At 44.2% G+C, this 288,358-nt stretch overlaps 7 protein-coding genes across 8 annotated transcripts in view; 4 read left to right on the forward strand and 3 right to left on the reverse strand.

The window, feature by feature from the left end:
• Positions 1-12,637: 12,637 nt before the first annotated feature.
• LOC311238704 (phospholipid scramblase 1-like) lies at positions 12,638-13,297 on the forward strand (the record flags this gene model as incomplete). Its single annotated transcript, XM_084326867.1, has 1 exon — positions 12,638-13,297. The coding sequence occupies one exon, from the start codon at positions 12,638-12,640 to the stop codon at positions 13,295-13,297; it is 660 nt and encodes a 219-aa protein (XP_084182993.1).
• Positions 13,298-82,941: 69,644 nt separating this feature from the next.
• Positions 82,942-178,165, forward strand: LOC311224442 (uncharacterized protein). Its single transcript, XM_084309431.1, has 23 exons — positions 82,942-83,006; positions 83,208-83,296; positions 84,097-84,304; positions 85,058-85,177; positions 97,633-97,721; positions 99,568-99,775; positions 101,732-101,851; positions 104,188-104,331; positions 104,789-104,953; positions 122,529-122,617; positions 139,057-139,213; positions 140,285-140,427; positions 152,021-152,215; positions 152,999-153,102; positions 158,168-158,205; positions 158,394-158,482; positions 169,994-170,201; positions 171,192-171,311; positions 172,038-172,089; positions 174,331-174,467; positions 176,185-176,273; positions 177,339-177,495; positions 177,824-178,165. Exons 1-23 carry the CDS (start codon positions 82,971-82,973, stop codon positions 177,968-177,970), a joined length of 2,904 nt encoding a protein of 967 aa, XP_084165557.1. The 5' UTR covers positions 82,942-82,970; the 3' UTR covers positions 177,971-178,165.
• A 3,139-nt stretch (positions 178,166-181,304) lies between these two features.
• Positions 181,305-182,000, forward strand: LOC311224449 (phospholipid scramblase 1-like; the record flags this gene model as incomplete). Its single annotated transcript, XM_084309444.1, has 1 exon — positions 181,305-182,000. The coding sequence occupies one exon, from the start codon at positions 181,305-181,307 to the stop codon at positions 181,998-182,000; it is 696 nt and encodes a 231-aa protein (XP_084165570.1).
• Positions 182,001-184,961: 2,961 nt separating this feature from the next.
• Positions 184,962-197,938, reverse strand: LOC311224457 (galectin-9-like). Its single transcript, XM_084309455.1, has 8 exons — positions 197,853-197,938; positions 197,556-197,644; positions 193,546-193,753; positions 192,051-192,170; positions 189,336-189,554; positions 188,188-188,276; positions 186,440-186,596; positions 184,962-185,502 (listed from the first exon to the last, which is right to left on the reverse strand). The coding sequence occupies exons 1-8, from the start codon at positions 197,886-197,888 to the stop codon at positions 185,356-185,358; spliced, it is 1,065 nt and encodes a 354-aa protein (XP_084165581.1). The 5' UTR covers positions 197,889-197,938; the 3' UTR covers positions 184,962-185,355.
• A 35,045-nt stretch (positions 197,939-232,983) lies between these two features.
• On the reverse strand, positions 232,984-233,661 carry LOC311233795 (phospholipid scramblase 1-like; the record flags this gene model as incomplete). Its single annotated transcript, XM_084320816.1, has 1 exon — positions 232,984-233,661. One exon carries the CDS (start codon positions 233,659-233,661, stop codon positions 232,984-232,986), a length of 678 nt encoding a protein of 225 aa, XP_084176942.1.
• Positions 233,662-240,289: 6,628 nt separating this feature from the next.
• Positions 240,290-256,323, reverse strand: LOC311233431 (phospholipid scramblase 1-like). Of its 2 annotated transcripts, XM_084320399.1 has the most exons (3): positions 250,053-250,096; positions 249,354-249,581; positions 240,290-243,351 (listed from the first exon to the last, which is right to left on the reverse strand). In XM_084320399.1, exon 3 carries the CDS (start codon positions 243,342-243,344, stop codon positions 242,499-242,501), a length of 846 nt encoding a protein of 281 aa, XP_084176525.1. In that variant the 5' UTR covers positions 243,345-243,351; positions 249,354-249,581; positions 250,053-250,096; the 3' UTR covers positions 240,290-242,498. The 2 variants fall into 2 exon arrangements, with proteins under 2 accessions (XP_084176525.1, XP_084176524.1); XM_084320398.1 differs by lacking the exons at positions 249,354-249,581; positions 250,053-250,096 and adding an exon at positions 256,157-256,323.
• Positions 256,324-274,902: 18,579 nt separating this feature from the next.
• Positions 274,903-288,358, forward strand: part of LOC311224464 (unconventional myosin-XVIIIa-like) — a 283,821-nt gene continuing 270,365 nt past the window's right edge. Inside the window, 2 exon segments of the mRNA XM_084309468.1 lie at positions 274,903-275,039; positions 277,357-278,520. Coding sequence (XP_084165594.1) covers positions 277,492-278,520 — 1,029 coding nt within the window. The 5' untranslated portion in view covers positions 274,903-275,039; positions 277,357-277,491.

Genomic DNA, 288,358 nt, shown 5'->3' on the forward strand with positions numbered 1-288,358 from the left:
AATGTTTGAAACATTTAAATATATTACAACTCTGTACATACATGTGATTAGCATTATACTCAGTAGAACAAATGAATATATCGTATACCCAACTTAATCACTATATTAATATTACTATTGCACTTTACTGTTACATTTGCACTGGGGTTGGATGCCACCCTTATTTTCATTGTAATGTACTTATGCTGTATGATGACAATACATTTCAATGTAATCTAATCTAACTACTATGACCTGAATGATGGTCCTAGAGGTCAGTGATTTGATGCTCTTTTGGTGTTTTGGCGATGGTGGCGTAAGAGAGTGCTGTCTTAACGTAAGAGAGTGCCGTCTTAACAGGTTGTGGGAAATCTCCTATATAGGCATTGGATTGGGTGGAGAGCTGCCCTCGTATGCCCTGTGTATGGGGACATGTCACCCATATAGAAACACACCTCTTCAATCAATAACTGAGATGCAAATAAATAACCTTCTTAATAAATATAATATTTATATTGTAGTGGGTTCTATAGAGACATAATTCCCCATGGTATTGTTTTGATGTGTTGATGGGGCACTGTCACTTTAAGGAGGTTGGTTTTGGGGTTGGGCTGAGAGGAGACACCCTGTGTGGGGTTTCATTGATAAATGTTTGATTACTACGAGCTGTCAGAAGCTAGCCCGGCATAGTTCTGACAGCTGTCACTTGTGCTACTGCGAAATAAATGACACACGGCTTTGTGTTGTCAACTGATATAAATTGTGCGTTTCTCTATTCCGACGATTTCTACAATATAATATATATATAAATAACTGTCTTTTACTAGTACCTTACTACTATGTACTATGTTACTATCCGTATACTACTACCTACCATGCTACCTACCATGCTAATATGTACTACATTCTGTTGTGGAAGGACAGCTCATTCACTGAGAGACTTACACTGCATCAGGGTAAGACATTTTAAGTCATTTAGTAATATCTTTAAACTGAGACTTGATTGCTGACTTGACCAGCTGACTTGATTAAGGGGCGTGTTTAAAGCGGCCATTTTGTTTCCTTAAGTGACCCATTAAAAGCTGCTTCCTGCTTAAAGACAGCACTTGTGTACTGAGTGTGATCTCAGAGCCCTGTCACTGCTTAAAAGCAGAACCTCAGCCTCTCCTGGAATCACTCTGTACTACATTCTGTTGTGGAAGGACAGCTCATTCACTGAGAGACTTACACTGCATCAGGGTAAGACATTTTAAGTCATTTAGTAATATCTTTAACTGAGACTTGATTGCTGACTTGACCAGCTGACTTGATTAAGGGGCGTGTTTAAAGCGGCCATTTTGTTTCCTTAAGTGACCCATTAAGGGCCAGGTGTTAGAAAGCACTAATTAGTGATAGGGATTTAAAGGCCTGCTGGCTTAGCGTCAGCGAAGCGTCGAGAAACGAAGAGGGACAAAGAGGAGTTTTCCTGGAGTTCTCTGCAGAGGGATCCAGGGATCCACCCAGTGCTAAGTACATCATAATCCTATCTTACACTCCACTCTGAAAAATCTCCCTTTCCCTCCCACTCTGCTATTTCTCTACTTCCTCCCTGCCACTCTTGACACCACAATGTGTCTCATATCCACAATCTGCTCCCCCAGAACAGACTCAACCCACCCACGGCAGTTTGCTAGCAACCCGGCTAATCTATCCTACCCTCCTACAGCCACTAATACACCTGTCACAGTACAGGGAGGCCTATGGAATTGTCAATCAGCAGTCAAGAAAGCTGACTTCATTACTGCCTACGCCCATAGTCAAAATCTGCAGCTCCTGGCTCTAACTGAGACCTGGATAACCCCCAATAACTCATCAACACCTGCAGCATTATCTACAAACTATAACTTCACTCACACACCTCGACCTTCCAGGCGGGGTGGAGGCACTGGCCTCATGACATCTCCTTCATGGACTACAAACGTAACACCCTCCCAGCACTGTCACTCTCCTCTTTTGAATATCATGCAGTATCTGTCTCTAATCCTTTCAATCTCACCATTGTTACACTCTACCGCCCTCCAGGTCCGCTCGATCACTTCACAGATGAGCTGGACATGCTTCTAAGCTCCTTACTGGAAGATGGTACCCCTCTCCTTCTATTGGGCGACTTCAACCTGCCTGACTCATCTCAGTCAGTCATAGTAGTCTCCCTCCTACAATCATTTGACCTGACTCCCACTGCCATGCCTCCCACCCACAAAGCAGGCAACTCCTTGGATCTCATATTTTCACGTAACTCCAGCATCATTAACACCACGGTAACTCCCCTACATGTATCTGACCATTCCTTCATATCCTTCTCACTAACTCTCATGCTTAACCGAAAGGTCTTCACCCCAACTCAAACCGTCTCACTCAGACGCAACCTGCCCTCCCTATCCCCCTCCACCCTCTCCTCTGACATACTATCCACTCTACCTTTGAGTGACACCTTCTCTGCTCTCTCCACAGAGATGGCAACCTCCACCCTCCTCTCAGCCCTTGCAACCTCCTTCGACAAGCTCTGTCCCCTCGTTGAGAAACCTGCCCGCCGTTCCCCACCCAGTCCATGGCTGACAGATCCAGTGAGAGAACAAAGACAGGTCCTGAGAGCAGCTGAAAGGAAGTATAGAAAGTCACGCCTCACTGCTGACATCGACACATATCACAACCTCTTGTTAACATTCTCCAAAACCATTACTAATGCCAAAGCTTCTTTCTTTCACCATAGGATCGAGGCCTCTGCCAAGAATCTTCGCAAACTGCATGCTACCATGTCCTCCTCCTCACTCCCCCCCCACCCCCCCCCTCCCTCATCTTTCTCTGCCGAAGACTTTGCGATCTTCTTTGAGGAAAAAGTGGAGAACATCCGCAGCTCCTTCTCCCAACCCCCACCCATTCCAAATGCTGAATCGAGAACCTCATCCTTCACTCTGTCATCTTTCTCTCCCATTACAGAAGCCGAGACCCTGACACTGGTAACGTCGAACCGTCCGACTACATGCCAGCTGGACCGGCTACCTTCCCCACTCCTCCAGTCCATAGCACCAGACATCCTCCCATTCCTAACTGCAACCATCAACTCCTCACTCAACTCGGGGGTGGTCCCCACCTCCCTAAAACAAGCCAGAGTCACGCCCCTCATAAAAAAACCATCCCTGAACCCTACCGTCATAGGCAACTACCGTCCTGTCTCTCTTCTCTCCTTCCTTTCTAAAACACTTGAACGTGCTGTATCCAACCAACTTACTGCTTATCTCTTACAGAATGACCTCCTAGACCCTAATCAGTCAGGCTTCAGGACTGGTCACTCCACAGAGACAGCCCTCATTGCGGTCACAGAGGCACTTCACTTAGCAAAAGCGAAAGGCCTCTCCTCTGTCCTGATTCTCCTAGATCTATCTGCAGCCTTCGACACAGTCAACCACCAGATCCTCCTCGCGGCCCTCGCAGGAATGGGAGTGGCTGGCTCTGCGCTGACATGGTTGTCATCATACCTCAATGACCGCTCCTACCAAGTGTCATGGAGAGGGACCCTGTCGGCCACCCGCCCCCTGCGGACGGGTGTCCCCCAGGGCTCGGTTTTAGGACCCCTTCTCTTCTCCCTCTACACTAAATCACTGGGTAACATTATCACGTCTCATGGCTTCTCCTACCACTGTTATGCCGATGATACTCAACTCTTCCTCTCCTTCCCTCCCTCAGATATCCACGTCTCTGAGCGGATCTCGGCCTGTCTGTCCGACATCTCCGCCTGGATGACGACCAACCACCTCAAACTGAACCTAAGCAAAACAGAATTGCTCCACCTGCCGGCCAAATCCTCCCCCCTGACCGACCTTTCCATCACAGTCGAGAATGCAGCTGTGACCGCGTCCCCGACCGCCAAGAACCTTGGTGTTGTCCTCGACGACCAGTTGAACTTCTCTGCTCACATCGCAGCGACAACCAGAACCTGCCGATTCCTCCTGAGCAACGTCAGAAGGATACGCCCCTTCCTGACAAAAGAAGCCACCCAACTCCTCGTCCAATCAACAGTCATCTCCCGCCTCGACTACTGCAACGCACTGCTCGCTGGCCTCCCGGCCACTGCCACTAAGCCTCTTCAACTCATTCAGAACGCAGCGGCCCGCCTGATCTCAAACCTACCGAAGTCGGCCCATGTCACCCCACTTCTTAGGGACCTGCACTGGCTCCCCATTGCTGCACGAATCCGCTTCAAGGCCCTTGACCTAGCATACCGTGCGGCAAAGGGAACTGCTCCCGCCTACCTCCGGTCAATGGTCTCTAACTACACACCCTCAAGACCCCTACGCTCTGCATCTTCTGGCCGCCTCAGACCTACTCCTATCCAAGCTCCGGGAGGGTCATCAAAGAGAAGTCGCCTATTCTCAGTCCTTGCCCCACAATGGTGGAATGAACTACCCACCCCAGTTAGGACAGCCGAAACACGTCCAATCTTTCGCCGTCGACTAAAGACTCACTTCTTCAACCATTATCTGAATAAAAAAAAAAAAAAAAAAAACTAACCATACTGTCATGCACTTGTCCTAATAAACTAACCTACACTGTAGCACTCAACACTTTGATGAACATTGTTACTCAGCTGATAGAGTTGTGCTCTTCCTGATGGCTTGTCGTACAGAACTTGTAAGTCGCTTTGGATAAAAGCGTCAGCTAAATGACTAAATGTAAATGTATTATACTATGCACTCAGGGTGTAACACTCAAGTTCAACACTATTTGACGAACAATGCCACTGACCATTTAGCTGCCAGAGATGCACATCTCCTGCTGACCAGAAAACCACACACTTTTCTGATAGTGGGGTGCAGGGACGTGCACAGGACTTTAGAAAGGCAGGTGCCCAAAAGGAGAAAAGGGCATCAATTATTAAATGCAATGCGAGCGCGCACAGCGCGCAAGCCCGATTTTTGGGAGTTAATACAAGTCTATGGTACATTCAGTTTCACCAATAGATGTCACCAAAACTACATAGTGTCCCTTTAATAACACAATATGCGCTCCAGACCAACAGCTGCGGGCGGCATGCCGAAATTAACACGCTGTGTTGAGAGAGCAAGAGAGAGAGCGAGAGAGAGAGAGAGAGAGAGAGAGAGCGAGAGAGAGAGAGAGAGAGAGAGAGAGAGAGAGAGAGAGAGAGAGAGAGAGAGAGAGAGAGAGAGAGAGAGAGAGGGGGGAGGGGGAGGGGGGGGAGAGAGAGAGAGAGAGAGAGAGAGAGAGAGAGAGAGAGAGAGAGAGAGAGAGAGAGAGAGAGAGAGAGAGAGAGAGAGAGAGAGAGAGTATGCTGCGTGATTTTCCTAGCACTAGCAGCAGACAGGGAGGGGCTGGGGAGGGGTGATCTGGCGACGTGTTTCACGAGAGCTGCGCATCTTGCAAGTGAGGCGGTGAGATGAGAATGTGATAAAGCATGAAGTAAAGAGATAATGCAATGCCACCGCCCACCGCGGTATGAATAATAAGAAATGTAGTATATGGGGGAAGTGCAGTGTTGCCACTTCTAGCCTGCCTGCCGCCTGATTGCATGAGAGAAAAGCATGGACAATCACAACTTCACAAGGCAATGCATGCCCGAAATATACAGTGCACTGCAAACCCGACATTTTATTTTGTTGGGAAAATACCTTACCTGATGAAGTGTACTCTTGCTTTGTTTTAGTTGAAATAGTAACTGTAAAAAAAGAGGTCTCGACTCGAGTGTGAGCTCAACAACAGCTGGATATCAATTTCGTGTTCAGTGCACTGCTGGCCCGGCGCGCGGTTTACATCATCTCATCATCACCCACCCACGTGCTATGCGTAAATAATAGGTCCTTCCAGGAGGAGGGGTGGCATTTCTCTCTCTTTCTTTACCTAATATTTAGATTCTATCGTGACATCTTTCATTTGGAAGGGCAGGGCAGTATATCTATATGTGCAACAGTAAAAAAAAAAATAAAATAAAAAGAGGGTGGCATAAAAAGGGCACTTTCTAATGAAAAATGAAAAAGGCAGGTGCCCGGGCACCCCTTCACCCCTATGTGTGCATGTGCCTGCTGTCCTGGGCCATAGGAGGAACATGTGTGAATTCATGATGAATTGAAAATGGGGGACCCTGATGTGGGTATGTGTGATTGTTGAACTTAGATTTTTTATATATTTGTATGTTGTATTGAGATGTATTGTTGTGCTTTAAGTGAACATATATGCCTTGAAGCATGATTGAGTAGATGGGTATGTGTGATTGGTGAACTTAGATATTTTATTATATAATGTTTTTAGGTGTTATTGAGGTGTGTTGTATTGTTTTATTGTATTGTATTAATTGTATTGTATTGATTTTATTGTATTGTATTGATTTGTGTGGACCCCAGTAATAGTAGCCTATGCCTGTGGCAATGGCTAATGGGGATCCGAATAAACTAAACTAAACTAAACAAGATGAAAGTATTTCTCTGGTCTGTATCCCCTTAACAATTGTGTGTATTGAGCCGTACTATATTGTACCCATTCTGTAATCTGTTAATAAACTTTTCAATCAAACTTTTCAATCAAAACAGCTGCCCAACTCCGCGCTCTGAGCGTTCTGATGCACACATCACAGCCCAGTTTACCCCACCTGGCTGTTGCGCCCTCTGTGTCACTGTCGCAACAACAATCGCTGCAGGAGCGATAAATAATAACACACATTACCTATTCCGAAGACGGTAAAACACAGAAGGTGGTCTTGCGTTCAGGAGTGGTGGAAATAAATTCCTTCATGACAACATGAATGTCCAGTGAGTCCAGAATATCCTGATGCATATGCTGCGCCTGCAGCAAGTCCAGGTTATTATTATTAAAGAAATCAGATGAGACATTTATTTTCTGAGACACAAGTAAACACACACTCCACTTCAGTCAGTCCTCCCTCTCTGCAATTCGTTCCCGCATACAACATCGCCGACAGATATATTCCTTTACTGCGAATTGTCCCAAAACAAAAACTATTCCAGGCCGCTATTTCTTTACCAACGGATTTCCAGTTCCAACTGGTTCATGCGTCGGCTACACGCTGCTTTAATAACACTGCATTATCGAGACAGCGCCCCTATGTATGACTTTGAGGATCTGGCAATGAATTCCAAGAGTAGGGTAAATCTGCAGTGCCGGCACTGTGTAGTAGCGAGTCACAGTGCTGGCCGCCAGGCCGCGCAGTTGCAGCGGTTTGGAAAACATGGGGGGGGACAAATACTGCATTCTGAAATCATGCGGGGGACATTTTCCGGGGACCCCCCCGCAAGTTACGCCCCTGTGCGCAGCGACCAGGAAGGGGATTGGGAATTGGCATAACGACTAACATTGGGATGGGAGAAAATCGGAGGAAAAAGGAGGGGGAAAAAGATCAATAAAAAAAAATAAAAAAAAGGAAGAGCCTAGTGACTATCACCCATGAGGATCTTCATACATTCACAGGTTACAATATTCATATTTTGACAACATTCCATGATGTTACCCGTTTACAAAGAAACATGTCATATTTCTAACCTTTTTTCAGTTAGCCAAGAACCATACCTTCGTTTCCATTTTTTTTTTTTACCTTTGACACTTGCATGTGAAATACGACCGTCCTAGAGTGATAGTATACTCATGCTTTGACTTGCGTGTAAACTCCAGTGAGATAACGAGTGAGTTGAGTCAGTTGCTGAGTCATCGTCCTGTGACTTCCCTGCCGCAAACTGCCACTTAACATTACTAGTGTAAACAGGAAGTGGTGTTTTGATTGATTGATTGATTGATTGAAAACTTTATTAACAGATTGCAGAATGGGTACAATACAGTACAGCTCAATACACACAATTGTTAAGGGGATGCAGACCAGAGAAAGACTTTTGTCTTGTTTACATCAGGGTCCCCCATTTTCAATTCATCATAATATATATGACATACACGACATACAGATAGACAGTACTGCTACATCTATACATTTATGACATACCAGATTTACAAATACAGTACTGTTTGTGTTACCACAAGAGTCTAAAAAAGAGAGTATATACATTTGACGTAGAAACGTTTTTTTTTTTTTTCAATTTTTTTATAATATTTTTCTTTTTTTTGCAGGCAAGGGGTGGTTTGGCAGATTTTTTTTTAATTTAATTAACCTGTACGTGCAATTTCCTGCAATATAGAGCCTTCAATCTTGACCAATAAAGCTGCTCTTTTCACTATAAAACTCAGTTAACCATAAAGTAGTTATGGTTAGATTTATATATTGGGGGGGGGATATATCATATTTTTCATATGATCAAAAAGTGGTGGAGCAAGAGCATACCTTTGCTCCCCCAAGTTCAATAGTGGGAGAGCAGAGATGCTCCGAATGCTCTTATGGCCAGGCGTCTATGATTCACTGATACAAAGTAAAATAGTGCAGTGCAATAAAATAGTTAGTAAAATAGAATAAAATAATGCAATAGTGCATTGCAATAAAATAGTTATCATCGTATTTTTTCGGGAGGCCGGTAAGGAGTGCATTACAGTAGTCGAGTTGGCTTGAGATAAAGGCATGGATCTGGTTTTCAGCGTCCTTTTGATTTATAAATGGCCGTACTTTAGCTATGTTTCTAAGGTGGAAGAATTAAGTTTTTGTCAACTTGTTGATTGTGATTTAAAGCTTAGGTCTGAGTCTACCATGACACCAAGACTTAACTCACTCAAATACAGTTAGCAGCTGGATAGACCACAGATGGAAATTAGCTTCTGCTAAATCTGGTGCAAACATATTTTCATGTAACAATGATGAATTGAAAAAAAAAAAAAAAAAAAAAAAAAAAAAAAATTTTTAAATAGATTCGGGGCTTTTCAGAAAACATTCGGGGCTTGAGCCCCAGTAGCCACCCCCTAGCTCCGCCCCTGGGTAGGTGGGGTGGGGGAAACTACAACTGTACAAGCAAAATTGTACATTGGAATATCGACAACCTTACTTGGTCCCAAGAAGAGGGTCTCGTGTATTATTGAGTTAGGACATTTACTGTACATTTACAGGGGCCAGTTTCGAATTGCAGTCTCCCGTAGGTGCTCTTTGAGATTGGTTTTGAAAGTGGGTAGTGATTCACATTCCTTTACAGCTTTGGGTAGGGCGTTCCACATTGATGTGGCATAATTGCGAAACGTGTTTAGTCCCTTGTTTGAGCCGAATCTGGGTTTAACATGATTTGTTGAGCTCCCTCTGGTGTTGTGGTCGTGGTATTCACTGACCTTTGGGAAGTATTTTGACATGTACATGGGTACCTTAGTCGTATAGTGTATCTTGTAGACCAGGCCCATTGCAAGTTGCTGTACTCTGTCGTCTACTCTATCCTAGGTAGTCAAAGTGGGCAGGGGTGAGGTGGGTTCTAGGAGTAAGGTCAAGTAGTAGTCTGACCAGTTTGTTTTGTGATGTCAAGTAACGGCTTGACAACCACCAGTGATTAGAAAGACAACGTTTCGGTCCTCAGACCTTTTTCCTGATGACGGTGTGCAGCATTTTTTCTTCTCTTTTAAATACATATTGAAATAATTTTTAGGACAGGAAATAGACACCAGCAATGTCTTGTGTAAAATATGACTTTGATGTATCATGCTGAAAAGGGAACTTGTGGCCCCAAGACCCCCCCCCCCCTCTCATACTCCGCTGGAAGAAGGTTACTGTAAAATGTCAAAAATAGTTATTATAGCAAACATAAACAGTACAACACACATTTAAGTCTCAATCTTCGATTATAGAGCAGCACCATCAGGCCTACATCTTATAGGACACATGGAGGAGTTGTTCTCAAGGATCCACGACTCAGCAAGGCGGTGAGAATAGTGGACAATACTGCCTTCAATAGTGGGAACTATTTCCCCACTTTTCCCCTAATGTGACTTATTTTAATTAAGAGCAGCAACAGTGCAATTTAGATTAGATTAGATTAGATAACACTAACATATTGTTTCTGGAGTCAAAGACATTGAAGTTAAATGATCTTGTGGAATTTAAAACGGCACAATTAATGTATAAAGCAAAAAGTCATGCACTTCCAAGAAACATTCAAGAATTGTTCTTTGATAGGGAGGGGGGTTATAATCTGAGGGGAGAACACAATTTAAAGGTGCTAAACGTACGCACTACCATGAGAAAACACTGCATCTCAATATGTGGAGTGAAACTGTGGAACAGTCTAAATGTGGTGCTAAAGCAATGTCCAAACATGAGACAATTCAAACTGATGTATAAGGAAATTATGTTAACAAGGTACAGGGATGAAGAAGGGACTTGATATTCACGGGTGTTTACATTTTTATTTTGTTTTCTATTTTATTTTATTTTATACATATATAGTTTTTGTTTTTTGTTTTGCATATATATATATATATATATATTTTTTTTTCTTCTTTTCTTTTCTTTTTTATGTTTAAAATAGTACACTCATTTGAGTAGTGGAAAAGGGGTAGGATTAAATAAGTGTATACTTCTTCCTACTCCTTTTCGAACATGCAGATTGAGTTGTTTTTCTTTTTTGTTATTGTTTGTTGTATTCATTGCATGTTCGAAATAAAGACTTCAAATCAAAAATCAAAATCAAATAATGTATTATCATTATGCAGCACATGTACAGTACAACAAAAATGTATTTGGCATCCAACCAGAGTGCAAATGTAATAGTACAATGTACAGGTGATTAAACTGGGTATAACATATACAAATTAATATACAATCTGCAGAATAGCAAATTATTGAAGAACGTACAGTAGATGGCACAGAAAAGGGATGATATGTGTTTTAAATAACAATAACAATAAAAACAACAACAACAACAACAATAATAACAATAAGGTACATACAGGTATGTCCCTGTGATACTGACCTGTGGTAAACAAATAATTTATAAATTCAGTTTATGAATAACAGGCTTTTTTGTCAACTAGGATGCTACACAAATCGCCACAAATCTAAACACACCGCCTACTGCAGGAAATCTCCTGATCTCAGCAATCAATCTGAATTCTCTGTAGTTTTACTGAAGTGTCAGCCTACTCTGTGTCAGAACCTTCCCCAGCAGCGGAACACTTGCTTCCTCTTTGAGTTGCATTTTACAACCAGACACCTTTTAACAATCCGGTAAGTGATTTAAAACTACATCATGTTTCATTTTAGGAAATACGCAGGACGTTTTCGAATAGATGATCAAATATCAGTTTGAAGTTCAGCCTAGTATGTGGTGCTCGAAGTGCCCAGCTCTACGACATAAGTCGTTCTCCGTTACTTGCCAACGTAACAGACAATATGAAGCTCATCACAGTACATGTTGTGTTCCTAGAGAATCCCCTTCACTGGTTCTATCCAAGGTGGGCTGCAAGAGGGGAAGAGCATTATGATTACTGGACGCGTAATCACTGGACTCCTGCTCCAGGCTCCAGACAGGTAACCAACATCATTTTAAAACATTAGGTTACTATGGTTCTGGACCACAACCTATGGTTGTTATAGTTTCATAGGGTTTGTCTTAATGGAGCTTATTACATTATCTCTGTGTAGGTCTCAGTATTTAGTAAACCTAAATACTAAAGGGTCTTGATATAGGATATAGCAAGCTAGCATAAGGACACATAGTATAACTGTAGATTGTATAGTATAGCATTGTATACAGTGTACATAAGACCCAGTGCCTCATCCGTAGCTAACTGTGTATTGCACTAACGCAGGACCTTAGCATGTCTTACCATGCTCTTGTAAACTTTATGTACATATACCTTTATTATTATTACTTGTATTATTACATTGTATTATTGCACATTGTATTATTGCACAAATCTCCTATTCTCATTCCTGTCTTACTACTTGTGTTGCACATCGCTGCGGGCATGACCCCCCGCATTTCACTGTATGCTTGTATGCCGTGACAAATAAAACTCTTGACTTGACTTGACTTGACTTGACTTGACTCATTAGCAGGTGCTGGTTGTCTGTGACAGACTCCTCCATAGTTTACGTATGTTTAATTTATAATTTACCATTGCATTTTTGTAATACATTTTTATTTTAAATGAAATTAATTAGAGAATGTATTATTTTGGGATACTGTGATTGTTGCTATAATATTGTACATTGTTGTTTTATCAGTTGGCAGTTACACTGGAGAATATACAGTAGTAAGGCCACTGATGACCAGCCAACTCACTGTTTGTTTTTGTTTATTCTTTCAGAATAAAACCTTTATTAAAATATATTCATCCTGAATCTGGTGTGATGCATGGGCGCAACATAAGCGTAGATGTGGGAGAGCCAATAGAGAGCAAAGCCCTAGGTTTTACATCCCGGTGACATCACATGTGCAATGCTTCCTTCTACTATTTCTACAAACTGTCCCTTTTGTGGTGCTGGAATTTGGAACAGCTTTGCTCAACATTATTTAGTGTAATTCCCTCACTGTATTGTGTTTGTTTGGTGATTTTTGGCAGAGGACACATGGCAGACTCAGTACAGATGGTTCCTGTAGCGGCCGTTGCCCCAGACTACATCCTATCTGGAGGACCACACCCTGCAGGCTTTGCTACCCTTCAGGCACCTATCATGATGCAAACAACCCCTGGAGCACCAGCTCCCCTAGGCTACACCCCCCCCCCCCAGGCTCCTGTGATGATGCCGGTCCTGGACAGGCCCCCAGGCTGCCCCCCGGGACTGGAGTACCTGACTCAGATCGACCAGCTCCTCGTGCATCAGAAAGTGAGCATGGTGGAGGTGTTCCTGCGAGTTGAGATGAGCAACGCCTACATAGTGAAGAACAGCGTCGGCCAACAGGTTTTCACTGCAGTGGAAGAGAACGACTTCTTCACCCTGCAGTTTTGTGGCCCCAATAGGCCCTTCACCATTCACATCCAGGACAACCTGGGGCAGGAGGTCTTGACCCTGATACGCCCCCTGAGTTGCTGGCTACAAGAGCTGGAGGTGCAGAACCCTCCTGGTAACCCCATAGGCTATGTGGTGCAGGACATGTACCCTTTCCTACCCAAATTCACAGTTCTGAACGAGATGAGGCAGCCCCAGCTTAAGGTCAAGGGGCCATCATTTTGTCACTGTAATTGCATGTCTGATGTCACGTTTGAGGTGATGTCTCTGGATGAGTCAGCTGTGGTGGGGCAGATCACAAAGCAGTGGGGTGGCTTCCTGCACGAAGGCTTCACCGACGCTGATAACTTTGGGGTCTCGTTCCCAATGGACCTGGATGTGAAGATGAAGGCTGTGATGCTGGGAGTCTGCTTCTTGATCGATTTCATGTTTTTTGAGACAAAAAAGTAAAAAGAAATATGTCCATATTTGGTCTGTTCCTGTGGGCCGGATATGATCTTCAAGATGCTGCCTCTGGATGATCAATCTTCAGAGGTCGGCCAGATTAATAAGCAGTGGGCTGGCTTCTCTCTGGAAGTTTGTACGGATACAGATAGCTTTGAGATTTTATTGCACTGCACTATTGCACTATTTTACTCTTTTATTACTCTCTATTTTAATATTGCCATAGAACTGTCAGACACCATTGAGTTGATTGAATATATTTCCTGCCGTGTGAACTTTGTAATAAAACTCAACATTTTAAGAGCGAAGTACTGTCCTGGGCTTTGTTATTAGTTATTGTACCTACAAAACAATAGAACTTTAAGTAGATGTACTTATTGCTGTTGTTCTGTAAAGTAATTCAGAACTGTTCTGTAAAGTAATTCAGAACTGTAATTGTTCTATAATGTACCTTAGCACAGGGGGAAAGGCGGAGTACAGTATGAGAAAGACCTATGGCTCTGACAGCATTAAAGATCTAAAATACTGCTGTACCCTTTTCTTATCAACCGTATTGTGTAAACATCTCAAATACTGGGTTGATATGTCTATTTTATGTGTATCTGCCAATTTCATGATTTTATATTTCAATTTTTTGTGTATCAGTGACAATAAAACCGTAAAAACAAAGAGGCCTACTAAGATGTTAGATCCTAATCTGAAAAACGATGTGATTTAATGTTCTATACCTTATCTTGACTTTGTATATTTGGCTGTTGTCTATTTTATGCTCATTCTATGTTTATTCTATGCCTAATTTTATGTCTGCACTTTATGCATTACTCATCCTCATTTTATGCCTACTGTATGTCTTTTTTACTGCTGTGAACATTTTAAAATCGAATCGAATCTACAGTACTACAGAATGTGACTGTGGGCTCCCTCTACCCAGTCAGTATCAGTACTACAGAATGTGACTGTGGGCTCCCTCTACCCAGTCAGTAGCAGTACTACAGAATGTGACTGTGGGCTCCCTCTACCCAGTCAGTAGCAGTACTACAGAATGTGACTGTGGGCTCCCTCTACCCAGTCAGTAGCAGTACTACAGGATGTGACTGTGGGCTCCCTCTACCCAGTCAGTAGCAGTACTACAGAATGTGACTGTGGGCTTCCTCTACCCAGTCAGTAGCAGTACTACAGAATGTGACTGTGGGCTCCCTCTACCCAGTCAGTAGCAGTACTACAGAATGTGACTGTGGGCTCCCTCTACCCAGTCAGTAGCAGTACTACAGAATGTGACTGTGGGCTTCCTCTATTTTGCTATCGGCATTTCTGATTATTGAATTGCAAACAGTAAGACCTATTGTCATACAGTTATAGAGTATGGCCTGTTGCATATTGTACCAGAGAAAGTTCATTCAAATATTTTGAAATGAAATGACCTAGCGTGAATTTTATTGTCGTCAAACATACACAAGCCTAATCAATTATTTAGATTTTATGCTGTAAAAATTATAAGTTAGAATGTCTATTTTTTTTTATTGGCTTTTTCTTTTTTATATAACATAAACTCAAACACCCATAGAACAATACTTACATGCAGAATAAACACAATGATGGGGGGAGGGGGGTACATAAATATAAAAAAAAGACACATTTACAAAAATAGGCAGTGGCTACAGACATCTGCAAACGCAAAACCTTAAACACAATTGATATCATCTGAAGTTATGCCAGGGAAGGTGGAGGGTCTCACTCTGATGTATTCCATGAATGGACTCCAAATTCATTCAAATGTATTATAGGAGTGTCGTATATTGTAATAGTCAATGGTAGTTATCTGTTACGTACGGGGTAAGTGACTTCCAAGTTGTCGAAGAAGAACGAGACAGAGATAGGTTTACTCTTCCAAAACAGGTGTACTGTTTATTACCAGGGATAAGAGTATATGCAATTACAGGGATAAAGACATTAGGTCTGTGCTTGTTCCATCTGTATTTTGTCCGTAGATTAGGTGAAGCTCTAGCAAATGACAAAGGATAGAGCAAACGTTAAATAGGCACATACTAAACATTCCACCCTGTCAATGAGTGACAGCAGTCTGACAACCAATGACAGCACCCAGGTGTGACAGACAATTAGTGATGACTGAAACCCCCTACCCCTCTGCCTACAACCCAGGATCCTCCGCACCATATAGACAGGCTGACCGTCAATAATGCGGGGCGGAGGAACCGCAGGGAGTGGCGGGGACAAGGGCGAAGAGAGGAATGGCTTCAACAGGGACACATGAAACGTCGGATGGACCCTCATAGAGGCCGGAAGGCGTAGCCTGTAAGCCATAGGATTCACCCGACGCACCACTTTAAAGGGACCTATAAAGCGAGGAGCCAGCCTCCTGGACTCCACCCGGAGAGGGAGATCGCGAGTGGAAAGCCAAACCCGCTGTCCCGGACGGAAAACCGGAGCCGGACGACGCTTGTGGTTAGCTTGCCGCTGAGCCTTAACCGAGGCCTTCTGCAGCGCCGTCCGCACTCTGTTCCACGTCCTGCGACAACGAGCCACATGTGCCTGGGCCGACGGCACCTCCACCTCCTGCTCCTGTTCGGGAAACAGAGGAGGTTGAAAACCATATTGACACTGAAAGGGAGACATACCAGTAGAGGAGGAGAGGAGGGTATTATGCGCATACTAAGCCCAGGCCAACCTCCTACTCCACGTCAACGGACACCCAGCAACGTAGCACCTCAGAAAGCCCTCCAGATCCTGGTTAACACGCTCCGTCTGCCCGTTTGTCTGCGGATGGAACCCAGACGACAGGCTGACGGAGGCGCCTAGACCGGCGGCGAACGCCTTCCAGAACCTGGAGGCGAACTGAGGACCCCGGTCAGACACAATATCCACTGGAAGCCCATGGACACGAAAGACGTGCTGCACCACTAGGTCAGCCGTCTCCCGAGCTGAGGGGAGCATGGGGAGGGGAATGAAGTGGGCCGCCTTGGAGAACCGGTCCACCACCACCAGGATGGCAGTGAACCCATCCGATAGGGGCAGGCCGGAAATAAAATCCAGGGATATGTGCGACCAGGGACGCTTGGGAATAGGAAGCGGTCGGAGGAGACCCGCCGGCGCACGGTGAGAGGTCTTACTGCGCACGCACACCGGACAGGCCGCCACAAAGGAGCGTGTATCCCCCCCCTCTGTCGGCCACCAAAACTGCCTACGGATAAACTCCAGGGTTCTGGTGGCCCCAGGGTGGCCGGTGAGAGAGGATGTATGTGCCCACTGCAGCAGGCGCGAGCGTGCCGCCTTGGGCACATACATCCGACCCGGAGGACCCCCACCGGGATCGGGCTCCCGTGCCTGAGCCGACCTCACCACCCTATCTATGCCCCATGACACGGGTGCCAAAATCAAGGCCTGTGGAATAATAGGGTGGGGCTTCTCCTCTCGACCCGGAAGATCAAACTGACGTGACAGGGCGTCAGGCTTGACGTTCTTGGAACCGGGTCGATAGGAGATGGAAAATCGAAATCGAGTGAAGAATAACGCCCACCTGGCCGCGTGAATATTAAAGGCAACCAACTTGTGTTCAGCCTTATGTTCAGCGTTTCTCTGATTGGCCACACGGCCACGTGACCGAGCTGCCGCGCGGCAGAGAGTTGCGCCGCCCGGGGCAGCGGCCGTCTTCCGTTGTAGAATTGTTTACATCAGGGTGAACGCTGTTGTATTCGCAAATATGAGAGCCAGCAATACGCAGCTCCAGTTAACCTAATTTATACCGTAATGAATCATTAAAAAAATATACCGTTAACTGGAATATGTTGTTTCTTTACACATATGTTGGGATTATGTAATTGGTTTGTCATGACAAAACAATAAAAATCGCTACTTTACATCAGGGTGAACGCTGTTACGCTGCCACCACCCACTTCAATGACAGAGCTCTCATATTTGCGAATGCATAAACTATATCTTAAATTATGGCTATATGTCTAATATGGCTGTCGCGAAGTCATTGATAAGCGACAGCCATATTAGACACATAGCCATAATTTAAGATATAGTTTATGTATTCGCAAAATATGAGAGCTCTGTCATTGAAAGGGCTTCTACAACGGAGCACGGCCGCTGCTGCTGGAGCTGGACCGAGTCAAGCCGGCGGCGGCGCAGGGAAGCCGGGGAGAAACCACCGCATCGCCCCGCTGGCGCTTCAGCAGCCTCCACTGATGTACAGTGACGAGTGAATCTGGTAGTTGGTTTATGATGTTAAAAACGCGAAATAACATATAACGTTACAGCGTACAGTTTCTAGTTAATCAGTCAGGCGTCACCCTCCACACTGATGTACAGTGACACCCAGAGTTTCTAGTTACAGTAGTGACGCGTGAATCGAGATAGTCCTAACAGTGTTTATTATTAAGAGTCAGATAGTCCTAACAGTGTTTATAGTCCTAACAGTGTTTATTAGTAAGAGTCAGATAGTCCTAACAGTGTTTATTATTAAGAGTCAGATAGTCCTAACAGTGTTTATTATTAAGAGTCCTAACAGTGTTTATTATTAATTAACGTCATAAACCAACTACCAGATTTATTTTGCACCAGGGAACTTGAAGGTTCCTGCCGCGCTCGCGGCAAAAGGGGGCGGGCTAGCGGCGTGGGGTCGTGGCCAATCAGAGAAAAGCTGAACACAAGTTGGTTGCCTTTAATATTCACGCCACCTGGCCTGGCGAGCGTTAAGGCGCTTAGCCCCTTGGATGTAAGCCAAGTTCTTATGGTCAGTCCAAACAATGAAAGGATGTGCCGCCCCCTCTAACCAATGTCTCCATTCCTCCAATGCCAATTTGATTGCCAACAACTCCCGATTACCCACGTCGTAGTTACGCTCGGCCGGAGACAGCCGGCGCGAAAAGAAGGCACAAGGATGCACCTTACCGTCCTTTAAACATCTCTGCGAGATTACCCCTCCCACCGCGGTGTCAGAGGCATCCACCTCCACAATGAACAGAGCCTCTGTGTCGTGACGGATCAGTACAGGGGCGGAGGTAAATCGACGTTTGAGGTCGCAGAAGGCCGACTCTGCCCTAGGCGACCATTCAAAGCCAGGGAGAGAGGACTTAGTGAGAGCTGTTAATGGATTGACTAAGACGCTAAAATTGTGAATAAAGCGCCTGTAAAAAGTTGCAAAGCCCAAAAACAGTCCTTGAGCGACGAAGGCCGTGGCCAATCCAAAACTGCACTCACCTTGGCTGGATCCATGCCAAGATCGCCCTTCATCAACACAAAGCCCAGGAAGGAAACGGTGTCAGTGTGAAACACACACTTCTCTGCCTTAACAAACAGTTGATGCTTAAGGAGACGTTGAAGCACCGCACGAACGTGCAGTTGGTGTTGCACCATATCGCGAGAAAAAATAAGGATGTCATCCAAATACACAAACACTGACACCCCAATTAGATCCCGCAGCACGTCGTTGACCAGGGCTTGTAAAACTGCCGGAGCATTAGCTAAACCAAAAGGCATGACTAAATACTCATAATGCCCATTAGGAGTATTAAATGCAGTTTTCCACTCGTCCCCTTCTCTAATCCTGACCAAGTTGTATGCATTACGTAAGTCATGTTTAGAAAAGACCTGTGCCCCCTGTAAGCACTCAAAGGCGGTGTCCATGAGTGGTAAAGGATAACGGTTCTTGATGGAAACGTCATTCAACCCCCTATAATCTATGCACGGCCGCTGATCACCATCTTTCTTAGCCACAAAAAAGAAGCCAGCGCCTGCAGGGGATGTGGACGGTCGGATATGCCCTGCGGACAGTTCCTCTCGAATGTAAGTGTTCATGGACACGAGAGAGAGAGAACATCCATCCCCGGGGTGGAGAAGCGCCGGGTAGAAGATCAATGGGGCAGTCGTAAGGCCTATAAGGCGGTAGTGCTTTAGCACGCGTTTTACTAAAAACGTCCGCCAGGTCACAATAGACCGCAGGAACACCTGCCAAATCGGGGTTAGGGGGTAATAAAGAATCTGCAACGTCCACAGTCAACCTGGAGAGAGACAAAAGAGGGGGGGGGGGGGGGATGAACTCACGCCAGCGTCAGCGCTGACGCCGCTTCCCATGGAGAGTTCACCCGTAGCCCAATTAATAAGAGGATTATGCATCACAAGCCAAGGGTGACCTAAAACAATGTCAGAATGGGGAGACATAACAACAAAAACATTAAAATATTCCCCATCGCTACCCGCCACCTGAACCCACAGTTTCCTGGTGCGCTGGGTAATAAGTCCACAGCCGAGCGGTCGGCCGTCTAGCGAACGGACAGGGATGGGCACCTCTAGTGTTTCCAAGGGAACCCCCATTCTAGAGCCACCCCCACATGAATCAAGTTGCCCGCAGCCCCCGAATCCACTAAAGCCTTGGCCGTTTTAGAAGAATCCCCCCACCCAAGAGTGACATCAAAAAAATGTGAGTTGTGAACGTCTATGACCGGAGAGACATGCCCACCTGCCAGCACCTTCCCCAGGCCTAGCGGGCTCCTCCGTTTCCCGAGCCACGACAGGCGGCGAAGCGATGCCCCGTGCGGCCACAACAAAAACAGCGCCTCTCGTTGACCCGCCTCTGCTTCTCCGCTTCAGAGAGATTCAGCGCTCCCAGCTGCATGGGCTCGTCATCGCCCCGGTGCTCTCTCATGGGCTGGTATGCTGGCCGTTCGACACTAGGAGAGGGGCGGAAGAGTACCTGTGACGAAGCCTCCCTCTCGCGCCCCCTCTCCCGGTGACGATTATCCAATCGAATAGCCATGTTGATCAGCAGATCCAGACGCTCGGGTAGCTCCCGTGTAGCCATCTCGTCCTGCATGCGAGTGGAGAGACCATGCAAAAAGTGGACACAGCAGGGAATCTCAGGCCAGTCCGCCTCTCGAGCCACAATGCGGAAATCAATGGCGTAGTCTGCTACGGCGCGAATGCCCTGCCGGCAGGACATAAGTCGACCGCCGGCCTCGTAAATAGAAATCACCCTGGAGGTATCAAATACACAACGTAACTCCAGGGTGAAGACCTCCACGTCGTGGCAGACCACAGACCCACTCTCCCACTCTGCTGTGGCCCAAGAGAGAGCACGACCTGTGAGGAGAGTTATAATGTACGCTACCCGAGCCACATCACTGGGGAAAGTACGCGGCTGCAATTGAAAAATGAGAGAGCACTGGGCGATGAACTCACGACAGCTGGTCGAAGCCCCTCCATAGCGATCCGGCGCCGGCAGGCGTGGCTCTCGGTACTCCTCCCGATCTACCGGATACCCCCGCTCGCCGTCCCCGCCGATCGATGACGCTCTGGCTGCTGATCTCGTCGTTGGTGTCGTCCCAGCGGCTGCAGAGCGGGCCTGGTTCACCGCCGCCAACGCTGTCTCCGCCGTCTCCTGAGAAGACAGGGAAACATCTCCCAGTCGACCCAGCTCGACACCGACTGCCATCTGCCGCTCCATCATGATCCTGAGCTGGTCCCGTAGGTTTACCATTTCGTCCCGTATCTCCTCGTTGGAAGTCATGATTGGCTAGAGCTTCTGTTACGAACGGGGTAAGTGACTTCCAAGTTGTCGAAGAAGAACGAGACAGAGATAGGTTTACTCTTTCAAAACAGGTGTACTGTTTATTAATACCAGGGATAAGAGTATATGCAATTACAGGGATAAAGACATTAGGTCTGTGCTGGTTTCATCTGTATCTTGTCCGTAGATTAGGTGAAGCTCTAGCAAATGACAAAGGATAGAGCAAACGTTAAATAGGCACATACTAAACATTCCACGCTGTCAATGAGTGACAGCAGTCTGACAACCAATGACAGCACCCAGGTGTGACAGACAATTAGTGATGACAGCAATCAGTGGTGACATACAAGGTGAACCCATAACAACAGGAAGTGACCCAGGTAGACAGTAGGATACTATCCTAAGGAGGATAGGCTCCCGAACGTTACAGTTATCTAAACAAAGTTTGCTGAAGAAGAGGAGAAGATAAAATGAGGTTCCCTCCAGCTCCACTAGCAAGGAGGGAAAATGAGTTGTAGTCCACCACAAAGGTTTGATTGTGTCCCATTGTTTTATTTGTCAGAGGCCCAGAGAGAGAGTTTGGTTCGACACAAGGGATTAATCATTTGACAAATATGGATACATGGTTTATGGTTCTCTGGCAGGGGTGCAGTGCTGGGCATACGCGGTCAAACGACGTTTGGCCTTCGTCACTGAGGCTGAAGTACGCGCAATCGCGCACGGATATGTACCCGCGTGTACGCGCAGTCGCGCACACAAAAATCTGCTGTTCCCATTCGTTGTAACTAAGTACCCGCCCGGCCGGCGGCCACCGTTTTACATAACAAAAAGCACAGGTAGACTAGGTGTCTCCAACCACGTCCGCGAGTACACGGTATAAACGGATCATTTTGACAACAACAATAGTATCATGTTCCTACCTGCAACGCAAGGATGCCACCGCCGCCCAAGAGAAGAAAGATGCAGCTTCAGCAGCTCGGCCTCGTACAAAGCAAACTCAGTTTCGCTTTACCTAGACCTCCTCCGACGCCGGCGCCTCCGACTTCACTGAGTCCAGCAGTCCTCTTGCCACTCCAGTACAACAAGGCAAGTAACCGCATTTAAAACAGCTTTTCTTTTTTTCTTTAATACAGGGCCTAATGTATTTGTCCAGATTGACTAATCTATAGGCTATTTGCCTGTTTGGTTATCTTGAAATAAATAATCGTGGCACTGGTTCATGAATCATGAGACATGACAAATGCGTGTTTTGTTTACAGAGTCAAGAAATAATCATGTTTTAATTCAATGTGATCACTGATTAATATTGTACTGACAAAATGCAGGTATATTCTTACAAAGAAATGTATTTGCCACGCAATCGCATTGGAAGAATAATAATACAATCATTCAGTAATGATTTGCCTTGCTATTGATTGACTGAAATGTATTAACAGATTGCAGAATGGGTACAACAATACAGTACAGCTCAATACACACAATTGTTAAGGGGATGCAGACCCCTTTCGTCTTGTTTACATCAGGGTCCCCCATTTTCAATTCATCATAACATATATGACATACACAACATACAGATAGACAGTACTGCTACATGATCTATACATTTATGACATACCAGATTTGCAAATACAGTACTGTTTGTGATACAAAAAGTGTCCAGAAAAAGAGTGTATATACATTTGACGTAGGTTTTGTGGAATAATATAATGCCCTCATGGCAAGGAATTAAAACCTTCCCGCTTTTCTCTGTGCCAGGTGAATGTTACGGAATGTTGTCAAATATTGAGATCATGGCTGAGTAAGAATAGCATTAATATATCTGATCTGTATTGAGAATCGTTACGGGGGAAACGCGTGTACCCCGGTCCTTATCAGGCGGTTCTGAGAGGATTTGCGGGGTTGTAGTGCTATTCCCGGATCGAGCTGGTGCCGACCAAAAGCTAAGGCACACCATAAGGTTGTTGGATTGCTAACCCTAGCCTAGCTGATGCAGGCTAAAATATAGGCAACAAGGCAAGAAACGTGGGCTTATTAGACGTGATATCCTTGGAAAACGCTACTCTGTTAAAAACGTTCTGTGATTCTTCTGCAAAGAGGCGGGAAGTAGGACCGAGAAGCTGATAGAATCATAATTAGATTTACCAGAGTAACGTTGCAATATTCATAGTTTCAACCTCAAACTAAGCCCACAACCTCTTCCATTCCTGAAAACGATGTATTCGGATTAGGTAAACCAATTGATCACTACAGATAGCGGGAAGCTGACTATGCGACGCCCCGGTAGTACGTGAATGTACATTAAACGGGACATTAGTCGCGGGTTGAAGGGGCCGTGAGTGTGATTAAACGGTATATTCAAATCTAATATAGCGCTGTTAAATTTCGAAGTTCAGGTTTGGTCGTTATGCGTTAATAACGGTGTATAGTGTATATCGAGGGTATAAAAGCCTTATCGCAGCATGGTGCTGGTCGATTAAATGAACAGCGATCCGATACAAGACCAGATATACACACGTTACCTTGTAAATATTATTGTTTGTTTGTCTGTTTACGTTTCGTTTGTATGTGCACAGTATGTCTGTTTGTTTACGTTTCACATGGAACCGCATATGATGCACAGGTGCGTTTATTCGGTTACAAAACGCTGGTTTAGGTGAATTCCAGGCTATTGAGAGCTCGCGGAAGAGTACTGCATGGATTGCAAAGCGTTATTTCCGAGGCGAATGGGAACGCGTGAACGTCGCTTGGAGCGATGACGTCATACAAATGTGCGCCATGAAGTTATGATTTTGATATGAAACTATCCATGGGCGAACGTAAAGTTTAATATGCCCGAGGCCGAGGGTATATGAAATCCATGTATAGTATATGTTTTATTTGTATGTGTAAATACGCGCTGCAAGGGGGTAAGATAATATGGTTATACAAATAACTGAACTGAACTGTGAGGATCCGACGTGAACACAACAGCTTTTCCGGTAAGTATGAAGTCCTAATGTAGATGCATGACATAACTATCTTCTCATTTGCAGTGAATTACAGCTATCCCATATCGCTTGAGTGATTGTTTTTCATTACTGTACACGTTATAAGTCACATAAAGCTAACCTCAATGCCTGTTTCAAATTTGTAATGTATCTGTGGGCGCGCAGGTAGGTTCGCTCCTCATAAATAGGTTTCTATATCTTAGAATGTGCACAAGGCTAGTGAGAAGGCAAACATGCTATGTTTATTCAACAAATCATTTCTATTTTAAAAACAGTATGTTTTAACTCCCACGTCTCTATTATTCTGATACGAGGTACCATAGAAAATCATGCATCATAACTGAACACATCACAATTTATGAGTAACACACTTACTCCCAGTACATGCGATTAGACCTTATAAGCTGTCTTAGAGGAGTGGGAAATTAACATGTTTTTTGTGTTTACAGGAGAGGCAGACTGATTTAACTCTAAATTGAATTACAGAGCAGTGTTTAAACACTCACTCGTATCACAAAAGACATACTACATTGAAACTCCAGTGATTTGCACATTAACACAGACAGGACACAGAACCATTGAAATACCTGCTGCAGTCATATAAATTGAGACCCCAAAATAATCTACATTTGAACACGAAAATCAGCTGAGGACGATGTGGAGCTGAAAAACAATGCAAATGCCTAGAGAGGACTCTGACCACACCTATAGGGACTCAACTTAGTATCTCCACTATACTTAGTATAGTAGGAAGTATCGCTTTAGATGCAGATTTTCTCTTTGTTACCACGAGACTCACCTGACAATGGATAACAACAGGGAACCACTTATTTAACATGAATCAGACACAGGTGATGAATTTGCAGTCATGAAAGGCTACCATATTTCCCATACTAACAGAATAACTAACCAGTTGTTTTCATCTCTCTCTTTTCAAGAAGGCACACAAATTAGAGATATGATGTCTGAATAACACCAAACAAAGTAGAAGTGCCTGAGATGAAAGATCAATGATGAAAACAATTTAACATACTATCCCCTCCTTCTATTCTCTGCTTAACCAAAAACTCCTTGCTATTTCAAGTACTTTCCATGACTGCAAATATCAAAACCACCAAATTGGAGCACAATTATCTAAATGTACAAGGTATTAGTGTTGTCAAAAATATCGAAGTATCGATACATATCGATACTGAATATTTAAAAAGGCTTCGATACTCATTTCCCGAAGTACCGATACTTTCTGCAGTATCGGTACCAGCTGGCGAGTGTTCTACCGCAAGTTGTTGACACGCTGTTCAGAGCGCTCAGCGTGGTTGCCCCCCCGGCTCCTCCGAGTCCAGCCCCCCCCCTCACAGAGTCACAGAGAGCCGTCTTCTTCAGTTAGTAAACAAACATTTTAGCTGAAGATGGTAAATGCAGAGCCTCCGCAACTTGTGCTTGTGGATAAAGAAAGCAGCAGAAGTGCTGTTTGGAGGTACTTCGGGTTTCAAGTAAACAACGAAGGACAAGCTACAAATGCCCCAATGCTATTTGCAAGCGGTGTTATAGCAGTGCCAGCGCCGATCTCCATAAAGAAATGAAAGAGGTTCGTGACAGCTGCTCTTTCAACGTCACTGTGACTGAAGCATTAAACCATTAACTCTAGTTTAATACATGATACGTTGTCTACTGATGGCGCATAATATCAACAGCTGCTTCGTTGTAACGTTACAGCTACCAGCTGAGCTAACGTTAGCTACTGCTAGCAGTTAGCCCCCTTAGCTTAGCTGGCCACCGTTATAAATACTGCATGGAAACGGAGTAACGTTAACGTGTAAACGTTATGTCGAGGTCATACAATACTACAGTCGACATAAGGTTAACGTTACCCCGTTTCCACCAAGTGTTTAAATAGCAGCAATCTTGTTGAAAATGTAACATTACTAAAATGCTCCGAGCATAGCCTCTCTCTCTCTCTCTCTCTCTCTCTGTCTCTCTCCATCTACCGCTACCTCTCTCTCTCTCGCTCTCTCTCTCTCTCTCTCTCTATCTACCGCTACCTCTCTCTCTCTCTCTCTCTATCTACCGATACCTCTCTCTCTCTCTCGCTTGCTCTCGTTATCTTTAAATAAAAACTGTTACTAACTGTTCAGTTTGTGAGGTACATGCAACACAGATTACAGTGTTTACATCTGTCTGCTTGAGAAAATACCATGTTCTGCATTTGCAATAAAAATGATTGAAGTGAGATGAACAGTTATTTTTAAATGTGTGATCTAAAGATAAACAAAGGGTTTTAAAAGTGTTATATTTATCTTCTCTTATAGTACCAGACTCGAAGCTGAGGAGAATCAACCAGCAACAAAAGCTAAATTTGTTAAAATATATATATATATATATATATATATATTTTTTTTTTTTTTTTTTTTTTTTGTATCGAAATGGTATCGAAGTATCGATACTTTTCAAGGTATCGTATCGAAGTCAAATTCCAGTATCGTGACAACACTACAAGGTATACACTTACATTGATCATTTAGCTGACACTTTTATCCAAAGCGACTTACAGGTTCTGTGCGACAGGTCACCAGAAAGGGCAACTCTATCAGCTGAGTAACAACGTCCATCAAAGTGTTGAGTGATACAGTGTAGGGTAGTTTATTAGGACAAGTGCATGACAGTAAGGTTAGTTAGGGTCAGTTGGAACATCAATATAATCATTTACACAATGATTATCAAAATGCACAAGTTGTATTATAGGATAATTGAATTAATGCTACTTAAGAGTAAATGAGAAAACAAATGATTGTTTTTCATGCAAAATTAACTGGCTGCCTAGATTTTTATGTGTTTTCCCCATGCTAATATGATGAGCCACACTGAGATGTGAAGAACGCCAGAGAAGTCATGGCGAGGTAAGTATCCTGAAGCACACCAACGTACGCGGCCTGAGGTAAGGTCAACTTCAATTTAACATCACAGACTATGAAGATAAAGAGCTATTTTGTCTGATTCAAGACATTTACAATTTTATTTAAAGCCTAATGCTGTAAGATCTAGTTAGATACAAGATCTGATAGATTGTAGTGAATGTGACCTTCTTGGCATAAGGACTCACTGCTAATGCAATTGGCTTGCATTTCCTATTTTCAATTAAGTGATTTTATTTACAATGAATTGAATTAACCCCAAAATGACTTTCCTCTTTAGCAGAAAGGCGTTGAATCATTTATGTGAGGAGTTTTCTAAGGCAATTTTATCATCCTCAGATCATATTGGTGAGAGGACACGACAAGTGAGAAGGTGTGACTCGTGATTGACCTGAACCACGAACGACATGCGGCCCATGGCAGACCAACCGAAGGGGAGCACAACCAGGGCGACGACACAATCTACCCAGCCCACACGACACAGACGTCCCCAAGGAAGTGGAGCAGAGGACCACAAAGGAGACTGACCAAGGAGACACTGACGAAGAGGAGATCAACCGTTGACGGCCTGAGAGAAGACACCTACGAGTTCAGAGTCATCACCATCAACGAGATTGAGCCTGTTGCGCCACCCCGGCACTGCAGACCACGGCAGACCAAACCCATCACCTACAGAAAGGAGATGGAGCCCATCCTACTGACTGGCCACTACACCGGCAAACCTTCGCCCTCCACCAAGTGCCCTGTGACCTTTGACGAGGCACACAAGAAGTGGATGGTGACCTCCTGTAGGCCCCCTCTGAATGATGGAGGAGTGAATGTTTCCGACTGCATCGTCAAGAAGAGAGACATCATCTGTCAGAGTCATGCCTTCACAAATTTTATTCTGTCAGAGTCATGCCTTCACAAATTTTATAATAACAATAAGGAATGATCACAGAGTCACATTGCAAATTATATTGTTAAACAGGGCAGAACCAGTTGGGTTGTTCCAAGACACCAAGTTTTGTTTTGACCATTGATAGTATGCACCACAGAACAATGCATAACGATTATCATAATCACCTTTTATATACATTTTTATACAAACCACTAGGTTAACGGTTTTTAAATGTTTTTATACATTAGCCACTAGGTTAATGCCTATTTGTAAATCCTATTCCTGATAATTATGCACACGATTTTGTGTTTTCACCCTGTGCACTCTGACCACACAGAGACAGTGTTCACATGTATTTAATTGGGTTATTACTATGTCTGTATGTACAACCATGATCTTAGCTCCCATAGATATTATCATGAAGACACATAGTTACCACTTAAATGTCTGAGTCACGACATGAGCGACTGGAGGTAAGCCAAGATAGGCACAACCAGAGCTTCTAATGATTATGTTAATTGTTGTTTGATATCAGAGTTGAGGACCAATCATTGATATAGGTATTTGAGATTATTAATAAAAGAAAGGGTGATATTCCCACATCCCACATCTCTGATATCAAAATAACAAAGACTTTAGTCCAGTCAATCATGTCATGAATCACGTATGTAAATATTTCTATTTTAAACTGTTATGCCAACCAACAGATCACATTGGCCAAAATTTTCATTTATTTTAATTGTTTCTATTTCATTCATTATCTGATAACCGATGGATTACATCGGTCCCATTCTTTTACCATATCTATTCACGTTTCAATATTTTACCTGTTCCAAATAATCCTGGTATAATATATATTAATCTCACCCACATTATGATGAGAAAAGTGAGTAACTGTGGAATAATATATTGATCCCCCAACTCTCATGTAAAGACATCCCCCAATACATTAATCTCACCCACATTATAATAGAGAAAAGTGAGTAACTGTGGAATAATATAATGCCCTCATGTAAAGACATTCCCCTCCCCTGTGTCCCCTTACCTGTGTGCCCCTCCCCCACCCAATTGACCTATCAAATGGGACCACATCCCCCCCCCCTTTTAACTATATAGGGCTCCTCCCGGCCACAATCGAGGTCTTTACCTGGGTCATTTCAGCTGATCACCTGGGGCGAGAGCCTCAGCCATTCTCTCTATGTACTATGTATATTTCTATCCGTTTGGTTAATAAACCTTTGTTATGAGACTTCCGGTTTGACCGCGGAAGAACATGTCTGCTTAACTCGCGAGCTCCCCGACAGCAAAATGATATAGCCCCGGAAAACATTTATTAACAGCACCAGGGTATATATTTAATAGGGATGAAAGAAGGGGCTATCACGAGACGTAGGGCGAACACGATTACTACTGAAAAGGACGACGGAATGGCAGAGAATGACGACGTAACGGGAGGAAAAGATGGCGACGATGACTGTGAACGAGAGGCCACGCTGTTGAACATATACAAGGAGCTCAAAGACTTCAGAAAAGACAATGAGCGTCAATTTCGGGAAATAAAGAATGATATGAACAGAATGAACGACAGGCTCGGTGAAACGGAGGGGAGAATCGGAGAAAATGAAAATGTGCTTGATGCGGCGACGGTTTTAATCAATAAACTGATACAGAGGCAGGCCGACATGGAGGCTAAACTGCTTGACCAAGAGGGCAGAATGAGGAGAGAGAACCTGCGGGTGTATGGTATCCCAGAGGAGAAAGAGGGAAAGGACATGCATGGATTTCTAGACGGCCTGTTTAAGGACGCACTCGGCCTGCCTCATGACATGGACCTTCGTATCGAACGAGCACACCGGGCATTGGCCCCAAGGCCTAACAACCCGCAGCTGAAGCCACGGTCAATCGTGGTTAAGTTTGGGAGTTACAAAATGAAGGAAGAGATAATACACCGAACGTGGCAGAAGAAAAACGTCTCATGTGACAACGAACGCTTCTATGTCGACCATGACTTCCCCACTGAAATACTGAAGAAGCGAGGAGAATATGCCGAGGCCAAGAGAATAATGAAGGAGAAGAATCTCAAGTTCCAGACACCGTATCCAGCGAAGATGAGGGTATTCTACGAGGATGGCACCCGCCTGTACCAGAGCACAGCGGAGGCGACGGCGGATATGGCAAAACGTGGATTCAAGATCACCGTGGTGAACCCGACTACCGACCCGGATCGAGAGGAGATACTGCGGCTGTCTACCTGGCAGACAGTGGGAAGAAAACGGGGACCGGGGGACGACATGCAGGCGACGGGGACTGAAGGCCCCGCACAGCAGGGCAATGGACATCACGGATACCGGGAGAAACTACAGGGATTCAGACGGGGACAGTCGGAGGCGGACAATTAAGATAAAGTTCATGAAGCGCATGGATACAGATAAGTCACAGGGGCATCGTCATAGAATAAATAACATCACAAAATGCCAATATGTATATGAAAGAAAAGACAAAAAAATAAATAAAAAATTATTAAAAAAAAGAAAAAAAAAATGTGAAATGAGAATAGAGGGCAATGAATAGGAGAGTATGCTAAAAATGTGGGAGGGGAAATATCCCGGATGGATAAAGAAAAAGTATAACGAAATGAACCACAGTCCATTATGGCTATGTCATAGAAGTTACAATGTACCAATATATATCTAAGAGGTATACAAATGTTAATTGTTGGAAGAGGGGGGAAAAAAACGTTACCGTTTTGACAAGTTCAGTTGAATTGATCGCACTGTATATAGATTACAGTGTGAGCCATACGTTACATCAGGGTATACAAAATAGTAGGGGCACAGTTCCTTGTGCCATATGCACTCCTCTGTTAGTCGAGGGGGACCAAGGTGCACGGGTGAGTATCGATCTCACCCTCGGTACAATTGTTCTATCTGGGGTCCTATCGAACGTAGCTTGGGTAAATGTGGGGGGGGGGAATGTATTTATGTTTTTATATGTTCTTTTTTATTTCATTGTGTACTATGCTATTGTATATATATCAAGTTTCAAGTTTCAAGTTTCTTTAATAGTTGTCATACAGAAGTACAGAATACTTTCATACAAAATGCTTCTTACTGTTACGCTCCAGAGACTGTGCTAGACAAGATAGTATCAAATAACATAGTATAGCATGTAATTTAGAAGAAGAAAATGAGGTCACAGTGTTCGGTATAGACATATGTACAATGTTCTGAGTTACCATATAATATACAATACTATGCAGTGTACTAATGTACAGTACTATATAGTGCAGAGCAGAAATGGGATGAGGTACAATTTAGGTACAATTTACAGTAAGGTGTACGAGTTGTAGTGCAATCCTTCATCAATAAATATAAAGTGTGGGCAGTGGGTGCTACAGTGTGTTTGTTTAAAGTGGGTGTGTGCTATAAAGTGTGTGGAGTGGGTGCTACAGTGTGTTTGTTTAAAGTGAGTGTGTGCGTGTGGATGTGTGTGCTATGTGCGTTTGGTGGTTGTTGTTGTGTAGTGTTCATTGTTCGTTTAGCAGCCTGATGGCCTGGGGATAGAAGCTTCTTCTGAGTCTTTCTGTGCTCGCCTTGAGACTCCGGTATCGCTTGCCTGACCGCAGCAGTTCAAAGAGGCAGTTGTTCGGTTGACTGGAGTCTTTAATGATTCTCTTAGCCTTGCCCTTGCAACGCTTGTTGTAAATGTTCTGGAGGGTGGGGAGCCCCCCTCCAATTGTGCGTTCGGCTGAACGTGTCACTCTTTGTAGTCTGCTTCGGTCTTGTGCAGTGCTATTCCCAAACCAGGAGGTGATGTTGCCGGTCAAGATGCTCTCTATTGTACATGAGTAGAAGTTCTTAAGGATCTTCTGACTGACTTGGAACTTCCTTAGGCGCCTGAGGAAGTAGAGGCGTTGTCGTGCCTTCTTCACAACCCTGTCAATGTGTGTGGTCCATGTCAAGTCCTCGGATATGTAGGCTCCGAGGTACTTAAAGCTGTTGACTCTCTCAACCGGTGCCCCGTCGATGCTGAGGGGGCTGTAGTCCTTGACCCCCGACCTCCTGAAGTCCATAATCATCTCCTTTGTTTTGCTGACGTTCAGGGAGAGGCTGTTTTCCTGGCACCATCCCGCCAGGACCTTGACCTCTTCCAGGTAGGCCCTCTCGTCGTTGGCAGAGATCAGGCCCACCACCACTGTGTCGTCAGCAAATTTGATGATTGTATTGCTACTCCGCTGAGCCACACAGTCGTGTGTGTACAGGGAGTAGAGGAGGGGACTCAGAACACAGCCCTGGGGGGCCCCTATGTTGAGGGTGATGGATGAGGAGGTGCAGTTGCCTGCTCTCACCACCTGGGGTCTGCCAGTCAGGAAGTCCAAGACCCACTGGCAGAGGTCATAGTTCAAGCCCAGGTCCCTGAGCTTGGCTATGAGTATGGAGGGGACTATGGTATTGAATGCCGAGCTGTAGTCGATGAATAGCATTCTCACATAGTTCCCCTGCCTCTTGTCCAGGTGTGATGCTGCTGTGTGCAGCACATGGGCTATGGCGTCCTCCGTGGACCTTCACAGTCTCAGGTTCTAGATATAGAAATGTGGGAGATTGCGCCCCAGACAGAGGTACTACGTCCTGGATTGCACAGGGGAGATACATTACGAGGAATATGGGGCTGATTAAAATAGTATCGTGGAATATAGACGGATGTCATCATCCCATTAAGAGAAAAAAGATACTGACGTTCTTGAAACAAAAAAAGACGGATATTGCACTAATTCAGGAATCGCACCTGGATGAGGAGGAGTCGGCCAAGCTTAAGAGGGATTGGGTGGGACAAGTATTCTATAGTACGTTCTCTTCTAGGAAGAGGGGGGTGGCAATATTGGTGAGAAAAAACATAGACGTAAAGGTGCACAATAGTTTCTCACATGATGAGGGAAGATGGGTTATACTGGATGCTGATTTAGAGGGACAGAGGACTACCTTAGCTAATATATATGCGCCCAACGGGTCGTCCTCAGACTTTTTCCATGAAGTATGTGAGGTGATCAGGAAAATAGGGAATAGCAACGTAATCATAGGGGGGGACTTCAACCTGGTTGGAAACACCTTAATGGACAAATCGTATCAACCCAGGACCGCTGACAATGCAGGGAGACTGGCGGTTGGTGTACTGATAGAGGAATTGGGTCTAGTGGATATTTGGAGGGTTATGAACCCACAGGAAAGAGAATACACGTTTTACTCTCACCCGCATTCCTCATACTCTAGAATAGATTATTTCCTGATCTCTAGCGCACTGGTAGAACAAGTAGCAGATACTGGGATAGGGAACATTGTAATATCTGACCATGCTCCGGTTGATTTAGTGATCACATCCATGGAGGAAGGACAACGATCTCGGAGATGGCGATTCAATAACCTGATGTTAAATGATGAAGGATCGTGTGCATACATTAGAACTATATTTAAGGAATTCTGGGAACTTAATGAAGGGTCAATAGATGATAGTGGCATAATGTGGGACACATGTAAAGCTTACATGAGAGGACGACTCATACAATACGGTGCAATACTAAAAAGGGCAGAGAAACAAAAAATGATAGCGTTAGATGAGGAAATTAAAATACTCTCGAAACAGCACAGTCAGAGACCAGACCCAGAAACGTGGAGAAACCTAAACAAATCCAAATACGAATTGAACAACATATATCAAAAGAAGGCTGAATATGCGTTATTTAGGACCAACCAAAGATATTATGAACAAGGGGAGAGAGCGGGTAAAATACTAGCGAATCGGGTTAAACAAATGCAAAATCAAAATATTATATCCTCAATTCGTAATAAAGATGACAAGATTATTACAGACAAAAAGGAAATTAATCATGTTTTCAGGTGCTTCTACCAGGATTTATATACCCCACAGAAGGCGGTGGATCAGGTAAAACTGGACGCGTTCTTCGACAAAATCAAATTACCGTCGTTATCGAAACAACAAGTAAAATCAATGGAGGGGGGGGGTCTCGATAGAGGAAATACACGCGGCAATCAACAGCCATAAATTGGGTAAAGCACCAGGAGACGACGGGTTTACTCCCGATTTCTACAAACAATTCAGTGATATAATCGCTCCGAGACTATTAAAAGTATATCAAGATTCATTGTTAAAAGGGGGATTGCCCACTAGCTTGAGATCGGCCACTATTACGTTACTACAGAAAAAGGGCAAAGACCCTCAATACTGTGGAAACTATAGGCCTATATCCCTGAGCAATTTGGAAGAAAAAGTATTGGCAAAGATACTTGCGAATAGAATAGAAGATGTACTACCAACTTTGGTGCATTCAGATCAAGTGGGCTTTGTGAAGGGGAGAAACTCAGCTGATAATATCCGCAGACACATAATGTGGAAGGTCAGGAACGATATAGAACCTACAGTGGCCTTCTCATTGGACGCCGAAAAGGCCTTTGATAAGGTGGAATTTGCATTCTTATTTCACACGCTAGAGCGCTTCGGACCATCGTTTACTGGGTGGGTAAAACTGTTATACACAAATCCGATGGCATCAGTATTGACCAACGGGATCGTATCCTCGCCCTTTAATCTAGGGCGGGGGACGAGGCAAGGTTTTCCGCTTTCTCCCCAAATGTTTGCGCTCTTCCTCGAACCACTTGCTATTGCACTAAGGACTAATCAAGACATCAAAGGGGTAATAGCGGGGCAGGTAGAACATAAATTATTTTTATATGCGGACGATATCTTATTGGTATCCAGCAATCCCCAAACAGCAGCTGGGGTCATTGGAACTATTATCGAGTCCTTCTCCGAAATATCTGGATACACAATCAACTGGAGCAAGTCAGAAGCAATGCCTCTCTCTAAATGTTGTCCCCCTGCTATCAGGAGGGGTTGGAAATACAGATGGATGCCGTCAGGGTTGATATACCTAGGAATAAAGCTGATCCCAGGTCTGAAAGAGTTAATGCAAGCCAATATTGCCCCTATAATCGAACACATTAGTGCTCTGACCCAGAATTGGGCCAAGATGAATATGTCCCTCCTGGGGAAGATAAACTTAGTAAAAATGATATTGGCTCCCAAATTAAATTATATCCTATATATGCTGCCGCTGACTCTCCCGACCCAGTTACTCAAACAGTATGACAAAGTCATTAATGTATATTTGTGGGGGGGCAAAAGGCCACTATTTGGTCGGGCCAAAATGTATGCAGCAAAGGAAAATGGCGGCTTATCCCTGCCTAAGCTAGACTGGTATCACTATGCGTTCTCGCTCTCCCAGCTCTCCAAATTGAATCACTCGACTGAGGAGGCACCTGCTTGGGTCAAGATAGAGGAGGAAATGGTGTATCCCTTGTCTCTGGAATCCTTTCTGACACAATCAGACAGACCTATACCTCTTAAGAACCCTCTAATGGCGTTTGCCAGGGAAACTTGGAATCAGTCGCACAGGCTGACTGGTGATAGCCCATATCTGACTACAAGAGCCTCTATATGGTATAATAAAAAACTAAAGATTGGTAAGAAATCAGTCATATGGGACGACTGGATTAAAAGGGGGATACATGTACTAGGTGATATAGCCGGGGAAGATAGGGTTTTACCTTTTGAGGATATTAAAGAGGATTTTGGTATAGATAATAAAAACGTCTATAAATTCCTACAGATTAGACATTGTATATCGTCATCAATGGGAGGGCCAAAGTGTGGCCCGATTACTGCAATTCAAGAAATATTTTATAAAGGATGGCGTAGGAAAGGCGGTGCGTCAAGATTCTATGATGTTATAAGAGAATACAATGCACCCAAGTTGGCGGGTCTGAGGCTGAGCTGGGAGAACGATGTACGTGAGGATATTACTGAGGAAATGTGGGAGAAGCTGATGTCCAAATGGGGTAAATTCTCTCGGGAGGCGCAATCACAACTTATTTTTTACAAAGTGTTGAACAGAAGCTATTGGACGCCTAGTAAACTGGCCAGACTGAAATTAAGGGACAGTGACATCTGCTGGAGATGTGAGAAGGAGACAGGCACTTTACTACACATGCTATACGAATGTGAGAAGGTCCGGAAAATGTGGGATCAAATTGTGATATTCCTAAGTAAGGTTCTGAATGTGAAGATAAATAACGCCCCAATGGCATGTGTTTTGGGTATAGTACTGAAAGGGATTAAACTGCCTAAATACCGGGGAATGTGGTATAGAATGGCCATGATATCAGGATGTAGAATTGCATTACGACATTGGAAATCACCTGTTGATATTACTTTTAAAGAATGGATGGAACTAATGTTCCGGACAGCATAATATGAAAGGGTGACATATAGAGTCGCAGGAAGAGAGGATATCTTCGCTGAGGTATGGGACAGTTTTCTACACCTGACTGAACGGTCTGGGGATGAATGATTAAGGTGGGGTTTCAGTATTATCAATGATGAAAGTGAAAAATGGGATCTGACCTGATGGTACCTATACTTTATATTGTATTATGTATGTATATGCATTAACGTATATGCATCTTGGTTATATATGCACATATAGTAATGTTTTTTTTTGTAAGTATTTTTTATGATTTCCAAGTCTGTTTTTGGTATGTCTGTATAAGTATTTTGTATGTTTTATATGTCTATACGAAAAAGAAAAAAGAAATCTTGGAATTTGCATATTATGCTGTTGAAATATATCTTTGAATATTTGTGAGATTTGTGCAAAAATATAAAAAAAATAAAATAAAGATAGAGTCCTTAAAAGTAGTGAGGGCCGGGGATCAATTTGTCCATAAAAACATTTCAAAACCCTTGAGTTGTGTTCTGGTCAAATTTGGCCAATTTACAACCTTCCTCTATCAAAAATATGGTTTCTTTCATCTGATTGCACACTCTCAGGGGCTCATACAGAACCAAGCATTTCACCGTAAAGTATATGTGTATTTTATTGTGATATTTAATAAACAAACTTGAAAACTTAAAAAAAAAAAAAAAAAAAACCTTTGTTATTAACTGAACCTCGGTTGACTGAGAACATTCTTCTTCAGGATATCCATGAATATCCCACAATTTGATACAAAAGTTTCATACGCTGGGAATGTGTTTTGATGTTCTCTGCACAGTAGAGAACTTGCTCTTAATATTCTGGTTAAATCTGCTGTAATGTATATGTTCTAATGTTATCTATTTTGTTGTATCAACAGGAGTCACAGGAGGACCATGAAACCATGCCCACCACTAGTAGAAAAAAGCACCACCATCCCTGAATGACACAAATAATGTAAGTGATTGATTGAAAAGTTTATTAACAGATTGCAGAATGGGTACAGTACAGCTAAATACATACAATTGTTAAGGGGATGCAGACCAGAGAAAGACTTTCGTCTTGTTTACATCAGGGTCCCCCATTTTCAATTCATCATAACATATATGACATATACGACATACAGATAGACAGTACTGCTACATCTATACATTTATGACATACCAGATTTGCAAATACAGTACTGTTTGTGATACAAAAAGTGTCCAGAAAAAGAGTGTATATACATTTGACGTAGAAACTGTACATTGGAGGAGGTTGAGTGGCAATATAGGCAACATCCTGCTACCTTTTTCAGCTTCTCTATTTCAAGGCAAAAACAAAATAAATATATGCAAAAAAAACAAAAAAACTGTGCATGCGCGCGCGCATCCGCGCGCGTGCATGGAGCGTTTGGCCTACTATCAATTTACCACTGCACCCCTGTTCTCTGGTCCATTGAAATGACCTCACAGACTAAAATACATTCAAAGAAGATCGTACTCACATTTGTCATCTGAAGAATGTGGTGGAGGAGGCGAAGAATCTCGTTCTTGCCTCCTGAATTACTGGCTGTTTGGCTATTTTATAACAAGCATGACCTCACTGGTTAGACTACTTTCAGCCAATGAGAGTATCCATCCAAAGATCACCTCGACCAATGATGTGGTCAAACAGAACATTGTCTCTCCTCCTTCAGATCTTGCTGGCCGGACCAAAAGGCTCCTATTTCCAAATATGGGAGTGTAGGGATCTTCACCTCAGGGGGTCTGCTGTAGCTGTGGTCTCTCCCCCCAAGGACGGTTCCACAGAGCCATTACATATGTAACATTTGACATAATAAACCATTTCTAGGGCGTATCTTTAGTGTAATGATCTATATATATCCAGAATTTCTATCAGCATGTGACCTGTCCCACCAGAGGCGAGAACATATTAGACCATGTATACTCGCAATTTAAGAATGGGTACAAGTCACAGGCTCTTAGTCCATTCGGTAAAAGCGATCACGTTGCAATTTTTCTTTTGCCTAAGTACAAACAGTGTCTCAAGCGAACGCCGGTGGTCTCGCGAGAGGTTAAACGTTGGACCGTGACGTCAGTAGAGTCACTCCAAGCAGTGCTGGGAAGCACAGAATGGAGTGTACTCCGTGATAACACGGCCAATATTAACGAATACACCGAAACGGTGATTGACTATGTCTGTACTCAGGTAGAAGTAATAATCCCCACCACCAAAATTAATATCTACCCAAACCAAAAGCCCTGGGTAGACAAATCCGTCCGTGAGGCTCTGAAAGTGCGCACATCAGCATACAACACCGGGCTGGTGACAGGCAACATGGAAGAACACAAGATGGCAAGATACAACGTCAGGAGAGCAGTAATAGAGGCAAAACGGCGTTACAGGGATAAAGTTGAACTTCAGTTTGAACAGGCTGACTCTAGAGGCATGTGGCAGGGCCTCAGAACAATGACAGACTACAAAGGAACCCCCCTCAAACTGAACAGTGACATCTCCTTAGCAAATGATCTCAACTCCTTCTATGCGAGGTTTGAGGCTGTGAATAACAACACCAGCCTACAAACCACGGCAATGGGGGGGGGGGGGTCTGCTGATGGAGACTCAGTGTTCAGGGTAACAGAGCATGAGGTGAGACGGATCTTTAAAAAAGTGGATATCAGGAAGGCAGCAGGACCGGACGGCATCCCCGGCCGCGTCCTAAAAGTCTGTGCCGACCAACTGGCCCCGGTATTCACTGACATCTTCAACCTGTCCTTGGAACAGGCCGTCATCCCCACCTGTCTGAAGAAGTCCACCATCATCCCTGTACCCAAAAAATCTACGCCCGCTTGCCTCAACGACTACCGCCCTGTAGCCCTCACCTCCATAGCCATGAAGTGCTTTGAGAAGCTAGTGAAGGGCTACATCTGTTCCTCCCTCCCCATCAACCTGGACCCTCTGCAATTTGCATATCGCCCCAACAGGTCCACGGAGGACGCCATAGCCCATGTGCTGCACACAGCAGCATCACATCTGGACAAGAGGAAGGGGAACTATGTGAGAATGCTGTTCATCGACTACAGCTCAGCATTCAATACCATAGTCCCCTCCAAACTCATAGCCAAGCTCAGGGACCTGGGCTTGAACTATGACCTGTGCCAGTGGGTCCTGGACTTCCTGACGGGCAGACCCCAGGTGGTAAGAGCCGGCAACTGCACCTCCTCATCCATCACGCTCAACATAGGGGCCCCCCAGGGCTGTGTTCTGAGCCCCCTCCTCTACTCCCTGTACACACATGACTGCGTAGCACAGCGGAACAACAACACCATCATCAAATTTGCTGATGACACAGTAGTGGTGGGCCTGATCTCTGCCAACGACGAAAGGGCCTACCTGGAAGAGGTAGAGAACCTGTCACAGTGGTGTCAGGAGAACTGCCTCTCCCTGAACGTCAGCAAAACAAAAGAGATGATTGTGGACTTCAGGAGGTCGGGGGTCAAGGACTACAGCCCCCTCAGCATCGACGGGGCACCAGTTGAGAGAGTGAACAGTTTCAAGTACCTCGGAGCCCACATATCCGAGGACTTGACATGGACCACACACATTGACAGTGTTGTGAAGAAGGCACGACAACGCCTCTACTTCCTCAGGCGCCTAAGGAAGTTCCAAGTCAGTCAGAAGATCCTTAGGAACTTCTACTCATGTACAATAGAGAGCATCCTGACCGGCAACATCACCTCCTGGTTTGGGAATAGCACTGCACAAGACCGTAGCAGACTACAAAGAGTGACACGTTCAGCCGAACGCACAATTAGAGGGGGGCTTCCCACCCTCCAGAACATTTACAACAAGCGGTGCAAGGGGAAGGCTAAGAGAATTATTAAGGACTCGAGCCACCCGAACAACTGCCTCTTTGAACTGCTGCCGTCAGGCAAGCGATACCGGAGTCTTATGGCGAGCACAGAAAGACTCAGAAGGAGCTTCTATCCCCAGGCCATCAGGCTGCTAAACGAACAATAATCGCTAAACGAACAATAATCACTATGCAACAACCATCAAATGCACACAGCACACACACCCACACGCACACACACACTCACTCAAACAAACAACACACTGCAGCACCCACTCTCCACACTTTAGATCACACAAACACACTTACACTTTATATTTATTGATAAAGGATTTGCACTACAACTCGTACACCTACTGTGAATTGTACCTAAACTGCACCTTGTCCATTTATGCCTTGCACTATATAGTATTGTATATTAGTACACTGCACAGTATTGTATATTGTATGGTAACTACGTCTACGAACATTGTACATATGTCTAAACTGAACACTGTGACCTCTTTTTTTTTCTTCTAATTTTTACTATGTTTTTATTTCATACTTATCTTGTCATGCACAGTCTCTGGAGCGCAACAGTAAGAAGCATTTTGTACAAAAGTATTCTGTACTTCTGTATGACAACTATTAAAGAAACTTGAACTTGAAACTTGAGTGTATTAATTAACTATAGTTCAATACTAAACATTCTATATGAGATAAAACGGTACCTGTATTAACAGACATTGGCGTTTTACTAATACTGCAAGTAAACTTACATTTGATATATAAACATTTAAAAGAGAAATAGAGAGTGCATGTTCTATTATCTTATAAACAGTTGAAATAATAATGACATTCAAATATACCTTTTTAACTTAATAAGTCACATTAATGTCCTGTCTGCCCTGGTATGGGTGTGACAAATAACGCGTTGACTCTTGATTCTGATTCTTGATTCTAATGATCTATATGTTTCTTGGTTTCTTTATATAGTTTTTAATCCAATCAAAGCCAATCCAATATTGTGTTTCATTCTAATCCAGTATAATATGATTAACGTTCTTTATTTATATGATTTCAGAGCAAGTCTGTGGTCTCTGCTCTCACCCCTGCCCACTTTGACAACCTAGGATGGCTTAGAGTAGACGACAGAGTACAGCAACTTTGGGCCTGGTCTACAAGATACACTACACGACCAAGGTACCCATGTACATGTCAAAATACTTCCCAAAGGTCAGTGAATACCATGATCACAACACCAGAGGGAGCTCCACAAATCATGTTAAACCCAGATTCGGCTCAAACAAGGGACTAAACACGTTTAGCAATTATGCCACATCAATGTGGAATGCCCTACCTAAAGCTGTAAAGGAATGTGAATCACTACCTACTTTCAAAACCACTCTCAAGGAACACCTACGGGAGACTGCAATTCGAAACTGGCCCCTGTAAATGTCCTAACCCAACCCCCTCCAATGTACAGTAATTTACCTAGTATGGTTTTGTCAATATTCCAATGTACAGTTTTGATTGTTTTTATAGTGTTTCCACCCCCCCCCAACCCCCTCCAATGTACAGTAAATTACCTAGTATGGTTGTCAATATTCCAATGTACAGTTTTGCTTGTACAGTTGTACAGTGTTTCCCCCCCCCAACCCCTCCTACCCAACCCACCCCACCCAACCTCCTCCAATGTACAGTTTTTACATCAAATGTATACTCCCTTTTCTGGACTCTTTTTGTATCACAAACAGTACTGTATTTGCATATCTGGTATGTCATAAATGTATAGATGTAGCAGTACTGTCTATCTGTATGTCATGTATGTCATATATGTCCTGATGAATTGAAAATGGGGGACCCTGATGTAAACAAGACGAAAGTCTTTCTCTGGTCTGCATCCCCTTAACAATTGTGTGTATTGAGCTGTACTGTATTGTACCCATTCTGCAATCTGTTAATAAAGTTTTCAATCAATCAATCAATCAATCAAGGTCAGGCCAGTTGTTTCCACTGTACTTGTCACACGGCCATGTGATTGTGATCTCCTATTGTCTGGCATTGATTCGAATGAACATCTCCTTTGTCTTTGCTATCCTGAATAACTGCCACACAGTCCTGAGGCATTCCTATGCTTGGCTGAAATTGCCCTCAGGAGCTAACATTCATGCATTCTGGTCAAACAAAGTTACAAATTACATAATTTTCAAGTACATTTTACCACAGGAGCCTCGAATTCTATCTTATTATTCTATCATCATTTGTTTGACTCATTCCCTTGTGTAGGCAAGAATCGATTGCTTACTCTTGTCTTTATTGTATTTATTTTTATAATTTATTTGGTAAATGGTGCATTTATATAGTAGCTTTTATCCAAAGCGCCTTACAATTTGTTCCTCACATTTTACGCATTCACTCACACATTCACACACAGACGGCGGAGGCGACCATGCAAGGTGCCAACCTGCTCATCAGGAGCAGTTAGGGGTTAAGTGTCTTGCTCAAGGACACGCTGCACGGGAGGACCGGGAATCGAACCGGGAACATCCGGATTACCAGATGACTGCTCTACCTCCCGAGTCCCCCCCCCCCCCCCCCCCCCCCCCATTATGTTCTTCTTCACCATTATACATTCTCTTCCAGGTATTGTCTCCCCCAGGGATAATAAAGCTTTCTTATCTGAAAGAGATTAGTGTTACATCTCCCAGTAGACTAAAATTAGGACCATGGGTACTTGGGAGGTAGAGGAGACAGGGACACCTTAACCCTCTAAACTTGAACTGTCAGTGAATAAGTTGTTTTTATATTGACTCTATATTCCATTATGATAAATAGAGTAGCACATTTAATAAGCTTGAGGAAAATAATGCCCCTAAAGGTTCCCCGAATGTGTTTGAAATGGAGATTACATGTATGAGTGTAAAAAGCTGGGAAGAAAAGAGGGTAAAATGAACAGCTACCATATGTGTGTTCAACTCCTAATAAGTTTCTGATTAAATGTCCTCATAAATACCTCAGAAATTACCCCCTCCCTCTCCCACAACACATACACACATACTGTACACAAACACGCATACACACTACTCACCCCTGGTGGTGATAGAGAGTGGAGAATATTATCCTAAAGTCTTGGGTCTCGGACCAGAATAACACTGATATCCCCCTTCTCACTTCTGACAATAATAGTGAGAAAAGATTTTGGGTTCAACTCGACTCTAACCGGGTTCACTGCTAGGCAGCATGGCTGGATGTAAAGAAGGAGACTACGGTACCCAAGCAGCCGACCAGCACAGTCACATTCTGTAGTACTACTACTGACTGGGTAGATTGAGCCCACAGTCACAGTCTGTAGTACTGCTACTGACTGGGTAGAGGGAGCCCACAGTCACAGTCTGTACTGCTACTGACTGGGTAGAGGAAGCCCACAGTCACATCCTGTAGTACTGCTACTGACTGGGTAGAGGAAGCCCACAGTCACATTCTGTAGTACTGCTACTGACTGGGTAGAGGGAGCCCACAGTCACATTCTGTAGTACTGCTATCGACTGGGTAGCAGACTGGGTTTTCTTAACTTATGAATGATGCAAATTCTGGGTTTGTCTCAAAAAACATGAAATCGATGAGGAAGCAGACTCCCAGCATCACAGTCTTCATCTTCACATCCAGGTCCATTGGGAACGAGATCCCAAAGTTATCAGCATCGGTGAAGCCTTCGTGCATGAAGCCACACCACTGCTTTGTGATCTGCCCCACCACAGCTGACTCATCCAGAGACTTCACCTCAAACGTGACATCAGACATGCAATTACAGTCACAAAATGGCCTCTTGACCTTAACTAATTCCGTGCCAATCACGATGATAGTCGGGTTAACTCGCCATCGCTTGCGTGCCAATCACGAGTATAGTCGGGTTTTAATCGTTATTTCTTTTATTAGCGATATCCATTCATTTTCATCCATCCAACCTGATGTTATCGTTGGGAATGGGTCTGAGCTCGCAAAAGGGCAAATACCGCAGCCTATCGTCTCCCGGATGGTATTGCACATCATTGGATTGGATTGTCTGGGGATGTGCATCAGAAAAAAAAATCCTGTCCAGGTTTCCCTTCTCGGGCAAGCAGTATCGTGTTACCACATTGACTGGGGAGGCTGGGAGCACCGTGGATGATGTGTTTTGGACTATAACGTTGGATCAATAAACGCGATCCATATTTGGAATGGCGATCAGGAATTGGATTAATCTTTTTGCAGAACATCTGATGTGAGGTAAGGACTCTATGTTACCAGTCTTGGGTTAATCAGATGTTCCTTTCACCGCCATCGGAGCGCGTGTGTGTGTGTGTGTGCGTGCCGTTGGCGCGGAGCAAGGCACGGATACGCGATTTTTCAGCCCGCTTCTCTAGCGTGCATAAGGACACATATACTATCGATAATCTAGCATTTATTTGAAAACGATTCATAAATCAGCCGAAAAATCTACTTTCTATTATCGCATATTTCTCTGGAATTACTAGAAATCTACAAAACTATACTCGTATTCAAAACGGTATAAAACGGAAAAAACAATCCGTTTCGTACATGTTGACTGCAAGCAAGTCATTGGGTCTCATTCTCCAACGGACTTAAGACAAAAAATTGCTCTTAGGGCCATTTAAGACATCTTAGATTTTGGGATTCCCCAACTGTGTTAAATATCTGTTTTATTCATTAATTATTCATTTGAAAGAATGCAGGTTATAGCTATATAAAATTACAAATGTCTGTCCCAATGGGATATATTGCATGTTGGCTATAACCTGCATTTTTTCAAATGTATAATTAATCAATAAAACAGATAGAGTAGCCTATTGGCACTGCCCCTTTAAGGCAGGCAGTCTAATTGCCATATAGGACTCAGCTGAGTTGATTGCAGCATGGGCAGCAGAGCAAGCAGCAGAGCATGGGGAGCAGAGCAAGAAACCAGAGTGGAGTGAGAACAAGCAAAGACAGAGACCAAGCTTGATGAAGAAAACAAAGAAAGCAACATAAATAAGTCAATTTGGAGGAATTACAAAATGGAGTTCTCAAGGATCCAGTGGCACAGGATATGGCCGATCAGAGGTTCCAAGACACCAGTGGAGAGAATTAAGGCACCAGTGAAACAGACGGATAAGTTATCACACAGTCCTTTTTCATTTCACTACTTCACTGAACTGTCACCTGTCTTCAAAACCCCAAATAACCCGGACTTGACCACGTTGCGTCTCCATTGTCCCTGTTCTCCCAGCTCCCTCCTACAACCCCCAAGCTCTCCTCAGCCACCACTTTCAGCCTACCCCAGCCTGCTACCCCCACACACACACTCACTGAGCACACCCAATCCCCAATCTGGACTGTTTATTTATTTATTACCCCTTTTCACTTGTATTCTATGTATCTGTTTTGCACTTGATTATTTTGAATACAGTATATTATTTCACTGAATACTGTTTGCCTGCATCTTATTTCAAACCTTATTACATGCTGTTTTTTGTAGTGGAGGTTACCTGGAGCTAGCCGGTAACGACAGTAAGCTTTAATTTTGCTTATTTAATTTATTGACCGGTTTTAGCCTGTCTGGCGCCCAATGCACCACTGTAACATTTACATTTTGATTATATTGGGCTGACCACCGCTACAAGGCATTGCTAGAAAATGTGCTTCTTTAGTTTATCGTCCTCTTCTACGTCAGATTATTCAGAGTCTAGTCCTGTGACATCTTGATTATTGTTCGGTGAGCTGGTCATCTGCCAAACTTTCAGCTGTTGCGTTAATGTGTGTATTACATTTGTGTATTGTGTATGGGGTTTTGCCTATTTAATTGCTTTGTTTTTCATGAAACTAGACAAACAATACAGTAACAGTAATAATCAATGATAAATCACAGGACAATGACAGAAATAATAATAACAATAATGACAGTCCAGTAATTAAATCAAAATGAATGTAGATTAAAAGGCATACAAATTATAAATACAATACATGTGCTCTTGCTCGCTCTTCCTCACTCTTTCCTTCCCCTTCCCTTCCCCCACCCCCCCCCCCCCTCAGGACCCCCACTTGGACTATACATCCACTATTTCATTGAACATCAGAAAATTACAAGTTTATATGCTACCCTGCAGCCATCTAATATTAATCACTTTTCAACGTTGAAAGTAAGTGCTGTATTTTATTTCACATCAAGCAAGATTCACTTTGTCACAAGTGCTTAAGTTATCACATCAAGCAAGATTCACTTTGTCACAAGTGCTTAAGTTATCACATCAAGCAAGATTAACTTTGTCACAAGTGCTTAAGTTATCACATCAAGCAAGATTCACTTTGTCACAAGTGCTTAAGTTATCACATCAAGCAAGATTCACTTTGTCACAAGTGCTTAAGTGCGCCTATCAGCTAGCTGACTGATGTAAATCTCATTACGCCCTCATGGTACGCGCGCATCAGGCAAAGGCCCTTAAAACAAGATTACAAACATCACAAAACGCACTGGTCAGACTACTACTTGACTGTAAAGGAATGTGAATCCCTACCCACATTCAGCACCGCTCTTAAAGAGCACAGGCGGGAGGCTGCAATTCCCCCACCACCTCCATATATCCATATATACATATATTCCAATATACATGTATATATTCCATGCCCGCCGTATGTATATTTCTCTCTCACCCACCCACCCCCTCCTAATGTATATACTCCGTCAGGATCTAGGGGTAACAGTACTGTATATTTGAATACCGTTTATGTCACACGCGTATAAGTACTAAATACGCATACGCCCCTATGCCGCAAATGTCGCGTATGTTGTGTATGTCATAAATGTCTATATGAATTGAAAATGGGGGACCCTGATGTAAACAAGACAAACGCCTTTCTCAGGTCTGCATCCCCTTAACAATTGTGTGTATTGAGCCGTACTGTATTGTACCCATTCTGCAATCTGTTAAATAAAGTTTTCATTCATTCATTCATTCATTCATTCCCTCGTTGCAAGGAAGGACTCTCATGCGATGGCGGATCACGTGGATCACTGCTATGCCAGGTACTTCATTTGGCGACTAGATTTCAGAAGGCTAATTGTAACCATATGTATATTTCTCTCCCACCCGCCCCACCCCCATCATGCGTATATATAATATACTTTGTCAGGATCTATGGGTAACTACTGTATATTTGCATATCGTATATGTCACAAATGTAACGGTACTAAATACGTGTATGTCATGTATGTCCCCATGCCATCAGCGTCATAAATGTCACTATGAATTGAAAATGGGGGGACCCTGATGTAAACAAGACAAAAGTCTTTCTCTGGTCTGCACGCCCTTAACAATTGTGTGTATTACGCCGTACTGTATTGTACCCATTCTGCAGATATTTGTGACAAATACAATTTACTATTATTTGGCCGGTAAAAATATACTTGGCCGGTGGATTTTTTTCATCTACCAGTGGGTGAAAAAGTAAAATGTTTGCGTTCATTTGGACTTTAGACGCCGTGGTGGGGTTTGTGACCACCCAGCGAGAGCACAAGAGACGAATATAGAGTACTACCCACAGTTAAAGGTAATCGCTGTCGTGGATTATGATCATTCCTAGTCGCAAATTACCAGTAGGCTAATTGCATCTCTCCTGTACGCAGGGTTGGCTGCCTGACAAGTTTCCACTTCATGTGTGCAAGTATGAAGGCGAGGTACGCCCATTAGGAGACCACACTGGTTTCGTTTCTACAGTACGCGCGGATGTCCGCACTGTGGAACAGGCCAACGAGTGGGTGGCATTGGTGAACGCGTCATCTGGGGTGACATGGCGAGTGGAGGTTACCCGACGCAGGGTCCTATTCCACGTAAGAATTGTGTTGTCAAAACGTCTTACTGTCATTTGTTACTACCATTTCTGTCTTTCACCCATACTGCTAGGCCATACACGCAGGCCATACTGCTAACCCATACTGCATTCAATCAAAATGTTGCAGAAACGTTACCGGTGCCAGCATAAGACGCGGAACGTGACATTTAAAAACACCGGCTGCCAAGCTACCATGGAAGTTAAAATGAAAAATAGAAGAAGCCTGTGAGTTTGAACTATACAATACTTATAATTCAATTATTTTTATGGACATAACAGTTGGGGCCTAGTTTTAAATTGTTAAGTTGATTTTGATTTGTTTCACAGGAGCAAAGACCCACATATCGCTCATTTCCCATTGGAAGTTCGCATTGTGAATAGGCACAATCACAATCTCAGATGCCATGCGCTATAGAGATGTTGGACAAAAGGCCATAGACGTGTTGACCGGGTTATTTGAGTTAGGCCACACACCACCTTCTGCTTTGTTTGTGCTAAAGCAGGATCTGGCAATTGAACACGGAGACAACTACGTCTATGCTGCAGCCAACAGAGAGATCTGCCCAGACCTGGCCTATGTGCAAAGGTAGACTACAGTCAGTCAGTTATAAACTACAGTACTGCCAAAATATTCATAACCGCGTAGATGTTCATTTAATTGGAATTTTATGCAGCTAAATTAGTGATCTTTGCCAGATTGTCCGGAGCGTTGACCAAGGACAAATTTGGCACCCAGCGTGGTGCAAGTATGTTGGAAGCCCTCGGGAATCAGGTGGACGCGTACAACGCCGCGTGCCAGGACAGCTGTGCTGTAATGGGAACCTCTTCTCGCGGGGGCCCATTAGTCGCAGTGGCCTCTCCCCTCATGAAGCGAGTGCACCACCAGGTATTTTGGCTATTTGGCTATTTGTATCTGTATACTGTGATTTTGTCATGGTGTTCCATTCAGTGGTGCTGAGGTGGCAACTAACTAAATCGCCTACCAGTTCGCCTACAGAGCCAACAGGTCCACGGAGGACGCCATCGCCACGACTCTCCACTCTACCCTGTCCCATCTGGAGAGAGCGGGGGGCTACGCACGGCTGCTCTTGCCCCCCCACGCACACACATTAACATTAACGATTATCTTTTACACCCCCCCTGTTTATATTAATGTTATTTATGCCCCACCCCTGTTTTTATATTTAATACTGTGTTTAGGACTTTTTTATTTTTTTACTAGCACCTAGGGTTGCATTTTAAATTTCGTTGTAACAACTGTAACAATGACAATAAAGATCTATTCTGCTCTATTCTATTCTAAACAACACACTAACTAACACTAACTATGCCTGCCTCTGTGTCCGTCTGTCTGTCCGTCTGTCCATCTGTGTTTGTCGGTGTGTCAGCTGAAGCACAGTGGCGAACTCTGCTTCATCGATTCATCCGGCAACATGGATAGGGAGAACATCCGAGTTTTTTTGTTGCTGACCCACAGCCCTGCCGGAGGTCTATCATTGGGGATCCTTTTCTGCCAGTCTGAGGATGAGGAGACTATTTTTGAAGGGCTACAGCTGCTGAAGAATTTGATTGGAGAGAGGGCCTTTGCTGGCAGGGGAGAAGCTGGGCCACAGGTCTTCATGACGGACGACTGCGCGGCAGAGAGGGGAGCTTTAGGGAGGGTATTCCCACAAGCCACTTGCCTCCTGTGCATTTTCCATGTGCTACAAGCAGTATGGCGATGGCTGTGGAGCAAGGAGAGTCTGGTGGAGTGCAGAGACAGGCCAACTCTGTTCACTCTGGTTAAAGGGATGCTCTACTCAAAGGAGACAGCACAGGTGGACAGGCTGTACTCTGCAGCGAGAGAGCACCCTGTTGCAGTCAGGTTAGTATCTATCTATTGCTCTAGTGCTTAGACATTCCCACAATCACATCCCACAATCACACAGCAGTCTTGCAAATTCGGTGCAAGAAAGTCAGGAGGCTTGCATTTGCATACTTCATGTGTCTACCTCTTCATGAGCCTGCTGTCATTACATCGATGTATGTGCATTTTCTGTGTTTGTTTCCTTATTTGATCAATTGCAGGTATGAAAAGTACCTGCGGTACATTGAGCGCCTGTACAGTCGCAGGGAGTGTTGGGCACTAAGCTACAGGGGCAGCCGCGGTCTCCTCACCCGGGGAAATGAAACCAACAATTACGCTGAAGCAGCGATGCGGGTTCTCAAAGATGGGATCCTCCAGAGGACGAAAGCCTTCAATCCAGGCCAACTGTTTGACCTCCTGACCAAACAGCTGGAGGTCTACTATGAGGCCCGCATTGTGGATGTTGCCCTCGGACGCTGGCGGACATATCAGAATAGGAGATTCCTTCCGCAGGTTACCGACATCACTGAATCTCAGATCCAGCAGGTACTATATCAAATGCATACTTTTAGAGATGACTGCAGTAACCAGTGCAGATTTAGCCATTGTGTAATGTCCCTTGTATGACGCATGATTTGTATAGCTTGAGGGCAACAGGTACGAGGTGAAGGGCTCGGTGACGGGGTCATACATCGTGGACGCGGAGATGGAGCTGTGCTCATGCCCGGCAGGACAAACTGGGGCGCCCTGTAAACATCTGGCAGCAGTGGCCAAGTTTTACCCTGTGGATATGTCCAACACTTTTCTCCCGACAACTCCGGAGATGAAGGTCGTACTGCTCAAATTAACATCAGCAGGAGGTAAAGCTAATACCTTTCTTTTCACAATAAACTAGGGATGCTCGATATTGGCTTTTTTACCGATACACCGATATTGTCAAACTCTTAATTTCCGATACCGATATCAACCGATACCACAACATTATGCATACTTTTGACAATAAATAAAATCAGAAATTGTTCTTACGCGCTTGCCTGGGTAAATAAAGGTTATAGAAATGTAAAAAAACCGATACCGATATTTTCCGATATCACATTTTAATGCCGATATCGGCCGATAATATCGGTAGGCCGATAATATCGGACATCCCTACAATAAACCATAATAGACCTTTCCTACACTGAACGCAATGCCGCGTATTCTTATATTCTGTATACTATAGCAACCGTCCCCTTGGGCTTCCTTCAACCCCTGAGACTTGCTCAGCCCCTGAGACTTGCTCAGCCCCTGAGACTTGCTCAGCCCCTGAGACTTGCTCAGCCCCTGAGACTTGCTCAGCCAGCATGCCAGTCATTCCAGGGTAAGTAATACCACCCTTGCAGCACGCACACACACACACACACACACACACACACACACACCATAAGATGTGAGATACTGTAGTTGTTGATATGCGCGTGTCTTTGTGTCAACAGACGCCACCCCTGGGCCAAGCGGTACGGCGACAGATCAAACAGACGCCACCCCTGGGCCAAGCGGTACGGCGACAGATCAAACAGACGCCACCCCTGGGCCAAGCGGTACGGCGACAGATCAAACAGACGCCACCCCTGGGCCAAGCGGTACGGCGACAGATCAAACAGACGCCACACCTGGGCCAAGCGGTACGGCGACAGCTCAAACAGACGCCACCCCTGGGCCAAGCGGTACGGCGACAGCTCAAACAGACGCCACCCCTGGGCCAAGCGGTACGGCGACAGATGAGCTGCAAGAAACCGGTCAGTTATGAACGCGTCTGTTTGTGTCACTTTCTCTCACACACGCCTACACACACACACACACACACACACACCATAAGATGTGAGATACTGTAGTTGTTGATATGCGCGTGTATTCCCTACTCCAGCCACAAGTGTTAAATAGGATATAATAATATGAAGGATGTACATCTTGAAGTTGTTCAAACCCTGTGACATTCAAAATAAACCTATTCCCTTCTTATTGTCACACATTCAGATGATGACGACTGTGATGTCGAGGAGTCGATGTCAGATATGCTGCGATGCAGTCGGGACCCCCTCTTCACTGCTGACTTCAAGGCCTGGGCAAAACAGTATCAGCTGCTAAAGAGAAACCCTTCCGCAATGTCGTCAGCCTTACGCACATTCGGCAAGTCCGGGAGCCTGTCGACGAGGGCTTTCACATTACGCCGGGCTGCGCGGCGGCAAGGCCCGATCATTGGCTGTCAGCCAACTGCAGTGGCGCGCAGGAAGTTGCCAGCTGGCTCAAGGAGACGCGTTCAAGCTGGGCGACCTGCAAAGCAACACAGCCTGAGCGCGTCGGTGGCTTTGAACACTAGTGGGGCAAAAAAACATTGAAGCTCATAGTGTAACGGTAAAAGTTTTTTTTTTTTTTTTCTTACCCTGAGAGTCCACATTACAGTTCTACGTTTGTTTTGATGTGAAAAGTGATGCTGCACTTAGCACTGACTGAGAAAGTACACATACAGTTCTACTTTTGTTTTGATGTGAAAATGATGCTGCACTTAGCACTGACTGCACTTAGCACTGACTGCACTTAGCACTGTCTGAGAAAGTACACATTACAGTTCTACGTTTGTTCTGATGTGAAAAGTGATGCTGCACTTAGCACTGACTGCACTTAGCACTGACTGAGAAAGTACACATTACAGTTCTACTTTATAAAATGCTAATTGTAAATATGTTTGTCAATGTTAATAATATGAGAAAGTCCACATTACAGTTCTACTTGATGCTGCATAAGGCGTCTGCACTTTTAATGTTGGACCAAAGCAGCGCATGTAATTAGAATACAGGCAAATAAAAGTCATTTAGTTTAAAGTACAATCTTGGCTGTCTTTTTCTCTCAACGCTTCAATGCGTAGATCTTGCTTTCACCAAAAAAAAAAAAAAATGATCTTGGGCTTAAAAAGGTTGGTGACCACTGCAGTAGAGGTACGCCTTACTCTAAATTGTACCTCATCCCATTTCTGCTTTGCACTATAGCGTATTGTATATTGTATGGTACAGTAACGTTCTCTGGAGCGCAACAGTAAGAAGCATTTGCACTGCAACGCATACACCTTACTGTAAATTGTACCTCATCCCATATCTGCTTTGCACTATAGCGTATTGTATATTGGTACATTGCATTGTATATTGTATGGTACAGTAACGGTCTCTGGAGCGCGCCAGCATTTGCTGCTGCATAAGGCGTCTGCACTTTTAGTGTTGGACCAAAGCAGCGCATGTAATTAGAATACAGGCAAATAAAAGTCATTTAGTTTAAAGTACAATCTTGGCTGTCTTTTTCTCTCAACGCTTCAATGCATAGATCTTGCCTTCACCAAAAAAAAAAAAGTGATCTTGGGCTTAAAAAGGTTGGTGACCACTGCAGTAGAGGTATGCCTTACTGTAAATTGTACCTCATCCCATTTCTGCTTTGCACTATAGCGTATTGTATATTGTATATTGTATGGTACAGTAACGGTCTCTGGAGCGCAACAGTAAGAAGCATTTGCACTGCAACGCATACACCTTACTGTAAATTGTACCTCATCCCATTTCTGCTTTGCACTATAGCGTATTGTATATTGGTACATTGCATTGTATATTGTATGGTACAGTAACGGTCTCTGGAGCGCGCCAGCATTTGCTGCTGCATAAGGCGTCTGCACTTTTAATGTTGGACCAAAGCAGCGCATGTAATTAGAATACAGGCAAATAAAAGTAATTTAGTTTAAAGTACAATCTTGGCTGTCTTTTTCTCTCAACGCTTCAATGCGTAGATCTTGCCTTCACCAAAAAAAAAATGATCTTGGGCTTAAAAAGGTTGGTGACCACTGCAGTAGAGGTACGCCTTACTGTAAATTGTACCTCATCCCATTTCTGCTTTGCACTATAGCGTATTGTATATTGTATGGTACAGTAACGGTCTCTGGAGCGCAACAGTAAGAAGCATTTGCACTGCAACGCATACACCTTACTGTAAATTGTACCTCATCCCATTTCTGCTTTGCACTTAGCGTATTGTATATTGGTACATTGCATTGTATATTGTATGGTACAGTAACGGTCTCTGGAGCGCGCCAGCATTTGCACTGCAACGCATACACCTTACTGTAAATTGTACCTCATCCCATTTCTGCTTTGCACTATAGCGTATTGTATATTGGTACATTGCATTGTATATTGTATGGTACAGTAACGGTCTCTGGAGCGCAACAGTAAGAAGCATTTGCACTGCAACGCATACACCTTACTGTAAATTGTACCTCATCCCATTTCTGCTTATTGTATGTGTAGCTGGTCTAACTCAGTTACTTCTATTCTGCATCGAACGCTGTACATATGTCTCTATACTATTTTATTTCATACAACAATGTATGCCTTTCTAATGTTAAATGATAAATGATTGCATGACTGCCGACTGCGGCGCAACGCTGTACATATGTCTCTATACTATTTTATTTCATATAACAATGTATGCCTTTCAAATGTTAAATGATAAATGATTGCATGACTGCCGACTGCGGCGCGATTATTATGACTGATGACTGCGATCGCGACGCTGTACATATGTCTCTATACTATTTTATTTCATACATCAATGTATGTCTTTCAAATGTTAAATGATAAATGATTGCATGACTGCCGACTGCGGCGCGATTATTATGACTGATGACTGCGATCGCGACGCTGTACATATGTCTCTATACTATTTTATTTCATACAACAATGTATGCCTTTCAAATGTTAAATAATAAATGATTGCATGACTGACTGCGGCGCGATTATTATGACTGACTGCGATCTGAAAGGCGCCGCGAACTCCTGCCTATGCTGCGAGCGGCGTTGAAGGCGGAAAGCGCCTGTGAACCACAGCAGCCTCGTTGCCGCGCTGCCGCGGGGCGTGGCCACGCGGGTCACGTGCCTGTCGGGGCCAATCAGGCCTACCCCGGAAGTAGGAACAGTTGCGGAACAGCTACAGGCTACCTGTACTGCCTTCTGTATTGTTGTTGAATGATGTTTCTCAGTTAGCAGCCTCTATACAGGTAAAGAGACTAATTTTGTCCGGTCTTACGGCTGCTAAAAAGCTGATAGCATCACGCTGGATTCAGCCGGATAAAATGTGCCGGAAGGTATGGGTTCTTAACTATCTCGATGTGATTTATCTAGAGATATCTACCGCACGAATTGTAGGTGTTAATGAAGCCAGCATAGCAACCTGGTTAGATGTGGTGGAGAGGATAAAGGATAGCATATGAATTTGTAATTCCTGGTGTTAAACGGAATAATGGATGGATTGTCCAAAAGGGGGTCCTGAGGGGGGGAAGAGCAAGCAAGAGCATATGTATTGTATTGTATTTATTATGTGTATATCTTTTAATCTACATTTATTTTTATTTAAGTACTGGACTGTCATTATTGTTATTATTATGTCGGTCATAGTCCTGTGATTTATTGTGGATTTCTACTGTTAATGTATTGTGTGTCTAGTTTTATGTTAAAAGGGAAAATAAAAAACATTTGTTCAAAAAAATAAAAAATTGTGTTTTGTTTTATTTTAATTTATATTTTTAGTTTGTATTGTATTTAGTACATTTGTATTGTATTTGTTTTGTCCAGGACCCCAGGAAGAATATAGGCTCTTTCATGTGTCTCTAATGGGGATCCTCTAATGGCGATTTTGGGAACCACAACTGTTGTTTTATTCTGCAACCCCTACACCTGGAATTGCGACAGTATGCTCATGTGATAATTCATAGTCTATGATATTGAAGAATAAGTATATAATATATCAAACCAAGTTTACCCCGGTCTCTAACCCCAGCTCCTAGCCACTGCACTAAAATTGAGGAACAACATATTTTGGTATAGTTCTACTCACTTTTATGTAATGCTACATTATGCTCTGATGAAACAAACGGTATGTTTAAAAAAAAGAACGCTACATTTCCATCGGGGCTCTGACTTTATGAGGCCATAAAATGTTTGCGTGAGCTCTTAAACCCAAATGAGGTTTTACCAGACCTCCTAGCAATAATATACGCTTCATTTTGGTGTAAGAGCTCACACGAACATAATAGCCTCATAACGTCAGAGCCCCATTCACTGTATATGGAGCAGCCCCAGATGAGCTTTAGGGGAGAGTGGTGTGTGTTCATACTGACTGTCCTGGGCCACAGGAGGAACATGTGTGAATTCATGATGAATTGAAAATGGGGGACCCTGATGTAAACAAGATGAAAGTCTTTCTCTGGTCTGCATCCCCTTAACAATTGTGTGTATTGAGCCGTTCACACTTGCATGTGAAATACGACCGTCCTAGAGTGATAGTATACTCATGCTTTGACGAGTGTAAACTCCAGTGAGATAACGAGTGAGTTGAGTCAGTTGCTGAGTCATCGTCCTGTGACTTCCCTGCCTCAAACTGCCACTTAACATTACTAGTGTAAACAGGAAGTGGTGTTTTGATTGATTGATTGAAAACGTTATTAACAGATTGCAGAATGGGTACAATACAGTACAGCTCAATACACACAATTGTTAAGGGGATGCAGACCAGAGAAAGACTTTTGTCTTGTTTACATCAGGGTCCCCCATTTTCAATTCATCATAACATATATGACATACACGACATACAGATAGACAGTACTGCTACATCTATACATTTATGACATACCAGATTTACAAATACAGTACTGTTTGTGATACCACAAGAGTCTAAAAAAGAGAGTATATACATTTGACGTAGAAACTGTACATTAGAGGAGGTTGGGTAGGTGGGGTGGGGGGGGGGGTGAACTGTACATTGGAGGTGGTTGGGTGGGGGGGGGGGGTTGGGTAGGCGGGGTGGGGTGGGGTGGGGTTGGGTAGGTGGGGTGGGGGAAACTGCAACTGTACAAGCAAAATTTTACATTGGAATATCGACAACACCTTACTTGGTCCCAAGAAGAGGGTCTCATTTATTATTGAGTTAGGACATTTACTGTACATTTACAGGCGCCAGTTTCGAATTGCAGTCTCCCGTAGGTGCTCTTTGAGAGTGGTTTTGAAAGTGGGTAGTGATTCACATTCCTTTACAGCTTTGGGTAGGGCGTTCCACATTGATGTGGCATAATTGCTAAACGTGTTTAGTCCCTTGTTTGAGCCGAATCTGGGTTTAACATGATTTGTTGAGCTCCCTCTGGTGTTGTGGTCGTGGTATTCACTGACCTTTGGGAAGTATTTTGACATGTACATGGGTACCTTAGTCGTATAGTGTATCTTGTAAACCAGGCCCATTGCAAGTTGCTGTACTCTATCGTCTATCTATCCTAGGTAGTCAAAGTGGGCAGGGGTGAGGTGGGTTCTAGGAGCAGTGGTGCAGTCGTGGTCACACCCGGTTACACGCCGTGTTACCAGATCACTGAGGCAGAAGTACGCGCGATCGCGCACGGATGTGTACTCGCGTGTACGCGCACACAAAAATGCGCTGTATCCATTCGTTGTGACTAAGTACCCGGCCACCGTTTTACATAACAAAAAGCGCAGGTAGACTAAGTGTCTGGGTGTTGGCTATCTGAATGCATCTCCCCCTTCATTCTGTGTGACACAGGCAGTGGAGGTGAATACTAATGTGGCTCGGAATTCGTGATGGGGGTCTACCTGCTTATGATATTGAATCAAGCGTCTGTGCTGCGCGCCAGCTTTCCACGCGCACATTCACACAAATAGAGAGCAAGAAGAGCTTGTATGATAGAAAGATTGCACTTGCGTATATGCGCTTGTGTGTGTGTGTGTGTGTGCGTGTGTGTGCGTGCGTGTGTGTGTGTATAAATCAGTTCTGTGCGCATGCACGTACCCGCGCGCGCACGGCGTGGCGTGTTACCAGTTCCCATATTACGACTGCACCACTGTCTAGGAGTAAGGTCAAGTAGTAGTCTGACCAGTTTGTTTTGTGATGTCAAGTAACGGCTTGACAACCACCAGTGATTAGAAAGACAACATTTGTGCTTGTGTGTAAGTCACGTAACCCTTTCACTGCTGAACTACCAAAACGGACCGTCGGTTGTGTGATAGTAAAGGGTTAACCTTCTGTCGTGTGGCAGTGAAAGGGTTAAAGTGCTTTTCTGTGTATTGTGGCAATTGTCACGTTTTAGACTCAAACATGAAAGTTGTAAAAGATACTTAAAGATATAAGAGATGAAACACTTTTGAAGGTATTTATTATAAAAAGTTTAACAAGCAATGTAATATAAAAGTGAATAAGCAAAGTATTTATACAAGGTGAATATAGCAAGGTACAATTTGAAATCTAGATTGTTACAACCGGCCGGTTGAGTATATTAAAGGAAATTATAAAAGTCAAGTCATTGTCTCAGTCCAGCATGTCTCCTCCGTTCCAGTCTGTGTCCAGTCCAAGTCAAAGCAGAAAAAGTCGAAGTGAAGTCAAGTGAAGTGAAGTGAAGTGAAGTCCCCCCTTGGCTCTGGGGGTGATCTTTATTAGCGATCCCATAGTTCAGTGTGTATGTGGTATCTCTCCTCAGTGCACATTTGTGTGTCTTGTGTATTGGGCAGCCTGTATGTCCGGCGTGCATGAGTGCATGTATCGCACGTTAACGTGTAAGTAGGTGCGTGTGTGGGTCTTAAGATAACGATCTGTGATTTAATGGAGACTGGTCTTCGTGACCACTGAATGACCCAGTCGTATTTCACCGGCTTGTGACATCCCGGTAATTTATGTGATCCGGCCTTATCTAATGCCGGTCAGTTGAGAGCAAGGGTGTGTGTGTGTGTGTGTGTGTTTGTGTGAGAGGAACGGTACCATGTACCAGGGGTCAGCCTGCAGGTCACTGATCTGTGAGTGGTCCTCTTGTCTGAGAGAGAGACGTAAAACCAGCTTTATATAGTGTAGTGATGGGAGAATGTCTCCGCTTATAAAATTACATGATACGTGTCATATTTCATCAGTCCCCCCTCTCCCTACCCACAGGTAGGGAGAAAATGAAATAGAAGGGGGACCTCAAGCAAAATTACCAACAAACAACCACATAATAAAAAATACACCCAACCGGCCGACCCACAAGAGTCAATAGAGAAATGGCACAATCATCAACCTCTCTACTGTTTTCATCAAACAGAGTCCTGCATGTGGCCAAAAAACCTCCCGAGACAAACGGCCCAGAATGTACGGCCAATAAAGAACACATGAATAATAACATGCTTAAATACCATGACATAACTGGAGGATAAAAGGCACACATCGTCCCACAGTCTCGCTATTATGGTAACGGCCCTTGGCGCAGCTCACAGCACATCCGACTCACTGTGAGTTTGTCAAACATAACATAACAGCGTACAATAACAGTGCACAATAAAACATAACAGTGCATAATAATAACACAACAGTGTATAACAAAACACAACAGAGTATAATAAAACATAATAGTGGATATCAAAACAGTGCATAATAAAACATAACAGTGTATAACAAAACATAACAGTGTATAACAAAACATAACAGTGTATTAACCCAAACCAGGGCGTAGGGCGCCAAAAGGCCCCCTAAAAAACAGAAAAATATAAAAGAAAAACGAAACTTCACCGCCGCCCGACGTCCGCGACGGATCACAGCCCTACATATCAGACTTGTACGCAACCTTGTGGAGTGTGACCACATACAATGGGGGGCCCAGAGGAGAGAGATGAATTGGTGCGGTATAGAGAGATGAGAGAGAGAGAGTAGAATAGGAGATAGAAAAGGCTAGAGGCCTATGACATGAGGCTCCTTCTCCGGCGTGTACGGGATGACCAACACTAATACATCAGACCTATACTTAACCTTGTTGGGCTTGCGGAGTGTGACACCTTGCTGGACTTGTGGAGTGTGACACCCTGCTGGACTTGTGGAGTGTGACACCCTGCTGGACTTGTGGAGTGTGACACCTTGCTGGACTTGTGGAGTGTGACCACATACATGTGGGGGCCCAGAGGAGAGAGAGAGAATTTGGTGCGGTCAAGAGAGGGACAGAGAGATGAGAGAGTAGGAGACAGAGTCCTATAATATGAGGCTTCTCCCCCCGGTGTCATCCGGTGAGGAGAGACCAGTCACAGCTTCCTCCCATATCTGGATATCACGACCTGGCAATACGTGGCATTGGACAGCTCCACTTCCTGCACAGTCACGGACAGCCCCACATCCTGCACAGTCAGTGGGGGATAAACGGGGGAGGAGGAGTAGAAGAGGGGAGGAGAGATAGCACCGCGGTGGGGACTGCCATGGCTCTTGGTAGAATACTGAGAGATGACTTTCTAGGAGGATACAGACGCCTGTCCAGGAGGATACAGAGAGATGTAGCAGCGGCACACGTCCCCTGTCAACCTCAGTGAGCGTCCATCCCAACGGCCGAGTCCTTGTCCTCGGTAAGTGCAGCAGCAACCACCCTTCAGGATGATAAGAGCACTATGGTCAGCGACACAAACATATCCGACAAAGACAGACCCGTATTCGCCCAAACCGCTCCATGGCTTCACAGCGGGGGGTCCTCTGTACCACTGCTCCGTGCCAGCCCATGACCCCAGGTCGCCAGGCCCAGCAGGACCTCGACCACAGAGCCGTCGGGGGATGTAACGTCACCACTTAGAGTCCCAATGTCACATACTCCACCTCCTCTCCTCCACGCTGTCAGTGTGGTCCAGCTGTCACCACAGTCACCATGGCCCGTCCCACCATGGCCCGTCCCACCATGGCCTGTCCCCCCTTGACTGAGGATATCCATGGCTGAGTATTGGGTCCGTGTGGGATCAAGTCCGCTGCCCGTCCCAGAGTCACAGAGAGAGAGAGAGAAGAATAGAACAGCGGCCCTCCCCGCCAACATTACCAATCAATCCAACACATTAAAACGACATCCAGACAGAGATTACAATAAAACGGCAAACTTAAAATGAACCAGACTCAAAACCCAAAAAGAGTAAAAAGAAAAAATACAAAATCCACACCCAAAAAATTAAAATAACGTAAAATAAGGACCAAATAGGGAGAGAGAGCGAAACGGTGTGTATCAGAGTCTGTGTGTTCATGTGCCAGTGTACGTGTGTGTATAGAGTGCGTGTGTGTGTGTGTGCCTGTGTTCGTATTAGGTCGTGTGTGCGTACAGACAACGTGTGTGTGCGTGTGTGTATGTATGTGTGTGTGTGTCGTGATCGTGGCGCCAGCGTAAGGGCGTGTGCTAGCGAGATTATCAGCGTGTGCGTCAGGGCTTGTAGATTGATTGATTGATCTATCCTGACACAAATCGTGGGACAAAAAAACATTTATAAAAGACAAGACAATAACAGCGTCCACAACGCTGGTCTAACCTATTGAGCATACAGTAGTCTACCGAGCATACAGTATTCCAATGAGTATATACATTCTAATGAGTATACAGTATTCTACCGAGTATATATATTCTAATGAGTATACAGTATTCTACTGAGTTATACAGCATTTTACAGACCAGGGGTATACACCAGCATGATTGATGGGTCACGGCCTCCCTAAAGGAGAGCAGGAAAAGGGGAGAAAAAGAAACACGCAACACCATCCAGTCTCCCACCATAATCATAGAAACATGCAGTAATCGAACCAAGCATACGCATCACACCCATACTCCAGGACACACATGTACCCCATGCACCCCCCAATAAACCATGACAAACAAAATTAGTTAATGTTTTAGTTGGAATCATAAACGCAGAACCATGCACCCACAGACAGACATGCACTTAGTATCGTATTTAGGCAAATACGAAATAGTGGCGGCTCCCTCCCTTTCTACCCTCAATCTCAGCCAAATCCAGTCTACACCCACTCCCTAAGAGAGAGGGAACACAAGATAGATTAACGGGGATTGAGGGGGGGAAACGAAATCACCCTTCCTTCTCCTGCCCTATTTCGCAACATTCCTTCTTTAAAGAAGGCTAGGTCACGGATTGATATTGACACAAATCTCTCCGCGCCCATTGACTGTAGCTGAGCTATAATGCCTGACCTAGACGTAAGGCCTATAGCCCCCAGTGGGGCCGTGGGGTGTACGGCCAACGGGTGCAGGCGTCGATTAGTCCCTTCGGCACTGCTACCAGGAGCCATCGGAACGCCCAGGGGAATCTCCATAGCCACTCTTAACTTCTCCCAGAAAACAGGAGCAGCTAGCTAAAATTGTCCCAGCTTCCTCTTCCCACCCGGGACAGCTGTGTCCTCTGTGCTGAGTTTGAGAAGGGAGAGAGAGAGGAAGAGAAAGAGAGAGAGAGAGAGAGAGAGAGAGAGAGAGAGAGAGAGAGAGAGAGAGAGAGAGAGAGAGGAGGGGGGGGGGGGGGGGGGTGAAACCAGGACTCTGCAAGTACCCACAGATTCATTTAAACTCGTGTAATCCGGCAGTTCAACAAGTCAAAAGTACTAATCTTCTTGGAGTGCAGCTGGATAGCACTCTGTCTTGATCTCAGCATATTAATTATATTGTTCTTTTAAATGGGAAGAGCAATCGGTATTTCCAGGAGACGTACTCATGTCAGATAGTGCAACGTTTAGTTACACGTCATCTTGACCATCGCTCTGCGATGTGGCACTGCCAGCGGTGACCTCTGTAAACTCCAGGTTGCCCCGAACTGGGCAGCACGGTTAGTACTGTACTACATGGGCTGCTGACCAAGGTCTAACGTGAGCCGCATGCATGCCCGCCGCGTGCCTCTCTTGGTCTAACGTTGAAGATAGATTGTCCTATAATACACTCATGCTGTCCAAGTTGGTCATGAGCAGTAAAAACTCCTGTAACCATACATAAACAGATAGTTATTTGTAATACTGTGCATGAGCAGTATACCAGAGCGCTCTAAGGATATATTTTACTTGTAGAGCATTTACTCCTTGGATTAACCTGCCACCAAACCTCAGCTGTATTTACAGCAGATCCAATTTAAAAATAATCCCTAATCGTTTATAATATGTATGGTTGTATAATGTATACAGGCCTAATATGTGTTTCTATTATCTCCTACGCTTTTTTTTTTTTAAGTTGTTTGTAACTCTGTTCTGTGGTTTTTAAAGATGCTATAAATATATCCAGTCCTATATTATGGAGATCAAAACCGCCTTTAGAAGACAGACCTGCCTTCAGCATCAGTGACAAATTAATTAATGAATAAGTAATACAGACAAGGATTAACTTCTTATTAGAATTATGCCTAATTATTCAAACGGTAAACACACACGCGCGCGCATATGACTATAGGACCTTCTACAGCTCTCCACAGTGACAGTAATCAGACGAGCTTCACATCTGTCAACAAAGAAACCATACTGCCGTAATTACTTCCGTCCTCAGAAGACTTATGACTAAAATATAACTTCCATCATATTTATCCTATACGGCAAACCCTCCCTGTCTTTCCACCTCACGAGGCATCATAAGGCAACAGTTTTATTTAGAATCCAGACATCCGACCGCATAGAGCCACTCAGAATACGTGCAAGTGGAACAAATATCAACACTCTTGAACCCCATACACGCATGCTGGCGTCCTGTCGTGATGTTGTGATTAAATCGTTTTATCAGTGAATCAAAGTTGCAAAGAAAATATATATACCGAGACACTTACGACCCACTAAAAACAAGTTCCACCAAAACAGCAACGTCCGCTGGATGTTGACTAACAACCATTCGATTTTACGAGTGTATATACACGTTGAGTTCCCATCACAGGGATAATAGCCAAATCTAAATTACAATTTTCGTCAAGAATAATAACACCTGTACTGTCCCCGTGGGGAATATGGGTTCATTGCGTTAGATGTACTTCCAACAATAAAACGCGCCAACCAATCAATGTGACCGCAGAGGCTATAGGCCTATATACTATGTCCATGATTATATTGACTAGATTGTCCATGATTTGGGAGCAATGCAAGGACGATATTCACTATGATTGTAAACATCCATACCAATCGCTCAGATATCCAGTCACGCCTTCTATCTACTTCTATCTAGACCCCGTCTCCTCACTCGGGTGACGACACAAAACAGATCTTATGGTTATGATGTAAAACGAATATTACAGGCGCTGGACATTTTTAAGTCCCTTATCAAATCGTATCGGTCTCCTGCGGGCTGCTTTATGGTTTCATTGAAAGTAAACAAAGAAAGGTTTACATTGTGTCTTTTTAGCAGAACCACACAAAGAACACAGGCCATACTGTTATTACAAAGCATACAAAATATGTGGGAGACCCTGATGGAAACAAGACAAACGCCTTTCACAGGTCTGCATCCCCCCAACAATTGTACGTATTGAGCCGTACCGTATTGTACCCCTTCTGTAATCTGTCAAATAAAGTTCCCATTCACTCATTCATTCACCTGTCCACTTTTGTTCCTCCGCCACCGTGCACGCACGTAATTTCATTCAACCCGATATCATCATCATGCAATATGCGTCTGGTACTGTCTCCAAAAAACAAAGAATTGCAATAATAATTACTGTTCCTGGTGGACCCCAGGAAGACTAATAAAATCAAATAATGGGTCAAATTACTAAAATTATGATTCATGGTCGCTCACTAATTCGCCGTTATATAGATAGCGAAACGCATGCTTTGTCCCGCATCGGAGCGTGGCGGCGCTGCAAGCACAAACCAAAACTTCACCTATTTATCAAATGAAAAAAAAAAAAAAAAACACAAAACACCTCTGGTCCTCTTAATTTATAATAATCGCAGCCGTTTATCCCAATCCCAGTAACATAACGTCCTACGATTAGTGCAGTGACCGCTTGTCAATGTCACACACCCCCCATCCTGACAACGCGCCCGGCGCATATCGTTCTTCCCCTGGCCGGGTAAGAAGACGAGGATGTCGGCTGAACCGAGCGCAAAAGAAAACAACGAATGAACAGCCCGCAGCGGCTCCCTGTTGCATGCCTGCCCTATACACCAATACGTGCGTCTCTCCATCAACGCAGTCCTGTGTGAACTATGTGCGTCTCCCGCAACGTTACGTACCGCAAGCGGCACTAACAGTCCCCGCGCCTCGGACCAAAGAAATAATAATAATAACAACAACAACTGGTTGATTATGACTAATTGAAAACGGGGGACCCTGATGCAAACAAGACGAAAGTCCTTCTCCCCCCTATGTATGTCACGCAGTCCGCACACCGTGCGTGTAACTATATATAAGCCCGGAATTAAAGCAATTTTCATGTCTTTGGTATATATTTTATTCCATGGAAGGTTACGTTTGTCAGAGCCAAACGAATGAACGATGAAAATTATATCTGTATCGTCCCACTAGGCATATCATACTCTATGGTCTTTGTGCTTTGCGTTTATCAATAATACGTTTATTCATGCATATGCAATACGTGAAAACCCTGATTTAGGACGCAGCGGATGGGAGCAGAAAACGCCCTCAGACACTCGCGGGTTTGCATTGAAAGCGAATAGCTGTAAATGCATAGTCCATATGTGCCTTTAAAGATTTCCAGTTCCAGTGTTCCATTGTCCATTTTGCATATACAACCCGCTATCATATATTCAATTAGAATGTCAGAATGTATCATAGAATGATGATCAGCGCGGCTGTACCCCGCAATACGGTCAACTCGTATTACAAAAATAAAGATTGCTGGTTCAACAGCATCTATAAGTGTGGTAATAACGCAGATATCGAGTGTATAATAGTCCTGTGAATATGCGCGTGGTGCACGCCTCTGTATCCAACCAAAATTATACTCCTATATAGCACAATACAATAATATAATACCCGCTCCTACAACTGCTCATATAGCATAACATAACAATATAATATAACATAACACCCGCCTATCGTTAATGAACTAGATACATCCATCTAATCGTCAATGCATAGTCTGAAACTGCAATGCGAAGAGGGTTCAATCGTTTCTGGTTCCACAGACCTGCTCCCTCGCGCGGCCGCTTCGAAGGTTCAAAAGTCCGCTGAACCAGTACCCCTCCTCGCAGAGCAGGACATGGCCCCCCTACCACCAGTACACTAATTTCAATATAATATACCATTCCCTACTACTCAACACTCAAAATTTAAGAAGCCTGTACAATACAATATTCAACATTAAAATACAGAAATGAAACATCGGTATAACATAAATCAAACGCTAACCACATTCATGGGTTCACCGTAGCTCATAACTTTTTCAATTGACTTAAGCTTATTTCGTGGCCAGGATTGCAGCTGGCTGACGCAATCAAGAGACTAAATCAGGACAAATTAAGGCTGATCAACCATTAACCGTAAACTGTTCGTAATTCCCACGCACTTCAGCCCTACACAATCCATTTTTATGGCCATTAAAACAACTCTGACTATAGGGCCTAAGTCCCTGCTATATCCGTCAGGCCTCCCCGAGGTCTTATCTTTAATAAATGGGTCACTTCTAACTTATGACACCACTTATTGCCTTATAGAGAAGGACTTTTCATTCAACAAACATCAAGCAGTGGGGGGAAAAAAAAGGACAGAATATAAAACACACTGCTTTTCATCGAGCACATCCACACACAATCAAACCCTTATTGCTCTAACTTGGCAATTTGAACAAGCTTATCTTGAAGACTTGGATTGCAGTCGACTGATGCAAATGAGACACTATCCCAGGACTAAGAAAAGGCCGATCGCTCCTTTAATCGTAATATGGGCGTAATTCTCCCGCATTTCAGACCTGCAATCCACTTTATGTCTATACTCAATAACTGATTACCCTTAACTTAAATAAATGGGTTGGTTCTAGCCTAGTGCAGAGAGAAAAAAAAAAAAAGAAAAAAAGAGAGTGGTGAGTAGGAAAAAATTAAATAAAAAAAAGTTCTAGTTATAAATTGCACCTTGCAAATATCCATTTCAACAACACAATTCAATGGGTTTTACTTTTATTTTTAGCCACCTATTTACAAGACAATAATTGAGAATGCATCCACTCATAACGGCTGTTTTAACTATGCAGATTTCGACTTTTGCGTAACAGGCTTATCTGCTTACCTTTGAAAGTGGATCCTCTGTCTGAGTGGATGTCTTCCAGTCAATATCGTCCGTAAATAGCTAGGTCGGTAAGTCTGATTGAATGCCCACCAGGAACGCCAAATTGTCACGTTTTAGACTCAAACATGAAAGTTGTAAAAGATACTTAAAGATATAAGAGATGAAACACTTTTGAAGGTATTTATTATAAAAAGTTTAACAAGCAATGTAATATAAAAGTGAATAAGCAAAGTATTTATACAAGGTGAATATAGCAAGGTACAATTTGAAATCTAGATTGTTACAACCGGCCGGTTGAGTATATTAAAGGAAATTATAAAAGTCAAGTCATTGTCTCAGTCCAGCATGTCTCCTCCGTTCCAGTCTGTGTCCAGTCCAAGTCAAAGCAGAAAAAGTCGAAGTGAAGTCAAGTGAAGTGAAGTGAAGTGAAGTCCCCCCTTGGCTCTGGGGGTGATCTTTATTAGCGATCCCATAGTTCAGTGTGTATGTGGTATCTCTCCTCAGTGCACATTTGTGTGTCTTGTGTATTGGGCAGCCTGTATGTCCGGCGTGCATGAGTGCATGTATCGCACGTTAACGTGTAAGTAGGTGCGTGTGTGGGTCTTAAGATAACGATCTGTGATTTAATGGAGACTGGTCTTCGTGACCACTGAATGACCCAGTCGTATTTCACCGGCTTGTGACATCCCGGTAATTTATGTGATCCGGCCTTATCTAATGCCGGTCAGTTGAGAGCAAGGGTGTGTGTGTGTGTGTGTGTGTTTGTGTGAGAGGAACGGTACCATGTACCAGGGGTCAGCCTGCAGGTCACTGATCTGTGAGTGGTCCTCTTGTCTGAGAGAGAGACGTAAAACCAGCTTTATATAGTGTAGTGATGGGAGAATGTCTCCGCTTATAAAATTACATGATACGTGTCATATTTCATCACAACCCCTGGGCTTGGTGGGGCTTGGTGATGAATGAATGAATGAATGAATGAATGAATGAATGAATGAATGAATGAAAGAAATGAAAACTTGATTGAAGGGCGTTATGTGCCATAAAAGTGAGGAAATATCAGGGGGAGAAGACAGAGCGGTAAGCTGTTGTGTCATGTATGCTGTATGATGACAGTGCAGCTACTGAACAAGCCGTAACTGACAACAGGGCCTTAACAGACATTTATGAATGGATTGAGTGCAACAAGTTGGTGTTAAATATTTCTAAGACAAAGGCCATTGTGCTTGGATCTAGACACATGTTGGGCATGTATCCTCAGTTAAAACTGTCAATTGGCACCACACAAATTGAACAAGTGAACACAATAAAACTTCTCAGAGTTACTATTGATAGCTCTTTATCTTGGTCTAACCATATAAATAATATTGTCATTAAAATGGGAAGAGGAATTTTTATGACTAGGAAATGTTCTGCTTTCATCACTCCCTCCATAATGAAATCAGTTATTCATTCTTTGGTTCTGTCTCACTTAGAATACTGCCCTGCTATCTGGTCCTCGGCTACACAATCTAATTTGAAAAAGTTGCGGGTTGCTCAGAATAAAGCGGCTCGTCTGGCACTAGGCTGTTCATACAGGACAAGTATTAGTTTTAGTTTAGTTTTATCTGGCATGGCTAATGGTTGAAAATAAATGATCGTGGAGTCTTCTAATGCTACTGCGGAACATTATCAGCACTGGTAAGCCATCTAGCTTGGTTCATCAGTTGAAAATTACTTCTGAACATGGTTAAAACACTAGAGGGGTCGCTTCTGGTAACATCAGAACAAAAACTAAATAACATTTTCTCAAACTCACTGGCATATATAGGTCAATAGTACTCTGGAATGCTCTGCCGAAAAACATCTTATCTACAATACATAACAAAATGACTTTCAAAAAATATATTATTTAAGAGATATCTTGCAAACTTGTCAAGTATGTATGTTATGAATTGAAAATGGGGGACCACAAGGTTCTGTTCTAGGACCATTGTTATTTACAATCTATATCAATAATTTAGGCAAAAATGTTCCAGATGCAAACTTTCATTTTTATGCTGACGACACTGTCATTTACTGTTGTGCTACTACTTTGACAAAAGCTCTGGAAAGTTTGCAAAATACTTTTAACGAAATAGAATCCCAACTTCAGCAACTAAAGCTTGTTTTAAATCCAGAAAAAACAAAAATGATGATTTTTACTGAATCCAAAACAAAAGTGCCTTGACTTGCCTCTATACACACATCGCAAGGCATTCCATTTCAGATTGTGTCGACTTTTAAATACCTTGGCTTTTTACTTGATGACAGCTTGTCTTTTAAACCACACGTTGAAAGCCTGGTTAAGAAACTAAAAGTGAGGTTGGGTTTCTTTTTCAGAAACAAATCATGCTTTTCTTTTAATGCAAAGAAGAAACTAGTTGCTGCCACTTTTTTACCAGGATTATGGTGATGTTTTATACATGAATGCCTGCTCCACCTCACTACACATGTTGGACACTGCTTACCATGGGGTATTAAGATGTATTACCGGATATAGATCACTTACCCATCATTGCACTCTGTATTGATTGATTGATTGAAAACTTTATTAACAGATTGCAGAATGGGTACAGTACAGTACAGCTCAATACATACAATTGTTAAGGGGATGCAGACCAGAGAAAGACTTTTGTCTTGTTTACATCAGGGTCCCCCATTTTCAATTCATCGTAACATATATGACATACATGACATACAGATAGACAGTACTGCTACATCTATACATTTATGACATACCAGATTTGCAAATACAGTACTGTTTGTGATACAAAAAGAGTCCAGAAAAAAGTATATACATTTGGCGTAGAAACTGTACATTGGATTGGGTAGGTGGGGGGGGGGTGGGGGGGACTGTACATTGGAGGTGGTTGGGTGGGTGGGGCGGGGGGTGGGTTGGGTAGGAGTGGGGGGGGGGGTTGGGTAGGAGGGGTGGGTGGGGGACACTGTACAACTATACAAACAAAACTGTACATTGGAATATTGACAAGACCATACTTGGTAATTTACTGTACATTGGAGGGGGTTGTGTTAGGACATTTACAGGGGCCAGTTTTGAATTGCAGTCTCCCGTAGGTGTTTTTTGAGAGGGTTTTTGAAAGTGGGTAGTGATTCACATTCCTTTACAGCTTTGGGTAGGGCGTTCCACATTGATGTGGCATAATTGCGAAACGTGTTTAGTCCCTTGTTTGAGCCAAATCTGGGTTTAACATGATTTGTGGAGCTCCCTCTGGTGTTGTGATCGTGGTATTCACTGACCTTTGGGAAGTATTTTGACATGTACATGGGTACCTTGGTCGTGTAGTGTATCTTGTAGACCAGGCCCATTGCAAGTTGCTGTAGTCTGTCGTCTACTCTAAGCCATCCTAGGTTGTCAAAGTGGGCAGGGGTGAGGTGGGTTCTAGGAGTAAGGTCAAGCAGTAGTCTGAACAGTTTGTTTTGAGATGTTTGTAATTTTGTTTTTAGCGCCTTTGAGGTGCTTTGGTACCATGAGGTGCAAGCATAGTCATAGTACCCTTGAATGAGTGCTCCTGCCAGAGTCTTCAGGGTATTCTTGTTTACCAGTGAGGAGATCCGGTACAAGAATCGAGTTTGTTGGTTGACTTTTTTTATTACATTGGATGCCATTTTGTCACAGGAAAGATTTGCCTCTAGGATGGAACCCAGGTAGGTAATATCTTCTTTCCTTGTGACAATATTGTCACCCACTGTAACTGAGAAGCCGTCGGTCTTGCTGAGTTTGTTATTTGAACCGAAGAGAATGGACTCTGTTTTGCCCATGTGTAATGATAGTTTGTTATCAGCGAGCCATATGCAGATTTTGCCTAGTTCTGAGCTGAGGGTTTTTTCAACCTGTAACTTGTTCTTGTCAGAGACCAGCAGGGCTGAGTCGTCCGCAAACAGGAACAAGTTGCAGTCACAAGCTGACGACATGTCATTTGCATAAATTAGGAACAGTAGCGGACCTAGTATGCTTCCTTGTGGAACACCACAGCTTACTGTGAGGGGGGGGGGGGATAGGGTACTGTTTACCTCCACCATCTGCTCTCTCCCCTCCAGGTAGGATTGCATCCAGCTCACTGATAGACTATCAAAACCAATTGCTTTTAGCTTGTCAATCAGAATGGTGTGATTGACAGTGTCGAAGGCCTTTTGTATGTCCAGCATGACCATGCCGCAGTATTTGCCCGCGTCCACCTCTTGTTTGATGTGGTCGTTTAAATAGAGAAGGCATGTGTCAGTGGAGTGGGATGTTCTGAAGCCAGATTGGAATTCGTAGATTAGATTTCTTTCCGCGAGGTATTTTTCGACCTGTTCGTATAAAAAAATTTCCATGACTTTCGAGATGGAGGTAAGGATAGAAACAGGGCGGTAGTTGCCTGGGTCTAATTTACTGCCTTTTTTGTGCAGAGGGGTCACTCTCACAATTTTGAAGTCCTTGGGGACGTGTCCCTGTTTTATGGAGAGGTTTATTATGTGTATGCTAAAGTTAACTGGCCGTCCTTGACTGCCCGTAGACTGCTTCATTGGTACACCTTCATTTATAAAGCAATTATTGGTCAGCTCCCTTTTCACCTCGGTTCATACCTCACCATCACATCAAACCCATTTTACAGCTTACGATCCCAGGACTATTTATATGCCTCAGTACCCAGGGAAAAGGGCCTTCGTGTTCTCTGCTCCCTCTGCCTGGAATGGACTTAAAAAAACTTTGAAACTGCAGGCCCTCACTACCATATCTGATTTTAAAATTCAAATTAAGGGCATTTTAAAGAATGGGATGGGAGAATGTCAATGCTTCACTGCATAATGTGGTGTTATATTTTATATTTTTAACTTGACCTTCTCTCCCCAGCAACCTCCTGCAAAGCCTCACCTTCCATCCGCTTTCTACCTTTTTAGTTTACCCTACCCTCCAATCTCCCCCAATCCCATTCAATCTTGTTTGCTGCAGCTCAAATGTATCCCCTTGCCCCACTTTGCCTTTTATGTCTATGTCTGTGTTTTGTGTATTTGTATGTTGTTTTGCTGCCATTTTGGCCAGGTCTTGCTCTAAAAAGAGATCTTTGATCTCAAGTGACTACCTGGTCAAATAAAGGTAAAATAAAAAAATGTAAAAATATATTTGACTGGAATGTTAGATTTGATTTTATAATGTGAATTTGTATATTTGTATTCATTTAAACAAATTGTGTTTTATGAATAAGGACTTACTTAACTCCTAGACGTTTGCACCTAATGGGGCTCAAACAAGACCCTCGATGCTCCTTATGTTTAAACGGTGATATGGGTACATTTATGCATATGTATTGGGAATGCCCTCCTGTTAAGATATTCTGGGAAGAAGTAACCACGCAATTATCAGAATTTTTATTTCTGACCATACCTGTACTGCCTTCTGTATTGTTGTTGAATGATGTTTCTCAGTTATATGCCGTATTTGCTATCGCGTTCCGCTCTGAGCCTTATGAGATATACTATCTCCTATGATACCTAATGTATCTCCCACGAACAAAAAATACATGCACCACACCTGTATGGGGCTCCGCCCCCATGGTGGCACCGCCCATATAGCAGTGACTCTGGTCACCACACATCCTTCCTCTATTTTCGTCCCAGCGTACTTGGATGCGTGCACCGTACGATAACTAGTAGGATGAAAAGATCAGAGTCATAATGTTGGAAGCTTACCGGAGGTTGCTGGCCCCTGGCATCTTCGACGCATGTTTTCGGCGACACGACGGGCCTGTGTTGATGTTCCTCGTTTGATGACAGCACATCGAGGTTCAGCTGTACAAGACTGGCTGTCGGGCCAGCTTGTACTCAGGTAGGCCCTGTGTCTTCAGGCATGGGTATTAGTGTTAGTAATGCTGGTTTGTTTTGTTAACACAACCATGTTGTGTGTTGGCGCCAGGGGCAGGATGGTTTGGTGAACGTTCTCTGCAGGGAACGGTTTCCAAGCTGTCTTGGGCGTGCTGCTAAAACATCTAATGCTATGCTACATGCTATCGCTAATGCCGCATGCTATTACTACTGCTAATTGCTATGCTGTTTTAATGTCTCCGCCGTGAGATGTTGTCACTCTCCCTCCTCTTGCCCGGTTCATCAATGAAGGTCAGTCGGTAGCTGTTGTGGGGTTTTTTGCTGAGTCTTATTTACCTTTTTCGGGTAAATGGGTTGACAACAGGGTAGGCCGTGGCTAGGTTGCCTAGCCAGGTATTTTACCTTGTGTTCCGGCGGGGTTTGTTGAACGGTGTTCCCATCTGGGTTGGCGTCGGGTAGTGGGGCTATGGGTCCAGCCGACATGGTAAACATGTTGCGTGTCTGTGCACAGGCAATTGTTGTCTTGGGTCCCACATCGCCTGGCGCTAGGCTGCAGTAGTATAAGGGCAGGGCCGCCTGGGAGAAATGTGAGGCCCTGTGCGTTTTTAGACGCGAGGCCCCCCACCTCCTGGGGCGGCCCTGTGTAGGGGGCTATTGTTTCGTTTTGTCACTCTGCTATGAGAAGGTCTGTCTTGCTACAGTTTTCTCTCTTCTCAACCATTCATACTGACGGTCAATCGGTATACTGGGGGAGTAGTGCGGGGGGGGGCTTTGTTTACCTTTTTTGGTAAATGGGCTAAACTAGGGCTGGTGTCCTGTTGTGAATTTTTTTAATGAAGGCGGGACTGGTCCGTCTCCCCTTAACTTTGTGTATATGGGTTTGCTCATTCTACAGTATTTTGTGGTTTAGCTCTTTTATTCATTTAACCTTTTCATGGTGCACACCACAGTGGAGGGTGCTGTTTGCAATCACCACTGTGGTTCCGTGTTAACATCAGTCCTTTGTTTTTGATATATTGAAACAATGCCCCGCCCGGCCGACACCATGGGTGGGTCGGCCTGGCGAGTGGCTGGTGGGCTGTTAAGGCTTGTACCGCCACGGTATGGAATTGGCAACGATTAGAACTGTGTTCGAATTGCTGTTTTTTTCTATTAGAAAAATGGTGTCTGGTGGAGGGGCCTTGAGGGCCAGCCGACGTCGACACATCGCGCGAGGTTGTTGACGTTATTAGCTTTGACCCAGCCGCAAGCTATAACCGCTCAGGGTTCCCCTCTCCGCAGGGGATTTTGGTCTTCTGCTGGAGCGCGGGCGGTATTGTCCTAGGCCCTACACCGCCTCACACCGCGCAGCCAGAAGAAGAGAGAGCACGGCCTCGTCAGCGGCGATGACGGGGCCCTCGACAGGCGGCCATGTTTTTCCCCCGCCAGAGGTATCCTGGGCGTCGATTCGACAGGTGTCCACAAGGCCGACAGCCTTGGCGGCCGAGGGATCGGCCATGTAGGATGGGTTCGGCTTGAACAAACAAGCCGTCACCGTCCTGCCGCGAGCAGCCCGCTCTCCGATCGCTCCCTTCCCCAACACCAGCGGAAGAAGTGGGCTCTGATTGTTTCCTTTGGCTGCGGGCCGCGTGCCTTCGTTGATGCGCGGGCGGCCCCCCTTTTCGCTTCTCATGGGGACAGGGGCTGACACCCAGTTTATGGCTGAGCCTGGGTCTGTCCGTGAGAATGTTGTGCTGTCAAGCGGCTCCCACACCTTGATCTGTGTTGGTTGAGCCTGGTGTTACGTCTGTCAACTTAAGTGTTGTCAGAAGGGGGGCTCGAAACCTTTTGAGGCACACAGTGCGGGCTTCCCCGGCCTCGCCTTCGCCAGGCCTGGTATCATGTTGGTGCCTCCCACTCCTGGAATATTGGCAAGTGGTCGCAGCTCACATGATTTGGGGTGGTAGTAATATCACTGCAGGGCTACGGTGTGTAGGAACCCATGGGGGCCTTACACCTTGCATGTCCGGCTGCAGAACAACTCCTTCAGCATGTTCTGGAGGGGTGTTCAGTGGGGGGGGCTTTTTTCATCGGAAGCCCCCCGTATCAGACCGGCCCTTTCTGTCGGGGTTCCCCCTTGGGTGCGATTGCCTCGTGGGTGGTGTCAGGGTCAGGTGTTCCGACACGGAACGCGCTCCTCGCACGGTTCCAGGTTTGGCTACGCACAGCGGGGGGACCGGGCCAACTATCTACGGTTCCTAGCGGACCTGCGCCACGTGACGGCGGGTGCGTTGGGAGTGTCGTCACATATGACTACGGCAGTATCATATGTCGAGGTGGATGGAGAGAACGCTGAGGCGGGGACTTGTGTTTACACAACCCCACCCGTTTTCAGGTTTGGTACAGACCCTATTGTCGGGGTCTCCAGCTGTGACAGCTCTGGTCAACGAGATCCAATCTCTGTGGACGAAGCAAGCCATCGTCGTGGCGTTCTCCTCCCGGTGTTCTCTGCCCGAGAAGTCGGGAGGGAGGGGTGTAAGACCCAGGCTGGACCTGTCCCATGGGAAGGTTCAGCATTTTTTGGATCGTCTCCTACCTGTTGAACACTGTCAGGTGGGGGTCTGGTTCTCCTCCATAGACCTGTAGGATGCGTGTGCGCATCCCCGATCTTCCATCCTAGGGCTTACCTACGCTTCCTTTGCAGGGTTAGCGTATGAGTACCAGAGGCTGCCGTTCGGTTTTCTCTGGCTCCCCGCATCTTCACCAAGTGCGTGGAGGCCGCACTGGGGCCTCTGCGTCGTCCGGGGTTACGGAGTGTTCTGCCCTGATGACGTTCTGGTCCTTCGCGGTCAAGGTGGATCGTCAGGTCTCGTACCAGGCAGGTCTCTACCAGCCTGGGGTTGCTGTAGACTGGATGTAGAGTATTCCTCTTCCCAGTCAACGGTTGGAGGGCTATGGGCATCCATCTCAGAGCGTGTTGTCAACACGCTCGGGAGGTTCCGTCTTAGGACGGTTACGGCACTGTCTCACGTCGCGTTTTCACCGACGCCTCCCTCGCTGGTGATGCGTCGGGCCAACGCAGTAGGGGGCAGCTGGCAAACCATGCTGCCCGGTCTGCGCTACGTTCAATGTGTTGGTGTTAAAAGCGGTCCTTCTGGTCCACAAATGGTGTTGATCAGGACGGACGATACGACGTCAGTGTCGTGTATCGACAGACAGGGAGGAGTACGCTCCCCCTGTCTGCACCAGGCGGCGGGCGGCTGGCTATGGGCGTCCTCCATCTGCGCGGCCTGAGGGCTCCCCACATCCCTGGCAGGGAGAATGTGGGTGCAGGTGTACTGTCGCGGGGCGGCCCTCATCCTGACGGGTGAGGATTGCGTCTGGACATGGCCAGGCAGGTCTGGGACCGATGCCGTGCCACCAGGGATTCTTCCCCATACATCTGTTAGGTCAGTTGTTGGGACGGGTACGTTGAGGGGCGCAGGTTCTTGATCCTGATGGTGTTACCATCTGGAATGCGCATGCTCCCTCCACTGTCGCGCTTACGCGGGCAGATGACGTATGTTCCAAGTGTGGTGTAAGGCGGGGGGCCGGGACTCAGTCTCCTGCCCCCTGGATGCTGTCCTTAGTTACCTCCAGTCTCTCCTTGATAGACTGTCGGCTTCGACGGTGAGGGTATATGCAGCAGCTATATCCTCCTATCATGAGGGGTTTGAGGGGATGTCTTGTTCAGCCACCCTCTTGTGAAGCGTTTCCTGCTTGGCGCTCCGCTTACGCGGCAGATGACGTATGTTCCAAGTGTGGTGTAAGGCGGGGGGCCGGGACTCAGTCTCCTGCCCCCTGGATGCTGTCCTTAGTTACCTCCAGTCTCTCCTTGATAGACTGTCGGCTTCGACGGTGAGGGTATATGCAGCAGCTATATCCTCCTATCATGAGGGGTTTGAGGGGATGTCTTGTTCAGCCACCCTCTTGTGAAGCGTTTCCTGCTTGGCGCTCGACGCGTTAAGCCGGTGCAACGCTCCTTGGCTCCGACTTGGGATCTTCAATTGGTCCTCGGTCGGTTGTCCTTGGCCCCGTTTGAGCCGCTCGAGCAGGCGCCGTTGGGACAGCTGTCCTTCAAGACCGCGTTCCTTCTGGCTGTCACTTCCGCTAAACGCGTAGGTGAGCTCTGTGCTCTCTCGGTACGTCCAGAGTGCCTGTCTTTTCGGACCGATTGCGGTGTCACTCTGCGACCTAATCCTGCTTTCGTGCCTAAGAATATCCGGAGTTCCTTCCGCTCCCGGGATATTGTGGTTCAGGCGTTTCGTCCTCCTCCTCACACTAGTGAGTTAGATGCGGGCCTTCACCTGTCATGTCCAGTCCGTGCTTGGGGATTTACCTCAGCCGTACTCAGGATTTCAGGGTTACCGACCAGCTTTTTGTCTGTTACGGTGGGGCTCGTGCTGGTAAGGCACTGTCGGAGCAGCGCCTGTCCCATTGGTTGTGCGAGGGTGTTACCCTCTGCTACACGTTGGCTGGGCAGGATCCCCCTGGGGGCGTCAGGGCGCACTCCACTCGTGGGGTGGCTGCCTCTGCCGCTCTCCTGGGTGGGGCCTCGGTGGAGGCCATCTGTGCTGCAGCTTCATGGTCCTCCCCGGGCTCCTTTGTAAGGTTTTTCCTCATGGACATGACCGGGGGTTCTGTCTCCCAGGCGGTTCTGGGGTCTGTGGCCTTTCCTGCTTCCCGTCCTTTGGTCGGGTAGCAGGAGTGTATGGGTATGGGCCACAGTGTGTTGAGTCACACGTGGTTCCGCCTGTACGGTGTGTTCAAGGGGTTCTAGTTTCCCTCTTGTTCGCATTTCAGGTGGAGTTGACTGCGCCTCCCCTTCGTTAGGGAGGATGGGGTGACAGGGCTCCCCGCACCCCTTGATGTGGGCTTACGGGTCCTCAGGGGGTACATTTGTCGGGCTTCGCGTCCGCTCTTCCCCATATCTCATAAGGCTCAGAGCGGAACGCGATAGCAAATACGGCATATAACGGTAGGTTATGTAGATAACCTAGTTATATTAGTATTGGCTGAGCGTTCCGCTCTGCGCGGCCCTGAGTTCCCTCTTGAGGAATCTTTTCCTGGGACGGGTTTTTTGGCGAGGAAGGATGTGTGGTGACCAGAGTCACTGCTATATGGGCGGTGCCACCATGGGGGCGGAGCCCCATACAGGTGTGGTGCATGTATTTTTTGTTCGTGGGAGATACATTAGGTATCATAGGAGATAGTATATCTCATAAGGCTCAGAGCGGAACGCTCAGCCAATACTAATATAACTAGGTTATCTACATAACCTACCGTTAGCAGCCTCTATACAGGTAAAGAGACTAATTTTGTCCGGTCTTACGACTGCTAAAAAGCTGATAGCATCACGCTGGATTCAGCCGGATAAAATGTGCCGGAAGGTATGGGTTCTTAACTATCTCGATGTGATTTATCTAGAGATATCTACCGCACGAATTGTAGGTGTTAATGAAGCCAGCATAGCAACCTGGTTAGATGTGGTGGAGAGGATAAAGGATAGCATATGAATTTGTAATTCCTGGTGTTAAACGGAATAATGGATGGATTGTCCAAAAGGGGGTCCTGAGGGGGGGGGGGAGAGCAAGCAAGAGCATATGTATTGTATTGTATTGTATTTATTATGTGTATATCTTTTAATCTACATTTATTTTGATTTAAGTACTGGACTGTCATTATTGTTATTATTATGTCGGTCATAGTCCTGTGATTTATTGTGGATTTCTACTGTTAATGTATTGTGTGTCTAGTTTTATGTTAAAAGGGAAAATAAAAAACATTTGTTAAAAAAAATTAAAATTTGTGTTTTGTTTTATTTTAATTTGTATTTTTAGTTTGTATTGTATTTAGTACATTTGTATTGTATTTGTTTTGTCCAGGACCCCAGGAAGAATATAGGCTCTTTCATGTGTCTCTAATGGGGATCCTCTAATGGTGATTTTGGGAACCACAACTGGACTGTCTGTTGTTTTATTCTGCAACCCCTACACCTGGAATTGCCACAGTATGCTCATGTGATAATTCATAGTCTATGACAGGGGTGGCCAACCAGTCAGAGACTACTGTAAGAGCCACAAAAATTACTGTGGTACCACAATGAGCCACACCATATATACCAGCGTTTCTCAACCTTTTTTTTCAGTCACGGCACCCTTCATGTGTTTATAGGTCTCACCCTCTGGCCTCTGAAGTTGCTAATGTCTTTTTTATTTGTGCCTCACAGGGTTAAAAGTACCCTGTGAGACCCACGGTTGCAAAATTACAAAATCACTTTTAGGGTTAGGGTTAGGGTTAGGGTTAGGGTTAGGGTTAGGAAAAAAAGAATGTTTATTTAAAAAAATTTAAGCACATGTATAGTCAATTGGTCCTGTTGTTCAGCCTCACAATGCTATTTGATAGTAAATGTGTTTATATGTCCCACCCTCTGGAGTTGCTAATGTCTTTTTAATTTGGGCCTCACAGGGTTAACCTCTTAAGCCCGAGATATACAGTAAAAGTGTATATTTTCAGCATTACGTTTGTTTACCAATTATTTTAACTGTTATTAGTGAAATATAAGATTATAGAAATCTCAGGGCATTGAGTCGGAAACCGGCGCATATTGACAGGAGGAAGTGGCACAGCCAAAAGTGAGTGTAGTCTTTTGAAGGAAGAGACTCAGGGCTTTTCGAATTTTGAAAAACTACCCTACCCAGCTGACACCAGCCCCTGTCAATCATTTGACTTCTGGATTCACTTTTTTATTTCTCTTATTGTTTGGGATTATCTCCCACAAACCTGAACGTTATTGCCATAAAACAGAACGCAGTTAGTTTCTTCTTTCTGTGAACGTCTTGCAAAAAACGGTGTTGCAATACGATGAAAAATGGTGGAGAAATTTACATTATAAAAAAGATGGCAGAATTGTACTGTATCTATAAAACCTTCTGTTTAATCATCTTCCCTTTATTCATTTGCTTAGATTTTTCAGGTCTGGTAAATTTTAGCATGGTGTTATTCACAGTCAAAGATAATTTATTTTTATTTTTATATAATTGATATTCTTTACTCAAGCCTAGTAACAGACACACTATTTCGGACACTGATCCATATGTCCCTAGAGTCAGATACCAAGAACATGCAAATGGACCATTTAAAAAAAAAAAATTAATGTTTATTCTACGTCCTTGTGGAATGAGTGACAAAAAATTTAAAATTAAATAAAAGCAAAAGAAAAAATTTAATAATTTTCTTTTTTTTTTATGGATGGTAGAGCCGCACATTGACGGGCAAAGAGCCACATGCGGCTCGCGAGCCGCGGGTTGGCCACCCCTGGTCTATGATATTGAAGAATAAGTATATAATATATCAAACCAAGTTTACCCCGGTCTCTAACCCCAGCTCCTAGCCACTGCACTAAAATTGAGGAACAACATATTTTGGTATAGTTCTACTCACTTTTATGTAATGCTACATTATGCTCTGATGAAACAAACAGTATGTTTAAAAAAAAGAACGCTACATTTCCATCAGGGCTCTGACTTTATGAGGCCATAAAATGTTTGCGTGAGCTCTTAAACCCAAATGAGGTTTTACCAGACCTCCTAGCAATAATATACGCTTCATTTTGGTGTAAGAGCTCACACGAACATAATAGCCTCATAACGTCAGAGCCCCATTCACTGTATATGGAGCAGCCCCAGATGAGCTTTAGGGGAGAGTGGTGTGTGTTCATACTGACTGTCCTGGGCCACAGGAGGAACATGTGTGAATTCATGATGAATTGAAAATGGGGGACCCTGATGTAAACAAGATGAAAGTCTTTCTCTGGTCTGCATCCCCTTAACAATTGTGTGTATTGAGCCGTACTGTATTGTACCCATTCTGTAATCTGTTAATACAATTTTCAATCAATCAATCAATGTGGATTCTTAAAATGAGTGGCATTCCCGTTTAAGTGAGTCTTCTAGGAAGAGCCTAGTGACTATCACCCATGAGGATCTTCATACATTCACAGGTTACAATATTCATATTTTGACAACTTTCCATGATGTTACCCCGTTTACAAAAAAACATGTCATATTTCTAACCTTTTTTCAGTTAGCCAAGAACCATACCTTCGTTTCCATTTTTTTTTTTTTACCTTTGACACTTGCATGTGAAATACGACCGTCCTAGAGTGATAGTATACTCAAATTACTCATGCTTTGACTTGCGTGTAAACTCCAGTAAGATAACGAGTGAGTTGAGTCAGTTGCTGAGTCATCGTCATGTGACTTCCCTGCCTCAAACTGCCACTTAACATTACTAGTGTAAACAGGAAGTGGTGTTTTGATTGATTGATTGATTGAAAACTTTATTAACAGATTGCAGAATGGGTACAATACAGTACAGCTCAATACACACAATTGTTAAGGGGATGCAGACCAGAGAAAGACTTTTGTCTTGTTTACATCAGGGTCCCCCATTTTCAACTCATCATAACATATATGACATACACGACATACAGATAGACAGTACTGCTACATCTATACATTTATGACATACCAGATTTACAAATACAGTACTGTTTGTGATACCACAAGAGTCTAAAAAAGAGAGTATATACATTTGACGTAGAAACTGTACATTGGAGGATTTGATTTGATTTTATTACGGATCCCCATTAGCTGGTGCCATGGCAACCAGCTAGTCTTCCTGGGGTCCACACAAAAAAACATACAAAAACAATTATTGCAAAACAGAATTATTAAAAGCCAGTACTCAACATACAATACACAATGAAACTAATAATTAAGATGGCTAAAATTACATGCAAGCAAAAAAACAAAACAAAACAAAATACAAAATACAGTGTTAAATACAATTTAAGATTGTTTTTAAAATTGAATATTTTTAAGAATTGCTTTTAGAATGCTCATGCATCATCATTCAGGAGGTTGGGTGGGGGGGGGTGAACTGTACATTGGAGGTGGTTGGGTGGGGGGGGGTTGGGTAGGCGGGGTGGGGTGGGGTTGGGTAGGTGGGGTGGGGGAAACTGCAACTGTACAAGCAAAATTGTACATTGGAATATCGACAAAACCTTACTTGGTCCCAAGAAGAGGGTCTCATTTATTATTGAGTTAGGACATTTACTGTACATTTACAGGCGCCAGTTTCGAATTGCAGTCTCTCGTAGGTAATCTTTGAGATGGTTTTGAAAGTGGGTAGTGATTCACATTCCTTTACAGCTTTGGGTAGGGCGTTCCACATTGATGTGGCATAATTGCTAAACGTGTTTAGTCCCTTGTTTGAGCCGAATCTGGGTTTAACATGATTTGTTGAGCTCCCTCTGGTGTTGTGGTCGTGGTATTCACTGACCTTTGGGAAGTATTTTGACATGTACATGGGTACCTTAGTCGTATAGTGTATCTTGTAGACCAGGCCCATTGCAAGTTGCTGTACTCTGTCGTCTATCTATCCTAGGTAGTCAAAGTGGGCAGGGGTGAGGTGGGTTCTAGGAGTAAGGTCAAGTAGTAGTCTGACCAGTTTGTTTTGTGATGTCAAGTAACGGCTTGACAACCACCAGTGATTAGAAAGACAACGTTTCGGTCCTCAGACCTTTTTCCTGATGAAGGTGTGCAGCATTTTCTCTTCTCTTTTAAATACATATTGAAATTATTTTTAGGACAGGAAATAGACACCAGCAATGTCTTGTGTAAAATATGACTTTGATGTATCATGCTGAAAAGGGAACTTGTGGCCCCAAGACCCCCCCCCTCTCATAGTCCGCTGGAAGAAGGTTACTGTAAAATGTCAAAAAATATTATTATAGCAAACGTAAACAGTACAACACACATTTAAGTCTCAATCTTCGATTATAGAGCAGCACCATCAGGCCTACATCTTATAGGACACATGGAGGAGTTGTTCTCAAGGATCCACGACTCAGCAAGGCGGTGAGAATAGTGGACAATACTGCCTTCAATAGTGGGAACTATTTCCCCACTTTTCCCCTAATGTGACTTATTTTAATTAAGAGCAGCAACAGTGCAATTTAGATTAGATTAGATTAGATTAGATAATGTATTATCATTATGCAGCACATGTACAGTACAACAAAAATGTATTTGGCATCCAACCAGAGTGCAAATGTAATAGTACAATGTACAGGTGATTAAACTGGGTATAACATATACAAATTAATATACAATCTGCAGAATAGCAAATTATTGAAGAACGTACAGTAGATGTCACAGAAAAGGGATGATATGTGTTTTAAATAACAATAACAATAAAAAAAAAAAAAAACACAACAACAACAACAACAACAACAACAACAACAACAACAACAACAACAACAACAACAACAACAACAATAATAACAATAAGGTACATACAGGTATGTCCCTGTGATACTGACCTGTGGTAACCAAATAATTTATAAATTCAGTTTATGAATAACAGGCTTTTTTGTCAACTAGGCTGCTACACAAATCGCCACAAATCTAAACACACCGCCTACTGCAGGAAATCTCCTGATCTCAGCAATCAATCTGAATTCTCTGTAGTTTTACTGAAGTGTCAGCCTACTTTGTGTCAGAACCTTCCCCAGCAGCGGAACACTTGCTTCCTCTTTGAGTTATGGCATTTTACAACCAGGCTCCTTTTAACAATCCGGTAAGTGATTTAAAACTACATCATGTTTCATTTTAGGAAATACGCAGGACGTTTTCAAATAGATGATCAAATCTCAGTTTGAAGTTCAGCCTAGTATGGTGCTCGAAGTGCCCAGCTCTACGACATGAGTCGCTCTCCTTTTATTTACTTGCCAACGTAACAGACAATATGAAGCTCATCACAGTACATGTTGTGTTCTAGAGAATCCCCTTCACTGGTTCTATCCAAGGTGGGCTGCAAGAGGGGAAGAGCATTATCATTACTGGACGCGTCTTACCCGGGGCAGACAGGTAACCAACTAACATCATTTTAAAACATTAGGTTACTATGGTTCTGGACCACAACCTATGGTTGTTATAGTTTCATAGGGTTTGTCTTAATGGAGCTTATTACATTATCTCTGTGTAGGTCTCTTAGGCTGAGCAATAGGCTTGGTAGGTGGTTTATAGTCCATGTAATTTGCATTTAAACATTTTCAAACCTTTATTTAAACCCAAAAGGCAACTCTATTTACAGTCACATAGAGTTTAGCAAAAAAATAATCACACAGAATATAAAATCATAACAATAAGACAAGTTAGGATAACAATCAATTAAAACGTGTACAACTTGATTGACAAAGGTTGGAGATCAAGGTTTTAAACTGCAACAGATTTGCAACAGACTGTTGGGAGTTAATTCCATGCTAGGGGGGCATCATAGCAAAATGCAGATTTACCCTGTTCTGAGCTAACTCTGGGGACCTTAAGGACCCGCCAGTCACTAGAACGGGTTCCATAGGTTCCAAAATTCCATTCCAATAATGATGTAGTTAGTATAAGGAGCCAGCTTACCAATAAGGGCCTTAAAAATGAACAAATACCAGTGTTTGTTGCGCCTCTCAATCAGTGAGGACCAGCCAACCTTCTCATAAAGGACACAGTGCTGAGTGTCGTATCTATCATTCATTAGTGATGAAATCAATATAACCCTTGAATAGCAGAGGTGGAATAGACCTACCACACTTTTTGATTAATAAAATCTGCAAGGCCCTGCCTGAAAAGCACTAACAGGAACCGTTACACTGCTGCTTCCCCTCCCTTCTCTCCAGGTTCCATGTCAATTTGCAGTGTGGCTCTCAACCCAATGCGGACATCGCCCTCCATTTCAACCCACGATATGACAGTCACCCTGCTTATGTGGTCACCAATTCCTTCCAGCAGTCAAGCTGGGGGACCGAGGAGAGAAAGCAGAACTTCACTATCACCGCTGGTTCTGGTTTCAATTTGACGATCATAGTTCAACGTGAATCCTACCAGGTTTGACTTGGCCAACAATAATAATAATAATAATAATAATAATAATAATAATAATAATAATAATAATAATAATAATAATAATAATAATAATAATAATAATAATAATAATAATAATAATGCATTTTATTTAAAGGCGCCTTTTAGAGCACCCATGGTGCTACTGAATCTACTGTACATGATACACAATCTACTGTACATGACACACAATCTACTGTACATGACACACAATCAGAGCCAGATACAAATGATCTGTCAAATACAAGGAATGTAGGCTACATGAATTAGTCTTGGTGACAACGGTGCAGAGACATTGAACACGTTTCACAGAATGACAGACACACTTGTTACAATCACAACAGGATAACTGACAGACAGTACAATACACAGAGACAGCATTATAGACAGTAGACACATCTACAATCACAACAGGATAACTGACAGACAGTACAATACACAGATACAGCATTATAGACACACATCTACAATCACAACAGGATAACTGACAGACAATACAATACACAGAGACAGCATTATAGACACACAACTATAATAAACAGGATAACTGACACACACAGCAGACTATGCATATCACTCATACATTTTGTTCCATTCATTCAACCTTCAACATTTGTTGTGTTAAATGACTTTGTTTGTTTATTTGTATTTTGTTGATTGTAAACTCTGGATACATTTTTTTATTTCTCCTCCCCACCTGATCCCAGACCAGCATGTTAAACATGTCTCTTTCCTCAGGTGAGCGTCAATGGGCGCTACTCCATGGAGTTCAGACATCGCATTCCGTTCAACATGGTGGACACCATCGCAGTGGCAGGGGATGTAGAGGTGTCTTCCATCTCCTTCCAGAATCCTGCGGTGAGGGTGCAGACAACCAACCTGGGCTGGTTATTAGAGCCCAACCGATTCATCCGGCTGATATTGGTCTATCAGAGACATATCGGTATCGGCTGATATGTTAGCCGATAGGCAGGGCCGCCTCAGGGGGTGTGCGAGCAGTGCGGTCGCACAGGGCCTCGCGGGAAGGGGGGCCTCGCAAAATAAAAAAATAAAAAAAATAAAAAAAAAGATTTTTTATTTATTATTTTTTTTATTTTTTATTTTTTTTATTTTTTTTATTTTTTTGCGAGGCCCCCCTTCCCGCGAGGCCCTTTTTCATCACATACCTAAAATCTAGTTTTGCTTATATGCTTATATATTTCACATTAGACATGTTTGTAGAATGTGTCTGACTTGTTCCTGGGTCTGCACCTGGGTCACTATTGGAGCTCTGGTGCTCTGCAGCAGACATACTATTGGTTTCAACGAAGGGAGTGGTTACTTACATCATGTGTAGTACGCCGCCGGAAACTTAAACGAAGAAGAAGAAGAAGAAGAGTCAGCTGCGTTTGACTATTTCGCGCGTGCAGCTTTTGACTATTATGCTTAGTTATGCCAGCCAAGGTCGGTCATTATCAGTCGGTCAGTCACCAAGGAACGTTGACGAAAGGCGGGACAAATGGCCGGAGCCTTGTCATGATGCAGTCGGGATATAGCCATGATGATGTCGGCTAGTAGCTAGCTTAGCTAAAGGCTATCTAGCGTTAGCTAACCTAGAGACATGCAGCCAAGATGAAGAGGATGGTCGTTTGGCAGATGAACTTCGTCAACTCCACGCGGTTGTCTCCATCCTCTTGGACGTTTGGTGAGTTTTTAACCTATTCTATTAACTCTATTCTATTCCCGCCGTGGACATCGCTCTCTCTCTCTCTCTCTCTCTCTCTCTGGAGCTAAACTGGCCGACTAGCTATTGTAGTACTACTAGTAGCTAACGGTGTGTGCCTGGTGTCAGCACCTGGCTGTATGTAGCCGCATAGCTTGCTTCTGCGTTAGCTAATGGTTAGCGATAGCCTGGTTGAGCTAACTGTTAGCCAGTTAGCTGTTTAGCTTCGACGTTAACTGCCGGCTGCGCTCGGCTGGGAACGTTCGTTTGATGCTATCAGTTAGCCTTGAGTTAGCTGTTAGCTTGTGCTACGACCATTGACATTAGCCGTGAGAATAGCAGGGGGTTCTGGCACTCTGACTACGACATCATCTTTGACAGAAGATGTAGTCGGGCCTGCACCATGACAAGGCTCTGGCCATAGCTTATTTGTCCCGACAGCGAGAGGCCTTTCGTCAACGTGGAGACCTGTGTTGCGGCCTTTCGCCCTGCGTTCCTTGGTGCAGGTAAGATTAATGAAAATGTCATGACATTACCCCACTCTTCCTTCCTTCCCCTCCCGAATGTTTTGTTAATAACGATGTTTTTTTCCAGGCAAAACATATGCTACTTCACAACATTTGGAGATACGACATGTGCTGTGTGTGAATGTCTTGGTCGTTTGTGTAGCTTGGGTAGCGTTGGGCCGTTGGCCAAAGCTGTGTGTGGCCTGGTGTCACAGTACCTGGCTAGCCTATTTAGCTGATGTCGGCCATTGGCTCCTTGCTGCTTTGGTTTCTCTGGTATAGACCCTCTTCTCTTTGGATTTAAGTGTTGATCTTTGTCCTTTTGGATCTCTCATACATGCTCTCTCTCTAACACACTGTGAGGTTCGCCTCTTCCCTGGACCTTTAATTCCTGTTCCCTGGACCTTTTATTCCCTGTCTCCTCACCTCACCAGCCCCCACCCTCGCGTTGTCATTGTTTATGTATTGCATTCCCTGCCTCGCTCCGTTCCTTTAAGGTACTGTGAGGATTCTGTGTTGATTGGTCCTTGCCGAACACACACTTCTAAGTCAAGTATCAATTACCATCTCGCACCTGATGTGTGTTCTAATTAGCGCCCCAGTGGGCTTTAAATACCTCGATCTCCCCCCCAGTCCTCGTCGGGTCGTTCTCTATCTGCAAGCTCCTACGGGAGATTCTCTATCTGCAAGCTCCTACGGGAGATTCTCTATCTGCAAGCTCCTACGGGAGATTCTCTATCTGCAAGCTCCTACGGGAGATTCTCTATCTGTATCTGTTTCTGTATTCTGTATGCTGGTTCATCTCCGGCGTGAGACGAGGTGCCAGCCTTCGCCACCTGTCGCTGTTTGCCTGGAGTGGGACACAGCCTGCGCTCTCTAATTCTCTACGGGAGGTATTCCAGTGTTCCACTCCAGACCCCGCACAGACGCGCTCCTACAGCAGACGCGCTCTACTCCAGACCCCGCGCAGACGCGCTCCTACAGCAGACGCGCTCCTACAGCAGACGCGCTCCACTCCAGACCCTGCGCAGACGCGCTCCTACAGCAGACGCGCTCCACTCCAGACCCCGCGCAGACGCGCTCCTACAGCAGACGCGCACCACTCCAGACTTCTAGCCGGCGCGCTACTACTCCAGACGCGCATCGCTCTCTAATTCTCTACGGGAGGATGCGTCTCTCCGAGCCGGCGCGCTACTACTCCAGACGCGCATCGCTCTCTAATCCTCTACGGGAGGATGCGTCTCTCCGAGCCGGCGCGCTCTCCGAGCCGGCGCGCTCTCTGAGCCGGCGCGCTCTTCAAGCCGACGCGCACCACTCCAGACTTCTAGCCGGCGCGCTACTACTCCAGACGCGCATCGCTCTCTTCTCTACGGGAGGATGCGTCTCTCCGAGCCGGCGCGCTCTTCAAGCCGATGCGCACCACTCCAGACTTCTAGCCGGCGCGCTACTACTCCAGACGCGCATCGCTCTCTAATTCTCTACGGGAGGATGCGTCTCTCCGAGCCGGCGCGCTCTCCGAACCGGCGCGTTCTCCAAGCCGACGCGCACCACTCCAGACTTCTAGCCGGCGCGCTACTACTCCAGACGCGCATCGCTCTCTAATTCTCTACGGGAGGATGCGTCTCTCCGAGCCAGCGCGCTCTCCGAACCGGCGCGTTCTCCAAGCCGACGCGCACCACTCCAGACTTCTAGCCGGCGCGCTACAACTCCGGACTTCTAGCCGGCGCGCTACTACTCCAGACGCGCATCGCTCTCTAATTCTCTACGGGAGGATGCGTCTCTCCGAGCCGGCGCGCTCTCCGAGCCGGCGCGCTCTTCAAGCCGACGCGCACCACTCCAGACTTCTAGCCGGCGCGCTACTACTCCAGACGCGCATCGCTCTCTAATTCTCTACGGGAGGATGCGTCTCTCCGAGCCGGCGCGCTCTCCGAGCCGGCGCGCTCTTCAAGCCGACGCGCTCCACTCCAGACGTCTAGCCTGCGCCCTCCTACTCCATCCCTGTAAGCAGCTCTGGCCCTCGCCCTGTCCAAGGCCTTTACCATGTTTTCTCTGTCCCTGTCTCCAGCCCGCCTCCCCGGGCCTCTGTCCCTGTTCCCTTCTCCAGTGCCCCTGTTCCTGCCCTGTCCTTTGCCCTGGCCCTGTCCTTTAGCCTTAGCCCCTTTGCCTGCTCGCCTCTTAAAGGCACAGTGCCAATTTTCCCTAATTCTTGTTTCCAGTATTTTGTGTTCTCCCTTAGCCTTCCCCTTAGCCTGCTCGCCACTTAAAGGCACATTGCCCTTTTTCCTTCTTCCAGTATTTTTGTGTTCTCCCTTAAAGGGACAGTGCCGTTTTTTGTTTGTATTCAATAAATGCCCTGTTCTTGGCTTACTCTCATACCTGTCTTGTGTTGTGCGATTGGGGTCGGTTACAAACCATAACAGTACGACCCGACCCAGTCGACGACCCCAGCCAGCACAGACAGTGTATGTTGAGTTTAGCCTTTGTTAGCTGCCCTGTTGGCTTCCCTGTTAGCTCCCCTGTTAGCCTGTTAGTCTCCCCTGTTAGCTCCCCTGTTAGCCTTTGTTAGCTCCCCTGTTAGCTTCCCTGTTAGTCTCCCCTGTTGGCTTCTTTGTTAGCTCCCCTGTTAGCTTCCCTGTTAGCTCCCCTGTTAGCCTGTTAGTCTCCCCTGTTAGCTCCCCTGTTAGCCTTTGTTAGTTCCCCTGTTGACTCCCCTGTTAGCTTCTCTGTTAGCCTCGTTAGCTCCCCTGCAGCTTGCCAGGCCTCTACTACCAGCTTGGCCCCAGTCTGCTAGCTTAGCCCCGGCTGCTAGCACAGCCTCTATGTTAATGCAGCCCTTGCAGCTAGCATAGGCCCTGTAGCTAGCCATGCCCAGGCAGCTAACCCGGTCCCTCTGCTTGGCCTCCACTTTTTGTGTAGTTTCCCCACTGCTAGGACTGCCCCTTCAGCTAGCAAGGTCAGTTTTCTCCCACTGCTAGGACTGCCCCTTCAGCTAGCAAGGTCAGTTTCCTCGCTGCTAGGACTGCCCTTTCAGCTAGCAAGGTCAGTTTTCCCCACTGCTAGGACTGCCCCTTCAGCTAGCAAGGTCAGTTTCCCCACTGCTAGGACTGCCCCTTCAGCTAGCAAGGTCAGTTTTCTCCCACTGCTAGGACTGCCCCTTCAGCTAGCAAGGTCAGTTTCCCCACTGCTAGGACTGCCCTTTCAGCTAGCAAGGTCAGTTTTCCCCACTGCTAGGACTGCCCCTTCAGCTAGCAAGGTCAGTTTTCCCCACTGCTAGGACTGCCCCTTCAGCTAGCAAGGTCAGTTTCCCCACTGCTAGGACTGCCCCTTCAGCTAGCAAGGTCAGTTTTCTCCCACTGCTAGGACTGCCCCTTCAGCTAGCAAGGTCAGTTTCCCCAATGCTAGGACTGCCCCTTCAGCTAGCAAGGTCAGTCTCCCCGCTGCTAGGACTGCCTCTTCAGCTAGCAAGGTCAGTTTCCCCACTGCTAGGACTGCCCCTTCAGCTAGCAAGGTCAGTTTTCCCCACTGCTAGGGCTGCCCCTTCAGCTAGCAAGGTCAGTTTCCCCACAGCTAGGACTGTCCTTCCAGCTAGCTTGTTCTCTCATGCTGGTCCAGCCCTGTCTGCTAGCCTAGCTCCGGCAGCTAGCGCAGCCTCTATGTTAATGTAGCAGTACAGCTAGCATAGGCCCTGTAGCTAGCAGTGCCCTGGCAGCTACCCTGTCCCTCTGCTAGCCCCACTTTTGGTGTAGCTTCCCCGCTAGCATGGCCCAATTTTTTGTTTATTGCCTTGTTTATGTCCCCTGCCCCTCTGTCTGTATTTTTGGGTCGCCCGGTGGCTCCCGTGGAGGGGGGGGTACTGTGAGGTTCGCCTCTTCCCTGGACCTTTAATTACTGTTCCCTGGACCTTTTATTCCCTGTCTCCTCACCTCACCAGCCCCCACCCTCGCGTTGTCGTTGTTTATGTATTGCATTCCCTGCCTCGCTCCGTTCCTTTAAGGTACTGTGAGGATTCTGTGTTGATTGGTCCTTGCCGAACACACACTTCTAAGTCAAGTATCAATTACCATCTCGCACCTGATGTGTGTTCTAATTAGCGCCCCAGTGGGCTTTAAATACCTCGATCTCCCCCCCAGTCCTCGTCGGGTCGTTCTCTATCTGCAAGCTCCTACGGGAGATTCTCTATCTGCAAGCTCCTACGGGAGATTCTCTATCTGCAAGCTCCTACGGGAGATTCTCTATCTGCAAGCTCCTACGGGAGATTCTCTATCTGTATCTGTTTCTGTATTCTGTATGCTGGTTCATCTCCGGCGTGAGACGAGGTGCCAGCCTTCGCCACCTGTCGCCGTTTGCCTGGAGTGGGACACAGCCTGCGCTCTCTAATTCTCTACGGGAGGTATTCCAGTGTTCCACTCCAGACCCCGCGCAGACGCGCTCCTACAGCAGACGCGCTCCACTCCAGACCCCGCGCAGACGCGCTCCTACAGCAGACGCGCTCCTACAGCAGACGCGCTCCACTCCAGACCCCGCGCAGACGCGTTCCTACAGCAGACGCGCTCCACTCCAGACCCCGCGCAGACGCGCTCCTACAGCAGACGCGCACCACTCCAGACTTCTAGCCGGCGCGCTACTACTCCAGACGCGCATCGCTCTCTAATTCTCTACGGGAGGATGCGTCTCTCCGAGCCGGCGCGCTACTACTCCAGACGCGCATCGCTCTCTAATCCTCTACGGGAGGATGCGTCTCTCCGAGCCGGCGCGCTCTCCGAGCCGGCGCGCTCTTCAAGCCGACGCGCACCACTCCAGACTTCTAGCCGGCGCGCTACTACTCCAGACGCGCATCGCTCTCTAATTCTCTACGGGAGGATGCGTCTCTCCGAGCCGGCGCGCTCTCCGAGCCGGCGCGCTCTCCGAGCCGGCGCGCTCTTCAAGCCGACGCGCACCACTCCAGACTTCTAGCCGGCGCGCTACTACTCCAGACGCGCATCGCTCTCTAATTCTCTACGGGAGGATGCGTCTCTCCGAGCCGGCGCGCTCTCCGAGCCGGCGCGCTCTTCAAGCCGACGCGCACCACTCCAGACTTCTAGCCGGCACGCTACTACTCCAGACGCGCATCGCTCTCTAATTCTCTACGGGAGGATGCGTCTCTCCAAGCCGGCGCGCTCTCCGAGCCGGCGCGCTCTCCGAGCCGGCGCGCTCTCCGAGCCGGCGCGCTCTTCAAGCCGACGCGCCCTACTCCCGACGTCTGGCCGGCGCGCAACTACTCCAGACGCGCATCGCTTCCTAATTCTCTACGGGAGGATGCGTCTCTCCGAGCCGGCGCGCTCTCCGAGCCGACGCGCTCCACTCCAGACGTCTAGCCTGCGCGCTCCTACTCCATCCCTGTAAGCAGCTCTGGCCCTCGCCCTGTCCAAGGCCTTAACCCTGTTTTCTCTGTCCCTGTCTCTAGCCCGCCTCCCCGGGCCTCTGTCCCTGTTCCCCTCTCCAGTGCCCCTGTTCCTGCCCTGTCCTTTGCCCTGGCCCTGTCCTTTAGCCTGCTCGCCTCTTAAAGGCACAGTGCCAATTTTCCCTAATTCTTGTTTCCAGTATTTTGTGTTCTCCCTTAGCCTTCCCCTTAGCCTGCTCGCCTCTTAAAGGCACAGTGCCAATTTTCCCTAATTCTTGTTTCCAGTATTTTGTGTTCTCCCTTAGCCTTCCCCTTAGCCTGCTCGCCTCTTAAAGGCACATTGCCCTTTTTCCTTGTTCCAGTATTTTTGTGTTCTCCCTTAAAGGGACAGTGCCGCTTTTTTGTTGTATTCAATAAATGCCCAGTTCTTGGCTTACTCTCATACCTGTCTTGTGTTGTGCGATTGGGGTTGGTTACAAACCATAACACACACACACACATGCTCTCTCTCTCTCTCTCTCTCATACATGCTCTCTCTCTAACACACATGCTCTCTCTCTCTCTCTCTCTCTTTCTAACACACACAGTCTGCCTATGGCGGCCTTTCTCGATAGCTAGGCTGTGCTCGCTGAGTCTGTACATAGTCAAGGATCTTCAGTCACAGTGCTCAGGTATTCTGCCACTGTGTACTCTCTGTTTAGGGCCAAATAGCATTTCAATTTCTTTCCAATGTGTCTCTCTCTCTCTCTCTCTCTCTTGGATTTAAGTGTTGATCTTTGTCCTTTTGGATCTCTCATACATGCTCTCTCTCTAACACACACACACATGACAAACACACATGTGCTCTCTCTCTCTCTCTCTCTCTCTTTCTAACACACACAGTCTGCCTATGGCGGCCTTTCTCGATGGCTAGGCTGTGCTCGCTGAGTCTGTACATAGTCAAGGATCTTCAGTCACAGTGCTCAGGTATTCTGCCACTGTGTACTCTCTGTTTAGGGCCAAATAGCATTTCAATTTCTTTCCAATGTGTCTCTCTCTCTCTCTCTCTCTCTCTCTGTACACTGTATATTGACTGTAGAACGGGAGCTCTCTCTCGCTCTCTCTTTTGCTATATGTTGACTGTATCATGCCCCGCCTCGGGCAGCGCTAGCATAGGCCCTGTAGCTAGCAGTGCCCTGGCAGCTACCCTGTCCCTCTGCTAGCCCCACTTTTGGTGTAGCTTCCCCGCTAGCATGGCCCAATTTTTTGTTTATTGCCTTGTTTATGTCCCCTGCCCCTCTGTCTGTATTTTTGGGTCGCCCGGTGGCTCCCGTGGAGGGGGGGGTACTGTGAGGTTCGCCTCTTCCCTGGACCTTTAATTCCTGTTCCCTGGACCTTTTATTCCCTGTCTCCTCACCTCACCAGCCCCCACCCTCGCGTTGTCGTTGTTTATGTATTGCATTCCCTGCCTCGCTCCGTTCCTTTAAGGTACTGTGAGGATTCTGTGTTGATTGGTCCTTGCCGAACACACACTTCTAAGTCAAGTATCAATTACCATCTCGCACCTGATGTGTGTTCTAATTAGCGCCCCAGTGGGCTTTAAATACCTCGATCTCCCCCCCAGTCCTCGTCGGGTCGTTCTCTATCTGCAAGCTCCTACGGGAGATTCTCTATCTGCAAGCTCCTACGGGAGATTCTCTATCTGCAAGCTCCTACGGGAGATTCTCTATCTGCAAGCTCCTACGGGAGATTCTCTATCTGTATCTGTTTCTGTATTCTGTATGCTGGTTCATCTCCGGCGTGAGACGAGGTGCCAGCCTTCGCCACCTGTCGCCGTTTGCCTGGAGTGGGACACAGCCTGCGCTCTCTAATTCTCTACGGGAGGTATTCCAGTGTTCCACTCCAGACCCCGCGCAGACGCGCTCCTACAGCAGACGCGCTCCACTCCAGACCCCGCGCAGACGCGCTCCTACAGCAGACGCGCTCCTACAGCAGACGCGCTCCACTCCAGACCCCGCGCAGACGCGTTCCTACAGCAGACGCGCTCCACTCCAGACCCCGCGCAGACGCGCTCCTACAGCAGACGCGCACCACTCCAGACTTCTAGCCGGCGCGCTACTACTCCAGACGCGCATCGCTCTCTAATTCTCTACGGGAGGATGCGTCTCTCCGAGCCGGCGCGCTACTACTCCAGACGCGCATCGCTCTCTAATCCTCTACGGGAGGATGCGTCTCTCCGAGCCGGCGCGCTCTCCGAGCCGGCGCGCTCTTCAAGCCGACGCGCACCACTCCAGACTTCTAGCCGGCGCGCTACTACTCCAGACGCGCATCGCTCTCTAATTCTCTACGGGAGGATGCGTCTCTCCGAGCCGGCGCGCTCTCCGAGCCGGCGCGCTCTTCAAGCCGACGCGCACCACTCCAGACTTCTAGCCGGCGCGCTACTACTCCAGACGCGCATCGCTCTCTAATTCTCTACGGGAGGATGCGTCTCTCCGAGCCGGCGCGCTCTCCGAGCCGGCGCGCTCTTCAAGCCGACGCGCACCACTCCAGACTTCTAGCCGGCGCGCTACTACTCCAGATGCGCATCGCTCTCTAATTCTCTACGGGAGGATGCGTCTCTCCAAGCCGGCGCGCTCTCCGAGCCGGCGCGCTCTTCAAGCCGACGCGCCCTACTCCCGACGTCTGGCCGGCGCGCAACTACTCCAGACGCGCATCGCTTCCTAATTCTCTACGGGAGGATGCGTCTCTCCGAGCCGGCGCGCTCTCCGAGCCGACGCGCTCCACTCCAGACGTCTAGCCTGCGCGCTCCTACTCCATCCCTGTAAGCAGCTCTGGCCCTCGCCCTGTCCAAGGCCTTAACCCTGTTTTCTCTGTCCCTGTCTCCAGCCCGCCTCCCCGGGCCTCTGTCCCTGTTCCCCTCTCCAGTGCCCCTGTTCCTGCCCTGTCCTTTGCCCTGGCCCTGTCCTTTAGCCTGCTCGCCTCTTAAAGGCACAGTGCCAATTTTCCCTAATTCTTGTTTCCAGTATTTTGTGTTCTCCCTTAGCCTTCCCCTTAGCCTGCTCGCCTCTTAAAGGCACAGTGCCAATTTTCCCTAATTCTTGTTTCCAGTATTTTGTGTTCTCCCTTAGCCTTCCCCTTAGCCTGCTCGCCTCTTAAAGGCACATTGCCCTTTTTCCTTGTTCCAGTATTTTTGTGTTCTCCCTTAAAGGGACAGTGCCGCTTTTTTGTTGTATTCAATAAATGCCCAGTTCTTGGCTTACTCTCATACCTGTCTTGTGTTGTGCGATTGGGGTCGGTTACAAACCATAACACACACACACACATGCTCTCTCTCTCTCTCTCTCTCATACATGCTCTCTCTCTAACACACATGCTCTCTCTCTCTCTCTCTCTTTCTAACACACACAGTCTGCCTATGGCGGCCTTTCTCGATGGCTAGGCTGTGCTCGCTGAGTCTGTACATAGTCAAGGATCTTCAGTCACAGTGCTCAGGTATTCTGCCACTGTGTACTCTCTGTTTAGGGCCAAATAGCATTTCAATTTCTTTCCAATGTGTCTCTCTCTCTCTCTCTCTCTCTCTTGGATTTAAGTGTTGATCTTTGTCCTTTTGGATCTCTCATACATGCTCTCTCTCTAACACACACACACATGACAAACACACATGTGCTCTCTCTCTCTCTCTCTCTCTTTCTAACACACACAGTCTGCCTATGGCGGCCTTTCTCGATGGCTAGGCTGTGCTCGCTGAGTCTGTACATAGTCAAGGATCTTCAGTCACAGTGCTCAGGTATTCTGCCACTGTGTACTCTCTGTTTAGGGCCAAATAGCATTTCAATTTCTTTCCAATGTGTCTCTCTCTCTCTCTCTCTCTCTCTGTACACTGTATATTGACTGTAGAACGGGAGCTCTCTCTCGCTCTCTCTTTTGCTATATGTTGACTGTATCATGCCCCGCCTCGGGCAGCGCTATTATTTAAGAATATGTTGACTGTATGAAAAAAAAAATATATATATATATAATTTTTTTATTTTTTATTTTTTTTTAAACCTTTTGGGGGGGGGGGGGGGGGGGGGGGCTCGCGTTAAATCTCGCACAGGGCCTCGCATTTCTCCCAGGCGGCCCTGCCGATAGGTACCGATATTAAGCAACGGAACAGACGAAAGTCACGGCATTTCGCGTTGCCGTTCGAATGCCACCTCACTTGACGAAATCCATGCCTCGGTTCGAGAGTTACATGACGATATGTCAGGCATGCAACTTTTTATGCGCAAGCGTCAGATTACCACCCTGGACTCCCGACGCTCTAGAACTGTCAATCATCCACGATTGCGAAAGTTATTGGTCAGGGTTGTAGCCAATGAGTGTAGCTTTCCAATGAGTGGTGCAAATAAGGGATCTAGGTGAAACGTGACGAGAAAAAACCAGAAGTGAAAAAGACTTCAGAATAAATTGGCGTGGATGAGGAAATGGAGAAATGTAGCCCCTTTCGGGACTGTGATGCACCGAGTGAATACACCGTCCCTTATACGACCATTGAAAAATCCTACAATTAAGTCTGTCTCGCTTTTCTCTATCAAAACGCTTGTCGTACAGGTGTTGCAAAGAAATGTCAAAGGTACTCACAGTTGCACGAGGGTTTCGGACAGACAAACGCTAGGGTTTGAAAGCTCGGCCTTGCTAATAAACATTTCGTATAAGTAACGGACGCATTCACTGTGTATCACAGTCACGAAAGGCAAGTCACTGTTTACATATAACTTAGTCATAATACTCAGTCACTGTTTACATATAGCTCAGTCATAATACTCAGTCACTGTTTAAATATAACTCAGTGATAGGCCTATATGTGATATGATAAAGTAGAGAATACGTGGTTTAAAGTTAGTCGAGGACATCAGACGTCTAGCTTGATAGAGTAGAGAATACGGGGTTTAAAGTTAGTAGATAGGACATCAGACGTTTAGCTTGATAGAGTAGAGAATACGTGGTTTAAATTTAGTAGAGAGTACATCATTATGGTATTTTTTTTATATACCTAGCTATTACCTAAATATAAATATAAATTCCTTATTAGTGAATATTAAGCTATTTAGAATAGAATATAGAACATGCACATTTTGTTCCAGCTCAAATATAATTCAGTTATCTTTTTCTTTTTTTTTTTTTTTTACAGGTAGCTGAGGGTGGAAGAATTGTGGGACTACATTTAAAAAAGAAAGAATAATGATAAAGAAAAATACTATATAAAGAATATCAGCCAATATATCAATATCAGATATAGTACAATATACCTGTTGTTTTGACTACTTCGGTTCTTGAAGTGGCATTTTTTAAATGAAGGCATATTAATCATTAATACAAATATATTAATGATTAATGATAATCTTTGCATTATGTTGCATCACCATTGTCAATGCCTGGAGCTCACACAACAGGGAATGGGTCTGTTGAAGTTGTTGATGCTGTTTGGGGGCCATTATGGGCCATGTAATACATTCATTCCAGCTATGCCTGGATACCCTTCACAACCAGGATATCCCGCTGCTGGGCCGGTGAGCCTACTGATAAAACTACAGCCATCTTTCGTCCCTTCCTTTGAGAAATCACAGATTAGACATGACCAGATTGGTAATAGTAGTAGTAGTAGTAGTAGTAGTAGTAGTAGTAGTAGTAGTAGTAGTAGTAGTACTTACTTGCCAACATAACAGACAATATGAAGCTCATCACAGTACATGTTGTGTTCTAGAGAATCCCCTTCACTGGTTCTATCCAAGGTGGGCTGCAAGAGGGGAAGAGCATTATCATTACTGGACGCGTCTTACCCGGGGCAGACAGGTAACCAACTAACATCATTTTAAAACATTATGTTACTATGGTTCTGGACCACAACCTATGGTTGTTATAGTTTCATAGGGTTTTTATTACAGTATCTCTGTGTAGGTCTCTTAGGCTGAGCAATAGGCTTGGTAGGTGGTTTATAGTCAAGTTCAAGTTTCAAGTTCAAGTTTCTTTAATAGTTGTCATACAGAAGTACAGAATACTTTCATACAAAATGCTTCTTACTGTTACGCTCCAGAGACTGTGCTAGACAAGATAGTATCAAATAACATAGTATAGCATGTAATTTAGAAGTAGAAAATGAGGTCACAGTGTTCAGTATAGACATATGTACAATGTTCGATGCAGAATAGACGTAACTGAGTTACCATATAATATACAATACTATGCAGTGTACTAATGTACAATACTATATAGTGCAAGCAGAAATGGGATGAGGTACAATTTAGGTACAATTTACAGTAAGGTGTACGAGTTGTAGTGCAATCCTTCATCAATAAATATAAAGTGTGGGGAGTGAGTGCTGCAGTGTGTTTGTTTAAAGTGAGTGTGTGCTATAAAGTGTGTGGAGTGGGTGCTACAGTGTGTTTGTTTAAAGTGAGTGTGTGCGTGTGGATGTGTGTGCTATGTGCGTTTGATGGTTGTTGTTGTGTAGTGTTCATTGTTCGTTTAGCAGCCTGATGGCCTGGGGATAGAAGCTTCTTCTGAGTCTTTCTGTGCTCGCCTTGAGACTCCGGTATCTCTTGCCTGACCGCAGAAGTTCAAAGAGGCAGTTGTTCGGGTGACTGGAGTCTTTAATGATTCTCTTAGCCTTGCCCCTGCACCGCTTGTTGTAAATGTTCTGGAGGGTGGGGAGCCCCCCTCCAATTGTGCGTTCGGCTGAACGTGTCACTCTTTGTAGTCTGCTTCGGTCTTGTGCAGTGCTATTCCCAAACCAGGAGGTGATGTTGCCAGTCAGGATGCTCTCTATTTTACATGAGTAGAAGTTCTTAAGGATCTTCTGACTGAGTCTTCTGAGTCCATGTAATTTGCATTTAAACATTTTCAAACCTTTATTTAAACCCAAAAGGCAACTCTATTTACAGTCACATAGAGTTTAGCAAAGAAAATAATCACACAGAATATAAAATCATAACAATAAGACAAGTTAGGATAACAATCAATTAAAACGTGTACAACTTGATTGACAAAGGTTGGAGATCAAGGTTTTAAACTGCAACAGATCTGCAACAGACTGTTGGGAGTTAATTCCATGCTAGGGGGGCATCATAGCAAAATGCAGATTTACCCTGTTCTGAGCTAACTCTGGGGACCTTAAGGACCCGCCAGTCACTAGAACGGGTTCCATAGGTTCCAAAATTCCATTCCAATAATGATGTAGTTAGTATAAGGAGCTAGCTTACCAATAAGGGCCTTAAAAATGAACAAATACCAGTGTTTGTTGCGCCTCTCAATCAATCAGTGAGGACCAGCCAACCTTCTTGTAACATATTAGGGTTCTTATGAGATCTATAAGAATACACCGGAGACAGATACGTGCTTATAGCTGGTTTAATGGGTCTAGACTGCACGTAATACAGGGCATGATAATAGTGGCCAGTAGATGGTGCTGACACTCTAGCTATAGGCTATATGTAATATCCAATACATTACACTTCTCATAAAGGACACAGTGCTGAGTGTCCTCCTATCTATCATTCATTAGTGATGAAATCAATATAACCCTTGAATAGCAGAGGTGGAATAGACCTACCACACTTTTTGATTAATAAAATCTGCAAGGCCCGCCTGAAAAGCACTAACAGGAACCGTTACACTGCTGCTTCCCCTCCCTTCTCTCCAGGTTCCATGTCAATTTGCAGTGTGGCTCTCAACCCAATGCGGACATCGCCCTCCATTTCAACCCACGATATGACAGTCACCCTGCTTATGTGGTCACCAATTCCTTCCAGCACTCAAGCTGGGGGACCGAGGAGAGAAAGCAGAACTTCCCTATCACCGCTGGTTCTGGTTTCAATCTGACGATCATAGTTCAACGTGAATCCTACCAGGTTTGACTTGGCCGACAATAATAATAATAATAATAATAATAATAATAATAATAATAATGCATTTTATTTAAAGGCGCCTTTTAGAGCACCCATGGTGCTACTGAATCTACTGTACATGATACACAATCTACTGTACATGACACACAATCTACTGTACATGACACACAATCAGAGCCAGATACAAATGATCTGTCAAATACAAGGAATGTAGGCTACATGAATTAGTCTTGGTGACAACGGTGCAGAGACATTGAACAAGTTTCACAGAATGACAGACACACTTGTTACAATTGTAGTATTTTCCTGAGCTTATTGTTCTGATATAAATCAGAACCTAATATCTAATCTGCTCCACGTTGTGTTTCCAACCTTTAAAGCCCTGGAAAGTACTTTAAACAAAGACTGGGAGGTCTTTGTTATGACGATCAGCGGTACAGCAGGAGAAAGGAGGAGGAGAAGATATATAACAGCAGCTGTTTAATCAACGTTAAGAGTGTATACAAATTACAATAAAGAACACTATAAAAGATTCAAGGTACCGGAGCAATATGCCGCTCGTCCTTCTAAGAAATCAGATTAAAGAATGATAGTTGATAAGTTGTTGATGATCTTTGTTGTCTGGCTGACAAACAAAGAGAAAAGTCTGTTCTCTCTCCACAAGTTCTTTGTCCGTTGATTCTCCTCTGCTTCCGCCGTCGTCCTCGCTGTGTGAAGAGATGGGTGTGGTTCCTCCGGTGGTTTGGTTTTCAGAGTGTTTTCTTCCTCGTCACCACACCCCAGCTATATCCAAAAACCTAGAGCCTCTGAATGACGTCACCAATAATGACATCATCAAAATCTTTTCCTCCAATCCCAGGCCTGCTAAGTTTGGATTTGAAATAGGGGGTTGTCCTTAATAGGTCAACCCCCCTCTACTTTGTTTAAGCCCAGAGAATAGTTTCACTGTATATTTAACATAATACTTTGGTTGGTGAACCCCAAGATATATATATATATTCGAATTGAGATTGATTACATAAACAGAGATATCATAATTGAACAGTTTATCTTGATGTTAAATGAGACTCATAAACATTGCATATTTCATATCATTCGACTCAGGATGGTTACCACAATATAAACAGGCCTATTTGTAGTTCATATCAAACTAATCTAAGTGTATTACTAGACATTTGAAAATGTACTTAGTGTTAAGCAAGGCAGGAGCAAGCCAGGTGGTCACATGTGTTTATTACTTATTACTTACTAGGAGACCAAATGGTGGTCACATGTGTTTAACTAAGGCTTATCTGAACTCCTTCCTGTCCCCCACCCTGACGAACCCAGGTGGCTCTTTTGTTCTAAAACCCCCGAAGGGCTTATTCAAACAGTTCTTTATCGTTTACAGCCGGCTGTTGAGTGGCCCGACACCCAACCTTTTGTGAGGGGTCTTGCGTTAGTAAATAACCCTATCTATTTTAGTGAGACAGGGCAAAAGGGCAGAGTAATTTAATCACCAGAAGAATGTATTTGGTTGACTGACTAGTGCAGCTGTTTTCTTAATCAACGCTTAATCTTATGACCTTTTCTATGGGACAATGAGGTTTAGGATCTATGTCTATTAAAAACTACTACACAATCACAACAGGATAACTGACAGACAGTACAATACACAGAGACAGCATTATAGACAGTAGACACATCTACAATCACAACAGGATAACTGACAGACAGTACAGTACACAGAGACAGCATTACAGACACACAACTATAATAAACAGGATAACTGACACACACAGCAGACTATGCATATCACTCATACATTTTGTTCCATTCATTCAACCTTCAACATTTGTTGTGTTAAATGACTTTGTTTGTTTATTTGTATTTTGTTGATTGTAAACTCTGGATACATTTTTTTATTTCTCCTCCCCACCTGATCCCAGACCAGCATGTTAAACATGTCTCTTTCCTCAGGTGAGCGTCAATGGGAGCTACTCCATGGAGTTCAGACATCGCATTCTGTTCAACATGGTGGACACCATCGCAGTGGCAGGGGATGTAGAGGTGTCTTCCATCTCCTTCCAGAATCCTGCGGTGAGGGTGCAGACAACCAACCTGGGCTGGTTATTAGAGCCCAACCGATTCATCCGGCTGATATTGGTCTATGAAGGGGCGGACCTAGCGAGATTCACCACTTTCTTTCTTTTTGTAAATTTTTTTTATGGCTTTTGCCTCTTCATAGTTCTCTAACGTTAGTCTTTCTTTCCTCAACGCAATGTTCTGACTGTGAACACCTAAAGCTGAGGCTTAGACCGACCGACCGTTTTAGATTTTTGGCTCATTTTCCCTTATGTTAGAATTTTTTTTATGTAAAAATAATGGTTGCAGATATAGAGGGGGGCGCCAAAACTGCACAGAAAAAAATGTTGGCGCCCCCCTCTGGGTGGCGCTCTAGGCGACCGACTATATCGCCTGTAGGAAGGTCCGCCTATCAGAGACATATCGGTATCGGCTGATATGTTAGCCGATAGGTACCGATATTAAGCAACGGAACAGACGAAAGTCACGGCATTTCGCGTTGCCGTTCGAATGCCACCTCACTTGACGAAATCCATGCCTCGGTTCGAGAGTTACATGACGATATGTCAGGCATGCAACTTTTTATGCGCGAGCGTCAGATTACCACCCTGGACTCCCGACGCTCTAGAACTGTCAATCATCCACCGATTGCGAAAGTTATTGGTCAGGGTTGTAGCCAATGAGTGTAGCTTTCCAATGAGTGGTGCAAATAAGGGATCTAGGTGAAACGTGACGAGCAAAAACCAGAAGTGAAAAAGACTTCAGAATAAATTGGCGTGGATGAGGAAATGGAGAAATGTAGCCCCTTTCGGGACTGTGATGCACCGAGTGAATACACCGTCCCTTATACGACGATTGAAAAATCCTGCAATTAAGTCTGTCTCGCTTTTCTCTATCAAAACGCTTGTCGTACAGGTGTTGCAAAGAAATGTCAAAGGTACTCACAGTTGCACGAGGGTTTCGGACAGACAAACGCTAGGGTTTGAAAGCTCGGCCTTGCTAATAAACATTTTAAATAATTTTTATAAACTGGTCAACACAGCTTTATTTCCGGCGATTCCGGTGATCACAGCGCAGGCGCATCAGGCACCCAAAGCCGGAAATTAAGCCGCTTTGAGCCATGTTGACCAGTTTATACAAATTATTTAAAATGTTTATTAGCAACGCTGAGCTTTCAAACCCTAGCGTTTGTCTGTCCGAAACCCTTGTGCAGCTGTGAGTACCTTTGACATTTATTTGCGACACCTGTACGACAAGCGTTTTGATAGAGAAAAGCGAGACAGACTTAATTGTAGGATTTTTCAATGGTCGTATAAGGGACGCATTCACTGTGTATCACAGTCCCGAAAGGCAAGTCACTGTTTACATATAACTTAGTCATAATACTCAGTCACTGTTTACATATAGCTCAGTCATAATACTCAGTCACTGTTTAAATATAACTCAGTGATAGGCCTATATGTGATATGATAAAGTAGAGAATACGTGGTTTAAAGTTAGTCGAGGACATCAGACGTCTAGCTTGATAGAGTAGAGAATACGGGGTTTAAAGTTAGTAGATAGGACATCAGACGTTTAGCTTGATAGAGTAGAGAATACGGGGTTTAAAGTTAGTAGATAGGACATCAGACGTTTAGCTTGATAGAGTAGAGAATACGTGGTTTAAATTTAGTAGAGAGTACATCATTATGGTCTTTTTTTTATATACCTAGCTATTACCTAAATATAAAGATAAATTCATTATTAGTGAATATTAAGCTATTTAGAATAGAATATAGAACATGCACGTTTTGTTCCAGCTCAAATATAATTCAGTTATCTTTCCCTTTTTTTTTTTTTTTACAGATAGCTGAGGGTAGAAGAATTGTGGGACTACATTTAAAAAACAAAAGAATAATGATAAAGAAAAATACTATATAAAGAATATCAGCCAATATATCGATATCGGATATAGTACAGTATACCTGTTGTTTTGACTACTTCGGTTCTTGAAGTGGCATTTTTTAAATGAAGGCATATTAATCATTAATACAAATATATTAATGATTAATGATAATCTTTGCATTATGTTGCATCACCATTGTCAATGCCTGGAGCTCACACAACAGGGAATGGGTCTGTTGAAGTTGTTGATGCTGTTTGGGGGCCATTATGGGCCATGTAGTATGTAGTTCCATAGTGTAAGTATTTTTAGGCATCTTAAACTTTCTTTTGGCAACATGATTGGGTTTCTTCATTGAGTGCTTATCCTTATCATTACGGCACATGTATCTTGTGTTTTATTATAAAGTAAGAGATATGTCGATTAAAAAGGAAACCAATGTAAAACACAAGTTGCTTCTCCTTTTCAGTTTCCTCCACAACCCTCGTATCCCACTCAACCCGGTTACGCACCACATCATACAAGTCAGCAGCAGCCAGGCTTCCTTTCCTTTCCTGGCTATCCAGCTATGCCTGGATACCCTTCACAACCAGGATATCCCGCTGCTGGGCCGGTGAGCCTACTGATAAAACTACAGCCATCTTTCGTCCCTTCCTTTGAGAAATCACAGATTAGACATGACCAGATTGGTAGTAGTAGTAGTAGTAGTAGTAGTAGTAGTAGTAGTAGTAGTAGTAGTAGTAGTAGTAGTAGTAGTAGTAGTGGTAGTGGTAGTAGTAATAGTAGTAGTAGAAGTAGTAGTAGTAGTAGTAATAGTAGCAGTGGTAGTAGTAATAGTAGTAGTAGAAGTAGTAGTAGTAGTAGTAGTAGTAGTAGTAGTAGTAGTAGTAGTAGTAGTAGTAGTATTTTTTAGGCATCTTAAACTTTCTTTTGGCAACATGATTGGGTTTCTTCATTGAGTGCTTATCCTCATCATTACGGCACATGCATCTTGTGTTTTATTATAAAGTTAGAGATATGTCGATTAAAAAGGAAACCAATGTAAAACACAAGTTGCTTCTCCTTTTCAGTTTCCTCCTTCAGTTTCCTATCCCGCTCAACCCGGTTACGCGCCACATCATACAAGTCAGCAGCAGCCAGCCTTCCCTTCCTTTCCTGGCTATCCAGCTATGCCTGTATACTATGCAGTGGCACCTACTGCACAACATGGGACCCCATCAGTGAGCAAAAAGCATGTATGGTGAAATCTTCATCCTTGATTAAGATTAACATTAGAATAACATAGACAATCCAGATTAATAGTATATGCATAATTGGTCAAAACAAACTCAATATTTGCAACTTCAAAGAAAGCTTGCTGCATTACCTACAGTACCTCACACACAGCAGTAGCAGCATGCAGGGTTACAGCTCAGACTGCATTAAGCCCTCTGGCATCTGAACATTCAAAAGGGGATGTGTCTAAAACTGAACACTTAAATGGATGGAATATTGTAGTGACGGGGCTGCTCAGAGTTGTGCCTCAAGTTCCCAGCATGCTTGGACTTTGTGCCTCAGTTAAACTAACTTACTCTAACCTAACCTAAAGGATATATTGGGGGGAAAATAGGAACAGTGCAGATCGAGAAATATCAAAATGTTAGCTAGATGGGCGGTCAGGTGGCGTAGCGGAGATTGCGTTCGTCACCAACACCGGAGACGCTGGATTCGCCTGTTCGAATCCAGCTCACAGCTCCGGCGTTGTCACCAGCTTGGCTGGCCGTTCACACTAATACAATTGGCTGCATTAGAGGGTGGGAAAGCTGGCGGGGTGGGTCCGGGTCGTTGTAAACAGCGACTCCTACAGTTCGGTCGGGACGCCTGCTCAGCGCGGATAGGATCTAAGGGGGGTAGTGTGATCCTTCCACACATTACACCCTCTCAGTGAGAGTCCGCGCTGCCAGGTGAAAAGAAGCGGTTGATTGGCTAGACGTGTGTCGGAGGAAGCACGTGATAGCCTCCACTCTCCCAGACCGACTGTGGGGGGTAAGTGCGCAGCGACCAGGAAGGGGATTGGGAATTGGCATAACGACTCACATTGGGATGGGAGAAAATCGGAGGAAAAAAGAGGGGGGAAAAGATCAATAATAAAAAAAAAATGGTTAGCTAGATATTAGCCCATCGGTTCCTTGCAAAAACTCAGAAAATATTTGCTAATATTTGCCATATAATGACTTTTGAATATAAGCAGGGTTTAACTATTTTGCAACACCCCTAGACTGTCTTCATCATGGCACCCACTTTGTGAAAGCCTGCCCTAGTAAGCTGCATCACATTTTATCCACTAACAGAGCAGTCATTAAAACACATTTTTCTTGCTATGTTTTCACCACTCAATACGGCACTTTAGCATGACGTCTTTCAACCGTGGGGGCACATGGTCAAGTTTAACCATTGGAAGGGCACCAATAGGGCACATCTTCTCATTTTCGCCACTCAAAAGGGCATTTTAGCGTGATGTTTTCAACTGTGGGGGCACACTCCATTCTGACTGACAAGCTAAAAGCAATTGGTTTTGATAGTCTATCAGTGAGCTGGATGCAATCCTACCTTGAGGGGAGGGAACAGATGGTGGAGGTAAACGGTACCCTATCCCCCCCCCTCACAGTGAGCTGTGGTGTTCCACAAGGAAGCATACTAGGACCGCTACTGTTCCTAATTTATGCAAATGACATGTCGTCAGCTTGTGACTGCAACTTGTTCCTGTTTGCGGACGACTCAGCCCTGCTGGTCTCTGACAAGAACAAGTTACAGGTTGAAAAAACCCTCAGCTCGGAACTAGGCAGAATCTGCATATGGCTCGCTGATAACAAACTATCATTACACATGGGCAAAACAGAGTCCATTCTCTTCGGTTCAAATAACAAACTCAGCAAGACCGACGGCTTCTCAGTTACAGTGGGTGACAATATTGTCACAAGGAAAGATGAAATTACCTACCTGGGTTCCATCCTAGAGGCTAATCTCTCCTGTGACAAAATGGCATCCAATGTAATAAAAAAAGTCAACCAACGAACTCGATTCTTGTACCGGATCTCCTCTCTGGTAAACAAGAACACCCTGAAGACTCTGGCAGGAGCACTCATTCAGGGGTACTACGACTATGCTTGCACCTCATGGTACCAAAGCACCTCAAAGGCGCTAAAAACAAAATTACAAACATCTCAAAACAAACTGGTCAGACTACTGCTTGACCTTACTCCTAGAACCCACCTCACCCCTGCCCACTTTGACAACCTAGGATGGCTTAGAGTAGACGACAGAGTACAACAACTTGCAATGGGCCTGGTCTACAAGATACACTACACGACCAAGGTACCCATGTACATGTCAAAATACTTCCCAAAGGTCAGTGAATACCACGATCACAACACCAGAGGGAGCTCCACAAATCATGTTAAACCCAGATTCGGCTCAAATAAGGGACTAAACACGTTTCGCAATTATGCCACATCAATGTGGAACGCCCTACCCAAAGCTGTAAAGGAATGTGGATCACTACTCACTTTCAAAACCTCTCTCAAGGGACACCTACGGGAGACTGCAATTCAACACTGGCCCCTGTAAATATCCTAACCCAACCCCCTCCAATGTACAGTCATTTACCTAGTATGGTTTTGTCAATAGTTCAATGTACAATTGTGTTTGTCTGTACAGTGTCTCCTCCCCCCCCCCCCCCTCAATGTACAGTGTTACTTGTTTATACAGTGTGCCCCCCGCCCCCCCCCCCCAACCACCTCCAATGTAAATTACCCAGTATGGTTGTCAATATCCCAATGTACCCAACCCCCCCCACCCAACCTCCTCCAATGTACAGTTTCTACGTCAAATGTATATACTCCCTTTTCTTGACTCCTTCTGTATCACAAACAGTACTGTATTTGCAAATCTGGTATGTCATAAATGTATAGATGTAGCAGTACTGACTATCTGTATGTCATGTATGTCATATATGTCTATATGAATTGAAAATGGGGGACCCTGATGGAAACAAGACAAACGTCTTTCTCAGGTCTGCATCCCCTTAACAATTGTATGTATTGAGCCGTACTGTATTGTACCCATTCTGCAATCTGTTAAATAAAGTTTTCATTCATTCATTCATTCATGGTCAAATTTAGACCATTGGAAGGGCACCAATACGCACGTCCTCTAGTTTTTTCCACTCAAAAGGGCACTTTAGGTTTAGCGCAATGTTTTCAACTGTGGGGGCACATGGTCAAATTTAGACCATTGGAGGGGCACCAATGGGCACATCCTCTAGTTTTTTCACTCAAAAGGGCACTTTTGTATGACATTATTTAACCGTGGGGCACATGGTCAAGTTTAGACCATTGGAAGAGCACCAATAGGGCACACCCTCTCATTTTTCGCCACTCAAAAGGGCACTTTAGCGCACGTTTTTCAACCATGGGGGCACAAGGGCGGGCCAGTGCCCTTCACAACCAGGATATCCCGCTGCTGGGCAAGTGAGCCTACTGATAAAACTACAGCCATCTTTCGTCCCTTCCTTTGAGAAATCACACATTAGACATGACCAAATTGGTAAGAGTAGTAGTAGTAGTAGTAGTAGTAGTAGTAGTAGTAGTAGTAGTAGTAGTAGTAGTAGTAGTAATAGTACCAGCAGTAGTGGTGGTGGTGGTGGTAGTAGTAGTACTAGTAGTAGTAGTAATACTAGTAGTAGTAGTAGTAGTAGTAGTCGTAGTGGGTCCTACTAATCACCCCAATATACCAGAAAATACCCCAAAATACCCCAAAATACCCTAAAATACCCCAAAGTATACCCCAAAGTACCAGAAAATACCAGAAAATACCCCAAAATACCCTAAAATACCCCAAAGTATACCCCAAAATACCAGAAAATACCAGAAAATACCCCAAAATACCCCAAAGTATACCCCAAAGTATCAGAAAATACCATAAAATACCCCAAAGTATACCCCAAAATACCAGAAAATACCCCAAAATACCCTAAAATACCCCAAAGTATACCCCAAATTACCAGAAAATACCAGAAAATACCCCAAAATACCCCCAAAATACCCTGAAATACCCCAAAGTATACCCCAAAGTACCAGAAAATACCCCCAAATACCCCAAAATACCCAAAGTACCCCAAAGTATACCCCAAAATACCAGAAAATACCCCAAAGTACCCCAAAATACCCCAAAGTACCCCAAAATACCCCAAAGTACCCCAAAGTATACCCCAAAATACCCCACAGTATCCCAAAATACCCCAAAGTACCCCAACATATCCCAAAATGAAAAACTAAAATGTGCACATAGTGTGTAATAGTGTAATAGTGTAATAGTGTGTAATAGTGTAATACTGTAATACTGTAATAGTGTGTAATAGTGTAATAGTGTAATAGTGTGTAATAGTGTAATAGTGTGTAATAGTGTGTAATAGTGTAATAGTGTAATAGTGTGTAATAGTGTAATAGTGTGCTAGTGTAATAGTGTAATAGTGTGCTAGTGTGTAATAGTGTAATAGTGTGTAATAGTGTGCTGGTGTAATAGTGTAATAGTGTGTAATAGTGTAATAGTGTAATAGTGTGTAATCGTGTAATAGTGTAATAGTGTGTAATAGTGTAATAGTGTGTAATAGTGTAATAGTGTAATGTTGTGTAATAGTGTGTAATAGTGTAATAGTGTAATAGTGTGATAGTGTGTAATAGTGTAATAGTGTGTAATAGTGTAATAGTGTGTAATAGTGTGTAATTGTGTAATAGTGTAATAGTGTGTAATAGTGTAATAGTGTGTAATAGTGTAATAGTGTAATAGTGTGTAATAGTGTGTAATAGTGTAATAGTGTGCTAGTGTAATAGTGTAATAGTGTAATAGTGTGTAATAGTGTAATAGTGTGCTAGTGTGTAATAGTGTAATAGTGTAATAGTGTGTAATAGTGTAATAGTGTAATAGTGTGTAATAGTGTAATAGTGTAATAGTGTGTAATAGTGTAATAGTGTGCTAGTGTAATAGTGTAATAGTGTGTAATAGTGTGTAATAGTGTAATAGTGTGCTAGTGTAATAGTGTAATTGTTACAAAGGGTCAGATTAAACCGAATATATATATTTATTACTTGAGATATATTGTATAGTATTTGTATATCGTCTGATATCCCTTGTATATTCTTTGTACATATACACGGAATATCCCTTTACCTAGTACAGGCCAGACCATAATATTCGTTCTCCTATTGGACAGCGATCCCCTAGGCGCCACGGCCATACCCCCAATGTCTAGTTCAAAGTCACCGCTAAGACATGCCTGGACATGCCCGGTTCTGCGCAAGAATACGAGACAGAAATAAGGCTGGTACTAGATTGTTCACCTTACGTATAAATACGGCGCAGGTGAATACAGCAGTAATCTTAGTAACAAGTTGAAGCCTCACACCACGATGCAACGTGCTGTGAAGTGGGCCCGTTTTGCCCCGAAATAGAGCCTTGAGACCGCGTGCGAATTGATAGCTGAAGTGTCAGAGTCTAACGCTATATCGTCGAGTGCGACCTATTCTATTATTAAGTAATAGTCTATTATGTATAGTGTATCGTGCGGCTACCGTTCTACAGTGACCAGCATCACCAACGTTTCATCGTACCGAGCTAGTGTGCTTATCCAGGCTGGGCGGCTTAACCTGGTGCCGTCATCCGAGGAGCCCTAGACGAGAACCGTGTGGATATGTACACTGGATAACCTACCCGACGACTACAGAGCCCTTTTCGGCTGGATTATATTTGCTTTGGTCCTGTAGCTGTTGGAGCGGAGAATCGTCTACACCCACTGTTGTGTGGGATCTACCCTGTGAGGAGCACCGTCGAGCCCGCCTCTAGTACTCTGAGGCTGGCTAGCTTTCCTCCATGCGGCACTGCATACCGGAGAATAGCTGTTGTTCGTCTACGGATCAAGGGATTATTGCACCGTCTCCTGTACCTGGAGTCTCCTTATTCCTCGTTGACCCAGACTTTCTGCTACCGACAAATCCTCTCCCCTGCTGGCTTACAACCGGAGGGACCCCCTTAGTATCTCCAGCTAACCTACTAGTGTACCAGATATAATTCTTATGATACAGGTGGTATTAATTATCTCCTGCGTAATATGCTCATGGACTTACGCTCTTGACCTATTCATGCACATTCTTCGCCTTACAAGCGCAACTCTCAATCTGATAAGTAATGTAAGATAATCTTCGTGCTGCTAATAAATATTCTTCTAAACAGTATTTCTTGTGAAGCCGTGTTATTGTGGGGGTGTTCATCTCATATACCTGTGTACTGTATGGCCAGTAGTAATGTACATAAGTCAGTAGTGGTTTAATGATACCATACTTATTCAATACAGTCAGGGAATTGTACCCCTCAGTTACAATTGGTCCTTCGAGCCGGATGGTAATTAGCGTAATATTAATATAATATTAATATTAACATGGCCAATGATGAACACTCCACAAACGGTTCTCCTAAGCTAGATCGCCCAGAGCGCAGACGGCAGCCACCTCGTTATCTAGAGGACTACGCTGCCAGTCTACTACCTAGCTTTATACAGACGTTAAACGCGGAAAAGGCGGATAGTAAAAGTATGCCAAACCCTACCGACCAGGCGACCCCGCCAGTAGAGACCCTAGTGGGTTCTAACGTAACTGACCAAGCTCACGGGGGGGACCAGGAGGGACATGACATGACTTTACCCCCCGCCAACGTCAACGGGATAGTCCCCGGAGAGCTCCAGGATAAAGAAAGCCCTCCAGGGACGGAACCCGACCCACCACCAGAAGAGACGCGCACCCAGGAGATGGACCTGCTCGGAGCGCGACAGGAGAACGGATCTCCAACGAGCACTGCCAGAAGCCGATCACCTCCATCAGTGTCTTCCCCCAGCGAGGCGGACAAGATGCTGGCGCAGGCATTTATCGCCACCCTGGCAGCCTCCACCGAACGCGATCGACTCCAAGCACAGACGCTTAGCGAGCGCGAACATTCTTCCATGGAACAAGAGCGCCTCCGCGCGCAACACCAAAGTGAGCGCGAACACTCTACCATGGAAAGAGACCGCCTGCAGGCTCAACAACTAAGTGAGCGCGAACAATCTGCAGACCAAAGAGAACGCTTCCACGCGCAACTCCAAGCGCAAGCCCTTAGTGAACGCGAACACTCTGCGATCGAGCGAGAGCGCTTCCAGGCGCAGCAAAGGAGTGACGATGACCGCATACGCCTAGAGACTAGACGCCTCCAGACGGAAGAAAATATGGAAAGAGACCGCGCCGAAGCCCAGCGCGCCGCCGCCGATGCACAGCGCGAAGCCGCCAATGCACAGCGCGACGCAGCCCAAGCCCAACGCGAAGCAGAGCGCGACCTCGCTCACATCAAGCGCGAAGCCGAGCGCGACCGATTAGAAGCGCAGATAATGGAGCAACTGATTGCCAGGGCAACCCCCCCTCCCTCCGCACGGAGCTCCAGGGCCTCGTCAAGACAAGGGTCTAGGGCACCCTCCCCTACCCGATCAAGCGACCCGGAGCCCGGCCAACAGAAAGAGCCTATACACCTCTCCGAACCCCCTCCCCGACCGGTCCATGCGAGACCCAGCAACAGGGAAGAACCGGCCTACGCCGCTGAGAGACTAAATAGACGATTACAGGATCTAGAAGACCTGGCAGAGGAAGAAGAAGAGGGAGAGGAGGAAAGTCAAGCCCAACAGCAGCATCGTACTCCACAGGACCAGGAGGTCCAGTACAGCCCAGACTTTACCCCCGAGGCCCTGCGTTACAGACCCCCGACTCAACTCACGGGTGAGCTTGACGCACGACCAGCCCCGAGGAACAGCACCTGGGTACACGGGCCTTGGTACCCGCCAGGTACCAGCCCACCACGACACGTAAGAGGAGACTCGCCTAGGAGGCCTCTCCCCCAACGCTCACCGATGTGCCAGCCATCCATGGCATCGTACCTTGGCACACCGACGTTCCCGGACTTCACACACGAGAACAGAGCACAGTACACAGAGCTACGAATGTGCTTAGAGACAATGATGTCCGATGTCCCCGATGAGACGTACAAGTATGCTATCCTACTCAAGCACCTGAAGGTGCCCAGAGCGCATAATATAGCGCTGGCATATTCCAACTCAACTACCCCATACACCGCGGCTCTAGTAGCCCTCGACCAACGTTATGGACGCATATGGGACTACGTAATACAAGAGATAAGGAATATTGACCGTCTACCCCCAGCCACAGACAATCGCTCATTAGATGACCTCTCTATCAAGGTACAATCCCTGGTAGGGATGCTGGGGGCACAAAAGGAAAAGGGTATGCACGAACTGTACGCGAACTCTAATGTTGAGAGAATATTAGAGAAGCTTCCGCCCGCCCGACAAGAGCGCTTCAGGCGGCAAAAGGACCACCGTGATCCCAACGGTCCCGAGCCATCCCTCCTAGACCTGGCCGACTTCCTGGCGAGAGAAGTCAGCAGCCTACGACTGGATACGTTCGTGCGGAGCGTACCAAGCTCCAGAGAGGGACCTAGGAGATCAAACGATAACCGCAGGCTGGTGACCGTCATGCACCAAGCCGAATCAGTACCGCGCAACAAGAACCACAGTATCCCCTCGACGAAAGAGAAGTGGAAGATTGCATGCCCGTACTGCGAAAAGGAACACTGGCTGTCACACTGTGACACGTTCAAGAAGATGACCGCCGACGAGGTGAGTCAATGGATAAAGTCCAACCGCCGCTGTTACCGCTGTGCGCGCAGTCACATGGCAGCCGAGTGCCGCTTAAAGAAGAGGTGTAGTCGGTGTGACGGAGCCCACTTGGACGTTTTACATGACAGTAACAGAAGAAAGCCCGCACCCTCAAGCAGCACAAAGGCAAGTGTTATGTACATTGACCCCGCCAGCAGCGGGGGTGCCCGGGTGCTCTTGAAGGTGGTCCGCGTAACATTAAGCTACGAGGACAAGGTCATGGACACCTACGCCGTCCTTGACGACGGGTCAGAGAAGACCCTTCTCCTCGCGTCCGCTGCGGCCCAGCTGGGGCTGCGGGGGAGCGAAAAAACGATGGCGATTCGGACTATAAGAAGAGAGATTAAGGGCGAGAACGTCTCCTTCACTATCGCAGCAAGCGGGCAGCCAGAGAGACGGTATAGGATCACTAACGCTTTCACCAGCCAAGACATAGGCCTGTCGCAGTACACCTACCCCATCGCCAAGCTGATGGACAAATACGTGCACCTGCGTCAACTACCTATACCGCTCATAGACGGTGCCACCCCGACCCTGCTGATAGGATCCGACCATGCACACCTCATCGTCCCAATGGACCGGGTCCACACTGGGCCCAGAGGCTGTCCAGCAGCAGTCGAGACCCGCCTAGGATGGACGCTACAAGGCCCCCTCTCCAGGTCTCCCAACCGAACAGCAGCCACTCGCTGCCTCCACTCCAGAGTGACAGAAGAAGACACCGCCCTCTTACAGCACGTCGAGAGGCTATGGACACTAGAGACAATGCCCTTTAAGAACGAAAAGAAACACATTCGTTCCAAGGAAGACATTTATGCCATAGCCCTCCTCGAGCAGGGGACAAAGAGAGTCAAAGTCAACGGAGTGATGAGATACGCAACTCCACTCCTGAGGCGAGAGGGTATGCCTACCTTCCACGCCCCAAAAGAAGCGACGGAGCGGTATCTATCAAACACAGAGCGGCGCCTAGCCAGAGACCCCGCTCAAGCTACTGTGTACCGCGCTGAGATTGACAAGCTAATCACAGCGGGACACATAAAGAGAATTGACGTTAAAGAGGCCGATCAGACGACCGAATCATGGTACGTGCCGCACCACAAAGTCCACCACAACGGCAAGGATCGTATTGTGTTTAACTGCAGCTACCAGATCGGATCACAAAATCTGAATAAAGAGCTCTTGCCCGGCCCGGCGTGTTGCTACGTTTCCGCCAGAACAAGGTGGCCATCAGCGGCGACATCAAAGGGATGTTCCTGCAGGTGCGACTAGTGGAAGAGGACAAGCCCCTGCTGCGGTTCTTATGGAGAGAGAGGATCGGGGATGAGCAACCATCCATCTATCAATGGGAAGTCCTCCCTTTCGGAACCACATGCAGCCCATGCTGTGCTACGTTCGCACTGCAAAAACACGTTGCAGAGGACCCAGCAGCTGATGAAGAGGTCCGACAAAGTGTAGGAAATAGTTTCTACGTGGACAACTGTCTGCAAAGCGTCTCGACGCCAGAAGAAGCCGAGGCCCTCCTACTCAAGCTCCGCGCCTCCCTGATCAAAGGCGGCTTTGATCTCCGGCAGTGGGCCAGCAGCGACCCTCAAGTATTGCGCAGCCTCTCCCCAGAGGACAAGGCAGCAAGCAGCGAGACCTGGATGGCGACCATCCCAGGAGAAGCCCAAGAAATGACACTAGGACTAGTCTGGCGCTTCAAAACAGACTCGCTCCATTATAGACACACACCCCTGACCAAGGAGCAGGGAAGGTCGACTTCACTACCGACCACAAGACGGAGTGTATACAGAACACTCGCCAGACAATATGACCCGTTGGGATGTATTCTACCTTACACCACCAGGGCAAAGATGATTGTACGAGCGCTATGGGACAAGGACCAGGGCTGGGACGATCCCATACCCGACCACCTTGCTTCCACATGGAGAGAGTGGGAGACAGAACTCAGCTCGCTCCCAGGTGTCAACATACGCCGCAGCTACTTCCCACCCACAGTGAGGCCGGAGACGTGTCAGATGGACCTGCACGTCTTCAGCGACGCCTCCGAAGTAGCCTACGGTTCGGTGGCCTACTTGCGGGCCCGAGAGGAGGGAGGAGAAATACATACTGCCTTCATCCTGGCTCGCTCAAGAATAGCCCCCCGCAAGCAACAATCTATCCCGCGTCTAGAGCTCTGCGCAGCCCTAGTAGGAGCGCAACTCGCCACGTTAATCCAACGTGAACTCACCATCCCGGTGCAAAGAACAATCCTGTGGTCAGACTCCATGACCGTACTCACATGGATCCAGTCCGATTCGTGTAGATACAAGGTCTTCGTGGGAGTCAGAATCACAGAGATACAAGATTTAACAGAAGCAGCATGCTGGAGGTACGTGGACACAAAACAGAACCCAGCCGACGTCATCACACGGGGAATGTCCCTGGATGACCTCACCCGTCACAATCTCTATAGTGACGGTCCCGAGTTCCTCAAGCTCCCGGAAGAAGAGTGGCCTACACCCACCCCACGGGAGGCGAGTGAAGAGGAGGCAGAGAAGAAGAAATCTATGTTCTGTGGGTTGACACACACACTAGTCCCCACAGATCCCAACATAGACGACTGCCTCACCCTTGAGAGTGCGCAGTTAAAGACATTCCTGTGGCACCACCCAGAGGTTTCGTCCACTACTGACATTACTGCAGCTAACTACGAAGAAGCAGAACTCCTTCTGCTACAGCGAGCCCAAAGAGACTCGTTCCCCGACGAGCTAGACTGTCTGCAGGGATCAAAGCCAGTCCCGTCAGACAGCAGACTGCTCCACTTGGCCCCTGAGAGCGACGCCCATAATCTCATCAGAGTGGGTGGTCGTCTGAGGAGAGCCCCAGACTTAACGGATGACGTCAAGTACCCGATAGTCTTAAACAGCCGACACAAGGTCACAGAGCTCATCATAAAGAAATACGACGAGGACGTGCACCACACCGGGGCAGAGAGAGTCTTCGCGGAGATCAGACGTCGCTATTGGATACTGCAAGGAAGAGAAGCAGTACGACGCTTCCAGCGGACCTGTCTAGACTGTCGCAAGTGGCGAGCACAGCCCAGTATACCCCGGATGGCTGACCTACCCCCCTGTCGCCTCCGACTCGGCGACAAGCCCTTTCACTCCACCGGTATGGACTGTTTCGGCCCGCTGTATGTAAAGAAAGGAAGAGGGACGGAGAAGCGGTGGGGTATTGTATTCAAATGCATGACCACCCGAGCGATACACATAGAACTCCTTCCAACCATGAGTACGGACTCATTCCTTATGGCCTTCCGGAGATTCACATCGCGGAAAGGAAAACCGTCTATATTATTGTCTGATCACGGGACAAACTTCAAAGGCGGAGAAAGAGAGCTGAGAGAGAGCTTCCAAGCTATTGGCCCAGAACTTAAGACCCACCTCGCTCCCTCTCAGATTGACTTCCAGTTTAACCCCCCGAATGCACCTCACTTCGGTGGAACTTGGGAACGAGAAGTACGTTCAATAAAGACAGCCCTGTACGCCGTGCTTGGGGCCCAGACCGTGGCGGAAGAAGTCCTCACGACAGTCCTCACGGAGATCGAGGGAGTATTAAACTCACAGCCTCGGTTACGTCTCAAGTGATGTAGCAGATGTCGACCCAGTCACCCCCAACACTCTCTTGATGGGGCGGCTGGACCCCGCGCTCCCACAGACAGTGTACAGACCTGAAGAAGCGAACGGCCGAAGAATGTGGAGGTACAGTCAAGTATTGGCTGACAAGTTTTGGAACAGTTTCCTCCTCCACTATCTACCGTCTCTACAGACCCGCCAGAAATGGGTAAAAGAAAGAGACAATTTGACGGAAGGCACAGTCGTCATGATTATCGACCAGTCACTACCCCGAGCTATGTGGCCGGCCGGCCGCGTAAGCAAAGTGATCACTGGTGCCGACGGAAAGGTCAGAGCGGCAGAAGTGCTCGTCCAAGGGCGGACATACACCCGACCCGTGGCGAGGCTGATAGAGTTGCCAAGGCTCCCCGACTCTCTGGATGACGACCATGACCCCCTGACTTTGTGAACTGCCCTACCCCTCACAACGGACATTGAGTAGTGGACAGTGCGGTTAATCTGTCTCTGCTTATCTAATTAGGTGCGGACTAATTAGGAGGCGGCTGTTACAAAGGGTCAGATTAAACCGAATATATATATTTATTACTTGAGATATATTGTATAGTATTTGTATATCGTCTGATATCCCTTGTATATTCTTTGTACATATACACGGAATATCCCTTTACCTAGTACAGGCCAGACCATAATATTCGTTCTCCTATTGGACAGCGATCCCCTAGGCGCCACGGCCATACCCCCAATGTCTAGTTCAAAGTCACCGCTAAGACATGCCTGGACATGCCCGGTTCTGCGCAAGAATACGAGACAGAAATAAGGCTGGTACTAGATTGTTCACCTTACGTATAAATACGGCGCAGGTGAATACAGCAGTAATCTTAGTAACAAGTTGAAGCCTCACACCACGATGCAACGTGCTGTGAAGTGGGCCCGTTTTGCCCCGAAATAGAGCCTTGAGACCGCGTGCGAATTGATAGCTGAAGTGTCAGAGTCTAACGCTATATCGTCGAGTGCGACCTATTCTATTATTAAGTAATAGTCTATTATGTATAGTGTATCGTGCGGCTACCGTTCTACAGTGACCAGCATCACCAACGTTTCATCGTACCGAGCTAGTGTGCTTATCCAGGCTGGGCGGCTTAACCTGGTGCCGTCATCCGAGGAGCCCTAGACGAGAACCGTGTGGATATGTACACTGGATAACCTACCCGACGACTACAGAGCCCTTTTCGGCTGGATTATATTTGCTTTGGTCCTGTAGCTGTTGGAGCGGAGAATCGTCTACACCCACTGTTGTGTGGGATCTACCCTGTGAGGAGCACCGTCGAGCCCGCCTCTAGTACTCTAAGGCTGGCTAGCTTTCCTCCATGCGGCACTGCATACCGGAGAATAGCTGTTGTTCGTCTACGGATCAAGGGATTATTGCACCGTCTCCTGTACCTGGAGTCTCCTTATTCCTCGTTGACCCAGACTTTCTGCTACCGACAAATCCTCTCCCCTGCTGGCTTACAACCGGAGGGACCCCCTTAGTATCTCCAGCTAACCTACTAGTGTACCAGATATAATTCTTATGATACAGGTGGTATTAATTATCTCCTGCGTAATATGCTCATGGACTTACGCTCTTGACCTATTCATGCACATTCTTCGCCTTACAAGCGCAACTCTCAATCTGATAAGTAATGTAAGATAATCTTCGTGCTGCTAATAAATATTCTTCTAAACAGTATTTCTTGTGAAGCCGTGTTATTGTGGGGGTGTTCATCTCATATACCTGTGTACTGTATGGCCAGTAGTAATGTACATAAGTCAGTAGTGGTTTAATGATACCATACTTATTCAATACAGTCAGGGAATTGTACCCCTCAGTTACAGTAATAGTGTAATAGTGTAATAGTGTGCTGGTGTGTAATAGTGTAATAGTGTGTAATAGTGTAATAGTGTGCTAGTGTAATAGTGTAATAGTGTGTAATAGTGTAATAGTGTGTAATAGTGTAATAGTGTAATAGTGTGCTAGTATGTAATAGTGTAATAGTGTGTAATAGTGTAATAGTGTGTAATAGTGTAATAGTGTGCTAGTGTAATAGTGTAATAGTGTGTAATAGTGTGTAATAGTGTAATAGTGTGCTAGTGTAATAGTGTAATAGTGCAATAGTGTAATAGTGTGCTACAGTAGTGTGTAATAGTGTAATAGTGTAATGGTGTGTAATAGTGTAATAGTGTGCTAGTGTAATAGTGTAATAGTGTGCTAGTGTGTAATAGTGTAATAGTGTAATATTGTAATAGTGTAATAGTGTGTAATAGTGTAATAGTGTGTAATAGTGTAATAGTGTAATAGTGTGCTAGTGTGTAATAGTGTAATAGTGTAATAGTGTAATAGTGTGTAATAGTGTAATAGTGTAATAGTGTAATAGTGTAATAGTGTGCTAGTGTAATAGTGTAATAGTGTGTAATAGTGTAATAGTGTAATAGTGTGTAATAGTGTAATAGTGTAATAGTGTGTAATAGTGTAATAGTGTGCTAGTGTAATTGTGTGTAATTTTGTGTAATAGTGTGTAATAGTGTAATAGTGTGTAATAGTGTCTATTACACTATTACACACTATTACACTATTACACTATTACACACTATTACACTATTATATTATTACACACTATTACACTATTACACTATTACACACTATTACACTATTACACACTATTACACACTATTACACTATTACACTAGCACACTATTACACTATTACACACTATTACACACTATTACACTATTACACTATTACACACTATTACACACCAGCACACTATTACACTATTACACTATTACACTAGCACACTATTACACACTATTACACTATTACACTATTACACACTATTACACTATTACACTAGCACACTATTACACTATTACACACTATTACACACTATTACACTATTACACACTATTACACTATTACACTATTACACACTATTACACTATTACACACTATTACACACTATTACACTATTTCACTATTACACTATTATACTAGCACACTATTACACTATTACACACTATTACACTATTACACACTAATACACTATTACACACTATTACACTATTACACTATTACACACTATTACACTATTACACACTATTACACTATTACACACTATTACACTATTACACACTATTACACTATTACACTATGTTATGTACTAGAGGCTGGTCACTCCTGTGTCACCAGGGCATGCAGGTGAGGGCTGCCAATTAGCCAATTAGTGCTGATTGGTTACCTGCTGGGAGCTGTAAAGACAGACCCAGGAACACACATGCAGAGTCTGTGCCTAGAGAAAGAGCTGTCAGGTTCTTACAGTCCTTGTCCGTTGGGTTACCAGTACATTAGTTTATAGTTATATTAGTAGTTCCTTGGTTTAGTAGCATTTTTGAGTTAGAGCACAGGTTTTTGGTGTTGGTTACACGTAGGTTGCGTACCCATGAGCCAGGGTCGTAACACACTATTACACACTATTACACAAAATTACACTATTACACTATTACACACTATTACACTATTACACTATTACACACTATTACACTATTACACCATTACACACTATTACACTATTACACTAGCACACTATTACACTATTAAACACTATTACACTATTACACACTAGCACACTATTACACTATTACACTAGCACACTATTACACACTATTACACTATTACACTATTACACACTATTACACTATTACACACTATTACACTATTACACACTATTACAGTATTACAGTATTACACTATTACACACTATTACACTATTACACTATTACACACTATTACACAAAATGTGCAAATTTTTGTTTTTCATTTTGGGATATGTTGGGGTACTTTGGGGTATTTTGGGGTACTGTGGGGTATTTTGGGGTATACTTTGGGGTACTTTGGGGTATTTTGGGGTACTTTGGGGTATTTTGGGGTATACTTTGGGGTATTTTGGGGTATACTTTGGGGTATTTTGGGGTCTTTTCTGGTATTTTCTGGTACTTTGGGGTATACTTTGGGGTATTTTGGGGTATTTTCTGGTATTTTCTGGTATTTTGGGGTATACTTTGGGGTATTTTAGGGTATTTTGGGGGTATTTTGAGGTATTTTCTGGTACTTTGGGGTATACTTTGGGGTACTTTGGGGTATTTTGGGGTATTTTGGGGTATTTTCTGGTACTTTGGGGTATACTTTGGGGTATTTTAGGGTATTTTAGGGTATTTTGGGGTATTTTGGGGTATTTTTTGGTATTTTCTGGTATTTTCTGGTATTTTGGGGTATACTTTGGGGTATTTTGGGGTATTTTCTGGTACTTTGGGGTATACTTTGGGGTATTTTGGGGTATTTTCTGGTATTTTGGGGTATACTTTGGGGTATTTTAGGGTATTTTGGGGTATTTTGAGGTATTTTCTGGTACTTTGGGGTATACTTTGGGGTATTTTAGGGTATTATGGGGGTATTTTGGGGTATTTTCTGGTATTTTCTGGTATTTTGGGGTATACTTTGGGGTATGTTAGGGTATTTTGGGGTATTTTGGGGTATTTTCTGGTATTGTCTGGTATTTTGGGGTATACTTTGGGGTATTTTAGGGTATTTTGGGGTATTTTGGGGTATTTTCTGGTATTTTCTGGTATTTGGGGTATACTTTGGGGTATTTTAGGGTATTTTGGGGTATTTTCTGGTATTTTCTGGTACTTTGGGGTATACTTTGGGGTATTTTAGGGTATTTTGGGGTATTTTCTGGTACTTTGGGGTATTTTAGGGTATTTTGGGGTATTTTGGGGTATTTTCTGGTATTTTCTGGTACTTTGGGGTGATTAGTAGGACCCGTAGTAATAGTAGTTGTGGTAGCGGTAGTGGTGGTGGTGGTGGTAGTAGTAGTAGTAGTAAGTAGTAGTAGTAGTAGTAGTAGTAGTAGTAGTAGTAGTAGTAGTAGTAGTAGTAGTAGTAGTAGTAGTGGTAGTAGTAGTAGTAGTAGTAGTAGTAGTAGTAGTAGTAGTAATAGTAGTAGTAGTGGTATTATTATTATTATTAGTAGTAGTAGTAGTAGTAGTAGTAGTAGTAGTAGTAGTAGTAGTAGTAGTAGTAGTAGTAGTAGTAGTAGTTATAGTAGTAGTGGTAGTAGTAGTAGTAGGTACATTTTATTGGACATTTTACATAATGAGGTTCAATATATGTAGAGTGCTTACTTTGATCTTTAACGTTATGCGGCTACATTGATCTGCTGTGTCTACCCATCTAAGTCTGTTTTAATGCATTTTCAATTACTAGTATCCATTTGTTGGACAGACTAACGTTAAAATGTAAAAAGAAAATAATACAGTATTGGTTTAAATTGTGATTCCTCTTACTATATATTATTGTGTTCTATGTGTATGTAGGCTGTACCCTACAAGAACGTCATCAGTGGTGGACTTTACCCCGGCAAGACCATCACTATCCAGGGGCTGGTCAACCACAATGCCACAAGGTCTGACTGCATGATGTGTCTTGTTTGTTTATTTATGTGTCTGCATTTTTTTTTCTTTTATAAATGTTTTAATTTTCTTTTTCTTTTATACACAGAACAAGACATCACAATACAATAACATTAACAATAATAACACTAACAATAACAACATTAGCAATAATAACAACAGTAATGACAGTGAAAATAATATAAACAGAATATAAACAAAAAATGCATTAACACAGACATGACAAGAGACAAACAAACAAGCATATGGCTCCAAGTGCATGTTATATAAAACATGTATAGCAAGAGTGGCGTTTAAGGAGTCGGCTCCTGGCCAGTGTTAGGACCCATTGGACTAAGATAGACTGCGTGTGTGTGGTGTGGTGTGTGCATGTGTGTATGCGTTTTTTATATATGTGTGTGTAGACCTATGTGTGTGTTTTATGTGTGTGTTTAGTATGCCTGTGTGTTTTATGTGTGCATGTTTTATATGTGTGTGAGTGCATGTGTATTCTGTGTGTGTGTGTGCATATGTGTGTGCTGTGTGTGTGTGGATGTGTGCGACCGTGCGTGTACATGCATGTACTTTCACATACATTATAATACCCTCTGCAACGACAAAAAGCACTGATAAAACAAGGCAGTAGTGATCTATAGGGAGGCTATGGGTAATGGGGAAACCCACCAAGTACAGTGGCAGACAGTGCAGGTCCGATATGAGACAGATCGGACAGATCGGACATACTAGAAAGTGTCCAGTTTAGAGTGTAACATGCACGTGATGTATTCACAGGGAATGCAGTCCATAATAATATTGTGCCATGATCTCTTTGATAGGACCTCGTCCTTGATCCAGAATAAAATAATGTTTTTTCTAGCAGCAAATGTCAACAAGTTGAACAATCTCCTATGTTTGAAGTTAGCAATATGAACATCTGGGAGACCGAGTAAAAGGCATAGGGGATCCAGTTTGATGGGGATCTGGAATATATCGGACAGTTCCTCCACAATGTTGAACCAGTAGCTCTGAAGCTTTACACAGGACCAAAAGCAGTGGATATGGTTTCCAATCTCTAAAAGCAGAGTGGGGACGTATTGGCATCCATTTTACTTTTGAGGGCAGGGGTTATATGTATGCGGTGTAAGATTCTGAATTTAATAGATTTGGTGCGGTTGCAAACCGAAATTTTCTTTGCATAAGTCCACGTTTCCTGCCAGTCCTCGTCCGTAATCTGTGTCTAAATCTTTCTCCCAAGACTGTTTGGTGACAAGGGAAGATAAAGATTAATTGAGATTTAGCGTACTATAGAAAATAGAGATTTGTCTTTTGGAGAGCTGTAAGGAGAGGGCTTTCTCTACCTGCGAGGTGGAGCTATTGGTTAACAGTGAGGTGTACTTAGTGATCAACTGTCTAATTTGTAAATATTTGAAATTTTTCGTTTTTAGTAAGCCATAGCGCTGCTGAAGAAGGACATCACGGTCTGTCCATCAAATAAATCACCAAGAGGGCGGCTAGGTGGCGCAGTGGGCAAGGCGCTCGCCACCAACGCAGGAGATGCTGGGTTCAAGCCCAGCTCTCGGCGTTGCTACCAGCTTGGCTGGTCGTTCATACTAATACAATTGGCAGTATTAGGGGGTGGGAAGCTGGTGGGTGGGGATCGGACGTTGTGGACAGCGACTCCTACAGGTCGGTTGGTGCGCCTGCGCAGTAGAATCAGGAAGCGATGGGGGCGGCGTGTCCCTCCCACGCAGACCCTCGCCGCTGAGAGATCGCGCTGTGCAGGTGAAAAGATGCGACGGCTGCCTCCTGGAGTACCGGAGGGGACACGTGATGCAAGGCTTCGTCCACATTGCAGCAGGCTTGTGGGAGGCATGGCCTAACAACGTTCAAGACAGGGGAGGGTAGAATTGGACAATACGAAATTGGGGAAGGGAGAAAAATAGAAAATGGGGAGAAAAAGTTGATCAAAAAAATAAATCACCAAGATTGGTTATGCCCTGCGTATGCCAAATCCTGAAGCCACCGCCAATATAGCCCGGCTTAAAGTCAGGGTTGCCTACGATCGGGGTAAGAGGAGAAGTTAACTTAGCTCGGTCCTCCACCTTACAGACGGACCTCCAGGCCTTGATTGAGCATAGCGTGATGGGGTTATTTAGAACATAGTTTCCTAACAGACTTAAAGTCTTAAATAGTAGGTTCGACAGGGGGGATTTAGATTGTGAAGATTCAATGTCTAGCCAGATTGAGAGTGGGTCTAGTTTAAGCCAGCCAACAAGCACCCTAAGGTGTGCTGCTAGTTGGTAATGTCTTATATTAGGCAGGTCCAGACCCCTATCAATGCTATCCATCTGTAATTTGGCCATTTTCAGACGTGGTTTCTTCCCATTCCAGATGAACGAGTGTAGCCAGCCTTCTAGGACCTTGATAACCTTATTTGTTAACAGCACCGGGATCATTTGGAGAGGATATAACAGTCTAGGGAGTACATTCATCTTGACTAGAGCTATCCTACCCAGCCAGGAGATTGGTAAGGGGGCCCATCTAATTAAGTCTGCCCTTATAGTGTAAGAGAGGGGGGAAGTTGGCCTTGAACAGTTTATCAAAAGTGGGTGTTATAAACACTCCTAGGTATACAAAACCGGAGGGTGACCAGCAAAATGGGAAGGGTTCAGGCAGGATCAGAATGGATTTCAGCGTCCCAAGTGGCATTGCTTCGGATTTGGTGAAGTTAATTTTGTACCCCGAGAAGGTTCCAAATGTGGAAATCATCCGGGTTAGACAGGGAATAGAAGAGTCGGGTTTGGATATGAAGATTAGTACGTCGTCTGCGTAAAGAGTAATTTTGTGCTCCCTTTCACCGACCCTGATGCCTGAGATCATGGCCGACTACCTTATAGCCTGAGCAAGTGGTTATATGGCTATGTCAAAAAGTAAAGGGCTAAGGGCTACCTTAGGAAGGCGCAGATTCTCAAAAAAGGAGTGCATGTCACTGATGTCAGAGAGAGCACCATCAGGCTGTTCCGTTTTATAGAGTTGGATGTAAAAAGAGGCAAACTCCTTGTTAATAGTTTTGGTATCAAAGGACCTAACCCCATTTGAGTCAGAAATGTAAGCTATTATTTGGGTATCAGCCCTCTTCTTTGCCAGGTTGGCTAGACATCTGCCGGGTTTATCACCGTGTTCATACATTCTCTGCCTGGCAAATTTAAGAGAATATTCAGAGTCTTGGATCAGAAGAGTATTTAACGCAGTTCTGGTGGCTGTCAGCTCTATAAGCAGAGTTGGGGTAGGGTTCAAAACATGCTGTCTTTCAAGGTCGGCCAGTTTGGATTCGAGGAATTTGCACTGTTCATTTTTCTTGCGTCTCTTGGATGCTACGTAAGACATAATCACTCCGCGAGAAAAGACCTTAGATGTTTCCCAGAGTAACGATGGGTTATCCAGTGTTTCCCCTGAAAAAAAATTCAGCAGCGGTGCTATGCCTCTAGGGGGGTCCTGGAGCATTTTAAAGTTAAATGCATCAATCTGGTGCACTTTGAGAGCAAAATAAAGAGGCTAGATCTATGATGAACTTTGTGCTCAAAACGCAAAATCGACTAGACTGCAGTGCTTTCTCCCTGCAGCCTTTCCCTCAGGTCAGTCTTTTACATTAAGCACCCGCCACAGCCCAAATGAAATGATAAAAATATATATATATATATATTATTATTTCTTTTTATTTTTTTATATATAATTTTTTTTTAGTCTCTAGTTCAGCGCAGCGCCGCTGCTGAATGCATATAGGGACTGTTATCTGTAGAATGTGAATCAATTGAGTAGAAGATTTTTAATTCTGAGTCGAAATAGGAGATGAACCTATCATCCCTAAGGAGGGATGGGTTGAGCCGCCAGCGCCTCGATAGTGCTCTCTTTTCTGACAGGGAATAGACCAGATATATAGGAGCGTGATCAGATAAGACAATACTTCCGATGGTGCAGGACGAGACCAGAAACAGCTTAGGAAGGGATAAAAAAAATATTTTATTCTACTGTAACTCTTGTGGGCCGCTAAAAAAAGAGAACTTCAATTCGGAGGGACAGAAGGTTCTCCAGACATCCGAGAATCCGATATCTGTACATAAGGAGGAGAGCGATACTTTGTCCATAGGTCTGTTACCTCCCATGGTTCGCTCAGAGTGGAGGTAATGTAGTGACTTGCTGGTTTGACCTAGTGCAATTAGACCGCCACGTCAGAGGAGGGCTCTGTGCAGGGGGCCGTCTGCCATCCCAGCGAGCCCGTTTGTCGACAGCAGGTAGTGACGCACCTAGCCGCGGTTGCATAGCTGACGTCTTTGACCGACTCAATGCGTTGAATCTGGGACTACAAGGTCGGGACAGAGACCTGTTTGTACTCACAGCTCAAATGGAAGGTAAAAGGTCCTAGAGACAATCAGTATTAGACTCATGCAAAATATGCTCTAACTGTTCACGTTTGTTACCAAGACTGTGAATATTTAAGTGTAAAACCACTCTTAAAGAGCACCTACGGGAGGCTGCAATTCGAAACTGGCCACCGTAAATGTCCAAACCCCCCCACCCCCACCCCCTCCTAATAGACAGTCTCCTCCCCACCGCATGTATATATTCTCTCCCCACCATATGTATATTTCTCTCCCACCCACCCACCCCCTCCTAATGTAGTCTCCTCCCCACCGTATGTATATATTCTCTCCCCACCGTATGTATATTTCTCTCCCACCCACCCACCCCCTCCTAATGTACAGTCCCCTCCCCATCATATGTATATACTCTGTCAGGATCTATGGGTAACAGTACTGTATATTTGCATATCGTATATGTCACAAATGTAACAGTACTAAATACCTGTATGTCCCTATGCCATAAATGTCATGTATGTTGTGTACTGTATGTCATAAATGTCACTATGAATTGAAAATGGGGGACCCTGATGTAAACAAGACAAACGTCTTTCTCTGGTCTGCATCCCCTTAACAATTGTGTGTATTGAGCCGTACTGTATTGTACCCATTCTGCAATCTGTTAAATAAAGTTTTCATTCATTCATTCATTCATCCACAAGAAGGTCCCTTTGGCTTGCACCGAGGACTAGAACAATTAGGCCATACGGTGAAGGCTGCGAAGTGGCTAGAAAACTATTCTAGTTCCCACCTCGGCAGACTACACAATTTTCACTCTGGGCTAAAGATTTATTTGTGTAGATTTAGGAATAAAAAGTTCTCCATTTACAATCATGCCCGTTTTGCGCAATCAGAATTTTAAAGTCGAGACTAGATCTTTCCTCGCGAACGGATACTTGGTCACCACAGAGTTTTATTTGACGTAATTGGTGGGAGTTCGGTCACGTATATTGCGCTCCACCAATAGCAGCTATCTTTCTTGCGAGGATACGGCCGTCGGGTGACAACAAATTACATCCACAGATTAACGTTACATCAGAACTGGACGAAAATGGACAAAAAAACACCTTCTAAAGTTTGCAAAAAGGTTTCTAAACAATGTTATATGCATCTCACGTCCGTTCAGAAAGAACATGTACAAGATTTTACACAGACACAGTGGGATAGATATAGAAACTGCGTCGAACGGTGGCTTAACCTACCAGGCCAGAATCATACCATTGTGGAGACATTCAAACATTGTTTAGAGATCGATTTGTGTCATAAATGTCATGATGATATATATCTGTATATCTGTATGTTGTGTATGTCATAAATTTCATGATGAATTGAAAATGGGGGACCCTGATTAGATTAGATTGTACTTTGTCATTATATTTGCATACAATGAGATTTGGGACTCAAACCTAAGGTGCAGTAATAAAATCACAAGTAATAAATGAGAAACGTAAAATCCTACAGAAACATTTAATATGCATATAACATTGTTTAGAAACCAATTTTGCAAACGTTAGAATGTGTTTGTTGTCCATTTTCGTCGAGATGTACTCCGTGGATGACATGCTAACATCACGTTACAGTGTTTACACACAATGGGTCTCATTCCCGAACGGATTTACGACCAAAAATGTCCTCTTAGGCAGATTTCTGCCCATTTAAGACATATTAGGGCTGGTAGCGCGATTCCCCAAATTTTCCTGAGATCAGATTTGAGCGTGGCTGAGAGCAGCTTTAAGAGTGCTGAGGAGCACACTTATGATTGATTGACTAATTGAAAATTTTATTAACTTGACAGACTGTGTTCTCATAGTGATTCCTTCATGTCAACGCTACAGGCCTCCTTGGAATTAATTACTTAATCATAATTAAAATAAATATGACAATATTTGTACGATACGAAATTACGCATTTGATGTCGGAAAAATTTATAATATGGATTCATCTGATCACAGGGCAGCTGGATTAACCATATCTGAACGAGCTATTTTGGACAAATGTATAATTACTTTAATTACTCAGATATTCAAACACAATTATGCAATTATTGTGAAATGATTGAAAATAATAATTATTTAATGCCTTCTGTGGAATTTGTATTTCTTATTTGTTACACATGTTTTAATGATTAATTATATACATTTGAAAGAATGCAGGTCAACATGCAATATATCCCATTGATTGGTATACAATGGGACAGACCTTTGTTTGATATAGCTATAAACCTGCATTCCTTCGAATATATCATTAATCAATTAAACTTATATTGAAATACACTATATAGCCTATACACCAACACTGAAATGACAGTGGATAAATAAATAAATAAGAACTAAAGCTAATCGCATGGAAATAGACTGCATTAATATTCCATAACAAGTCTTGTGTGCGCCAGTATGGCCTACGTCTACGTGTCTAATGAATGAACAGTATAGGTTTAATATATTCTAGTTACTTGTTTCATTAGGATTTAGTAGATATGCTCTGCCCTATGTACAGTATAAGTAGGGCAGAGCATAATATCTACTAAATCCTACTGCAACAAGTCATTAATGGAATAATAAGCCCGCGTTCGTTCATTCATTACGCCATAGGCATTAATGGAATAATAAGACTATACTGCGTTCTTTCATTACGCCGTAGGCTACAGTACTGCGCGCGCGCGCGCGCGTGTGTGTGTGTGTGTTTTCACATAAACGGTGTTCCACTTAAAACAGTGGATCATTTCACCTACCTCGGCTCCACTCTGTCCTCATGCTGCTCCCTTGACGCGGAGATACACACACGTATTAATAAAGCGGCATCATCCTTTGGACGCCTACGCAGCAGGGTTTTTGAAAACCGAAACCTGAAGATCAGCACCAAGGTTGCCGTTTACAACGCAGTATGTCTCTCCACTCTGCTCTATGGAGCAGAATCCTGGACCCCATACCGCCGGCACATCACCAACCTGGATGCTTTCCACATCCGTTGCCTACAAAGGATCCTCGGCCTGACCTGGGAAGATCGAGTCCCCCACACAGACATCCTCAACAACACCAACTCAATCTGTATGGCCGCAGCTGTGGCCAAAAAACATCTTCGCTGGATAGGGCACACGATACGTATGCCTGACCACCGCCTGCCTCGCCAAGCCCTCTATGGCCAACTGAGAGGAGCAAAGCGGGCTGCTGGAGGCCAAAAGAGACGCTTTAAGGACTACACCAGGGACCTCCTAAAGTTTGCAAACATCACGCAGCTTGAAACTCTGGCACTCGACAGATCAGCCTGGCAAGTCACTTGTGCCATTGCAGTTTCCCAAATACACCAAGCAAACCAAGACCGAAGATCTGAGAGGCGCACACAACGACACCAGCGGGCGGCTGGCATCCCCCAAGTATCTGGCTTCCCTTGCGCCATCTGTGGACGGGTGTGTGGCTCAAGGATCGGACTCAACGCCCACGAGAAGTGGCACCAGCGGTAGCGTCGCTAAACCCCCCCCCCCATCCCTGGAGCAAGCGTCATCATCGAACACGATGGACAGCTAAGAGAGTGTGTGTGTGTGCACGCGCGCACTGCGGCAGGTGTACCACGAGCTGTATTATGATGACAATACATTAATCTAATCTCATTTTGATGGGTCGCAAGACTCGCAAAGCACTTCCGCCATTCCATTTTCACACAGCTGCGTCATTAGTTGCCTTGGAGGCGTTGTTTTGTATGCAAATGACCTGAACGGGGACGCGTGTTCGCGTTTGAGACATATGCCATTCCCCAACGCAGATATCAGATCATATCACAGGTGCGAAAGTTTGAGCCACTTAAGACATATTACCAGCGTGTTGAGGACTCAGAGTGAACTTGTCATTGATTCTGTCTCAGTCGGTTCCAAGATAAGTCTTCCAAGAGAACTCTTTGGAAAATATTGGAGAATGAGACCCAATGTCTTGTGGTCTGTTGTAACTTGGCAACAAAGAGAGCTGCTATTGGTCGAGTGCAATATACGTGACCGAACTCGCACCAATTACGTCAAATAAAACTCCATGGTGACCAAGTATCCGTTCGCGAGGAAAGGTCTAGTCCCGACTTTAAAATTATGATTGCGCAAAACGGGCAGGATTGTAAATGGAGACGTTTTTATTCCTAAATCTACACCAATATATCTTTCACCCAGAGTGAAAATTGAGTAGTCCGCCGAGGTGGGAAACGGGATGAAACGATACAGCCTTCACCTTACGGCCTAAATGTCTCTGTTTTGACAATGGATGTAACTATCCTATCCTTGCCAGTCATCCTTATTGTGTTGTTATTATACAAGTATATTACATAGGGAATTCACACTATTTTACTTCACCTATATTTTGAGTTAAGCTGCAATCGTAGAATATCTTTATCTAGGAAGGCTTTGGGCAAATACATTGTGAAGATTATGTGATGCTACTACCAGTCTGACCTGGATGGGGCTGTAAGAGAGAGTACAATACAGAAAGCACAGTAAGCCTATAGAGACAGAGCGCCCTCTGGAGGGGAAACTATCAGTGTAGTACAACCAAGGAGGGAAACCTAACAACATGCCTGTAGCTATAGTTAAAAACATGAAACATCAGCGTGTCACAGGATTATTGTAGCACCCTGTGTCTACCAGAGACAGTGGCGGACTGGCCATCGGGACGTTCGGGACGAATCCCGATGGGCCGGGACCAAAGTGGGCTGGTCCAAAAAAAAAAAAAAAAAAAAAAAAAAAAAAACGTTTTTTTTTTTTTTTTTTTTTGACCAGTGTGTGGGCCAGTGTGTGGGCCACTAATGTGGGCCGGTGTGTGGGCCAGTGTGTGGGCCAGTGTGTGAGTCGGTGTGTGGGCCACTAATGTGGGCCAGTGTGTGGGCCGGTGTGTGGGCCAGTGTGTGAGTCGGTGTGTGGGCCACTAATGTGGGCCAGTGTGTGGGCCGGTGTGTGTGCCAGTATGTGGGCCGGTGTGTGGGCCGGTGTGTGGGCCAGTATGTGGGCCAGTGTGTGGGCCGGTGTGTGGGCCAGTATGTGGGCCAGTGTGTGGGCCAGTGTGTGGGCCAGTGTGTGGGCCACTAATGTGGGCCGGTGTAGTGTGTGGGCCGGTGTAGTGTGTGGGCCAGTGTGTGGGCCGTATGTGGGCCGGTGTGTGGGCCATTATGTGGGCCGGTGTGTGGGCCAGTGTGTGGGCCGGCAATAAAACAATAAACAAGTTGCATAAACTAAATCAGATTAAAAATGATCACAGTTCTGGTTTGCCTTAAGATGCAGTTTAAGATGGGTCTTGAACATGGAGTATGTAGGTCACTCTCTAATCACAACTGGTAGGCTATTCCAGTAGTTACCACTTTTAACAGAGAACACAGTTTTTGCAATGGTAGTATACCGAAAAGGCACCTTACAGTCCCCTCTACTGATGGCCCTGGTGGTAATGCCAGTGTCTGCTTTCTGTTGGATGAACTCATTCAATGGGGGAGGGGCAAGTCCATGCAGAACCTTGTACATGAAGCAAGTATATTTGAAAACTTGGAAATTCTCGAAACTTAGCATGTTATGTTTTTCTAAAACATTACAGTGATGAAATGAAATTGGTTTCCTATCAAATACTTTTATGGCTTTTTTGTAGAGTAATTATATTGGTGTAAGAGTAGTGACATATAAAAGAGACCAGTTGATAAAACAATAGGCCTACTCGATGTGTGATAAAATCATTGAATGCAGAAACATCCTTGCAGCATTAACTGGCAGGCAGGGCCTGATCTGCCTGAAGTTTTCGATGTTAAACTTGACTGTGTTTGTCACTTTCTTCACATGACTTTTTGAAGGTCAATGTAGAGTCCAATGTGACCCCAAGATACTTGAATTAATGTACAATGTCCAGCTCCGCCTCTCCCAGAAACACATTAGAGTGAGTGACCTCTACTGGTGACTTTGTGAACATCATACACACTGTTTTCTTGGTGTTAAGTGAAAGACATGCTTTTGTTAGCCAGTCTTGAATGAGACATGAGACATCAGTGAATGAGATTCACGTTTCCTCCCAACCGCGAGTAGGCCTAGAAGCGCAGAAATGGAGAATGCAAAAAAAGAAAGGGTGGAGCTGAAAAAGCTAGAATTAAAAAACTAAAATTGCTAGTAAAAGACGCAGAACAATGTTCTAAAATTACAGACATGTTTACCCGCTGCTGCTGCTAATGATGATGAAGTTCAAGTGGAAGGAACCAACAGTAACATGACAGGTGCATGCAGTAGCCTAGTGCATATTCTACTGTTGGTGTCTGCCGGTTCATGAGGGCTAGCTAGCCTATACTAGCTCTTGCAGTGATTTCAGTCATTCTATTACAAGACAATGTGCTTTCCGTATTCCTGATTCCTTACAGCACGTGGACGTAAATAGTTGTGACTCGTCGTGACGTTTTTTCTCTGACTAAAAGTTTAGTTAGCAATGTTAGGACTAGTGCCCACCACAGCATCAGAAGCTAAAGTGCTAACCTAGAGAGCCAATCAGAACCTAGGACGGGCTGCAAATTAATCGGCTACTAATATTATAATAGTAAATACTAAAATAAAATACTATTATGTTCCCTTCCAAATTTTCATGTTGATATAATATTGGTAATCTAATTGATTGAATTGATTAGTTGCCATTTTACATGCTTAAATAAGATGTACCTTAGAATTCCCAACTGTTAGCCATGTTCTCAATCTGTATATGATTAGTCTCATCTACATGTTTGTAAATAACCACAGCTAACTAGCTTAAGCTAACAACTAGGTCAACTACTACCCCGTTGACTATAACCACCAACATAGTTGCATGGATGAAACAATCCAACAATAAACAACTACAACACAGTTGTATCAGTTCCAGGGATGGCACGATACCGCGATACCCATCCGATACTGCCGCCCCCCCCCCCCCCCCCCCCCCCCATAGCACACATGACTCAGTTATGCAATAGTGCTGCTGCTTTTTATTTTGTTCAAATGATTTAATACGTTAATACAACTACAGTGATTTCATGGCGGCTTCCTGTCCTCACGTCTAAAACGTCCGTTTACCGGTACATCGCGTGAAGATTTTAAAATCCATTGGTAAACAAACAGTGCTGAAAATATACACTTTGACTGCTGTTTTGATAGGGTTAGGGCAGGGGTGTCAAACTATATTTCACAGAGGGCCACATCAGCATGGTAGCCCTCAAAGGGCCAAAGTATAAATGTAAATATAATGTAATGTAAAATAAATGCAACTACTCCTTTACATATTGTTAAATAACTGTTTCTGTATTCATTACTTCTATTCTATTACTTCAAGTTACAAATATTACATATTGTGATAGGAAAAAATTGTATTTGCTCTTTAACCCTGCTCAGAAAATGTCTACAATGCACTTCTGTGGAAATTGCCTACGTTTTTCTGCTCTATATTTCTTCGTAAAGATGCAAGGAGATACACAGGTGTTACTTCCAGTCCCCTACACATCCTGCTACGTCAAATATAATGATAAAACTGCCCGTTGCCAGGGCAACACAGGAAGCTTGTTTCCAGTTAGAAATGGCAGGTTTGCATTTTTGCCCCCCACCCCCGGTATGCGGTATCCTGTCTCTGCATTTAAACTCTTTTCAGCTACACCTTGTAAACTGAAGTGAGACTCTGTACACAGATAATACATTTAGCTTATCAGCTTCTATCCTTGATTCAAGTAAGCATTCGTTCACAGTTCCAACTGGGTAATTTTTTGCTAAAATTCCACCACAATATGCATTTGCATAGATGTAAAAATATACGTTATTTTAAGATAAATCCTTTTGATTTATCAGGTTAAGAACCCCATATTACTCCATCAATCAATGATCAAGCTATTTTTCATTTTCATTTCATTTAATTTTTATTTATTTGTACATGGAATTGTTACAGTCCAACAGTGTCTTCAGTACATATTGACTTAATATGATCCACTAAACTCCATGGCCGAAAGGAACAGGAAGAAGAAGGCTCAATATTGTACCTGCCCCTACACACATACAGTACACTGATAGACTGTTCATAGCGCAATGTTTACCAAACCAAACAAAATGTACATACTTATTTTGCAGAAATTAAAACATAAACACAATTAAATTAACATAAATAAATAAATGTTGTGTATATCAGTTAAATTACATATTTACTGAGGTTCATTCATTTATACACACAGACACACACACATGTATCTATATATTTATAGTACACTGTTCTATTATATCATGTATTATTCTATATAATTGTATTATTTTTATTTTATTATACTATAACTAAATTATACTATATTATACTAAAGTAACTAGACTATATTATATTGGTATACAGTAATATACAATATTATTTTATATACTGTTATTTTAATATATTATTATTCTATAATATATATAAATCAAATCAAATTTATTTGTAAGGCCCGACAACACACGTTAATGTCCCCATGGGCCGTACATGTCTTCTTTAAACAAGTCAAGAAGAAACATAACAATAAGTCAAGAACAGAACAAGAACACCATAAGGTCCAACAAATTTAAAATAAATGCAAATAAATGAAAGAATATATATATATATACTACTATATTACTATACTGTAATGCTTTGCTATATTCTGTTATGATAAACTGCAATACTATACTAAATGTGCTACTCGTAGTTAAACAAATGTGATTGCATATAACAGCTAACTGCTACAGCTAAGTTGGTAGTTAGCCTATTCCATTAATGTTGAATGTATTTATGAAGGTTGTTGATGGTGGTTGGCGCTGATTAGCAGACATGATTCCGTCAGTCTGCCACAGGGCAGCTGTGTTTGCTGATGCTGCTCACGACCACCAGTAGCGTATGACTGTGTGAGTGTGAATGCTTGATGGTTTCTGTGAAGCGCTTTGTGGAACAATGCTGATATACAGTTAAGAATGAGTAATTCGCTTTTGGTTTTTAAGAAAATGGTTTGTAAAGCTATTTTTGAAAACTACAAGGGTGAATAATACTGTTTTCTTTTGCTATTTTCTTTTAGAATACTGTTTTGGAGTCTTAATTTTTTTAATTTGTTTTTTTTTATCCACTTTTTCTCCCATTTTCTACATTTTCTCCCATCCCAATTTCGTATCATCCAATTCAACCCTCCCCTGTCACGAACGCTGTTTCTTGCCTCCCACAAGCCGGCTGCAATGTGGACTAAGTCATACATAGCACAAGTCCCCTCCGGTACTTGAGGTAACAGCAGTCGCATCTTTTCACCTGCGCAGCTCGATCTCTCAGTGGCGAGGAGTAACGCGTGGGAGGCTCACGCTGCCCCCGACACTTCCTGATTCTACTGCGCAGGCGCACCAACCGACCTGTAGGAGTCGCTGTCCACAACGCCCGATCCCCACCCATCAGTTTCCCACCCCCTAATACGACCAATGTGTATTAGTATGAACGACCAGCTAAACTGAAAGCAATGTGGAGCGCTGGGCTCGAACAGGCGAGCCCAGCGTCTCCAGTATTTGTGGCGAGCGCCTTGCCCACTACGCCACGTAGCCGCCATTTTTTTTTAGTTTTTGTTAATAATATAGGACAGGCATATATAAGCATTATGCTTCAGTCTGTACCTTTTCAGTCACTGTAAAATCAAATATTGTTAAATGATGGGGTATATTGTATTGTGTGAGATGATGACTGAATAAACTACTACTACTACTACTACTACTACTACTACTTTGGGTGTTTTCAAAAGGCTGAAAAACGCTGTATGAATTCAAGCCATTATTATTGATTGCTGATGTTCTTCTTATGCAGTTGACTCTGAGGAAAGAGAGAGCGCCCAGTCCAGCACAGCTGACCCTGAGGAAAGAGAGAGCGCCCAGTCCAGCACAGCTGACCCTGAGGGGAGAGAGAGCGCCCAGTCCAGCACAGCTGACCCTGAGGGGAGAGAGAGCCCAGTCCAGACAGACAGACAGAGAGAGAGACAGAGAGAGAGAGACACAGAGAGAGACACAGAGAGAGAGACACACAGAGAGAGAGACACAGAGAGAGAGAGACACAGAGAGAGACACACAGAGAGAGGGAGAAACAGAGAGAGAGAGACACATACACAGAGAGAGAGAGAGAGAGAGAGAGAGAGAGAGAGAGAGAGAGAGAGAGAGAGAGAGAGAGAGAGAGAGAGAGAGAGAGAGAGAGAGAGAAAACAGGCTCTTGGAATGGGTGTCTGGGAGGAAGTGGGGGGTCTTTCAATGTTGATTAAACGGCAAGCAACTAATGTCATGAGTGCCAAATTAAAGGACAATAAATCCAATCTAACTGAAATTGTGTAGCACAGACCTTTCTATTAGGGATGCTCGATATTGGCTTTTTTACCGATACCGATATACCGATATTGTCCAACTCTTAATTTCCGATACCGATATCAACCGATACCGATATATGCAGGGTTTCCCGCCCCAAGAAATGGAATACTTTCAGGTAATTAACATTACATATCTCTTGTTGTGGAATTAACACAACATTATGCATACTTTTGACAATAAATAAAATCAGAATTGGTTCTTACTTGCTTGCCTGGGTAAATAAAGGTTATAGAAATGTAAATAAAATATTATTTTTTAAAAACCAATACCGATATTTTTCGATATCACATTTTAATGCCGATATCGGCCGATAATATCGGTAGGCCGATAATATCGGACATCCCTACTTTCTATGGATCAAAACCTCAATATTATTATGGTGTAGTTAATACTTCATGTATCCTTAATCCCTAGGCTAATGAGGCACTAAGATGTTAGTAAAAAAAAAAACATATGCCAATGACGGGAAGTAACGGTATATGTATGTGTGTGTCTGTGTGTGTGTGTGTGTGCACTGTGCATGAGTGCACATCTAGGGGCGGTGTGTAGATTTGGTCTCCCTGATGTTGACTCCTTAGCCACAGCCTTGGGTTGTTTAATACTGGACAAGTGTTTCATAACGCCCGTTGTGTGGGCCCGGTTTCGGGGCCGGTGCGTGGGCCGGTGTGTGGGCTGGTGTGTCTGAATGTCCCGGGCTGAATTTGTGTCCCAGTCCGCCACTGACCAGAGAGCAAGGAATAATGACAAACAATATACTGTCAATATGTCCAGGTTAGACACACCACAGAAGTCTCTATACTGTATCTGTCTCTATACTGTAACCCCCCTGTCTCTATACTGTAACCCCTCTGTCTCTATACTGTAACCGCTCTGTCTCTATACTGTAACCCCTCTGTCTCTATACTGTAACCCCTCTGTCTCTATACTGTAACCCCTCTGTCTCTATACTGTAACCCCTCTCTCTCTATACTGTAACCCCTCTGTCTCTATACTCTCTATACTCTGTATGTATTGAGCTGTACTGTACTGTACCCATTCTGCAATCTGTTAATAAAGTTTTCATTCATTCATTCATCATACTGTAACCCCTCTGTCTCTATACTGTCTCTGTCTCTATACTGTAACTCTGTCTCTATACTGGCTCTGTCTCTATACTGTAACCCCTCTGTCTCTATACTGTAACCCCTCTGTCTCTATACTGTCTCTGTCTCTATACTGTAACTCTGTCTCTATACTGTCTCTGTCTCTATACTGTAACCCCTCTGTCTCTATACTGTAACCCCTCTGTCTCTATACTATAACCTCTCTGTCTCTATACTGTAACCCCTCTGTCTCTATACTGTAACCTCTCTGTCTCTATACTGTAACCCCTCTGTCTCTATACTGTAACCTCTCTGTCTCTATACTGTAACCCATCTGTATGGCCCTGTCTCTATACTGTAACCCCTCTGTCTCTATACTGTAACTCCTCTGTCTCTATACTGTAACCTCTCTGTCTCTATACTGTAACCCATCTGTCTCTATATTGTAACCCCTCTGTCTCTATACTGTAACCTCTCTGTCTCTATACTGTAACCCATCTGTCTCTATACTGTAACCCCTCTGGTGGCTCTGGCTCTATACTGTTACCCCTTTGTCTTTATACTGTCTGTAACTCACTGCCATGTGCCTCCATTACTTGCCTCTGTGTCGTCTCTCTCAGATTCACTGTGAACCTAAGCTTTAATCACAACATCGCTCTGCATTACAACCCACGGTTCGGGGAGAACGTTGTGGTGCGAAACACCAAGGTGAGGGAGCAGTGGGGCAGCGAGGAGCGCTCTGGAGGAATGCCCTTCCAACGAGGACAGCCCTTCACGGTACAGTCACATTACCAACGTGTCCAACCCATGTACTGACACTCTCCAGCACGTCCCGCCCCCTAGTGGACCACATTAGTATTACCTCAGGACCACACAAATCTTACTATTACTCATAGACTAGTATATACTCAGATTCAAGTTTCTTATTTCCTATATTTATTGTAACATATATTATGACCAATGGGGCATACAGACCCTCATCTGCACCTTTGTTTTTCACTGTTTATTTCTTCTCATATTCTTATATTCAGATCAAATTGTATTGCCTATATTTATGTCTTTCTACTATTACCTTGTCCATACCTGTACCTCCCCTCCCCCCTCCCCCATGCTGCTATGACCCTTATCTTAAATTTGAACCCTTATTTATCAGAGATTATCCCCAACTACCACCCAGAAAAGTCCTTTAAATTGATTGAATACTTACACACACTAATGCTACGTCGATGATTTAAAGGTGCTGTAAGTGGTATATTCTTGTTAAAATAAGTGTTAAATAGCTCTACATTCTGACAGCCATCACTAATATTGAGTGTCTGGTCAGTAACATGGGTCTCCCAGTCCCTCAGCTCTGCAGTAAACAGAAAAGAAATGTTCTTGTATCCCATTCCCCCTTTATCCAATCAGGAGAGAGAACCCTAGATATTTGTACTTATTTCAAGAAATCTTGCGAAGCCAAATTAGCTTACTGCACTGGTACAGTAGATTATTTTACCTCAAGTACTTTCAAGGACACATTCACTTAAAACTAGTTTTTATTTCTTATTTTGGTCAGACCCTTTTTGCAGTGTGGAGTGATCTCTCCTGATTGGATAAAGTAGAAACGGGGTACCAGGAAATGTATTTTCTGTTTACTGCAGAGCGGGGGGACTGGGAAACCCATGTTACTGACCAGACACTCTATATCAGTGATGGCTGTCGGAGTATAGAGCTATTATTTTAAGATGTACACCACTTATTTTAACAAACAAAAAAATGCCGCGTACAGCACCTTTAATGTTGAACTTGCGTCAACACTGGTCTTCCCTCAACTCTTTAAAGTTGCTAAGGTTTGCCATTTCTGTTCAGTTGACCATCTGCTGTAAGGTTAACTCCTTCAGGATCGTGGTCAATGGGGATCAGTCGACCACATACAAGCATCGCCACGGCAACCTTCAGCAGATCAACGTCCTGGAGATCAGCGGTGACCTCAGTTTGACCACTGTCCTGGTGTGAGCCTGAGGTTCACCAGACGCCAGCATCCTGTTTTTATTTAGCCTCATTGACGAGCCACCACCAGTAAAAACACTGCTTTTATTCTTATTCTTCTTATCATCATCATCATCATCATCATCATCATCATCATCATCATCATCATCATCAACAACAACAACAACAACAATATTAATGATAATAATAATAATTCTTTAGTTGTTGAATGCATGTTCTCTTCTCATCTAATGTAAGCATGTTATAGAAAAACAGTGTTTCTCTCCTGGTCACTCTGATGAAATGGTATGTTTAAAAAACTAAAGAAAAGAAAACACTGTATGTCCATTCAAATGGGGCTCTAAAGACCATAAAATGTTTGTGTGAGCTCTTAATTTGTGACGATAGATTAGTTAATCATGTTACTGTTACAACCAATAAAGGTAAATGTGTTTTATATCGTAATCTTTACTCATCACTCAAGGTCTGCACAGAGGGTGGTAAAGGTCTGCACAGAGGGTCGTAAAGGTCTGCACAGAGGGTGGTGAGGTCTGCACAGAGGGTGGTGAGGTCTGCACAGAGGGTCGTAAAGGTCTGCACAGAGGGTGGTGAGGTCTGCACAGAGGGTGGTAAAGGTCTGCACAGAGGGTGGTAAAAGTCTGCACAGAGGGTGGTAATGGTCTGCACAGAGGGTGGTGAGGTCTGCACAGAGGGTGGTAAAGGTCTGCACAGAGGGTGGTAAAAGTCTGCACAGAGGGTGGTAAAGGTCTGCACAGAGGGTGGTAAAGGTCTGCACAGAGGGTGGTGAGGTCTGCACAGAGGGTGGTGAGGTCTGCACAGAGGGTGGTGAGGTCTGCACAGAGGGTGGTGAGGTCTGCACAGAGGGTGGTAAAGGTCTGCACATAGGGTGGTAAAAGTCTGCACAGAGGGTGGTAATGGTCTGCACAGAGGGTGGTAAAGGTCTGCACATAGGGTGGTAAAGGTCTGCACAGAGGGTGGTGAGGTCTGCACAGAGGGTGGTGAGGTCTGCACAGAGGGTGGTGAGGTCTGCACAGAGGGTGGTGAGGTCTGCACAGAGGGTGGTAAAGGTCTGCACAGAGGGTGGTAAAAGTCTGCACAGAGGGTGGTAAAGGTCTGCACAGAGGGTGGTGAGGTCTGCACAGAGGCAGAAGAGCAGGCGCTCAGAGGGTGGTGAGGTCTGCACAGAGGGTGGTAGTCTGCACAGAGGGTGGTGAGGTCTGCACAGAGGCAGAGGAGCAGGCTCTATAGAGGGTGGTGAGGTCTGCACAGAGGCAGAGGAGCAGGCTCTATAGAGGGTGGTGAGGTCTGCACAGAGGCAGAGAAGCAGGCTCTATAGAGGGTGGTGAGGTCTGCACAGAGGCAGAGGAGCAGGCTCTATAGAGGGTGGTGAGGTCTGCACAGAGGCAGAGGAGCAGGCTCTATAGAGGGTGGTGAGGTCTGCACAGAGGCAGAGGAGCAGGCTCTATAGAGGGTGGTGAGGTCTGCACAGAGGCAGAGGAGCAGGCTCTATAGAGGGTGGTGAGGTCTGCACAGAGGCAGAGGAGCAGGCTCTATAGAGGGTGGTGAGGTCTGCACAGAGGCAGAGAAGCAGGCTCTATAGAGGGTGGTGAGGTCTGCACAGAGGCAGAGGAGCAGGTGCTACGGATGCTGTGAAACTGCTGAACTGCACACTGACTGCACAATAGCACCTTACGGCACCTATGACACTTTTCTCTCTTCAATCAGTCAATTAAATTAGTTGTATTTAATTAAATCAGTTTTATTTAATTAGACTATTTTCTTTCTTTCTTTATTTTTATCTTTTTCCCCCCTCCTTCTTTTTCCGATTTTTCTCCCATCCCACTGTTAGTCGTTATGCCAATTCCCAACCCCCTTCCTGGTTGTTGCGCACTTTCCCCTACTGTTGGTCCGAGAGGCCGGAGACTGTCACATGCTTTCCTCCGACGCATGTGCAGCCAGCCGGTAGCCAGCCTGGCCGCGTGTAGCTTATTGCCAGCGGAAGAGTGCAAGAATGCTTCCGCATTCGTCACCGCACGCCAGTACGGTAATGCGCCTTTCCTTTCGCCCCGCTCAGACAAATGCATGTAGTACATTGCAACACAACGCAGCATTTCCGCGTACATTGCAACGAATCACTTGGAGTTTGAAAGTGATATCAGAAGAAACTACTCAACCTCGGCTGTCTTTAACTATGAGTGAACACAACGCATTGTAACGTTAACGCAGCTGTCAACTGTACTTTACTATGGAATACATGTATTATTATCGCGACGCGTCGGACTCGTCACAGACTAAACAGTGTTCTGGATTTTCCTACAATGGATTATTGATTGTAAATTGAACCCTTGCAGCACTGAAGAACCATTATGAATCTGTGTTAGAAAATGTTTTGGATCTAAATCACTTGGAGTTTTAAAGTGATATCAGAAGAAACTACTCAACCTCGGCTGTCTTTAACTATGAGTGAACACAACGCATTGTAACGTTAACGCAGCTGTCAACTGTACTTTACTATGGAATACATGTATTATTATCGCGACGCGTCGTCACAGACTAAACAGTGTTCTGGATTTTCCTACAGTTAGAGTGTTGTGTTCAGTCAGACAGTAGACAAGTAGAGGTTGAGTACTTTATTATCTAAACATGGTAAGCAGGCATGCGTTGTTCATGGCACGGGGTACCACTCAGTGGTACCTCACTGAGTATTAAAGATTTGAGCAGAAGCGCGTGCACGCACATGCACGCGCTCGCGAGAACGCGCTGCGCTCGGCTCGGATCGTGTTTACCTGCCGAGTCCCGGGCCCCGGCGCTACCTCGCATTATCATAACAATAGCCGCTATAGGCTGGTGTCTTCAACCAGTCTGGGACTCTTTGTGATGTAAATATGGAACGTCCCAAGTTGCCGCTGCCCACAGAGTGCACCGCCGTCCAAAGGTGAACGACGGCGAACGAACGGCCAAATCAAAACAGCCGTCAATTCCGAATTGACAACTGTTTTGATTCAACCCCCCACCCACCACCACTCACCCCCGGACAACAACACACTCTGCAAACAGCAGCAACCCGGGACATTCCATATCTACATCTTCGGGACTGAGTAGATAATTAATTAATCTTCTCTTTATTTTTATTATTTATATTAAAACTGAATCAAACCATAAACAAGGTTGCCTGTTGGGATGTTAGATCCTAATGTGAAAAACTGATTTTATATGTCTGCACTTTATGTGCTCATTTTATGCCTGTCTTAATTCTGTTGTGAAGCACTTTGAGCTGCAGTTTCTGTATGAAAGGCTATACAAACAAAGTGTATTATTGTGCGCGAGGGAACATATGCGCATGCGCGCGGGGCCGCGCGTGCGTGTGCGCGCGCGCGCGGCGTCATTATCCTGCGTGGCGGCTCAGACCATAATAACAACGCAACTCTGATGGTAAGTTAGAGTGTTGTGTTCACTCATAGTTAAATACAGTAGAGGTCGAGTACTTCATTATCTAAACATGGTAAGTTAGAGTGTTGTGTTCACTCATAGTTAAAGACAGCCGAGGTTGAGTAGTTTCTTCTGATATCACTTTCAAACTCCAAGTGATTTAGATCCAAAACATTTTCTAACACAGATTCATAATGGTTCTTCAGTGCAAGGGTTCAATTTACAATCAATAATCCATTGTAGGAAAATCCAGAACACTGTTTAGTCTGTGACGACGCGTCGCGATAATAATACATGTATTCCATAGTAAAGTACAGTTGACAGCTGCGTTAACGTTACAATGCGTTGTGTTCACTCATATTAAAGACAGCCGAGGTTGAGTAGTTTCTTCTGATATCACTTTCAAACTCCAAGTGATTCGTTGCAATGTACGTGGAAATGCTGCGTTGTGTTGCAATGTACTACATGCATTTGTCTGAGCGGGGCGAAAGGAAAGGCGCATTACCGTACTGGCGTGCGGTGACGAATGCGGAAGCATTCTTGCACTCTTCCGCTGGCAATAAGCTACACGCAGCCTGGCCGCGCAGATTCTCACTGGGAGAGTGTAACGTGTGGGAGGCCGCACTACCTCTCACCAGATCCTACCTTCGCTGAGCAGGCGCCCCGACCGAACTGCTGTCCACAACGCCCAGGACCCACCCACGGCTCCCCTCCCCCTAACTCAGCCAAACGAGTTAGTATAGTGATCAGCCCGAGCCAAGGCAATGCTGACTCTCCGGGAGTCGAGACCGCAGCCTCTTGCATTGGTGACGAGCACAATCTCCGCTACGCCACCTGACCGCAGACTCGTTTTTTTATTGAATGAATTCGTTTTTAATTTAATTAAATAAGTTTGCATGTTTATCATGAGGATCAGTATTTATTTTTGTTATTTTAGTATTTAATGGTTATAACCGAGACCTGAGTACTGTATTTCGTGCTTCCATGTCCCATGGAAAAATTACAATAAACATGACAATGAGCTGAGTAACAATGTTCGTCAAACAGTGTTGAAACTTGGGTGCTGCAGTATCAAATCACTGGATAGTGAGAACTTTCAAGCCATTTTTCTCAGTTTCACTGTTTGCATAGTTACTGCGGTTAGCTCCTGCAGGGCAGTCGAGCTAACGGTGGAGAAAGTGACGCAGATTCACTCTTCTACAGTAGCCTACGTCCTCTCATTGCGCTACTTCTAGTGAATGAAATGAGTGTTGCACATTAAATGTGGAGAGCAAGTTCAGTCAAAGATAGTGGTAAGAACATTTGAAATGTCTCAGTTAGGAAACACTGTCCATTGCTTCATGTCCATCTGTTACGATCGGGGGTGATGATGAAGGTGAGGAGAACACAGTTTGCAGACAAGGATGAAAGAGCCGAGACTGAGACGAAGGGTGATACTTAATGAAGGGAATTTTACTGAATCATAACCAAAATACAAAACAAACGAAAGGCACTGGCACTGGTCGCTAACATAACAACGAGGAGAAAACAAGAAAACGACAGGAGTAGACAGGCACGAACTCACTTGACCAAAACACCAGGGAACACGGGCACGACATGGGGACAATGCGGAGACAATGACGCCACAATAACCCAACCAACCAACAAGCAATAAATACTGACACTAATTAATAATGAAAAACAGCTGGGGAGAGACAGGCACTAGAACAAAACAATAATCAAAACAAATGGAACAAGGACTAGGCTATACAAAACACAGGATCAGAATATCAACACAAAGAACAACCTAAACAGATAACACTTGTAACAAATAAACTAATTGCAACCACAGCATATTTTTAATGCAATCAGAGAGGACCTTTACTGACTGCATCATCTGCAGGTGAGCGCTAGATGGCGCCATGATACTACTATCAATTCCTTGTGTGGGGTAGTGACTCTTATTGTTTATACTGTCCCAGACTTGGGGGATATAGTACTTCTATGTACTGTAGGGGGGATATAGTACTTCTATGTACTGTAGAGGGATATAGTACTTATATGTACTGTAGGGGGGATATAGTACTTCTATGTACTGTAGGGGGATATAGTACTTCTATGTACTGTAGGGGGGATATAGTACTTCCATGTACTGTAGGGGGATATAGTACTTCCGTGTACTGTAGGGGGGATATAGTACTTATATGTACTGTAGGGGGATATAGTACTTCCGTGTACTGTAGGGGGATATAGTACTTATAGGGGGATATACTACTTCTATGTACTGTAGGGGGATATAGTACTTCTGTGTACTGTAGGGGGGATATAGTACTTCCATGTACTGTAGGGGGGATATAGTACTTCCATGTACTGTAGGGGGATATAGTACGTTGTATGCCCCCTGCTTGATAGGGGAGGTTTGATAGGTCACAGTGCTCTCAGTTAGGTGCACAGGGAGGACATAAAAGCAGATCCATTCAAAACCAAATTGATTGCATTCCCATGTCATATTATTATTATTATTATTATAGTATTAAATTAACTATTAAAACAAATATGCAAGTTCTCCTGACTGAAATAGTGAACTTAAACTATTCCCAACTTTTTGGGGACCCCCTCCAAACCTCCTCAAGGACTCCTGCCTGTCAGCCGCTCCATTGTTCCAGTAAGACCAACGATATCCCCCCGCAGGCTCTCACTGTACCCACCCCGAGTGTTATGGGTGTCTAGAGAACCCACGAGCAGAACACAGGCACAGGTGAACGAGGTGGTTTAGGATATTTAATGATGCAGGGGTGAACAGGGGGGCAGGGGGCCGATGATAATAATAATAATAATAATAATAATAATAATAATAATAATAATAATAATAATAATAATAATAATAATAATAATAATAATAATAAACGTTTATTTGTATAGCACCTTTCATACAAAAATTGCTTTACAACAGAAAAAGACAGGCACAAAATGAGCACAAAGTGCAGACATAAAATCACAGTTCATTTTGTGCCTGTCTTTTTCTGTTGTAAAGCAATTAAAAAAAGAAACATCCTAGGCCATTTTGTTTATGGTTTGATTCAGTTTTAAAAATAGACAATAATAAAAAGAATAAGATAGAATAGATAGTAAAATAGTGCAATAGTGCAGTGCAATAAAATAGTAGAATAGAATAGACATAAAATGAGCACATAAAGTGCAGACATACGTATAAAATCACAGTTTTTTACAGTGCAATAAAATAGTATTGGATTACTGTTTAACAGTTTAAAGTAATCTTTACCTTCTCTGTTTGGTATCCACAGTTTAAAACCTGACAGTCTTCCCTCCTGTTTGATACCCACTTTGAGCCTTCGAACCTCCCACTCAGGGCAAACCTCCCTCAGGGTGCAGTTCCCTCTCTCAGGGCGCAGTTCTAGGCCTGGGTCCCCCACACAATTTTAAAAACCTGACAGTCTTTCTTCCTGCTTGATACTCACACAGATCGATACCTTTTAGAACTTGTGATAAAAGTAATAAAAGAGTAAAATAGAATGATGAAGGGCAAGGAGTGGTGGAGAGACAGACAGACGACGTGGGTATGTGAGGTCCAGAGGGTGCAGGCTGGTGGGGTCCGTAGGTGAAGTGCAGGCAGGTGAGGAGTGGTCCTGGACAGAGATTAATACAAGGCAGTTCACCAGAACACTAAAGAAAAACAAGAAGATATAGTTCTAGAGATCTTAGTAGAGTCCTACTACCACGTGAGGCGTAAACAACACTGGGATGAGGAGTGGATGGAGTGCAGGCCTCTTATCCAGGATCGGTGATAGCAGGCAGGTGGGTAGACAGGCAGGTGGGTAGACAGGCAGGTGGGTAGGACGACGATGAGGCGGGGACAGGAAAAGGACCATGTATGGTGTTACAGGAACCTGCTGACAGACAGGGGAGAACCATGCCCTGGCTGTGGCTGTAACAGTGTAACACCGAGTCGGACCAGCGCCACAAGCCCAGACCCCGGGGGAACGTTTTGGGCCAAGTTAACGTTAGCGGCTCCCGTTAGTTTTAGTTTTTTTACCGTGCATACAGGGATGACGAGGATGCAAATGATCTAGCAATGGTGTACAACAAGCCTGTACCATTGAACGAAATTCAGATCAAACTGTGAAACTAGGTGTCAAATATGACCAGCAATATCATATCAAACTTACCATTTAGAAATGTTGTCAGAAACATATTTTAGGTTCAACTTTAGGTAGAAAATAGGAGGTTTACGAGCGAGCCACCATTTTGTAGACACACATTTTCTCTTCACATGCCAATAGTCGTTATTAACTACGTAGATTGTGGCTGCAATTCTGAATGGCTTGTTTCAACAGGGAGGGTTCTTGTCACAGCTGAAAGGCAGAAATTACATTATGTACCTATTTCACAATTACTCAGTGCTAGGACAACCCCTCATTTGGTAAAAACAATGCAAAATAATAGGAAAGGCCATTTTTACAATAGGGGCCCTTTAAATGCTCTTTGCAATGTCACGTGTGTGTGTCTGCATGTCGGTTGCCATAGTGTGCTTATCTGCATTGGGTGGTTTTGTTTGCTGTGATAATGAGGGTGGCTGGTTAGCTAGGGGATAAACTTGTCTATGGGGCGTATATCATAGCTTGGCCAGTCCTCTACTCTGTCCACAGAGAACACACTGTCTGATGAACTGATCTTTGTAAAATAAAGAGCCTATATTATTCTTACGTCGTTGTTTATTTATTGTTTTATTTAACCTTTATTCAACCAGGCAGGCTGGCGAGAGGACAAAAGGACTTCTCGAAGGGTAACAGACAGGGAATATAAAATAAAATAAAATAGAAAAGAGACAATACATACATCACAGAGGTTTGATTGATTGAACACTTTATTAACAGATTGCAGAATGGGTACAGTACAGTACAGCTCAATACTAAGGGGATGTAGACCAGAGAAAGACTTTCGTCTTGTTTACATCAGGGTCCCCCATTTTCAATTCATCATAACATATATGACATACATGACATACAGATAGACAATACTGCTACATCTATACATTTATGACATACCAGATTTGCAAATACAGTACTGTTTGTGATACAAAAATAGTCTAGAAAAGAGAGTATATACATTTGACGTAGAAACTGTACATTGGAGGAGGTTGGGTAGGTGGGGGGACTGTACATTGGAGGTGGTTGGGTGGGTGGGGTGGAGGGGTTGGGTAGGTTGGGTAGGAGGGGTGGGTGGGGGACACTGTACAACTGTACAAGCAAAACTGTACATTGGAATATTGACAAAACCATACTTGGTCGTATACATTGGAGGGGGTTGGGTTAGGACATTACAGGGGCCAGTTTCGAATTGCAGTCTCTTCCGTAGGTGTTCTTTGAGAGTGGTTTTGAAAGTGGGTAGTGATTCACATTCCTTACAGCTTTGGGTAGGGCGTTCCACATTGATGTGGCATAATTGCGAAACGTGTCCCTTGTTTGAGCCGAATCTGGGTTTAACATGATTTGTGGAGCTCCCTCTGGTGTTGTGATCGTGGTATTCACTGACCTTTGGGAAGTATTTTGACATGTACATGTAGTGTATCTTGTAGACCAGGCCCATTGCAAGTTGCTGTACTCTGTCGTCTACTCTAAGCCATCCTAGGTTGTCAAAGTGGGCAGGGGTGAGGTGGGTTCTAGGAGTAAGGTCAAGCACTAGTCTGACCAATTTGTTTTGAGATGTTTGTAATTTTGTTTTTAGCGCCTTTGAGGTGCTTTGGTACCATGAGGTGCAAGCATAGTCGTAGTACCCTTGAATGAGTGCTCCTGCCAGAGTCTTCAGGGTATTCTTGTTTACCAGAGAGGAGATCCGGTACAAGAATCGAGTTTGTTGGTTAACTTTTTTTATTACCTTGGATGCCATTTTGTCACAGGAAAGATTAGCCTCTAGGATGGAACCTAGGTATGTAGTTTCATCTTTCCTTGTGACAATATTGTCACCCACTGTAATTGAGAAGCCGTCGGTCTTGCTGAGTTTGTTATTTGATCCGAAGAGAATGGACTCTGTTTTACCCAGGTGTAATGATAGTTTGTTATCAGCGAGCCATATGCAGATATGCCTAGTTCCGAGCTGAGGGTTTTTTCAACCTGTAACTTGTTCTTGTCAGAGACCAGCAGGGCTGAGTCGTCTGCGAACAAGAACAAGTTGCAGTCACAAGCTGACGACATGTCATTTGCATAAATTAGGAACAGTAGCGGTCCTAGTATGCTTCCTTGTGGAACACCACAGCTCACTGTGAGGGGGGGGGGGGGGGGGGGGGGGTAGGGTACCGTTTGCCTGTATCAGTTCCGCAACCGTTCCTATTTCCGGGGTAGGCCTGATTGGCCCCGACAGGCACGTGACCCGCCGCGGCCACGCCCCGCGGCAGCCCCAGGACGCGGCAACGAGGCTGCTGTGGTTCACCGCCGCTTTCCGCCTTCAACGCCGCCCGCAGCAGCAAATTTGCGCGAGCGAAGGATTATTTCAGTGTGTATCATGCAATCATTTATCATTTAACATTTGAAAGGCATACATTGTTGTATGAAATAAAATAGTATAGAGACATATGTACAGCGTTCGATGCAGAATAGAAGTAACTGAGTTACCATACAATATACAATACGCTATAGTGCAAAGCAGAAATGGGATGAGGTACAATTTACAGTAAGGTGTATGCGTTGCAGTGCAAATGCTGGCGCGCTCCAGAGACCGTTACTGTACCATACAATATACAATGCAATGTACCAATATACAATACGCTATAGTGCAAAGCAGAAATGGGATGAGGTACAATTTACAGTAAGGTGTACGCGTTGCAGTGCAAATGCTTCTTACTGTTGCGCTCCAGAGACCGTTACTGTACCATACAATATACAATATACAATACGCTATAGTGCAAAGCAGAAATGGGATGAGGTACAATTTACAGTAAGGTGTATGCGTTGCAGTGCAAATGCTTCTTACTGTTGCGCTCCAGAGACCGTTACTGTACCATACAATATACAATATACAATACGCTATAGTGCAAAGCAGAAATGGGATGAGGTACAATTTACAGTAAGGTGTATGCGTTGCAGTGCAAATGCTTCTTACTGTTGCGCTCCAGAGACCGTTACTGTACCATACAATATACAATACGCTATAGTGCAAAGCAGAAATGGGATGAGGTACAATTTACAGTAAGGTGTATGCGTTGCAGTGCAAATGCTTCTTACTGTTGCGCTCCAGAGACCGTTACTGTACCATACAATATACAATATACAATACGCTATAGTGCAATGCACGTTAAAAAAAATAAAAATAAAAAATTAAGGGAATCAAACTTGTCACAAACGGACCATAGGATCCACAGCCAAACAACGTTACCAATTGAGCTAGTTGTCGATGATAAAAAAGGGGGGATTACTGCTACATAATGCTGCCGCGACGGAGCTCCGCCGCGACAATATTATTAAACAGCGGCTCTGTCATTGAAGTGGGAAAAGTGAGCCGTATTGTATATTAGTACATTGCATAGTATATTGTATAGCGTATGGTAACTCTGCGGCGTTGAAGGCGGCGGTGAACCACAGCAGCCTCGTTGCTGCGTCCTGGGGCTGCCGCGGGGCGTGGCCGCGGCGGGTCACGTGCCTGTCGGGCCAATCAGGCCTACCCCGGAAATAGGAACGGTTGCGGAACTGATACAGGCGTACCGTTTACCTCCACCATCTGTTCCCTCCCCTATAGGATTGCATCCAGCTCACTGATAGACTATCAAAACCAATTGCTTTTAGCTTGTCAATCAGAATGGAGTGATTGACAGTGTAAGGCCTTTTGTAGGTCCAGCATGACCATGCCGCAGTATTTAAGGTAAGGGAAATCATTTTAAACACACATCAACAAACACCCAAATAGAATTACAAAGTATATGTAATACATGAAGCAGAACAGACTTACAGTTTAAAGGCTGGGTGAAAGTTGCAGGTGTGTGTAAACAACTCTGAAATAGAGTCCTTAAAAGTAGTGAGGGAGATCAATTTGCTCACGTTTTTGCTATTGAGTTAAGTGTGTTTTGTTCTCAGATCTCTGCCACCGGACCATACAAAGGTGTAGTAGAGGTGTAATACTACAGAAAATACTATTATACTCCATCTACACCCAAGACTTCACTGCAGTCCACCCTAGCAACGCCATCATCAAGTTCGCTGACGACACCACTGTGGTGGGCTGTATCTCCAAAGGTGACGAGGCCGCGTACCGCGATGAGGTGGAGCAGCTGTTGTCAGCCCTGTGCAAAAAGAACAACCTGCAGCTGAACAAGCTAAAAACCCAGGAGATGATCGTGGTCTACAGGAGGAAGAAGACCGTCATACAGCCGCTGTACATCAACGGGGATGCGTGGAGAGAGTCTCAGTCATCAGATTCCTGGGCGTCCACCTGGAGGATGACCTGACCTGGAGAACCAACACCACGGTGATCGTTAAGAAGGCACCGCACAACAGAGACTCAACTTCCTGAGAATATTCTCGAAGTCAACTTCCTGTCTGTTATTGCTACGCAACTGCAGCGTGGGGGGAAACTGCCCCGCCTGGTACATTGTGTACACTATTTAGTGGAGAAACGGATAGTTAAAGCGGCAAATTAAAGACAATCAAGCAGACTTTTCTTCAGTCCTTCACAATGCCAAAGAGCTGCTGTGTTACGCGTTATACTAATGACAAAAACAGAAATCCAAATCGGAAGTTTTATACCATCACAGAGGAAAAAGTGGCTGGTGGCTAACGTTCGGCTAACTCGCTCTGATGTTGTGGTCATGGTAATCACTCAGGGGGAGTTTCTTTGACTCATATCTCGCCTTAGAATCACCAGAAAGGCTTTCGAAATAGTGAAATGCCATGTTGGCCTCAATATTTTCAAAACAAATCGTATGAAAATGTTATGAAATGAACAAGAATGTGATAAAACATGTAATAAAAACGGAGCTCAATGCATGGATTTGATGGTAGAAATCCGTATGGTCCCCCTATACCAAGATGGCGGCGGTCTCGTGACATCAGTGTCTTCGAGAATACTCAGAAACTACCACCTCAGACAAGACCTGCTTGTGTCCTTCTACCGCTGCTCCGTGGAAAGCATCCTCCTGTATCGACGGTGGTTCCTCAGCTGCACAGCCACAGAGAGGAAGGCGCCCCAGAGGGTCGTCAACTCGGCCCAGAGAATCATTGGATGCCCTCTCCCCTCCCTGGAAGAACTGTACAACTCCCTCTGTCTCAAGAAGGCAGTCAAAATCCTCAAAGACCCACACCACCCTGCAGCAACAAACACATCATAAGGCTGCGCTCAGGCAGGTGTTGTGTCATGCCCACCCGGACTAACAGACTTAAATTCAGTTCCCACCCCAGGGCCATAAGTGCACTAAACTCGAGTAGGGGGTATCTGCAGAGCCGCAGAGCCAGGCTGGACGGGTATAAGTGGTCTGGACAAGTATAAGTGGTCTGGACAAGTAGTTGCGAATGGGGGGGGGGGGGGGGGGGGGGGGGGGGGGGGGGGGGCGGGGTTCGTCTCGTTTACATTATACATAGACAGTAATGTTACATCTAGACATGTAATAATAGAGTCAGTGTGTCAACAGTTGGAGGATGTGTGTTTAGTTGTCACTTTGTTCCCTCAAAGATGCTGCTGCCAGCAGCTGGAGAACTAATGGCTGCACGACTATTAGGAATGTCTGACTGCTAACTGTGTCTGACTCTTAACCACCAAAACCTGCAGCACCTATAATGTATATCATGCCAGTTAGGGTACAGACCCTCGCCTGAATAATACTGTTTATTTTTCTCATATTTTTTATATTCAGATGACATTTTATTGCCTGTATTTATGTCTTTCTACTATTACCCTGTCCATACCTGTACCCCCCCCCCCCCCCCCCCCCCCCCATGACACCTACATTTCTCCTTTAACTCACCTGCATGTACATGGGTGGACACACACACACACACACACACACTCCAGGGTGTTCTCTGACTATAGCTGTTAGTCATCCCGCCTAAATGGTTTAGTCTCTGACCACCTAAAGGAACTTCTTAATTTTCAGGATTTGTAATCATACTAAATATGTTGTCATCTACGCCGGACGCGTATCGCTGGAAAGAAACTCCGGAGACTGTCTCATGCTTTCCTCCGACGCATATGCGGCCAGCCTGGCAGCGCAGATTCTCACTGGGAGAGTAACGTGTGGAAGGTCGCACTACCTCTCTCATTGTACTGTACTTGTCTAATAGCCCTTCAAGAGCAACGGGTACAGGGTCGATATGACCCTGATGTAAACGAGACACTAATCTCTCTACCCCGCGCTCGGTTGCTAACTTGCTATTGTTTTTTTTACAGTCTGCCGTGAACATGGGAAATAATTGCGACAGCTCTGCTGTACACTGGGAACCTTGGTTGCTATGCCCACACAAAACCGCAAAACTTCACCCTGGACTCCGGTTTTCAAAGACCGGGGTTGCAGTGTAGCAAATCCCCGGTTGTGTGTGGCCGAACAGTGCAACTGCGCACATACAATCATGGTTATATTAAATCCAGCGCTCGTGTGGACTGGGCAACTTGCCTGCCATTACGTTTCGTTCTGAAAAGCGAAACTGACCCTGAAAACGAAACGAAAATGGCCCTGTGTGTAACTGCAGCCGTCTCTGTGCTAACAGTCACGTTTTCAGTACGAGAAGACAAGACAAAACTTCTTTCTCTGGTCTGCATCCCCTTAACAATTGTGTGTATTGAGCCGTACTGTATTGTACCCATTCTGCAATCTTGTTGCAATAAAGTTTTCATTCACACTCAAAATCTGTGTTAATTTTTTATTTTGCATACTAATGTTCTGTGTCTTGAGTCGTACTTGTATTGAAAAACTGATTTTATGTCTGAGGAGAAGACCGGTACTCATCATCTTCGTCTCCACAAAAGCTTCTATCCCCAGGCCATCAGGCTGCTAAACGAACAATAAACACTATGCAACAACCATCAAATGCACACAGCACACACACCCACACGCACACACTCACTCAAACAAACAACACACTGCAGCACCCACTCTCCACACTTTAGATCACACAAACACACTTTACACTTTATATTTATTGATAAAGGATTTGCACTACAACTCATACACCTACTGTGAATTGTACCTAAATTGCACCTCGTCCCATTTCTGCCTTGCACTATATAGTATTGTATATTAGTACACTGCACAGTATTGTATATTGTATGGTAACTACGTCTATTCTGCATCGAACATTGTACATATGTCTAAACTGAACACTGTGACCTCATTTTTTTTACTTCTAATTTTACTATGTTATTTTATTTCATACTTATCTTGTCTTGCACAGTCTCTGGAGCGTAACAGTAAGAAGCATTTTGTATAAAAGTATTCTGTACTTCTGTATGACAAATATTAAAGAAACTTGAAACTTGAACTTGAAACAAAAAGAAAAATGACATGTGAAGTATGTTGTGTGCCAGGTTCAAACAGTGCTGTATATGTACAGTTTATTCCTACTCCTATCCAAGCTCCGGGAGGGTCATCAAAGAGAAGTCGGGTCATCAAAGAGAAGTCGCCTATGAGAAACGACTGTGCAACATCAGGGGAATAGTGCAATATGTTTACATTCTTGTGTTAGGTTTTCCTATAATGTATATAAGTTCCCCCCTATTTATGTCTATTTATCTCACTCTTTATTGTTTTATGACTGTGTTGGCTGTTACTGTTAGCACCTAGGGCTTACATTATTTATTTCGTTGTACCTGTTATTACAATGACAATAAAGATCATTCGTTCATTCATCAGCTGTCTGAAGTCCACGCTGAGTTGATCAGTAACCCACTAACCAGTAAGTAAACCGCATACAACTAGTTCTAATCCACGACTCAGCAAGGCAGTGAGAAATACTTGCTTTAGTGGAAACTATCTTCCCTAAAAAACCTTTTCCCTAATGTGTCTTAGAGGTATTTTCGGAGCAGCAACAGTTCAATCTGCAGAATGGCAAATTATCGATTGATCTTTTTGTAGTAGATCATTGAAGAAAGTAGATGACACATAAAAGTTGTGACGTGTTTTAAAAAATTACAATAGTAATAATAATATTATTATTATTATTATTATTATTATTATTATTATTATTATTATTATTATAAGCTACATGCCTCTATGATCATATACATATAAAGTTATATATATGTAGCAGGGTGGATTATCCCTGCTTCGTGGGAACGGTTGCTGGCAGTCAGGAGGTAGCTGGACACAGCAGAACTCTGTCTGGCTGCACCCTCGTCTTTGGGCCTGGGGCGTCGACTGGAGGCTGGTAGTGTGAGTGGATGGGGCCCGGGATTTACCAACCTGGTCTGGTACTCTGGTCTTCCTTCCCTGTCGCAGGGCGGTCAGCAGTACTCCCCAACACGCTCCCACTCCTCCCAGTCGCTCCTTAGACCCTCCCACACCTCGTGACTGAATTGTAATCAAATACTCTGAGTTCCCCCCGCAAGCAGTACCCTCCCTCAATGACCCTAGAAACCTTCCACTGAAAAGGGGAGAGTTAGGTAGGAAGGGGTTAACCATATATATACGTTACCCACACCAAAAGAGTTAATGCAGGGCACAGGAATGGACACGCACACAGAACCCCATTCAAGTCTTTATGTTAATTGTACTGTTCAGTTACAATTATTTAATACTACTGGCCAATTGGGCTGAAGTCCTACTATAGCCCCTGCTGTTCAACTCAATACCTCATAAACACGTATATTATGCACCCACCTCTGGGTTACTAGCCGGGATAATATACTTCACTGTGTTTGACTCATCACCCACGTCTGGGTCTTCACCCTGTATAATACCTCAACAGGCTTTAATTATACGGCCAGAATAATACCTCAAAAGGCTTTAATTATAATGCACCAGGTCTGTAACTTCCCCCCCCAGGGAAGGGTTAATTGAATGGGAAAATATTAATACACACACATTGTATCACGCTCAAAGAAAAGGAAATAAAACCAAAGTGTGGGCCCACAATTACCAAAACAAAAGCCCTATGCTAATGCCGGCATGTACTGTTTATGGGGTACCCCTATGCACTGTGGTTAGCAAACACCAGCTTCGCCCGTAGGCTGCGACACACTGTGTAATGTACGATAGGATCCTGGGCGCCGAAGCCCTAATGTTTACTCTACCAAAATGGCGGCCGCGCCGCTCCACCACCGTCCTGGTGGCAAGATGGCGTCGAACACTCGCGCCGCAGGTGCTAGCAGGCGGAGCTATAGCAGAGAGGCAGTGCTGGCTGAGCTGGTGCTGGGCGAACTCTGCTGGTGGTAAAGAACTCCCCGTGTCCTGCAGGCAGCCTGGAGCAGGTGTGCTGCTGCTCTCCGGTGCAGACAGCTGTTGACGCCCGGGCAGACTGCTTGGATGTCCCGTACGTCTCTGGCACGCAGACTATACCGTCACTGTAACTAGGTATAACACGAGCAATGCTACTGTGATCCTTAGCCGCACGCTACCTATACCGCTCACTGTAACTAGGTATAACTCGACTCTTAGTGCCTGACTCTGCACTTAATGTTCATAATATCATAACACTGGTACTGCTAGGATATCGTATCCACTAGCCAGTACTTCCTATCACCCGTCACTGTTCCACGGGGCACTCCGGCATAAAGTCAGCAACGGGGCTATCCAGAGCCCCCCCCCCCCCCCCCCCCCGTTAGACGTGACTTCTCGTTGTCAAGTTCACTGCCGAAGAGAACGACTTCCGCTCGCCTCCTCCCTTTATCATCTCTCAGCTCTCTCCGCCACTCTCTGCCTGCTACTGCCCCCTGCTGGTCCCGCCTGCCAGTCACAAGGGGAGACGCACTGTAAAATATGAATCAATACTGTCATTTATGATCCGTATTCACATGCTCTTTGGACGGGAACTTTTGTGTCATTGTTCGTGTGAATCAATGACACTAGTTAGAATGTCTTTGTGTACAAAAAGGGATATAAACACAGTCAGCAGTTCTGAATAATATACCATATTTTCCAGACTGCTACATATATATGATATGATAGCGCGGGTGTTTTGGGGTAAGCACTGTGTCACGTCACGTGTCGTGTACAGTAGCTTTATCTAAACACCGCCTACTACAGGAAAACGAAACTGATCCCAGCATCGCCAGAATCCTCAGAATCCCCGATTGGAATCCTGTGTAGATTTACAGAAGTGTCAGCCTACTTCGTTTCAGGCTCCAGAGTCAAGAGAAAACCTTCCCCAGCAGCAGCGGAACACTTGCTTCCTCTTTGAGTTATGGCATTTTACAACCAGGCTCCTTTTAACAATCCGGTAAGTGATTTAATTAAACGACATCATGTTTCATTTTAGGAAATACGCAGGACGTTTTCGAATAGATGATCAAATCTCAGTTTGAAGTTCAGCCTAGTATGTGGTGCTCGAAGTAACAGACAATATGCCGCCCTAGATTATAACAGACAATATGAAGCTCATCACAGTACTACATGTTGTGTTCCTAGAGAATCCCCTTCACTGGTTCCATCCAAGACCGGCTGCAAGAGGGGAAGAGCATTATCATTACTGGACGCGTCTTACCCGGGGCAGACAGGTAACCAACTAACGTAATTATTAGTTAGTTAGTTAGTTAGTTGGTTAGTTAGTTAGTTAGTTGGTTAGTTAGTTAGTTAGTTAGTTAGTTAGTTAGTTAGTTAGTTAGTTAGTTAGTTAGTTAGTTAGTTAGTTAGTTAGTTAGTTAGTTAGTTAGTTAGTTAGTTAGTTAGTTAGTGTAGTAGAATTCCAGCCAAACTGTGTTTAGTGTACTGTATACTGTATCATGAAGCACAGAATGGCACAACACCGACAGGTAATATGCATTCACAAATTCTCCTGGCTTCTCTGCCGCTATCTATTTCTATTCAACAAAACCAACAAGACTATCTTTGGTTTGAAACAGCTGCGTGGACTCAAGGCTCTGAACCAGGGTGATTGAGACAGGCAACTGTTGATCAAACGAAGAGATAGTCTCGTTGGGACTTCCTGGGAGTAATAAACTGAGTGATTTTTCACCCTAAGTGTTCGAGGCAAATGGTCCAATACAAAGGGACTGCTTTGAGAGACGCCAGACGGTCTCTTCTATACAAAGGGGCAGTTGATCAAAGAGTTTGGACCTAGAATCCACATTGTGACGCAATTCGATGTAAAACGTCACGTTAAGGAGTTAGCCAATGAGAGTTGAGAGTACGTGTCCTCCAATAGGAACACTCGAGGAGAGGTTGGAAAAACGCCCGCTTGCCGTAACATTAGAGGCGGAGCCTAAATTTGATATTAGCAGGACTCCGTGCTAGTAGAGACAACAACAAGAGACCCGAACAGAGACCCAGGAAGCGACAAAGAACACACACCCTTTCTCTCTCCAACAGACTGAGGAAAACACGCAGCAGAAGAGACGGCCGCGAAAACCTACCATCTGAAGAAGCCGAGACGAGACATGCCCATAGATATTGAATATTTAGCCTAAAGTCTGATGAACCTCGGCATAGTGAGGTCTTCCATCAGGTTTTATTGCAATTGTTCTTTCAAATCTTTGATTTGTATTGATTGAAATCCTTCTTATTAAATACGGATTCCTTTTCAAACTGCTCAGAACTCGATTTCTTCAACCGCCGCGCCGTGTTCTCTGAAGGTGTACGAGCAGAAAACCATCACATACATGGTTATCTGCATTTGTAGCTAAGTAGTACTTCAAAGAGCTTTATAAGGTTAAAACACAGCGCAGAGTACGAAGGTTAAGCTAGGAAGTTACTACAATTTTGGTGCTGTGACCCTTGAATAGAAACGTCCGTTTTTGAACGAGAACAAAGGAGAATTTTTTTCTCCTCTTTCTTCACCTCGAACGACAACAACAACTGATCAATCGATCCGTCTTCAAGTGACTGGAAGTCGCTAAAGGTGAGTGTTATGGAGTGTACGGGTGTTCAATTCGAACCAACGAGGGGGTGGCTAAAAGTATGACTGTAATTAAGTATTAGATGAAATGTTCTGACCAAGGGGTAGCGGCTCAAGGCTGTGTGATTAGGGGTCCTGTGAGCAGGATTTTTAACCACACTAGTGCTGTAGTATTCCTTACAGTAAGAGAGTTAAGCACGGATATGCGTAGTATTTTCCATAGTAGAAATTTTAGCATAAGTGAACGAGACGCTGCCCGTGGTCGGAACATTAAGAATAGGTATGGAAGTATTTAGGAACGATGTCTAGGTTTGTGCTCAGGGTTGAGCAAGGGGAACGTGTGCATAGTACGCCTTATAGTATTGGCTTAAGCACACAGTGCTTTTCTACAGTAGAAATGAAGCATGAATAGGGTCTAGTTTTACCCTGGGCACAGCCGGACATGTTAAATTTAAACAACGATAGGCTGTAGCATTGGAATGGTACTTAAAGTAGGCTCGTATGTTGCAAGCTAGGGTTAAACAATTGTGTATGATGTTTGTGTATGAGTGAAAGCGTTATGGTTAGGTTTAACATATGTAAAGTATATAAATAATATCTGTAAAGTGGCACTTATGATATGACTGAGAACGGTTTTTAATATTGAATCGGGAACACACGCGACGTCCAAAGTGCACACACGCAACGGTAAATGCGCCACCCAGCCTTTCGTGGAGGGGGGCGCGTGCATGCTTGTGTGGACAGGGCGCGTTCTCGTTGGAACTCGTGCGTGTCGTAGCGCGCAACATGCTACAAACGATAGCTCGTTAGCCTCTGAGGCACCGGAGCAAACGGAGCGAAAAGTAGACGTAATTCAAATGTATAAGGTCGATCGATAGTGTCTTGATATTACGGCGATGTGTAAGGCACTTAAAATTTTTCATATTCGTCGCGGATAAAATAGTTATGTAATGTTTAAGGTGATCGGGATTATCTAGACCCCGACCCGGAAGTCGTTCTAAGCTCGCCGGAAATGACGACGGAGGGGTCAAACTAGTATTTTACTATTATGTTTTTATATTTCTAATTAGATCACTACACTGGCGTTTTGAGGGAAATAGGATTCTGTTGTGGGGTATGTGGTATTGTATTAACGTTGCGAGGGGACGGCCCGCGCGGCGGAACGGGTCGTTGGGAACGTTTTTATGGGATCATGGGAGCAGCTAAGCTAATGCTACTTAGCCGCGCTAAACGGCTAAAGCGGTCGCCGGATGTGACGTCGTAAGCGCGCGCTAGGTTGAAGCTAACGAAGCTAATATGCTAAGCTAACGAAGCTAATATGCTAAGCTAACATGCTAAGCTAACTGTGCTGACGTCATGGCATGACGGGACTCTCGGTATGTCTCGCGAGGGGGCGTCCATCTTAGAAGGGGCGCCGAGCGTCCATCTTAGAAGGGGCGCCGAGCGTCCATTTTGGGAGGGTACCGAGCGTCCATCTTGGTAGGGGTGGCGAGCGTCCATTGTTAAGGGGAAGGTGGAGTTTATTGGGGATACGGTAGGGGGCAGAAGTGTACAGGATGGATGTGTTTGGATTCTGCTCACAGAACGTTTTCATTGTACACTCTCTCTCCCCCTCTCTTCTTCTCTCTCTCCCCCTCTCTTCTTCTCTTTCTCTCTCTCTCTCTCTCTCTCTCTTCCCCTCTCTCTCCCCCTCTCTCTCTCTCTCTCTCTCTCTCTCTCTTCCTCTCTCTCTCTCCCTTTCTCTTTCTCTCTCTCTCTCTCTTTCTCTTTCTCTTTCTCTCTCTCTTTCTCTCTCTCTCGCCTCCTCTCCCTCTCTCTCTCTTCCTCTTTCACCCCCCCCTCTCTTTCTTTCCTTCTCTCACCCTCCCTCTCCCTTTTCGCCTCCCCCCTCTCTCCCTCTCTCTCTTTCTTACCCCCCCCATCTCGCTCGCTCCCCTCATTTCAACACCGCCTCTCTTCCATGTAAACGCTTCTCTTTATCTCCTAGGTTAGGGCCTGTATATAGAGTTTTTTATGGGTTTCAAACGCGGTGTAGTGCTAGGTATATTGTTTATTGCTGTTTACTGTAAGGTTTCAAAGATGGACAATTGCTAAGTATTTGCTGTGTGCTGTGGTGATGTTTGCGGTTATAGTAGTTTGTGTGAATGTTATCAGGGTGTGTGACGTACGTGTTTAAGACTCTCGGCGCGGCTGGTTCTGCGTCGGGGGACCCACACCGCTCGGTTGCGCCTGCGTATGCAATGATGGTAATGAAGGTTGGCGCGGAGGGTGGCAGGGTGGGTGTGGGCGTTCCGATAAAGCCGTGGTGCCCGGCGTCCGCGCTGGCGACTATTCTCTGATCTGGGTGGTGGACATTCAGGGTTGGGGAGTGGGAGGGCCGGGGCGTGCGTGTGGGTGCGAGGCGGGGGACGTTCCTGGACGACCGTGCGTTGCAATTGACGGGATAGGGTTGTGTGTACAATTGTGTTTTTTTTTCCCCATAGTAGGTACGTTTGGAGGGCTGTGTGATATGGGGCGGTGTGCCCGGGGTTCGGTGTTGGGTCTGGTCGGCTATGCATGGCCGTCCGGCAGGGCACTGGACTCTGGGGATACTGGCCTGAAGCACGGGAGAGGTTGCCGGGATGCTGTCTGCTGTGTACCTGTGGTGAGGTGGGTTTGGCCACTGTGGAGGGGCTGTTAGGGTCTCTTCAGTAAACAGGGTCGGCACCTCACGGCGTGCGTGGCGCGGCGTCTGTGGCATTCTTTAGATTACCTCTGGGGGACACGTGTCTGGGTGACAGGTGTCCCCTGGGGGGTGTGGTACTAAATAATGGAAAAGAATGTAAAAAATGAATGTAACTATATTAATCAAGATGTTTTGGTTTTCCGAGGAGAATCAGAATTGGAGCAGGATCAAGCGGAAGTAAAGGAGAGCGGAGATTCAACAAAAAATAGGAACCCAGTGTGTTGACAGAGATCGAACGAGATAAGCTGTATCGTTATATCGTTATTTTCAAACAGATCACACTGTGTCTTGTTAAATATTTTAGTATAGTGTTGCCCGACATTTCCAATGCATAACGAATAGTGGAGATAACAGGGAAATGCCACTGAATTAAGTCTGGATGTTTTTTGCTTTCTTTCCATACAGGTGCTCGACTGGACAGGAGCTCTGAACGAATTCCATAACCATCTGGGGAAACGGGCCGGCTGTAATGAGCCTTGGTATAAGTATGAATGATAAGCCAGTTATCAATCCTTGTCTGCACAGTAAAATGTTAACAGTGTGAGTGTTTTAACTCAAGTAAGTAGAAATAGGAAAGACAGAGAAACTTGTTTTTTCAAACGGTAATTACAGGAGTGTTTGAAGTGGAATGAATGACAGAAACATAGGAAGTTCACCTTAGTGGAACATTGATAGGAACAACTGGAGCGGTAAATGCAATATTATTAACAATAGAATAACAACAACAACAATATGGAAAAGGGGCTTAGTGATCGGGCCATTGGGGGGAGTAGGCCGAGAGCCTCTGCAGACATTTCCCAGATAGACTTTACCAGTGATAATGATCTGATCAATATGGACTTCTCTCAGGTGACCAGTACGACAAAAGGACTGGCAATGTTGACTTTGGTTCCAATACAGGGGAGTGAACCAGTGACGACGGTGTTACTCCAACCAGAACCGATTCAAGCTGGAGTGTCCATTGCAGGCGACTGCAGTTTAACCTCTGTACAGAAAAAGAGACTGAGGAGGGCGGCGTATTTACAGCGGTCCCGTGAAATCCACTCTGGCCGGATGGCTGGAACTGAGACCGACAGCAGGTATGGAATACACGACCCATGTCCAACCTGCCCTCAGCACCGAAGCCAAGATGAGAGGCGGGAAGAAACACATTCCATTCGGAGGACACAACGATTTTGTGGTCAAACCCAAACACATGGTGATGGAGAACCCCTCCCCCATCAGGCCGTTCCAGTACGTGTGTGCTCCAGACAGCGAGCAGACCCTCCTCGCCGCCCCGGCCCAGTTCCTGCTGGAGACCTTTCTGCAGAGCTGCTGCCACAGGCTGTTCCCCAAAGCCGTCCGGAACAGAACCAACCCTGTGTTGTCCATCGACAGCTACCTCAACATCGGCCCAGCCCTGTGATGGGAAGGCAAACCGCCGGTGCTGAGATGGGGGAAGAGGCAGCATCCTATAGACAACAGAGAGCGTTTGTGACAGCGTTCGAACAACACAAGGCAGTTCATCGAGATCTGATGAAGATACAGCTGGAGATTGGTCAAGCCACACACGAGATTCAGAGATTGGGACGAGAACTGGCAAGAAAGGCTGCGCTACTAGAAGCGACAGCTGTTGAGATCATGCTTCAGGCGTCTGACCTAGGCCGCCGTGATCAAAGAGTGCCCTGTGCTCCGTTGCCCGGACAGGGAACTGGGCCGCGATATAAAGAGTGGCAACCACGGCCGAAAGGAGGAGGCAGACCCCGGAATCCGGGAGGATTCCGGCCACGGGTGGTGGTGTGTTGGACATGTGGCATGACTGGTCATATCTCACGGGAGTGTGCGAACAATGGCCCGGCTAGCTCAGTCGGAAGAGAATGAGACTGATTAAGAATAAAGATAGAGATGATGATACATAGATAAGGTTTGATTAGGTGTGCGAGTTACTAAAATGGTTTGGAAGACTAACCAGGGTAAGTTGGGGCTATAGAGGGATGACGTAACTGAATATTGCATGAGCTAATCAAACTAACAAAATTAATGGTTTTAGACAGGAACAATGGAACATTTAATGTTAGACAGAGTTGGAAACAAAGGACTATTTAATTTTGTTGCAGGGGTATTTATGCCTCTAGATGATAGTTAATTCTGTTGGATGAGTGTGTAGCATTTAAGCACTCACAATTCTTTTGTTTATTTACAATTTTCTTTGTTTTTGTTTGACTATATTTTTTAGGAACTGGCTGGCTGGGAGGGATCTCTCGCTGGTCAGGGATAGCAGGTGGTGGTGACACAGCGAGACTGGTAGGAAGTCTGATATAATGGGCTGGAAACTGAGAATGGACGGGAGCTGGTTCATGGTTTGTTTTCCGCTCATTAAGAGTCCAGATGTAGAATCTGGGGCGTTGTGTCACATGTTGGGTTATGTTAAGTGTTGGGAAAACATATTTCTCTGTCTATAGAAAGCTCTGTAGGTTTCTGGTCGCAAATTGGCCAGATAGTGTTCATGTAGGGTGCAGACATGTGAATTTGATGATTGACTTATGGGAGGCTCTGCACCGGCTTGTTGAAAGCTGGCGGAGTGTGTGTGATGAGTGTTTAAAGAGACTGTGGTTTGTTGACCATGCACATAGGGGCTGTTGGTGATTGGCCTCGTCTAGAGCTGGCTGTCCGGACCGAGGAGCTGTTGGGAAACAAGGTATTGATAGTGAAATAATGAATATTCCACTTTTAAGGGTGTGGATGGTTGTGTTGAGCTTGAGATATTTGATCTAGTAAAACAGTACAGCACAAATAAGAAATGAGACAAAGGTGATTTGATTGGATGCTAACGTAAGCAGCTGTAAAATACATAGATAAATGATTTGGAGAATTATGTATTGTCAAAATGCGGAACAGTAGAGAATGTATCTGCGAAAATAAATGTTTCCAATCTATTATGTGTTTTGTAAATAATAAGAAGAAAACGGTTAAAAACGAATTAAAAATAAGCTGGTAATGATCTGTCAACACACAGGACTGATTTGGTTGAACGCTCTCCCTCTAGTACGGTTTGCTTGTCGTTCGTGCGAACTTCGCGGTCTGCGTTTGACACCGCACGAAATGATGCTAGGTCGCTGCATGGTAGTACCAGGTTTGCGCGCGACAGGCAAAGGTCCGAGTTTGGACATCCTGGACAACGACATGCGTGAGTACGTAAAATACATGTCGAAGATACACAAAAGTATTCTGGTTCATGTCTCCAGTAGACAGGAGCATGAAACCGGGGATGAGGTGAATAGGCAGACTACACCTCAAATCATACCAGGCGACTACGTTTATGTCAAAGTATTTAGACGCAAGTGGTTTGGCGCGAGACGGGAAGGGCCATACAAAGTCGTTCGAGCCACCGAGAGGGCTTTACAAGTTGAAGGATCGCCTATGTGGTTTCACGTTACTCATTGTGTAAAAGCAACCAATACGGACCAAGAATGGGAACCTGAACCACAAGACCTTGACGGTAAAACCGGGGCGTCGCAACCATTACACGAAGGCGAAGTGAAGGCGGCGCTAACCCCAAACGATGGGGAAGACCCGGATGATTATGGCGAGCCAGACCGAGGGGGCCACGATTGGCCACCAGTAGAAGATGAAGGTTTTTTACAGGAACCAGACAGAGGAGAGGATTATGAATTGGAACATAATAACTTCTCCTCTGTGGACATGGAGAAGGTACCAGAAGAGCCAGAGGAACCAGTGCTTAGCACAAGCCCGGAACAAGATGCTCGACCACAACGAGTCATCAAGAAGCCTAAACGATATACATAGGCAAAGGAAGGGATAGTGTAACTGATAGGCCTTGGAGAGGGCGTGTACATATTAATTTTTGATTTTTGGTTTTTCATTAGCTAAGCTCTCTCCTTTTTTAGAAATGTTTAGATAGTAAATGCAATGTAAGGTCTTTTCTTTCAGAGTGAATTGCACAAAACAGACACATTTGGATAAAAAACACATAAAGTATAGTCTAAAACCTGGTAATTGGTATGATCATCTTTTTGTATAAAGGGACGTACCTAGACGGAAGTGGAATTGATATAACTGATAACATTGTATATAACCTGCAAAATGAGTGGAAATTGTTAAACGGGGTGCGTGAATAGAGAACTGTGTAAATAAAAGATGGGTCCATAGTCGGTCAGTGGGGGAGGAGTAATGTGGGTGTTGAAAGCAAATGATACTAACAGATATGAAAAATGAGTCAGAAGGATTCTGGAAAGGTTTGGCTCTGAGCGAATTAGGTTAAACAGTAAGGTTAAGGTAATTGTAAACAGTTTGTTTGAGGAATTACTAACATGTATCTTGGGGATTATCAATCCCCAAACCGGGGAAACTGTAGTAGAATTCCAGCCAAACTGTGTTTAGTGTACTGTATACTGTATCATGAAGCACAGAATGGCACAACACCGACAGGTAATATGCATTCACAAATTCTCCTGGCTTCTCTGCCGCTATCTATTTCTATTCAACAAAACCAACAAGACTATCTTTGGTTTGAAACAGCTGCGTGGACTCAAGGCTCTGAACCAGGGTGATTGAGACAGGCAACTGTTGATCAAACGAAGAGATAGTCTCGTTGGGACTTCCTGGGAGTAATAAACTGAGTGATTTTTCACCCTAAGTGTTCGAGGCAAATGGTCCAATACAAAGGGACTGCTTTGAGAGACGCCAGACGGTCTCTTCTATACAAAGGGGCAGTTGATCAAAGAGTTTGGACCTAGAATCCACATTGTGACGCAATTCGATGTAAAACGTCACGTTAAGGAGTTAGCCAATGAGAGTTGAGAGTACGTGTCCTCCAATAGGAACACTCGAGGAGAGGTTGGAAAAACGCCCGCTTGCCGTAACATTAGAGGCGGAGCCTAAATTTGATATTAGCAGGACTCCGTGCTAGTAGAGACAACAACAAGAGACCCGAACAGAGACCCAGGAAGCGACAAAGAACACACACCCTTTCTCTCTCCAACAGACTGAGGAAAACACGCAGCAGAAGAGACGGCCGCGAAAACCTACCATCTGAAGAAGCCGAGACGAGACATGCCCATAGATATTGAATATTTAGCCTAAAGTCTGATGAACCTCGGCATAGTGAGGTCTTCCATCAGGTTTTATTGCAATTGTTCTTTCAAATCTTTGATTTGTATTGATTGAAATCCTTCTTATTAAATACGGATTCCTTTTCAAACTGCTCAGAACTCGATTTCTTCAACCGCCGCGCCGTGTTCTCTGAAGGTGTACGAGCAGAAAACCATCACATACATGGTTATCTGCATTTGTAGCTAAGTAGTACTTCAAAGAGCTTTATAAGGTTAAAACACAGCGCAGAGTACGAAGGTTAAGCTAGGAAGTTACTACATTAGTTAGTTAGTTATTATTATTATTATTATTATTATTATCGAAGTTTAAGGTGACGTTGTCATCACAACCGTTACATATATATAATATATATATATTTCTTAAGTGCCATTTGGACTTAATAACTTGAATTTTTTTATGTATTTTTTATTTACCTATGTTGTTCTATTATATAAAGGACATGAATTATGCACCAACGCTATGGAACACCCTAACTATGGACATTAGGGAGGTTAAATCACTAAATATATATAAAAAAAATATATATAAAAAAGAAGCTAAAAAAAACATACCTCTTCACCTTAGCCTTTTAATACACTCTGCTGCTTAGACTCATTGCATCCAGACTGTGATTGTTGCACTGTAGATGAGAACTATTTTATTGCACTGGGCTATTGCACTATTTTACTCTGTCTATTTTATACAAATGTATGTCTATTTTATTGCACTGCTCCTATTTATATACTCATTCTATGTCTGCACTTTATGGATTGCAAATACCTGCAAATAGTCTGTAATAGTTAATGTCAGAAATCTATCATAAACTGCACGATTCCCAATAGACATGTTCACTGTTTACAAACATACCGTGTTCGAGCCCATCAGCAATACCAACTGAGTCACGTGACTAAGTTGCCCCGGACCTGCGCGAGCTGCTGTGCTAAAAGTGGCTCTATGGAGAAACCATTTAGTCCCCTGACTAAAAGTTATTTCAAACGAAAACGGTTGGATGTCATTTAGCCAAATCAGCATGGCTGTGTGTGTGAGTCTTTCACTTTTTACATATTTAGCTTTGACATGGATTGATTGTTTAGATCGCTAGCATGGCTGACAAATGCAAATATATTGTAGTGTGCCCCATTGTTCTGACCAGGATTACGTTCCTTTCTGCCCCTGTGATGCGTGCGCACACTGAGTCTGACGTATACAGCGAACGTCTATACAAGTAGGGCCTCCGACCCGCGAGGTGGGTGGGACCTGTGCATAGGGTTGGGTACCATTCACATTTTGAACCGATACCGGTACCTGGTAATCAATAGTATTACAGGCAGGCAGCTTAATCCCCTCTGGCCCAGAAAGGCATTTTCCCATAGACGGCTCATACAAAAGACACAGCTCTGTTAAGCTCTAGCCCTATTTTCTGAAAATCCGCCTAAAAGTACATGCCCAAGTAAATGGAAGATTGCTACACTTCTACAAGGTCAATTTGCATGTTCTTGGTATCTAAGAACATCTATGGACCTTAGGGAATGTATTCCCAGTGTCAGAATTATTGTGTCTGTTACTATGCTTGAGTAAATTGTGATGAAACAAAGGAGAATATAAATTATAATTTTTCTTTGCATCTTTGACGGTGAATAACACCATGCTAACATTGAGTTAGGAGGAATTTCGCTCACTGAGCTCATTCAGCACCTTCTTGAGATCAAGTGTACAAGAGATCTAAGCGAATGAATAAAGGGAAGATAATTAAACAGAAGGACTTGTAGATACAATTCTGCCATCCGGACATATGCAATTTGAAGTATAATGCATTTTAATATATCAGGCCTATAAATGACCTTATTATGGCCAAGTCATACATCTATGGATAGGGCCAAATCTCCTCTTTCAAATGGCAGTGTTAAATCTGGATTTAATGCATGCAATGTACAGAGAGTTCATATTATTCAGAGAAACTCTTATTTTCGAAAAAAATATATTAAACATCGGTAAACAAACGTAGTGCTGAAAATATACACTTTGGCTGCTGTTTTGATAGGTTTAGGGTCTTTACTCTTGGCTACATTTGACAACATTAATTAATATGGTCTGTATTGATCGATTTATGACGAGAATAGCAGGGTCCCCCAATTGGTTAAAAATGTACAGGTTACAAGACTGAGAATATACCTTCAACTTGAAATAAGTCCTCTAATAACTTTGTTAATTATGTACTTTTTTTCACAAAGAGACTTTGAAAAGTCACCCAGAGCCTTAACCTTGTGACCTTGTTAACTAGTACGAGCAGACAGCATCTCAGCTGCGAGATGTGTGTTCTATGATGAGCCAGCTTTATACCCCCTCCTCTCTCTCTAGGTTCAATGTCAATTTGCAGTGTGGCTCTCAACCCAATGCGGACATCGCCCTCCATTTCAACCCACGATATGACAGTCACCCTGCTTATGTGGTCACCAATTCCTCCCAGCACTCAAGCTGGGGGACCGAGGAGAGAAAGCAGAATTCCCCTATCACCGCTGGTTCTGGCTTCAATCTGACGATCATAGTTCAACGTGAATCCTACCAGGTTTGACTTGGCCCGACAATCTACTGTACATGACACACAATCTACTGTACATGACACACACAAGCTACTGTACATGACACACAATCTACTGTATATGAAACACACTCTACTGTATATGACACACAATCTACTGTACATGACACACAATCTACATATGACTGTACATCTATTGTTATGTTTCTTCTTGGCAATTCCATGTGATCTCGGGCTATACAAATAAATTAGATTTGATTTGATTTATGACACAATTTACTGTAGATGACACACAATCAGAGCAAGATACACTTCATCAGTCAAATACAAGTTTTAACAAATACAAATACAAGGAAGTATTTTGTATAAAAGTATGTATGACAACTAATAAAGAAACTTGAACTTGAAGGTTTAACAAATATATGGGGTTAACCCCTTAACCCCCAGTTAATGGGGTTGATATTATGTGCCAACATTATGGGAAATGCACTTGTCATCATCTCCAGAGTCAGACAAGAAGATAGATACCAATTTCCTCTCTGTGCATTCAATAGAAAGCTATCCGGCTACAAGCTAGCCTAGCTTAGCACAAATGAATGGAAGCGGATACGGATCAGCTAGCCTAGCTTAGAACTCTGGCAGAGGTGTTTTTGGCCAACAGATATCCATATTCGCTTCCATTCATTTGTGCTAAGGTAGGCTAGCTTGCAGCCAGATTGGGGGAGGTGCTACAATAATGCATAGATCAGTGTACCATGAGGTACTTATAGCCTACTGAATACAGAAGTATGGACTATTACAATGGTCAAATGTATTTCATTACACATTATAGGCAATCCTGTAAAATAGCTTATTTTAGTGACATATTGATCTTAATGGCTAAATAGTTTTGTGTGTGTCAATTTATATCCACTTGAATTCATGAATGAACATCATAGTCACTATGACTGAAGTGGGTTTAATGTCTCCTCCCCACCTGATCCCAGACCAGCATGTTAAACACGTCTCTTTCCTCAGGTGAGCGTCAATGGGAGCTACTTCATGGAGTTCAGACATCGCATTCCATTCAACATGGTGGACACCATCACAGTGGCAGGGAAGGTGGAGGTGGCTTCCATCACCTTCCAGAATCCTGCGGTGAGGGTGAAGGCAACCTGGGCTAGTTATGATTTGATTTAGATTTATTTATTGGACCTCTGAGGAAATTAGTCTTATTAAATTAACAAGCCAAGACAAAGTGTAGATGAAGTGAAATTGGCCTGCCTTTCACAAATAAATGACTGCACGGCTGACTGTACAAACCTTGATTGGGTGCGGCTGGGTAGCGTAGAGGACTAAGCACTCGCCTACCAGCGCAAAGACTCCAGCTGTCAGCGGTACCTCCAGCTTGGTCAGTCATCCCTACTAACACAATTGGCAGTGTTCGCGGGTGGGAAGCCGGTGGGGTATGCGTCCTGGTCATTGCGAACAGCGACTCCTACTGGTCGGTCAGCACTGGAGGGGATCTGGGGGAAATAGTGTGAACCTCTGCATGCATTACGTTCCCCCAGTGAAACTCCTCGCTGTCAGGTGAAAATAAGCGGCTGGCGACTCCACATATCGGAGGAGCCATGTGGTAGTCTAAAAAACCCTCCCCAGACCGACAGTAGGGCAATGACCAGGAAGGGAATTGGCATAACAACTAAATTGGGGGATGGGAGGAAAGAGAGAAAGGCAAAAATAAATAAATAAATAATAAAACCTTACCTAGACTTAATATTTTATATGAATGATTCTAAATTCTATATGCAATAGCTACTGTATATTAGTGAGAGATATATTGAAGGAAACCAATGTAAAACACAAGCTTCTTCTCTTTTTCAGGTTCCTGCTCAACCCGGCAGAAGATCTGGCGGGCGTCGTGGTAGGGGCAGCGGTGAGCAGCTCCCCATCCCCCTCTATATCTGCCCCTACTTACCCCTAACGTGAAGTTAGTCAGCTAGACGTTAGGTTAAGTTAGGTGAGTCTAGAACAATGGAGAACAACGACGTCGGCAGAATTCCATACTCCGAGATTAAGATCCACGGACGGGAAACAAGAGCTGACACGATCGTGAGGGAGAGGAGAGGAGAATGAAAAAGAGAAGGTTTAACCTCTTAAGCCCAGTGGTGCGTTCCTGAAATCAACTGGGATTGCACGCACCTAATGGCGCCACGTGCGAATGCGCATAAATGTCCCCTCGCTTGAGCACAGACTACAGACAGTGCCTAATTGCCTCTACGAATGGAATGTAACACATGTCATTCACAACAAGTTAGGTGTGAATGTATCTGAGAACGTATTTAACACACCTGACGACCGGCGCTATTGATATGCAAATAGCGAGTACTTATCTGGGCTTGCTTCATGCGTCCCATGAAGAACGCATGCCTGCTTAAGCCTGACGGGTCCGGTACCGGTCCCAAGATGACATCACGTCATAAATCAATCTTTCTAGATTGTATCATCATCATTTATTTATTCGTACATGGAATTACCACAGTCCAACAGTACATATTCATATAATTCACCAAATGCCATCATATGAGTCATATGAGAATAGGGCATCCAGAGCTCTCAATGAATGTTCAAATTTCGAAAAACTACAGTACCCACCTAATTCTAGCTTCCTGCAAGCAAATGACTTCTGTATGAAATAAAATAATTTCTCTTATTTCTCAGGATACTCTATCACAACACTGAACGTTATTGGCATAGATTGGAGCGCAGTTAGTGTGTCTACCTTCTGTGACATCTGTATTGAAAATGGCGGAGCCATATCCATTCTAAGAATCAAACTGTACATACAGTAGATTTCATTCTTCATTCTCGATGCACGCCTGGTGATACTAAATCCAAATTGAACTCTGCCATTTGAAAGAGGAGATTTGGCCCGATCCATAGATGTGGGAGTTGGCTATAATAAGGTAATTTATGAGCCTCATATTCTATATTCTATAATAATATTTCAAATTGCATGGGTCCGGATGGTAGAATTCACTACTGTATCTACAAACCTTCTGTTTAATCATCTTCCCTTTATTCATGTCCTTAGATTTGTACATGTGATCCCAAGAAGGTACTGAACGAGCTGAGTGACAGTTTTTCATGTCTGGTAATTTTTAGCATGGTGTTATTCACTGTCAAAGATGCAAAGAAAAATCATAATTCCTATTCTCCTTTGTTTCATCACAATTTAAGCAAGCCTAGTAATACACACAATATTTCTGACACTGGGAATACATTCCATGAGATCCATAGATGTCCCTAGATACCAAGAACATGCAAATGCACCTTGTAGAAGTGGAGCAATCTTCCATTTACTTAGGTATGTATTTTAGGCAGATTTTCAGAAATCGTTTCCCTCAATACGGGAAACGATCGCTGGCCAACAAGACGGGGGACTGGTGAACAACCAATGGGAATACAAGGAAGCTAGCTTAATGTGCTTCATGGAGTCTTGGCGGAAACATCCCGGACAGCACTATAGAACAAGAAGGCTTCATGGTGGTGCGAGCTGACGGGGATGAACAAGGCACCTAACATTAACTCAAGGGACACCAACAATCTGAACAAGCTGGTGAGGAAGGTTAGTTCCGTGGTGGGAATCGAGCTGGTCAATCTAGAGGAGGTGGCAGAGAGGATGAGAAAGAAGCTGGATGCTATCCTGGAGAACCCCTCCCACCCCCCCCTACGAGGAGCTAGCCAAGATGAGGAACACGGTCATACCCCCCCGACACACCACTAACCGCCTTGGCAAGTCCTTCGTGCCAGCGGCCATCAGGCTCCACAACCGGGGGCATTGGACTGATGCCAGCAGCTGGAGAACTAACAGCGGCAGAAGTTGAACTATTAGAAATGTCTGTGACTCTTAACCACTAAACCCTGCATGGACTATAACGTATATTATGGCCGATAGAGTATACAGACCCTCATCTGTACCTTTCTGTATACTGTTGACTCTTAGTCATATTGTATATTCAGATTCAAATCTTTTTTGTCTATATTTATTGTCCTATAACCCTGCCCATACCTGTACCCCCCCCACCCCCCCCTCCCCTCCCTCGTGCTGCTATGATACCTGAATTTCCCCAAGGATACAAGACAATATCTTATGTTCTTTTTCTGCCACATCCAGGATGTTCTCTGCGTCCAGCCTTCAGCACGCAGGCAGCCTTCCCCGCGCAGACAGCCTTCCCCGCGCAGACAGCCTTCCCCACGCAGACAGCCTCCTTTTATGGCTCTCCATCTCCACTTGGATTCCCCGCTGCTCCGGTGAGCACCTACTGAAAACTACAGCCATCTTTCCTCCCTTCCTTTGAGAAATCAGAGATTAGACATGACCAGATTGGTAAGAGTAGTAGTAGTAGCAGTAGTAGTAGTAGTAGTAGTAGTAGTAGTAGTAGTAGTAGTAGTAGTAGTAGTAGTAGTAGTAGTAGTAGTAGTAGTAGTAGTAGTAGTAATAGTAGCAATAGCAGTAGTAGTAGCAGCAGTAGCAGTAGTATGCATGTGAATGAATGTTGGTGGTGGTCGGAGGGGCCGTAGGCGTTGATTATTCGCCACGCTTCCGTGAGTCTGCCTCAGGGCAGCTCTGGCTGCAATTGTAGCTTACCACCACCGGTATGACTGTGTATGAACGAATAATGGACTCTGTGAAGCGCTCTGAGTCAGAGCAACAGTCAGTCAGAGAAGAGCGCTATATAAATCCAATCCATTATTATTATTAGTAGTAGCAGCAGTAGTAGTAGTAGTAGGTAGCTAGCTAGTACTAGTAGTATGTACAACAGGAAGTGGAGGACATGATTTGACCTTTGCACTTGTGTTAGATACAGTAACTTGACTATCATTGTCATATTGGTTGTGATACCTTCCTATATATATATATAATATAAATAAATGAGACCATTGCTGAAACAATGGGTAATTCTCATAAGACAAAATTTCCCATAAACCCGGTCGCTTACAGTTTTGCCGTTGGCTCCGCCCCACAGCAAGGGAAGGTGTTTTGATGAGAGAGGAGACGTTATTTTTGTTGATGAAGCAAGTTTAGTTTGGAAAGGCTTCCTTTTGTGCCATATGCCTTCAGTAGAACTCCCGTGGGTCCGGTTCAGACACACACACTATCTGGGCCGGACCCACACACTATCTGGACACACACACTATCAATAGAAAAGTATTGATGAACTTGTGGCACTGACTGCAATTGTCTTTCAGTCTCTATCGATCTCATGTCTCATCGAACATGTTTTTTCAGATTCAGATTCAGATTCCTTTATTGTCACTTATTTCAGTACTTTACAGCAAGAACAGTGACATTCTATTTATTGTGGTCCCTCGACCATAGCAGCTTCTATCTTAATAATAAGATAGATTCTTAATAATAAAATAAGATAAAAAATACAATAGATTTTGCATAGAATAAAATAAGATGACTAAAATAAAATATTACTACTGTATATACAGTTCTAAAAGTGTGCAGTGCAGATCAGGATGTAGATATTATACTATATACATTTTAAATAACAAAGATGGCTATGTACAGTTCCAAAAAAAAGTATGTGTGTAATGAGTAATGTGCGAATCTTTTTGCAGTGCAAAATGCAATGTGCAATACGGTTGTCAGCCGCAACAGTGTTTATCAAGTGTAGTTTCCTGGATGGAGGGACGCTCACATCCACAGATCTTTTGTGCTGTCCTCACGACTCTGCTCAGCGCTCTGAGGTTGAGGTCGATGCAGATCCCCCTCCAGGCGGTGATGCACCTCATCAGGACGCTGACGTTGTTCCTCTGTAGAGCGCCTTCAGGATCTTGGATGTCATGCCAAACTGCAGTTACTGTAGTAATCCTGAATTTACGATGATCTATTGATGTCAAAATCTTCCTAGTAGCTGCTTTAAAGGAAAGGCTAAGACATGTTGTATGTTAGTACAGTATTGGTTTAAATTGTGATTTCTCTTACTATATGTTGTTATTGTGTTCTATGTGTATGTAGGCTGTACCCTACAAGAACGTCATCAGTGGTGGACTTCACCCCGGCAAGACCATCACTATCCAGGGGCTGGTCAACCACAATGCCACAAGGTCTCACTTCATTATGTGTCTCTTGTCTGCATGGCACTCTTGACACAATTAATTCACCTCAAATGAGACTATTCCTTAAAGCTGCATCATTGCATTGCAGATGTATTGCATTTCGATGCAGGTGTTACATCAACCAACAGTTTCAGACACCCCTACAAGACCATACCATGTCAACCTTGCAGACGTGCCTCTCATTTAAGTACACCAGAATGCAGGAAATAAAGTGTTTGATGCACAATTTACCTGGGGAAGGACCCCCCAGACCCCTTGCTTAAAGTCGAAACAAATACACTGTCAAGATTCTGTAACGCTACTATGGCTGCTGCACTAGTGTAGAGTACAGAAAGCACAGTAAGCCTATACTGTAACTCACTGCCATGTGCATTTACATTTACATTTACATTTAGTCATTTAGCTGACGCTTTTATCCAAAGCGACTTACAAGTTCTGTACGACAAGCCATCAGGAAGGGCACAACTCTATCAGCTGAGCAACAATGTTCATCAAAGTGTTGAGTGCTACAGTGTAGGTTAGTTTATTAGGACAAGTGCATGACAGTATGGTTAGTTAGGGTTAGATTTTTTTTTTTTTATTGTTTTTTTTTTTTTATTCAGATAATGGTTGAAGAAGTGCGTCTTTAGTCGACGGCGAAAGATTGGACGTGATTCGGCTGTCCTAACTGGGGTGGGTAGTTCATTCCACCATTGTGGGGCAAGGACTGAGAATAGGCGACTTCTCTTTGATGACCCTCCCGGAGCTTGGATAGGAGTAGGTCTGAGGCGGCCAGAAGATGCAGAGCGTAGGGGTCTTGAGGGTGTGTAGTTAGAGACCATTGACCGGAGGTAGGCGGGAGCGGTTCCCTTTGCCGCACGGTATGCTAGGTCGAGGGCCTTGAAGCGGATTCGTGCAGCAATGGGGAGCCAGTGCAGGTCCCTAAGAAGTGGGGTGACATGGGCCGACTTCGGTACATGTGCCTCCATTATGTGCCTCTGTGTGGCTCTGGCTCTATACTGTAAACTCACTGCCATGTGCCTCCATTACTTGCCTCTGTGTCATCTCTCTCAGCTTCGTTGTGAACCTAAGCTTTCATATCGGCATCGCTCTGCATTACAACCCACGGTTCGGGGAGAACGCTGTGGTGCGAAACACCAAGGTGAGGGAGCAGTGGGGCAGCGAGGAGCGCTCTGGAGGAATGCCCTTCCACCGAGGACAGCCCTTCACGGTACAGTCACATTATCAACGTGTCCAACCCATCTAAATACCTGTACCTCCCCTCCCCCATGCTGCTATGACGCCCGCATTTCCCCAAGGGGATCAATAAAGGAATAATCTTATCTTAAATAAAAATGTTAACCCATTGAGATTATCCTCAACTACCACCCAGAAAAGTCCTTTATATTGATGTACATATTCCAAATATTAAAGAGTGTACTACTCACACACACTAATACTATGTAGATGTAAATGTTAGTTATTTAATGTTGAACTTGTGTCAACACTGGTCTTCCCTCGACTCTTTAAAGTTGCTAACGTTTGCCTTTTCTGTTCAGCTGACCCTCTGCTGTGAGGCTCACTCCTTCAGGATCGTGGTCAATGGGAATCAGTCGACCACATACAAGCATCGCCACGCCAACCTTCAGCAGATCAACGTCCTGGAGATCAGCGGTGACCTCAGTTTGACCTCTGTCCTGGTGTGAGCCTGAGGTTCACCAGACGCCAGTGTCCTGTTTTCCTTTTGCCTCATTGACGAGCCAACACCATTAAAAACACTGCTTTTATTCTTGTTTTTGGGTAATTTATTTTGTAATTATTTACATTTTTCAATTTTAAACACAAAACATAAAAATAAAAAAAACTCATGTTATTCATATTATTATTATTAATAATAAGATGTGACTCTGACTCTATAAATTGGGTATGTATTCACAGCATTGTAATAACACTTTTCCCTGCTTGATATGGTTTTGATCATTGGATTCTCTGGATTAATTTCACCCCACTGTTCTAGTGTCACTTCTGTTGTGATTATGGTATTACAACTGAGTGCTGTGGATCCAAATAAACAGTACACACTGTATATTGTGTCTGTACATAACCACATTTTAACAAGTTTACTTATACTCAACACTGCTCAAGGCTTCCTTCAGACAGCAGCTCCAATCCTATTCCTTATTTGCACATCAGATACGAGCCAGTCTGAACTGGTATTTATAAGGACATTTAATCAGAAGCCTATTAGGAGTTGAACATTATTAGTATTATAACTATTAGGAGCTGTTTGTTACTTTTACCCTCTTTTCTTCCCAGCTGGTATAGTATCTGTCTGCAGATCGTGTGAAGTTCAAAGTTCATTCAGTAACCGTTGGGGTGTAGGCAATGGAGTTCAGAGTGTATGGTATGGGGGGGGGGTGTCATCGTGGTACAGAGCTCAGGGAGATGACAGCTGAGGGAAAGGGAAATAAACAAATATAGAGAATTTGATTAACCCTAAACATGTTATACCCATCTAACTATGTCAAGTCAACATGGCAGCAGTGAAAAGGGCCTATTTACTATTTAAAACATTTCATAATGTTAACATAACAGCACAACGTACACCCACAACAACAAAAAAACGGGGCGATGGTGGCTCAGGAGGTAGAGTGGTCATCTGGGCCCAGAAGTTCAAAACTTTTAATCCCTATCTGATCCGATCAGATTTGTAAATCCCATTTTTTGTGATCCAGGATCAGACAACTCGGCCAGATTTTGTCCCGGTATTTCAAAGCAATCCAGGATAGGATCACCCTGATCCAGATTGAGACTTTTCAAGATTACTAGATCCTGAATATCAGTGCTTTAATCCTACCGATCTCCATCTAGTGGATATGGAAGACAAGGACCACATTGCAATGCAGAGACATCTATAATGTCTAATTATATTGTAAATACATAAAGGACATAAAATCATAATGGAATTGTAATTAAAAAAAAACTCCCACTAGGGTAACAACAAAAAAAACTTAATTCAAAGGCAGTTGGATCATCCAGACGTGCTTTGAGGAGCTGAATTCTAAGTGAGATTTCAGTTTGCTGAAGGTGATGAGTGCATGATGACAGATGGACTTTTTTTTGTTGAAGATATATTTTCTTTAATCTAAATTACATTTGTGATTGACAATCTTTGTTGTGATACTTTTATGAGCATACATATTTATGTCATCAGCATTTGGTTGAAAACAAAATAGGCCACCATTAATGTGACAAAAAATTATTTTTGATTTGCCATGAAGGCTAAGAATTTTGTATTATTTCAGTTAACAAACTTTGCCATCTTATTTATATTGAAACATATTTTTTTAGTACATTTTGCTCTGGTAAGGTAATCCAATGGAAATCCACCCTGGTGGGATCAAGAGAATCCAGTTTTTGGGATCAAATTGATCCCAATCCTGTGTTGTTGGTTTGAAATACCCGTTTTGAAGATTTGATCCAGATTAAAGCTTGGATTTGATTTCCTGATCTGATCAGATATCAAAGTGATCCTGATCCTGTTTTTTGGTTTTGAACTACCCACAATCCAAATCTGATCCGATAAAATAGGGATTAAAAGTTTTGAACTCCTGGGCCCTGGTAATTAGAAGGTTCCTGGCTCGATTCCGGCTCCTCCCGGCAGCGCGTCGATGTGTCCTTGAGTAAGACACTTAACTCCCTAACTGCTCCTGATGGTTGGCAGGTTGGCACCTTGCACGGTTGCCTCTGCCGTTAGATACTATCCAATTATTCACATCATTAAGTTCTCTGCTCAGGACCTCATTAAGCATACCATTCGATGGAGAAGCATAATACAAGGTCAGTGGAATCATCGGCATATTGGACCAATTTGGCATTCTTAGTAGCCCACGGTAGGTCATTGGTGAACACTGAGTAGAGCAGAGGCCCTAGGGAGCTCCCCTGTGGAACACCACACTCCAAACTTCTACTACTAGACAGGCTGCCATTCAAATATACCTGCTAAGATCTGGAGGACAGATAACTCTGCATCCACATCAAAGCCAGGGGATTAAAACCATAACATTTAAGTTTATCAATCAAGAGAGAATGGTCAATCACATCAAATGCAGCACTGAAATCTAAAAACACAGCTCCCACTATCATGGAGTTATCAATAGCTCTGAGCCAGTCGTCAGTCATGACAATGAATACTCTGCGTAACCTGACTCTGCTCTGATGCTCTTGACACTGAGCGGTTGCCAGGGACTGAGTCCCACAGTGCAACACCTCTCAGGTTCCCAACATACAAGCAGCATGTTTATGTCCCCGTGGCTGTACGGTACTCCTACTGTAGTCGTGTGTCTTCAGACCTGCTTTGACTCAAGGCTGAATCATTTTGAAGAGGCTTCTGGAGCATAAAATCCATGGGAATTGGTAAGCAATTTAGTTTTGCATTCTTTACTTATGTGTAAATGTAATGTTTTTATTAAAGGTCACCTGGATGTAAAATCTGGGGCTGCACAATCTGAACGATGAATGAGGCTCTAATGTGGAACAATAAAATGTTGAGTTTTCACACCCAATGAGGTTCATATTCTAGTATTGCTAACAGGACCTCATCTGGATGCAAGACCTCACACACGCATTGTATGGCTGCACAAAGCCCTAGGTTTTACATCCCAGTGACATCACACGTGCAATGCTTCCTTCTACTATTTCTACAAACTGTCCCTTTGTGGTGCTGGAATTGAACAGCTTTGCTCAACATTATTTAGTGTAATTCCCTCACTGTATTGTGTTTGTTTGGTGATTTTTGGCAGAGGACACATGGCAGACTCTGGTACATTTCCGGTACCAGTGTACAGTATCTGGGGGCAGGCGGGCCAGAATACAGTGTATCCAGTACAGATGGTCCCTGGAGCGCCCGTTGCCCCAGACTACATCCTATCTGGAGGACCACACCCTGTAGGCTTTGCTACCCTTCAGGCACCTATCATGATGCAAACAACCGCTGGAGCACCAGCTCCCCCAGGCTACACACCCCCCCAGGCTCCTGTGATGATGCCGGTCCCGGACAGGCCTCCAGGCTGCCCCCCGGGACTGGAGTACCTGACTCAGATCGACCAGCTCCTCGTGCATCAGAAAGTGAGCATGATGGAGGCGGTCCTGCGAGTTGAGATGAGAAACGCCTACATAGTGAAGAACAGCGTCGGCCAACAGGTTTTCACTGCAGAGGAAGAGAACGACTTCTTCACCCTGCAGTTTTGTGGCCCCAATAGGCCCTTCACCATTCACATCCAGGACAACCTGGGGCAGGAGGTCTTGACCCTGACACGCCCCCTGAGGTGCAGCTTGTGCTGCTTTCCCTGCTGCCTACAAGAGCTGGAGGTGCAGAACCCTCCTGGTAACCCCATAGGCTATGTGGTGCAGGACTGGCACCCTTTCCTACCCAAATTCACAGTTCTGAACGAGATGAGGCAGCCCCAGCTTAAGGTCAAGGGGCCATTTTGTGACTGTAATTGCATGTCTGATGTCACGTTTGAGGTGAAGTCTCTGGATGAGTCAGCTGTGGTGGGGCAGATCACAAAGCAGTGGGGTGGCTTCCTGCACGAAGGCTTCACCGATGCTGATAACTTTGGGATCTCGTTCCCAATGGACCTGGATGTGAAGATGAAGGCTGTGATGCTGGGAGTCTGCTTCCTGATCGATTTCATGTTTTTTGAGACAAACCCTCAGAATTCGCATCATTCATAACTTAAGAAAACCCAGTCTGCTACCCAGTCAGTAGCAGTACTACAGAATGTGACTGTGGGCTTCCTCTACCCAGTCAGTAGCAGTACTACAGAATGTGACTGTGGGCTCCCTCTACCCAGTCAGTAGCAGTACTACAGAATGTGACTGTGGGCTTCCTCTACCCAGTCAGTAGCAGTACTACAGAATGTGACTGTGGGCTCCCTCTACCCAGTCAGTAGCAGTACTACAGAATGTGACTGTGGGCTCCCTCTACCCAGTCAGTAGCAGTACTACAGAATGTGACTGTGGGCTCCCTCTACCCAGTCAGTAGCAGTACTACAGAATGTGACTGTGGGCTCCCTAACAAGAATACCCTGAAGACTCTAGCAGGAGCACTCATTCAAGGGTACTACGACTATGCTTGCACCTCATGGTACCAAAGCACATCAAAGGCACTAAAAAAGTACAGCAACTTGCAATGGGCCTGGTCTACAAGATACACTACGCGACCAAGGTACCCATGTACATGTCAAAATACTTCCCAAAAGTCAGTGAATACCACGATCACAACACCAGAGGGAGCTCCACAAATCATGTAAAACCCAGATTCGGCTCAAACAAGGGACTAAACACGTTTCGCAATTATGCCACATCAATGTGGAACGCCCTACCTAAAGCTGTAAAGGAATGTGAATCACTACCCACTTTCAAAAACACTCTCAAAAAACACCTACGTGAGACTGCAATTCGAAACTGGCCCCTACAAATGTCCTAACCTAGTTGTACAGTAAATGACCAAGTAAGGCTTTGTCAGTATTCCAATGTACAGTGTAAAATGTATGTGTGTCCCCTACCCGACCCCCCCCCCCCCCCCCCCCCCCCCCCCCACCTCCAATGGACAGCCCTCACCCACCCACCCAACCCCACCCACCCAACCTCCTCCAATGTACAGTTTCTACGCCAAATGTATATACACTCTTTTTCTGGACACTTTTGTATCACAAACAGTACTGTATTTGCAAATCTGATATGTCATAAATGTATAGATGTAGCAGTACTGTCTATCTGTATGTCATGTATGTCATATATGTTATGATGAATTGAAAATGGGGGACCCTGATGTAAACAAGACGAAAGTCTTTCTCTGGTCTGCATGCCCTTAACAATTGTATGTATTGAGCTGTACTGTACCCATTCTGCAATCTGTTAATAAACGTTTCAATCAATCAATCAATCAATCAATCAATCAATCCCTCTACCCAGTCAGTAGCAGTACTACAGAATGTGACTGTGGGCTCCCTCTACCCAGTCAGTAGCAGTACTACAGAATGTGTCTGTGCTGGTCGGCTGCTTGGGTACCGTAGGCTCCTTCTTTACATCCAGCCCTGCTGCCTAGCAGTGAACCCGGTTAGAGTCGAGTTGAAAATCTTTTCTCACTATTATTGTCAGAAGTGAGATGGGGATCAGTGGGTCTCATTCTCCAACGGACTTACGACAAAAAGGGCTTTCTCTTAGGGCCATTTGAGACCTTTTCGGGCAAGACATGAATATAGACAATATATTATAATATAATATAAATTATATACTGTATGTTTTATTGGGACGGTTGGTGAATCCCAAAATCGGCCCAAAAAGGTCTCAAATGGCCCTAAGAGAAAGTCGTAAGTCCTTGGTGAATGAGACCCAGTGTTATTCTGGTCCGAGACCCAAGACTTTAGGATAATATTCTCCACTCTCCATCACCACCAGGGGTGAGTAGTGTGTATGTGTGTTTGTGTACAGTATGTGTGTATGTGTTGTGGGAGAGGGAGGGGGTAATCTCTGAGGTATTTATGAGGACATTTAATCAGAAGCCTATTAGGAGTTGAACACACATATGGTAGCTGTTCGTTTTACCCTGTTTTCTTCCCAGCTTTTTACACTCATACATGAAATCTTAATTTCAAACCCATTCAGGGAACTTTTAGGGGCATTATTTTCCTCAAGCTTATTAAATGTCCTACTCTGTTTATCATAATGGAATATAGAGTCAATATAACTCAGGAGTTAGAGCAGTCGTCTGGTAATGCGGATGTTCCCGGTTCGGTTCCAGGTCCTCCCGTGCAGTGTGTCCTTCGGCACCTTGCATGGTCGCCTCCGCCGTCTGTGTGTGAATGTGTGAGTGAATGGGTCAAATGTGAGGAACAAATTGTAAAGCGCTTTGGATAAAAGCTGCTATATAAATGCACCATTTACCAAATAAATGATAAAAAGAAATACAATAAAGACAAGAGTAAGCCAGGTCAATCGATTCTTGCCTACACAAGGGAAGGAGTCAAACAAATGATGATAGAATAATAAGATAGAATTCGAGGCTCCTCTAATACATTTGAATGAATTTGGAGTCCATTCATGGAATACATCAGACCCTCCACCTGCCCTGACATAACTTCATATGATATCAATTGTGTTTAAGGTTTTGCGTTTTTTTTTTTGTCTTTTTAAATGCCTACCCCCCCCCCCCCCCCCGATCATTGTGTTTATTCTGCATGTAAGTATAGTTATATGGTTGTTGGGAGTTTATGTTATATAAAAAAGAAAAAGCCAATAAAAAAAATATAGATATTTCTAACTTGTGATTTTTACAGCATAAAATGACATGAGCATAACATCTAAATAATTGATTAGGCTTGTGTATGTTTGACGACAATAAAATTCACGCTAGGTCATTTCATTTCAAAATATTTGAATGAACTTTCTCTGGTACAATATGAATCACTGAATGAATTAATCCAGAATGAACGTTAGAGCCACAGTTAGCACACAATCCAGTTTGAATAAGGAAATATGACATGAGGCTGAATTGCAACAGGCCATACTATACTATAACTGTATGACAATAGGTCTTACTGTTTGCAATGCAATAATCAGGAATGCCAAAATTGCCAATAGCAAATAGATCTTATTTTATATGAAACAAACATGGACAGTGTCAAGAAGAAATACAACGCCTTCAGTTGCAACGATTGTCTGATATAACACGAGTGTCAACAAAAGACATTCCAGTGCACCCTAAAGCACTTAGATTGACACTTTTTTTTAATGGATTACATAAAAATAAAGGAGCGAACGCTGCATTTTGCATGTCTTGCTTCATCAGAGTGCAATGAAGTCAGGGCTCCTTTAGTTTTTTGACAGTATGTAATCCATTAATGAAATAGTGTCATGTATCTTGGTTGGCTTTGGTTTAGCATCAGGCGGCATTATTATTATTATTATTATTGAGAAAAAGAAAAAAATTACAAAAAAAGAAGAATAAAAGCCATGTTTTTACTGGTGGTGGCCCAACAATGAGGCAAAGTTAAAACAGGACACTGGCGTCTGGTGAACCTCAGGCTCACACCAGGACCGAGGTCAAACTGAGGTCACCGCTGATCTCCAGGACGTTGATCTGCTGAAGGTTGGCGTGGCGATGCTTGTACGTGGCCGACTGATCGCCATTGACCACGATCCTGAAGGAGTGAGCCTCACAGCAGATGGTCAGCTGAACAGAAAAGGCAAACCTTAGCCACTTTAAAGAGTCGAGGGAATGCAACATTAAAGGTGCTGTAAGTGGTATTTTTTTATTTGTTAAAATAATACAGTAGCTCTATACTCCGACAGCCATCACTGATATAGAGTGTGGTCAGTATAGCATGGGTCTCCCAGTCCCCCCGCTCTGCAGTAAACAGAAAATACATTTCCTGGTACCCCGTTTCTACTTTATCCAATCAGGAGAGAGAACTCCACACTGCAAAAAGGGTCTGACCAAAATAAGAAATAAAAACTAGTGAATGTGTCCTTGAAAGTACTTGAGGTAAAATAATCTACCAGTGCAGTAAGCAAATTTGGCTTGGCAAGATTTCTTGAAATAAGTAAAAATATCTAGGGTTCTCTCTCCTGATTGAATAAAGTGGGAATGGGAGACAAGAACATTTATTATTTTATTTACTGCAGAGCGGAGGGACTGGGAGGCCCATGTTACTGACCAGACACTCTATATCAGTGATGTCTGTCAGAATGTAGAGCTATTTAACACTTATTTTAACAAGAATATACCATTACAGCACCTTTAAATCATCTACAATAGTATTATTGTGTGTGAGTATTACACTCTTTAATATTTGTAATATGTAGGAATGTAGCATGGGGGGAGGGGGGAGGGGAGGTACAGGTATGGCAGGTAATAGTAGAAAGACATAAATATAGCCAATAAAATAAACAGTGAAAAACAAAGGTGCAGATGAGGGTCTGTATGCCCCATCGGTAATAATATATGTTACAATAAATATAGGAAATAAGAAACTTGAATCTGAGTATATACTATGAGTAAGAGTAAGATTTGTGTGGTCCTGAGGTAATACTAATGTGGTCCACTAGGGGGCGGGACGTGCTGGAGAGTGTCAGTACATGGGCTGGACACGTTGGTAATGTGACTGTACCGTGAAGGGATGTCCTCGTTGGAAGGGCATTCCTCCAGAGCGCTCCTCGCTGCCCCACTGCTCCCTCAACTTGGTGTTTCGCACCACAGCATTCTCCCCGAACCGTGGGTTGTAATGCAGAGCGATGTCGTGATGAAAGCTTAGGTTCACAGCAAAGCTGAGAGAGACGACACAGAGGCAAGTAATGGAGGCACATGGCAGTGAGTTACAGTATAAAGACAAAGTAACAGTATAGAGACAGATGGGTTACAGTATAGAGACAGATGGGTTACAGTATAGAGACAGAGTTACAGTATAGAGACAGAGGGGTTACAGTATAGAGACAGAGCCATACAGAGGGGTTACAGTATAGAGACAGAGGGGTTACAGTATAGAGACAGAGGGGTTATAGTATAGAGACAGAGCCATACAGAGGGGTTACAGTATAGAGACAGAGCCATACAGAGGGGTTACAGTATAGAGACAGAGGGGTTACAGTATAGAGACAGAGGGGTTATAGTATAGAGACAGAGCCATACAGAGGGGTTACAGTATAGAGACAGACAGGGTAAAGAACCCAGAACTACGTTTTCATAAGTTTCCTAACCGAGGCGACAAGATGTGAGGCATCAGCAGCAAGAATGTGAAAACCATCAGACCATCAATAGCCTCTATGCCAACATGTGCAGCAAGTCATGGTAAACATTAAACGATAATCAGGTCATGGTAAACATTAAACGATAATCAGAACACTATAGCCTACAGTATTATGTTTGCAAGTGTCTTAGTTATACAGTATACTGTAGCTATTAGCTTGCTAACATTGTCATTGTCTATGGAGCAGCCCCAGATTTTACATCCCAGTGACATCACAGATTGGAGGGCTCTCTCTCTGATTTCTAGCTTTAGGAGAGAGTGGTGCGTGTTGCTGTAATGCATTTGTAATGCATTTATGTTGCTGTAAACTGGGCTAGGGCTATGTTAAGTGTAACCTGACTAAAACCTAAAACTAAAACCTGACCCACCACCTCCTAATAGACAGTCTCCTCCCCACCGCATGTATATATTCCCTCCCCGCCGTATGTATATTTCCCTCCCACCCACCCACCCCCTCCTAATGTACAGTCCCCTCCCCATCATATGTATATACTCTGTCAGGATCTAGGGGTAACAGTACTGTATATTTGAATACCGCTTATGTCACAAATGTATCAGTACTAAATACCTATATGTCCCTATGCCATAAATGTCATGTATGCTGTGTATGTCATAAATGTCTATATGAATTGAAAATGGGGGACCCTGATGGAAACAAGACAAACGTCTTTCTCAGGTCTGCATCCCCTTAACAATTGTATGTATTGAGCCGTACTGTATTGTACCCATTCTGCAATCTGTTAAATAAAGTTTTCATTCATTCATTCATTCATTCATTCATTCATTCATTCATTCATTCAACCTAGCAAGATGAAACTGGTCAGGTGTGTTTATTGACTAAATGTGATCTTATTCTTGACGGAAATCAGAATTTTATATTATCCCAGTGATGAGCCAGCTGTAGAAATTACTAAACTAATCAAAATTATTCTGCACAAAAGCCACTGTCTGCGTACTTGGTAGAACTTTGACTATAAATCTAACAGATGTAACGCGTGCATCAAAATGTAATGCATCCGCAATGCAATGATGCAGCATTAAGGAATTGTCTCTTTTGAGGTGAATAAAATTCTGTGTGCAATGCAGAAAACAGACACATAAGGAAGTGAGACCTTGTGGCATTGTGGTTGACCAGCCCCTGGATAGTGATGGTCTTGCCGGGGTGAAGTCCACCACTGATGACGTTCTTGTAGGGTACAGCCTACATACACATAGAACACAATAATAACATATACAGTAGTAAGAGGAATCACAATTTAACCTCTTAAGCCCTAGCCATATTTTCAGAATATTCGCCTAAAAGTATATACTCAAGTAAATTGTAATGAACCAAAGGATAATATAAATGATTATTATTATTAGTTTTCTTTTCTTTTCTTTGGCGGTTTTTGTAGATACAGTACTGAATTTTGCCATCCGGACACAATTTGAAATATGAATATAGAATATAGAATATGAGGCCTATAAATGACCTTATTATGGCCAAATCATACATCTATGGATCGGGCCAAATCTCCTCTTTCCAATGGCAGAGTTAAATCTGGATTTAGTACCACCAGGCGCCCGTTACAGGGCAGCAAAGACTGTGAATGAAATCTACTGTAAGTACAGTTACTTTTGTATAATGTCCATAGCGACGCCATTTTTTTTACAGGATTGCGACGCGGTTTTATTCTAGACGTTCACAGAAAGGTAAAGAAACAATATACAGTGTATTTTATGGCAATAAAGTTCAGGTTTGTTCGACCCGTGAGATATAATCACGAAAATCACGTCGGAAAATGGTTGGACTACTTACCACTACTACTAGTACTACTACTAATACTACCCTACCACTACTACTACTACTACTACTACTACTACTACTACTACTACTACTACTCTACTACTACTACTACTACTACTACTAACTACTGTACTACTACCACTACTACTACTACTACTACTCACTACTACTACTACTACTACTACTACTACTACTACTACTGTACTACTACCACTACTACTATTACTATACTACTACTACTACTACTACTACTACTACTACTACTACTACTACTACTACTACCACTACTATTACTATCTACTAATACTACTACCACTACTACTACTAATACCACTACTACTACTACTACTACTACTACTACTACTACTACTACTACTACTACTACTACTACTACCACTACTACTACTACTACTAATATTACCAATCTGGTCATGTCTAATCTGTGATTTCTCAACGGAAGGGAGGAAAGATGGCTGTAGTTTTATCAGTAGGCTCACCGCCCAGCAGCGGGATATCCTGGTTGTGAAGGGTATCCAGGCAGAGCTGGATAGCCAGGAAAGGAAGGGAGCCTGGCTGCGGTGGGAAGCCTGGATGAGGAGGACATGTTGGATGTGGCGGGAAGCCGGGTTGAGTGGGAAACGAGGGTTGAGCAGGAAACGAAGGTTGAGCAGGAAACGAGGGTTGAGCGGGAAACTGAAAAGGAGAAGACACTTGTGTTTTACATTGGTTTCGTCAGAGAGGGCAAAGACAAATACAGGAGGAAGTTGGAAGGTCAGCTGGAGAACAATAACATCAAACAAGTGTGGACTGGAATGCAGACCATAACTGGCATTAAACCAGCGGGGGGAAGGGGAGTGGAAGGAAGATATGGACCGGGCTAATGAGCTAAACCTGTTTTACAATAGGTTTGATACAGCGGCCCCGGCCAGTCTGGCCCCCCTCCCCCCCGACACTACTCCAGTTGCCCTGCCCACCCCCACACCTCTCAGCCCTTCAACTCGAGCAACCCCCTCCCTCCCCCCAACTGCCCACGCCCCCTCATCTCTGGTGCAGCATGTCTGCCCCCCGCGGCTTGAAGACCCGCTCCTCCCCCCAACACCTGAGACCCCCACAGTATGGCTCTCTGCAGACCAGGTGAGTACACAGCTGAGCAAGTTACACGCAGGCAAGGCTGCAGGTCCTGATGGGGTGAGCCCAAAGGTACTCAAAACCTGTGCCTCACAGCTGTGTGATGTGCTCCAGCTCATATTCAATATGAGCCTGAGGCTGCAGAGAGTCCCGACACTGGAAAACCTCCTGTGTGGTCCCTGTCCCTAAGTGCCCGCGTCCCAGCACGTCCAAGGACTACAGGCCGGTGGCTCTAACCTCTCACATAATGAAGACCATGGAGAGGTTAGTCCTGGAGCAACTCCGCCCGGTGACCAAACCCCACCTAGACCCACTCCAGTTCGCCTACCAGCCCCGACTGGGGTTAGAGGATGCTGTCATCTACCTGCTGAACCGAGCCTACACTCACCTAGACAAGCCGGGGAGCACTGTGAGAGTCATGTTCTTTGACTTCTCCAGTGCTTTTGATACCATAAGGCCTGGGCTACTGGGTGAGAAGTTGGAGGCGATGCAGGTAGAGGCCCCACTGGTGTCCTGGGTTGTGGACTATCTGACGGGCAGACCACAGTACGTGCGCCTACGGAGCTGTGTGTCAGACAGACTGGTCAGCAACACCGGGGCCCCGCAGGGGACAGTCCTCTCTCCCTTCCTCTTCACTGTCTACACCAACGACTTCCACTATCGGTCAGAGTCCTGCCACCTTCAGAAGTTTTCTGATGACTCTGCGATAGTGGGATGTATAAAGGACGGTGACGAGAGGGAATACCGGGAACTGGTAGTGGACTTCGTCACATGGTGCGATAAAAACCACCTGCAGCTAAATGTGGCGAAGACCAAGGAACTGGTTGTGGAGCTGGGGAGGAGGAGGAGTGCACCTGTGACCCCCGTTTCCATCAGGGGAGTTGATGTGGACATGGTTGAGGTGTACAAATATCTCGGTGTGCACATTGACAACAAACTGAACGGGTCAAAACACGCAGAGGCACTGTACAAGAAGGGCCAGAGCCGACTCTACTTCCTCAGAAGGCTGAGATCATTCAATGTCTGTACAAGGATGTTGAGGATGTTCTATGCGTCGGTGGTGGCGGGCGCCTTCTTGTACGCTGTGACCTGCTGGGGCAGCGGACTGAGAGCAGGGGACACAACCAGGCTGGATAAGCTGGTCAGGAAGGCCAGTAGCGTGGTTGGGGTGGAGCTGGACTCTCTAGCGAGGGTGGCAGAGAGGAGGAGCCTTGCTAAGCTCCAGGCCATCAGGGAAAACCCCTCCCACCCACTATACACAGACTTGGCTGACAGGAGGAGCATGTTCAGTGCTAGGCTCACACTACCCAAATGCAGCACTGAACGGCACAGGAAGTCCTTCATTCCAACAGCCATCAATACATACAATGCATCACTGTGCCTCACTGCATCACTGAGCACAGAGCGGCAGCTCCATAGTGGCAGGAGGCCGCGACTAGCGGCCTCCAGGCTCCACAACAGGGGGCAGCGACTGCTGCCAGACATTGACCTAGGACTAATAGGAACCCAAGGAGGACAATAACACTACCTGATGCATACCGCACCTTATGTGACACTGTGAATACTGTGAATTTATATTTCAGTTAGTTAGATAGTTAATTATATTGACCAATTTGTTTAAACTGCTTGTGTTGTTTTTACTACCTGTACCCCCCCCCCTTCCCCCATGCTCAGTATATTTTTACTGTATTTATTTACTGTATATTTTATTCCATTTTTATTAAATTTTACTCTACTCTTATCCTAGGCAACTTGATTTGATTTGTGTTATTATTCTAATTCGTGACCTGTCCTGTCTAAATGTTTAAATGTTGAGCGATTTGCAGTGTCAAATTTCCCACGGGATAATAAAAGTATTTCTATTCTATTCTTTTGAATCGACATATCTTTGAGTGAAGTTACTGGCAAAACGTCTGATGTCCTCTCTACTAACTTTAAACCACATATTCTCTACTCTATCAAGCTAGACAATGACACATGACTAGAGTATTATGACTGAGTTATATGTAAACTCGGTTTGGGCTCTAATAAATAACCAGCCCAGGTTGTCTGCACCCTCACCCCAGGATTCTGGAAGGCGATGGAAGCCACCTCCACATCCTCTGCCACTGCGATGGTGTCCACCATGTTGAACGGAATGCGATGTCTGAACTCCATGAAGTAGCACCCATTGACGGCCACCTGAGGAAAGAGACATATTTAACATGCTGGTCTGGGATCAAGTGGGGAGGATACATTAAACCCACTTTAGTCATAGTGAATCTAAACTATGATGTTCATTCATGAATTGAAGTGGATATAAATTGACACACATGAAACAATTTAGCAATAAAGATCAATGTCACTAAAATAAGCAATTTTACAGGATTGCCTATAATGGGATGTGAAATGAAATCTACATTTGACCATTGTAATAGTCCATAACTGACACTTCATTTAGTAGATGTATGACATGTACCATATGTACAGTAGTGTATGCTGGCCCTGTCAACTCAGGAAGTAGTTGCACACAAGTATCTCAAGTCACTTCTGTATTCAGTAGGCTATAAGTACCTCATGGTACACTGATCTATGCATTATTGTATCACTTCCCTCAAACCTGCAGCCTTTTGTTGTACATTTGCATATTTGGACTGGTTTTTGTTCTTGATCTATTATGATGTTTCTTCTTGACTTGTACAGCCCATGGGGGCAATGCCATGTGATCTCGGGCTCTACAAATACATTTGATTCGATTTGATTTGATTTTGCAATACTGTTGCACGTTTCATTTAATTTAATTTCAAACCTTTATTTCAACCCGTAGGAAGATGAGATTTCCCTAATTTACAGCTATGATGAGTTTACAATCAATACAATACAAATAAACAAAGTCATATACAGTAACACAACTAAATGTAAAAGGTTGAATGGAACTAAATGTATGAGTGATATGCATAGTCTGCTGTGTGTGTCATTTATCATGTTGTGATTGTAGATGTGTGTCTGTAATGCTGTCTCTGTGTATTGTACTGTCTGTCAGTTATCATGTTGTGATTGTAGATGTGTCTGTAATGCTGTCTCTGTGTATTGTACTGTCTGTCAGTTATCATGTTGTGATTGTAGATGTGTGTCTGTAATGCTGTGTATTGTACACAGTAAATCTTGCAGTGTCAAATTAACTAACACTATTCCAGGGTGTATTTTGGTCCCACTCAGAATTGGTGTTAAATTGACTCTTGCTCTTGTGTAAGAGTTAAATGAAGTCTAAATAGAGTAAAAACTTAACACTCGCTTATAAGAGCAAGACTAAATTTAACACCAATTCTGAGTGGGACCAAATACACTCGGGAATAGTGTTAATTTGACACCGCAAGATTTACTGTGTACTGTCTGTCCGTTATCATGTTGTGATTATAGATGCGTGTCTATAATGCTGTCTCTGTGTATTGTACTGTCTGTCAGTTATCCTGTTGTGATTGTAGATGTGTGTTTGACAGATAATATGTACAGTATATTGTGTGTCATGTACAGTAGATTGTGTGTCATGTACAGTAGATTGTCGGCCAAGTCAAACCTGGTAGGCTTCACGTTGAACTGTGATCGTCAGATTGAAACCAGAACCAGCGGTGATAGGGGAATTCTGCTTTCTCTCCTCTGTCCCCCAGATTGAGTGCTGGAAGGAATTGGTGACCACATAAGCAGGGTGACTGTCATATCGTGGGTTGAAATGGAGGGCGATGTCCGCATTGGGTTGAGAGCCACACTGCAAATTGACATGGAACCTGGAGAGAGGGGAGGGGAAGCAGCAGTGTAACGGTTCCTGTTAGTGCTTTTCAGGCAGGGCCTTGCAGATTTGATTAATCAAAAAGTGTGGTAGGTCTATTCCACCTCTGCTATTCAAGGGTTATATTGATTTCATCACTAATGAATGATAGATACGACACTCAGCACTGTGTCCTTTATGAGATGGTTGGCTGGTCCTCCCTGATGGAGAGGCGCAACAAACACTGGTATTTGTTCATTTTTAAGGCGCTTATTGGTAAGCTACCTCCTTATACTAACTACATCATTATTGGAATGGAATTTTGGAACCTATGGAACCCGTTCTAGTGACTGGCTGGTCCTTAAGGTCCCCAGAGTTTGCTCAGAACAGGGGTAAATAATTTTGCTATGATGCCCCTCTAGCTCATGGAATGAACTCCCAACAGTCCTTAGCTTGAAATTCTCCAACCTTTGTCAATCCAGTTGTACATGTCAAGTCAAGTCAAGTCAAGTCAAGTCAAGTCAAGTCAAGTCAAGTCAAGTCAAGTCAAGTCAAGTCAAGTCAAGTCAAGTCAAGAGTTTTATTTGTCACAGCATACAAGTATACAATGAAATGCGGGGGGTCTTGCCCGCAACGATTGTGCATAATACAATAATACAATAGTGAGAATCCAATAGGATGCCAACGACATTTGTGCAATAATACAAGTAATCAAATTAGGGCATATCGGTATATGTACATGAGTTTTTACAAGAGCATGGTAAGACATTCTAGGTCCTGTGTGATAGACAGTGCAATACACTGTTAGCTACGGATGAGGCACTGGGTCTTATACAGTATGTACACTGCTATACAATGCTATATTATACAATCTCAAGTTATACTATACTATTTTTTAAAGTGACCTTTCATTTTGTAAAGTGACCATAAGTGTGAGCGTGTGCATGTTAAAGTGGCTGCTAGTGTGTGAGCGTGTACAGTGTTGTGTTGTGTGTGTGCTCATGTGTGCTTGTGTGGAGAGTTCAGTGTCCAAGGCTCTGATGGCCTGGGGGAAGAAGCTGAGCCGAAGTCTCTCTGTCCCCTTTTTTTTGTGCTTAACTCGACTGTAAATTAGGGAAACCTCAGTTGCCTTTTGAGTTTAAATAAAGGTTTGCAAATGTTTAAATGCAAATGACATGGACTATAATCAACCACCTACCAAGCGTCCAAGCCATAGTGCTCAGCCTAAGAGACCTACACAGAGATAATGTAATAAGCTCCAAAGACAACCCCCCCCCCCCCATCCAATGTAAATTACCTAGTATGGTTGTCAATATCCCAATGTACAGTTTTGCTTGTACAGTTGTACAGTGTGTCCCCCCCCCCCCCAACCCAACCCCTCCCTACCCTTCCAAATTCCTCAGAGACTCAGCAGCCGCCATCACCCCAATCATCACACACATAATAAACCTCTCCATAAAACAGGGACACGTCCCCAAGGACTTCAAAATTGCGAGGGTGACCCCTCTGCACAAAAAGAGCAGCAAATTAGACCCAGGCAACTACCGCCCTGTTTCTATTCTCACCTCCATCTCGAAAGTCATGGAAAAAATAGTCTACGAACAGGTCGAAAAGTACCTAGCGGAAAAAAATCTAATCTACGAATTCCAATCTGGCTTCAGAACATCCCACTCCACTGACACATGCCTTCTCTATTTGAATGACCACATCAAACAAGAGGTGGACGCAGGCAAATACTGCGGCATGGTCATGCTGGACCTACAAAAGGCCTTTGACACGGTCAATCACTCCATTCTGATTGACAAGCTAAAAGCAATTGGTTTTGATAGTCTATCAGTGAGCTGGATGCAATCCTACCTTGAGGGGAGGGAACAGATGGTGGAGGTAAACGGTACCCTATCCCCCCCCCTCACAGTGAGCTGTGGTGTTCCACAAGGAAGCATACTAGGACCGCTACTGTTCCTAATTTATGCAAATGACATGTCGTCAGCTTGTGACTGCAACTTGTTCCTGTTTGCGGACGACTCAGCCCTGCTGGTCTCTGACAAGAACAAGTTACAGGTTGAAAAAACCCTCAGCTCGGAACTAGGCAGAATCTGCATATGGCTCGCTGATAACAAACTATCATTACACATGGGCAAAACAGAGTCCATTCTCTTCGGTTCAAATAACAAACTCAGCAAGACCGACGGCTTCTCAGTTACAGTGGGTGACAATATTGTCACAAGGAAAGATGAAATTACCTACCTGGGTTCCATCCTAGAGGCTAATCTCTCCTGTGACAAAATGGCATCCAATGTAATAAAAAAAGTCAACCAACGAACTCGATTCTTGTACCGGATCTCCTCTCTGGTAAACAAGAATACCCTGAAGACTCTGGCAGGAGCACTCATTCAGGGGTACTACGACTATGCTTGCACCTCATGGTACCAAAGCACCTCAAAGGCGCTAAAAACAAAATTACAAACATCTCAAAACAAACTGGTCAGACTACTGCTTGACCTTACTCCTAGAACCCACCTCACCCCTGCCCACTTTGACAACCTAGGATGGCTTAGAGTAGACGACAGAGTACAGCAACTTGCAATGGGCCTGGTCTACAAGATACACTACACGACCAAGGTACCCATGTACATGTCAAAATACTTCCCAAAGGTCAGTGAATACCACGATCACAACACCAGAGGGAGCTCCACAAATCATGTTAAACCCAGATTCGGCTCAAATAAGGGACTAAACACGTTTCGCAATTATGCCACATCAATGTGGAACGCCCTACCCAAAGCTGTAAAGGAATGTGGATCACTACCCACTTTCAAAACCTCTCTCAAGGGACACCTACGGGAGACTGCAATTCAACACTGGCCCCTGTAAATATCCTAACCCAACCCCCTCCAATGTACAGTCATTTACCTAGTATGGTTTTGTCAATAGTCCAATGTACAATTTTGTTTGTTTGTACAGTGTCTCCCCCCCCCCCCCCCCTCAATGTACAGTTTTGCTTGTATATACAGTGTGCCCCCCCCCCCCAACCACCTCCAATGTAGATTACCCAGTATGGTTGTCAATATCCCAGTGTACCCAACCCCCCCCCCCCACCCAACCTCCTCCAATGTACAGTTTCTACGTCAAATGTATATACTCCCTTTTCCTGACTCCTTCTGTATCACAAACAGTACTGTATTTGCAAATCTGGTATGTCATAAATGTATAGATGTAGCAGTACTGACTATCTGTATGTCATGTATCATGTATGTCATATATGTCCAGATGAATTGAAAATGGGGGACCCTGATCTAAACAAGACGAAAGTCTTTCTCTGGTCTGCATCCCCTTAACAATTGTGTGTATTGAGCTGTACTGTATTGTACCCATTCTGCAATCTGTTAATAAAGTTTTCAATCAATCAATCAAACCCCCCCACACAACCCCACCCAACCTCCTCCAATGTACAGTTTTTACGTCAAATGTATATACTCCCTTTTCTGGACTCTTTTTGTATCACAAACAGTACTGTATTTGCAAATCTGGTATGTCATAAACTCATAAATGTATAGATGTAGCAGTACCGTCTACCTGTATGTCATGTATGTCATATATGTCCTGATGAATTGAAAATGGGGGACCCTGATGTAAACAAGACGAAAGTCTTTCTCTGGTCTGCATCCCCTTAACAATTGTGTGTATTGAGCTGTACTGTATTGTACCCATTCTGCAATCTGTTAATAAAGTTTTCAATCAATCAATCAATCAATCAATCCCTATGAAACTATAACAGCCATAGGTTGTGGTCCAAAATGGTGTTAGTTGGTTTAGGTTACCTGTCTGCCCCGGGTAAGACGCGTCCAGTAATGATAATGCTCTTCCCCTCTTGCAGCCCACCTTGGATGGAACCAGTGAAGGGGATTCTCTAGGAACACAACATGTAGTACTGTGATGAGCTTCATATTGTCTGTTATGTTGGCAAGTAACGGAGAACGACTCATGTCGGACTCGTAGAGGGTATAGAGCTGGACGCACTTCAAGCACCACATTTCAAACTGAGATTTGATCATCTATTCGAAAACGTGCTGCGTATTTCCTCAGATGAAACATGAATGTCGTTTTAAATCACTTACCGGATTGTTAAAGGGAGTCTGGTTGTAAAATGCCATAACTCAAAGAGGATGCAGATGTCCGTTTTCTCTTGGCTCTCTGACACGAAGTAAGTAGGCTGGCCGACACTTCAGTAAAACTACAGAGCAACATTCCGATTTATTGGTGAGATCAGTTTCGATTTCAGTCAGTAGTAGGCGGTGTTTAGATAAAGCTATCACTTGGCGATTTGTGTAGCAGCCTAGTCGACAAAAAGGTTATTCGTAAACTGAATTTATAAATGATTCGTTTATATATTGATTTGTATTAATTTGTACCCAGTTTAATCACCTGTACATTGTATATTGCTGTTACACGTTACTGTTACATTTGCACTCTGGTTGGATGCCAAACTTCTTTTCGTTGTACTGTGTGAATGAATGAATGAATGAATGAAAACTTTATTTAACAGATCGCAGAATGGGTACAATACAGTACGGCTCAATACACACAATTGTTAAGGGGATGCAGACCAGAGAAAGACTTTCGTCTTGTTTACATCAGGGTCCCCCGTTTTCAATTCATAGTGCTGTATGATAACAATACATTTTAATCTAATCTAAATTGCACTGTTGCTGCTCTGAAAATAAATTACATTGGGGGAAAAGTGGGGAAATAGATTCCACTATTGAGTCCACCGCCTTGCTGAGTCGTGGATCCTTGAGAACAACTCCTCCATGTGTCCTATAATAAAATGAATGTAGGCCTGGTGGTGGTGGTGCTGCTCTATAATCGAAGATTTAGACTTTAAGATTGTCATGTAGTGATTGTAGTCACGTGGTTTTTAAGAGCTAGTGAGTCGATCGTTGCAGGGCTGAAGGGGATGTAGAATTAGTTGGATGTGGTTTACTGTGTGAAGAGGTTATCATCATGGACTTTGGATACATTGATCATCCACTCATAGTTCTGTCATATACATGCAGATTGATTTAGCTCCTCGTTGATCAGGGCCGGACTGGGGAAATCATTCAGGTCAGGAAATATAGTGCGAAATATAGCCTCAGTTAGGCGTCTGGGGGTCCCCCACCAGGAAAATTGTAGTTACAAAGACTTAATTTCCTGCATTCTGGTGCAGGGATTTTTTAAATGTTACCCTTTAAATGCCAGTGTGTGTGATGGCATTGGCTCGCTGATAACAAACTATCATTACACATGGGCAAAACAGAGTCCATTCTCTTCGGTTCAAATAACAAACTCAGCAAGACCGACGGCTTCTCAGTTACAGTGGGTGACAATATTGTCACAAGGAAAGATGAAATTACCTACCTGGGCTCCATCCTAGAGGCTAATCTTTCCTGTGACAAAATGGCATCCAATGTAATAAAAAAAGTCAACCAACGAACTCGATTCTTGTACCGGGTCTCCTCTCTGGTAAACAAGAATACCCTGAAGACTCTGGCAGGAGCACTCATTCAGGGGTACTACGACTATGCTTGCACCTCATGGTACCAAAGCACCTCAAAGGCGCTAAAAACAAAATTACAAACATCTCAAAACAAACTGGTCAGACTACTGCTTGACCTTACTCCTAGAACCCACCTAACCCCTGCCCACTTTGACAACCTAGGATGGCTTAGAGTAGACGACAGAGTACAGCAACTTGCAATGGGCCTGGTCTACAAGATACACTATACGACTAAGGTACCCATATACACAATAGGGTCGAGCTGCAGACTCGGAGCCTCGAGGTCCAGATTGGTACTTCGCCCTGCCACAGGACTAATGCGGAAGTATCTCGAAGTACGTCTGATGTAATAGTCCTGTGGCAGGGCTATGCGGAAGTATCTCGAAGTACGTCTGACGTATCTCGAATTACGTCTGACGTTTCTCTACGTTAGCTAAGCGAACATTAAACGTTGTATTCATAAAATAATATAAAATCAGCAGCATGGGGAGGGCCGGGGGGAGGGGAGGTACAGGTAGTAGAAGACATAGAGGTACAGGTCACATAATTATAGTACAGTGGAGAAGTAAAAATGGAATAAAAAGGCAGTGTAAACAATATACAATATTATTAACTCTAATAATAACACGCCTCGCGGGCTCATTATAATACGAGAGCCGTGGGTCTGCATTGTATAGAGCGGATCCCCCGGCCGTATTCAAGCGCTGGAGCGCTTTGCGATGGATCAAACTGTATTAATATAGTAGTAATAATAGTAGTTGGCTAGTTGCGCGCTTCTGGCCACCTCCCGCAGTGCGCGCATACACACATACTGTCTGTAGCTATACAGTACGTGCAAAATTAATTGTCAAGAGCCAATCGCACAGGTTGCCTCATCTCATCTGGCTCTGCAAATAGATCTAGAGTCTGAATATCATATATAGCCTGCTGATGATCTCTCTCTCTCGAGTCAAATCCATTCTGAGAACGGAATGCAGTGCCCGCGACGAGGGTCTTGATTGATTGATTGATTGATTGATTGAAAATTGTATTAACAGATCATGCTGGACCTACAAAAGGCCTTTGACACTGTCAATCACTCCATTCTTGATTGAACATTTTATTAACAGATTGCAGAATGGGTACAGTACAGTACAGCTCAATACACACAATTGTTAAGGGGATGCAGACCAGAGAAAGACTTTCGTCTTGTTTACATCAGGGTCCCCCATTTTCAATTCATCAGGACATATATGACATACCAGATTTGCAAATACAGTATTGTTTGTGATACAAAAAGAGTCCAGAAAAGAGAGTATATACATGGAGGGGGTTGGGTTACAACACAGGAGCAGAGTATAAACAACAGTACAGTACTGTTTCTCATTCCTGTACTGTTGTTTATACTCTGCTCCTGTGTTGTAACCCAACCCCCTCCAATGTACAGTAAATGACCAAGTATGGTTTTGTCAATATTCCAATGTACAGTTTTGCTTGTACAGTTGTACAGTGTCCCCCACCCCTCCTACCCGACCCCCCCCCAAGGCGAAAGTCTTTCTCTGGTCTGCATCCCCTTAACAATTGTGTCTATTGAGCTGTACTGTACTGTACCCATTCTGCAATCTGTTAATAAAATGTTCAATCAAGAATGGAGTGATTGACAGTGTCAAAGGCCTTTTGTAGGTCCAGCATGATCTGTTAATACAATTTTCAATCAATCAATCAATCAATCAATCAAGACCCTCGTCGCGGGCACTGCATTCCGTTCTCAGAATGGATTTGACGAGAGAGAGAGAGAGATCATCAGCAGGCTATTATATGATATTCAGACTCTAGATCTATTTGCAGAGCCAGATGAGATGAGGCAACCTGTGCGATTGGCTCTTGACAATTAATTTTGCACGTACTGTATAGCTACAGACAGTATGTGTGTATGCGCGCACTGCGGGAGGTGGCCAGAAGCGCGCAACTAGCCAACTACTATTATTACTACTATATTAATACAGTTTGATCCATCGCAAAGCGCTCCAGCGCTTGAATACGGCCGGGGGATCCGCTCTATACAATGCAGACCCACGGCTCTCGTATTATAATGAGCCCGCGAGGCGTGTTATTATTAGTTAATAATATTGTATATTGTTTACACTGCCTTTTTATTCCATTTTTACTTCTCCACTGTACTATAATTATGTGACCTGTACCTCTATGTCTTCTACTACCTGTACCTCCCCTCCCCCCGGCCCTCCCCATGCTGCTGATTTTATATTATTTTATGAATACAACGTTTAATGTTCGCTTAGCTAACGTAGAGAAACGTCAGACGTAATTCGAGATACGTCAGACGTACTTCGAGATACTTCCGCATAGCCCTGCCACAGGACTATTACGTCAGACGTACTTCGAGATACTTCCGCATTAGTCCTGTGGCAGGGCGAAGTACCAATCTAGACCTCGAGGCTCCGAGTCTGCAGCTCGACCCTACTCCATGTACATGTCAAAATACTTCCCAAAGGTCAGTGAATACCACGATCACAACACCAGAGGGAGCTCCACAAATCATGTTAAACCCAGATTCGGCTCAAACAAGGGACTAAACACGTTTCGCAATTATGCCACATCAATGTGGAACGCCCTACCCAAAGCTGTAAAGGAATGTGAATCACTACCCACTTTCAAAAACACTCTCAAAGAACACCTACGGGAGACTGCAATTCGAAACTGGCCCATGTAAATGTCCTAACCCAACCCCCTCCAATGTACAGTAAATCACCAAGTATGGTTGTCAATATTCCAATGTACAGTTTTGCATGTACAGTTGTACAGTGTTCCCCCCCACCCCTCCTGTAAAGTGGGTGCTGCAGTGAGTTGTTTGTTTAAAGTGAGTGTGGATGTGTGTGCTGTGAGTGCATTTGATGGTTGTTACATAGTGTTATTGTTCGTTGAGCATCCTGATGGCCTGGGGATATAAGCTTCTTCTGAGTCTTTCTGTGCTTGCCATGAGACTCCGGTATCGCTTGCCTGACCGCAGCAGTTCAAAGAGGCAGTTGTTTGGGTGGCTGGAGTCTTTGATAATTCTCTTAGCCTTACCCATGCACCGCTTGTTGTAAATGTTCTGGAGAGTGGGAAGCCCCCCTCCAATTGTGCGTTCGGCTGAACGTGCCACTCTCTGTAGTCTGCTACGGTCTTGTGCGGTGCTATTCCCAAACCAGGAGGTGATATTACCAGTCAGGATGCTCTCTATTGTGCATGAGTAGAAGTTCTTAAGGATCTTCTGACTGACTTGGAACTTCCTTAGGCGCCTGAGGAAGTAGAGGCGTTGCCGTGCCTTCTTTACAACACTGTCAATGTGTGTGGTCCATGTCAAGTCATCGGATATGTGGACTCCGAGGTACTTGAAACTGTTCACTCTCTCAACCGGTGCCCCGTCGATGCTGAGGGGGCTGTAGTCAGGGGGCTGTAGTCCCTGACCCCCGACCTCCTGAAGTCCACAATCATCTCTTTTGTTTTGCTGACGTTCAGGGAGAGGCAGTTCTCCTGACACCACTGCGACAGATTCTCTACCTCTTCCAGGTAGGCCCTTTCGTTGTTGGCAGAGATCAGGCCCACCACTACCGTGTCATCAGCAAATTTGATGATTGTGTTGTTGTTCCGCTGTGCCACACAGTCATGTGTGTACAGGGAGTAGAGGAGGGGATTCAGAACACAGCCCTGGGGAGCCCCTATGTTGAGCGTGATGGATGAGGAGGTGCAGTTGCCTACTCTTACCACCTGGGGTCTACCCGTCAGGAAGTCCAAGACCCACTGGCAGAGGTCATAGTTCAAGCCTAGGTCCCTGAGCTTGGCTATGAGTTTGGAGGGGACTATGGTATTGAATGCTGAGCTGTAGTCGATGAACAGCATTCTCACATAGTTCCCCTGCCTCTTGTCCAGGTGTGATGCTGCTGTGTGCAGCACATGGGCTTCCTCCGTGGACCTGTTGGGGCGATATGCAAATTGCAGGGGGTCCAGGTTGATGGGGAGGGAGGAACAGATGTAGCCCTTCACTAGCTTCTCAAAGCACTTCAGACCGATTCATCTATAGACCGATTCATCCCCGTTCTTAATTAATCCCACTACTGTTGTGTCATCCGCGTATTTGACAGAATCAGAGTGGGATACTACAGAGTTGTAGTATTGTATGTACAGTGATACAGGTATAAAGACACTATGGCAGTAAGTTGTACTGGTCAGCAGTGTAGCTAGTAAGAGTAGGTAAGGGATATGTACAGATAATCAGATATAGATCTAGTATCTACAGACATGTAAAAAGGATTATATGCAGGTATGTACAGACAAATGTGTATATATACTGTTTATACAACGGCATGCAAATTTCTCGATTCTGATTGGCTGAAACAGTCCATTTACACGTATGTATTGCGATCAGTCCACGCTTGCTGGCCCAGGACCCGCCCACAACCGAATCACATCACATCAATCCGCCGGATCACAAGAAGGTGGACAATAATCTTTACAAATGGATATGTTGATAGCGACTAAACGACTAAATATCAAGCGATTCTGTCACAGCGAATGTCTTAGTCGTTTAAACAATGTTGGATGATGTAATTGATGGGTCTTGAATCATTCTGTAACAAAAGAAAAATCGCGGATTGATTGATTGATTCATTTGCAATTTTCTTTTCAATTTCTTTTTCCTTTCGACTGTCAGCGCTCGCTCTAGTCTCCACCCACCGCCACACACCCCCCCCCCACACACACACACACACGCACACACACACACACTCTGCCTGCAACGCGGGGGATAGTCAGACTGAGAGAGAGCTGGGTGCTGCGCTGTTCTAAGTGAGCATGGCCTATTGAGTTGATTGATTGATTGATTGCTAATTTTATTACTGTACGCTTGGTTTCCAACTGGTTAAGTTTAGGCCCTCTACAGTAGGTTTAAAAAAATAAATAAAAGAACAGGGCGAAGAAAACGTTTTTTTCCTATAGGGCAAAGAAAACTTTTTAATTTGTTTTACCTACTTTCTATAGAAGCATCTAAGAATGAAGTTCTATGGAAAGTAGGTCTGCATTCCCTTAACAATTGTGTGTATTGAGCCGTACTGTATTGTACCCATTCTGCATCTGGTAATACAATTTTCAATCAATCATTCCAATAATACACAGTTGGATGTGTTAGTTGGTTGGATGCACTTCAAGCTGCTTCCACATGAGGCAACTTCTCTCAATCATTCCAATAATACACAGTTGGATGTGTTAGTTGGTTGGATGCACTTCCGATCTGCTTCCACATGGAGGCAAATTGTCTTTTTTGTAGTTGTGGGAACTACTTTTTCTGGCGGATGGTTTTTTCAATAAATCTTCGATTAGTATGTCAATCGAAGACATCGTGATTTGTGAACAATAAACCATGCCTAGGGGGGTCTAACGACCCTCGGCTGCGCCTCGGGCCTAACGACCACCCCTAGGCATGGTTTATTGTTCACAAACCACTCCTGCGCGTGATGTAATGCTTAAATATATCACTGATTCTTGAGAGTCGGGACAAAACATGTCCTACATAGAAAAGTCTAATTTATATCAAAAATTTAAAAATTAATAATGATTGACATACTCACAAAGTTCAATCTAAAGGTATTGTGTATACTGATGTTATGTTTTAGCACATATATTTGTTTTTTGAGGGATATTTGTTTAAATGTATAATCTGTGGTTAGAAGCTCCCATGTTAATTTTCTTGTCCTCAGCAAGGGTCACATTATTGACCAGCCCAAAAAAGCTTGAAAAACCTCTCCACTTGTGAAAACATACATATCAAATCAAGGATAAGGGTTATAAATGTATAAAACAATGCATGCCATGAAACTCAAATAATATTTTCCATAGAAATCTGTGTCCTCAGTTTATGTCAACTCCGTCAGACTTTTTCATAAACCTAATTAAATCAGGCAATAGCATGGCCAGCTCTATCCCTGAGGACCCCTTTTCCTTTCCCTGCCTGTGGTGAATGCAACACTACCACACATGGTCTGGTAAATTTGATACTTTTTGATATTTTAGACAAACAATGTCAATATTCCTATGGTCACAGCTGGAACATGTCAACACCATCTCTCCGTTATTATACTTTTAAAAAACACTAGTGGATTGAATTCAAGTGTTTCAGTGAGATTATTAAAACAGCTAGCAACTGCCAAAGAACTAGCTAGCTGCAGTGCACAATACAGGCTTGGAGGGAAAATGTCTGCCTTTTTGTCAACTCCGTCAGACATCAACTCCATCAGATTTTGTGTCTGACGGAGTTGACGTGTAAGCTGACGGAGTTGACAAATCCATCAATAACCTCATAATATGCTATTATTATACTATTTTTGAACATGGTAAAGGATTTAAATGTTATTTCAGAGTTGTATCTGCACAGAAGTGTGCATATAATAGCATGCATTACAATACACTTCTGACTTTTAGAGCATGGGCAGGCTGTGGTCTGCTTATTGAATAATTGTCTTACTTTCCCAGCACATGTGTTAATACATAAATATAAATATATCACTTGTCTATGTGGTTGATTGATTGATGTAAAATTTCATAACCCAGTAGGGATACAAGACAGAAGAAAACAGTTATTCTTGTTCTTATACTGTTTACTTAGATCATCAGAGCAAAGGTGAATGGTGGTAACTTGTGGATATTTCATCTTAATATCTTTATAATAATTCTTAATATAGGACTGGTTCATGTGTGTCTACTGTAGATTGCTACATCATCCTTTATCTGACTCTTTCCATCCATAGTGTAATACATTATGGTATGGAGTGATCAACAGGATAATATTTTGCTAGTCAGTTGTCTTAATCTTATCAGTTGTCACAAGTGTAGAGTTCAAGAAAAATCAGGATCAGATAAAAATCAGATCAGGATATTCTAGATAACAATGCCAGACAGTGCAGGGAGTCTCTCAGACAGGAAAAGCAACGAAGAAAAATGCGAAAAAGGCATTCAAGAGAAATAAAAACTATGAAAGAGAATATTACAAATGTAACAAAGCAACGAAACAACCTGATAAAAACAATAATGCGCAGAAAAAAGGCTACAAATACATCACCACTGGACTCTCCAGGCACGGAAACAAAGAAGATGCTATCAGGAAGCAAAGTAAGGAATCCGAAAATCCAAAAGGCCCTTCTATTCCACAACATCCCCAGAAGAGGGCTGAAGACAAACAAACAAACTCCTGGCCCACGGCGCCAAAAACCAGCACTGAGTGTGTCATCAGGCACGATTCTTAAAATGAAAGAGTTTGGGTGAACCTACAAGTTAATGAGAGAAAAGGAGCAGCCTCAGAAAAAGCCAACATTAATACAGGGTATAACACAGACTGTTCAGGATTTCTTCCTGAACTCTGCACGTGTGACGACGGATAAGACTGACACAATCACCAGGAACAAGATCAAGCGGCAGATAATGATCCTGCTAGACTCCATGCTCAACCTCCACACTGAATTCCAGATTAAGAACCCCGCTGTAAAGCTGAGCTATTCTTCATTCTGTGCTCTGAGGTCCTTCTATGTCACAGCACCAAAAGCATCTGATCGGAAGACATGTCTGTGTCAAATACATGAAAATGCATGCTTAATGCTTGAGGTCCTTAAAATGTCTGGTGTTGTGAAGTCAAACAAACTGGATGACAGTTTTCAATTAGTTTGTTGCTCTCCAGCAAGTGAGGCCTGCCTTCTTCGCGCTTGCTCACGATGTCTAAACAAAGGTACAGTTACAGCAAGACAAAATCGATGTTCAATGGAGGCAGTGGGAGAGAGTTCAAGAAGACACGCAATGGAATCGACATCAACACTAAGCTTGTCGAACACCGAGGCAGCCTTTCAGAGCTCATCAAACTCTATGAGCAAAAACTCAGAAAGTAAACCACAACACATGTGTGTTCAGTGCGAAACCAGTCAAAAGAATACAGCAACACAATTGAGTCCTGTGATGAAAGTACAGCAATCGTCCATGTTGACTTTTCAGAATCCTGGAAATTCAAATATAAAGCTGAAGTTCAGGCCTGCCATTTCGGACAAAATCTGCCACAGATAACACTCCATACCAGAATGTATTACACTAAGGGTGGAAAGGCAGGGTTTTGCACACTGTCAGAGTCAAAGAGACAGGATGCTGCGGCAATCTGGACACAAATAGATCCAGTCCTAAAAGATATCAAGACAAAATATCCACAGGTTACCACCGTGCACTTTTGGTCTGATGGTCCAAGCAAACAAGAACAAGAAGAACTTTTTTCTTCTGGGGTTTGAAAGGACAACGTGGAACTTCTTCCCCACCTCTCATGGTAAGGGCGCACCAGACGGCATTGGCGGAACAGTAAAAAGAACAGCTGACAACCTGGTCCTGAGAGGAAATGATGTGACGGATGGACACATATTCTTCAAAAAGGTCTCAAACAGTCTGAATGGCGCACATTTTCTCCTCGTTATGTTTTGGATAACGGATTCGTACCTCTACTCAACGATGAAGCACAACCAGACAGAAGAGGAGAGAAGAGCAAAAATAGAAAAGGAGGTACACAGCGACTTTTATTTCCAAAACGGCACGGAGCATAAGCACCTGGCCGTGGGGACAGCGACCGTTCACGCAACATTAACGGCAAATCCTGAAAGAAAGAACAGACCCCCGAATGGCAGAATGGACCGAAAGACCTTTTTGTCCCTTATCCTGCTACTCTCGGGAGACATTCATCTAAACCCAGGCCCGGTCTTGACCAGAACTCAGGCGAGAAGACTTGGTCTGGCAGCGCAAGAAGCGAGGGAGGTTACCATCGCGACCAACAACAACATCAACAACTCAACCTGTGGCTACATCCACTGCGCGGACGGCAACTCTTCCCAAATGACGCCGCAGCAGACGAGCACACGTGAGGCAGAGACGAGAGGAGGTGAACCGAGGGTCGAAACCATGACGACCATCTCGACGCGGGATTTAAACATCTCAACGCCCGATAGCCGGCTAGCCAGCGGAGCTAACAGCGAAAACATCCAGCAACAAAGGACTCTGGACCGAGTCCTTTGTTGTACCAGCACGGCACGGGACCCGACCCCCCCCCTCCCCCCTTCCCACCCACGACAACAAAGCCCCCCCAACCGGCAACCCCACGGACAAATCGCCTGATAAATTAGCCAACCTAGCCAGGCTGGCTATGTTTACCAGCCCAGGAGAACAAAGGGTTGCCGCCAGAGAAAACACAGGACAAAGGACCCCCCCTCCCCCCTCCCCACACACCAACACACAGACCTCACGGAGACAACAACAAAGCCCCCCCCTCCCTCCCCCACAGCAGCACCAGAAGACAATTACCTGGAACTTGAAGACATCAATAACACAGCTAATAAAAACGGACTACACATCTTTCACCTTAATGTAAACAGCATTAAGCATAAGCTGGACGAAATAAGAAACCTGTTTATGAGCGGTAAGGTAGACTTAATATGCTTTACTGAAACTAAACTTGATCCATCTGTAACAGACCCTGAAATAGAATTAGAGAACTATACTATAGTCCGTAATGACAGAAACCAGTATGGAGGTGGTGTTTGTATGTACATACATAAGGACACCAAATTCATTACCCGTACTGACCTTCATCATGAGACAATTGAAACCGTATGGGTGGAAATTTTATTTGAAAGGGCAAAATCTGTTCTAGTCGGCACAATATACAGACCGCCAGATCAAACTGGCTTTTATGATACTCTGGATGTGTGCTTAGCTGGAGCTGAGGATGCGGAAAAAATTCTTATTGGGGATTGGAACACGGATATGCAACAAAAAGATGCACCCGTCTTCAAATCCTTCAATAGGTTTTGTGATCTGCACGGCATCAGCCAACTAATCACCCAACCCACAAGGATATGTGAATCAACTCAGACTACCATTGACCTCATACTGACCTCCGACAAGTCCAAGATCTCCAATAAAGGGGTTATAGCATGTGGGTTAAGTGATCATTATATGATATTCTGTACCCGCAAAAAGCTAAAACTAAAGGCTGGCTGTCACAAAACAGTCACATCTAGAGACCTCAAAACCTACTCTAGCGAGGCCTTTAACCTTGAACTGGAGAGTCTGGACTGGTCAGATGAACTCAATGGTACACTGATTGAAGAAACTTGGCTTGGCTTCAAAACCAAATTCTCATCAATACTAAACAACATGGCCCCCCTAAGAACCACCAGGGTAAAAAATCGCGCTGAGCCATGGATGCACACTGAAATACTGACCGCTATGAAAGCCAGAGACAAAAAATGCTCTGAGTTTCGTAAAAGTCAGTCAAAGCTTACCAAAAGCACGAGCAGTGAACTCCAAGACCACGTGACTGAACTCAAACTAGAAAGAAACAGACTAAGAAATGACGTAAACTCCATGATCAAAACTGCTAAAAAAAAATTCATCAATGACAAAACCGAGGAAAACAAAAATAAACCACGTGAACTTTGGAAATTACTCAACAATCAACTAGGCTGCAGTAAAAAACTCAAAACCAGGTTCTCAAACATAAACATAAAGACAGACAACACGCTCATCACAGACAAGCTGGATGTAGCCAATTACTTAAACACTTTCTTCACAAACATAGCCACAACACTGGTAAACAAACTACCCTCCCACTCAGGGCAGTATGGGGTAGAACACATAGTAGCATACTACAAGAACCTAGGCGTCCACAAAGACGACTTCAAACTGGAAATGGTAACTACAGATGAGGTACTCAAAAAACTGAGCGCCCTCCAACCAAACAAGGCCACTGGCCATGACAACATCCCCTCCAAATTCCTCAGAGACTCAGCAGCTGCCATCACCCCAGTCATCACACACATAATAAACCTCTCCATAAAACAGGGACACGTCCCCAACAGTGGAGGTTTCTCTATGACAACACGTGAAACACAAATTCACTCATAATTCATAATTATTATTAATTTACATATACATATATATATAAAAAAAAAAAAACTATATATATATTTTTTTTTTAAATTATTATTATTATTATTTTTTTATTATAAATGTTTTCCTCTGTAAAAAAAATGCCAGTGATTTTTTTTTTCTTCAAAAATGGCCAAAATGTACAGCTCTGAGCAGGCCTGCACTGCAGTATTGCCTGCAGTAATTATTCGTGAAGAAAACTTCACAGGTGTGACCCATTGTTAAATAAATAATAAATAACAGCGAATCAAAATAGGCTATTAACTTCATCTAAGCACGGTCTGTGCAGTTAAACTCTTGCCATTGAATGGAGGATTGATTGATTGACAGCCCTTGACATCCAATACATGGAGGTTGAATATGATTGGCAGCCTTGCAAATCCAATCAGAGATTTCTGCATTGCAAAGTCAAAATGGGTCCAGCTGCATGTGAGGAGGATAGGTTTAGCTCGGGCCAATCTCAAGTTTCTCAAGTTTCTTTATTAGTTGTCATACAGAAGTACAGAATACTTTTATACAAAATGTAACATAAAGAAGCATTTTGTATAAAAGTATTCTGTACTTCTGTATGACAAATAATAAAGAAACTTGAGAAACTTGAGATTGGCCCGAGCTAAACCTATCCTCCTCACATGCAGCTGGACCCATTTTGACTATGTGAAAGTTGAGACTATGAGAAAGTTGTTGTTTAGTAGTTAGTAAGCTGTACAGCTATAACAAGTCAGGCTAAATTAAACTTTGCACCAACATTAGGACCGAAGTATAAACCAGCAACTGAGCAACATGAAGAAGTGGATTTATGCATCTGGATCAGAAAAAACGTAAGTAGGCTACAGTGCTTGTATGCTAACAGTAGCTAGGCAGCTTAGCCTACATCACAATGATAATCACCAAGCTAACTTACTGTACACACTGTAGGGCTGGGCAATTAATCGAAACAGAATCGCGATATCGATTCATAGACCTATGCAATCTAATTTCTAAGTTATGACTATTTTCTTTTATTAAAAAAAACGTTTTTTTTTTTTTTTTTTTTTTTTTTGTATTATTTTATCTGGGTTGAACATGATTTGTGGAACTCCCTCTGGTGTTGTGGTCGTGGTATTCACTGACCTTTGGGAAGTATTTCGACATGCACATGGGTATCTTAGTGGTGTAGTGTATCTTGTAGACCAGGCCCATTGCAAGTTGCTGTACTCTGTCGTCTACTCTAAGCCATCCTAGGTTATCAAAGTGGACAGGGGTGAGGTGGGTTTTAGGAGTAAGGTCAAGCAGTAGTCTGACCAGTTTGTTTTGTGATGTTTGTAATCTTGTTTTTAGTGCCTTTGAGGTGCTTTGGTACCATGAGGTGCAAGCATAGTCGTAGTACCCTTGAATGAGTGCTCCTGTTAGAGTCTTCAATGTATTCTTGTTTACCAGAGAGGAGATCCGGTACAGGAATCTAGTTCGTTGGTTGACTTAGTTTTATTACATTGGATCCCATTTTGTCACAGGAAAGATTTGCCTCTATAGGATGGAACCCAGGTAGGTAATTTCATCTTTCCTTTTAAGATAAGATAAGATATTCCTTTATTGATCCCCTTGGGGAAATTCAGGCATCATAGCAGCATGGGGGAAGGGGGGGGGTACAGGTAGTGAAAACAACACAAGCAGTGTAAACAAATAGGTCAATATAATTTACTATCTAACTAACTGAAATATACATTATTCATTATTCACAGTATCCACATAAGGTGCAGTATGCATAAGGTAGTGTTATTGTCCTACTTGGGTTCCTATTAGTTCTAGGTCGATGTCTGGCAGCAGTCGCTGCCCACTGTTGTGGAGCCTGATGGCCACTGGTATGAAGGACTGTCCGAGGCGGTTAGTTGAGTGTCGGGGGGGTATGAGTATGTGGCTTCCTTGTCACCTTCACCTAATTATGTTTTGATCTGGTCAGGTGCGCTGTCACCTAAAATGTTTTGATCTGATCAGGTGCGCTGTCACCTAATATGTTTTGATCTGGTCAGGTGCGCTGTCACCTAATATGATTTCATCTGGTCAGGTGCGCTGTCACCTAATATGTTTTCATCTGGTCAAGTCCGCTGTCACCTAATGTTAATATGTTTTCATCTGTGTCCACTGACACACAGTGGGGGATGTTTTAAAAATATTATTTAATATATAATATAATATAATAATTTGTGCTTCACCTAAAAATTTGGTCAGCAGCCTCCACTGGTCCCCAAGGACTTCAAAATTGCGAGAGTAACACCCCTGCACAAAAAGGGCAGCAAATTAGACCCGGGTAACTACCGCCCTGTTTCTATCCTTACATCCATCTCGAAAGTCATGGAAAAAATAGTATACGAACAGATCGAAAAGTACCTCGCGGAAAAAAATCTAATCTACGAATTCCAATCTGGCTTCAGAACATCCCACTCCACTGACACATGCCTTCTCTACTTGAACGACCACATCAAACAAGAGGTGGACGCGGGCAAATACTGCGGCATGGTCATGCTGGACCTACAAAAGGCCTTCGACACTGTCAATCACACCATTCTGATTGACAAGCTAAAAGCAATTGGTTTTGATAGTTTATCAGTGAGCTGGATACAATCCTACCTGGAGGGGAGGGAACAGATGGTGGAAGTAAACGGTACCCTATCCCCCCCCCTCACAGTGAGCTGTGGTGTTCCACAAGGAAGCATACTAGGACCGCTACTATTCCTAATTTATGCAAATGACATGTCGTCAGCTTGTGACTGCAACTTGTTCCTGTTTGCGGACGACTCAGCCCTGCTGGTCTCTGACAAGAACAAGTTACAGGTTGAAAAAGCCCTCAGCTCGGAACTAGGCAAAATCTGCATATGGCTCGCCGACAACAAACTATCATTACACATGGGCAAAACAGAGTCCATTCTCTTCGGTTCAAATAACAAACTCGGCAAGACCGACGGCTTCTCGGTTACAGTGGGTGACAATATTATCACAAGGAAAGATGAAATTACCTACCTGGGTTCCATCCTAGAGGCTAATCTTTCCTGTGACAAAATGGCATCCAATGTAATAAAAAAAGTCAACCAACGAACGCGATTCTTGTACCGGATCTCCTCTCTGGTAAACAAGAATACCCTGAAGACTCTAGCAGGAGCACTCATTCAAGGGTACTACGACTATGCTTGCACCTCATGGTACCAAAGCACCTCAAAGGCACTAAAAAACAAATTACAAACATCTCAAAACAAGCTAGTCAGACTACTACTTGACCTGACTCCTAGAACCCACCTCACCCCTGCCCACTTTGACAACCTAGGATGGCTTAGAGTAGACGACAGAGTACAGCAACTTGCAATGGGCCTGGTCTACAAGATACACTACGCGACCAAGGTACCCATGTACATGTCAAAATACTTCCCAAAGGTCAGTGAATACCACGATCTCACAACACCAGAGGGAGCTCCACAAATCATGTAAAACCCAGATTCGGCTCAAACAAGGGACTAAACACGTTTCGCAATTATGCCACATCAATGTGGAACGCCCTACCTAAAGCTGTAAAGGAATGTGAATCACTACCCACTTTCAAAAACACTCTCAAAAAACACCTACGTGAGACTGCAATTCAAAACTGGCCCCTACAAATGTCCTAACCTAGTTGTACAGTAAATGACCAAGTAAGGCTTTGTCAATATTCCAATGTACAGTGTAAAATGTGTGTGTGTCCCCTACCCAACCCCCCCCCCCCCCCCCCCCAACCTCCAATGTACAGCCCTCACCCAACCCACCCAACCCCATCCAACCAACCTCCTCCAATGTACAGTTTCTTTCTACGCCAAATGTATATACACTCCTTTTCTGGACACTTTTGTATCACAAACAGTACTGTATTTGCAAATCTGATATGTCATAAATGTATAGATGTAGCAGTACTGTCTATCTGTATGTCATGTATGTCATATATGTTATGATGAATTGAAAATGGGGGACCCTGATGTAAACAAGACGAAAGTCTTTCTCTGGTCTGCATCCCCTTAACAATTGTGTGTATTGAGCTGTACTGTACTGTACCCATTCTGCAATCTGTTAATAAACTTTTCAATCAATCAATCAATCAAGCTGTATCACATTGTGGAAGAAGACATGCAAAGATACGACACACTTCTCATGAATCCTCTCAAACCGGTTCCCTCAACAAGACAAATACACCAGATCATCGCACATAAGGACAGGATCCACAACAGGCAACTATCCTGCTTTTGCAGCGAGATGTTGGATTTCCAGTGCTTCTGCCCAGCTACCTCCTATTACCATGGCAACCCAGGAGAACAGCAGAGTGATACACGGAGGGCAAGGAAGAAGAGACCTCTGGCCATGTTGTGGGAGGAGATGTAAAATGAGATGGAAGAGGGTATGGAGATGGAAGATGTAATGGAGGAGTTGGATGAAGAACCTTTGAAAGGTCCTGAGGGTACGGTGACAGTAACGACTGTTAGCAGCCTTAGTAATGGAGACTGGTTAGCAGTAGTATATGATGACCACTGGTGGCTAGCCAAGACCATCGATGTGGATAATGAGCAACAAGATGTGAAAGTGGAATTTCTGCATCCCCATGGTCCAACAGAAAAGGTTCAGCCCAAATGTGGCAAGAAGGATGTCTGTTTCTGCCCAGTTCAAGACATCATAGTGAAACTAATCAGAAATGCAGAAGGAAAGGAAGAGGAGAAGTGGGTGAGAAAGTGGAGATCAGGAAGTGGTGTAGAGGAGGTCGATGAAAATAGGGACGAGAAGAAGGGGTCCTGTTCTCCATTACTGTTTTTGTTGTTGGAAACGGTGCATTTTGTAATAGTTGGAAACAGTGTATGTAAAGTTTGTTGTTTATTACAATTGAGTTAACAAAATGTTCAGTATAAGACAAGGAGTTATTAGTTCTTATTATTGTCACTTCCATCTGTTTAAAAAATTGAGCAGAGATGCAAATCCAATTTAGTCAACTCCGTCAGTTTCTCGTCAACACCGTCAGATGTTTATTTTTGTTAATCTTGGGGAAAATACAAATTCCTTCTTCAGTTTATGTTGTTTAAGTAATAAAGTAGCATTAGATCTTCATCTTCTTGTGTCTTATTTACTTAATGATCTTTTTTTTATCATATCAAAATTAAAAACAAAGTTTGAAAATGCTAATATTTCTAACTCTGGGTTTTCAGAATAGTGTGAAATTACACCCGAGGTTTATATATTATATTTTATTGCATACCAGAGTAACTAAACACTATTACAACATACTTCAGAACTTTAGATTCTTGTTGGACTGGAATAATTAGAATTATATACTTTTTTGTGTGTCTGACGGAGTTAACACAAATCAAGTTTCAAAGGGAAACATGTGAATTTGTTGAAAATGTTTTTCTATGCAGAGCCCGCACCTTTACATGGTTAAATAGCTCAGACCTTTCTCTACATGAATATATAACTCTAATCAATATAGTGTGTATTCTCAAAATATTTAAAAAGTGTTTTATCCCGACTCTCAAGAATCAGTGATATACGGTAAGAATACGCACAATTCTATTAACACCACTATTTTTTTTAACTCACGATTAACTTTAGAAAAACACAATTTTTTACACTAGACTTCACTCAGGTGTATTATTGATACTTACATTTACATTTACATTTAGTCATTTAGCTGACGCTTTTATCGGCTGTCCTAACTGGGGTTGGTAGTTCATTCCACCATTGATACTCTCATTGATACTATGTTTGTTTCTGACTCAAAGTGTGTGTGTGTGTGTGTGTGTGTGTGTGTGTGTGTGTGTGTGTGTGTGTGTGTGTGTGTGTGTGTGTGTGTGTGTGTGTGTGTGTGTGTGTGTGAGAGAAAGAGAGAGAGGGGGGGGGGTGAGAGATGAGGAAGGGGCAAGAGAGAAAGAGCTGGGAGAGTGTGTGTGTGAGAGAGAGAGAGAGAGAGAGAGAGGGGGGGGGTGTGTGTGAGTACTCAGCCCTTGTGTGGGTGAATGTAACAAGTTCCTAATGTTTTCTTTCCCCTATTATTTCATGCACACTTTATTCATTGTTTAAAATTATTATTTTCTTTTAAGTTATTTTGTGCATCACTCTGTCAGTCAGGCACCTTTCCTTTTGTGGGCTGGCCCTGGCTGGCCCATGGACAGTGTCAGTGGAAAAATAAGTTTGAGGTGAGAAATACAAAAAGACAAGTCATGAGGTCAAGCATGAGAACACCACTGGCCACCACTTCCTTTTTAAACTAGTGAGTTTCATGAGAAGTCACAGGACGATGACTCTGCAACTGACTCAACTCAATCATTTACTCACTGGAGTTTACACAGAGTAACCACGTGACCTGACTGATAGCCTACAAGTCAAAGCATGAGTAACCATCACTCTAGTCTGCGTGATTTTTTTTCCGGGCCTTGGCTAACTGAAAAAAAGTTAGAAATATGACATGTTTCTTTGTAAACAGCTAACATCAGGGAAAGTCTGGGAAATATGAATATTATAACCTGTGATATTAGTGTATCAAGATCCTCATAGGTGATAGTCACTAGGCTCTTCCTAGAAGACTCACTTAAGGGAATGCCACTCATTTTAGGAATGCATATGTGTGACGGATATTCTAATGCCAGAACCCAAGCGCCCGCAGACACAAACGAGATGAGAAGAGGAACATAGAGAAAACCCAACAGCGGGTATATTTATTTTACAAGGGACAATGGTACAGGTGAATAATTGCATCAGAGGTGAACAGATCAAAACACAAAAGGAATAAAGCCCAAACAAAAAAGCAACACAGAGTGTCCAAAAAACAAGTAACAAAATAAACCACAGGAACAATCAAAGTCCAACTGCCTGGGAACATAAAATATACAAAACAAAGAGTATCCAGAACCAACAAAAGGGGACAGGCAGGAGAATCACCAGGCAGGGTAGTCAGGTCAAGACTGACACAAAAGAAGGTACAAAGTTATCTACAAACGGACAAAAACACGGAATAGTAACTAGGCCTCAAAACCTGAGAATGCATAAGAACTGGACTAATGGTATGCAAGTCTAAGATCTGGCAAAGAGGAATAGTTGTGACCAGTCTTTTATGGCAAGGATGATGATGTGGAACAGTTGATCGTCTAACTTCCCACACCTGGATCCACTCCTGCCTGATTGAGAGAGAGAGAGAGGTAGAGAGAGAGGGGCGAAAACAAAGGAATACAGGGGACGGGAAGCCTGGAGGTGCATGACAGTACCTCCCCCTCAACGGACGGCACCTGGCGTACGACCTGGGAGGTCAGGATGAGACCGCCAGAAATCGGTCATGAGGGAAGGGTCCGGGATATGGCGACGGGGGATCCAGCTCCGGGCCGTAGCCCTCCCAGTCCACCAGGTATTGGAGGCTGCGCCCACGGCGACGCATGTACAACAGGTGATGGACAGAGTAGGCCGGGTCATCGTCAACCATCTGGGGAGGAGTCAGTCCTTGTATCTGAGCTTGGCTGCACTTAGCTCCTTCTTCAGCTATTTTTGTGCTGCCCTGGCCCCTTCAATGTCTCCTGCCTTAAACGCCCTCTTTTATATAGTAGAGCTTTGAGGTCTGTTGGTCCATGGTGTGTTATTGGAATAGCATCGTACCCTTTTGGTACACTGTAAGAAAAAAAGCTGCAAGAAAACGGTAAATGTCTGGCATCAATGGTTGCCAAATACTTACTGTCAAATTAGAGTAAAATCAAATACATTTACATATTACAACCTTTATTTAATGGTTAATATTTTGATAAACGGTAATTTACTGTATTTGTATGGCATTTACACTTAAAGTAGAAAAACAAAAGTAATCTGTAAAATAGTGCACTGATTCTTGAGAGTCGGGACAAAACATGTCCTACATAGAAAAGTCTAATTTATATCAAAAATAAAGAAATTAATAATGATTGACATACTCACAAAGTTCAATCTAAAGGTATTGTGTATACTGATGTTATGTTTTAGGTAGCACATATATTTGTTTTTTGGGGGATATTTGTTTAAATGTATAATCTGTGGTTAGAAGCTCCCATGTTAATTTTCTTGTCCTCAGCAAGGGTCACATTATTGACCAGCCCAAAAAAGCTTGAAAAACCTATCCACTTGTGAAAACATACATATCAAATCAAGGATAAGGGTTATAAATGTATAAAACAATGCATGCCATGAAACTCAAATAATATTTTCCATAGAAATCTGCCTAAGTTGTGTCCTCAGTTTATGTCAACTCCGTCAGACTTTTTCATAAACCTAATTAAATCAGGCAATAGCATGGCCAGCTCTATCCCTGAGGACCCCTTTTCCGTTCCCTGCCTGTGGTGAATGCAACACGACCACACATGTTCTGGTAAATTTGATACTTTTTGATATTTTAGACAAACAATGTCAATATTCCTATGGTCACAGCTGGAACATGTCAACACCATCTCTCTGTTATTATACTTTTAAAAAACAATAGTGGATTGAATTCAAGTGTTTCAGTGAGATTATTAAGACAGCTAGCAACTGGCAAAAAACTAGCTAGCTGCAGTGCACAATACAGGCTTGGAGGGAAAATGTCTGCCTTTTTGTCAACTCCGTCAGACATCAACTCCATCAGATTTTGTGTCTGACGGAGTTGACGTGTAAGCTGACGGAGTTGACAAATCCATCAATAACCTCATAATATGCTATTATTATACTATTTTTGAACATGGTAAAGGATTTAAATGTTATTTCAGAGTTGTATCTGCACAGAAGTGTGCATATAATAGCATGCATTACAATACACTTCTGACTTTTAGAGCATGGGCAGGCTGTGGTCTGCTTATTGAATAATTGTCTTACTTTCCCAGCACATGTGTTAATACATAAATATAAATATATCACTTGTCTACGTGGTTGATTGATTGATGTAAAATTTCATAACCCAGTAGGGATACAAGACAGAAGAAAACAGTTATTCTTGTTCTTATACTGTTTACTTAGATCATCAGAAGATGTAATGGAGGAGTTGGACGAAGAACCTTTGAAAGGTCCTGAGGGTACGGTGACAGTAACGACTGTTAGCAGCCTTAGTAATGGAGACTGGTTAGCAGTAGTATATGATGACCACTGGTGGCTAGCCAAGACCATCGATGTGGATAATGAGCAACAAGATGTGAAAGTGGAATTTCTGCATTCCCATGGTCCAACAGAAAAGGTTCAGCCCAAATGTGGCAAGAAGGATGTCTGTTTCTGCCCAGTTCAAGACATCATAGTGAAACTAATCAGAAATGCAGAAGGAAAGGAAGAGGAGAAGTGGGTGAGAAAGTGGAGATCAGGAAGTGGTGTAGAGGAGGTAGATGAAAACAGGGACGAGAAGAAGGGGTCCTGTTCTGTATCATAGTCGGTTCCGCTCGGCGTCACTCATGCACTGTCCTCGCACACGTGCACGCGCACTGAATAAAGACCACAATGTACCTTTATATCCCAATATTTGTCTGACCACACCCCTATCAGCTCACCTACATAAGCAGGTGTGTGGTCACCTGCTCTCCTCCTTTCTCGCTTTCACCACAAGGAAGTGCCTCGGTAGATCCCCATTGACGTGATGTGATGGTAGGAGAAGAGTTGGAAAACAAGCGATACGTTGACATCATATCTTTATTTTCTCTCTCACTATATTCGAGAAAATACGGCGATATTGTCTTCGTACTGGAGTGTCTGGAAGATGATGATCATTCTAAAAATCCTCCACCGGTTTCCGTATTGGGAGTTCGCGCCGCTACATGTCTTCCAACTGCAGTCCTTGCTGTGTGCTGGTTGCGGTAAAGGCACAGCTGGACTGTAGGACGCGCCGCTGTTGTGAGAAGCGGTGGGTTCCAGGTTTGGTGAGTAATGTTTTTGCTGGCGAGCTCCACTTGTCTGTTAGTGCTTTGGGGGCTAGCTGACAATGTTTATGAAAACCGGCCCCAGACTAGGGTCCTTTGTTCAGCCTCTTAGGCGACGGAAGACCTTGGTCTGAAGCCCATTATAGTTAACTAGTGGGCCACGACCAATAACACTGGTGATCCCTGTGTTTTCTGGACGAGTGGATGTTTCTCTGTCACCGTGAGGCCCCTTCTTTTATACAAATGAGAGTATTCCCTCACGAGGAAATATGGGCATGGATGTTCGTTAGCGGAAGATCTGTGTTCAAGTCAGCTACAGGCCAGTTGGGTATTGTGCTGGCTCCGTCGGGTGTTGGTAAAATCACTGTTGTAAAACTGTGTTAACATCTTGTTTCTCTTCTCTCTTAAACAGTGAGGAGGGTTTCAGAACGGCGGCCTGTCTGAGTGATTGTTATATCATTGTGTACAAGTTCAGGTGATAGCTGCTTAGCTTACGTGCTAGTGGTGGCCTACTGTTAGCCAGTCAGCTGTTAGCGGCGGCGCTAGCCTGTTGTGATCACTAGGCTAGGAAACGTTAGCTTGCGTGCTAGTTGTGGCCTACCTAGGCTAGGCTAGGAAACGTTAGTTTGCTGCTATCGGCCGAGTGCGGCCGTTAGCTTAATGCTACACTGTTGAACGTGCTTTGATTATAACATGTTTTAAACACTCTTGACTACGACGTCATCTTTGACAGAGGATGTTCGTCGAACCTGCCCTGAGCCAGGATGGCAAGTACTGCGTCAACAAGGGGGACCGTAGCGGCGGGATGGAGCGGCGACGCTGCCCAGGTCGACAACACAGAACGGCTGTGTTTACTACGGTGCCTTGTTAGAGACTGCAGTTTCGCTTGATCTGCGCTCAAGGTAGGCAAGGTCTGACCAGACCTTGAGCACTTCTTCTTGCTTTCCCTTCTAAATGTTTTGTAAATAACGATGTTTTCCAAAACGAGTGTTGCTGCACTACATTTAGGATACAATGCGAGTTATGTGTGAATTGTCTTGTCACTGGTATTAGGTTCTCCATGCAAATCGGGTTGTTTGTTACAGATGTGAAAATGATCTGGTTTGTTGTGTTGAGAAACATCATGTGTGTTTATGTACTGTGTACTCACAACTAAGGGGGTTAAACTAACCTATAAAGCTATGCTTAGTGACATATGAGTAAAGAATGATTCTTTTCTCAGCCTGTAATGACAATGAACAGTGTGTTCACATATTAACAGGTTTACCTGTTCAACTGGCCGTATTAAGGGTAAAGTAGGAGGGTTGTGTTTTCCCCCCGGTTCCCTGGGGACTTCTTCATCCTCCTCTCAGACATGTTGTTATACTACATTGTGTCACTGTGTGGTAGGGATACGATGTAACCCTTAGCTTGATTGCTGAGGTTGTGCTAAAACTGCTTGAGAAACTTTATTTTCCTAAAAGAAAAGATTGTTTGGTCGCTTTTCGTGTGTGCTTAGCAAGGCCTGTGGCTGATACTAATCGAGAATTATGTATTCTCTCATTATGAAAAACGGCGTTCCTCTGTAGAGTGTTTTTGCCATTTTTTGTAGGTGATGATGGGTTGTGTGTGTCATGTGACCTACAACTGGGTTGGGCTGGCCACAGAAGCACATGTGTAAGTTTGGTACCGGGGCTCTTGGAGAGCCCTCTCTATTCTGTGTTTTTTCCTTAGTAAAAATCAGATAGCAGGTTAGCACATGCGCTGTGTGAAGCTGTTAGACGCTTCATGGAGCTGACTATGACTGTGTCATACTCTCTTTTTGTCATTACATCGTATCATGGGTGTGGGGTCGTAAAGGGGTGAACTGGTAACCTTTCCTCCCCCTTTTTTCTGTTGGTCAGGGGTAAACCCACCTGTCCTTCAAGGTTCTTGTCACGTTGCGGTTCGGCACGTTACAGGGTGAGGGGGGGGGGGAGTTTCCTGGTCCCACGCCCTGAAATATTCGGCGTGTGCACCACAGAAATTCCCCCGCCATAGAGTACGTCACTGTGCGCGTCTCTGTTGGTAGGACTTCCGTGTGCTGTTCAGGTCCATATGATGGATCTGTTTCGGGGGGTGGTCAGGGCTCCTCCTCACGAAGATCCTATTCGGGCCTTCTGTGAGTTGGGACTCTCTTTTCATGTGAGGGAGCCTCCTCAGAGTACAGAGCCTCCTCCTCAGATTGATAAGGTGAGTGGAACCTCAAGAAGGAGTCCTACTCTATTGTGTGTGTATTCGATTCAATTCGAATATTGAGTGTGTATGGGTTCAGTGCCTCTTCCCCGGAGAGCCCTAAAAACCAAACTTTTACATGGCTCAAGGTGCAATATATTCTTTTCAATCTGTACAGCTCGCGTGGGAAGTCTCTCTGGGGATTTCCGTCTCCTCTCTATGGGAGGGTGGTGGGATGTAAAAATGTGAAATTTTTTTACCCCCGGCTGTGTAGACTGGGATACATACTGTTGGTGCTTCCTTCTTTTCTTTTAAAAATAGTTGGAGTTAGGAAGTATCACACCCCTCTTGTCGTTCCCCTGGGCGCCTTGGGGATTCAATGACAGGTCTAAATAGCCTGTTCATTGATGTGGTTGTGTCCCGACGCACGCATAGTGCTAGCTCGGGGTGTTCTGTAATCAGGCGACTGACTGGCACGCCTTGGTTGCTTGGGGTTAAAACGGCGTTTTTATAAAGCAACTGGGATGGAGGTTTTTCCTCTTCCGACGACCTGTTTTGGTTGTCGACGGATTCTCGTTCATATCTGGGGGATGATGACGGAATGGATCTGAACATATGTAGAGGGGTCTCACGCCCTGGGGGTGGGCCACCGGGCGCGGTTCGCCCCGAACGTCTGGGTGGCGCCTTCTTTTCATGTTTAAGATCAACAAGCATATCTGCCCCTTCTCCTGGAGTAGGCATGTCGGCGTGGTTAGGGCACGGGACTGGTTCTGGTCACGCTGGTCCGGATCAGTTGAACCCGTTGTCCGCCGGGGATGCAGATCTGCTGTTCTGGTACCCTGAGGGACTTGGGCTTTTTTCAGGGGAAAAATGCCAGGTCGGTCCGGGTGTCACAGGGTTAAGCGCTATGGAGACCCTGGTTGGGTACATTTTTTACTCAGCACTGTCGTAATGGCTTACGGCCTTGCCAACCTGTACACGCTCGATCTCGTCAGATCTCGGCCGCTACGCAGGTTGGTCCTGGTTAGTACTTGGTTGGGAGACCGCCTGGGAATACCAAGTACGGTGTGCTTGGGGCTGGTTCTCCATTCTTTTCGCTCCTCTCTCACGCATGGCGAAGAGGGACCTGTTGGGGTGGTCCTTGACCTCTTCTGGTGACCCTGTGCTTCCCGTATCGCCGGGCCCGGTCCGAGGTAATGTTTCGTCGACCCGTAGGCCTGGGATAACCCTTTTTTGAAAACTGAAACACTTGTACTGCGGTATAGCCGGTGTATACCTGCAGGTGTGTTTTGGAGTTTTTTCTTGAGGGGTTATAGGAACAACCACCGCATTGGGTAACACCAAGGTGGTTGATTCCCTGGTGTGTTGGAGCAGTGTCAACTCCCGGGTTCATGACGTCTGCCAATCGTGTCAGCCTTCTCTGCCTCAACCCCTCTGGGTGGGTTTTTTTTTTAAATGGAGGCTCGGTCATGCAACAACGCCAGCATACGCCCCTTCGGCCGGGGCGGTTGTGTTCAGCTGTCCCCTCTGGCGCCTGTCTCGTCCGCCGTCTCCAGGCTCGGGTTAACAGCCTGTTGCCTGGTTTTTCCCCGGTGCGCTGCCTGCTTCCGTTGGTTAACCTTTTTTGTGTGCTTACGGCCATGCTGACTGCCTGTTCTGCAGGGTCAGTGTGCCAGGCGGTGTACTATTGGGGGGACAGGGCCCGCTCGGCTGAGGGGCCTTTGTCCGAATACGCTGGCGATGTGGGGGGCGGGGTCACTAAGTGCCCACCTGGTGGGGTCTTGATGCTGGCATCATGGACTTCTCCGGGCCCCCGTTCCAGGGGGTCCAGTCCCTTTGGTGGGTCTGGGCCTTCCTTCGCGCTCCGCTGCTACGGCCTTGCCACGGGGTTGGGTTTGCCCTTGCAGTAACGCGGTTGTTCCCTCCGTTCGTTCCCGGGTGGAATGCGGGTTGTGCGTGTGTGTAGTCGTGGGGTCAGGCCACGGTCTGCTCACCCTGTGCGTTGAGTTGCTTGAGTGCCTCTTCGCACGGTCGGGTCCGTCGCCCTCCCGGGAAACCTCCAATAGGGGGGGTGCCCTCCATTAGGGGGGGTCGGGGGGGCTCGGCCCTCCCTGTTCTGATGGTTGTGGGGGGCCTTCAGCGGGGTGTATTTGATGGCCGGTGGCTCCGCTCGGCCTCCCTATGTGCATGAGTGACGCCGAGCGGAACCGACTATGATACAGAACGTTAGGTTATGACTATAACCAAGTTCTGTTAATAGTGGTGACGCTCGGCGTCCGACGCCGCTGCAGCCCTTGATCTCACCTTGTGGTGAAAGCTTGGGAAGGAGGAGAGCAGGTGACCACACACCTGCTTATGTAGGTGAGCTGATAGGGGTGTGGTCAGACAAATATTGGGATATAAAGGTACATTGTGGTCTTTATTCAGTGCGCGTGCACGTGTGCGAGGACAGTGCATGAGTGACGCCGAGCGTCACCACTATTAACAGAACTTGGTTATAGTCATAACCTAACGTTCTCCATTACTGTTTTTGTTGTTGGGAACGGTGCATTTTGTAATAGTTGGAAACAGTGTATGTAAAGTTTGTTGTTTATTACAACTGAGTTAACAAAATGTTCAGTATAAGACAAGGAGTTATTAGTTCTTATTATTGTCACTTCCATCTGTTTAAAAAATTTAGCAAATTTTGTCAACTCCGTCAGTTTCTCGTCAACACCGTCAGATCATTGTCAACACCGTCAGATGTTTATTTTTGTTAATCATGGGGGAAAATACAAATTCCTTCTTCAGTTTATGTTGTTTAAGTAATAAAGTAGCATTAGATCTTCATCCTCTTGTGTCTTATTTACTTAATGATCTTTTTTTTATCATATCAAAATTAAAAACAAAGTTTGAAAATGCTAATATTTCTAACTCTGGGTTTTCAGAATAGTGTGAAATTACACCTGAGGTTTATATATTATATTTTATTGCATACCAGAGTAACTAAACACTATTACAACATACTTCAGAACTTTAGATTCTTGTTGGACTGAAATAATTAGAATTATATACTTTTTTGTGTGTCTGACGGAGTTAACACAAATCAAGTTTCAAAGGGAAACATGTGAATTTGTTGAAAATGTTTTTCTATGTAGAGCCCGCACCTTTACATGGTTAAATAGCTCAGACCTTTCTCTACATGAATATATAACTCTAATCAATATAGTGTGTATTCTCAAAATATAATATTTAAAAAGTGTTTTGTCCCGACTCTCAAGAATCAGTGAGTGAATTTCCTGTGAAAAAACATTTATTTTTTACAGTGTAGGCATGATGCTATCCTCACAGAAATTAATGTAGTCGGTAACAGTCCTCCATGGACACTCTTGTTGTTCTAAAACACTCCTTCAGCTCCTCCTCTTCTGACAATTTTCTTTCATTTCTTTAAGACTTTGTCCTTTGTTTAGATTGTATCTATTGTGATGGTAACAAGAGAGGCAGAGGCAGGAAAAAGTCTTTAAATGACCAGCACGGTCCTTTACTAAACACAATACTCACAGAATACAACAAAATGGAACTCTTTTCTCTGACCATTACCCGGACCAAACTGAAACAAACCAACAAAAAAATCCTTTAAAGCAACCCTGAGCCAATGGAGCACACCTGTGACATGCCTCTTTAACAAGGTGCCCCAGGTCTGGCCAGTGCCTCGTTAAACCACTTGGCATTGAGAGCCACTTATCACATAACCTCGTTCCCAGCTTTATCTCGAGAGATAAAGCCTGGTAAAGCACTACGGCCGAAAGTGGGAATCAGGTAGGAAGTCCCGCCCCTGAAATCACGACACGGTGCTCATGAAAATGTATCCCCCCCAGAAACAACCTCGTTATCGCCTCCCTCGACAGGCTGACAGACCTGCTTGTTTGTTTCGCTGGGGACTATAAACGGATCAGGGGGTGCCCGGAAACCGGAAAGCCTGTAGCCGGTATTTCTGTATTTCCGATTCACATTTTAGGAGGCATAGCTTTACCAGCCTACTTATCACACCAACCAGCTGACTGCCAGTCGACGAGACAAGTGGCTCTTTATTGGCTCTCCCACATCTACGCTTATGTTGCACCCATGCATCACACCAGATTCAGGATGAATATATTTTAATAAAGGTTTTATTCTGAAAGAATAAACTAAAACAAACAGTGAGTTGGCTGGTGATCAGTGGCCTTACTATATTCTCCAGTGTAACTGCCAAGTGCCAACTGATAAAACTACAATGTACAATATTATAGCAACAATCACAGTATCCCAAAAGAATACATTCTCTAATTAATTCCGTTTTAAATAAAAATAGATTAGGCGGCTGGGTGGCGCAGCGGTCTAAGCGCTCATCACCAACGCGAGAGACACCGGTATCGAATCCGGCTGTCAGCGTTGCCTCCGGCTTGGGCCGGCCGTCATACTGACTCAATTGGCAGAGTCAGCGGGAGGAAAGTCGATGGGTGGTAATCTGGTCGTTGTAAACAGCGACTCCTACAGGTCGGTCAGGGCGCCTACACAGCAAGGAGAGGAGATGGCGAGGGTAGTGTGAGCCTCCCACACGTTACACCTCGCCAATGAGAGTCCACGCTGGCAGGTGAAAAGATGTGGCTGGCTGACTCCACGTGTATCGGAGGGGACATGCGATAGATTCTTCAACCCTCCCTACGACTGACCAGTGGGGGGCACATGCGAGCAACGATCAAGACAGGGGAGGGGGGAATTGGCACGACTAAATTGGGATGGGAGAAAAACAGAAAAAGAAGGAGAAAAAGTGAAAAAAAAAAATAATAGATTACAAAAATGCAATGGTAAGTATTATAAATTAAACATACATGGAGGAGTCTTTCGCAGTCAACCAGCACCTGCTAATGAGTCAGACCCTTTAGCACAGCTGGTTAGTGCGGCTGCCTGTGGATCCTATGGTCACGGGTTAAAATCTCTCGGTTACACAAATAGGTTTACTAAATATTAAGTCTGTTTACATTCCTTAACTCATGTGAACATTTACCGTTGCTATGGCAACATGTGACAGCTGACGTTAGCTAGCATGTTAGCTTAGCTTAATCGTCGGAACAACAATAACACATAAATTACAATTCGGCATATAAACAAAATCAACAACAGCTATCAACAGTCATTGTCCTTAACTCATTCCCCACCAACAACGAGTATACTCGTTATTGGGTGCCAATCGTTGAACACCAACAACGAGTATACTCATTATTTGATCGTTATTTCTTTTGTTCGATATTTCTATTCATTACAGGCACACAGACTCAGGGTTAACATGGGGAATCAGCCTGAGAATGTAAAAGTACAATACCGGCCGCATCACGCTAGACGGCGGTATCGCGCACCCTTTGTAACCTTGTATCCTGGGCTGTGGGACGGCCAAATGTCTCGGGTTTCATTTTTCCTTCTCGGGCGAGGCGAACGGTTCTCTCGGTTCCATTGAAGCGAGTCAAATATTCCCGATCCATATGTTGTGGTGGATTATGCCGTGGACCAAATGGACATTGGATATACCAGATGGCAAACAATTGGAATATTATTTTTGGAATACTCCCGATCACAGGTAAGGACGATTTGACGTCAATAATCAAATAATCAGAAACGACCCCCCCATATCCATAGCTATAATATAGAATATAGTTATAGCTCTACAAACAAGGTGATGCAGTCCTATCTTTTAAAACGTGGCAGTGCTAGAGCGGGGCCCCGACTAATCCCCGGCAGTCAATGAGTTAAGACCCTAGCTGATGTATATTTACACAGGTTGGATTCTCAAAATGAGAAGAATAACAGCTTCAATCTCTAAGGAACTAACGTTAGCATTAGTGACGGTTGCGTCCACTTGTATGCAGTTACATAGCGTTATAGTCCCCTCAAACAATGTAAGTTAACACTTTAATCGCCGGAAATGCCGAAACTCGTCATTGCCCGCCATGCTCATTCTGCCGAAGACGCCGTAACACGTCTTTGATATCAATATTTCAAAAATCTGTGATCGAAATCATATTTCTCCCCCGGGGACCTGATATATACTGCTGAGCTCCACTCAACTCTCTAACGGTTCAAGAGCGCCATCTGGTGGCCGATCGGTAGATCGCCCAACAGGAAGTCATGTGGATGAAGTGGTGCTCACCCATATTTCGTCCGGGCACTCGCTATCATTAGCAGGACTCCATCTTGACACAGCGAATACCGATCGGTGCAAATAACTCGACAAACAACATGATTTGGACGTATATACTATTATACAACCTGGAAATGGATCGGGTATTTATACATCCCATAATAGGAATATCTCTGCTCCACGCTCATCGCCCAACGGCACGAGGAAGATACGGTAAGATCCAGCGTTATTTTCCAACGTGTTCTTTACTAACTGCTCTGATGATCATATCACCCACACTAGATGAATGATATAACGTTGCCCACGGAATTATAAACGACCCCCCGCCCATCCGGTCAACATCAGATCATACGTAGTAACTCCTAGAACCACATCCAGTTGAAATTTTTTATCTCGCACAGATTCCTACCAAACTGTATTTGATCATCAATATAATGCATTTGGGGCTATAAATCAAGTTCTGGAGAAAGCTGCAGAAAACGATAAAAACATACTTATACTTTAGACCGTATTTTAGTATGAATATGTGAATGAAAAGGTATAACGTTGATACACCCTGAACAATAGATATAGGCCTTTGAATGGGCCATGGTAATGTCAATTGAGCAATACAATTTAAAAAGTTATAGCCCTGCAAAGAAGGGGAACTTCTCCATAGACAAATAGAGATGGCGAGGGATGGTAAATTATGAATTTAACCATGGCGATCAAAGTGTTAACAAAGCACTATACAAAGAATATAAACAAACAAACTTTTTTATTTTTTTTTATTATTATCTTTTTCCTCCTTCTTTTTCCGTTTTTCTCCCATCCCAATGTTAGTCGTTATGCCAATTCCCAATCCCCTTCCTGGTCGTTGCGCACTCTACCCCCATACCGTCGGTCCGGGAGGGTGGAGACTATCACATGCTTCCTCCGACACATGTGTACCCAGCCCACCGCTTCTTTTCACCTGGCAGCGCGGACTCTCACTGGGAGAGTGTAACGTGTGGAAGGTCACACTACCTCTCTTAGATCCTTCCCTTGCTGTGCAGGCGCCCCGACCGAACTGTAGGAGTCGCTGTTTACAACGAACAGGACCCACCCTTGCCGGGTTTCCCACCCTCTAACACTGCCAATTGTGTTAGTATGGACGAACTATTAATTAAAGGTACACAACTGATCAAATATGAAGGTGCTTAGGTGACATTTACCCACCTGAAAGAATAAATTAAGACAAACTGTGAGTTGGCTGGCCTTCAGTGGCTTTGCTATTATTCTCAGCTGCCAACTGAAGAACACAGTGGGAGCCCACAGTTAAATATTCAGGTACTCACAGTTGCTCTCGTGCCTTTTAATAATATCAGAAATGCATTAGATACGGTTCGGTTGTATCTCCAAACATACTAAATAAATAGCGCATACTGTATATAAAATAATAACATAAAGTGAGTGAGCAAATACACAAAATACCCTATATGCCACACTTACGTAATGATAAATGCATTCTATATATTTGGTTACACATTTGTTTACCCATGTATGACCAGTCAGATTGGCTTCTGTGAAAATGGTTTATGAAGTGAGATAAATTAGGTTTGGTATAAGTTACATTAAATAAGGAGCTTGGGGGAAATAATGCCCCTAAAGGTTCCCTGAATTACATGTATGAGTGTAAAATAAAAACGCCCCTGGGAAGAAAAGAGGGTAAAACAAACAGCTACCATATGAGTGTTCAACTAATAGTCACCTAATAGTCACATTTTGTAGTACTGCTACTGACTGGGTAGAGGGAGCCCACAGTCACATTCTGTAGTACTGCTACTGACTGGGTAGAGGGAGCCCACAGTCACATTCTGTAGTACTGCTACTGACTGGGTAGAGGAAGCCCACAGTCACATTCTGTAGTACTGTAGATTAGATTAGATTTTAAAATGTTCACAGCAGTAAAAAGGACATAGGCATAAAATGAGGATGAGCAATGCATAAAGTGCAGACATAAAATTAAGCATAAAATAAGCATAGAATGAGCATAAAATAGACAACAGCAAAGCATAGACAAAAGTCCAGATAAGGTATAGAACATTAAATCACATTGTTTTTCATATTAGGATCTAACATCTTAGTAGGCCTTAGGTTTTTACGGTTTTATTGTCACTGATACTGATACACAAAAATTTGAAATATAAAATCATGAAATTAGACATATCAACCCAGTATTTTAGATGTTTACACAATACGGTTGATAAGAAAAGGGTACAGCAGTATTTTAGATCTTTAATGCTGTCAGAGCCATAGGTCTTTCTCATACTGTACTCCGCCTTTCCCGCCGTGCTAAGGTACATTATAGAACAATTACAGTTCTGAATTACTTTACAGAACAGTTCTGAATTACTTTACAGAACAACAGCAATAAGTACATCTACTTAAAGTTGTATTGGTTTTTAGGTACAATAAATAATAAGAAAGCCCAGAACAGTACTTCGCTTTTAATACTTTGAGTTTTATTACAAAGTTCACACGGCAGGACATATATTCAATGTCTGACAGTTCTATGGCAATATAACATAGAGAGTAATAAAAGAGTAAAATTGCAATAGTGCAGTGCAATAAAATAGAATAGACAGAGTAAAACAAAACTTGAAAAACTTGAAATTTTTTTTACAATAGTGCAGTGCAATAAAGTTGTTCTCATCTACAGTACAAGAATCACAGTCTGGATGCAATGAGTCCAAGCAGCAGAGTGTATTAAAAGGCTAAAGTGAAGAGGTATGTTTTTGGCTTATTTTAAAAAATATATATTTTGTGATCTAGCCTCCCTAATGTCCATAGGCAGGGTGTTCCATAGCTTTCGTGCATAATTCATAAAGACTGCATCCCCGATTTTCTTTTGGCTGTGGTTGGGAACCTTCAATAGACCAGTAATAGATTATCGTAATGTTCTAGGGGGCACATAGTTAACAAGAAAATCAGCAATGTAGCTTGTTCCTGTTCCATTTAGTGCTGTGTATATAAGGAGGAGGACCTTGAAATCGATATAAACTTCTAAATGTTACCAGAAGCCAGTGCAAGGTAGCTAACACTGGACTGATGTGGTCTCTCCTCTTGGTTCTAATAGCAGATGAGTTTTGAATGAGTTGGAATCATTCTGTGTTTTCTTCCCCCGGGAGGCTGGTAAGGAATGCATTGCAGTAGTCAAGTCGGCTTGAGATAAAGGCATGGATCCGTTTTTCAGCATCCTTTTGATTCATAAATGGCCATACTTTAGCTATGTTTCTGGAAGAGTGATGTTTTGTCACCTCGTTGATGTGTGATTTAAAGCATAGGTCTGAGTCTATTATAACACCCAAGACTTGTAACTTCGGGTTTGATCCAAGGAGTAAGTTGCCCCATATTGCTCAGCAGCATTTCTCTATTTGTTACAGGGCCGACTAGTAAGATTATACAGCACAGTACAGTACAACACAAATAAAATTGGCATCCTACCAGAGTGCAAATGTAGCAGTAAAGTGCAACAGCAATATACAATGTACAGGTGATTAAATTGGGTACAAAATATACAAATTAGTACTAGTGAGTAAAGTGCTAATCTGATGTATAGTTGTAGTATATCTGCTCCCGGCTGCCCTTGGGGGGAAGGACGACGGGATAGGTCAAGCGCAGAGACTCAATCTCATCGGCGACCCAAAAAATAATTGCATGTGTGTGTGTTCCTGTGTGTGTGCCGCCCATCGCATGTGTGCGTCACAGCATGACGAATAAAGACTTCTTCAAAGTCCAGTTATATTATAATATGTACAGTGATACAGGTGTAAAGACAGTATGGTAGTAGTCATACTGGCCAGTAACTAGTAAGAGTAGGATATGTACAGATATAGATATGGTATCTACAGATATGTAAAAGGACTGTGTAGGTAAATACAGACAGGTGTGGATAGATATATATGCGGTGAGAATAAATATATATGGTATATACAGCATTTGTACATGCTATTATACAGAGTATATGGGTAGACTATAGTATGAGGTGGGTAGTTAAGATTATTATGATTACAGTGTAGGGCAGTTGTAGACAGTGAAAGCACTAGTATAAATTGTGTAGAGTTCAGAGTCGTACAGTATGGGTAACAGAGCCTAGGGTGTAGGAAATGCAGTCAGAGTTCAGAGGTTATATGGTCGGGGGGGGGGGGCTGTCAATGTGGCAGAGTTCAGAGAGATGACAGCTGAGGGAAAGAAGCTATTCCCGAGTCTGCTTGACTTGGATTGGAGGTTCCTGTAGGAGGGCAAACAGACTTATTAATTCCCTTTCCCCCTCTCAAATTCCTCAGAAAGCAGGCTCTCAGCATCACAGCCTTCATCTTCACATCCAAATCCATTGGGAATTAAATCTCAAAGCTATCTGTATCCGTACAAGCTTCCAGAGAGAAGCTACCCCACTGCTTACTAATCTGGCCGACCTCTGAAGATTCATCCAGAGGCAGCATCTTGAAGATCATATCCGGCCCACAGCAACAGACCAAATATGGACATATTTTCTTTTACTTTTTTGTCTCAAAAAACATGAAATCGATCAGGAAGCAGACTCCCAGCATCACAGCCTTCATCTTCACATCCAGGTCCATTGGGAACGAGATCCCAAAGTTATCAGCGTCGGTGAAGCCTTCGTGCATGAAGCCACCCCACTGCTTTGTGATCTGCCCCACCACAGCTGACTCATCCAGAGACTTCACCTCAAACGTGACATCAGACATGCAATTACAGTCACAAAATGGCCCCTTGACCTTAAGCTGGGGCTGCCTCATCTTGTTCAGAACTGTGAATTTGGGTAGGAAAGGGTGCCAGTCCTGCACCACATAGCCTATGGGGTTACCAGGGGGGTTCTGCACCTCCAGCTCTTGTAGGCAGCAGGGAAAGCAGCACGAGCCGCACCTCAGGGGGCGTGTCAGGGTCAAGACCTCCTGCCCCAGGTTGTCCTGGATGTGAATGGTGAAGGGCCTATTGGGGCCACAAAACTGCAGGGTGAGGCAGTCGTTCTCTTCCTCTGCAGTGAAAACCTGTTGGCTGACGCTGTTCTTCACTATGTAGGCGTTTCTCATCTCAACTCCCAGGACCACCTCCATCATGCTCACTTTCTGATGCACGAGGAGCTGGTCGATCTGAGTCAGGTACTCCAGTCCCGGGGGGCAGCCTGGGGGCCTGTCCGGGACCGGCATCATCACAGGAGCCTGGGGGAGTGGTCCTCCAGATAGGATGTAGTCTGGGGCAACGGGCGCTCCAGGGATCATTTGTACTGGATACACTGTATTCTGGCCCGCCTGCCCCCAGTTACTGTACACTGGTACAGGAAATATACCATTTCCATAACTCACATATGCCATGAGTCATCTGCCAAAAATCACCAAACAAACACAATATAATGAGGTAATTGCACAAAATAATATTGAGCAAAGCTATTCTCTTGTAAACCGTTACAATGCTGCCTTCCACACCTTAAGTACCACAAAGGGACAGTTTGTAGAAATGGTAGAAGGAAGCATTGAACGTGTGATTTCACTGGGATGTAAAACCTAGGGCTTTGTGTAGCCATACAATGTGTGTGTGAGGTCTTGCATTCAGATGAGGTCCTGTTAGCAATACTAGAATATGAACTCAACATTTTATTGTTCCACATTAGAGCCTCATTCATCGTTCAGATTGTGCAGCCCCAGATTTTACATTCAGGTGACATCACGAATATGAGAGGTTGTGCATGTTCACAAATATTGACTGAACTGTCCTGACGTACAGGAATAACACGTGAGGTTTTCAAATAGGTGGCATTACCCTTTAAGAAAGATAGACATTTAATTTACATATAGCACATAAGTAAAGAATGAAAAACTAAATTGCTTACCAATTCCCATGGATTTTCTGCTGAAGAAGCCTTTTCAAAATGATTCAGCCTTGAGTCAAAGCACGTCTGAAGACACAGGACTACAGTAGGAGTACCGTACAGCCACCGAGGACATAAACATATTTGTATGTTGGGAACCTGAGAGGTGTTGCACCGTGGGACTCACTCCCTGGCAACCACTCTCTCATAAGAGCATCAGAACAGAGTCAGGTGGCATGGTCTCATCTTCATATTCATATTCATTGTCTCGTCTTCATGAGTCGTGCGTGAGAACAGATCAGCCTTCCACCAATAATCAAGCAATAGGCCCTTTTCACTGCAGCCATGTTCATTTAATTTCAAACTTTTATTTAAACTCGAAAGGCATGTGAGGTTTCTCTCATTTACAGTCACATCGAGTGTACATACTAAGTTAAGCAAAAAAAAGCATATAAAATCACAGTGTATAAAATCACAACAATAAGACAAGTAACGATAACAATCAAATAAAACATGTACAACTTAATTGACAAAGGTTGGAGATCAAGGTTTTATACTCTGCAACAGAGGGTAGAATCTCAAGCTTTAAGGACTGTTGGAGTTCGTTCCATGAGCTAGGGGGGCATCATAGCAAAATGCAGATTTACCCTGTTCAGAGCAAACTCAGGGGACCTTAAGGACCAACCAGTCACTAGAATGGGTTCACTAAAACTCCATTCCAATAATGATGTAGTATAAGGAGGAGGAATACAACACAAAATGACATATTTTTATACAGGAAATTAAATAGATTAGATATCAGCCCCACCTGGTGATCAATCAGGGGCGGTCCCAAGACTTGCATGATTTATACATTTTATAAATCATGTAAGTCTTGGGACCGCCCCATATCACCAGTTTGGGCTGATATCTAATCTATTTAATTTCCTGTATAAAAAGATGTCATTTTGTGTTGTATTCATACTTGAAAAAGACCGGAAGGGTCGGTCAAAACGTTGTATCTACTGCTATTATTTTGTCAATTAAAACACCTTGGAGCATCAAGTGAGTTGCGAGCCCCGCTTTGTTTTATGTATTACTGTTTTTACAGTTTGGTTCAGCACCAAGGAATGGAGGACGTGTGTTATTTATTTTTTCTGAGTATAAGGAGGAGGTACCTTCTATTCTTACCTCCATCTCGAAAGTCATGGAAAAAATAGTCTACGAACAGGTCGAAAAGTACCTAGCGGAAAAAAATCTAATCTACGAATTCCAATCTGGCTTCAGAACATCCCACTCCACTGACACATGCCTTCTCTATTTGAACGACCACATCAAACAAGAGGTGGATGCGGGCAAATACTGCGGCATGGTCATGCTGGACCTACAAAAGGCCTTCGACACTGTCAATCACTCCATTCTGATTGACAAGCTAAAAGCAATTGGTTTTGATAGTCTATCAGTGGGCTGGATGCAATCCTACCTTGAGGGGAGGGAACAAATGGTGGAGGTAAACGGTACCCTATGAATGAATGAAAACTTTATTTAACAGATTGCAGAATGGGTACAATACAGTACGGCTCAATACACACAATTGTTAAGGGGATGCAGACCTGAAAAAGACGTTTGTCTAGTTTCCATCAGGGTCCCCCATTTTCAATTCATATAGACATTTATGACATACACAACATACATGACATTTATGACATAGGGACATATAGGTATTTAGTACTGATACATTTGTGACATAAACGGTATTCAAATATACAGTACTGTTACCCCTAGATCCTGACAGAGTATATACATATGATGGGGAGGGGACTGTACATTAGGAGGGGGTGGGTGGGTGGGAGGGAAATATCCATACGGCGGGGATGGAATATATACATGCGGTGGGGAGGAGACTGTCTATTAGGAGGTGGTGGGGGTTTTGGGCATTTACGGTGGCCAGTTTCGAATTGCAGCCTCCCGTAGGTGCTCTTTAAGAGCCGTTTTGAATGTGGGTAGGGATTCACATTCCTTTACAGCTTTGGGTAGGGCGTTCCACATTGATGTGGCATAATTGCGAAACGTGTTTAGTCCCTTGTTTGAGCCGAATCTGGGTTTAACATGATTTGTTGAGCTTCCTCTGGTGTAGTGGTTGTGGTATTCACTGACCTTTGGGAAGTATTTTGACATGTACATGGGTACCTTAGTCGTATAGTGTATCTTGTAGACCAGGCCCATTGCAAGTTGCTATCCCCCCCCCTCACAGTGAGCTGTGGTGTTCCACAAGGAAGCATACTAGGACCGCTACTGTTCCTAATTTATGCAAATGACATGTCGTCAGCTTGTGACTGCAACTTGTTCCTGTTTGCGGACGACTCAGCCCTGCTGGTCTCTGACAAGAACAAGTTACAGGTTGAAAAAACCCTCAGCTCGGAACTAGGCAAAATCTGCATATGGCTCGCTGATAACAAACTATCATTACACATGGGCAAAACAGAGTCCATTCTCTTCGGTTCAAATAACAAACTCAGCAAGACCGACGGCTTCTCAGTTACAGTGGGTGACAATATGATGAAATTACCTACCTGGGTTCCATCCTAGAGGCTAATCTTTCCTGTGACAAAATGGCATCCAATGTAATAAAAAAAAGTCAACCAACAAACTCGATTCTTGTACCGGATCTCCTCTCCCTGAAGAGACCCTGAAGACTCTGGCAGGAGCACTCATTTAAGGGTACTACGACTATGCTTGCACCTCATGGTACCAAAGCACCTCAAAGGCGCTAAAAACAAAATTACAGACATCTCAAACCAAACTGGTCAGACTACTGCTTGACCTTACTCCTAGAACCCACCTCACCCCTGCCCACTTTGACAACCTAGGATGACTTAGAGTAGATGACAGAGTACAGCAACTTGCAATGGGCCTGGTCTACAAGATACACTACAACGACCATTGACCAAGGTACCCATGTACAATGTACAGCCCCCCCCCCCACCCACCCAACCCCACCCCACCTACCCAACCTCCTCCAATGTACAGTTTTTACGTCAAATGTATACTCTCTTTTTGTATCACAAACAGTACTGTATTTGCAAATCTGGTATGTCATAAATGTATAGATGTAGCAGTACTGTCTATCTGTATGTCATGTATGTCATATATGTCCTGATGAATTGAAAAAGGGGGACCCTGATGTAAACAAGACGAAAGTCTTTCTCTGGTCTGCATCCCCTTAACAATTGTGTGTATTGAGCTGTACTGTATTGTACCCATTCTGCAATCTGTTAATAAAGTTTTCAATCAATCAATCAAAACCTTACCAATAAGGGCCTTAAAAATGAACAAATACCAGCGTTTGTTGCGCCTCTCCATCAGCGAGGACCAACCATCCATCTCATAAAGGACACAGTGATGAGTGTCGTATCTATCATTAGTGATGAATCTGAGCGGAGAGTGATATAACAGAGTCCAATAATTTAAGGGTTGAGGCCGCAGCATGCCTATAAATTACGTCACCATAGTCCAGGACTGATAAGAAAACTGCTTCGACAACTCTCTTCCTACTAATCAAAGGAAAGCTGGTTTTGTTTCTGTATAGGAAGCCAATTTTCTGTCGCAACTTGGAGGCAAGGTTGTCCACATTGAATTTAAATGTACATTTCTCATCGAGCCACACCAAGATATTTATATTCAGTGACTCTCTCAAAGCTAGAACCACTTACGGTAGATATGTGTAAACCATCATATTCACTGTTTCTGGCTCTAGAAAACAGCATAAATTTAGTTTTACTAGCATTAAGAACCAATTTAATAAGAGTTTCCTGGAGGGTAATAAAGGTTAGTTGTATGTTCTCAATGGCCAATTGTACAGTCAGCAATACAATACACAACAGTATCATCTGCATACAGATGGGCTTGAAAAACATTCAGCGAAGACACAATAACATTAATATAAATAGTGAAGAGGACAGGACCTAGAATTGAACCCTGTGGTACACATTTAGTTATTGATAAAAAGTTTTATTGGGCATAACCCGACTTTACACACTGACGTCTCCCTGACAGATAATCTTGGAACCAACCAAGACAGCCTCCAAGACTTTCGCTGAGCAGGGTAACTTGGAGATAGGACGGTAGTTATTTAAATCATCTGTAACACCACCTCTATGTTAGCTTATCATAGTTAGATGGGTAAACAAAGGTATAACAGGGATAGGCTTAATAAAATTTTCTATATCTATTGTGATGGTAACAAGAGAGGCAGAGGCAGGAAAAGGTATTTAAATGACCAGCACGGTCCTTTACTAAACACAATACTCACACAATACAACTAAATGTAACTCTTTCGCTGACCATTACCAGGACCATACTAAAACAAACAAACAAAAACAACTTTTAAAGCAATCCTGAGCCAAGAGGAAGACACCTCTTTAATTAATGAGGTGCCCCAGGTCTGGCCAATGCCCCGTTAAACCACTTGGCATTGGGAGCTACTTATCACACCAACCAGCTGACTGCCGGCCCATGAGACAAGTGGCTCTCTATTGGCTCTCCCACATCTATGCTTACTTAACACTTTGAGTGCCAGCGACGAGATTTATCGTTAGTTCATGCCAACCGTTGAGTGCCAGCGACGATAAATCAAGTTTTTTTTTATTAGTGATTTGAATTCATATTTCATCAATCTAGTCTCACATTAGTACTGAAAACTCTCTCTGAGCTCCATTGGGAAAATACCGCCCCCTATCGTCTCCCTGTGGTACTGCACCCATTTGGAATGGATTGAAACCAAACACATTTTACTTCTCGGGCAAGCCACCCGAGAGGATCAGATTCATTTCCGAGCCCTAAAAAAAGCGTGGAATACATATTTCCAGTATCCAGCGTTGGATCAATAAACGCGATCGATATTTGGAATGGCGATCAGGAATTGGAATAATCTTTTTGGAGAACATCTGATCTGAGGTAAGGAATCTATTTCACCAGTCTTAGGATAATCAGAACTTTTTTCACAGAGATATCAGCGTGTGCCATATGTGTGTGTGTGCGATCAGGAAATAAGAGATTTGATTTTTCAGCCCGCTTATATAGCGTGCATAAGTACACATATACTATCGATAATCTAGCGTTTATTTGAAAACGATTCATAAATAGGCCGAAAAATTACAACGTTTTTTGTGTGTTCCAGAATATTCCAGTAAAGGGCGTTTATCACAGAATCTTTATATTTTCCTGAAACTTACAAAAAACAAGTTTTTCAAAATGGTATAAAACGGAAATGAACCGATTAAAAAACAATCCGTTTCGACAATGCAAACTGCAAACAAGTCATTGATAAGCGACGGCCAGATTAGACACATAGCCATAATTTAAGACATAGTTTATGCGTTTGCAAATATGAGAGCTCTATCATTGAAGTGTACGCTGGCATACGGAGCCCTTTAGCTCCCCGCATGGCTGGCACTCAAAGTGTTGAATGAATGAATGAATGAATGAATGAATGAATGAATGAATGAATGAATGAATGAAAACTTTATTTAACAGATTGCAGAATGGGTACAATACAGTACGGCTCAATACATACAATTGTTAAGGGGATGCAGACCTGAGAAAGACGTTTGTCTTGTTTCCATCAGGGTCCCCCATTTTCAATTCATATAGACATTTATGACATACACAACATACATGACATTTATGGCATAGGGACATATACGTATTTAGTACTGATACATTTGTGACATAAACGGTATTCAAATATACAGTACTGTTACCCCTAGATCCTGACAGAGTATATACATATGATGGGGAGGGGACTGTACATTAGGAGGGGGTGGGTGGGTGGGAGAGAAATATACATACGGCGGGGAGGGAATATATACATGCGGTGGGGAGGAGACTGTCTATTAGGAGGTGGTGGGGGTTTTGGGCATTTACGGTGGCCAGTTTCGAATTGCAGCCTCCCGTAGGTGCTCTTTAAGAGCGGTTTTGAATGTGGGTAGGGATTCACATTCCTTTACAGCTTTGGGTAGGGCGTTCCACATTGTTGTGGCATAATTGCAAAACGTGTTTAGTCCCTTGTTTGAGCCGAATCTGGGTTTAACATGATTTGTTGAGCTTCCTCTGGTTAATGATAAATGATGATAAATACATTCTATATCTTTGGTTACAAATTTTTTTACCCATCTATGACCGGTCAGAATGGCTGCTGTGAAAAGGGTGTATGAAGTGAGATAAGATAAGATAAGATATTCCTTTATTGATCCCCTTGGGAAAATGCAGGCATCATAGCAGCATGTGGGAGGGGAGGTACAGGTATGGGCAGGGTAATAGTATAATACATAAATATAGGCAATACAATTATAGTACAGTAGAAAAAGTTAAGATAAGCAGTGTAAACAATATTATTAACTCTGAATGTACGCATAATAGAGCAAGTAGGCAGTGTAATACCCTTCGCGTGGGGTATGTCTGGGAGTGTTGCATTTTTATTTTATTATTTTCTTTACATTACATTACATTTTATTTTGGATTTCATGGTGTTTCTTTGTTTTGTTCTAGATTTATTGTTATGTTTCTTCTTGACTTGTTTAAAGAAGACGTGTCCGGCCCATGGGGACATTACGTGTGTTGTCGGGCCTTTTCAGGTATTTGATTTGATTTGATTTGTAATCACAGGTGCAGATGAGGGTCTGTATGCCCTATTGGTTATATTATACATTACAATAAATATGGTCAATAACACTTAGAATCTGAATATATACTATGAGTAAGTAAAGTATACAGTATACACTGGTGCAGTATACATATGGTAGATAATATAAATGAGGTTTGGTATAAGTGTGGTATGATGAACAAAGTAAGAAGCTTGGGGGAAATAATGCCCCTAAAAGTTTGATTGATTGATTGATTGATTGATTGATTGATTGATTGATTGTTCACTGAATGTGTTTGAAATGGAGATTACATGTATGAGTGTAAAGAAACACCCCTGGGAAGAAAAGAGGGTAAAACAAACAGCTACAGTACCATACGCGTGTTCAACTCCTAATAGTCACATTCTGTAGTACTGCTACTGACTGGGTAGAGGGAGCCCACAGTCACATCCTGTAGTACTGCTACTGACTGGGTAGAGGGAGCCCACAGTCACATTCTGTAGTACTGCTACTGACTGGGTAGAGGGAGCCCACAGTCACATTCTGTAGTACTGTAGACTTGTTAATTCCCTTTCCCTCTCTCAAAGTCCATAAAGTCGATCAGCAAGCAGGTTCCCAGCATCACAGCCTTCATCTTCACGTCCAAATCCATTGGGAATGATTAACTTTGAGTAACTTTGAGTAGACGACAGAGTACAGAAACTTGCAATGGGCCTGGTCTACAAGATACACTACACCACTAAGGTACCCATGTACATGTTGAAATACTTCCCAAAGGTCAGTGAATACCACGACCACAACACCAGAGGGAGTTCCACAAATCATGTTCAACCCAGATTCAAGGGGACTAGACACGTTTCGCAATTATGCCACAACAATACAGCCGAAAAGAAAATGTGAATCCCTACCCACCTTCAAAACTGCTCTCAAAGAGCACCTACGGGAGGCTGCAATTCGAAACTGGCCACCGTAAATGTCCAAACCCCGCCTACCACCCACCCACCCCATCCTAATGTACAGTTTCCTCCCCATCGTATGTACATATTTTCTGTTTGGATCTCTGTTTAACAGTACTGTATATTTGCATATCTTGTATGTCACAAATGTAACAGTACTGTATACCTGTATGTCATGTATGTCATAAATGTCATGATATATATCTGTATGTTGTGTATGTCATAAATGTCATTATGAATTGAAAATGGGGGACCCTGATGTAAACAAGACGAAAGTCTTTCTCTGGTCTGCATCCCCTTAACAATTGTGTGTATTGAGCCGTACTGTATTGTACCCATTCTGCAATCTGTTAATAAAGTTTCCAATCAATCAATCAACCAATCAATCAATCAACTATATCCGTACAAGCTTCCAGAGAGAAGCCACCCCACTGCTTACTAATCTGGCTGACCTCGGAAGATTCATCCAGAGGCAGCATCTTGAAGATCATATCTGGCCCACAGGAAAAGACCAAATATGGACATGGCCCCTTGATCTTAGGTTGGGACTCCCTCACCTTTTGGGACTTTTCAATTTTTTTATTGATTTATTATTTATTTTCTTACTTATCTTCGGATTTCGGAGGGTTTGTCTCAAAAAACATGAAATCGATCAGGAAGCAGACTCCCAGCATCACAGCCTTCATCTTCACATCCAGGTCCATTGGGAACGAGACCCCAAAGTTATCAGCGTCGGTGAAGCCTTCGTGCAGGAAGCCACCCCACTGCTTTGTGATCTGCCCCACCACAGCTGACTCATCCAGAGACTTCACCTCAAACGTGACATCAGACATGCAATTACAGTCACAAAATGGCCCCTTGACCTTAAGCTGGGGCTGCCTCATCTCGTTCAGAACTGTGAATTTGGGTAGGAAAGGGTGCCAGTCCTGCACCACATAGCCTATGGGGTTACCAGGAGGGTTCTGCACCTCCAGCTCTTGTAGGCAGCAGGGAAAGCAGCACGAGCTGCACCTCAGGGGGCGTGTCAGGGTCAAGACCTCCTGCCCCAGGTTGTCCTGGATGTGAATGGTGAAGGGCCTATTGGGGCCACAACAGTGCAGGCTGAGGCAGTCGTTTTCTTCCTCTGCAGTAAAAACCTGTTGGCCGACGCTGTTCTTCACTATGTAGGTGTTGCTCATCTCAAATTTCAGAACCACCTCCATCATGCTCACTTTCTGATGCACGAGGAGCTGGTCGATCTGAGTCAGGTACTCCAGTCCCGGGGGGCAGCCTGGGGGCCTGTCCGGGACCGGCATCATCACAGGAGCCTGGGGGAGTGGTCCTCCAGATGGGATGTATTCTGGGGCAACGGGCGCTCCAGGGATCATTTGTACTGGATGCGTTGCATTTTGGTCCGACTGACCCCCGATACTGGAAAATTTACCATCTGCATGACTCTCATCTGCCATGAGTCATCTGCCAAAAATCACCAAACAAACACAATACAGTGAGGGAATTACACTAAATTGTTCCATAAAAAGCTTTTGTCTCAATGCCACACCTTGAACACAAATGGACATTTTGTAGAAATTAGAGAGAGAACTATTGAACATGTGATGCTTTGTGCACACAATGTGTGAGGTCTTCCATCCAGATAAGGTCCTGTTAGCAATACTAGAATATGAACCTCATTGAGTGTGAGAACTCAACATTTTATTGTTCCACATTAGAGCCTCTTTCATCGTTCAGATTGTGCAGCCCCATATTTTACATTCAGGTGACATCACGAATATGACGCACAGGAATAACATGTGAGGTTTTCAAATAGGTGGCATTACTATGGGGGTAGAAAATAAACAAACGCAAAAGTAGAATCCACAACCGTAAAAACGATCCACACACACACACCTCAGAATCCACAATCGTAAAAACGATCCACACACACACACCTCTCAATTTGTGTTTCATAAATCATGAAAACATGCTTGATTTGTTTAGATTTACTTACGGAATTCTAAAAATAGCTTGATCTGGTTAGATTTACGTATGGAATTCTAAGGACACGCTTGATCAACTTGGAGTTACGTACGGAATTTTTAGACAAATATTTCGCTGTTTTCCCTGTGGGGATTCGTGTGTGATGCTTCATCTTCTTAGAGGTCTATCAAAAATAAACAAACGCAGAAGTAGAATCCACAATCGTAAAAACTATCCACACACACACACCTCTTAATCTGTGTTTCATAAAACGCTTGATCTGCTTAGATTTACGTACGTAATTCTAAAAACACGTTTGATAAATGCTACGGCTCTGTTCCCAGAGCATATAGATCCTTCGCGCTACCAGGCCTGGGACTTACGGACCACAACGCAGTTCTGCTGGCCCCTGCCAACCAGTCATTAAAAGAGAAAAACCAACCATAAAGACATCCAAGGTCTGGTCAGAAAACAACATTGAGGCCCTTAGAGGCTCATTTGAATGTACTTATTGGGATGCTCTTGTCGAGCCAGGCTCAGACATAAATGATAATGTAGATGTAATATCATCATACATTAATTTCTGCGTGGACACAGTGATACCCTCTAAAGAGACAAAAATATTTCCTAATAATAAACCCTGGGTAACGAAGGACCTGAAAAGCATTCTTAATAAAAAGAAAAGGATATTTTTCTGTGGGACACCTGAGGAGAAGAAAGATGTTAATAAAGAGGTCAAACGAGCAGTGAGACAGGCAAGGCTAAACTATAAGAATAAGATAGCAGATAAATATAATCAAGGGGACATGCGTTCAGCCTGGAAAGGAATACAAATTATGTCCGGGATGAACACCAATACAGCCCCTGAAATATACAAATAGGAAATAGCCATGACTCCCTGCCAGAGGTCTATCAAAAATAAACAAACGCAAATCGTAAAAACTATCCACACACACACACCTCTTAATCTGTGTTTCATAAAACGCTTGATCTGCTTAGATTTACGTACGTAATTCTAAAAACACGTTTGATCTGCTTAGATTTACGTACAGAATTCTAAGGACACGCTTGATCTGCTTGGAGTTACGGACAGAATTTTGAGACAAATATTTCACTGTTTTCCCCGCGGGGATTCGTGTGTGAAGCTTCTTCTTCTTCGGCGCTACCGAACACGGCCCGAGGTGTCTCCGGCTCATGAGCGCTACCAGTGGCCAAAATCGCACATTATCTTTAGCCCTAGGCATCAACATTTCATTATGAAAATGAATGCTCAAAGTAATATAGTACCATTTTGAAGATAACAACTAGGGCTTTCAAATGATATAAAATATCTGTATGATTATCATGATTATTATTATTAATATCTTTCATATTTGATACAGAAATTATTACAAAAATGTTGTCCGGCCACCACATTTCAACAAACTGCATTTTCAACCACTTTACTGACAAGCTAGCAGGAAACGTAGAGGGTATGGGATATAGACAATTATGTGGGCAATATAGAACAGCTGACAGATTAGAAATATAATTTATTGTTCAAAAGTTATGATAATTATAGTGATAGTAATAAAACAATTCCGTCTGAAAATTTACTTGAATGGGTTTATAATGAATATCTGTTTGTGGGTATGCTCAAAGTAATATATTATTCATATCTTTCATATTTGATACAGAAATTATTACAAAAATCTTGTCCGGCCACCACATTTCAACAAACAACTGCATTCTGAATTAATTTAGCCTTGTAGTTTCTAATCCCATCGTTTATTTGTATTGATTAAACATAAGTCAGTTACTGTACATGACACTGTATGTCAAATATGCTAAGGTAATTAGCTTTAACTTATTGCTTATGGAGCATTGTTTCCCCATTTATCCCAGAGGAGTTGATGAACACTGCAGCTGTATTATGTAAGAAATACATATGCAGTATATAACAATCTTGTTTTTTGATGTTTTTATTTTGTTTTGGTGTAAATAAAAAGAAACTGATCAATTCAAATCCTTTTTTTTTACTTTTTTGGTTAAAACACTTTTTTTTATTGATTTCCCCAAGGGGATCAATAAAGGAATGACTTATCTTATTGTATAGACTGTGGGCAATATAGAACAGGTGACAGAAGTTATAACCATTATAGTGATTAGTGGGAAAACTAAATACAAATTCCATCTGGATTTTCTTTGTGTTTTGTCAAAACAATGTTCTATAGTGAGTGGCAGGCACGTGCACACATAGAGGCCAAGGGGTGCCTGAGCACCTGCCTTTTTGAGCCTCATCAAAAAAGTGCCCTTTTTGAAAGAAATTTTTTTTTACCGTTCCGCATATAGACTGCCCTTCCAACTGAAAAATGTCAGGATAGAATAAAAATATTAGGTAAAGAGAGAGAGATGCCCCATATTCCATTGCAGTTTGCACGGCCTCCTCAGCGTGCCTCTCCGCGGACCTATATATTTTATGCATAGCGTGGGTGGTGATGATGATGATGATGATAGAAACCGCTGTGGCGCATACAGTTGAATGCTGGTATTACACTCATTGAGGGACACAAAGAAGTCAAGTCCGATGGGATTTGGGAATCTCAAATACAAATCGGGATTGGAATAAAAAATGCATTTATATTAAACAATACAGAATATACAGCACTTCTTGGGGTCTGTAGGGTAAGCACTTATTCCCTCCCCCCTGAACATTTATGGAGATGTATGGGCCTTTTAAGTCAGTGATAAAAGTGTCTTTCAAGGAGCTCCTGCCCCTGCCAACCAGTCATTAAAAGAGAAAAACCAACCATAAAGACATCCAAGGTCTGGTCAGAAAACAACATTGAGGCCCTTAGAGGCTCATTTGAATGTACTTATTGGGATGCTCTTGTCGAGCCAGGCTCAGACATAAATGATAATGTAGATGTAATATCATCATACATTAATTTCTGCGTGGACACAGTGATACCCTCTAAAGAGACAAAAATATTTCCTAATAATAAACCCTGGGTAACGAAGGACCTGAAAAGCATTCTTAATAAAAAGAAAAGGATATTTTTCTGTGGGACACCTGAGGAGAAGAAAGATGTTAATAAAGAGGTCAAACGAGCAGTGAGACAGGCAAGGCTAAACTATAAGAATAAGATAGCAGATCAATATAATCAAGGGGACATGCGTTCAGCCTGGAAAGGAATAAAAATTATGTCCGGGATGAACACCAATACAGCCCCTAAAATATACAAATAGGAAATAGCCATGACTCCCTGCCAGACGAGGCAAATAAGTTCTTCTGACAGTTTGACTCTCAGGATTTTAGTGCTGAACTTAAGAAGCTATCAGATTCACTCTCACCTGGACAGAAGTCTCCACGCAGTCATAGCTAAATATTAAGATAAAGATTAAGGTAAACAAAGCTAAAGGGCCAGATGGAATATGTGGAAGGACACTGAAACACTGTGCTGATAAACTGAGTCAAGTGTTTCAAAGACTTTTCCAGCTCTGCTTGGACTCAGCAGTGGTTCCTGATCTCTGGAAGAATTCTATCATCATTCCAATTCCAAAGATCAGCAGACCCAAAATCCTCAACGACCTGCGGCCTATAGCCCTAACATCACTAGTAATGAAAAGTCTGGAGAAAATTGTGAAATCTGAAATTGTTGATGCAACCAGATCAGCTCTTGACCCCATGCAATTTGCATATAGACCTGAGAGAGGTGTTGATGATGCCAAATAATTTATTTTGAACTCTGTACATGAGCACTTAGAAAAAAAGAACACGTATGCAAGATTACTCTTTGTTGACTTTTCGTCAGCCTTCAATACAATGCAGCCTCACATACTTGTAGAAAAACTTATAAATGACTTTAACCTGGATCACCAACTTATCAGATGGATTATCAGTTTTCTTACCAATAGAACTCAGACAGTAAGTATAAATGGAAAAAGTTCCAAATCAATAATAATTTCCACTGGCTCACCGCAAGGCTGTGTTCTTTCTTCTCTTCTTTTTGTTTTATACACAAACGATTGTCTTAGCAAATATACAAATCACCATATTGTAAAATTAGCTGATGACAGTATTATCCTATCTCTTCTCAGTCAGTCAGATAAATCATACGGACCCATAATGCATGACTTTGTAGACTGGTGTGATGGCTGTTTTTCTGGATTTAAATGTATCCAAAACCAAAGAAATTATTATCTCACCAAAACACATAGAAGTCACCCCAACAAGCATCCACTGAGCTGAGGTGGAAATTGTCGAGAACTACAAATACTTAGGAACTGTGTTAGATGACAAACTTAAATTTAGTGACAACACAGATGTTATCATAAAAAAGGCTCATCAGCGTCTGTACTGTCTTCGCAAACTAAACTCCTTTGGAGTCGACCAGAGATTTATTTATTTTTTTTATAAATTTCATTTTTGGATGAAAGGCACAGGTACAGGCATACAATGCACATAAAACATAATTAAAGTTATTTGCCAACTACAAGCATTGGCTTGCCCCTTGCCTCATTTAAAATAGAAAATCCTACCCCCTAACCCCTGCAACCAACCACCGTTGACAAAAAATAAATAAATAATAATCCTCCCCAACCCACCCGTCATAGGCCTGAAAAGAAAAAGAATTGAGCAAAGATTTCAACAAAGACCCAAAAAAATAAAGGGAATTATACAGATATAATTAGTTATGTCCTGCTAGTTATATAGTAGAGGTCCTAACTTGATAGAGAATATGGTTCCAGCTATCTATTGTTTGATAGTTTGCACCATTTAATCTAACTGTAGAAAGCTCCATTGTTACAACATCAGCTAATAACTGTTTCCAGTGATTAAAGGGCAGAGAATGTGGAGCTTGCCATCGCAGTGCCAAATTTCTTTTTGCAGCGGTACTTCCTGCCAGCCAAAATCATCTCTGAACAATACTTAAAGCTAAAGAATCATCATCATTAAGGAGCAATAATTTGGGACAACAGGGAATATGTTTTTGTAATACTTTAGATAGATAATTAGTTATCTGTTCCCAGAAACTTTTTACTGTGGGGCATTCCCACATCATATGTGTAAAAGTACCAGTAGTATTTAGAGAACAAAGTGTACAGTTCGGTGAAATAGCACGTCTCATTCTATAAGCTTTCTGGGGGGTTAAATATATTTTATGGACAAAATTGAAATGAATCTGCTGATGATTTGGGTTTCGTGATGCCATAATAATATTTCCCCAAACTCTGGTCCAATTGATAGATTGATGGTGTTCTAATCCAAATTCTGTGCTCCACGATTAGATAACAGGTATTAACGAAGTACTTTTTGTGATAGATCTTTATAAATGATAGAAACTTGACCTTTGGACAGACCAGCAGTTTTTTTTAGAGAAAGTAACTAAGGGGTGAGTAGTTGGTTTGGTCCATGGAACTCCATAGGCTCGCATAGCCGAACGGAGCTGTAAATATTTTTAAAAAAAACAGAGAATTCTGACAATGTTTTATTCTTCCTTTATTGAGAGTATTTTAACCTTTTCATTTGTATGCTGGTTCACATCCCTCTGTCAAAGAGACAAGAACAAACTGCAAGGTGTTGTCAACCTTAGCTCAAAAATCTTCGGAAGAACACAAAGATCCCTAATGCAGTTTTACAATGCCCAAGTGCTCAAGAAAGCACACAAAATAATTGATGACCCCACACATGTCCTTCATGTGTGTTTTGACCTGCTGCCCTCAGGAAAACGCTTTAGACAGCCTGCCTGCAAAACAAACAGAAGGAAATTTGGGTTTGTACCAGAGGCCATTCGACTGGTGAATGGCCACAGTACAAGGAAAGGTCAGTTTACAAACGTGCACCCTTTGACCCCTTGATTTAAATATTTTGACGAAAGTACACTTTTTATATACCGACCAAATCTATTTATTTATCTATTGGACTGACAGATCAACAATTAGGGATCCCATTCTGGCAGTGTCATGTCTTTTATGCTTTGAGTATGTCTCTTGTCCCTGTTGTGTCCTGTTTTGTCTTGAATGTATAGAAATGCAGCTGTTTGTGATATCATGCCTTAAATTGCCCCTTGCGGGACTAATAAAGTTTTTTTAATTGAATTGAATTGAATAGAACAGTGTGTAATACCAAAAAAGTTAAAAAACGGATTTGAATTGATCAGTTTATTTTTATTTACACCAAAACTTGCCCCACAATGGTGGAATGAACTACTACCCACCCCAGTTAGGACAGCCGAAACCCGTCCAATCTTTCGCCGTCGACTAAAGACGCACTTCTTCAACCATTATCTGAAATAAAAAAATAATAATAATAATTTAAAAATAAAACCTAACCCTAACTAACCGTACTGTCATGCACTTGTCCTAATAAACTAACCTACACTGTAACACACAACACTTTGATGAAATATAATGTAAATGTAAAACAAAATAAAAACATCAAAAAATACTTTACAATTATTATATACAATTATTATATACTGCATATGTATTTCTTACATAATACAGCTGCAGTGTTCATCAACTCCTCTGGGATAAATGGGGAAACAATGCTCCATAAGCAATAAGTTAAAGCTAATTACCTTAGCATATTTGACATACAGTGTCATGTACAGTAACTGACTTATGTTTAATCAATACAAATAAACGATGGGATTAGAAACTACAAGGCTAAATTAATTCAGAATGCAGTTGTTTGTTGAAATGTGGTGGCCGGACAAGATTTTTGTAATAATTTCTGTATCAAATATGAAAGATATGAATAATATATTACTTTGAGCATACCCACAAACAGATATTCATCATTGAGTGCCACAGAACACTGAACTATCCACACACAAGCACACACAAGCATACACACGACACGCACGCTGTGCACGCTCACACACTAGCAGCCACTTTAACACGAGCGGGCACACACTCACGCCGCACACACGCACACTTATGGCCAAGAGGAAAGGCCACTTTAAATTAGTATAACAACAGGAACAGTGTATTGCACTACTAAAGCTACCTAGCATGTCCTATATGCTCTGTAAATACTATGTACAGATACCGAGATGTCACACCATGTTACCTGTTACCTGTTTATTGCACAATGTTGTTTTTTTATTGGATTCTATTATATGTTGTACCACTGTATTGCACATCGTCGCGGGCAAGACCACCCGCATTTCATTGTATACTTGTATGCCGTGACAATTAAAACTCTTGACTTGACTTGACTTGAACCCATTCAAGTTAATTTTCAGACGGAATTGTTTTATTACTATAATTATCATAACTTTTGAACAATAAATTATATTTCTAATCTGTCAGCTGTTCTATATTGCCCACATAATTGTCTATATCCCATACCCTCTAAGTTTCCTGCTAGCTTGTCAGTAAAGTGGTTAAAAATGCAGTTTGTTGAAATGTGGTGGCCGGACAAGATTTTTGTAATACTTTCTGTATCAAATATGAAAGATATTAATAATAATAATCATGATAATCATACAGATATTTTATATCATTTGAAAGCCCTAGTTGTTATCTTCAAAATGGTACTATATTACTTTGAGCATTCATTTTCATAATGAAATGTTGATGCCTAGGGCTAAAGATAATTTAATTTAATAAAAGATTTTGGCCACTGGTAGCGCTCATGAGCCGGAGACACCTCGGGCTATGTTCGGTAGCGCCGAAGAAGAAGAAGCTTCACACACGAATCCCCGCGGGGAAAACAGTGAAATATTTGTCTCAAAATTCTGTCCGTAACTCCAAGCAGATCAAGCGTGTCCTTAGAATTCTGTACGTAAATCTAAGCAGATCAAACGTGTTTTTAGAATTACGTACGTAAATCTAAGCAGATCAAGCGTTTTATGAAACACAGATTGAGAGGTGTGTGTGTGTGGATAGTTTTTACGATTGTGGATTCTACTTCTGCGTTTGTTTATTTTTGATAGACCTCTAAGAAGATGAAGCCTCACACACGAATCCCCACAGGGAAAACAGCGAAATATTTGTCTCAAAATTCCGTACGTAACTCCAAGTTGATCAAGCGTGTCCTTAGAATTCCGTACGTAAATCTAACCAGATCAAGCTGTTTTTAGAATTCCGTAAGTAAATCTAAACAAATCAAGCGTGTTTTTATGATTTATGAAACACAAATTGAGAAGTGTGTGTGTGTGGATCGTTTTTACGATTGTGGATTCTGAGGTGTGTGTGTGTCGATCGTTTTTACGGTTGTGGATCAGTGGCGTTGTTAGCCCTGGGCTTCCGGGGCTTTAGCCCCGGATGTTTTTCTCCTAGCCCCGGATCTAAAAAAAAAAAAAAAGAAAAATAAATTGTTTACATTTTTATTTTTATTTTTTTTGATGGCAGCATCCCCATTGTCTGTGCTGAATGTTTGTTAGTGTTTGGTATTTTTCTTTGGTTTTTAGTACTTTTAAACATCAATTTTTAGCAAGTAGTAGTTTTCATTTGATCCTATATTATTTTTTCATTCACCGATTTGTGGACTTTTTTTTTAGTGTCTTGAAAGGCGCATTATAAATCAAATGCATTATTATTATTATTATTATTATTATTATTATTATTATTATTATTATTATTATTATTATTATTATTATTATTATTATTATTATTATTATTATTATTAGTATTATTATTATTATTATTATTATTATTATTATCATCCAGGAGGGAAAAGACACTTTGGATAGTAGGGACTGCATCTCTGCCTGTCCTGGCCAGGAAACACTTTGCAACTGTGATCCCCTCTGGCAGTAGTTGGATATTGGTGTGGCGAGGGGTTGCAGCAATTCCACTGAGAGAAACTGGTCTGAGGCTGGATAACATGCCTGTATGCCTCTCATACGTTGTTCTCCAACTCATGAGAACCTGCTCTCAAGCTCTTGCAGCATTCTGTCGAGGACTGGATAGAACAGTCTCTGTCTCAGCTGATCTCCATGAGGTCTGAGCTTGTGCCACAAGATGACTCAACTACATACTCGTCCATCCTTTTCTGCTTCCTCCTTTGGCTGGTAGTATGTTCCTCAATCCCAAGGCCATTACATATGGCCTTTGTCCTGTCATACATGTCCACTGCCATCTCTGAGGTGCGATAACCTTTGAGTGTGTCCTGCACTGTGCTTTTAAATAGTACAGATAGGTATTGAAGATGTGCACTTTAACGCAGCAGCACCTGGAGCCATCCATACCCATGTCCAGGCCCGGAATGGCCATCGGGAGCACCGGGAGTTTTCCCGGTGGCCTGGCCTGCACAGATTAAAAAAAGAAAAAAATTATATATAAAAAAATATATATATATAATCTTTTTTTTATTATAAATTATTTTTTTGCCAGGTCATTGTTTCTAGTTGTGGCGGCGGCGCGGCGCGATAGTTAGATAACCTAGATGGGTGGGGAACAACCAGGATTTCACTGTCTGCGACAGAGTTGGAGAACTATCTGACTCTCTCCCTCACGCGGATCACACACACACACAATGGAGCCGTGCTGCCGCTTGTGATTGGTGGAGGCGGGACCAGCGATACAACTGATTGACAGCGGAAGCGGCGAATGGAATGGCAGACGGCACTCAGATGCAGAATAACAGCCAGGCAATGAGCCAGGTAGTGAGGGACTCGGTAGAGATCAGAGAGCGAATGTCAATTAACGTTGATGTCAAGATGGACAGTGGAAGAAAGAGAAAGGGTGGAGGAGAGAGGGATAAAACAAAGAAAAAGAAAGGCCCTTACAGGAGAGAGTGGTTAACTGTATTATAATAGTAAATAGAAAAATATGTTGTGCTCTTGCTATTTTCTTTTTGAAGGTGGAGAGAGTAGCATTGCTAGTGTCACAACAGTTTTATTTGAGATCCATAACAGTACATTGTACTAAGCAATTGTTGGCTCATTAGTTTGTGATTCACATGCACTAAAATTCACCAGAATGCAGGAAATTAAGTCTTTGTAACAAAAAAAATCCTGGTGGGGGACCCCCAGACCCCCCGCTTAAAAAGTGGCCTGATTGGGGCTATATTTCGCGCTATATCTCCCGGTATGAGAGATGATTGATTTGGGTATATGGAGAGAAAATTTATATTTTCATCAGTCTGCATCATTGGTTGTCTTGTGTAGTGTTTGGTGAATGTATTGTATATTTTCACGTTCTCTGTGTACAGTACTTCACTCTCCTTCCATTTTGGTTGAAGGCAGGTGAACTCACCTGCTGCATTTTTATAGTGCTTAAACCTGATTGGTGTATCTACAATTAAGCAATGGTGTGTTTGTGCATCTGATTGCTGTGTTTAACCAATTGGCTCATATGTGTGGTAATTTGACATTCTAGGTGTAATGTAATGCAAGTGTGTTTAGTGTTTTGCAAATCACTGTGTGTATTGTTTTGCAAAAAGTGTGAGGCTGACTTTGTGCTTATAGGGGTGCAAATCTGGGCCTATGTTTTGCTCCTTGAGTGTAAGGTTTTGATAATTGTGTAATACTTTTGATTTGATTGTTTATACAATCGAAGAAAACTGTAAAGACTAGAGATTAACTGTTTATTTCTTTTGTACATAGGCTGTGCATAATGTTTGTTTGTTTATTTGCTTATGTGTATGATTTTTAACTGTGTTTTTATTTTGTTATTGGTGTATATGTGTATGTATGTATATGTATGTATGTATGTATGTATGTATGTATGTATGTATGTATGTATGTATGTATGTATGTATGTATGTATGTATGTATGTATGTATGTATGTATGTATGTATGTATGTATGTATGTATGTATATGTGTATATATGTATATTTGTACCCTCGTTGGGGCCTCTTGGACCATATCAATGTTTTATCTGGCTAAATAAAGGTTAAATAAATAAATAAGAAACTGATGATTTGGTCCTGTTAACTTTGAATTTTCTATGGGGACTGCCCATATCCCTCTCATGGACCTGGACCTCACTTTAAAAAACTTGAATCTAGTTCTTCAGTATTCATCTCTAATTACTCTAAAATTGCGTATTTCTGTGTGTGGGGGGGGGGGGGGGGGGGAATAGCCTAAATAGCCTAGTTATTTGAAAAATCCTTGCTGTGAACAAACCACACCTCCTGTGTGGGACTGAAACCTAGTTTCCAGTCTGACTGGTTATTGCTACTGGATTATAATGATGACACAGTAGAAGAAGAATGAACAGAATGTGGTGAATGTTTTTGATTTAGCTCTGCCTGCATGGCCCCCATACTTCCTCGACCGCAGGTTGGTTCTGAATTCTCTTCACACGCTGATACTGGCAATAGACCTTTTCTAACTTGACAACATAAACATTCTAAATATAGTGTATATGGAAACATAGGTCCACCTGAATGGTCTGGATTTCTTTTCGCCACCTGTTTTTTCTTAATCCTTGAAGTGTCTATTTTAAGATTTTAACAGGTAACAGGTTGAAATAATGTCCCATGGGGTTTATTTTTAACACTTTATTACACCTATCCTAAACGAAAACCTGAAAAAGAAGAAAACGAAAACAGCATAACTTTTGAAATTAACAACATATAGATAATTAAAACATTTCCCTAAACAATATTAAGTATTAACCCAAGGAATTCAGTAAAATTGTTATTTTTAAGATTCAAACACATCTTGATTCTATTTCAGGACAAGAAAAATGCAAAAAAAGGCTCTATTGTCCCACTTTACTCAAATGTAGTCCATCAGATGAGATCAATTTGAGGTTAATATTGGAAATACAATGTTAATAAAGATTGTATCATGCTGTTATGCCCTAAATATAGTAGATTTTGTGTAAACAAGGCCAAAAGTGGAAGACTAATGTGAAAAGACTAATTTGTCCTACAAATTAACACATTTTCCTATACAATTTAAAATCCAGTGAAATATGTTTTGTTAAGGTTCAAAGTACTATTACAGTACTTCTTCTCTGTTGGCACAACATTAAAACCTAAACTAATAATCATCATCATCATCATCATCATCATCATCATCATCATCATCATCAAAGAGATCGTCAAAGTCTATCTCTCCAATCAATCTCTTTAAAAAACTCAAATCTAGTTCTTCAGTATTCGTCTCTAATTACTCTAAAATTGCGTATTTCTGTGTAAAAAAAATAAAAGGGGGGGGGGCCTCCCCCCCCCCGGGCTGAAGCCCCCAATGTTTTCTAACCCTAAAAACGCCCCTGTTGTGGATTCTACTTTTGCGTTTGTTTATTTTTGATAGAAATCTACCCCCATACATTACCCTTTAAGAAAGAAACAAGACATTTAATTTACATATTGCACATTTTCACATAAGTAAGGAATGAAAAACTAAATTGCTTACCAATTCCCATGGATTTTCTGCTGAAGAAGCCTCTTTAAAATGATTCAGCCTTGAGTCAAAGCAGGTTTGAAGACACAGGACTACAGTAGGAGTACCGTACAGCCACCCGAGGACATAAACATGCTGCTTGTATGTTGGGACACCTGAGATGTGTTGCACTGTGTGACTCAGTCCCTGGCAACCACTCAGTGTCAAGAGGCAAGAGCATCAGAGCAGAGTCAGGTTACGCAGCGTATTCATTGTCTCATCTCGTCATGCCAGAGAACAGATCATCCTTCAACCAAGAGTTAGCAATAGTAGGGGGGGAGGGGAGTGACAGTGGCTCAGGCGTCTGGTAATCGGAAGGATCCCGGTTCTATTCCTGCTCTTCTTGGGCAGCATGTGTCAAAGTGTCCTTGAGCAAGACACTTAACCCCAACTGCTCCCGATGAGCAGGTTGGCACCTTGCATGGTTGCCTCCGCTGTCGGTGTGTCAATGGGTGAATGTGAGGCATTAGTTGTAAAGCGCTTTGGATAAAAGTGATATATAAATGAGGGGGTGAGGGGGTTTTCCAGTATAGCCTCCAGCTTTTTCCTCATCCTCCTCTCTGCCACCATCTCTAGTTTGACCAGTTCGACTCGCACTACAGAGATTGTTAGTGTCTCTTGAGTTGATGTTATCCTCCCAGCATACCATTTACCATAGTGGATGTGCATGTGTGGGGGTGAGTAATTTCGTGAGTTATATCTCTATTGTACTGTATATAGTACAATAGTGCTATATATACCGTATATATACATTTATATATTTATATTTACCGTATATATTTATCCATATCTGTCTGAATATACCTGCGTATAATCCTTCTATATACCCACTTATACACCTGCACATAACCCATAACTCTGTATGATAGCATGTAAAATAGTGCTGTATATACCGTATATATATATATATATATATATATTTATTCTTACCGTATATATATCTATACACATCTGTCTGTACATACCTGCATATAATCCTTTTTACATATCTGTAGATACTATATCTATATCTGTACATATCTCTACCTTCTCTTACTAGTTACACTGCTGGCCAGTACGACTTACTACCATAGTGTCTTTATACCTGTATCACTGTAGATATTACTACAACTCTGTACATACATCTGATTAGTACTATTACTCAGTAGCACTAATGTATATTCTATACCCAGTTTAATCACCTGTACATTCTATATTACTATTGTACTTTACTGTTACATTTGCACTCTGGTTGGATGCCAAACTTAAGACCTTTCTGATTCTGAGGAAAAAGTATTTAAAGGGGACATGTACTGCTATTCCTAGCACTATTTGGGCAACTTTACACAATTCCTGTTAGTCTATTGAAGACATCTGTAAGTTTTTTTTCAAAAAAATGCATTGTTTTATATTTCTAATCAAGTACTCAAAACCATCATTTTCCAGCTTCAAGATTTCAGGCTGTTATGGCCTGGCTCCGCCCATAAGCACTTTGAGTGACAGTCAGCCCACACAGTCTGCGACTGGTAGACTGAGAGAGATAGAGAGAGAGAGAGAGAGAGAGATAGGGGGGGTGGGAGAGAGAGAGAGAGAGAGGGGGGGGGTGGGAGAGAGAGAGAGAGAGAGAGCTTCTTCCAGAGCGAAACCTGACACCTCTGCACACACTCCGGAGGGAGAGAGAGAGAGAGAGAGAGAGAGAGAGAGAGAGAGAGGGGGGGGTGGGAGAGAGAGAGAGCTTCTTCCAGAGCGAAACCCGACACCTCTGCACACACTCCGGAGGGAGAGAGAGAGAGAGAGACAGAGAGAGAGGGAGGGGGGGGGGGGACCCGCCGCGCGGCAGCTTGTGGGCCTCCCTTCCTCCCCTCTCCCGTGTGCCGCACAGCAGGCCCCCCCCCCCCCAAGTGCTCCCTCTCTCTCCATCTCTCTCTCTCTCCCTCCAGAGCGCACGCAGAGGCCTCGGGCCCCACTCCGCCTCGCAGCATGAGGAAGTGGCTTCCACTCGCTGTCTAGTCTAGGTAGAATGGGGGCGGGCATTAGCTCCAACCACAGAGCCAATCGCATCACTGTGCGCTACCCAGCGTCCGAATGACGTGACTCAGGCGTTCAAATCAAAATGGCCTGATTTACTGGAGGAGGAAAGGGGCTGAGCTGAATCAGAGCAATCCGCCAATATGGTATTTAGACACTAAAACACATTGATACGAACTCCTATTACTATAATACAATGCTAGAGACTGAAAAATGACATTTATAGTACATGTCACCTTTAAATGACCAGCACAGTCCTTTACTAAACACAATACCCACAGAATACAACAAACATGGAACTCATTGTCCACTTTGACCATTACCAGGACCACATTTCTCCCACATCTATGCTCACATAATAATAAATACATTCGGTTCAGACTGCAGAAGAAATATCTGGCTCGTATCTGATGTGCAAAAAAGGAATTGGATTGGAGCTGCTGGAAGCCTTGAGCAGTGTTGAGTAAAGTAAACTTGTTAAAATGGGGTTATACAGACAGAATATACAGTGTGTACTGTTTCTTTGGATCCACAACACTCAGTTGTAATACCATAATCACAACAGAAGTGACACTAGAACAGTGGGGTGAAATGAATCCAGAGAATCCAATGATCAAAACCATATCAAGCAGGGAAACGTGTTTTTACAAAGCTGTGAATACATATCCAATTTATAATGCTGAGTCAGAGTCACATCTGGCAGCTTACTGTCCCACGCAAGGACGGTTATACTGGATATGATGTGGGCTACAAAAAGAGCTGAAATTAATTGGTTTGCTTGATCCAGGGGCGGAGCTTCCTATAGGTGACATAGGCAGTTTCCTAGAGAGCCACCCAGAGGGGGGTATTAAAAAAAAGAAAAAAGATTAATTATAATAATTATTTTTAAAAAAAATTGGTGGTCAGAGTTTTTTGCGCCCCCTTCTATATCTGCAATACCTTTTTTGGTAACACTTTATAATAACACTCAGTTATAAGACCTTTATAAGGTATTTGTAGATAATGAACTAATCATGAACAAACCATTCGTACATTATTATTAAATCATTTATAACTATATTTGTATAACATTTACAAATTAGTTCTACATTATTTATAACTCATTATCAACATTGTTTGTACTTGATTTGTTCATCATTAAATAATGTTGTTTAATGTGTAGTAACACATTTGTAGATGCTTTGAAAAATGGATATGGAAAAACAACTATACTGTACCTCCATTTATTTGTTCATGTTCAACAAATGATTTGTTAAGACATTCATAAAACATCTATAAATCATTTACAGATGCTATTGTGTGCCCTAATCTAAAGTGAAGCCTATTCATCATTAACAAATGTCTAATAGTTTGTTTATTTGTGGACTTTTATGAATACACACTGTAACTGAGGGGTACAATTCCCTGACTGTATTGTTAGATATGATATTTAATACCACTACCTCATGTACTTTAACTTCTGGCCACCCAGTACAAGATATAAGTATGATGAACACTTTCCCACCTGATGAAACGAACCAACACAAATGTACCAAATCGAATATTTAATACAGCAAAAGGTGTATACAACATTCACTTAATTACATTTATGATTTGAAATATGGAATATGCACTTTTATGGCAAATGAGTATTCGTAGGTAAATCAACATTGAATGTCCAATCTCTGGTTGCGCAGGGAGTAAGTATACAACCTGGAATATTTAGGAAACGATAGCGATGGTACTTAAATGATTATAGCTGGATACACTAAGGGGGGGGGGGGGGGGTCCCGCTGGTTGTAAGACAGTAGGAGGGGGGGGTTAGAGAAGCCGCTGGCGGTATCCCATCTGGCCAACGGTGTCTTGGGAGAATCCAAAGTCTTGGACACGGTGCCCACAGAACCTCGGGCCGCAGACGAATACAGCTGGACCCTCTGTGGAACGGTATCTGCCGGTCCACAACGGAGAGACGTGGTGCGACCTCACGTGTAGAGCGCCGCCTCACCTGGAGTCCTCTCCGGGGGGTAATTCCAACACTCGGCAGTGTTGGCCTTTATCCATGGAATAATCAAAGCACACAAAGCATAATCCAAGAGCCGTGGAAGGCTCGCCGTCGTCTGGGTAGAGTAATCCAATATACAGGTCCAGTCGCTCTTGGCCCGGAGCTCCTCGGATGCAATCACCACTAGGGGTCTGACCAGCCTGGTTAAGCGTCCAGATAACGTCAGGAACGATGGGGGTGCTGATAACTGTAGAACTCGAACCGAACGATGCACCATACATAAATAGACTATTATTAGCTTAATAGAATACGTCCAACTCGACGGTATGGTGCCAAACTATGACCATTCAACTATTAATCTACACGATATCTCAGTGCCTATTCTGGGCCAAGTAGGCCTTACTACACCGCACGTGCGTCGTGGGGAGGCTTTTGCGTCTGTCACTCTGTTGGAGGGTAAAGAACTGGACTAAAGGAAAGTTCTACTTTACGAGCGCCATATATATATGCGCTATGAACAAATAGTACCATTCGTATTTCGCCCGGCATATTACTGCGCGGAACCGGGGGTTGCCTCGACATGTTAGGCGGCACGATTGAACTTGGACCTAGGGGTATGGCAACCTGGCGCCAGGTTCTCGTCCAATGGTAGAATGAAACTATTATGGGCTGTTTAGTAGAAACGGGGATATTCAATGCATATTGTACAAGGAATATACAGGGGATATCAAACGATATACAAATACAATTAAATATATATATATAAATAAATATACATATTCGGTTTAATCTGATCCTTCACAACAGCCGCCCCCTAATTAGTCCCACCTAATTAGCTAAGCAGAGACAGATTAACCGCACTGTCTTCCACTCAAGGTCCGCTGTAAGGGTCAGTCAACTCACAAAGTCATAGGGTCATGGTCATCATCGATAGTATCTGGGAGTCGGGGCAGTTCTATGAGCCTCGCCACGGGACGTGTGTATGTGCGCCCTTGGACGAGTACTTCAGCTGCTCGGACCTTGCCATTGGCACCGGTGATCACTTTGCTTACGCGGCCAGCCGGCCACATAGCTCTGGGTAGTGACTGATCAATAATCATGACGACTGTTCCTTCTGTCAAATTGTCTCTCTCTTTTACCCACTTCTGGCGGGTCTGTAGAGACGGTAGGTAGTGAAGTAGGAAGCTGCTCCAAAACTTGTCAGCTAGTACTTGGCTGTACCTCCACATTCTTCGGCCGTTCGCTTCTTCGGGCCTGTACATTGTCTGGGGTAGCGCGGGGTCCAGCCGCCCCATTAGGAGTGTGTTGGGGGTGACTGGGTCGACGTCTGCTACATCACTGGAGACGTAACCGAGGGGCTTTGAGTTCAATACTCCCTCGATCTCCATGAGGACTGTCATTAGGACTTCCTCTGCCACAGTCTGGGCTCCGAGTACGGCATACAGGGCTGTCTTTATAGAACGTACTTCTCGTTCCCAGGTTCCACCGAAGTGGGGTGCGTTCGGGGGATTAAACTGGAAGTCAATCTGGGCTGGAGCGAGGTGGGTCTTAAGTTCTGGGCCCATAGCTTGGAAGCTCTCTCTCAGCTCTCTTTCTCCGCCTTTGAAGTTGGTCCCGTGATCAGACAACAATGTAGACGGTTTTCCTTTCCGTGATATGAATCTCCGGAAGGCCATAAGGAATGAGTCTGTGCTCATGGTCGGAAGTAGCTCGATATGTATCGCTCTGGTGGTCATGCATTTGAATACAATACCCCACCGCTTCTCGGTGCCTCTTCCTCTCTTTATATACAACGGGCCAAAACAGTCCATGCCTGTGGAGTGGAATGGCTTGTCGCCGATTCGGAGGCGACAGGGGGGTAGGTCAGCCATCCGTGGTATGCTGGGCTGCGCGCGCCACTTACGGCAGTCTAGACAGGTTCGCTGGAAGCGCCGTACTGCTTCTCTCCCTTGCAATATCCAATAACGACGTCTGATCTCCGCGAAGACTCTCTCTGCTCCTGCGTGGTGCACATCCTCGTCGTATTTCTTTATGATCAGCTCTGTGACCTTGTGTCGGCTGTTCAAGACGATCGGGTGCTTAATGTCATCTGGTAGATCGGGGGCTCTCCGCAGGCAACCACCCACTCTGATGAGATTATGTGCGTCACTCTCTGGTGCCAGGTGAATCAGTCTGCTGTCTGATGGGACGGGGTTTCCTCCCTGTAGACAGTCTAGCTCATCGGGGAACGAGTCTCTCTGGGCTCGTTGTAGTAGAAGAAGTTCTGCTTCTTCGTAGTCAGCTGCTGACATGTCAGTGGTGGACTGAATCTCTGGGTGGTGCCGCAGGAATGTTCTTTGTTGCGCATTCTCTAGGGTAATGCAATCATCTATGTTGGGGTCTGTGGAGGCGACAGTGCTCAGTCCACAGAACATAGGCTTCTTGTTCTCAGCCTCCTCGTTACTTGCTTCCCTCGGGGTGGGCGTAGGCCAATCTCCTTCCGGGAGCTGGAGGAATGCTGGTCCGTCACTGTAGATGTTGCGACGGGTTAGGTCATCCAGGGACATTCCTCGGGTGATGACGTCAGCTGGGTTGTGTTTGGTATCCACATACCTCCAGCTTGCTTCTTCTGTTAATTCTTGAATCTCGGTGACTCTGACTCCCACGAAGACTTTGTATCTGCATGAATCAGACTTAATCCATGTGAGTACTGTCGTGGAATCTGACCACAAGATTGTTCTATGCACCGGAATGGTGAGTTCACGTTGGATTAACGTGGCTAGATGCGCTCCTGCGAGGGCTGCGCAGAGCTCTAGACGTGGGATAGATTGTTGCTTACGTGGGGCTATTCTTGAGCGGGCCAGTATGAAAGCAGTGTGTATCTCTCCTCCCATCTCTTGGGCACGCAAATAGGCAACCGATCCGTAGGCTACTTCGGAGGCGCCGCTGAAGACGTGTAGCTCAATCTCGCATGTCTCTGGCCTCACTGTGGATGGGAAGTAGCTGCGGTGTATATTGACACCTGGGAGTGAGCGGAGTTCCGTCTCCCACTCTCTCCATGTTGAGGCAAGGTGTGCGGGTATTGGGTCATCCCAGCCCTGGTCCTTGTCCCATAGTGCTCGTACAATCATCTTTGCCCTGGTGGTGTAAGGTAGAATACATCCCAACGGGTCATATTGTCTGGCGAGTGTTCTGTACACACTCCGTCTGGTGGTCGGTATCGCCGCCGACCTTCCTTGCTCTGGAGCCAAGGGTTTGTGTCTATAGTGGAGCGAGTCTGTTTTGAAGCGCCAGACTAATCCTAGTGTCATTTCTTGGGCTTCTCCTGGGATTGTCGCCATCCAGGTCTCGCTGCTGGCAGCCTTGTCTGCGGAGGAGAGGCTGCGCAATACGTGCGGGTCACTGCTGGCCCACTGCCTGAGATCAAAGCCTCCTTTGATTAGGGAGGCGCGTAACTTGATTAGGAGAGCCTCGGCTTCTTCTTGAGTCGAGGCGCTTTGTAGACAGTTGTCCACGTAGAAACTGTTCTTCACACTGTGTTGGACCTCTTCATCTGCTGCTGGGTCCTCTGTGACGTGTTTCTGTAGTGCAAAGGTAGCACAGCACGGGCTGCATGTGGTTCCGAAGGGGAGTACTTCCCACTGGTAGATGGATGGGTTCTCATCTCCGATCTTCTCTCTCCATAGGAACCGTAGCAGAGGCTTGTCCTCCTCTACTAGTCTCACCTGCAAGAACATCCCTTTGATATCCCCTCTTATAGCTACCTTGTCCTGGCGGAAGCGCAGTAGCACGCCTAGTAGGGAGGGGCCGAGTGTGGGGCCGGGCAAGAGCTCTTTATTCAGATTTTGGGATCCGATCTGGTAGCTGCAGTTAAACACAATGCGATCCTTGCCATTGTGATGGACCTTGTGATGCGGCACGTACCATGATTCGGTCGTCTGATCGGCCTCTTTAATGTCAATCTTTGTTACGTGTCCCGCTGTGATTAGCTTCTCAATCTCAGCTCGGTACACACTCTGTTGAGCGGGGTCTTTGGCTAGGCGCCGCTCTGTGTTCAGTAGATAGCGCTCCGTGGCGTCTTTCTTTGCGTGAAAGGGGGGCATTCCCTCTCGCCTCAGGAGTGGAGTTGCGTATCTCATCACTCCGCCGACTATGACTCTCTTTGTCCCCTGCTCGAGTAGGTTGATGGCGTAAATGTCTTCTTTAGAGCGAATGTCTTTCTTTTCGTTCTTAAAGGGCATTGTCTCTAGGGTCCATAGCCTCTCGACATGCTGCAGGAGAGTGGTGTCTTCTTCTGTCGTTCTGGAGTGGAAGCAGCTAGTGGCTGCTGTTCGGTTGAGAGATTTAGCGAGGGGGCCTTGCAATGTCCATCCTAGGCGGGTCTCGACTGCTGCAGGACAGCCTCGGGGGCCTGTATGGACCCGGTCAATCGGGACTATGAGTTCTGCATGGTCGGAGCCTATCAACAGGGTCGGGGTAGCGCCGTCTATGAGCGGGATAGGTAATTGACGCAGGTGCACATATTTATCCATCAACTTGGTGACAGGGTAGGTGTACTGCGATAGTCCTATTTCTTGGCTGGTGAAAGCATTTGTGATCTTGTACCGTCGCTCTGGCTGCCCGTTGGCTGCGATAGTGAAGGAGACATTCTCGCCCTTTATCGTCTTTAAATCTCTTCTTATTGTCCGAATCGTCATTTCGTTCTTGCTCCCCCGCAGTCCCAGCTGAGTCGCAGCGGAGGCGAGCAGAAGGGTCTTCTCTGACCCGTCATCAAGGACGGCGTAAGTGTCCATGACTTTATCCTGGTAGCTCAATGTCACACGGACTACCTTTAAGAGCACTTGAGCTCCGTTGCTGCTGGCGGGGTCAATGTACATGACACTTGCCTTGGTGCCGCTCCGTGGTGCAGGTATAGGCCGTCTTCCGTTACTATCGTGTAGTATATCTAGATGGGCTCCATCGCACCGGCTGCACCTTTTCTTTAGGCGGCATTCGGCTGCCATGTGGGGCCGCGCACATCGATAACAGCGCCGGTTGGACTTTATCCATTGGCTCACTTCTTCTGCATTCATCTTTGTGAATGAGTCACATTGTGACAGCCAGTGTTCTTTCTCACAGTAGGGACACGCTATCTTCCACTTCTCCTTTCTCGAGGGGGTGCTGTGACTCTTACTGCTCGGTACTGACTCTGATTGGTGCATGACAGTCACCGATCTTCTTCCATCACTTATTCTCCTGGGTCCCTCTCTGGAGCTTGGCGTGCTCCGCCCGAAGGTGTCCAGTCGTAAGCTGCTGACCTCTCTCGCCAGGAAGTCGGCCAGATCAAGGAGGGATGGCTCGGGGCCGTCGGGATCTCGTTAGTCCCTCTGCCGCCGAAAGCGCTCCTGTCTTGCGGGTGGCAGCTTCTCCAAAATCCTCTCAACGTTAGAGTTGGCGTACAGCTCATGCATGCCCTTCTCCCGTTGAGCTCCCAGCATCCCCACCAGGGACTGCACTTTGATTGACAGGTCGTCTAGTGAGCGATTGTCTGTGGCTGGGGGTAGGCGGTCAATATGCCTTATCTCCTGGATTACGTAATCCCATATACGTCCATATCTCTGATCCAGCGCTGCAAGGGCCGCTGTGTATGGGGTCGAGGAGGTAGCATAGGCTAGCGCTATATTGTGCGCTCGCGGTACTTTCAGGTGCTTCAATAATATTGCATACTTGTGGCGTTCATCAGCGACATCCACCATCATTGTCTCTAAGCACATCCGGAGCTCCGTGTACTGTGCTCGACTCTCATAGGCGAAGTCTGGGAATGACGGCGTGGCGTTGTATGACGCCGTGGATGGCTGATACATCGGCGAGCGTTGGGGGAGAGACCTCCTGGGCGAGTCCCCTCTTGCGCCTTGCTGTGGGCTGGTACTGGCAGGGTAAAATGGCCCGCTGGTCCAGGTACTGTTCCTCTGGGCTGGCCGTGCGTCGTGCTCACCCGTGAATAGAGTTGGGGGTCTGTAGCGCAGCGCCGCGGGGGTATAGCCTGGACTGTATGGGACCTCCTGGTCCGGTGGAGTACTGTGCTGTCGTCGGGCTTGGTTCTCCTCTTCTCCCTCTTCTTCTTCTATCAAATCTTCCAGATCTTGTAATCGTTTATTTAGCTTCTCCGCAGTGTAGGCCGCTCCTTCCTTGTAGCTGGGTCTCGCTTGGACCGGTATGGGAAGGGGGTCTGCGGGGGGTCTAGACTCGGTCTGTTGGTCAAGTTCAGGGTCGCTTGCTCGTTGCGGTGACGCTGCTCTTGACTGCTGTCTCGACGAGTTCCTTGAGCCCCTGGCGGAGGGAGAGGGAGTTGTCCTTTTGATCAGCTGCTCTATTAGTTGCGCTTGTAGTCTGTCGCGCTCTGCGTCTCTTTGGGCACCGGCAGCGGTGCGCTGGGCGTCGGCCCGGTCTCTTGCCATATTCTCTTCCATCTGGAAGCGTCTCATCTCCAGACATGTGCGCTGTTCTTCGCTCCGTTGCTGCGCTTGGAGGTGTTCGCGCTCGCCAAGCATCTGTGCTTGGAGCCGATCGCGCTCGGCGGAGGCTGTCAGGCTGACGAGGAACGCCTGTTGTAGTGTCCTCTCCGCTTCGTTGGGGGAAGGCGGTAGTGGAGGTGAGCCGCTTCTGCGTGAGCCGCTCCTGGGGGTACTCGTTGGGGAGTCCTGGAGCTCTAGTTCCTCTGCGCTCTCTTCCTCTTCCTCCGTGCAGAGTTCTCTCTCTGTCGGGTTGTCTTCCTCCCGGGGCTTGTCGGGGACTACTTCTTTAGTAGTGGCGGGGGGTAAAGGCATGTCAATTCCCTCCTGGTCCCCACCGTGGGCTTGGTCAGTTACATTAGGACCTACTAGGGCCTCTGTGGTCGGGGAAACCTGGTCGTTAAGGTCAGACATAATTTTACTTTCTACTTTTACCACGTTTACCGTTTGTCGAAGGCTAGGTAGTTGACTGACAGTGTAAGCCTCTAAGTACTGAGGTGTCTGTCGTCTGCGCCGCGGGCGTTCTAGGTTAGGAGGATCGTTTCGTGGAGTGTTCATCATAGGCCATTTCGATATTAATAACACTATATTAATATTACACTAGTTACCATCCGGCTCGAAGGACCAATTGTAACTGAGGGGTACAATTCCCTGACTGTATTGTTAGATATGATATTTAATACCACTACCTCATGTACTTTAACTTCTGGCCACCCAGTACAAGATATAAGTATGATGAACACTTTCCCACCTGATGAAACGAACCAACACAAATGTACCAAATCGAATATTTAATACAGCAAAAGGTGTATACAACATTCACTTAATTACATTTATGATTTGAAATATGGAATATGCACTTTTATGGCAAATGAGTATTCGTAGGTAAATCAACATTGAATGTCCAATCTCTGGTTGCGCAGGGAGTAAGTATACAACCTGGAATATTTAGGAAACGATAGCGATGGTACTTAAATGATTATAGCTGGATACACTAAGGGGGGGGGGGGGGTCCCGCTGGTTGTAAGACAGTAGGAGGGGGGGGTTAGAGAAGCCGCTGGCGGTATCCCATCTGGCCGACGGTGTCTTGGGAGAATCCAAAGTCTTGGACACGGTGCCCACAGAACCTCGGGCCGCAGACGAATACAGCTGGACCCTCTGTGGAACGGTATCTGCCGGTCCACAACGGAGAGACGTGGTGCGACCTCACGTGTAGAGCGCCGCCTCACCTGGAGTCCTCTCCGGGGGGTAATTCCAACACTCGGCAGTGTTGGCCTTTATCCATGGAATAATCAAAGCACACAAAGCATAATCCAAGAGCCGTGGAAGGCTCGCCGTCGTCTGGGTAGAGTAATCCAATATACAGGTCCAGTCGCTCTTGGCCCGGAGCTCCTCGGATGCAATCACCACTAGGGGTCTGACCAGCCTGGTTAAGCGTCCAGATAACGTCAGGAACGATGGGGGTGCTGATAACTGTAGAACTCGAACCGAACGATGCACCATACATAAATAGACTATTATTAGCTTAATAGAATACGTCCAACTCGACGGTATGGTGCCAAACTATGACCATTCAACTATTAATCTACACGATATCTCAGTGCCTATTCTGGGCCAAGTAGGCCTTACTACACCGCACGTGCGTCGTGGGGAGGCTTTTGCGTCTGTCACTCTGTTGGAGGGTAAAGAACTGGACTAAAGGAAAGTTCTACTTTACGAGCGCCATATATATATGCGCTATGAACAAATAGTACCATTCGTATTTCGCCCGGCATATTACTGCGCGGAACCGGGGGTTGCCTCGACATGTTAGGCGGCACGATTGAACTTGGACCTAGGGGTATGGCAACCTGGCGCCAGGTTCTCGTCCAATGGTAGAATGAAACTATTATGGGCTGTTTAGTAGAAACGGGGATATTCAATGCATATTGTACAAGGAATATACAGGGGATATCAAACGATATACAAATACAATTAAATATATATATATAAATAAATATACATATTCGGTTTAATCTGATCCTTCACAACACACACAAAGTAATTACCAGACTTGTCTTTTCATGTTTAACAAATTATTTGTTAAGACATTCATAAAACATCTATAAATCATTTGCAGATGCTATTGTGTGCCCTAATCTAAAGTGAAGCATATTCATCATTAACAAATGTCTAATACAGTTAATTATTTGTTGACTTTTTCATCACCTGTTACAAATGTTGTAGACAGCTTTCGGATACACTCTTCTTTGTGACATCAAACAGTGACAGAATTAGGACTATAGATAAATGCAATTTTATTAACATATAAAATACATGTGCACACCGACGCCCCTATATGCTCCCGGCTGCCCTTTGGGGGAAGGACGACGGGATGGGTCAAGTGCAGAGACTCAATCGCATCGGCGACCCAACTAACTGCATGTGTGTGTGTTCCTGTGTGTGTGCCGCCCATCGCATGTGTGTCTGCCTGCATGCCGAATATTTATTATTATTATTATTATAGGAGTGTTTCCAGTGGCCACCTGGGAGGCACTGAGGTGGAGAAGGGGATCCAGCTCTCTTGTGGGTAGAGGAGGGTGGGGGTTTGGGGACATTTTCTCTCTAGGTGTGAGATTCAAGCTATTGTTAGGACGGACAAAGGGATTCCTCCACAATCGGTAGACATAGAAAAGTCAATCAAGACAGCTAATTCTTACACACCCTTTAACAGCGGCATGGTTTACAGATGAAATTGGCTTGTGTGCTACTTAACTTTAGATTTGTTTTGTGTTTATCTCAGTATGACAGGAACACTCCTGAGGGCTCAGTGTGCTCTCCAGTCCAGACCAGGCAGATTTGGGCCTCTTTCACAATCTTGTACAATTAAATGTAATGTTTGATGAAGTTGTAGTAGCTCGGTCTTTCAAAATAGAAGAGACAATCAAGACATTCTTAATGGGAGGAGAGATGGTGGAGACCTACAAGTTCCTGGAAGTACACATGGACAGTAGACTGGACTGATTGGACAACACAGAGGCCCTTTACAGTAAGGGACAGAGCAGGCTGTTCTTCCTGAGGCGAATCAGGTCTTTCAACATGTGCAGCCGCTACTACAGACGTTTTACTGCAGATGTCTGTGGTTGCCAGTGTCCTCTTCTTCGCCATTGTATGCTGGGAGGATAACTTCAACTCAAGAGACACTAACAATCTCTGTAGTGTGAGTCGAACTGGTCAAACTAGAGATGGTGGCAGAGAGGAGGATGAGGAAAAAGCTGGAGGCTATACTGGAAAACCCCTCCCACCCCCTCTATGAGGAGCTAGCCAAGATGAGGAGCACATTACAACACACTACAAACCGCCTTGGCCAGTCCTTCATGTCAGTAGCCATCAGGCTCCACAACCGTGGGCATGGACTGCTGCCAATTACTGGAGAGCTAACGGCTGGTGAACTTGAGAACTGGACTATTGTTACAGTATAGTATGTTACTACGGTTTGGACCATGTATAGTATACCATCAACACTATTACTACTGTCTGATTGAATCCGGACACTCACTACTGTTCACTACTACTACTCTCATCACTATTATCACTATACATTTTTTTTTAATATATTTTATACCCAGTTTAATCACCTGTACATTGTATATTACTATTGCACTTTACTGTTGCATCTGCACTCTGGCTGGATGCCAAACTTATTTTCTTTGTACTGTACTTGTGCTGTATGATGACAATAAATGTGAATAATCTAATCTAATAAAGTAGTGGCTTGGTGTTTCAATAAAAGAATGATCCAAAGGCTACATGCGATGAAATAATGAAAAATCTCTCTAATTCATAATGAGAAATCTGTCTCTAATTCATAATGAAAAATCTGTCATAATGGAAAATCTGTCTCTAATTCATAATGAAAAATCTGTCTCTAATTCATAATGGGAAAACTGTCTCTAATGCATAGTAGAAAATCAGTCTCTAATTCATAATGGAAAATCAGTCTCTAATTTGTTGTCAATGTAGCCACTTTATACCTAATGGCCTCACAGGTTTGATTCTTACTTCTGTGTTTTTATTTTCTCTCTTTTCTTTCCAAAACAGGATTTGATTCCGAGTCCAGCGTCACTAGGCCTGGTCTTGTTTTACAGTTGTAGACTGTAAAGAGGCTATGGATTTAGAGTGAATATGTCTTATTCTTTCATAATAGAAAAGACAAACAAGACTCATTTCCACACACACCGCTAAACGACTTCATGGTTTACAAAATAATTGTACTTGAAGTTTTACTTAACGTTTGTTTGTTTGTTTGTTTGTTTATTTACACATATAAAAACAATTACATATATAATACAATATAATCCACAAGGGATGTGTAGGAGAATTGCCTAAAAACCCTCAAGGGGCTTGCATGTGGCATTCACCAGGAAGCAAAATTACATTATATCAAGATAAAATATAAAATCACCCCCCCCCCCCCCCCCCCCCCCCCAAACAAAACAAACACACACAAGTAGGCCTACATAGACACCGAAGCAGGCACCCTATGCCATACGATTTCTGGTATAGAGAAAACAATTAATGACAGGAAGAATATATAATAAAACGAAAATACAATAACAAAATACATCAAGCCATCAGACCACAGTTTGTAAAGGAAGTCCATATGGGAAATATTGGTGATCTAGGAGATGAGATTTCAGTGCTCTTTTGAATTTCAGAAAAGAAAATTCCAAAATATGTGGAGGCAAAGAGTTCCACAACTTTGACCCTCGGTAGAGCAAACAAAACTGAGATTGGGAAGTGCGGGAAAAGGGTGGTCTAAGCAAACAGGAACTATGAATTATGAATTTGGTGATTGTGGGCAAACATGTCATGAAAAAAGGGGGAAGGGCTCTGTTTAAAGAACTATGCACAAATAAACCAGTCTGAAGATGATTCACTTGATAAACACTGAGTATACCTAACTTATGGAATAGAGGCTGAGAAGAATGACTTCGTTGAACACAGCTGATTATTTTTAGAGCTCGTTTCTGCAGACGGTATATGGGCTCAAGTTTGGTCTGATGAGTACTACCCCAAACTAAATTACAGTAATTGATATATGGGTAAACCATAGAGTAATATAACATTGTGGCAACCTCGGTGCTCAGCAAGTGACGTGTTTTTCCAAGAATACCAGGGATTATTTACCAAGAATACTAGGAACTAGAGCAATAACATTACACAGTTAAAAAAATAGATACAAAAAAGCACTAACTACTATTTTATTCATTATAATTTTTTCTCTCTCTAATGTAGTAAGAGAGCTTTATTTGAAATGTTATGATATTATAAGAAAGGGGCAGGACTAGATAAGCTTCCTTCTGCCCTTTTTCCAACTCATCCTTGTTTGTTGAACTGGAGAGCCTGGACTGGTCAGATGAGCTCAATGGTACACTGGTTGAAGAAACCTGGCTTGGCTTCAAAACCAAATTCTCAACAATACTAAACAACATGGCCCCCCTAAGAACCACCAGGGTAAGAAATCGCGCTGAGCCATGGATGCACACTGAAATACTGACCGCTATGAAAGCCAGAGACAAAAAATGAGTTTAGTAAAAGTCAGTCAAAGCTTACCAAAAGCATGAGCAGTGAACTCCAAGCCCACATGACTGAACTCAAACTAGAAAGAAACAGACTAAGAAATGATGTAAACTCCATGATAAAAACTGCTAAAAAAAATTTCATCAATGACAAAACTGAGGAAAACAAAAATAAACCATGTGAACTTTGGAAATTACCCAATAATCAACTAGGCTGCAGTAAAAAACTTAAAACCAGGTACTCAAACATAAACATAAAGACGGACAACACGCTCATCACAGACAAACTGGATGTAGCCAATTACTTAAACACTTTCTTCACAAACATAGCCACAACACTGGTAAACAAACTACCCTCCCACTCAGGGCAGTATGGGGTAGAACACATAGTAGCATACTACAAGAACCTAGGCGTCCACAAAGACGACTTCAAACTGGAAATGGTAACTACAGATGAGGTACTCAAAAAACTGAGCGCCCTCCAACCGAACAAGGCCACTGGCCATGACAACATCCCCTCCAAATTCCTCAGAGACTCAGCAGCCGCCATCACCCCAGTCATCACACACATAATAAACCTCTCCATAAAACAGGGACACGTCCCCAAGGACTTCAAAATTGCGAGAGTAACACCCCTGCACAAAAAGGGCAGCAAATTAGACCTAGGCAACTACCGCCTTCTATCCTTTCCTTACATCCATCTCGAAAGTCATGGAAAAAATAGTATACGAACAGGTCGAAAAGTACCTTGCGGAAAAAAATCTAATCTACGAATTTCAATCTGGCTTCAGAACATCCCACTCCACTGACACATGCCTTCTCTATTTGAACGACCACATCAAGCAAGAGGTGGACGCGGGCAAATACTGCGGCATCGTCATGCTGGACCTACAAAAGGCCTTCGACACTGTCAATCATACCATTCTGATTGACAAGCTAAAAGGAATTGGTTTTGATAGTTTATCAGTGAGCTGGATACAATCCTACCTGGAGGGGAGAGAACAGATGGTGGAGGTAAACGGTACCCTATCCCCCCCCCCTCACAGTGAACTGTGGTGTTCCACAAGGAAGCATACTAGGACCGCTACTGTTCCTAATTTATGCAAATGACATGTCGTCAGCTTGTGACTGCAACTTGTTCCTGTTTGCGGACGACTCAGCCCTGATGGTCTCTGACAAGAACAAGTTACAGGTTGAAAAAACCCTCAGCTCGGAACTAGGCAAAATCTGCATATGGCTCGCCGACAACAAACTATCATTACACATGGGCAAAACAGAGTCCATTCTCTTCGGTTCAAATAACAAACTCAGCAAGACCGACGGCTTCTCAGTTACAGTGGGTGACAATATTGTCACAAGGAAAGATGAAATTACCTACCTGGGTTCCATCCTAGAGGCTAATCTTTCCTGTGACAAAATGGCATCCAATGTAATAAAAAAAAGTCAACCAACGAACTCGATTCTTGTACCGGATCTCCTCTCTGGTAAACAAGAATACCCTGAAGACTCTGGCAGGATCACTCATTCAAGGGTACTACGACTATGCTTGCACCTCATGACATGGTACCAACGCACCTCAAAGGCGCTAAAAACCAAATTACAAACATCTCAAAACAAACTAGTCAGACTACTGCTTGACCTGACTCCTAGAACCCACCTCACCCCTGCCCACTTTGCCAACCTAGGATGGCTTAGAGTAGACGACAGAGTACAGCAACTTGCAATGGGCCTGGTCTACAAGATACACTACACGACCAAGGTACCCATGTACATGTCAAAATACTTCCCAAAGGTCAGTGAATACCACGATCACAACACCAGAGGGAGCTCCACAAATCATGTTAAACCAAGATTCGGCTCAAATAAGGGACTAAACACGTTTCGCAATTATGCCACATCAATGTGGAACGCCCTACCCAAAGCTGTAAAGGAATGTGGATCACTACCCACTTTCAAAACCTCTCTCAAGGGACACCTACGGGAGACTGCAATTCAACACTGGCCCCTGTAAATATCCTAACCCAACCCCCTCCAATGTACAGTCATTTACCTAGTATGGTTTTGTCAATAGTCCAATGTACAATTTTGTTTGTTTGTACAGTGTCTCCTCCCCCCCCCCCCTCAATGTACAGTTTTGCTTGTTTATACAGTGTGCCCCCCCCCCAACCACCTCCAATGTAAATTACCCAGTATGGTTGTCAATATCCCAATGTACCCAACCCCCCCCCCCCACCCAACCTCCTCAAATGTACAGTTTCTACGTCAAATGTACATACTCCCTTTTCTTGACTCCTTCTGTATCACAAACAGTACTGTATTTGCAAATCTGGTATGTCATAAATGTATAGATGTAGCAGTACTGACTATCTGTATGTCATGTATGTCATATATGTCCTGATGAATTGAAAATGGGGGACCCTGATGTAAACAAGACGAAAGTCTTTCTCTGGTCTGCATCCCCTTAACAATTGTGTGTATTGAGCTGTACTGTATTGTACCCATTCTGCAATCTGTTAATAAAGTTTTCAATCAATCAATCAATCAAACCTCCATAGAATGATATCATAATATTGGAAACCTCTTTGTGTCCATTGTACCCCAGCTGGTTCCACAGCGTTGCAGTTACCCCGCGTGGCCAGCAGGAATCGCTGTTTGACCGTCTTCGACTGGCGTCACCATCCAGTGCTGGAGTAGTGGAGGCAACCAGCTAAGCTAACGTTGGCTAATCACTCAGTACAGCATTCTTTCTATGCTTTTCTTTAGTGCAACAAGCCGAGCTGCACCCATCAGCCAGCCAGCCACCAGCAGCAGTGCCCAGAACAGTACACTGGAAAGCGGTGAGTACTCCATACAATTACAAACACGTTTGCTTCCAGGGGACATATTATTTAGGAAGGCGACTCCGATGCAGTGGGTGTTGATGAACCAGAGCAGGGTGGATTTACGGGATGATTTGCTCACAAGATCCCACTGGTGGTGTTCCAGGATTTCACGTTGTTACACCAACAAAAAGAAACGAGGGCAAAGAGCGAAAGCTTTGCCTTGATCGCAGGCTAGCTAGGTTATTAACCTGAGAGGCGGGTTGCTAACTGGAAAGGTTAGCAAATAATGGTCAATATAGAATGTTGCCATCCGACGCCGTTTCTATTCACTGCAGAGATGCTATGGCTGTTGGGGACAATATTCTCCCTGGTCTCTGGCTGTGTGTTGAGCTATAACGTTACATGGCGAGCTAGGCTAACTACCTACAGAACGTTAGGTGGCTATAACAAAAGCTACACCCAGCAGCACCCTCTTGCTTTTTGTCCAAACTCCCACATAATATATCAAAAGCATGATGAGGGAGCTGGGTGTAGCTTTTGTTATGTGGGACGCCGTATGAGCTTTGAGGAACGTGTTTATAATATTATTCTGTTACTAGCCTGAGACTATGAATTGAAAATGGTTGGACCCTGATGTAAACAAGACAAACGTCTTTCTCTGGTCTGCATTGTATGTATTGAGCCGTACTGTATTATTGTACCCATTCTGCAATCTGTTAAATAAAGTTTTCATTCATTCATTCAGACCAGTGTCCAAAGAACATGCATCATCCACGTCTACTGTTGACTGACAGCTGTTGTTGTGCAAATAATTCAAGTTCAAGTTTGGTTGTATTTGTCACATGTATAAGGTGCATCATGCACATGACAGTGAAATGCTTGATCCTGTATGAGCCCCCTGAGATTGTGCTTCATAGAGTAAAAACGAATAAAGAACAAACACTATCCAAAATATACAATATCGGCTACAAACTAAAGTACAAAGTGAAGTACACAATGCACGCTTTTTAAAATGCAACGAATGCAATCCGTCTGTTAAATGGCTTGATACATTTAAAATAAACGTTAGAATAAAATATGTCTATTTTAGTATTTAGTTTAGAGTACATTTAGTGTATGTTGCACAATCAAAGTGGGCATGGCCACCCGCATTTCACTGTATGCCCTGGTATGTATGTGACAAATAAACGTCTGGAATCTTGAAGTTGGTATAGCAAAATCTGTCATGATGATAACAACATGGCATTGTGATCGTTCTTAATAACAATAAGCACCCAATGTTTTTTTTGCGGGTGTAGAATAAGTTGCAAAAGTGATCTATGTCAAATCCATTTAGTGGTAACTTCAGTGAAGTGTAGAATGTCGGGGGGTCTTTCTCCGCCGGTGGGGAAGAGACTGAGCCTCGTTCCTGAGGTCAGAACAGGACCTGACATCAACAAACAGCACCAGCAGGTCTTTCCAGCTCCGCTGCCCTTCCCTCGTCATTGTTTGGATGCCTGGTTGACCCCCACACGTCTGTCAGCTGGGAGCTATTGACAGTAGTTGAATGACACGTTCCGTTGGCCCCTCTCTCTCTCTGACGTTCCGCGGTCGAGCTGAGTGACGGGGCGACAGAAGTCTGTCTTTATAGGGAGATACGGGACTAACTTTGCCTGTAATTTTGGGACGCTGAGGTTGGTTGTTTGGGATTCCAGCCTACGCTACCCTGTGGAGAGAGAGAGACCTACGCTACCCTGTGGAGAGAGAGAGACCTACGCTACCCTGTGGAGAGAGAGAGAGAGAGAGAGAGGTCTCTGCAGCTCCTCTCTCTAGTAGTGTGGCTTAAAAGTAACTAATGAAAACCAGGTTGAGGGATGTGTATCTGCTTGCCTGCCTGTCTCAGCCTGTGGCAAGAGCGATCTCCCTCTGATTCTTGAGGGTTTGGAACGGCACAACTCCAATATAGGAGCCAAGAATGTGTTTTCTCTTTGCCAAGCTCTTTTAATGGGCCTCCAGGCTGTGATGTGGAATATAATTTTTTTTTGCCATGGTCAGTTAGCGGTGCTTTGTACAGCGTAGTAATAGACTGTAATGGTGTTTACAGATTCACTGATGTAGGTCTGTTCTCCGAAAGGCCACTTCATTGTTGGAATGTGTGTGTATGGCGATAATAGTATACAATGTTTAGGATGGAATGTTAATTCATTGGGCTATATATTTTTTTAATGAAGGAGATGTTTACATCAAGCATACCACCATTAGTTGTTTTAGAATCACAATAGATAAGGGGGTGGCCTTCTCTCAGATTCCGGAGATTGAATCTTCTGCCTCCGCCTTTCTCTTCTCTCCCCAGGGGTTTTTGATTCGGCGGCGTCTTCAAGCCCCCCCCCCCCCCCAACTGGACACGACGACTAACCGGAGACCTCTCCCTCTGTATGGAACAACTCTTTCCGCGTGAGAAAACAGGAGGCCTATCGGCGGGACCAACATGTTCAACCTGATGAAGAAGGACAAGGAGCGGGACAGCAGCAAGAAGGAGAAGAAGAAGGAGCGGATGTCCGCGGCGGAGATGCGCAGCCTGGAGGAGATGAGCATGCGCCGCGGCTTCTTCAACCTGAAGCGCGAGGCCAAGCGGGAGTCCAAGACCAAGCTGGAGATCTCCAACCCCATCCCCATCAAGGTGGCCAGCAGCCACAACCTCAGCCTCACGGACATCGAGTCGGACGGCCTGAGCAACCGCAGCAGCATGGTCCTGGACGACCAGCTGAGCGCCGCCAGCTCCACCGACGACCTGAAGGGCGAGGACGGCGGCGGCAAGGACCACAGGGGCTCGGTGCGCGACCGCGTGGCTCACTTCGGCTCGCTGGCCAAGAACTCCTCGCAGGTCGGGCAGATGATGAAGCGCTTCTCCTTCTCCCAGAAGAGCAAAGAGGAGAGCCCCTCGGAGAGCTCCACGCCGTCGGGCCAGAACTCTGCGGCGCCCTCCCCGCAGGCGGAGACCAAGGTGTTCGACCCGCCGCGGAAGCACAGCCTCAAGCAGTCGCCGCAGCAGCCGCCGCCCGGAATACCTCCTCCGGCCGCCAAGAAGGTCCGCATCCCCGAGGTCGTGGACAAGACCTTCTCGGCGGACCTGCGGCTCCCCACCGTGGTGCCGCCGACGGCGCCGGAGACCCGGGAGCTGGAGCTCCAGCGGCGCAACACGGGCGACTTTGGCTTCTCCCTGCGGCGCACCACCATGCTGGACCGCGGGCCGGACGGCGGCGTGTACCGGCGCGTGGTCCACTTCGCCGAGCCCGGCGCCGGCACCAAGGACCTGGCGCTGGGCCTGGTGCCGGGCGACCGGCTGGTGGAGATAAACGGGCGCAACGTGGAGAACAAGAGCCGGGACGAGATCGTGGAGATGATCCGGCAGTCGGGCGACACGGTGCGGCTGAAGGTGCAGCCCATCCTGGAGCTCAGCGAGCTCAGCCGCTGCTGGCTGCGGAACACGGAGGGCCTGCGCAGGGAGGCCCGAGACGTAAGTGTCCCCCTTATACACCTCCAGGCGGCTCGTGTGTGTGTGTGTGTGTGTGTGTGTGTGTGTGTGTGTGTGTGTGTGTGTGTGTGTGTCTAGGAGCGTCATGCTGCTAATGATTGTGTTTACACGGAGCACGTTTCAGTGTGATGTCACAGCAGGCATCAAGAATGATGGATGTCGGTCGACTTGTGACCGTTGACGTGCAAAGTGTGTCTTGGCGATTGTACGTTTTCAGGCACGTTTATGTTCCGCTAACATAAAGGTTTGTTCTCCTCAGGGCTTGTTCTCCTCAGGTCTTGTTCTCCTCAGCCTAGGTCTTGTTCTCCTCAGGGCTTGTTCTCCTCAGGTCTTGTTCTCCTCAGGTCTTGTTCTCCTCAGGGCTTGTTCTCCTCAGGTCTTGTTCTCCTCAGGGCTTGTTCTCCTCAGGTCTTGTTCTCCTCAGGGCTTGTTCTCCTCAGGTCTTGTTCTCCTCAGGGCTTGTTCTCCTCAGGGCTTGTTCTCCTCAGGGCTTGTTCTCCTCAGGTCTTGTTCTCCTCAGGTCTTGTTCTCCTCAGGGCTTGTTCTCCTCAGGGCTTGTTCTCCTCAGGGCTTGTTCTCCTCAGGGCTTGTTCTCCTCAGGTCTTGTTCTCCTCAGGTCTTGTTCTCCTCAGGTCTTGTTCTCCTCAGGTCTGCAGACGCCCCCCTCACCTCGTCCTGCCCTCCTCTATAACAGCTTTTCTTCACAGTGTTTCAGTTCAGTCCAGTGCACCGTGACAGAGAGTCAGAGACCTTACTTCACAAGAGCATATGAGGAAAACACAGTGACCTCACAGCTTCTCTCTACCTACCAGTACCTACCCCTCCTCTCTCTCTCTCTCTCTCTCTCTCTCTCTCTCTCTCTCTCTCTCTCTCTCTCTCTCTCTCTCTCTCTCTTTCCCTCTCTCTTTCCCTCTCACTTTCCCTCTCACTTTCCCTCTCTGCTCTTTGGAAGCTGACATAATCACAATATTTCTCTTTCTCTCTCTCTCTCTCTCTCTCTCTCTCTCTCTCTCTCTCTCTCTCTCTCTCTCTCTCTTTCCCTCTCTCTTTCCCTCTCACTTTCCCTCTCACTTTCCCTCTCTGCTCTTTGGAAGCTGACATAATCACAATATTTCTCTTTCTCTCACTTTCCCTCTCTTTCCCTCTCACTTTCCCTCTCTTTCCCTCTCTCTGCTCTTTGGAAGCTGACATAATCACAATGTCTTGTGTATTTCTCTCTCTCTCTCTCTCTCTCACTTTCTCTCACTTTCTCTCACTTTCCCTCTCTCTTTCCCGCTCACTTTCCCTCTCTTTCCCTCTCTCTGCTCTTTGGAAGCTGACATAATCACAATGTCTTGTGTATTTCTCTCTCTCTCTCTCTCTCTCTCTCTCTCTCTCTCTCTCTCTCTCTCTCTCTCTCTCTCTCCCTCCCCCTCTCTCTCTCTCTCCCTCCCTCCCTCACATGCTTAATGTTTACACACTGCTCTTGCTCTGAACGAGTGTCTGGGCGTGACGTGGGAAATGTCACTTTGATGTATCAGAGCCAGATGTTGAGTGGCAGGGCCGACTTTCCCTGCCCTTGATACGGAGAGGAAGCTGTCGGAGCTTATCTTGTATTTTATGTACTCGCTATTATCAGATAAGAAGGAATTCTGGCTATTAGACGGACTTGCATGTGTTTCAGTGTGGTGTGTGAGTGTGAGAGAGAGAGAGAAATACACAAGACATTGTATTATGTCAGCCTCCAAAGAGCAGAGAGGGATAGAAAGAGAGGGAGAGAGAGACGCTGGGTGTGCCTTTATTTGTTTGGGCTAGCTACCATTCCCCTCTATTGCGCGGTAGTAGATTCAGGCTGAGATAGAGTGTGACATGTGTGTGATTGTGTTTAAGTGATAACACCTTTTATCCTCGATCACAGCATGCTGCCACGCCCTCCTTATGCTCGTCTGTTAGGCACAGTTGAAAAAGACACTCGGGATGATTGTGTTCATGCCTGCATTTTTAACATGTCTGTTATTATTTTGAGATAGGTCACAGTGTAGGTCTTTTGTTGATAGGCGAAACAAACCGTACGTACGCTTAGTCGCTTATGGTGTTGGGCTTTAGCCTTTGTTGTTTAAAATGCCTCGTAGCACTAGCTAGCTACACAGACAATGTCTAACTGATCTCTGGACTGACAGTGTTTTGAGTGGTTGTTTTTGTTGCTGGCTTGAATAACAGTTGTTGTTGTTGTTGTTACACAAAGTCTATTGTTTAGAAAGGTAACATGATTGTCTGTGTTCATTTCCTATTCATATTCATCATGTACTGTGTTTGTATCCAAGCGGAGTGTGTGTGTGTGTGTGTGTGTTTGTGTGTGTGCGTGTGCACCTGATTGTGTTCCTGTTGCAATATACTGTGTCACACGTGGCCTTTCTCTGCTGTGTTGGTTGTACCACATGACAGAGAGAGCAGCTGTTTACCTACCTGCAGCTCAGAACAGTCAGGTGAACTTTGACCCTGGGTCCGCGCTGTAGAACTATGTGTTGATGCCTCTGGCCATTCTGTCTGTACAATACAATACCTCTTCCATCAATGCTTTTGCACACTTTTATCATTGGGCATCTTTGCTATAGAAAAAACAGACTTTCTGCTAAAAAGCCACAGTCATCCGTTTTCTCTACGACTGACCAAATTTTTTTTATTCATACTGTATGTTACGCAGAGCTAAGATTTCTCTCTCAACCTCATTTCGGTTTGTATGTGTTTGTGGTAGAAGTGTTTGCAATGGCGATCGATCATATTAATTATCATCGAATCGTAAGTAGCAGAGCAAACTTTGTGATGGCCTGAGTGAGGTTTACACCCCTGCTATGGGACGGAGCTGCCTGTGAGAAGAATGTCTGTTTGCCTCATAGTGCAGTATTGATTACAGTGGGGGGTCAGAGAGTAAGTAGTAGTAGTAGTAGTAGCCTAGTAGTAGTAGTAGTAGTAGTAGTAGTAGTAGTAGTAGTAGTAGTAGTAGTAGTAGTAGCAGTAGCCTAGTAGTAGTAGCAGCAGCAGCAGCAGCAGCAGCAGCAGCAGCAGCAGCAGCAGTGTCATTCCAGATTGTCACCGGTCTTTGATTCTGGAAGTGACTGAAAAGGTACAGGCTGAAGCATAATGCTTATATACCGTATGCCTGTCCTATATTTTTTTATCAAATGAAGCCTCTAAAACTAAAAAGAATTATTACAAAATAAAAATGATTCACATTTGTAACCCTAAAAAAAAAATATATATATATATATATATATTTTTTTTTAACCAAAAGCGAATTATTCATTCTTAAATATATATCAACATTGTTCTGCAAGTTAATAGAAATACATCTCCTTCGAATACCTTTCTTAGCTTTTTGCACAGTAAACTTACAAACGTCTCTCAAATCCTATTTGATTCAGAGAGTGTGATGAAACATGAAGGAGGCTGTCTGCGGAGCAGAAACTCTGGCCTCTTCGTTGCTGATGTACGTAGTAGAGACACTTAACTTATACGCAGGGCTGGATGTCGAAATTCGGTACTTTTATGGTATCGGTCGAATCGCTTCAACTGAAATGTGTTTCGATGCCTCAGTAGTTCATCCTCACGGGTGTCAGTGAGCCAACGAGTGTGTTTGTTCTGAGACATCTCTTCTGTTCGACCACAATCCAAAGTCACCCAAAATGTAATAAAGCCTCCGATTGGTTCACACACGGCACACGCCACACGCATGTAACTAAATGTATCTAAAGTAAGATATCGAAAGTTGTTTTGGTATCGGTACTAGGTAATCGAATCCCTGGTATTGGCACCAGATTTTCAAACAATACCCAGCCCTGTGTATATATGAAAGGGTGTTTGGCTGGCGATCTTGCTAGTTGTTCCCAGGGTGTTAGCGGGTGTTTTGGAGCTGGGCTGAGGGACTTGTATCTGAGGGTCAGGAGTTCTAAGCTGCCTTTGGAGAGACCCAACAATAACAGGGAGAATGATCCATCCTCATAGACGCCCCCCCCTTCCCCCCTTCTCCTCTCATTCTGGAATTTTCAGCATTGTTCTATTTTGGGATTTACCAATAAACAAAAGGAGGACTTGCTTTGCTGTGCAGTTTGGAACCAGCCTCCCCCTCTTTGTGCTTTTCCTGGCCAGGCGCCTCGCTCTTGTGCTGAACCGCGGCATCTCCCCCTGGGCAGAGAGGGTTGACCAGAGAGCCTGTCTCCCTGGGCAGAGAGGGTTGACCAGAGAGCCTGTCTCCCTGGGCAGAGAGGGTTGACCAGAGAGCCTGTCTCCCTGGGCAGAGAGGGTTGACCAGAGAGCCTGTCTCCCTGGGCACAGAAAGTTGACCAGAGAGCCTGTCTCCCTGGGCAGAGAGGGTTGACCAGAGAGCCTGTCTCCCTGGGCAGAGAGGGTTGACCAGAGAGCCTGTCTCCCTGGGCAGAGAGGGTTGACCAGAGAGCCTGTCTCCCTGGGCACTGGGCAGTGGGCACAGAAAGTTGACCAGAGAGCCTGTCTCCCTGGACAGAGAGGGTTGACCAGAGAGCCTGTCTCCCTGGGCAGAGAGGGTTGACCAGAGAGCCTGTCTCCCTGGGCAGAGAGGGTTGACCAGAGAGCCTGTCTCCCTGGGCAGAGAGGGTTGACCAGAGAGCCTGTCTCCCTGGGCATAGAGGGTTGACCAGAGAGCCTGTCTCCCTGGGCAGAGAGGGTTGACCAGAGAGCCTGTCTCCCTGGGCACTGGGCAGTGGGCACAGAAAGTTGACCAGAGAGCCTGTCTCCCTGGACAGAGAGGGTTGACCAGAGAGCCTGTCTCCCTGGGCAGAGAGGGTTGACCAGAGAGCCTGTCTCCCTGGGCAGAGAGGGTTGACCAGAGAGCCTGTCTCCCTGGACAGAGAGGGTTGACCAGAGAGCCTGTCTCCCTGGGCAGAGAGGGTTGACCAGAGAGCGGGGGAGACGTGAGAGTAACCTCGTCCCCCGCGCTCTCTCTCCTCTCCCTAAGGCTGAGACCACTTATCGATAATTGCGAGATTTTTTTGCATGTGTAAAAATTAAATTAAATACTTTAAAAGAATACTTTATACTATACTAAAATACTAGGTCTTGTGGCATGTTTTAGTTAAAACATCCCCATTTCATGTAAATTCAGTTGAATTGCAACTCTGCACTGTGCATTCAATATGCAGCGCACTCCTCCATCACATCCACCGACTGTAACATGAGAAGGATCACTGTGGTCGTTTTGAATGGGGAAATCTGTAACACTAAAGATGGCGGCAACAACAAAGAATTGCTGCAAAATAATAATAAAAAAAAAATATATATATATATATATATATATAAAATAATAATAATTTAAATCAATATTTATCTTTTTTGTGATCAAATCTTTTTATTTTATTTTTTCAAACATGAAACAAAGACATATCACAATATAATAATAATAATAATAATAATAATAATAATAATAATAATAATAATAATAATAATAATAATAATAATAATAATAATAATAATAATAATAATACATAAAAGACATCCCAATGCAACAACTTAACACAACATGACAAGACAATAATTGAGACAGATTGCACAGTGACCAACCCGAGCCCCCCCCCCATCAACCACGATCCCCAACCCTCGAAGACCCAGAGTCTGGTGCCCCAGCGAGTCAAAGCATCAGCCTCTTTAACACCACGACCCGTCGAGGCCCCGAACCAGGCCCCCCCCCCACCCTGTGACCAATCCGACCCAAATTCAAAGGGGCCCAGGACATATACATAACCAACCATAAAAAAAAATATATATATATATACATGGACACTATAAAAAAAAATCAATATTTATCGATAATTTTGTCCCGATTCATCGATTCTTCCAAATGGCATATCGTCTCAGCCTTAATTACTTCCCATGTGTCGTTTCTTGGCTTGTCGCTGAGCTCCGCGACGCAGCCTGCTCCCCGGGCCGGTTCCCAGCAGGGCATGTTTGAGCCACGGCTGTTCGTTTGCCTCTCTTGGCTCCGCTTCAAGCGGCCCTTGTGACACCACCAAGTCATAATGAAAGGCACTCACCCCCTTCACCCCCGCCCCCCCCATCGCCACACCACAACTGAATGACTCTGCAGAGGCGGGGAGTGACTGTATGCGGCCCACATGTCGTCGTCTCTTCTCAGGGAGCCCGAGAGTGGCTTGTTTCTCTGGAAAAAGGAACCCCCCCCCCGGCCCCCCCCCCCCGTTGAGTCACAGTGGATAAGGGAGGCTTGTTTTCTGCCCTGCAAGGAGTCTCAGTTTCCATCACACCAACAGGAAGCGCAGGCCGGAGGGGGCTTTGTCCGAATGTGTGGCCGGAGCGTCGGGTCACTTCAGAGACACACACACACACACACACACACAACACACAACACACAACACAGACACACAGATAGAGCAGCCTCAGTGAGCAGCTCTGCGTGGAGCTGATTTGTGTGTCTATTAAAGCAGCAGGCCTCGTCTCGGCCTCTTTTGTCCCCTTAAACAAATGTCAACAGCTTGACCGGCCGTCCGAATGAAAAGGAGAGGACCAACCGCGACGGCCATCCTTCAGTCCTGACAGTGAGCTGAGGAGGGAGGAGCACTCTGGGTTCTACCAGGAGACCCAGCTCACTGAGGAGGGAGGAGCACTCTGGGTTCTACCAGGAGACCCAGCTCACTGAGGAGGGAGGAGCACTCTGGGTTCTACCAGGAGACCCAGCTCACTGAGGAGGGAGGAGCACTCTGGGTTCTACCAGGAGACCCAGCTCACTGAGGAGGGAGGAGCACTCTGGGTTCTACCAGGAGACCCAGCTCACTGAGGAGGGAGGAGCACTCTGGGTTCTACCAGGAGACCCAGCTCACTGAGGAGGGAGGAGCACTCTGGGTTCTACCAGGAGACCCAGCTCACTGAGGAGGGAGGAGCACTCTGGGTTCTACCAGGAGACCCAGCTCACTGAGGAGGGAGGAGCACTCTGGGTTCTACCAGGAGACCCAGCTCACGTCGCCGGCGGCTGCTGTCCTCTTTACAGCCTGTTACCAGTGATACGGCCACTGTACAGCCTGTTACCAGTGATAAGGCCACTGTACAGCCTGTTACCAGTGATAAGGCCACTGTACAGCCTGTTACCAGTGATACAGCCACTTTACAGTCTGTTACCAGTGATACAGCCACTGTACAGTCTGTTACGTGATAAGGCCACTTTACAGTCTGTTACCAGTGATAAGGCCACTTTACAGTCTGTTACCAGTGATAAGGCCACTTTACAGTCTGTTACCAGTGATAAGGCCACTTTACAGTCTGTTACCAGTGATAAGGCCACTGTACAGTCTGTTACCAGTGATAAGGCCACTGTACAGTCTGTTACCAGTGATAAGGCCACTTTACAGTCTGTTACCAGTGATAAGGCCACTTTACAGCCTGTTACCAGTGATACGGCCACTGTACAGCCTGTTACCAGTGATAAGGCCACTGTACAGCCTGTTACCAGTGATAAGGCCACTGTACAGCCTGTTACCAGTGATGAGGCCACTTTACAGCCTGTTACCAGTGATGAGGCCACTTTACAGCCTGTTACCAGTGATGAGGCCACTTTATAGCCTGTTACCAGTGATGAGGCCACTTTACAGCCTGTTACCTGTGATAAGGCCACTTTACAGCCTGTTACCAGTGATAAGGCCACTTTACAGCCTGTTACCTGTGATAAGGCCACTTTACAGCCTGTTACATGGCTGTAACGACTCCCTGACCACACTCTCACCTCATATCATATTATAATAGAGGGGGGTTATAGAATCCCTAGGAGGATTCTGTTTTACATTAAAGTTCAATACAGTTCGTATTATTCACACTGGCCACGGCACGGAGAGTGGGAAGCTGTCGCACTACACTGTCAGAGTCTAGGGCTGTGTTCTGAGAATACAGAGACATCCACCCCAGAGAGGCCACTGTGACCCCTGCTGTAGAAGCTCCCCTATTCTCCTGGAAAAACATATTGCTGTGTGTGTGTGTGTGTGTGTGTGTGTGTGTGTGTGTGTGTGTGTGTGTGTGTGTGTGTGTGTGTGTGTGTGTGTGTGTGTGTGTGTGTGTGTGTGTGTGTGTGTGTGTGTGTGTGTGTGTGTGTGTGTGTGTGTGTGTGTGTGTGTGTGTGTGTGTGTGTGTGTGTGTGTGTGTGTGTGTGTGTGTGTGTGTGTGTGTGTGTGTGTGTGTGTGTGTGTGTGTGTGTGTGTGTGTGTGTGTGTGTGTGTGTGTGTGTGTGTGTGTGTGTGTGTGTGTGTGTGTGTGTGTAGCGGGGGAGAATTACACACAAGTGGTTCTATTTTTAAGTCTGCCTACTTTTTCTTCTCCTTCTCTGCATCATCATCACTCCAATTTTCCTTGGCAAGGAGCCGCATGTTGAAATTCTCCACTCTCTTCCATTACGGCAGGAATGGAATGCGCGCGCTTGGGTCAAAGGTCACGAGCGGGCTGAGAGTCGGTGTGGTCTGGCCACTTTTACAAGAATGCTTTCTTGCAACACGCGCGCACACGCCACACACATACACCATGCGCGCGCACACACGCGCACACACACACACACACACACACACAGGGTTGTGATTTAGCAGCACAGTAGATGGACAGGACGCCCCCCTACTCCCCTGGTTTTCGGGATGTCCTGTGACGAGCGCTGGGACCGGGACGGATGAAGCATTATTACTCAACGCGGCAACAACAAACTAGTCAAACAAATCATTAGGTTCTATTTTGGGTGTGAATGCAGGCTGGGGGGCACACCCAGCGCTCCCGCCCACCCAGCGATCCCGCGGAACATCGGAGGCAACCCGGATACAGGGATGTAATCAGAGGGCTTTCTTCATCTAATCTTGGTCGTCAAATCTCCCCAAGCGGATCAATAAAGGAATATCTTATCTTATATCTTATACTCTGGTCCTAAATACCGCATCACTGGCTCATTCAGGATCGAGAAGTCGTGAATGCAAATGAGAAAATGGGACGAAGGAGAAGTTGGGAACGCTCTCTCTTGACAACCTCCAGAACTTAATTCAGTTTCAGTTGGCCAGTCTAGCTGGTTACTTTTACTTGCACTCTCACTCGCTCTCTCTCTCTCTCTCTCTCTCTCTCACTCTCACTCTCACTCTCACTCTCACTCTCACTCTCACTCTCTGGGAGAGACTACATGCTCTAATGGGGCGTGCATAGTTACCCAGAATGCCTTGCGTTCCGGCGAAGACAGAGCACCCGTCGTAACACCTGCATACTACTGTCTTTGTGATTGTCATGTGACTAGAGCTAGCCACTAGCATGCTGGTGAAATGGACCCATTTGACTGTAGTTAGCATTGGCAAAGCCAAGATACATTTGTTTGTTTTTAAATAAACAAAACAAATAATTACATATACAATACAATCCACAAAGGGATGCATGTGGCATTCACCAAGAAGCAAAATTACACTTATATTACATCAACATAAAATATACCCCCCCCCCCCCAAACAAACACACACAAGGAACATTCATTCACAATACACACAAGCAGGTGTACAGATAGACACAGAAGCAGGCACCCATGCCATATGATTTCAGGTATAGAGAAAACAAATAATGACAGGAAGGAAATATAATAAAACTAAAATACAATAACAAAATACAACAAGCCATCAGACCACAGTTTGTAAAGGGAGCCCATATGGGAAATATTGGTGAGCTAGGAGATGAGATTTCATTGCTATTTTGAACTTCATAAAAGAAAATTCCAAAATATGTGTACATAGCATGCTAATCGCTAACGCTAACATATGCTGTGTTGTATGAAATGGAACATTCAATAAAATAAAATCAC

Source organism: Notolepis coatsorum, assembly GCF_963971535.1.
Source record: "Notolepis coatsorum genome assembly, chromosome: 1".
In the NCBI taxonomy this organism is placed as follows: domain Eukaryota; kingdom Metazoa; phylum Chordata; class Actinopteri; order Aulopiformes; family Paralepididae; genus Notolepis; species Notolepis coatsorum.

Bases quoted from the DNA above. Each gene is read 5' to 3' on its own strand.
- LOC311224442 (XM_084309431.1), top strand. From the start codon at position 82,971: ATGGCATTTTACAACCAGGCTCCTTTTAACAATCCG. The intron at 84,305-85,057 runs GTTTGACTTGGC...CTCTTTCCTCAG, and splicing joins TTCAACGTGAATCCTACCAG to GTGAGCGTCAATGGGCGCTA. The intron at 172,090-174,330 runs GTGAGCAGCTCC...TGCCACATCCAG, and splicing joins GCGTCGTGGTAGGGGCAGCG to GATGTTCTCTGCGTCCAGCC.
- LOC311224457 (XM_084309455.1), bottom strand. From the start codon at position 197,888: ATGGCATTTTACAACCAGACTCCCTTTAACAATCCG. The intron at 193,754-197,555 runs GTAACCTAAACC...CCCTCTCTCCAG, and splicing joins GTCTTACCCGGGGCAGACAG to GTTCCATGTCAATTTGCAGT. The intron at 186,597-188,187 runs GTCTCACTTCCT...CGTCTCTCTCAG, and splicing joins GTCAACCACAATGCCACAAG to CTTTGCTGTGAACCTAAGCT.
- LOC311233431 (XM_084320398.1), bottom strand. From the start codon at position 243,344: ATGGCAGATGAGAGTCATGCAGATGGTAAATTTTCCAGTATCGGGGGT.